Source organism: Carcharodon carcharias, chromosome 2 (genome assembly GCF_017639515.1).
Source record: "Carcharodon carcharias isolate sCarCar2 chromosome 2, sCarCar2.pri, whole genome shotgun sequence".
NCBI lineage: Eukaryota > Metazoa > Chordata > Chondrichthyes > Lamniformes > Lamnidae > Carcharodon > Carcharodon carcharias.
Genome location: NC_054468.1, coordinates 159,919,974 through 160,208,331, shown reverse-complemented (window position 1 = coordinate 160,208,331; position 288,358 = coordinate 159,919,974). Strand labels below are relative to the sequence as shown.

The following is a 288,358-nucleotide window of genomic DNA, read 5'->3' as shown; positions in this document are numbered from 1 at the left end:
CCACGTGGGGTAAGTCGGAGACGGAGACAGTCACTGAGAAAGGAGATATGGCTGTGAAAGCGGGTTTTAGTAAACACCTTGTCAAACACTAGGAGGGAAATGGAAAGCAAGGAAGGTGAGCAAGACAACAGAGAGATACGGAAATCTTGTCGCAGAGAGGAACAGAACTTCTTCAAGGAGGTAGGCATTTCTTGAAGAGCAGTGGCAGTCAATTAAACACAGAGATAAAAACAAAAAAACTGCGGATGCTGGAAATCCAAAACAAAAACAGAATTACCTGGAAAAACTCAGCAGGTCTGGCAGCATCGGCGGAGAAGAAAAGAGTTGACGTTTCGAGTCCTCATGACCCTTCGACATGCTTGAACCAAGGCTGTAATGAGGTCAGGAGCTGAATGATCCTGGCAGAACTCAAACTGGGCATCAGTGAGCAGGTTATTGCTAAGCAAGTGCCACTTGATAGCACTGTTGATGACCCCTTCCATCACTATACTGATGATCGAGAGTAGACTGATGGGGCGGCAATTGACCAGGTTGGATTTGTCCTGCTTTTTGTGTACCAAACATGCCTGGGCAATTTTCCACATTGCCGGGTAGATGCCAGTGTTGTAGCTGTACTGTAACAGCTTGGCTAGGGACGTAGCAAATTCTGGAGCACAAGCCTTCAGTACTATTGCCAGAATATTGTTAGGGCTCTTAGACTGGCATCTTGATGCTGGGGACCTCCGGAGGAGGCCAAGATGGGTCATCCATTTGGCACTTCTGGCTGAAAATTGCTGCAAATGCTGCAGCCTTATCTTTTGCACTGATATGCTGGGCTCCATGATCATTGAGGATGGGGAAATTTGTGGGCCTCCTCCTCCATTGAGTTTTTTAATTGTCCACCACAATCCACGACTAGACATGGTAGGACTGCAGATCTTAGATCTGACCCGTTGTTGTGGGAATGCTTAGCTCTGTCTGTCGCATGCTACTTATGCTGCTTGGCATGCAAGTAGTCCTGAGTTGTAGCTTCACCAGGTTAACAATTTATTTTTAGATTTGCCTGGTGCTGCTCCTGACATGCTCTCCTGCACTCTTCATTGAACCAGGGTTGATTCCCTGGCTTGATGGTAACTGTAGAGTGGTGGATAGGCTAGGCGATGAGGTTACAAATTATGGTTGTGTACAATTCTGCTGCTGCTGATGGCCCACAGTGCCTCATGGATGCCCAATCTTGAGTTGCTAGATCTAATCGAAGTGTATCCCATTTAGCACGATGGTAGTGCTACACAACACAATAGAAGGTATTCTCAAGATGGGACTTTGTCTCCACAATCACTGTGCGGTGGTCACTCTTACCAATACTGTCATGGACAGATGCATCTGTGGCAGGCAGTTCGGGTGAGGATGAGGTCAAATATATTTTTCCCTCTTATTGGTCCCCTCACCACCTGCCATAGACCCAGCCTAGCAGCTATGCTTGGCCAGCTTGGTCTGTAGTTGTGCTATCAAGCCACTCTTGGTGATGGATGTTGAAGTCCCCCACCCAAAGTACATCATGCACTCTTGCAACTCTCAGTGCTTCCTCCAAATGGTGTTCAACATGGAGGAGTACTGATTCATCAGCTGGGGGAGAGGGGACACAGTACATTGCAATCTGCAGGAGGTTTCCTTGCCCACGTTTGACCTGATGCCATGAGACTTCATGGGGTCCGGAGTCGATGTTGTGGACGCCCAGGGCAACTCCCTACCAACTGTATACCACTGTGCCACCACCTCTGCTGGGTCTGCCCTGCAGGCAGGACAGTACATACCCAGGGTTGGTGACGGTGGTGTCTGGGACATTATCTGTAAGGTATGATTCCATGAATATGACCATGTCAGTCCGTTGCTTGACTAGTCCATGGAACAGCTTTCCTGATTTTGGCACAAGCTCCCAAATGTTACTAAAGAGGATTTTGCAGGGTCAGCAAGACTGAGTTTGTCAATGCCGTTTCCAATGCCTCAGTCAATGCTGAGTGGTCCGTCTGATTTGATTCCGATGGGACCATGACTGAGGCGGGTGCAGGTGGAGAAGGGGACTGTGAGTGGAGGGTAGGGTTCAGAGGGAGGAGTCTGTGGAATCGATTGATGAATCCTGGGGGGTGCAAAATGAGGGAATTGGTTGTAGGATGGAACTATGACTGTTAAAGGGGGTCATGGTACTCGGTAGGGTGAGAGGATGAGGGTCCAACGATGACGGGTGAAGGAGGGGTTAGGGTTGTTGGAGGAGACACAAAATAAAACTCGGATCTTTGGGGTGGGAATGACGAGGGTGGGCGTTACCATGGTGACTGGGGTGGGATCTTCAGGGAGGGAGAGGTTATGGACATTGACTGTGATGGGCCAAGGTGGGGGGTTCAAGGGTGACAGTGGGGAGGTTGACTGTGATACTGGGGAGGTCAATTGTGATGCGGCAGAGGGTGTGGGTGGCAGGGGGATGGTAAGAGGTATCTGAATGAGATGCAGACCATGGTTACACCAGACCTACCCAGTGCCTCGAAGTCCAGACATTGAATGCTGGATGAGAGTTGGGTGATCAGGTGGGCCGAGCTGCAAGTCAGCTCAACTGGACAACCGAAGGGGAACCCCAGCATATAGTTCTGACTATACAAAGATGTTTGGATCGAATAAGGTGTGAAGGGCAAAGGACTAGCATGCATGGGAGGCTTCTCGCACATGGTTTGCAAGGACCCTGGCAAAGATCGAAGCCTCCCTGCGCTTGTATGATTCCGGGGACATAGACCCAGGCAGCCTTGTACCTTTGAATATAGGGGGAGCGCACAGGCTTTAAAACTAACAGATTCAATAAAAGCACATCAGACCTCCTTAAAATGCAAGTGTACATGTATTAACAACTATGCATTAAATGATAGTGCACCCATGCTACCATTGTAAAATCAGAACATGTTCATTTTTGTTTCCTGCCACTCTGTCTAGGTGCTTCCGCGACATCCGCAGCAGAGTGGAAGCAGCCTGCTGACCAATATGCCCTGTTGTCTTTGATGAATTTTATCCTCTGGATCCTCAAGGCCCTGAGGACCTTGTTTTACTTTGGGTCTCCTGCTCTGGGGCAGGTGCACCCTTTGCGGTCCCACAGACAAAGGGGGATTCAGAATAGCCAGACACCCTAGCGAGTCCTAAGTGGAGGTCCCGGGGTGTCGGCCTGACATCCTCCTTCCTTTGGGTGTCTGAGGGCACCTGCCTGACTCCTCGAGGGAAAGGGGCACCTGGAGGGAGGTTGAGGTGCCCTATCCCCCTCTTTTGTAGCCACTGCTTGCCCATGGTGACAGCAATGGAGTGCGGGTCTGCATGCATTTCCAGCAGAAACCGAGCGTTCTAGTGGACCAGGTTCTCTGTGGTGTCCACCACCCTTCCCATGGAGACCTCAATGCGCGTACATGTGGGTACCACTTCATCAGTCAGCAGGCGGACAGACTCCTCCGCCTCACATGCCACTCTGTTTGAGGCCTCTGACACCTCTGCCTGATGTTCCCCTGTCTCTCGCTGCATCTGCTTCCTGAGGCTCGTCATCTGACTCAGACCTAGCAGAAGCCTCTTCCCCAGCAGTCCTCCGAGTGCCGGTGACCTTGGCTGTCCCTGCCTCCTCCTGCTGCGGACACGTGTCCGTGTGGTAGCCACCAGAATGTGAAACCCTGTCTGAACTAGTTCTAGTACCCACTGAGGTGTGTGCCTCTGGGCTAGTGAAGGGTGCAGGTGACTGCTGTGACCACGCAACAGATGCAATACCTTCATGACAGTCATCACCCTGGCTCCTCTGTGGGCTGGAGCTGGAGCTAGACTGGGGATGGGGTCTTGCCTAACCCTCTTCTGTTGACATCTGTAATGGAAAGAGGAGAAAATGAGTGACTGCATGGGCTGCCTCCAACATTGTACCAAACATAACCCTTGGTTTCCATGTGAAGACATTAAGCATGGTTTCTCAATGTGGATATCGACCTGGCCTTCACCACGTTCACAGTCTCGATCCTCCTTTGCCAGTTCGGAAGCCCACTCTTCGAATGGTGTGAGGGTTTGGAGATTGGGCATGCTCTCTCCTCTTAACTTTCCTGCGCAAGGAGAGAAGATGCTTTGAGAGCACTTGGGTTGCAGGTGGCATTCACATGGTGCCAAACTTCACCACCAACAACTGCCTGGCAACTGTGTGCCATGTGAAAGATACACTGCCGCTAATCCACAAGGGTTCTTCAACAGCACCCTCCAGAGCAGCAAGCTCCTGAAGTAAGAGGGATAATGCCAACAGAATCATGGCATCAGCAGTGAATGCTGTTGCCCTCTACTCCAACATCCCCACCCTATGATTTCAATTCTGGGTGTGACACGGTCAGAGATTTACAGTCGCCTCTCTACCTGAAGACTACATGGACTGCAGTGGGGTGATGAGGCATCACCGCAGTACACTGAGACTTGCTTCTATGCATGGGTAGCACAGATGGTGGCCTTGCAACTGAAGCCTATGTCAGTTCCCATTCAGTAAGGTGAATATGTGAAGTAGAGCGTTCACTTACTCTGGTGATGCAGATGAGGCCATTCATCCTTTTCCTGCACTGCAGGGCAGTACCCCTGTGAGTGGAATTGGCATTCACCACCCTGGCGACTCCCTCCCAAGCAGGGTTTGTGAGATGGGTGGGCCACCTCCTCCCATCCCTCAGGCAAAGAACATCCCTCCTGTCCTCCACTGCATTCAGCAGTACTTCCAACGATGCATCGCTGAATCTGGGGGCCTGTGCTCTTTGGCTTCTGCATGCCATGTCCCAGTCCATTGTAAAGAGAGAGATAAAAGTAGCTATCCCGGTACCTTTTAAATATGGTGCCCAGATATGACAGCAGGACGTGCGCCCCACTGCAAGAAATGTAGAGGAAACCGCGGCTGTATAATTAATGAGCCCTGCATCGCATGATTTGGTGCAATTTGCCACTGGGCTCGCAGCAGAAAACGCTCTCACTTCCCGCCCTCGCCATGGAACTTAGACCCGGAGTAGATGATTCCACCCTTTATTTTATTTAATCTCCACCTGGCTTCTGAGCTCTGCACAGGGTATATATTTGGTGAGTTGGCATGAGTTGGCATGGGGTATAAAGGGCAATGGGAGTAAGTCATGGGGGGGGGCCAAAAATCCAGAATTCAGTGTCAAAACTCTCAATCCTATTAAGAATCGTGTATATTCACCTCTCATTCTTCTAAACTCCAGAGAGTATAGGCCCAATTTACTCAGCTTGTCATTATGGACCGACCCTCTCATCCCAGGAACCAATCTAGTAAACCTTTGCTGTACTGCTCCAAGGCAAATATATCCTTCCTTAAATAAGGAGCTCAAAACTGCACACTGTATTCCAGGTGTGGGCTTAGCAAAGTCCTGTACAATTGTAGCAAGACTTCCTTATTCTTGTACTCCAATCTCCTTGCAATAAAGGTCAACATGCCATTTATCTTCCTGAACGCTTGTTGTATCTGCATGCTAACTTTTTGACACAAATACAAAATTAAATGTTGTGGAGGCTGGAAATTTGAAATAAAAACAGGAAATGCTGGAAATACTCAGCATGTCTGTCAGCATCTGTGGAGAGAGAAGCAGAGTTAACATTTTGGGTTGTGACTTTTCATCAGAACTGATGTTTCATCAGAACAGCTCTGATGAAAGGTCATTACCTGAAATGTTAACCTTGTTTCTCTCCCCACAGATACTGCGTATTTCCAGCATTTTCTGCTTTTATTTATTGCTAACATTTTGTGTTCCTTGTACGAGTACACCCAAGGTTCTGTACATCCATATTTAAAGATTTCAAAACTTTTTTAAAAATTCTGTTTATCTATTCTTACTAACAAAATGAATAATCTCGACAATATACTCCATCTGCCACTTTGTTGCACACTCACTTAAACTGTCTAGATAATTTTGCAGCCTCTTTGTGTCCTCCTCACAGCTTGCATTCCCAACTAACTTTGTATTGTTTGAAAACTTGTATGCATTACTCTCAGTCTCTTTGCCTAAGGCATTAATTATAGATTGTATAAAGCTGAGGCCCTAGCACAGATCCCATTTTTTACAGCCTGCTAACTTGAAAATGCCCCAGTTATCCTTATTTTTTGTTTCCTATCTGTTAGGCAATCCTCCATCCCTGCTAATATACTACCTCCTCTCCCAACTCCATGAGCCCTTGTCCTATGAATTATTTTGTGTGGCACCTTACCAAATGCCTTTTGGAAACCCAAGTGTACTACATCTACTGGCTCCCCTTTATCCACCCTACTAGTTGCATGCACAAACTTTTGAAGAAATTTGCCAAACACGATTTCTCTTTCATAAAACCATATTGACTTTCTCTGATCAGACTATGCCCTGAATTTTTCAGATGGTGAGGTCTCGCTTCCCATCATCCAAAGAGTGCCTGCAGCCATTTCACACACACAAATGAGCGTGAAGTGGTTGCAGGCAGAACTTCTGTCCCTCACTCAGGAGGAAGTGACAAGAGCTGCAGTGGACTGGTGAGGAAATGCAGGAGGGAACCTGAAACCAAGTCCAGCACCAGAAGCCCAGATAGGTTGAAAGGGTCCCAAGGTGGAGAGGGTAAGGAAGGCCTGGAGCAGGGTACGAAGGGTGCAATCGAGGTCAGGGGCGAGAGGCTATGGGAGGGAGGGAGGTCCAAAGGCCATCTGAAATTGGGGGGGAGCACAACTTCAGAAGGAAGATTCTGATGGAGGCAACACCCACATTTCACGTCCAGGATCTAACTTTTTGGGCTTCCCCCACGCAACTTCAATCTTCCTGCCTGCCTAAAAATTGAGGCTGTGAGGGAAAGGGCCCTTAATAGACATAGGCCATCATAAAATCATTGTGTGGTCTGGGCAGGCGGCAACCCAGAGGGAATTCCATCCATTCAATTTCACGCTTCCCACCCGACCCTCCCCTCCACTGCCTAAAAACCCACCGGTGGTTGCCGGGGGTAGCAGTATGGGCATGTAAAATTCTAGCCTATGATTTTCAAAGTGTATTGTTTAGACTATCTTAATAATAGATTCCAGCATTTTCCCAAAAACTGGTGTTAGGCTATCTGGCGTGGTGTTCCCTGTTTTCTCTCTCACTCTTTTCTTGAAAAGCAGTATTATGTTTGCTAACTTCCAATCTGCTGGGGCCATTCAGGAATCTAGGAGAGCAATTGTCCCAGGTTTGCACTATAAATGCAATAGTAGGTGGGAGAAATGAAGTTTTACCCGCCAGCCACAAAAGCGGCTCCTCACACCATATTGTCTGAATCCCGCCACATTAATTATCCATTCCCAGGGAACATGCCATTTCCATGGCGGGCGGGCTCTCATTCTCCTGCAACTCCATCACCTTGCCGCTTCCTCATGCTAGGTGCCATATTTAAACTGCAATCACATGCACACATCTCAGTGCTTTCAGCCCAGGACTGTTGCATGGAAGACATGGCCCCGAAAGGCAAGAAGACTGCAGCCCCCAAGTTTAATGACATGTCCCTCGAGCACTTTTTGGATGCCATGGAGGCCTGCCATGATATCCTCTAGCTCCACTCTGGCTGCAGCATGGGCAGCATCACCAATCTGGTTTGGGAGGCGGTGGCAGCATCAACTCCCTGCAAAGGAGGACAGCCACCAGTGCCAAAAAAGGGTGAATGATCTCATCTGTTCTGCCAAGGTAAGTCACTCTTCTCATCACTCTCAACTCATATGCTCACAAACCCATCACAAGTCCACAGGGCCCTCAAACTGCCGGTGCAAGGGACTTCACCATTCACTCTTACGTACATAGCTTCATTGTCCTCATTCCCTTCCATGGGACCACTCACCGCCTACACATGCCAGGCATACTTATCATCTAGCCTGGCAGGCATCCTGCTTACACTGTCTCCATCTCTGCTCAGAACAAGCTGTCACACACCAAGAGGGACATGTCACAGACTGGTGGAAGAATGCCTGAAATCAAGGTCCTCACGGACTTTGAAAACAGAGCCATCTAGCTGGCCGGCGAGGATCTGAACCATTCCTGTGTTGATGGTGAGGTCAGTGGTGCTCTACCAAGTGCGGATCCAACAGTGCAACATCCATCAGACAACCATGCTGGGAGTAATGTGCGGTCTTTCATAAGCCACTGCCATGCACTAATTATCTCTCCCTGCTTTCGCAGGTACATCTGGGAAACAGCCAACAGAGACCACAACCCAGAGCTTCCAATCAAGCCCCAAAGCACAGTCATTGAAGTCCTGTCACAGCGCTCACTCACAGTCTCCAATGGTGCAGAGACACACACCTCGGTGGGACCTAGCTTCAGAGTAGCCTCAGGATCACAATCTGGTGAGCACATCGCAATGTCTGATCCACAGCAGGGACTTCCTGGACTGCTGGGGGCCAGATATTTGCTGAGCCCGAGTCAGATGACAAGCCTCTGGACTTGGTCATACCTGAATTGCTGGGCTGCAAAGGCAAGCTTGGGAACACCAGGAAGGGATGTCCGCTGCACTCCTCCGATTGCAAGGCACGATGGAGGAATCCGACCACATTCAGGCTGAGATGATAGTACCAGCATGCCAACGCACCGAGGTCAACACTGATAGGATGGCGGCCACCATGGAGACCTTGGTCCAGGACATTGCTCCTGCACTGTTGTATGGGCTGAACCCCATCGCCAACACCATAGTTGGCCTCCAAAAGTGTATACACAAGAGGGTGCGGAGCAGCTTGATCTCACTCCAGCTTCCCCTTCTCCTCAAGGAGTCAGCCAGGGATCATTGGGCACCCATAAGTAGGAGGATCAGCCCAGGACTATCCACCCAAGTAACTCTGGGAGTGTCCAGCTCATCCAAATCACCTCCTCCTGTAACCTCAGCAGTTCCAGCTCCATAGGCCAAGGAGGGCTCCACTGCCACACATCAGGACCCCAAAAGCAGGCCGGAGCCCTCCAGGTCTCAGCCCTCCAGAGAACGCCTGCCAAGGTCATCATAGACAGGACATAGCAGTCAGCTGGCTGCCTGCACCTCGGCTGTGGATGTCCAGGGAGCACCAAGACGTGGTGGCAAGGTTAAGAAAGTTAAGTAGATGCAGTTGCACAGCTTGGGCACGGGTGTTAATCAGTTGTACACATTACTAATGCCTGCACCTTGATGGTGCTTGTCATTGCTGCCAGAGTCTCATGGGCAGGCGTCACAGAGTTCCGTCATTCTCTCTGAGCGCTCTCAGCACATTTAAGGTGGGGCTGGCCCCTATCTCTTCAGCATCTGTGACCAGTAACGCTGTGCTCCTGAAGGCTGACCAAGGATCAGGTGCTTTTAAAAGTTTCATGGCTGCATCTTCATGATATAACCCTGGCCATAGAGCGTAAGCTGGCTGCCCTCAGCCAGACTTGAGTCAGACATTCACAGAGGCTATGTGAAGACCTATGCAGTGTCCTCACTGCATGTCGTCATCATCCTCCTGGAATCGAGTATTATTAGGGCCTCCACTGCGTCTCCATGACAGGAGCCTTATCACAGAGGGCACATGCAGTGCCATAAGCCAGACCAGAGTCAAACATTTGTAGATGCAATGTGAGGATCTATGGTGTCTCCTCACTGCATGTTGTCATCATCCTCCACAAATCTAACAGCTATGAGGGCCTCCTGAGTGCGCCTGCCTCATCTGGCCAGTGCGAGAGCCTCATCCCCGTCATCATCATCCTCGAGGATCTCCTCGCCCTCATCACATTGACATTCTCCTCATCAGAGGAGACCTTCAGCTCCTCCTCTGCCAGCAACACTCCCTGTTGCAGAGCCAGGTTGTAAAGGGTATGGTAGGCAACAATGATGCGTGACACCCTCTGTGGTCTGTATTGCAGGGCTCCACCAGACCGTTCCAGGCACCAGGACCTCATTTTCTGCATCCCAATGGTCTGCTCCACCAAATTGTGAGTTGCAGCATGAGCCTCATGATACCGTCGCTGTGCTGCAGTCTGAGGCCGCCGCATGGGTGTCATCAGCCACGGCCTCTGCAGGTAGCCCTTGTCCCCAAGGAGCCATCCTGCAGTCTCTGTGGACCCTGGAAGACGTCAAGGATCTGTGACTAACTGAGAATGTAGGAGTCATGGACACTCCCTGGAAACCGTGCACACACCTGCAGGATGTGTTTGTGGTGGTTGCACACCAGTTGCACATACAGTGAATGGAATACTTTGCAGTTGACATAGTTGATCACATGTTGCGACAGAGATCTGAACTCCACGTGAGTGCAGATGATGGCACCCTGAACCCTGTGGAAAACCCGAGATCAGGGCAAATCTAATTGGTCTTGCATCCTGGCTCTCCTGGTCCCGGGTGAAATGCACAAAGTTGTGTGCCCTCGAGAAGATGGCATCTGTGACCTCATGGATGTATTTGTGGGTGATATCCCACAGAGGTCCCCTGTGGAGCCCTGAAAGGAGCCACTAGAATAGCAATTAAGCACTCCAGTCACTTTCATGGCCATGGGTATCCATGGTTCCAAATCCTGCAGTAGCTGGCAGATGTGACCGACCAGTTCCCTAGGCATGCGCAGGTTCTGGCGACATTGGTTCTCGGTCAACTAGCACCGTGTATAGACCCTGAGTCTAGCAAGGCGCTGACCAGCGACAGCTCGCTGTGGCTCTTCAGTGATGTGCATAGGAGCCCCAGCTGTCCCTTCTTCTTGAGGGTGCTGCTCCTGCCTCTGTCCAGCAAAGCACCTCCATCACTTTCTTCTCCCTCGTCTCCACTACCTGTAAGCCATGAGGCATATAGCTAGCTCACCAGGATCCATGATCCTGATGTACTCCTCCTGAAGATGAAAGGGAGAGATGCGTGGATTAGCTTGAGTGTTCTAAGAACCTCCCTTGGTTAAGTCTGAAGGCCCCTTTACACATCCTAGAGACTGCTGACCACCACTTGCATGGCCAGAGTTTAGTGCACTGCATGGCTGCCCAAAACCCCACCCTCCACCACCTCACTCCACCTCACCAATTGGCAGCAGCTTCGCCTATTGGACTGCATGCTATGCTCTCAGTTCAGACACAGGTACTCTCCTAACCCAAGCTGCATGGCTGCCCTGTTAGTTTGAACCATGGGGGGAGACTGGTCCAAACTGGGATGATGATATTGCAAGGGGCTGTAAGCATCTCCACCAGTGACTGCTCCATGGCCAGCTTTAGCAAGGAGATTGTAAAATGTGCCCAGTTGTCCAACTGCTCTGCAGTCCACTAAAATACTCATTAGTTTGCAGTCTGTGACCAAGGGTGAAAAGCTCTGGAACACTTGGTGCCATTTCATGCCTTGGAATTGCTTGAGTGAGTAGATAAGCTAGCAGCCTGACTCCACACATGTCAATGTGGCTGCATCTGAACTGTCTCAGCTGGAGAGGAATGATCACTTTATACAAGGTTTCCCTAATGTGTGGCTGCTTCCCTCCTCCCCACCCCTCACACACTTGTGCACTACCTTCAACTGCTGAGCAGCTCTTGCCCCCCTCCCCACCAACACACTTCATCCACTGGGAAGCCCTTGGCACCTGCCCCCAAGTTGCCTCAACTGCAGGGTAGCCCTTGCCCACCCTCCAAGTCACAAAAACATTTTTAAAACTCATCTACCAGACTCCCTTTGCCAATTTGTTTTGTCCAATATGTCAGAAGATTAAAGTCTTCCATAACTATTACATTGCCTTTGTTACAAGTTCTAATTATTTTTTGCTTAATGCTCTGTCAAATGGTGCAACATCTTTTAGGGGCCCTATAAACTACTCCCATCATTATTTTCTGACCTTTGTTATTCTTAATTTCCACCCTCCTGATTCTCCTTCCTGATCTTCTGAGCCAAGATCCTTTCTCACGTCCTGTTTTTATGACTTTCTTTACTATCAGGGCTACTTCTCCTCCTTTTCCATTCTGTCTATCTTTTCAAAATGTTGTATAACCATGGGTTGGATTTTATGCTGCTTAGAGGTGGACAAGCATCTGACTGAGAAGTGCATGGATCGCCGACTCCCAACTCAGCCTTGGAAAGACATTGGACAATGCGTGTAGTGGCCAATTAACGGCTGCCCAGAGAGAAGCTGATCAACAACGTGCAGGTGGGATGTCCAGGAACAGAGGGAGTGGTCCATGAACTAGAAGGAGGTCACAGCCACCCATTTAAATGCACCCCTGGCACAGGACTGAGGAAACTGCACCAGAAAGCATTGTGTGGAAGCTGAATTCGTTTCTGAGAAAGCATTTAAATTTCAGTGAATTATTGAAGGAGGTAAGAAGTTGGTTTTAAATGTGAATTACTGTTCTGCTTGCTTTTATGCACTCAAGACCTTTGCCAGTAAAGAAATAACATTTGGTTGCAGCAAACCCATTCCCTGATGACTAGTAGTTTAGGAAAATATTCAAAATCAGCTCTTTATCTCTCTTTGTCTCTCTACAGATGTCTGTGAGAATGCAGCCAGGGGCTGGGGAGGGGGCCAGATCAAGGACAGCCCCAAGATTTGACAATGATTCCCTGTGAGCCCTCCACCAGTCTGTAAGTGGTAGGCAGGAAGTCCTCATGCCCGCTGACAGGAAAAGGTGACCTCCCAGCCAGACAAAAGCAGCCTGGGCACAAGTCACAGTGGATGTCAGCAGGCATGGGGTCATCCAACAAACTTGGTTGCAATGCTGAGAAAGGCTAAATGACCTCCTGAGATCTGCAAGTGATACCATTCTGGAGATGGACATAAATGGAAAGGTATGATGTGGGTCAATGCCTTGTGTGTTGCCCAGGTTTGTAAGGTGGCATGATGCAGACATGTCACTCTGCATGGCAACGGTAGGTTATGGAGGGGGTGGGTGAACTGCAACACCTGTTAGTTGACAAAGAGAATTGAGAAATGTTGACCACTGACAAAGTACATATTGGCCATACATTTGGAGGCATGACCTTAGCACAACATCATCATTGCAATTTCCCTCTATATTTGCAAGAAAAGAGGGCACACAATGCCTGAGAAAGGAATAGCACTGGAGGTCTTGACGTCCATAGAGGAGGAAATCTTGAAATTGGCTGCCAATGATTGGAGTCGAGCCACTGATCAAGGTGGGATTGGAGAAAGGCCCCAGGATGGGGACATTCCAAGGGTGCATATCTATACTTCCTGCAAATGGTGCCAAAGTGGCTGGGGAGGAGAGGCTGTTGAAAACTGGGGAAGCTGCCAGGATGCAGCATTGATGATTTATGACTTTGGAGACTTGCAGAATTCAGAGAGGAAGGTGTGTTTCTATGTTAATGGGTCTAAGGTTCATACACGGGTTACAATCTCCCAATAGTTGCAGTGTTTGCAATGAGGAATCATGTCTCTGCAAACTCAACTCAAAGGATGAAGCTGCCCCTGACTCTCTTTTGTTTCCCCACAGGTGCAACATCGGCAGCCACAGGCAAAATTGCCGTGGGGGGTGACTTTAACCTTTGAGGAGGTAGAGGGAGCCTCAGAGTGTGCAGCATTGCATCCTTGCTCCACACCTAGCACCAGTGCAGATATACATACCTCAGTGGATATGAGCCATTCGGCTGTAAGAGATACACACATTGATGAGAGCACAACACATTTACAAGAACAGCTGTCAGACACTGAGATGGAGCAGGCCTCTGGTAGTCAGAGGAGTGCTGGAGGTGACTGTGGATGCTGAGCCCCAGGCTGATGATGAATCTCTCGAGTCGTCCATCAGGCCGCAGATGCTGGACAGCCAGCGTGAGATGCATTGAGATGTGGCAGAGATACCAGAGGGTATGCACACACTGGTACGGACATTGGAGGAGTCCATTCAGGCCATGCATGCTGCAATGACCCCCCTCTACAGAATGTGTGGCTTCCTCCATTGAGAGCCTTGCCACATCCTGGAGAGCCAAACCCAGAAGATCACTGATTTAATAGTACGTATGCGTTCTGACATGCACTCCATCACCTTGACTCTGAGCTCCAGGACCCAGAGCCAGGCTAAGATGGGGAACAAGGCTCCTGGAGTCACATCCAGATCCTGGTCCCTCTCAGGAAAGTGGGGAGGGCCAAAAAATCTCATGGCAGTAGATGAGCAGTTGCTGAGGCCATCGGGGGGCACCTCTCAGAGCACATCTGATAGGGACATTCCATCCATCTGCCATTGGCACAGATGCTTCCGAGTGCTGTGGTGACAAATGAGCCTCCTACACTGTGCAGGAGACTCCTACCATGCTGGAGCCCTCACAACTGCAGCTGACCAGGAAGACAGCTGCTTAAATCATCCCAGGCAAGGGTCAGCAGACTGTCTCCAGCACAGCTGGCAGTGAGGGGAAAGCACCACACCATAGCACCCAGGAAAGAATCAAGAAAACCTCCACGTTAGTCATACATGGGCGCTTTACTTATCAGTGACATTTGAACATGTCTTGTGAACATAAATGAATTTTCTTTTCACATGATGCTCCGGCTGCATTCATGAATTATCTCTGTATGATGTGATGGTTTTGGGTTGGATGTATTAGCTGTTGCTATGGGAGTTTGTGTTCATGTAAATGCCTCTGTTTGACATTATTTCATGACACACATTGCTCTTATGCGGCCCTGGTGTACATGACAGGGAGATAACATGAGAAGATGCCAAGGGTCAAGAAGGTTTATTGAGCTGGAGACACTTTGCGATTGGAATCTTCTAAGTATAAGAGAACCTCGTGTCTGCGGGCCACGCAGACCCTCCCCGTGGACTGGGTTACACAGTTACCTGGCTTGGCCTTCTTCATAGGACTCATCATCAAAGACTATCTCCATCAATCCTTCTCTGCCAGGTCCGGATTGTGCAATGCACAGCCAACAATGACCATAAGTGACAGTCTCGTAGGTGTATATTGCAGAGCACTACCTGACCTGTTCAAACATCTGAAATACATTTTGAGCAGCCCAATAGTCTGCTCAATGATGGTCCTGTTTGATGCCTGGCTATCATTATACCTCCTCTCAGGTTCCATTCGTGGATTCCTTACTGATGTAATCAGCCGTCTCTTTAGAGAGTATCCTTTGTCGCTGGGTCACCAGCTATCCAAAGGTTCCAGGCCTGTGAACATCCTTGGCACCTGGCTGTGTCTAAGGACATATGTATTGTGGCTACGACTCAGGTAACGTGCACTATTCTTTGATTATAATCACATTCTGGGCATTGATGAAGTGACATCTTTTCCTGTTTATAAATACCCCGACTGCCCAGATGGAGCTTTTATTGCAAGACGGGTGTAATCAATTACGCTTTGAACCCTTAGAAATCCAATCTTGGCTGCAAAGCCATTGGCTTTTTCCACTTGACATGTTGTCACATGTAAAGCATGGATGGGCATGCCTAAATATGGCATCAGTGAATACTTTAATGCATTGTTGGGCTGCAGGCTGGTAATCCCACTAAGGTCTCCATATGCTACCTGGAATGAGCCGGAGGTGAAGAAGTTCACTGTCACGGTGACTTTTAAGGCCACAGGCAGCAAGTGACCATCCACACAGTTGGAGGCTATCTTAGCCAAAAGCATGTCATAAAGTCTTCGGAGGCACTGTCATTCCGACAGCTACAGATAAGATATCCTGACCCTGTAGACTCAGTTGGCGGGGTTGTCCCTTTGTCTACCTCTGCCTGCCTGATGTTGTCTCACCTCACAGCCCCTCGCTCCACAGCTGGTCTGCTGGCTTCCTCCTCCTTCTCCACCTCCTCCCCTCCTCACTGCAGGAGAAGCCTCTAACAGAATGTACAATTCTCGTAGGAGAAACTAATGTACCACACAAATGCTACAGTGCTCAATGTTGACTGGGGCACCTGCTTTTTGCCCCCCTCCCTGAGGAAATGCCCTAATGGAGGTTGAAATGTTATGAAACACAAAATGAACAACACTAGCTAAGTCTCCCAGTTTCAGCAGCAGACTCTTCTGCTAAAGTTAGCCACAGTCCCAATTGCAGCCTTTATAACTGCCTTTGCACCAGTTCATGAAAAAATGTAACTCCCACTGACCGTGTTTCCCATGCAACCAACACATTATGGCGTGGGCAACATTTTAATATAGTCAGTTGGCTTGTAAACAAGTTTAAATGCTTGTTAGTTAGGTATTTAAAAGTGACTGGCAGGCTGCTACATTTGGTGTCCGCCTTACTACCATATTATGGCGCATCAGCAGGCTGATGTTAGGTGCGCAACCCAACATCAAGAGGCTGGGTTTTATGCTTGTATGAGACTGCAGCAACCCTAATTTGCAAATGTAAGATCCAGCCTCATGGACCTGTAATGGTGATCATTTATCTCTATTGTGCTGCTTGTTCACCTGCCTTGTTACAAATGCTTCATGCAATCAAGTAAAAAATCTTTAATTGCATTTTTATAACTATTCTTTGTGTGCTTTATTACTGATGCATTATTAACATTAACCTCTCTGCTCCTCCCTGTCCCACTCTGCTTGCCTCTCCCAAAATTGCTGCACTAGCTGCTCTTTTACCTCGTTTTTTCTCTTTAGATTCCTAAACCTCCCTTCACCTGACCCCTCAGCTCCTTTCTAGTTTAAAGCCCTATCCACCATCCTACTTATACAATGTTTCCAGGGCAATGATTCCAGCTCAATCAAAGTGGAGCCCAGCCCACTGGAACAGCTGTTTTCTCAATACTGGTACCAATGTCCCAAGAATCAAAACCCATTCTTCCCAAACCATTATTTGAGCCACATGTTTTTATCTCTAATGTGCTTACCTCTATGCAAACTGCCGCATGACTCAGATAACAATTCCAAGATTATTACCTTTGAGGTTTTGCATTTTAATTTGGACCCTAATCCTTGAAAACTCTTTCAGCAGTGCATGATCCCTAGCTCTACCAAGGTCATTGGATCTTACATGAACCACCACAACTGGATCCTCCTGCTCCCACCCAATTTCGTCTCCAGCCGTGAGGAGATGTCTTTAACACTAACTTTGGAACTCTATGTCACAGCTGCAGAGAACAATGTTTATCCCCTGACTATACTGTCCCCTATCAGTAGCATATTCCTCTTCAATCCCCCTTTCACTTCACTTAAGAGAAGATTTGATAGCGATGTTTGAAATCCTGAGCGTTTTTGATAGCACAAATAAAGATAACTTGTTTTCCAATGACAACAAGGTTGGTGAACAGTGAACACAGACTTCAGATGATTGGCAGAAGTGACAGGAGGGCTTTTTTTTGGAAACAGTGAGTGAATGAAATGCCTGAAAGTGTGGTGTGTACAGATTCAATAGTAACATTCAAAAGAGAATTTTATAAATACCCAATGGAGGAAAAAATATAACGGGGTCTGGAGAAAGATGAGGGAAGTGGGATTAATTGGATAGCTCTACCAAGGAACCAGCACAGATGGGCTGAATAGCCTCCTTCTGTGCTCTGTCTCCTTGGATTCTATGATTTGATAGGATAGTGGAGAGAAGCTATTTCCTGTGGTAGGAGGGCCCAGAACAAAGAGGCATAACCTTGAAGTTAGAGCTGGGCAATTTAGGAGCATTGTCAGGAAACACTGCTTCACACAAAAGCAAGTGGAAGCATGGATCCCACTCACCCAAAAACTGTTAAGCTTAGGTCAATTAAAAGTTTCAAAACTGAGATGGATAGGTTTTTGTTAGGCAAGGACATAAAGAGTTATGGAACCAGGGTGAGTAGTTGGGGTTAGATACAGACCATGATCTAACTTAATGGTGAAACATGCTTGAGCTTTTTACTTCCTTCCTTCTTTCCTTCACACCGAAAATACGTTAAAACTTTTTGGTCCCAGGAAGTATTATGGAATGTCAGAAAATGTGCTAATATACCCAAAACCTGTACATTGGCATACATTTAACTCTAGCACAAGAAATAATTTCATCCTTTGGATGAGTGTTCTCAGTGTTAATACCTTTCACCTTGGTGAACACCAAAGAAATTACTAAAATGACTAAATTGTTGCCTGATAAGGTGAATCAACAATGACAAGAGGATGTGTCAAAATATCTCAGGAGAGGTTGATGTAACATTATGCAAGATTTCCAAGATTAACCAGATTTAAGTTGACTGCAAGAGGGTTGACTCTTAACAGCCTCAATTCAGTGATTAGACTAAAAATGATCCATAATAATACTTTGTGAAACATAGAGAAAGATGGAACCGTACCATAAAATAAATGCTTTCAGCAGGAGAGTGAACAGCTGCCAAAATAGGAGTGCAAGATTTTTGGCTTCTGCCTTATTATTATTTAATAGCTTAAAGATTTGTTCCAACTACGATGTCAGTTGGAGACTTGAATGAGGTTATGTGACAGTTTCCTCATTAGGCCAAACCTGCCTGGAGCTGGAATGAGTGCCAGAACATTTTGAGTTCTCCTCGTGGGCCCATCTCCAAAATTTACCTGACTGCTGGGACAATACCTGCGGGTTCCCGGCAGCGGTCTCCAGCTGCCCAAACTCCCACTCCAAACAACCAACCATCCTAGTGGATCTGGCTGATGTAACAAAATTGTGGAAATGATCTTCCAGTTGCAGAAGGAGATTCATTTGGTTGCTTATAACAATGCTAATGTATTAATAATGATCTTTCTCTTAATGAACACGTCTTTATGTGAACTCTTCATTCTCATGCCTTCTACTTTGTTGCATTCCCCATTCATCCTGGACATTAGCTTCTGTTAAATGCTATGATCAGCCTTGATGAGGAAAAATGGTGTGAATTTGATGGTTGGTTGTCTGATGGAATGAAGTGCATTGAGGGAGTTTGAGGGGCGGCGCGCGGTGCAACAGGATTTCTGATGGAAATCTCAGATGGTTGTATGCACAACTTTTAAGTAAAGCATTCCTGGATAGGTCTGTTGCAGATTTCTCTGGCAGCCAGGTGTGCAGCGACAGGCATCATGGGCATATCAGGCTCTGCCTTTTGCCCTCAGAGGAGGATACTGGGCACGCTACACCTTCCTCTATTTACAGCTTCACTCGTCTCTGCACCATCATGAAGGGCACAGTTGACCATAACAGTCCAGGAGACCCTTTCTGAGACAGAGGTATTGCTGAAAAAAAAGACTTTTTTGTTGAAGCTTTTCATCTTGTACTCATCAGGACAATTTGCATGAATACCAAATTTAATGGGAACAACAATTTATACTGTATGAGAAGAGAGTGTTGATTGGTGGCAAATGGACTCTGATTGGTAGAGGCACTACCATGGAGAATGCACCAGTTGATGGTGACTGACAATTAACTGTCAAGCATTGTTTGAAATTTAAACAAGACAACTGGATTCTGATTGGTCAAGGCTTGGCCTGAGGAATGAACCAGCAAATTGCTGTCACTTATTTTGTTTTCCTGAAACAGGCACAATGGGCAGAATTTTACGCCTCGTGGGCGGATGCGCGCCCGACCCGATTGAGCATAAATTCACACGAGAAGACGTCAGGCGAGCATCCTGATGTCATCTCGCATGTGTGCAATCTTCAGGTCAGCGGGCATGTACGAGTGTCAGAGCCGTGCCCACCATCAATTAAAAGGCCATTTAAGGCTATTAAAAACCCAACTGACCCAGATTTTATGTTTTCAGTGCGATTTCATGCTCATCACACGAGCAAATTGGGCTGGCAGGCGCCCGACACTTTGGAAGACCTCATCCAAGTGTGGGATAAAAAGGGTCAGCAGTATTGTCATTGTGAGTAGTAAGCAGTTTAGGAGATACCTTGCTACTGGTTGCTTATTTGAACTTGACAACTTCATCTCAGGTCTGAGCTTAATTCATAGCATTTCCAGGCTTCATTTCAGGACTCATTCTTATCTCCAAGGGCCCCAAAAGGTTTTGACCATGTGGACCCTTCCAAGTATCAGATAGCTTTCCATTACCCTGGTAATGGCGATTGTGGTCTCCACTGGAGGCACCTCCTCTCAGGAGGAAGTGGGGGGGGTGCAGAAGGGAAAGGAGGCCAGGTGTTCCAATGCAACTTCCAGGAGAGTGACCTCTGGGAGGAGAGGTGCAGGCACAAGAGGCACAGGACCAACAGGTATTCCAAGGTGAAGGGACCGCAGAAGATGCCACTATCCTTCTGCGAGGGTTTACAGGCAGTGATGCAGCTACGTCAATGTGTCTGAGGTGCAATGCCAAAGGAGGCTCCATCTCTCCAGGGAAACCGTGACCTCCATTTGTCATATGATTGGCCCTGAAATCAGCTCCGACTGTGTGGGTGGACACCCCATGCCAGTGGCTCTGAAGGTCACAGTGGCCCTAAACTTCTGTGCCTCCGGCTCTTTCCAGGGGTCAGTGGGGGATCTTCGTGGAGTTTCCCAATCAGCTGAGCACAGTTGCGACAAGCTGGTGACTGATGCTTTGTTCAGGTGGGTAATGATATTTATACATTTCCGTATGGAAATCCCATTTACCAGCACTTGGCCCATAGCCTTGAATGTTATGTGAGAAAGAAAATATTACAGGATAGGAAATAGAGAGGTAAGAGGAAGTAGGCTAAGAAAATAGCCAGTTGTCCCGTAGCCTACCAAAACTCACCATGGACAAGAAGGTGGAAGACATGAAATGTTAACAATCTTGACTATGTTTAACTTGTACCTTATGTGCTTGCAGATAAATGTTAAAATGAAATTGTAAATTTTGTGTGAAAACCAGGAAAGTATTTTTGGAGCATAGCCAGAATAAAATGAACTTTGTGCATGATTAATTACATAAGTATGGTGGCCAGTTGTTTTTTTAACTTCCCTGTTCTTTGTATTCTATGTCTCATAGGCTGTTGATTGTTTTCTAATTTGATGCAACATGTCTTTTAGCCTGCGGTCTGTCTGCAAGAATGACCCAAACCTCCCTGTCGCTTGCCATTTTAACACTCCACCCTGCTCTCTTGCCCACATGTCTGTCCTTGGCTTGCTGCATTGTTCCAGTGAAGCCCAACTCAAACTGGAGGAACAGCACCTCATCTTCCGACTAGGCACTTTACAGCCTTCCAGATTGAATATTGAATTCAACAACTTTAGATCTTGAACTTCCTCCTCCATCCCCACCCCCTTTCTGTTTCTTCCCCCTTACTTTTGTTTTTTTCCAATAACTTATATTGATTTTTCTTTTCCCACCTGTTTCCATTATTTTTAAATCCTTTATGCCCTGCTAGCCTTTCCACCCCACCCCCACTAGAGCTGTACCTTGAGTGCCCTACCATCCATTCTTAATTAGCACATTCGTTTAGATAATATCACCACCTTCAACGCCTCTGTGTTCTTTTGTTCTTTTGTCTGTGACATCTTTTGATTATCTGTTCCTATCACTGCATGCTTGTCCCTACAACCACACCATCCCAACCCCCACTTCTCTCCCCCCACCCAATCACACCCCACCCCCGCACCCCCCGCCAACCCCCTACCTTAAACCAGCTTATATTTCACCCCTCTCTTTAGTTTCACCCAGGTCTGTTGAAGGGTCATGAGGACTCGAAACGTCAACTCTTTTCTTCTCCGCCGATGCTGCCAGACCTGCTGAGTTTTTCCAGGTAATTCTGTTTCTGTTTTGGATTTCCAGCATCCGCAGTTTTTTGTTTTTATGTCTTTTAACTGTCTGTCTTTGTAAAACTGTCTGTCTTGCATCTGATGTAATTATCTAGTTAAGTTACTGATTACCTGACCTATTGTGAGATATAACTGCATGCACTGATAGCGTTTGATGCATAACTACCTGATTGTTACAACATTATAACTAGAATAAAAAGGATCAGATGTTATCTCATGGAAAGAATAGTACATTGTTGGAAGAGATAAGTGACGATCAAGAAAACTGTATGGGTAAACAAAATCAATTAGCTAACCTATTTATAAGAGAATAAAGAAGGGCAAGTTAATAAGATCACTGTGTGAATATGTGGGAGTCACGTAATTGTATTGTATAAACATTACTTGTTGAACGCTGTATCGTTGAGCAGATTTCATTGTGATCTGCTCCCAATAGCCATTGTACTGTTCAGCGCGAAATAAATTGTACTTTTTCCTGAAGTAACTTGCAGTTGCTGATTTATTCTTTGACATATGACTTGCCAAGTGCTCATCCAGGTACTTTTAAAGGATGTGAGGCAACCCGCCTCCACCACCCTTCCAGGCAGCGCATTCTGGACCGTCACCATTCTCTGGGTAAAAATGTTTTTCCTCACATCCCCCCAAACCTCCGGCCCCTCAACTTCAACTTATGTCCCCTCGTGACTGACCCTTCAACAACTGTTCCCTTTCTACCCTGTCCATGCTCCTCATAATCTTGTACACCACAATCAGGTCGCCCCTCAGTCTTCTCTGCTCCAATGAAAACAATCCAAGTCTATCCAACCTCTCTTCATAACTTAAATGTTTCATCCCAGGCAACATCCTGGTAAATCTCCTCTGCACCCCCTCCAGTGCAATCACATCCTTCCTATAATGTGGCGACCAGGACTGCTCACAGTACTCCAGCTGTGGCCTCACCAAGGTTCTATACAACTCCAACATGACCTCCCTGCTTTTGTAATCTATGCCTTGATTGAAAAAAACAAGTGTCCCATATGCCTTTTTCACCACCCCACTAACATGCCCCTCCGCCTTCAGAGATCTATGGATACACACGCCAAGGTCCCTTTGTTCCTCAGAATTTCCTAGTGTCATGTCGTTCATTGAATACTTCCTTGTCAAATTACTCATTCCAAAGTATATCACCTCACACTTGCCCATTTGACCATTCCGTCTATATCTTCCTGTAGCCCAAGACACTCAACCTCACTGTTAACCACCCGACCAATCTTTGTGTCATCCGCAAACTTACTAATCCTACCCCCCACATAGTCATCTATGTCGTTTATATAAATGACGAATAAAAGGTATGCCACTGGACACTGGCTTCCAGTCACTAAAGCATACTTCTGTCATCACCCTCTGTTTCCTACAACTAAGCCAATTTTGAATCCACCTTATCAAATTACCCTGTATCCCATGTACATTCGCCTTCTTTATAAGTCTCCCATGTGGGACCTTGTCAAAGGCTTTGCTGAAATCCATATAAACTACATCAACTGCACTACCCTCATCTACACACCTGTCACCTCCTCAAAAGATTCAATCAAATTTGTTAGGCATGACCTCCCTCTGACAAAGCCATGCTGACTATCCCTGATCAAACGTTGCCTCTCCAAGTGAGATAGATTCTCGATGAACGTGCAGATAGTGAGTGATCACAGGATGCAGACTCTGCAAGTCTGTGCAAGGTACCCTGGCAGGTCCCATGACGCTTATATCCTGAGACACTCCCAGGTGCTGAGGCTCTTCAGTGCTGCAGCCTGGCTGGATGGATTGCTGCTGAGTGACAAGGGCTACCCATTGAAAAGTGGCTTATAATGCCTCCCCGCCACCCAAGAACAGAGGCAGAGCAATGTTAAAATACTAGTCATGCCTCCCCAATGGCGGTTTATAGAGAGGCCCATAAGTCTTTTGAAGGTGTGTTTCTGATGCCTGGACCACTCATGGGGAGCACTACAATACCCACCAGAGCAGGTGTCACTGATAGTGGTTGCATGCTGCGCTCTCCGCAATCTGGTACTGGCAAGGGGGTACCCACTAGAGGAAGAGGATCTTGAGGCAGCTCCACAGGCCAAAGAGAATGAATCCAATGGTGAGTCAGAAGACAAGTACGGTGAGGAGAATGCTGACGGTGTGGATGCAGACCTCTATAGCCTTGATCCAAAGCTCCTTCGGCTAGGTTGCCAAACATCTGCCTCCACCTCATGCCAGGGCTGCTGTCTCCATCCCGGATGTCTGCAAGGACCCTTACATTTGAACTCAAAGTCCACTCAGCGCCTGTGCAATGAAGTTTAGAGCCACTCACGTCCAGCATTACATACTGGCGTACCCTGCACCAAAAAAAAAAGTGAAGCATACTCAGGCCATTACAATAAAGGCAAAATTTATGTAATTTTCACACTCAGAATAAATTAATATTACCATCTCTGGTGTTGACTTCCACACCAGTAAATATGTAAACAAAACATTACAGAACAGAAGATCACCCATGACCAGTTTGAGCTGTGCTCATGGTGTCTTAAACTTACAGTTACGAGTGCTGTGTTTTGGTGCCTCCCACCCGCCCCTCACTGGCTCAGCATTGGAGACAGCCTGCTGACTCTGCTGTCTTGTTGGCCTTGATGACCTTGGCGGTCGTTCTCTGGCCAGTGGAGCTTGTGCTGGTCCCACCTGGGAGGGAGCGGCCAGTGCCACAGCTGGCACCTCCCCAGTCATTGCAGCCTGTTCAGATGTCACAATCACTGGCTGAGGGTCTATGGAGCTGCTGCCGTCATCCAGAGTGCCCTGAGAGGAGCTTGCAGCGATGACAAGCAATCCTTCTCCATGAGGTCACTCTGGACCTCCCTGCTCCCTGCCATTGATGGTTGGGCACCTAGCTGGGATACAGGGTGCCTCATCCATCTCCCACACTGGCACTGACCACCTAAGGTCATTGCCTGTGTGAGGGCTTGCAGGTCCGAGTGCAACCCCAGGAACCTCTGATTCTGTCCCTGGAGCTGCCTCTCCATGAGAGTCGCCACTCTCCTGACATTTCCAGGGTAATAGAAGGCTGTCTGATATCAGGAAGGGGGGCAGTGTGCTTGGCCATGAGCGTCACCGTGGTGCTTATGCTCTGCAAGGACTCCTCCGTAACAGAGACCATGGCATGCATACCTTCCTCATGGATCTGCATCAGGTTCTCCCACACATCCCATTGGAAATCCAACATCTGCCACCAAATGGACAACTCCAGAGGCTCATCATCTCCTTTGGTTCAGCATCATCCTGGTCTCCAGCAGTCCTCCAACTGCCAGCGCCCTGGGCACTCTCTGCCTCCACCTGCATCTCAAGCAAGTGTGAAATGCCCTCACCGCTGTGCACCGACATTCTAACCGAAGATCTACCTGGCAGAGACACACATGATCATCATGTGCCCTCCCCCACGCAAGCACAGGCTTCAGCGCTCGGGCTCCTCCACCCGCCCCCCCCCCCCCCCCCCCCCACCCCCCACCCGCCTCCCCCCCCGGCCCCAGTAGCTCTGAGGCTCTCAGCATGGGTTTCACACTGGCTGGCTGCTAATTGGCCAGCCAGTATGAAATTGTGGTCGGAGCCTGATCACGGGTGGCGGTCCGTCTCGCGGACGTTCCTGGGCCAGCACAACGCACCCGCTTAAAGAGGGGAAAATCCTAATCAAAGAATTGGACAAAACTGGTTTGCACAATTTTTCAGACAAAGATAATAGCACTTGGTGATATGGCTGTGTAGAATTTACAGCGCAGAAATAGGCCATTCAGCCCAACTGGCACTTATGCCCCACATGAGCTTCCTCCCATCTCACTTCATTGAACTCCACCATCTACTCATCCAACTTCCCCTTAAATGCACCTTTGCCATTTGTTTCAACTGCTATGGTAGCAAGAACCACATTTTTACGACTCTCTGAATAAAGAAGTTTCTCCTGAATTCCAAATGGGATTTATTTGTGATCATTACATAACATCATTACTGTCATGAAGAGGTATTAATGTCTATAATGTTATTGGAAATTATTTTTAAATTGAAATTGTAGTAGGGTCTGTGTCTATATGTGTGTCTGTGTTTGTCTTAATTAGATTAAAGCCAGCTAGTCTGGATGCTTTGATGTATAATAGTTTGAGATGTTAATTGGGTAAACAGTAAGGATAGAAGGTAAATAATATATTTGAACTTGTTGAATAAACCATTCAAAAGAATGGGTAAAATCTTGCACCTAGCTGACAGACACCAAGCAATGTGTTATTATTACTAATAAAATTGGTGGAATGAAAGGATTATTGTTAGGAGAGGTAAAATTTAAAAACTTATTAATACAATGGAAAATTTACATTCAAAGGGAAGCTAGGTATAAACGGAAAGGAGTTTGTGTGTGTGAGTCAGAGGCATTTAAGATTTAACCAGCCTGTAAGCCTACAATTATGTCTGAAAAGGAACCAAATTGAAAGGAACCTCGTTTTGAATTTGTACGGTCAAATGTGCTTTGCCTGGTGTCTGTTTAAAGTCTATGGGTTATTGCTGCCATGGTGAACATTTACCTGGGAGTAATTAATTTGGGGATTTGTTTAAAAGTTATTATAGTAGTAATTTGTAGACACATGTATATGTTTAATTAGTTGTTAAATTAATAAATGTATAATTTAGTTTTATGTAAAAACCTCTTGAGGCTCAGTGGTTTTATTCCTGAATTCAGAGCTGCATCTCAAGCATACCAATTGAAAATATAGGTTATGACAGTTGTTCAAGTTTCCCTCTGGGATTTAAACAATTCAGCCTTTATCAACTGCTATGTTATAACAGTTACATCATACCCTGTGACAAAAGTAGGCCTGTTCTGAAAGAGATTTGAAAGTTGGTATCTTCTCAAGGTCTTGGGGCAGCTGGAACTGAAGACATTGGAGTTCAACTTTGGGGCATCTAAGTTTCTGTCAACAAGCTATCTACATAAAACTACCATCAACACATTCAAGGATTAAGCTGGTAACTTGCCTGCCCTGAAGGACTCAGCTACTTATTCTGTAAACTAACTGAACCGTTGAGTGAATGCTCTTTGCTTTTTAATTGTTTACTTGTTAATTTGAAAAATGTTTTTCATCAATTCTGCATCCAGATTGTTTTCTCATTGCCACAAAACTGGTTATCACTTTTCCAATAAAATGAAATTAAACTGCTATGTGAGGTGAACTGCAAACATACAATGAGCTTATCATCTTCATCCTCAGTTCCTTAGTATGTACAGTAAATCATCACTTGAAGTTGTGACTGAATTCCTGAAATTTGCAACTTTAAGTGAAAAAGCTTTAAATGAATCATGTTCCATAGGAGTCAATGTTAAAGCTGGAGTTAAATTCCTTCAGGCATATCTCACCCAGAAAAAACAATGTACAAGTAGTGCAATGTACACGTGCAGTGCCGTGCATTCCTAGCTGAAATAACTTGTGAAACAAAAAAAAACACTAAATATAAAAGAAATGTATAACTGTATAAATTCAAGTTAGACAACACTTATCAGTCTCTCTTTCTTATTGGGCAGTCCCTTGGGTTCAGGGATGACTTGCTTCCTCCTGTTTGCTGCGTTCTGAGATGGCTAGTAAGCCCAATTCACAATCTTCAGACTCTGCTACATGTGGGGCAGTGGTTGCTTGGAGGGCCAGTGAGATGAGTTGTTTTGAGGTTTTTGCATTTTTCATTGCCTTGACTTCACCTCTGCATGCTGCTGATGAAATCTGTTTGTGTTTGGTACCTTCCGAGTGAACCTTCTCCCATTTTGGCCAGTCACAGTAAGGCATTGGAGATGTTTGACCTCTTCAGAGATGATTTGAACACATCCCTAAAGCATTTCAGTGGAGGTGGCTTTGAGTGATTAACACCTTAATGCTGAGCTCTTTCACTAGGTTTAAAATGGCCTCTCTGCCTCACCTGCTGCAGAATTGAACAAGGGCCAGACTTGGGGGCTCCAAAACTAATCAGAAACTTGCAGAGTCAGATTCTTGAAGGGTAAGGACTGCAGCCTGTATTTTTCACCCAAACGAGCCTTGAGCCTGTGTACAGCAGCAAATGCCTCTCTCTCACAGACCTTAAAATAGCCTCCCTGCCTCACCCAATGTAAAGCTCCACAGCAGCCACACCTGGGGCTCCAAAATTAAAATCAGCTTACAGTCAGAAATGGGCCATTTCTTCACAGAAATGAGTAGGCCAGGCTTCAACAAATTCCTTGCAAAAAGAAACCAGTTGATTTGGATATTCTTTCTTGAGAACTTGAGTTTCTTTTAAAATCACAGTTCCCTCAATGCATACAAACACCTCTGATCACAGTTGCTTCATGGGACCCAACATCGCACCACCACAAATCGACATGAAACAACACAAAGACAACATGCAACGATGCAAAATGACGTTACATCAAAGATGACAATACAAATCGGGAATACCGACTCTAAAGACTGCGTGACTTTAAAGCTAAACAAAGCATGGCAACTTAGCACGAGGACTTAATGTACATTTGAAACAAAGTCTGCCCTGTGCCAGGCAATTAATCGAAAGGACTAGACAGAGTACAATTTCTATCCCTATTAAATTTGTCATTCTCCCTTTAATGTAAAGATATATACAGTATATAAGGAAGTTTGGAAAAGGCCCACTAACGGGGACGAACAGGGGACAGGCAACTAACCCATCCCCAGGAACCAGGACACACATTTAAATATTTTAATGAGGCCATGTGTCTTAGTTTTTATCCCTGGCCAACCTTGGAGAAAAGTAGTACACACTGTGGATTCAAATATCCACAGATTATGGGGAAAATCAGGCTTTCACAACTACTGCACCCAGTCAGAAAACCATACTGTCAAGACAGGGGCCTCTGAGCGGAATTTTAGCACACAATAAAGGTTGGCATCAGGTCTGAAGTTAAAATTTCAAAAACCTGAAACCGAACCCCATTACACCTCCAACCTGCCCACATCCAGGTTTAATTTAGGCTGGACCAGGGGCAGGCAACCAACCTGAGTGTTCAGGAATTTGATTCCCCGGGATCAGAACCCCCAGGATCAGGCAGCCCCCAGGTTAAGGATCAGGGCTGCCCATCAGATTGGGGATCAGACTGGCCATGGGATTGTATCCCATTGCCAGGTTTGGTATCAGTACCCCTCCCAGAATTGGACATCCCCCTCCCCACCAGATGGTGGATTGGACCTGCCTGCTCCAATGTCCTGCTCCAAAGTCCTTCCTGTCCAACTAGAAGCCAGGCCTGTCAATCAGGCTGATTTCTGATCGGGGAACTTGTCAAGTAAAAAGAACATGTGCTGTGGAGTAAAAATGCCAGAAAATGCAGGGAAACCTGAAATTCCATGTTTCCTACTAAAAATTCCATCCCCACCCACTCCACCTGTGCAATACACCCCATTAATATTCAGGTCTCTGCAATTCTTACATTTTTTCTTTCCAACTTGCTCTTTCTGGAGCTATTGATTCCTGAGATGGTATAGTAGCCCATCAGCACCCCATTCAACAAATGCAAGCTTCAGCCTCACAATTGAGCCAGTCCTCACGCACTTGCACTTTCCAATAAAGGTCACAGAATTATGATTTTCCCTTCCATGGGAACACTGAGAGCAATTGTTGGGCCTGCACTGCTGCCTCAGCAGATATCATTACTGTCTGGATATTGAATGTGTAACCTTCGTGGTCTATTCACCTCATTTGTCATGACTCCAATGGGGGAACCGTGAACCAAAATAACCAAATTTACCAAATGACCCCCAAAGAAGAAATTCCCAAAATGAATTCATTTTTTGCAAATTCTACTTCAACACCAATCAGAATAAAAGTAAATTAAACATGAATTAACAAGTGAACTATAAATAAAAAGATCAATTTCACTTTAGTTGATATAACAAAGATATGGTTTACACAACCATAAACATTCGCATCACTGCCCACATAACTGTGGCGTTATGTAGCTACAAAGTTCCATAAGATGCTGTTCTTTATGTCACGACACACTGGAGATAGTGCGCTGTAACATCAAGCCCCATTGTTCCCTGAGCCACGACAAATGAGCAAAGTTTAACCAAACCACCAGATTGGCCCAATTCTACCTAACTGTTTAATTTAGATTAACACCTGGTTTGTAAATTTAATAAGTAAGTAACTGTTTATTGAACAAATTGTCTTTAACTAGTGGTAAAAGAAAGAAATATGAACTGCTAACTTCTAACACTATAACTTAAACGCTACCCCTTCTTAAATCCCTACACAAACACACACACACATACACACACACACACATAAGACACACAAAACATGGGGGAGAATCTTCGGCTCGAAGAGTGGGGGCGGGGCCTGCTCACCAAGGCATGCATCTCGACGTTACCAGGCGTCATTTAGATTTTCAGTTAGGCAGGCATGCAGCTGAGTCGGCTGTACGCCCGCCAAACTATCAAAGGCCTATTAAGGCTATTTAACTAACAATTAAGATAATTAACAGAGTTGCCCATCCAACCTTAAGGCTGGCAGGCAGGTGAAGAGCCCAGGTGGCATGAGGTTTCATAGATTATTTTAAATTTTCTCAAAAATTTTTATTGAAATGAATGCACATTTCTCAGCTCATGTGACAGTTTCACATGAGGGGACATGTCATAGAAATTTTTTCAACACTTTATTGAACTGTTAAAACTTAAAACTAATCTCCCTGAGGCAGCTCTGTGCCTCAGGGAAATTTCTGTGTGAAAGAGCGCACTCCCGACGAAGAGATCGCCCGCCCACCGCCCGCATAAGGGGGCACTCAACGCTTCCGGGTGTGCGCCACGCTGGGCCGGCCTTAATTGGCCCACTCAAGTAAAATGGCAGCACGGACCCGATCGGGGCACCAATTGGGTCCACACCTGCCCACGCCTGCCACCACACAACTCCCCCAACGGGTGGAAAATTCTACCCATGATTTTAAGGGTGGGATAAAATAGATCAATAGCACCAATCCGGAGAACAGGATTTGATCGATTGATTTTGATTGATGTCTTCCAGGTTCCTTTCAGTCCTTGTTGGTGACACGAGGTGGTCTCCCAGCATTTTCAGTATTTAGTTCACTGGTTGAGCACTTGCCTTTGATTGTCTCTAGCAGTGATTTTCCCCTTTGCCTCTTGACAGCGGTTTTCAGAGAGAGAGCAGGTTATAGAGATATGAGGCGAAAAAGCCAGGTAGCTATTATTGTAGGATTACTGGAATCTTACACACACAGGAGAGAGAGGTTTTAGGTCTTTTTCCTTTCAGGCTAGGAGCTATTCAGCTGCACTGCCCTCACACAAAAACCTGGTCACCTGGTCAGGAGCCAATTAAAACATTGTTGCCAGGCAGCTCCCTTTGTCCAGGATTCCTTTTTGGCACCATCCTGTCTTTCATGGCACACTCTGTTGCAGGGCTGCAACATTGTATACATCTCTCATCCTGTTCCAATGGACATGTCTTTCAAACTGCAACCATTGTAATGTTAATCCACAGTCCAACAGAAAATAAAAATATATTTTCTTTATAACAGTCCAACAGAAATAAAAAGGTATGTTCCTAACATTTATTATACAGGGTAGGTCATGGGTCATATCCAGTAATAGCTTTAACCTTTGTGTTTCATGGGTATGATTGTCATCAGCAAGGCATGCTTCTTAGGTCATGACAACCCTGATGGTGTACCATTCTAGTGTTTCTTTTCAACTAATAATACTCCAGATTCATGGTTTTGTCACTTCTGGGAAAACACTCAGCTCTTCATCACATCTAAGCCAATCACGCAGCTTTTCAGGTTTTAGGCCTTTTTTAGCCATATCGCACAATACCTCCAGAGCTCCTGTCTTGTTTTCTACCAAACTGAAAAACTGACCTCTTCCTGAGAATGGTTTGCTTCTTCCCCTCACAATTCTCTGTGTTCCTCTATCTGTCTCTGCTTTCTCTTTGTGTCTGCATCTGTGCAGTGATAGTTTTCACTGTCCAGCTCCTCTGTTTGTAGCTCTCCTTTGTGTCTGCAGCTCTCCTTTTTGTCTACCAGCTACACATCTTCTGGTTTTATCTTCCTTCCTCTTGGTACTGCTTCCAGGTCAAGAGTCACCAGGTCACATGAACCAGTATTTCTTATTATCCAAGAAAAACACAATTGAACCCTTTACAATTGATGCAAACTCTTAAAGGTTGTTTTCAAACATTCTTCAAAATAATTACAGATTCCACAGACATTTTAAAGAAATTACAAATCTTCCTTCCTGTACTGTTTCTGAATCAAAGATTACCTTTGACACATTACCATATTCAGTTTTACACTGGGAGAGATATATGCTTTTGTTTTTTTTAAATAAAGAAACTTAAACCGTTTACCACGTTGATATCCAGAGTAAGCATTTATGCTTGTAGGCAAAAAAATTAAAAGACCACAACACACAAAGAGTTCAGTGTCATAGTTCCCAACTGAAGAACACCCAGCATGACTGGAGCAGCTCCAACAATTTGCCCACACATATGACTCACTCAGAGCCCTGTTTATAGTTCTAGCTTGCAATGTATTACACTGGTGGTCTATTTATATTATCTATACTGCACCTTTGGACTAATGTGCCACCGTTTAAATTTGGAACTCTGCTCCTAACAGTGTAGCAAGGTTCTATATTCATTCACCCAAGTCCAAACAAGACCACCACCCAACAATGCTTAGCCTTATGTTAGCTGCACTGCATCTGCAAGTATTCTCGATTCTGGTTTATATCCTGATTTGCGCTTATGCCATGGAAATTTTGTAAATCGCATCCTACCATGTAAGTTAGATTTATATATAAAATCCTAAAATTAGCCTGGCTGATTAAATAAAGTCAGTGTTATGAAGGATATGGCTGCTTCTGGTGCTCTTTTGGCAAGTTTACAAAACTAGCAATAGGAACCAGTAGAGTTTACCTATTTCAAATGTTACTGTTATGCAGGTTAAGAGCCCAGAAAGATTTTAATAGTGTCTGCCTGAAGAAAACCATGTGGATGAGCAATTAAAATAATCCAGCATACTTAACCACCCTAAAGCTGCTGAGAACTGCCAAGAATTGCTGACAGCCATTTCCAATCTTAATCCATCCAAAATCAGCGAGGTCCTTTTTGACACAAGCACATCAGGTCTGGGAAACATAATTGGGATCACTGCAATTTTAACAGTACAGTCAGAGGAAGAGTTTACAGTATCTTTCCTACCAGTCGAAACAGCAGGAAGAAGTTTGAGGGCACGGAATGGCTTAATTTTTTTTTACTTCCCTTGTGGGATGAAGAGGAGCAGGAGTAGCTTTAAATGAAACTTTGGAGTTAAAATAGACCAGAGCTAATTTCTGGAGCAGTGGGTGAATTCCCAGTTTACATCCACCAGACCCAAACTCACTTAGAATTAAAACAGGGCCTCTTGGATAGTATTAAGCAATAACATGAGGGTATTAATCACATGATTTACCCACTAGACTAGGACTAAGCCTCAACACTGAGTGCTTGTCAGTTGCCATTTGCTGAATTTGTTTTGTAACTCCAATTACAGTAATTCATTTCTTTCGGTGGAAGTGCAAATTCACTGACAATGCACACCCTGCTGCTTTTAAACTGGTCCCAGAATCACAGGGCAACATTCATTACTGAAGAAATGGTTGGAATATTCCATGACATAACACAATCCAGAGCATAAGAACTTTGAGAGATGCTGCTGTGCCACTATTCTTTGTGAATGATAGCTCTGTGTACCAATGACGGGGACGGAAAAGGCTGAGACTCAAGGAATGGAACTATATGGGCGATCAATGAGAGTGGCTATGATGGAATAAAAGCAAAATACTGCAGATGCTGGAAATCTGAAACAAAAACAGAAAATGCTGGAAAAATTCAGCAGGTCTAACAGCACCTGCGGAGAAAAAAAGTGTGAACATTTTGAGTCCATATGACTCTTCTTCAGAGCTCTCAAGAACAGTCATACAGACTTGAAACATTAACTCTTGTATTTTTTCTCCACAGATGCTGTTAGACATGCTGAGTTTTTTCCAGCATTTTCTCTTTTTGTTGGTTATGATGGAACCTGTAGTGTTGGTGTGGCTTATGGAGCAATTGTGCAGAGTGAAATATTATCCCAAGCATCTCTTTGTTAATAGTTATTCTTGCCACTGACTAGAAGTGACTCTTGAGTATTGCTCAACATTCAGTAGTTAATAAAACTCAACTTGAAACTTCTTTATTTCGTGAAAGCACAAAAGGAGGGAAATACCTATCAAAGTGTTCTTTAACATCAAATATCAATTTTGCACAGTAACCAAAATATGATTGACTCAACACAAAGAACTATATTCATCCTGCTTTCTATTGACTTTTCCAGGACATTACTCAATCCTCACTATATTTACATTCTTTTGTAGCAGCAATGGATTAGCTAGCCTATATTTGATCTCTAACACCTTAAGTATTAGAAACATTGTACATTGGCTTGGTTCCATGCTACCACCAGTTTCACCTTAAATACTTGCAAACAAGAAAGGATAGAGGAAAACTAAGTGCTGAACAACATCAGCCAAAATGAGTCTTTGACTTTTTTTCCACGGAGGATAATTGAAACTTCCAACAGCGAGCTTCCACATTGTTTAAGGAGTAAATATTGATGTGGTAATCAATCAGAGACAATAATCTGAGACAAAATGCATGGCACTTGGAAGAATATTGGTTAATAAATGACAGCCAGCATGGATTTGTTAAAGGCAAATCTTGCTTGAAAAACTTGACTGAGTTCTTTGATGTCATAACAGGGAGGGTTGATGAGGGTGTTTGATGTTTTATATCTGGACGTTCAAAAGGCGATTGATAAAGTAGCACACAATTAAACACTAAGGTAAAAGCAAAAAAACAAAAAACCGAGGATGCTGGAAATCCAGAACAAAAACAAAAATACCTGGAAAAACTCAGTAGGTCTGACAGCATCTGCGGAGAGGAATACAGTTAACGTTTCGAGTCCGTATGACTCTTCTGTTGAAGCTCATGGGTTTAAAGGGGCAGTGGCAGCATGCATCCAAAATTGCCTAAAGGACAGAAAAGAGAGTTAATATAATTTTTCAGACTGGATGGAAGAATACAACGGTGTCCCACAGTGGTCACTCTTAGGGCCACTACTCTTTTTGATATTTATTAATAGCATTAATCTGGGTATACAGAGTATAGTTTCAAAGTCATCAGAGAACTCAAAACAACAACTTGCATTTAATAAGCTTAGTCAAAGAAGTCGGCTTCAAGGAGTGTCCTGACAGGGGAAAGGGAGGTAGAGGGGCAGAGAGGTTTAGGGAATGAATTCTGGAGCTCAGGGCCTTGGCAACTGAAGGTACAGCCACCAATGGTGGAAAAATGGAAGTTGGGGAAGCTGTAAGAGGCCAGAATTGCAGGAGCGCAGCTATCTCAGAGGGTTGTAGGGCTGAAGAATATTACAAAGAGACAGAGGGGGCAAGGCAATGAAGGGATTTGAAAAAAGGATGAGAATGTTAAAATCAAGAAAATGGTTAATTGGAATAATTGTAATGATTAATTGTAATTGTAGTTTAACTGTAATGTAATTGTAAGTTAATTATAGGATAGTGCGCACAGGAGTGATGGTTGCTCAGGACTTGATGTGAGTTGGGGTACAGGCAGCAGGGCTTTGGATGAATTCAAGTTTATGGATGGTAGAACATGGGAGGCCAGCCAAATTATCATTGGGATAGTCAAGTCTAGAGTTAACAAGGACTTGGATGAGGGGTTCAGCAGCAGATAAGCTGAGGCAAAGGCACAGCCAAAAGACATAAAGAGAAGAAAGACTTGCAGTTATATAAATTCTTTCATTATCTCAGAATGTTCCAAGATGCTTTACAGCCAATGAAGTGCTGTTTGAAATGTAGTCAGTGTTGTAATGAGGGAAATGGGCGGTGCAGTGGAGGTAGAAATAGGCAATCTAAGTGCTCGTACAAATATGTGACTGGAAGCTCATCTTGGAGCCAAATATTGCCAAGGTTGTGGACAGTCAGGTTTAGCCTCAAACGTTTGCTAGGAAGAGGGATGGAATCGGTGGCTAGAGAATGGAGTTTATGACAGGGAACAAAGACAAAGGTTTCGGTCTTCCCAATATTTATTTGGATAAAATTTCTGCCCGAAATGCAAATTAGAAGGGGCCAAGAATAGATCCTTGGGTGATATCAGAAGTAATGATGCAGTTGTCCATTGCAGGTAATTCTCTGCCTATAACTGTATAGATAAGAGTGGAACCAGATGGACTGAATGGAAAGGCATTGGAGGAAGATAATCTTGTCTGCTTTGTCCAAGGCTGCATTCAGGTTGACAGTGGTGTCTTCTGTGGCCAGAGGAGGGGATACTTTATCTTTGTCACAGTCACAAAGGATGTCATACTGTGGCACAGCGGAAACCTGATCACAGGGATTCAAACATGGGGCAGGATTTTCCTCCCACTGGGGGCAAAGTTGAAGTGTGGGCGCGCATAGGCGTGCCTCCGATCGGCGCCATTGATTGGGGGGTGGCGCCATTTTACGTGGGCGGGCCAATTAAGGCCTGCCTAGCGTGATGTCTGCACGGAAGCGTGATACGCTCCCTGTGTGGCCAGGAGGGAGTCCTTAAACCTGAGAGTGCACTCTTTTGCGCATGCACACGAAAGAGCACCCTTATCTCCCTGAGGCTAAGTGCTGCCTCAGGGAGATCTGCCCTACTGTCAAAAGTATTAAAAATAGAAAAAAAAAATTCCCTGACATGTCCCCTCATGTGACACTGTCACATGAGTTGGGATATGTCCATAACTTTTTAAAAAACTTTAATTAAACTTTTTAAAACCTACATGAAACCTCATCCCGCTCATGGATGAGGTTTCATGCTTTATCTAATTCCTGCCAGGGCTCCTGGCCTGCCTGCCAACTTTAAGGTTAGACGGGCAGGTCCATTAATTAGTTGAATGACTCTGTCAATGGCCTCAATTGGCCATTGACATGTCGGTGGGCACACAGCTGATTTTGCTGCACCCCTGGCTCCCTGAAAATTTAAATGGAGCGCGGTGACGTAAAGAGTTCAGCCCGACATCATCACCCGTCATTTTACGCGTTGGCGAGAGGGCCCCGCCCCCAGGTCGCCAATGGGAAAATCCTGCCCATGGTGTTCCAGAATTCGGGAGGCAGCAGTCCGGTCAGATACTTTGGATAGGAAAATGAAGGTAAAGAAATTCAGAAACTTGATTGAAACATAGAAGATCCTGAGGGGTCTTGACAGGGTGGACGTGGAAACGATGTTTCTTCTTGTGGAAGAATCTAGAACTGTTTAAAAATGAGGGGTTGTCCATTTAAAACAGAGATGAAGTGCAATTTTTTCACTCAGTGGGTCATAAGTTTTGGAAATCTCTTCCTGATGGAAGCAGAGTCTTTGAATAGTTTTAAGGCAGAGGTGGATGGATTCTTGGTAAGCAAGGGGGCGATAGGTTATCGACGGTAGGTGGGTTGCAGATTTCAGGTTACTATCAGATCAGCCATGATTTTATTACATGACGGAGCAGGCTCGAGGAGCTGAATGGCCTACTCCTGTTCCTTGTTCGTATGTTTGTAAACGCTGAGGAGGACATAGACAGACTCACAGCAGATGAAATTTAATGCAGGGAGCATGAATTCATTTATTTTAGTAGGAAGATGAAGAGGGATAATATAAATTAAATGGTACAACTTTAATAGAGGTTCAAGAACAGAGAGACCTGGGGTGTAAGTATTGAAATCTTAGAAAGTGACAGGACAAGTTGAGTAAGCTGTTGAAATTGTATACAGGATCCTTGGCTTTATGGGCAGAATTCTCCCATTGACATGCAGGAGCGGGGCTCTCACGCCCGCATGTAAAATGAATCACAGTGATTTCACTGCATGCCATCGCGATGTTTTGTTGGCAGGCAAGCGATGATATATGCTGCATGCCCACCATTAATTAACCGGCCACTTAAGGCCCTTGAGGCACCAATCTACAGCAATTTTTCGGCGCCCGTGCGATCTTTGGGTCGGTGCATGGGCGCAACGGGCTGGTGGGTAGGACACATTTGTATAAACCGCATCCACGGGCGGGATAAGACGGCTCAGTGGGATCGCGAGTGTGCTCTGTCAAATATTGATTTTTCAAAGTTACTGATACTTGCCTGCGTGAATTGCAATACTTCAAAATGCATACCAGCTGCTTGGTCTGGACTCACAACCTTCAGATCAGCACTCTGAATTGAGCAATTTTTTTGGGCCTGTAGGTTTCAAGAAGCCTTCCTTTAAACTGGGAATGGAAGCTGAACTCTCCACTGGAAGCACCTCCTCTGAGGAGGAAGGGAGAGCTAGAAAGGGGGAGAAGGCCAGGAGTGCACATTCAGCCTCCAGGGAAACCACGTTTGGGAGGACAGGCACAGGCACAAGAGGTGCAGGGCCAAGAGGTAGTCCAAGGCGGAAGGGGCCGCAGAAGACACCACTATCCTGCTGCCAGGGTTTACAGGTGGTGAAGCAGCTCCTCAATATGTCTGAGGTGCAGTGCCAAAGGACGCTCCATCTCTGAAGGGAAACAGTCAACTATATCTGTCAGATGATTGGGCCTGAGATCTCTGCTAACTGTATGGATGGATACCCCATGCCAGGGGCTCTAAAGGTCATAGCTGCCCTCAACTTCTATGCCTCTGGCTCCTTCCAGGGGTAGGTGGGTGGTCTTTGTGGTGTCTCTCAATCAGCTTTGCACTCTTGTGTCAAGCAGGTTACAGACGCTCTGTTCAGGTGTGCATTGACCTTCATCCACTTCCGCTGGGACCAGGCAAGTCAGACACAGTGAGCCGGAGGCTTCACGGCAATTGCTGGCTTCGCCCATGTCCAGGGTGCTATAGACTGTACACATGTGGCCATCAAGGCACCAGCAAGTGAGCCCGGTGCCTTCGTCAACAGGAAGGGCTTCCACTCCATGAACGTGCAGATAGTGTGTGATTGCAGGATGCAGATTTTACAAGTCTGTGCAAGGTACCCAGGCAGCTCCCATGACGCCTACATCCTCAGACACTCCCAGATGCCGGGGCTCTCCAGTGCTCTAGCCCAGCTGGATGGATGGCTGCTGGGAGACAAGGGCTATCCCCTCAGAAGGTGGCTCATGACGCCTCTCCACCATCCAAGAACAGAAGCCAAGCAGCGGTACAATAAGATTCACACCTCCACAAGGGCTGTGGTGGAGAGAGACATTGGTCTTCTAAAGATGCGCTTCCAATGCCTGGACCGCTCAGATACTCCCCAGTGATCCCTAGATCATGTGTCACTGATAGTGGTTGCATGCTGCGCTCTCCACAATCTTGCGCTGGAAAGGGGGAATTCAGTGGACGATGAAGATGTAGACTCAGTGGCTGCAGCTGCACACGATGAGTCCAGCAGTGAGTCCGAGAATAAGCGCGCACAGGGAAATGCTGAGGGGGTAGACGCTGACCCGGGCGTACTCCAGGGAGGCAGGGACATGTAGGAGGCTTTAATCCAATGAACCTTCAGCTAGCACACCACATAAGAACCTCCAGGACAAGCCTGGTCTGTAGGCTCCATACCTGATACCTAAGTGCAAAATCTACCTGGATAGGAACATTAACTAAGGGCCTTGTTAATAAAGCTGAATGTCCCACAAAACACTCATAACATTATTGGAAACCATCCACCTGCAAAAGAAAAGAGGTACCCTCAGACATGGTGACATGTTTGAATTTAATATTACAACCAAAGGAACTTAATGAAACAAAATGACAAAGGTGTTAAAAATCACACCAACTCATAAAGACCTCATCTCAGGCCAACACAAATGCACCGTGGTGTGCCTGAGGTGCTTTATGTTTACATTTTCAGATGCTACATCTTGCTGTTGCCCCATCGCTTGGAGTGGCATCTGAGACAGCGTGCTCACTCTGCTGCCCTGTTGGCCTCGATGACCTTGGCAGTCGTCCTCTGGCCCATCAAGCCTGTGCTGGCCCCGCCTGGGAGGGAACTACCAGTTCTACAGCTGGCATCTCCCCAGTCATCGCAGCCTCACTGGATGCAATGGTCACTGGCAGAGCGGCAGAGGAGTTGCCACACTCATCCAGAGCACCCTGAGAGGACGATAGGCACCTGCTGCACCGACGTGAGGTCGCTTCAGACCTCCCTGTTCGCCATGGATGGATGAGCACCGAGCTGGGAAACTTGGTGCCCAGACCATCTCCCACACCGGCAATGTCCAGCTGAGGTCAATGCCTAAAGGGTCTTCTGGAGGAGCCTCTCCATGAGAGTTGCCACTCTGTCCATGGAGGACGCATGGCGATTGACCATGTGGCTCATTGCTTTGGCGATCATCCGCGTAGACCCCTCCACCACAGATATCAAGCCAAGCATAGCCTCATGTATCTTCCCCAGATGCTCCCGCACACCCGGTCCTGCACCTGCTGCGTTGTGGACGATTCCAGGGGCACATCATCAGGTACCGACTGAGCATGTGCCTGGTCCCCTGCAGTCCTCCAACAGCTGAAGCCATGGGCACTCTCTGTCTCTGCCAGCTCCTCCAGTGACTGTGAAGTGCCCTCACCGCTGTGCCCCTGGACACTAGCCTATGTTCTAATTCCCACTGAGGTGCTAGTATCTGCGCTGGCGGGGATGGTGTGATGCTGGTGAGACTTTAGGGCCCTCACGTGTGACAGGGGACCTCTGCTGCTCCTCCTCCTGGCCCTGGTCCTCTGATGCTGAAAGGAAGAATGAGGACATTGGATCAGTTAACATGGAGACAATGTCAATCTGTATCCCTGTCCCCCGGATCATTATGTTCTCATCCTTCCATAAGCAATGGTCAAGCCATGTTACAAATTTCAATCACTGAACATTCAGCACTGCCATGGCTGCTGTGAGAACAATGGTGACCTCACTGCTGGGCATACATACCTGGCTGTGGCACCCCAGCCTCACCGCCTCTCCAAATCTGGGTCCTCCTGCTCAAAGAGGCTGAGAATTGCCAATTGTGCTGGGCTGCCACCAGTCCTCTCCTGCTCAGCTGCATTATGAGCATTCGTCTCCAGAAAAGGAGAGAAGAGCATTGATTAGTGCTACTTATACCTGGATTCTCTTTGTGCATGGCCCACCCCAACCAGAGTGGGACATTGCAGGGTTCCAGTGCCTCCTCACCCCACTGCTGCTGAACACGCATACAAAGATGCTCGGTCTGCCCGCTCCAATGCCGTCCCCCTCCCCCCCATCACACCCCCCACCCCCCCACCCCCTTGGCCAAAGGCTGCCTACATCACATCAGGCAACACACGGTCTAACCTTCCATAGCAAGGAGGCGCAAGCACCTGGAGCGCAGAGGGCAGCAGATCGATCTGTGCCACGCCACCTTGAAACTCCCCTCCCAGCATGTCATCACCCTGACTTTGACATGTCCTGGAGTTCCAGCACTGCGCCTAGGTGCAGCTCCTCCAGATTACCCCCAAAACTTTAATATGGGTCTCAGTGTACCACATGCTGTGGGCACAGAACTCATCTCTTCACCACCCTCTCAGTGACCTCTGCATGGGCAACATCTGCTGGCCCACCCAGCCAAGGACAAATGCTATCAATGATTCAATGCAGTCACTACACTCAGACTTGGTGGGGGGGTCCAGGGGGAAAGCCTACCTTCTGGGTTAAATGCCCAATGCCAGCATGGTACTCACCCTCCCTGAGGGCAACAGGTCGTTGAAGCGCTTGTGACACTGGACTCAGGTGCGCTGCACCACTTTGCAGGAGCTCACCACCTCCACCAGCTCCTTCCAGGCATGTTTGGTCATGTGTTGGGGCCTCCTCCTCTCGTCCTGGGGTAAGAGGACCTCCCGCTGTGCTGCGATGTCCTCGCAGAAGGCAGCAAGGCAATCATCGGAGAAACGAGGGCCATAGTGTCCCCCTGCCCTACCCTCCTGCTTGGCCTGCTCACCAGCAGCGCTCTGGGAAGCCCTTCATTGGCCATGATTCACAGCCTTTGAAAGGCTGCAGCAGCTTTTTTAAACAGGCTGCTGGGTCGCCATTCAGGCTGGATGGGACTTAATTGGCCTGCCCTTGTAAAATAGTGGTGCAGACCCGATCGCAGGCGGCCATCAGCTCCACGCTCATCCGCACCTGTTCCTGATCCGCCCGCCCAACAGGCAGAAAATTCTGCCTGTAAGTATGAGCATTGAATACAAAACTCAAGGAGGTTATACTTGGCCTTCATAAATCTAGGTTGGGCCCCAGCTGAAGTTTGTGGCAATTTAGGAAGGGTTTTAAGGCCTTGGAGACGGTGCAGAAGTGATTTTCATTTGATGGATAAACTAGAGAAGTTGGGAGTGTTCTACTTGGAGCAGAGAAGATGAAGGGGAGATTTGATCAAGATATCGTTGTTCACTGATGATTCCACAATGATCAGTTCTTCAGAATTCCTCATGCCATGAAACAGTCCATGTCCATATGTAGCAAGATCCAAGCTTGGGCTGATAAGTGGCAAGTAACATTCATACCACACAAATACCAGGCAATGACCATCTCCAGCAACAGGTAACCTAACCACCTCCCTTGACTTTTAATGGTATCACCATTGCTGAATTCCACACCATTAACATTCTGGGGGTCACCATTAATCAGAAGCTTAACTGGACAAGCCAGATAAAAACCGTGACTACAAGAACAAGTCAGAGGTTAGGAATCCTGTAGTGCATGACTTACCTTCTGACTCCCAAAGCCCTTCCACCATCTACAAGGCACAACTCAGGAATATGATAGAATACCCTTCACTTGCCTGGTATGCAACTTCGACACGCTCAAGAAACTCAACATTATCCAGTACAAAGCAGCCCGCTTTATTGACACTCATCCACCACCTTAAACATTCACTGTCTTCATCATCGGTGCACAGTGGCAACAGTGTGTACCATCTACAAGATGCAATGCGGCAACTCACCAAGGCTTCTTCAACAGGACCTCCCAAACCTATGACTTCTACTATCTAGAACAGGCTTGTCCAATCTTTTCACATGGGGGCCCACATTTCAAACTTTACTTCACTCAAGGGCCGATGAGCGTATTTCAGAAAGATAAAGATCAGCACAACGTTACACATGAATTTCAAAGAAAAAACAGAGGTATGTAAAGAAGCAACTTTTTCAAAATTCATTTACAGGGTGTGGGCGTCACTGGCTAGGCCGGCATTTATTGCCCATCCCTAATTTCCCTTATTCAGAGGGTATTTAAGAGTCAGCCACATTGCTGCGGGTCTGGAGTCAAATATAGGCCAGACCAGGTAAGGACAGCAGATTTCCTTCCCTAAAGAACAATAGTGAATTAGGTGGGTTTTAACAACAATTGACACGGTCATCATTAGACTTTTAATTCCAGAGTGTTATTGAATTCAAATTCCACCATCGGATGTGGCTGAGCAAAATAAAAAGAAAACAAGCAGTAATAAATAAAGATGCGTGTTAGAGTGCAATAGGATGAGAGTGTGTGTGTCCGCTCACTCCCAGTCTCAGGATGCACACTTATTCACCCTCACCCACTGTAAGAGTGGATGCGAGTGCGTGATTGTGTGGGTCAGGGTGAGTGAGAATCCTGATACTGGGAGTGACCCAAACTAATGGCTCTGCCTCCACATACACTCCCCCTGCACATGCTCTCTCTCTCTCCCCCTCTCTCATCCCCTCACATTTTCCCCACCCCATACTCTTTTCCCCCTTGTCACCCCAACACCTCTCCCCCACCACACTCTCTCGCCCACACAGTCTCTCCCTCCTCTCTCCACCCAACACTCTCTCCCCCATCCCTCCTCCCTCCACACCCTCTCTCCCCCCTTCTCTGCCCTCCCGCTCTCTCCCCCATCACACTCTCTTTCCGCCCCACACTCTTTCCCTTCCCCACACTCTCGCCCTCCCCAACACTCTGAACTTCCCCTCGACACACTCATATCCCCCAAACTCACACCCTCTCCCTCCCCGTCACACTCTCTCCCTGCACTCTCTTTCATAGCCCCCACGTTCTCTCAATCCCCTCACACTCTCACTCCCCAAATACTCTCCCCCCCACACTCTTTCTCCCTGCCTCACACTGTCTCTCCCCCCTCACCCTGTCTCCTCCCCATACTGTCTCCCACCTCATACTGTCTCTCCGCTCCCCAAAACACACTCTCTTTCTCAGACAGTCTTCAGTCACACACCTACTCAGACTCCAGTGTGCCTCACTCCTGCTGCCTAGTGCTGCACTCCAGCCCACCTGGAGCGTAGCACGATTGGTTCCTCCATGCATTGGCTGAGCCTATCAGCAACAAATGCATGGAGAAAGCAGCTTGTCATTGGATGAGCAGGCTAGCAGCATTTTTCAAAATTCTGTCCTGGTTGTCTTTGATGGTTGAGTCCAACGATGTAGCGGGTCACACCAAAATGCCTCATGGGCTACATCCAGCCCATGGGCCTGAGGTTAGACAAGCCTGATCTAGAAAGACAAGGGCAGCAGGAGCATGGATAAACATCAGGTGCACGTTCCCCGCCAAGTCACAAACCATCCGAGTGTGTCGGGGAGGGAGATAGTGTGAGGTTGGGGGATGTGTGAATGTGGAGGGGAAGTTCAGAGTGTCGGGAAGGGGGAGAGTGTGGGAGAGGGAAACCTGGAACCAAACAGCCATTCCTTCATCATCACTGGGTCAAAATCCTGGAACTCCTTCTATAATAGCACTGTGGGTGTACCTACACCACATTAACTCCAGCAGATCAAGGTGACTCAGAACCAGCTTCTCAAGGGCAATTAGGGAAGCATGATAAATACTGGCTTTGTCAGTGACACTCACATCCAGTGATTTTGTTTTTTTAAGAAAACAGCGTCCAAAATCACGAAGGGTTTTGATAGAATAAATAGAGACAAACTGTTTACCGTGACAGATGGTTCAGTAGCGAGAGGTAGCAGATTTAAGGTAATTGGCAAAAGAGATAGAAGTGACATGAAGAAAAATATATTTACACAGCAAGTTGTTATAATCTGGAATGAACTGCCTGAACATGTGGTGGAAGCAAATTCAATAGTATCTTTGAAAACATAATTTTATCGGAATTTGTATCAGAAAAATTTAGATAGTTATGGGGAAAGAATGGCAGAGTGGAACTAATTGTATAGCTTCTTCAAAAATCCAGCAAAGGCCCAGTGGACTGAATGGCCTCCTTCTGTATCATTCCATAATTTCATGACTGGGATCAAAAAGAAACCAGGTATAATCCCAAATATGTGTTAAGTTGTCTGATCTTAACCAAGACATCATTAAAAGATGCTACAATTAGCCTGAGCATTCCCAGTCTAGAGATAGAAAAAAAATGGAATATTCCAATTCCTGACTGCATCCAGTCACCCTTTCTGCAGCTGTATGTGAATATTAGACAGGAACATATTCAAGCTCAGTTGTGATGTCCTATGCAATCACACTCTATCTAGGCTTCCATATTAAGAATGGACAAGTGGATAGAGTACCAGAGTCCAAGCTGTTGAAAGAAAGAAGAAAGAACATGTAATGAAATAGTGACTTTCATATCAGAATATCCGAAAGTTCTTCATAAACTATACCCCACCAGGGCTCGTCCATCATAGGGGAGGTATTAAGTGGAGGAAATTGATGCAGAAAAATTATGACCAGGATGAAGGAGTAGAATCGCCTGTGAGGATTACCCTCGTGAAATTCACCACTTCTTACTGAATGACAGGTAAACACAGTTGCAAGAGTTTCTTATTGCACTAGACCATGTTAGGCCAACTTGAGTTGTCATTTTGCAAAGACAAAAATGAACAGGGAACAGGATAGGTGCAAAGCAGGGAAGTTATCATAGCTTCAGTTCTTGCACCTTGAGATTGCTCACTTTTTCTGGCATGAATATCTTGCAAGCAATGGGGAGAGAAACTTGAGACAAAATCTAGGCCTGTGGCTGTCTGCTTCTATGATGGCAACACTGGATGTGATGGCACTGGCAGGATGGTGCCAGCTGCTAGAAATGCAGCCAGACACACCTCATTTGCAGTGAAGCAAAGCATGCTTGCCAATTCAAAAGTATGTTTTGTTTGTCACAGTTACATACTACCAGAAGTGGTGCCCACATTGCTAATTTCTTAACAGCAAATTATAGCAATTTATAAAAACAAGTCACTTTTGTCCAGAATGACCCTGATGGAGCAGCAAGGTGCCACTCTGATATTTCTTGCCCTCTGTGGGTCAGACACCGAGGAAGTGACTCAAAGGATGTGGGTATCCAACCACTAAATGTTAATAAAGGGGTAAATTCCAGGAGCAATAGAGAGATAAAAATCTAGGCTCACCAAACTTCAAGCAGCACAGTGGATACCAGGAATTTTGAGAATCTGATTTTTTTTTGAAAATGAAAACTTGATTTAAATCTGAATTACTGAAGTCACTCAGATGGAATTCTTACTTCAAAGCAGCCTTGTTGCAACTTTGCCTTTATCCCCAAGAGCCCATGAAGGAAATTCGGGCATGTGTTCCATTGATTTTTCAACCAGGATGATTGGTTGAATCACAGCAAACATGAATTTGCAATATTTGCTCTACCAGATGTGTGAAGCAGAAAATTATTCTTTGATGTCTGGATTATGTTTAGAAATTTCAATCAATCCCATTCAAAAACACATCTCTCTTTTCTGAAACAGAAGGATGGTAGCCTTGAAGAGACTCCTATAATACTCCACACAGGGGCGGATTTACAATGAAACACACTGTGCCATGGCATGAGGTCCCCAAATGACAGGGGGGCCCCAAAATGATGAGTAGGTGGCGGGGTGTCAATATTCTGCACAGACTTCAAGCCTTCCTGTATGATGATGAAAAATGTCAGGATTTTCCCAATATTGACATAATAACAATTTTTGCATCACAAACGTTGGCTATAACCCGCAGAGTTCATTACCGCTGCCTTTCCCTGTGGCTCTGGTGGTCCCAGCCCAGTGTTGTGTGTATTTGCCATCAATGGTTCACTTTGCAGAGGCTCAGGAGCTGATAACCCCAAAGCAATTTGCAGTCAATGTAGGTGGTGGCAGTGGCTGCAGGCCTCGGAGTAACAGCAGGGCTGCGGCTGGCAGTGCTCGTGGTCAGATATCTCTCTTGGACACCTACCAACAAGGCCATCCCAACCCCAAACTGGTCAAAGTGGCCAAAGTCTCCAAACCCTTCATTTATCCCATCAAATCATGCAAAGGAATACCTTGACCAAGGTGGAAGTTGATGAATTGAGAATGAAGAAGGGCCCGCTGAAGGACAGGTACTCAAATACTTTATTCTATTCTCTTAAACAAATAGAAGTTCTTTATTTTCAATCCTCTGCTTTGAAATTTTCTGTTAAGAATCGTATTTTGAAATTTCAAGTGATTGCCTTGCCAAGTTTGGCCTCATATTTATTTTTACAAGGCATGGTTGTCTGCTTTCAACAAACGTTACATAATTTTCCTTTCTACTGATAACGACACGTTTCAACACCAACACAAACAGAGCAGGTCACAGCTTTGGCAGTGTTTTGTTAAATGATAATGCTGTTGTTAGATATTTCAGAAAGATTTGTTCATCTGCTAGCATATTGGTTACAACATGTTTAAACACACGTCGGGGAAACATTTGAACACAAATGTCAGTTTTAATGAAAATAATTTGGAAGGCTTTTGATTTGGAACAAAAGTCTTATTTTTGTTTTAGAACTTGACTAAAAATGATTCCTTTGCGCAGTGTTTCATCATTTGATCACCTCAGCGATTCATGCTGCTCTTGTTCCAAGATACTTTGTGCGAGGTTTCACTGAAGGTGCCTGCTAATATGGCCTACTTACCATCACTATTGTGATGAATAATATCTTTCACCCCACTCCACTCAATGCCCCACACTAAATAGACCAAGGTCAAAGAGGCTTTTGAATGAAGGGAGAGTGGTAGTAACTTTGTGAAAGGAGCATGGTAATAGTGACTGAAAAAAAGAAAGACTTGCACCGATATTGTACTTTTCTCAACCAGTGGACATCCCAAAGCACTTTACAGCCAATGAAGTACTTTATGACGCGAAGAGCCTGCAGCAATATATCAAAGCAAAAAAGAAAAGACACACACAGTATCAATTTAGTTAATCAATGCATTATAGGCTGCCAAATAGTTTGCCTACATGGTATCCAGTATGACTGCTGACTGTTTTGTTCCAGCATCCAAGCTTAAATGTACTGTGGTTCAAAATCTATTTTAATTGCTAAAACGCAACTTATAGCCCCCTGACTGAAACTAAATAGAAGTTACAGTTTTCAGATTATCTTTGGTATAACAGTTTCTAAAATGTTTAACAAGTTAAAGGCATATTACCTAATTTTTTTTAGGAATTATAATCATCAATATTAAAAACCTGTTTCTGCTTTTTTGTAAAAATGCTGATTTGGTTTGATGTTTTGGCGCTGTTTCCTAGAAGAGCAGGGGAATTTTCCCTGCTGTCCTGCTATCCATCAACCAGCATCACAAAAGTGGGTTATCTGGTACAAGTCACACGTTGTTTGTGGGGGCTTCCTGTGTGCAACAGTGACTGCAGCTCAATAGTACTTTATTGGCTGTATTGTCACTGTTCACGACCACCAGATGTCTCAAAGCGTTATTACATGTCAGTCTTTCTTTTAAAAACTCCAGTGTAAAGATGCAGAGAGACATTGAAGAGAATCACAGATTAAATTAACCTGGAGGCCACTAGTCAGGGATCTACATGATCAGGCCCCTCCTGTCCACACTGCCTAATGTACTTTGAGAATTCTATTGCCTCCTTCATATATTGATGCATTTTAAAGGGCAATAAATAAGTTGTGAGAGGATCTAGGGTATAAATTAACTGTTTTGTAAGATTGAGCTGAATCACAATCTTTAATCTCTACCCTGAATGTTGAAATTGGCAGCAAGTTGAACAACATGAAATGAACTGAAGAGTCAATACCGAAATGAAACACACAGTGCAGGATCAGCAATATCAGAAGGGTCATCACCTTTGTTTCTCTCTCCTCAGAAGTTGCTTCATCTCCTGAGTATTTGCAGCATTTATGTTGATACTTGAGACTTTTAACCAGGACAGATCCATTCTCAATCTGCAGAAATTAGTCCCTTCCAATTAACCTATTTTACTGCTTGAGATTGTACCCTGTCCATTCCACAGCCAGTCAAACATACGAGAATATGAAATAGGAACAGAAGTTGGCCATTCGGCCCCTCCAGCCTGCTCTGCCTTTCAATAAGATCATGGCTGATCTGTTTGTGTTTCCAATTCCACATTCCCACCTGCCCCTGATAATCTTTGATTCCCTTGCCTACCTCTGCCTTAAAAATATTCAATGACGCCCACCTCCACCACCCTTAAAAGCAGAAAGTTTTAAAGTCGCACAGCCCTCTGAGAGAAAAAGTTTCTCCTCATCTCTGTCCTAAAAAGGCAACGCCTAATTTTAAAATAGTGCCCCCTAGTTCTGGACTCATCCACCAGAGGAAACATGCTTTCCACATCCATCTGGACAATATTGTTGAGAATATTATATACTTCAGTCAAGTCACCCCTCACTTTTCCAAACTCCAGTGGAAACAAGTCCAGTCTGTCCAACCTTTGCTCACAAGACAACCCGCTCATTCCAGGTATCAATCTAGTAAACCTCCTCTGAACTGCCTCAAATGCATTTACATCCTTCCTTAAATAAGGAGGCCAAAACTGCACACAATATTTGAGTTGTGGTCTCAATGCCCTATATAACTGAAGCACAACATCTTTACTTTTATGTTCAATTCCCCTCGTAATAAAGGATAGCATTATCCTTTAGCCTTTCATCATTAGCCTTTTTAATTACATGTTGTACTGCATACTTGTGGCTCATACACTAGAACATCTAGATCAATCTGCACCTCAGAATTCTGCAGTCGTTCTCCATTGAAGTAATACTCTTTTTTTTTATTCTTCCTGCCAGTGAATAACTTCACATTTTCATACATTATACCCCATCTGCCAGATTTTTGCCCACTCACTCAACCTATCTATAGCCATCTGCAACCTCCTTATGCCCTCTTCACAACATACTTTCCTACCTATCTTTGTCTCATCGAAAAATTTATCTATCATGCCTTCACTCCCCTCATCATTGATATAAATTGTAAAAAGTTGAGGCCCCAGCGCAGACCCTTGTGTGACTCCACACGTCACATCCTACCAATTAGACAAGGACCCATTTATGCATACTCCCTGTTTTCTGCCAGCCAATCTTCTATCCATCACTCTGAGGTCATTAATTAATCCTATTACAATACACAATACCAAGTCTTATATAACCTGCTCTCTGGTTGGTTCCAGAACGTGCTGCTCTAAGAAACTATTTCAAAAGCATTCTATGAACTCCTCATCCATGCTATTACTGCCAGTTTGGTTTTTCCAGTTTATATGTAGATTAAAATCACACATGACTATTGCTGTCCCTTTATCACAAGCATCCAATATTTCTTCTTGTATACTTTGTCCTCCATTGTGGTTACTTTTAGGGGGCTAGTGACTTCTTTACCCCACAATTTCCTCATCTCCACCCAAACCGATTCTACATGCTGATCTCCTGAACCAAGGTCATCTCTTTCTATTGCACCAATGCCATCCTTGATCAATGGTGCTAGCCCTCCGCCTTTACCTAGCTTCCTATTCCTCTTCAATATCATATGCCTTTCAATATTCAGGACCCTATCCTTGTTATCCTGCAGGCACATCTCCACAATGGCTTTCAGATCATACTTATTTACTTCAATGTACCCTATCAATTCTTTTAACTGCTACGTGCATTCAGATACAGAGCCTTTATTTTTGTCTTTTAGTTATCTTTGCAACATCTAGTCTTGACTATTTGTGTAGTTTTAGCTTTTATCTCTCTGTCCCTTCCTGCTATTCTATGATCCTCATTTCCTATATTACAATTATGGTTTCCTGCTTTGAATCTATATTTTCTTGGAAACCTTATCCATGTGTGGGATGAGGTTTCCAACATCAAATAAAAATAAACTAAAATTTTGAAAATTTCATTTATAACATGAAGGGACATGTTTTATAACATTTTTAAAATTTTTTCCAATTTTTAAAACTGTCCATCTCCCTGAGGCAGCTCTGTGCCTCAGGGAGACTCTCAGGCACACACTCGCGTGCATGCGTGAAGTTTGCACTAGCCCTCCTTCCCCGCCCGCACAGGCAGCACTGAGTGATACCGCTCGCTTTTCACACTGGGCAGACCTTAATTGATCCACCAGTGTGAAATCGCGGTCCAGCCCCGATCGCGGGCGGCAGTCAGCTTCCCGACCACCCCTGCCGAGCCCACCCAACAAGGGCAAAATTCTGCCCCTAGGCTCTTGCTCTTTGCTGCAGAGAACAGTGTCAATCCCCCTCACTATACTGTCTCCTACTACCACCACAATCCTGTTTGCTCCCGTCCGCTTGAACAGCTTCCTGTACCACAGTGCCATGGCCTGCAGACCCCACTTTTGTCCACACAGGTTGTAAGCACCTCAAGTCTGTTTGACAATTGCAAAGTCTGAGGCTCCTCCATTACTGCCTGTTCACTCCCATAACCTGCTTCACTCATAGCCACATCTGTCCCTCACTGCTGACCAAAACAGACAACCCTATTCTAAGAGGTGTGACCATCTTCTGGAACAAAGTATCCAGATGTTTCTCACTCTTCCTTATGCTGTGCAGTATCTGCAGTTCAGCTTCCAGATCAGTAATCTTGATCTGGAATTCTTCTACTTGCTCACACTTTCTGCAGACATGTTTGGCATGGATCACCTAGTCGTCCAAAAGCACACACGTTCCACAGCTGCAACATAACACATGTCCTGCCATTGTTACTTATGTTATTTAGTTAACTTAATTTAGTTATTCATCTAATTAACTGAGAATAATTCCTATGTATGTCACACCTCCTTCCCCTGCACCAAATTCCCATTAGAACCTAATTCGCTACTCAATCAGTCTCTGTCTCATTCCAGCATAGTCGCCTGTCCTTTTACTGACCATGCAGCTTCAAAAGACTGTCTATTATAGACCCTCTGATGAGTCACCACTGAGTTTAGCTTCCTGCTACAGTAATTAACACCACTTGAACCAACTGCTTTCAGGTGATTGACAGATAACTGCTACTCCAGGCAGTTCTCTGTTTAACCAGCTTACCTAGCTTGCTTGAAGGTCAGTACTATGTCAGATCTTGATTCTTAATCTATAGTTAAAACCTGAAAAGGGCTAAGCAGAACTTAACACATGAACCTAATTTGCTGCTCACTCAGTCTCTGTCTCACTCCAGCATAGTTGCCTGTCTCCTCACATGCCCCTCACTGACTCTTTTTCACAACACAGGCTGCTGAAGAGATGTTCTTCGAGTTTTGGCTTGAACTCACAAACTCAGCCTTGCACATGGTGCAATTCTGCCATAAACCTACCACATGCTAACCAATTGCACCACAAGAGCAAAGCAACACTTATTTGCATATATGTTTTATATATGTTTTAAGTTGTATCACCTAGTTAGAGGCACTACATTTTATCAATTAAGTGGCAATAACTGAGGTTATATGATAGTGTGCAGAAGTAGTTACGTGACTGTGAAAAAGCCGGTGAAATAACCAATGGCCCGTAGTTTTGGGTTGTGTCCACAAGGGGTGGGGGGTGATGGGGGCCTGGGTGGATGGGGCCCCAAAAATGAAGTTGAGCACTGGGCCCCACAAACTGTAAATCTGCCACTGACTCCACAGATAAGAAATGTTAAGATATGAGGAACCTGAGGCTAAAACTAAGGGGCAGCAAGGAGATCCAAAGAAACTTGGGGTCCAGATACATAGATCATTAAAATGTCTTGATCTGCACTGAAAACAATCAAAACGTTTCATGAAATGCTGGCCTTTGCATCAAATGAGTAGAAGCCATGATTAAACTATAAAAAGTCCTGGTTAGACCCTTCCTGGAACACTGTGAGCAGTTCTGAGTGCCACAACTTAGGAAGGATATATTGGCCTTGGATGGAGTACAGTAAAGATTTACTAGAATGATACCAGGACCCCAAGGGTTAAGAGAGATTTAAAAAAACTGATGTTGTATTCCCTGGAATTTAGAAGCTTAAAGGCTATTTGATCAAAGTTTTCAAGGTATTGAGGGGGACAGCTTGGCAAAAACCATTCCTGTTGGTTGGAGAGTCTAGGACTAGGGTGTATCGTCAAAAGGATAGATCCAGGCATTCCAGTAGTGAAATATGGAAACATTTTTTCATGCAAAGGATGATAGAAATTTGGAACTCTCATTTACAAATGGCAATAGATGCTAGATCAATTGTTAATTTTAAAACTGAGATTGATAGGTTTTTGAGTATTGCTGAAAAAAGAGATATGTTGAAGCTTTTCGTTTTGCACTCATCAGGACACTCCGTAAGAGTACCGATATAAGGGATAAACAAGAACTTATACTGCATGTGAAGAAAGTGCTGATTGCTTGGCAAGTGGTGCTTAGATCTCCGTGGCAACAAGCAGTCAACTACATCAACCGTAAGGTCTTCCACTCGCTGAATGTTCGGCTAGTGTGCAACGACCACAAATACAACCTACAGACCTAGGCACAATTCCCAGGGAGCGTCCATGACTCCTGCATTCTCAGTAGGTCTCAGATCCCTGATGTCTTCCAGAGTCCACAGAGGCTGCAGGGATGGCTCCTCGGGGACAAGGGCTACCTACAGAGGATGTGGCTGATGATGTCCATGTGGCAGCCTCAGACTGCAGCAGAGAGAAGATATAACAAGGCTCATGCTGCAACTCACACTTTTGTGGAGCAAACCATTGGGACGTTGAAAATGAGATTCTGGTGCCTGGACCGGTCTATTCGAGCTCTGCAATACAGTCCACAGAGAGTGTCAGGCATCATCATCACCTGCTGCACCCTTTACAACCTGGCGCTGCAACAGGGAAGGAGCTGCGTGAGGAGGAGATGGAGGAGCTCCATGTCTCCTCCAATGAGGAGACGTCAATAGGGATAAGGGCAATGAGGTCCTCAAAGGCGAGGATGATGGCAATGAAGCCAATGCATTGTCCAGACAAGGCAGGTGCGCTCAGGAGGCCCTTGTAGCTGCTAGATTCATGGTGGATGATGACAACATGCAGTGAGGAGACGCCATAGATCCTCACATTGCATCTGTGAATGTTTGACTCCTTTCTGGCTGATAGCAGCACCCATACCCTCTGTGATAAAGCTCCTGTCATGGAGGCACAACGGATGCCCATAGTCCCTACATTCCAGGAAGATGATGATGACATGCAGTGGGGACAGTTCATGGATCTCCACATAGCTTATGTGAATATCTGACTCCTGTCTGGACCCTGGCTGACTCCTTGTGGAAAAGGGAAGCTGGAATGAGATCGAGCTGTCCTGCTTCCCTCTCGTGTTGATACTGTTGGGGGCCAACTATGGCGTCTGTAGTGGAGTTCAACCTGAGCAGCAATGCAGGACCGATATCCTGGACCAAGGTCTCCATGGCAGTCGCCATCCTACGAGTGTTGACCTCGATGCATTGCCATGCCAGTGTTTATTATCACTTCAGAATGAAGGCGGACAGATTCCTCCATCATGTCTTGCAATCTGAGGAGTGCAGCGGACATCCCTTCCCAATGTTCCCAAACTTGCCTTTGCTGCTCCAGCAACTGAGGTATGACCGAGTCCAGAGGTTCCTCATCTGACTCGGACTCAGCAAATTTCTGGCCTCCAGCAGTCCTCTGAGTGCCAGAAACCTGGGAAGTCCCTGCCGCCATCTGCTGTGGATCAGACAATGCAATGTGCCTAATAGATTGTGACCGAGGCTACTCTAGAGCTAGGTTCCACTGACTCTATGTGTCTGCACTGGTGGAGGGTGTGGGTGAGCGTTGTGACAGGTCTTCATTGAGGGTGTCATCAGAAACTTCTTCCGAAGTATCTTCGGAGCTTGAGTCAAGCACTCGGGTCATGGACCTCCTTGGCTGTTTCCCAGATGTGCCTGAAAAAGCAAGAACAGAAAATTAATGCACGGCAGGGGACTGCAGAACAGGGGAACTCACTCACAGCATGGTTGTCTGATGGATGTTACACTGCTGGATCCTCACTTTGTTGAGCACAATCAACCTCACCATCAGAACAGGAATAGTCCGGATCATCAACGGCCAGCTAGATGACTCTATTTTCAAAGTCTGTGAGGACTTTGATTTCAGGCATTCCTCCAACAGTCTGCGACCTCTCCCTTTTACTGTGTGCCAGCTTGTCCTGCTTAAATACAGATAGAGCGAGTGTAAGCAGGCCAGATGATAAGGATGCTTGGCATGTGTGGGTGGTAAGTGATGAAGGGATGAATACACGGTCTGCAGAGCACACAAAGGTGTGTGTGAGACAATGAATGGTGATGTCCCTTGAACTGGCAGTGAGTGAGATTTCTGTGAATGTGTGATGGGTTGTGAATATGTGAATTGAGAGTGATGAAAAGAGTGACTTACGCTGGCGGAATGGAAGAGATCATTCATCCTCTTTCGGCACTGGGTGGCTGTCCTCTTTTGGAATGTGTTGGCGCTGACCACCGCTGCCACCACCTCCAATGCTGGATTGGTGACCTTGCTTGGTGTTCTTCGCCCAGTGGTCTTTGCCCAGAGCTGAGGTAGAGGGCTTCATGGAGGGCCTCCACTGCATCCAGTAGGCGCTTGAGGGAGGTGTCACTAAATTTGGGGGCAGCATGTTTCCTCCCTTTGGCAGCCATGAGTTTCCAGCAGCTTCCGATGCCTTAGAGAGAGAGCTAGCTCTGTGCAGGGGCTCCTTTTAAATATGGCGCCTGGATTACTGAAGAACTGAGGTGATGGCAGGGTGGGCGAATCAGAGGCCATCCCACCAGCAACGTGGTGTGTTTCCTGGGAATGTATTGTTAATGAGGGAAGGCACGCTGGGAATGGGATGATACTGCTCAAAAACCCGCTATTGCAACCAGCAGGAAGTTGTGATGAAAGGATGGCCTGAAACCATCAGGCAAATCCCTGTTGCTGCAAGACAGCATTGGGCATACAGAGCTGAAATGATTGCCTAAGATAGCACCTTGCAGAAATGAACTAAGGTCATTATCGCTAAAGAGATGAGAAAAGAAATGCTGAAGCACAACCATCCAAACAATCAAGCTAAGTCTAAGGAAGTCAAGAGAAGTGCTCTTCTGGTCAAATATGAGTAATAAGATTAAAGACCACATCAGGTGAAGAAATGATGGCCCATAACTTCTGAGCTCCCCAGAGTGGATTTGGAGGGCACCCCCTCTCAAAACTTCAAAGGTCAGGGTTGGCACCGCAATTGCCCAGAAATGCAAGCTTCCTCTGGGCAATTGCCCTGCTCTGGGAATCATCCAAAAATGCAAATTAAATCGGAAACTTCGGATGGTCCTGGCTGTGTTACACAAATAGTTATTTAGAAAAAGTTAGAAAAATTAAAACCACTTCTAACTTCTAGGTAACTATAGTAAAAACGCAGACCAGCCCAGGCCATGGAACTCCCACACCACCGGCCCCCAGGGGACTCCCTCCCCCATATGCCTGATTCCCCAGGGGTCTGCTCTGATCCCCCGAATACCCACTCCCGCATGGCATGCCACACACCCTGGCTCCCCATGGGATTTCCCCTGACCCAACCCAGCTCAACCCCTCCCACCCCATGCTGACCCGATCCCCCGCCAAACCAACCTGAGCCCCTCCCTGCAGTACCGACCTTCCCACAGGCCTGATCATCTCCCTACCCGACTCAACTCGACCACTCCCCCTGCTTTCCTGAACCCCCTCCATCCATTCCGAACAGACACCCACCTCCTCACATTCCCTCGCCTGCAGGCCCTACCTCCCTCCCAACCCGACCGGACCTCCCACCTGACCTCTGACAGGCTCCACTGAGGTCCAACCCCAAGCCAGCCCCCCCAGAATCGATGTCCAACCCCCACCCCTCCTCACACCCTGATGTCTGACCCCCCCCCCCCCTCAAAACCTCCCCAATGTCTGATCCAATTCCCACGCCCCTGATGTCCAACAGCCCCAACCCCCAATGTCTGACTACCCCTACCCCCAATTTGTCCAGCCATGCCCCCACGCAGCGTATCCCGATCTCTGACCTGCCCATCCCCCCTGATGTTGGACCCCCTCCCGTCCCCTCCGATATCAGCACCCCCACACCCCTCATCTCCCCAATGTCTGACCCCGACCATCACCCTGATGTCCAACACTCCATCCCACACCAATGTCCAACTCTCCTCCCGCCCCCACTGTCCAACCACCCCCACCCCCTGCTGATGACTGATGCTGATTGTGTAAGTAATCGGGCACAGTGTGGCAATCCGATGCTGACTGTCACTCCGAGGAAGTTATGGCCCGATATTTGACAGATGGTATAGAGCAATAAAACTTGAGCAAAGTTTTGAAAACCTTAGCTAAGGGTTGTTGATGGAAGAATTTAAAAACAGTATCCCTTTAAGAGTAAAGACCCACCTAGAAGACCATAAATTTTCTAAACTAAGAGAAGCTGTATTTATGACTAATGGTTACGAACTGTCCCACAAACACATAGCTAGCGGCAAACTTTTGTTTGCAAACCCACATGAACCCATGTGGTTTATGAATGCTCTTTAACAAAAACAATTTGTATTCCTGACCTGGTCTGGCCTACATGTGACTCCAATGTGGTTGATTCTTAAATGCCCTCTGGAATGGCCTGGCAAACCATTCAGTTGTACCAAACTGCCACAAATTCAAAAAGGAATGACACCAGACAGACCACATGGCATTGACCTGGGCACAGGAAGTGGCAATGGCACACCCAGCCATGTCAACCCTGCAAAATCCTCCTTACTAACATTTGGGGCTTGCGCCAAAATTGGAAGAGCTGTCCCACAGACTAGTCAAGAAACAATCTACATAGTCATACTCACTGAATCATAACTTACAATGTCCCAGACACCATCATCACCATCCTGATAGACACAGCTAAGCAATCCTACAGTCAACAGGTCAGATCAAAATGCCGACCTGCCACATCCAGCCATGTATGGTGGTGGACAACTAAGCAGCTCACTGGCGGAGGCGGCTCCACAAATTTCCCCATCCTCAATGATGGGGAAGCCAAGCACATCAATGCAAAAGACAAGGTTGAAGCATTTGCAACAATCTTCAGCCAGAAGTGCAGAGTGGATGATCCATTTTGGCCTCTTCCTGAGGTCCACAGCATCACAGATGCCAGTCTTCAGTCAATTCCGTTCATTCCACATGATATCAAGGAATGGCTGAAAGCATTGGATACTGCAAAGGTCCTGGCAACATCCCAGCAATAGCACTGAAGACTTACATTCCAGAACTTGTCATGCCCTGAGCCAAAATGTTCCACTACAGGCACAACGCTGGCATCTAACCAACATAGTGGAATATTGTCCAGGTATATGCTGCCCAGAAAAACCAGGACAAATCCAACCCGGCCAATTACAGCCCTATCAATCTACCCTTAATCATCAGCAAAGTGATGGCAGGTGCCATCAATAGTGCTATCAAGCAACACTTACACATTAATAATCTGCTCACTGACACTCAGTTTGGGCTCCGTCAGTGCCACTAAGCTCCTGAACTCATTACAGCCTTGGTTCAAACATGGACTAAAGAGCTGAACTCAAGAGGTGAAATAAAAGTGACTGCCCTTGGCATCAAAGCACCATTTGACCAAGTGTGGCATCAAGAAGCTCTAGCAAAACTGAGGTCCATGGGAATCGGGGGAGAAATCTCCACTGGTTTTTGTCATACCTAGAACAAAGGAAGATGGCTGTGGCTGTTGGAAGTCAATCATCTCAGTCCCAGGACATCGCTGTAGGAGTTCCTCAGGGAAGTGTCCTAAGTCTAACCATCTTCAGCTTCTTCATCAATGGCCTTCCTTCCATCATAACATCAAAAGTGGGGATGTTTGCTGATAATTACACAATGTTCAGCACCATTTGCAACTCCTCAGATTCTGAAGCAGTCTGTATTCATGTGCAGCAATATCTGGACAACATTCAAGCTTGCGCTGTTAAGTGGCAAGTAACATTCGCACCAATGTCAGGCAATGACAATCTCTAACAAGAGAGAATCCAACCATTTCCCCTTGCCATCCAATGGCATTACCATTGCTGAATCTCCCATTAGCTATATCCAGGGGACGAACATTGACCAGAAACTGAACTGAACCATCCAAATAAATACTGTGGCCACAAGAACAAGTCAGCGGTTGGGATTCTGTGGTGAGTAACTCACCTCCTGACTCCCCAAAACCTGTCCACCATCTGCAAAGCACAAGTCAGGAGTGTAATGGAATACTGTCCACATGCCTGGATGAGTGCAGCACCCAAAACACTCAAGAAGCTTGATCCCATTCAAGACAAAACAACCTGCTTAATTCACACCCCATTCATAACCTTAAATATTCATTCTCTCCACCATCGACACACAGTAGCAGCAGTGTGTACTGTTTACAAGATGCACTGCAGGAACTCACGAGGGCTCCTTTGACACCACCTTCCAAGTCCACAAACTCTACCACCTAGAAGGACAAGAGCAACAAATGCATGGGAATACCCCCACCTGTAAGTTTCCCTCCAAGCCACATACTATACTCACTTGGAACTATATTCTTCATTGTAGCCTGGTCAAAATCCTAGATCTCCCCTCCTAACAGCACTGTGGGTGTATCTTAACCGGATGGACTGCGGCGATTGAAGAAGGTGGCTCACCATCACCTTCTCAAGGGCGATTAGGGATTGGTAACAAATGCTGGCCTGGACAACGATGCCCACATCCCATGAAATAATTTAAAAAACATAGAGATTGGAGAGATAAGATAGGTGATAATAAATAGGATACCAGTTACAAGGACATTGGCAGAAATAAAAAGACTGATGTTTCTCAGAGTGATAAAAAAGACAAGTGTGGGAGTTAAGTAAAATTCAAGGGGACTAACGCATTACTTTTGCCTGAAAAAACAGGGAATGTAAAAGCAGATTGCTGGAAATTAAAAGCTAAACTGGTAGGGTCTATGCAAGTCTCTGGCGTTTCTCCAGGGCATGCTGCACCATTGAGTGAAGATTCTGAGAACTGATACAATCTAATGTATATACAGTGGGTGTAAATTGGAACAAAAAAATTACGGGAGATTTATATTTGAGGGTGAAGTAACTCCAATTTTGTCTGATAAAGGGGTCAAAGAGATCATTATTCTTAGAGATACAGAGTCAGTTCAATCCCTGACATTAGCAATAGATGTAAATTTCTCTCCAGAAAGTTTGCGAAATAAAAATGTATTGATAAAGAGCATTGATGGAACTTGCTTACCTCTTCCATTGTGTAGAGTTAATCAAAACCCTGCTTTCATAAGTGGTTCTGTTATGGTGTGTGTGATGTCTAAATTGCTTATTAATGATTTGACCTTATCTTGGGAAATGATCTAGCTGGAAGCCCTGTGCTGCCTCCAGACATTTCCACAAAATCTGTTGAAGTTTTTAAATACTGCAATTTATCAGCAAGATCGATGGACTTAGAAAACATATGCCTGTCTCTGAATCTGTTGTAAATAACAATGGTTTAACTCAAGGGGTGTCCAAAGAGTCAAAGACTCAGACTTCTGAGATTAAAAAGACATTGAAAGCTCAGACTGACAACAAAGAATTAAAGACAGCTGGAAACAAATTGGAGCTTTCTGAATTAAACTTGCCTGCAAGTCCTAACTACAGGTGTCAAAGCAAAATGCAGCAGCAGTATTTCAGACCAAGGCGAAAAAGGAGAGAGACAGTGCTTTAAAACAAAATGATTTGGCTGTAACTATGGAATTAGAAGGATGATTTTGAATTTTAGAATGTAATTTAAAACTTCAAAATGATGAAGCTGTTGCATTTATGAGAGAGGAGTTGAACAAAGTTCATGCTGATTGGAGAAAACGATTTAAAAGAAATTGTGAATTGGTGAAAAAAAAACGATCAGGGTTTTCTGACTGATTATCAACGTGACTTCAACGCAATTCTTACAACAGTGAGGGAGAACGGTAATCTTGCATTTAAACAGGAGAATGACAATTCAGCTATTTCACTGGCTGAGATTTCTCTTCTTTGACCTGGGCAATAAAAACCCTACAGTCAGGAAAGAGAACAGAACCATGGGCCAGGATCTTACAGCCCCACGGCGTGTCTACCACTGGCGGATGTGGTGAGCCATTTAAATTTCCATTCAGTTTGGTGGGACAGTAATATCCTGTCAGGCGGGAGGAGCCATAAAACCCTGGCCCTGGAATCAAAGTCTGAACAAAGTGTTCACAGGCTGTGTTTCAAAGTCAGCACACTGTCGACAATGTAGTATCTGATTTTAAAGAAGAACAAAAGAGCATTCCGAAGCTACTTGAGAAGAGGAATTGTGACAGGACATTTCATCTCAAATTACAGTTTATACCTAACTGAATTCAAAAATCACAGAGATTTTCAGCAAGTGTGTTTCCTGACAATGTTATCCAGACTGAATCAATTGTGCCAAATTTTAACCAAGGACATAGAGACACTATGAAAAGAACGTGAAATGAGAAAGGAGATTTACTGCAATGCATGACAGAAAGTGAGGCTACCAGTAGCAGAATTCGTCATTCAGAAGAGACCTGGAGCTCTAAAAAATCTACTTAATTTGAACTTGGACTCCAAACTGTTACAGGCATTTGTTTCATACAGGAGTTGAGAAAAGTGATTGGGGAGAAGAATTTAAAATAATTCATGAATTAGCAAAAAGAGAGTATCAGGATTTTTTAACTAATGTGACTTTAATCGGATTCTTAAAGCAGTGAAGAAGAACCGTAATGCGGCATTTATGCAGGAGAATGACAGTTCAGCTGTTTTGATGGTTGAGACTTTTTTGACCTTGACAATGCGATGCTTCCATGACAGACTGTTTAATGGTGAAATGTGACAACAAGGGAAGAGATTGATAAATATACTGTGTGTAGTAAAGTTGTTGTTAAAATGTGCAGGATGTTATAACTTGTTATATTTTGCATAAAGTTTTTTTGAAAACTCACTACTCCGGTGATATCATCTTTTGGGGGAGATGTTACAAATGCAAGGTTTTATAAGATTGCTATGCTTTGGGGCTGTGTCTTAAACTTAGCATAAAATGGAGGAATGAAGGGGATTGTGTGACCTGTTCTGAATTCTGCTGACAAGAAGCCTGGGTAGCTTAGTTGTTAAAGATTACAAGGGGGCCCAGGTTTTGCTGGGAAGAAGGTACAGGATGCTCACACCTGTAAACAATGACCAAAATGGCTATCCAGACAGTAGATGGATTGTTAGGGCTAAATTTTCACATCAAGTCAGATACACAGAGTTGGGAAATTTCCTGACTCCACAAATTCAACTCAGGAGAAGCTTCCCTGAACTTCAAAGGGGCTGCTGGGTACCAAAGCAAGCTGTTTCAAAGGACTGCCTTGGTGCTCTGGGACTTCATTCCAGTTGTAATAAAAAATCAAAAAAAGTGTCTAGCCCTCATCCATCACACCCCTCATGCTCATACATAGCCCATCATACATTGTCAACCTATGCACTTCTACCAGCTCCATATGGCTCCTCGTACTCTCCATGCCACCTCATGGCCCTCTACCCATCCCCATGGCCCCTTACAACCTCTATGTCAACCTTAGTGACAACTCATGCCAACCCATGGCCTAACCACTTATTTCCATATCCCTTTATAGCCCCTATGTCAACATAATACCAACTCATGCCAGTCCATGCCCCACACCCACCAACATTTGCCCTTACATCCTCCATGCCAACTCACTCAGTATCCGCCATGGGCAGACTCCAGGAGCCATGTAGAGTTGGAATAAAGTAATGTTCTAAGTATCTATTACAGACTTCGCTATATTTAAAGAAACACTGTCATTGATGAAAGCCCATTCAATAGATGAGAATCCCTTCAAGTACTAAGTCCTTTATAAAAGCAAACATTTTCTTCAAGGACTTAATTCCTGATAAAAACATATATTCCTTTAAGCACTGAATCCCTGAGAAAAACCAACATTTGCATTCATAGCCCCACATCAAAGACTGCTCATCTCTTTTTGACTATGTGGAGCTGTCAATCAAATTGCAAATTTACAGTCCCTTAACTGTATAATAATAGGTTGTGAAAGCAGTCAAGCAGCACTAATCCTATAATGATAGTGTTCAGGCTTATGTCAACAAACATCGGTTAAAATTGCACACACTGATTTTATTTCAACTGATTCACAGCAGGCTTTTTTCCCCAAAAGTTAAAGAGCAGGGGATTTTAATGACTTGACAGCTTGACAGTTCCACAGAGCGTATCCATCTTTTATGTATATTAATGTCTACTGTTAATAATCCTAAAGGCGGACCTAACCTCTCCAAAAGTGTACCCGAACCTCTCCAAAAGGCTACCTGAGCTCTTCAAAAGGTTACCTGACCTCTCCAAGATGGCACCTGACCTCTTCAAAAGGATACCTGACATGTCCAAAGAACTCCAATAGGTTTAGAACTTTTCCTTAAATTAGCAAAGTCCACAAGTCATTTTTCAGAACCCTGGTGACATTAACTGCTTCTGAGTCAAGGCACGTGCCCTGTTAACTGTGCTTCTGCCTCTCTGAATTGCAGGTGTGTGAAATAAATCCTGCCCCTTCCCCTCTGTCATACCACACCCCCCACCCCTGATGAAAATGTTGGGTGCCAGTTTCGGGGGTGGAACTTCCAGAATCATGGCTCTCGTGCCATTTTGTCTAAGTTGCAGACCCTTCTCCCTTGGTGAAAATCGGGCCTTAGTCTCCAAGTCCCAGAGAGATGTTATTATTGTCAGCTTTTGTAAACGGTTATACTATAATCTGTCTACTTAATTCCAAAATAGGATGGAGTCGGGGAGTTGTAGAGGATAGCTAATTAGCATATCTACCTGGATGCAAGGCCCATATGATTCACATTGCCTTGGAGATGGGCTTTGAAAGGGCAAGAGCCCTCAGGAAGACAATGTAGGATTGGGTTACAGTTTTCATAAAAATATCACTGAACCTCAGAGACAGGGTCAGTTTGCAAGTATCTGCAAGAGACAACGAGCAGAATGATAAATGAAGCAAGTTTCTATTGCTCACATGCAAAATGTGGATGGGAGCTTGTGCTCGGATTAAAGAGACCAAGGTTGTAAGGGTTTAAACAAAGCTGGAAGATTCGTCTAGCTTTGGCTAAAGGGAGGGATCTTCAGGGTGATTCTCCAGTGTGAGTCATTTGCTTTGGACCTAAGAAAGATAGATCAGAATATTTTCTAAAAGGCAAGATGATAAGAACTGTGGATGATTTTTCTTTCTTTATTCTAGCAAGGGATGTGGCATCCATCACTGGTATGGCCAGCATAAGGATAGCAGATTTCCATTCATAAAGGACATCAGTGAACCAGATGGGTTTTTACAACAATCAATAACAGTTTTCATGGTTATTATTACTGAATCTACCTGAGACACCCAGGCAACGAACACCAAAATCCATTGCTGGAAATCCAAAACAAAGTTTTATCTCCGTGTTTAACTGACTGCCACTGCTCTTCAAGAAATGCCTACCTCCTTGAAGAAGTTCTGTTCTTCTCTGCGACAAGATTTCCGTACCTCTCTTTTGCCTTGCTCACCTTCATTGCTTTCCATTTCCCTCCTGCAAGTTCTGTCAAAGGGTCATGAGGACTCGAAACGTCAACTCTTTTCTTCTCCGCCGATGCTGCCAGACCTGCTGAGTTTTTCCAGGTAATTCTGTTTTTGACCAAAATCCATTGCCCAATGTAATAGTGAAACACAAAATTTTGCACTGAGTTGAGTATTTCCAAAAGGCAAATAATTGATTAATCAACTAAAGTGAGATTTAATGGATTAAATCCCCTGCTAGCAAACTAGCTGGCATGGAAATTATACCATACTAATTTGACTGTTCCATTCTTATTTACAGATAAATATTTGATATTGGGCAGAATTTTCTGTGCCCACTTGCACTGGGTGTATTTGGCAGCATGAGCGGACAATATGGCCAGGAAGCCAAAAATCAAAATCATGAAGCCAGTTTGCGATCATCTGCTCTGTCCGTCAATGGCGGGCCGTGTTTCCCGTTGTTGGATGCTGGGAACCTCATTGTAATGCATCTGCACGTCATTATAAGGCCAGCCCACTGGAATCACTCCCCCACACTGGATCATCCAAGCACGTCAGCATGATTGCACACCGATGTGTTTCACAACAGCATAGATAAGGTGTCCTCTTGGCAGTCTGCACTTCGAGGGGAACTCGGAGGTGAGTGCAGAGTAATGTTGCACAGCGCTCATGAGGGTCGCCTGTTGGACTTCAAGGTTGAGGTACTGCACATTCAGACAAGAGCACAGGCAAGTCACTTTTTCCCGTGTGGCTGACGGTGCAGTGCCGGGGCAAGGACTGCCCTGTGGTTGAGGTGATTTGCGGGGGGCGGGGGGAGCAATGGCTGCACTGCTGTTGAAGAGACTTGGGGGGTGGACAAGGGCTACACTGTGGCTGATGTGTGTGCATAAGCACGTGCGGGTAGGTGGGGGGGAGGGAAGCGGCCACTCATTAAGGAAACATGGAACAATTTATGCTTGTTATGGACAAAGAAATAGACAAGTTTCAAAAAAATGTTTTGGATTGGGGAGAGTGGATTTTAGTAAAAATAAGGCAGGATCTGGCCATGGTAGACTGGGAACAGCTACTTGTGGGGACATCTGCAGAGGAGCGGGGGGGGTGTTCAAAAAAGAAATGGGGAGGGTACAGGCTCAACATGTTTCCTCTAGGGTGATAGGAAGGAGTAACAAGCCCAGAGAACCATGGATGACCAGAGATATTCAGGTTACAATGAGAAAGAAGAGAGAGGCTTTTAGCAGGTACAAGGGGAGCAAATCAGCAGAGGCATTAGTGGAGTACAGAAAGTGCAGGGTGGAGCTTAAGAAAGCAATGAGGAGAGAAAAGAGGGGAAAAGAGAAAGCTCTGGCTGGTAAAAGTAGGGAAAATCCCAAGATATTCTAGAAGTATATCAATGGGAAGAGAATAACCAGGGAAATATTAGGGCCCATTAGGGACCAAGGGGGCAATCTATGGGTGGAGTCAGAGGACATCGCTAGAGTGTTGAGTTAATACTTCACATCCGTCTTCACCCAAGAGAATAAGGATGAAGCTATCAAACTGAGAGGTTCTTGAGCAAATTGATATAAAGAGTAACAAGGTATTGGAGGTGTTGGCAGGCTTAAAAGTGGACAAATCTCCAGGTCCAGATGATTAGTGTCCCAGACTGCTGAGGGAGGCAAGGGAGGAGATCGCAGGGGCTCTGACTCAAATTTTTAATTCCTCTCTGGCCACAGGGGAGGTGCCAGAGGACTAGAGAACAACTAATGTAGATACAATAATTTAAGAAGGGTTGTAGAAAAAAGCTAGGGAACTACAGGTCAGTGAGTCTCACGTCAGTGATAGGGAAACTATTGGAGAAATTTCTGAAGGAGAGAATCTATCTCCACTTGGAGAGGCAAGGTTTGATCAGGGATAGTCAGCATGGCTTTGTCAGAGGGAAGTCATGCCTAACAAATTTGATTGAATCTTTTGAGGAGGTGACCAGGTGTGTAGATGAGGGTAGTGCAGTTGATGTAGTTTATATGGATTTCAGCAAAGTCTTTGACAAGGTCCCACATGGGAGACTTATAAAAAAGGCAAATGCACATGGGATACAGGGTAATTTGATAAGGTGGATTCAAAATTGGCTTATTTGTAGGAGACAGAGGGTGATGACAGAAGGATATGACTAGAAGCCAGTGACCAGTGGCATACCACAGCAATCTGTGCTGGGTCCCCTATTATTCGTCACTTATATAAATGACATAGATGATTATGTGGGGGGTAGGATTAGTAAGTTTGCGAATGACAGAAAGATTGGCCAGGTGGTTAACAGTGAAGTTGAGTGTCTTGGACTACAGGAAGATATAGATGGGATGGTCAAATGGGCAGATAAGTGGCAGGTGGAATTTAACCCTGAAAAGTGTGAGGTGATACACTTTGGAAGGAATAATTTGACCAGGAAGTATTCAATGAACGGCATGACACTAGGAAGTTCTGAGGAACAAAGGGACCTTGGCGTGTGTGTCCATAGATCTCTGAAGGCGGAGGTGCATGTTAGTGGGGTGGTGAAAAAGGCATATGGGGCACTTGCCTTTATCAATCGAGGCATAGATTACAAAAGTAGGGAAATCATGTTGGAATTGTATAGAACATTGGTGAGGCCACAGCTGGAGTACTGTGTGAAGTTCTGGTCACCACATTATAGGAAGGATGTGATTGTACTGGAGGGGGTGCAGAAGAGATTCACCAGGATGTTGCCTGGGATGAAACATTTAAGTTATGAAGAGAGGTTGGATAGATTTGGGTTGTTTTCGTTGGAGCAGAGAAGACTGAGGGGGCGACCTGATCGAGGTATACAAAATTATGAGTGGCATGGACAAGGTGGATAGAGAGCAGCTGTTCCCCTTAGCTGAAGGGTCAGTCACGAGGGGACATAAGTTCAAGGTGAGGGGCAGGAGGTTTAGGGGGGATGTGAGGAAAAACTTTTTACCCAGAGGGTGGTGACAGTCTGGAATGCGCTGCCTGGGAGGGTGGTGGAGTTGGATTGCCTCACATCCTTTATAAAGTACCTGGATGAGCACTTGGCACATCATAACATTCAAGGCTATGGGCCAAGTGCTAATAAATGGAATTAGGTAGGTAGGTCAGGTGTTTCTCACGTGTCGGTGCAGACCTGATGGACCGAAGGGCCTCTTCTGCACGGTGTGATTCTGTGATTCTATGAAACCTTGTATAAAGTGACCATTCCACCTTAGCTGAGACAGTTGAGAAGCAGCCACGTTGACATGCTTGGATTCGGGCCTCTAGCTTATCTGCCAACTCAAGCAATGCAGAGGCATGACATTGCCACCAAGTGCTCCAGAACTTTTCACCTCTCAGACACAGACTGCAAACTAATGAGCAATTTAGCAGACTGCAGAACAGTTTGATGACTGGGTACATTGTACAATCTCCTTGCGAAAGCTGGCCATGTAACAGTCACTGGCGGAGGTGCTCAAAACTCTTGCAATGTCATTATTCAGGTTTAACCAGTCTCCCCCATGATTCAAGCTAACAGTGCAGCCATGCAGTGTGGGTTAGAAGAATGCCTGCGTCTGAGCTGAGAGGACAGCATGCAGCCAGTGACGCTGCCACCAATTCAGGTGGAGTGGGACTGTGGTGTGTGGGATCTCGGGCAGCCTTACAATGCACTAATCTTTGGGCAGCCTTACAATGCACTAATCTTTGGCCATCCAAGTGGTGGCCAGCACTATCCAGGGTGCATTAAGAGACCTTCAGACTTAACCAAGAGAGGTTCTTAGAACACCCATGCTAATCCACGCATCGCTCTCTTTCATCCTGCAGGAGGAGTACATCAGGTGCATGGAGCCTGGTGACCTACAGAGAGCAGAGGCGTAGGAGAAGAGAGTACCAGAGGCTCCTGGCTGGGCAGAGGGAGAAAAAGCACCCTCATGAAGAAGGGGAGGGTAGGGCTCCCGACATGCTGCTGAAGAGTCATCACTGTTTGGTGCCTCACTAGACCCAGGGTCTATAGTTTCCGCCTTTCATTCCTGAACTTGACCAAAAACCAGTGTCACCAAAGACTGCACATGTCCAGGAAACTAATCAGTCACATCTGCCAGCTGCTGCAGGATTTGGCACCATGGGGACATGGAGGGCATCCACTGCCCGTGGCCGTGAAAGTCACCACGACGCTCAATTTTTATACCAGTGGCTCCTTTCAGGGCTCCACAGGGGACCTCTGTGGGATATCACAAGCCTCCACCCACAAATACATCCACGAGTTCATGGACAGCATCTTCACGAAGGCACACAACTTTCTGCATTTCACCTGGGACCAGGAAAACCAGGATGTAAGAGCGCTGGGATTTTCCCAGATCTCAGGATGCAGGGTGCCATCAACTGTACTCATGTGTCACTCAGATCTCCGTCGCAACAAGTGGTCAACTGTGACGACTGCAAGGGTTTCCATTTGCTAAATGTGCAGCTGGTGTGCAACCACCACAAAAGGCATCCTGCAGATCTGCGCACATTTCCCAGGGAGTGTCCATGACCCCTACATTCTCAGTTAGTCACAGATCCTTGACATCTTCCAAGGTCTGCAGAGGCTGCAGGAATGGCTCCTTGGGGACAAGAGCTACCTGCAGAGGGTGTGGCTGATGACATCCGTGCCGCGGCCTCAGACTGCAGCAGAGTAAAGGGATAACGAGGCTCATGCTGCAACTCGCAACTTGGTGGAGCAGACCTTGTAATGCTGAAAATGAGGCTCCAGTGCCAAGACTGGTCTGGTGGAACCCTGCAATATAGTCCACAGAGAGTGTCATTCATCGCTGTCACCTGCTGTGCCCTTTACAACCTGGCGCTGCAACAGTGAGAGGAGCTGGCTGGGGAGGAGATGGAGGAGCTGAACGTCTCCTCTAATGAGGAAGACATTGATGGGGATGAAGGTGAGGAGGTCCTTGAAGGTGAGGATGACGGCGATGAGGCCACTGCACTGCCCAAAAGAGGCAAGTACACTCGGGAGGCCTTCATAGCTGCTAGATTTGTGGAGGATGATGACAACATGCAGTAAGGAGACAGCATAGATCCTCGCATTGTATCTGTGAATGTTTGACTCTAGTATGGCTTATGGTAGTGCAAATATCCCCTTTGTCAAGACTCCTGTCATGGAGATGCAATGGAGGCTATAACAGTTCCAAGAGGATGATGACGACATACAGTGAGGACACTTCATAGATCTTCACATAGCCTTTGTGAATGTCTGATTCCTTTTTGGCTGAGGGCAGCTCGCTTGCACTCTGTGATCAAGGTCATATCTTGGAGTCGCAGCCATGAACCTTTAAATGCACTTGATCATTTGTCTGCCTTCAGCACCTGACTCCTTCAGGAGCACAGTGTCACTGGTCACAGATGCTGAAGAGATGGGGGCCAGCCCCACCTCAAAGGTGCTGAGTGCGCTCAGAGAGAATGACAGAACTCTGTGGTGCCTGCCCAAGACATTCTGGCAGCAATGACAAGCACCATAAAGGTGCAGGTATCAGTAACATATCCAGCTTTGGTCTGAAGGCTGCACAAAGCACAGGGAAGAGGCCCTGGACTGAGACACTTGCCTTTATTTTGTGCAAGAACCAAGGTTTCACATTTCAGTGACACAAACACTGCTAAATCAGAACAAGGAGCCATAAGCAGGGAGGAATTCTTGGGAGTTTATTTACAACAGTGAACATTATGTACAAGTGATTAACGCCCATGCCCAGGTTGTGAAACTACATCTTCTTAACCTTCCTAACCCTGCTTCTACGTCTTGGTGCTCCTGGTCATCCACAGCAGAGGTGCAGGCAGACTGCTGACTGCGCCGCCCTGTCTGTGATGACCTTGGCAGTCGTCCTCTGGAGTGGTGAGACTTGGAGGGCCCTGATCTGCTTTCAGGGACCTTCTGTGTGGCAGTGGCACTCTCCTTGGCCTTTGGAGCTGGAGTTGCTGGGGTCACAGGAAGAGGAAATTCGGATGGAATAGACAATCCAGGAATCACCTGGGTGGATGGTCCCGAGGTGTGTGCCTGCTGGTCCTCTTCCTTATGGGTGCCCGAGGCCCCCTGGCAGACTTCTTGAGAAGGGGTAGCTGGAGTGATCTCGAGCTGCCCCATATCCCCTCCCGTGTACACACTGTTGGAGGCCAACTATGGCTTTGGTGATGGAGTTCAGACCAACCAACAGTGCAGGAGCGACACCCTGGGTGAAGGTCCCCATGGTGGCCACCATCCTTCTAGTGTTGACCTCAGTGCATTGGCATGCCAGTGTTATCACCTCATCCTGAAGGCAGACAGACTCCGCCATCGTGCCATGCAATCTGAGGAGTGCAGTGGACATTCCTTCCTGATTTTCTTGAGCTTGCCTTTGCAGCTCCAGCAACTGAGACATGACTGAGTCCAGAAGCTCGTCATCTGACTCGGTAGCAGCACAACTGACTGAGAGAGCCAAGACCTAAAGGACATCGCTGCTAGACTGGGTCTGCGGCAGGTAGTGAGGGAACCAACAAGAGGGAAAAGCATACTTGACCTCATCCTCACCAATCTGCCTGCCACAGATGCGGCTGTCCATGACAGTATTAGTAGAAGTGACCACCGCACAGTCCTTGTGGAGACAAAGACCCACCTTCACGTTGAGGATACCCTCCGTCGTATTGTGTGGCATTACCACTGTGCTAAATGAGATAGATTTCAAACAGATCTCGCAACTTAAGACTGGGCATCCATGAGGCACTGTGGGCCATCAGCAGCAGCAGAATTGTACTTGAGCACATTCTGTAACCCATGGCCAGGCATATCCCCACTCTACCATTATCATCAACCCTGGTTCAATGAAGTGTGCAGAAGGGCATGTCAGGAGCAGCACCAGGCATACCTAAAAATGAGGTGTCAACCTAGTGAAGCTACAACACAGGACTACTTGCATGCCAAACAGCATAAGCAGTAAGTGATAGACAGAGCGATGCCACAACCAACAAATCAAATCTAAGCTCTGCAGTCCTGCCACATCCAGTTGTGAATAGTGGTGGACAGTTAAACAACTCACTGAAGGAGAAGGGTCCACAAATATCCCAACCTCAATGAAGGGGGAGCCCAGCACTTAGTGCAAAAGATAAGGCTGAAGCATTTGCTACAATCCTCAGCCAGAAGTGCCATGTGGATGATCCATCTCATGTTCCTCTGGAGGTCCCCAGTGTCACAGATGCCAGTCTTCAGCCAATTTGATTCACTCCACGTGATATCAAGAAACAGCTGAAGGCACTGGATAGTGCAAAAGCTATGGGCCCTGACAATATTCCGGCAATAGTACTGAAGACTGCTCCAGAACTTGCTGCGCCCCTAGCCAAACTGTTCCACTACAGCTACATCTACCCGGCTACGTGGAAAATTACCCGAGTATGTCCTGTACGCAACAAGCAGGGCAAATCCAACCCGACCAGTTATCGCCCCATCAGTCTACTTTCCATCATCAGTAAAGTAATGGAAGGGGTCATCAACAAGGTCATCAAGCAGCACTTGCTTAGCAATAACGTGCTCACTGAAGCCCAGTTTGGATTCCGCCAGGGCCACTCAGCTCCTGACCTCAATGCAGCCTTGGTTCAAACATGAACAAAAGAGCTGAACTCCAGAGGTGAGGTGAGAGTGACTGCCCTTGACATCAAGACACATTTGGCCAAGTATTGCATCAAGGAGCCCTAGCAAAACTGGAGTCAATGGGAATCAGGGGGAAAATTCTCCACTGGTTGGAGCCATACCTAGCACAAAGGAAGATGGTTGTGACTGTTAGAGATCAGTATTCTCAGCTCCAGGACATCACTGCAGGAGCGCCTCAGGGTAGTGTCCTTGGCCGAGCCATCATCAGCTGCTTCACTGATGACCTTCCTTCTATCATAAGGTCAGAAGTGGGGATGTTTGCTGATGATTGCGCAATGTTGACACCATTCACGATTCTTCAGATACTGAAGCAGTCCATATCCAAATGCAGCAGGACCTGGACAGTACTGAGCTGACAAGTGGCAAATAACATTCGTGTCACATAAGTGCCAAGCAATGACTATCTCCAACAAGAGAGAATCTAACAATCACCCCTTGACATTCAATGGCCTTACCATCAATGAATCCCCCTCTATCAACATCCTGGGGGTTAACATTGACCAGAAACTGAACTGGACTAGCCATATAAATACTGTGACTATAAGAGCAGGTCAGAGGACAGGAATCCTGCAACAAGTAACTCATCTCCTGACTTCCCAAAGCCTGTCCACCATCTACAAGGCACAAGTCAGGAGTGTGATGGAATATTCCCCACTTGCCTGGATGAATGCAGTTCCCACAACACTCAAGAAGCTTGACAACGTCCAGGACAAAGCAGCCCGCTTGATTGACACCACATCCACAAACATTCACTCCCTCCACCACTAACTCACAGCAGCTGCAGTGAGTACCATATACAAGGTGCACTGCAGGAATTCACCCTGGCTCCTTTGACAGCACCTTCCAAGCACACGACTGCTACCATCTAGAAGGACATGGGTAACACATAGTTGGGAACACCACCACCTGGAAGTTCCCCTCCAAGTCACTCACCATCCTGACTTGGAAATATATTGCCATTCCTTCACTGTCACTGGGTCAAAATCCTGGCGCTCCCTTCCTAATAGCACTGTGGGTATACCTACGCCACATGGACTACAGCAGTTCAAGAAGGCAGCTCAACACCACTTTCTCAAGGGCAACTAGGAATGGGCAATAAATGCTGGCCCAGCCAGAGGAGCCCACATCCCATGAATGAATAAAAAAAAAACTAGACAGATTTCTTGCGTCCAGCAGTCCTCCATGTGCCAGGGAGCTGGGACGTCCTTGCCACCGCTGCTGTGGCTCAGACAGTGCGATGTGCTCACCAGATTGTGACCCTGAGGCTGCGCTAAAGCTAGGTCCCACCAAGGTGTGTGTCTCTGCGCTGGTCCTCAATGAAGGTGCCTTTAGATTCCTCTTCAGAGATTTCTTTAGGGATTGCTTGGAGGCCCTGGGTTGTGGAGTCTCTTGGCTGTTTCCCAGATATACCTGCAAAAGCAAGGGGAGATAATTAGTGCATGGCAGGGGACTTGGAGTGACTTGGAAGGGAACTTCCAGGTGGTGGTGTTTCCATCTATGTGTTACCCATGTCCTTCTAGATGATAGCAGTCGTGTGCCTGGAAGGTGCTGTCTAAGGAGCCTTGGTGAATTCCTGCAGTTCACCTTGTAGATGGTACACACTGCAGCTTCTGTGAGTTGGTGGTGGAGGGAGTGAATGTTTGTGGATGTGGTGCCAATCAAGCGGGCTGCTTTCTCCTGGACGTTGTCAAGCTTCTTGAATGTTGTGGGAGCTGCATTCATCCAGGGCAGGAAACATCACTCACAGCATGGTTGTCTGATGGATGTTGCATTGTGGGATCCCCACTTTGTAGAGCACCACCGACCACACTGTCAGCACAGGAATGGACCAGACCTCACCAGCCAGCTGGATGGCTCTGTTTTCAAAGTCTCTGAGGACTTGACTTCAGACATTCCTCCACCAGTCTGCGACCTCTCCCTCTTGTGTGCCAGCTTGTCCTGCAAGAATAGAGATGGAGACAGTGTAAGCGGGACCCCTGCAGGCTAGATGATAAGTATGCCTGGCAAGTGTAGGTCCCATGGATGGGATGAGGACAATGAAGGTATATATGAGTGAATGGTGATGTCCCTTGAATTGGCAGTGAGTGAGATCTGTTTCAATGTGTGATGGACTTTTGAGTGTGTGAGTTCAGAGTGATGAGAAAAGCGACGTACCCTGGTGGAACAGAGATCATTCATCCTGTTTTGGCACTGAATGGCTGTCCTCTTTTGTAAGATGTTAGCGCGTCCATCGCCTCCCATGCTGGATTGGTGATGTTGCTTTCCCTCCTGCAGCCAGAGCAAGGGCAGAGGACATTACAGCTGGCCTCCACTGTGTCCAAAGGGACGCGTCATTAAACTGGGGTGGGGAGCTGCAGTCTCCTTGCCTTTCAGGGCCATGTCTTCTTTGCAGCAGTTCTTATCTGGAAGCACTGAGAGGTGTTTGTGCGGCTGTACTTTAAATATGTGCCCAGCGTGATGAAGTGGCAAGCTGATGGCATGGCGGGTGAATGAAAGCCTGCCTGCCATTGAAACGGCATGTTTCCCGGCAATGCATTATTCATGAGGTGGGATTGGGACGACACAGCGTGAAAAGCCACCATTGCGGCTGGCGCATAAAATGTCCTTTTTCCCGCCCGCTTCCACACTTAGTGCCAATCTGGGATGATTCCACCCACTGTTTCTATAAACAAGCAAACATTGTATCACACTTAGCCTATTAGCCTATGAATAAGCAGGTTGGTGGATTAGTGTATCAATTGCCAGGATATAGAGTGCACATTTAACCATGAAATACTGCGAGTTTTTGTGTCCAAAGATTCACTTAGTCATTTCAACAATCAACAGAACAGTTTTGCTGTTTTTGTTTCTTTTCTATTTAATTTGTTTTTAATTTACCATTTTTCTTCCCTCTTTTCCAGAAAGCAGTAACAGATGCTGAGGCATAAGAAAAAAAAGATATAATTGCATGCAACCGCAGAAGGTGCAACACCAGCCCTTTTACTTCCTCCCTCCTCACCGTCCAAGGGCCCAAACACTCCTTTCAAGTGAAGCAGCATTTCACTTGCACTTCCCTCAATTTAGTCCACTGCATTCGCTACTCCCAATGCGGTCTCCTCTACATTGGAGAGACCAAATGAAGACTGGGTGACCACTTTACGGAACACCTTTGGTCTGTCCGCAAGCATGACCCAGACCTCCCTGTCGCTGGCCATTTCAACACACCACACTGCTTTCATGCCCATATGTCCGTCCTTAGCCTGCTGCAATGTTCCAGTGAAGCTCAAAGCAAACTGGAGGAACAGCACCTCATCTTCCGACTAGGCACTTTGCAACCTTCCGGACTGAATACTGAGTTCAACAACTTTAGATCATGAACTCTCTCCTCCATCCCCACCCCTTTTCCGATCCCCCTTTTATCCAATAATTTATATAGATTTTTCTTTTCCCACCTATTTCCATTATTTTTAAATGTATTCTATCCATTGTTTTATCTCTACCTTTTAACCTATTTTGATCCCTTCCCCCCACCCCACCCCCACTTGGGCTATCTGTACCTTGCTCGTCCTGCTTTCTACCCTTAATGTCACCATTAGCACATTTCTTAGCTAATATCACCACCGTCAACACCTCTTTGTCCTTTTATCTGTGGCATTTTTTGGCAATCTCCACCTATCACTGACCCTCTATCCAGCTCTACCTGTCCCACCCCACCTTAAACCAGCTTATATTTCACCTCTTTTTCTATTTTTCCTTAGTTCTGATGAAGAGTCATTCGGACTTGAAACGTTAACTGTGTTCCTCTCCACAGATGCTGTCAGACCTGCTGAGTTTTTCCAGGTATTTTTGTTTTTGTAAAGAAATAATTGTATTGATATAGCACCTTTCACGACTCCAGGATGTCCCAAGGTATCTTACACCCAATGAAGTGCTTTTGAATTGCAGTCACTGATGCTAAGTAGGAATTGCAGCAGCTAATTTGCACGTAGCAAGTTCCACACACAACAATGTGATGATGACCTGATAATCTGCTTTTTAGTGATGCCAGTTGAGGGATAAACGTTGGCCAGGATATCAGAATGAATTCCCTTGTTCATCTTTGAATAGTGCCACCAGATTTTTGTGCCCACCTGAGAAAACGGACTGGGCCTTTGTTTAATGTGTCATCCAAAAGATGGCACCATGGAGCTCAGCACTCCATCAATACTGCAATACAATGTTAACCTGAAGTTTTTGGCTCAATTTTCTGGAGTGAAACTTAAACCCACAGCCTTCTGACTCTGATGCAAGAGTGCTACTAACCGAACAATAGCTGGCACATAACTTATTGATATACAGTAATAAAAACAGAAAATGTTGGAAAAACTCAGCAGGTCTGGCAACATCTGTGAAGAGAGAAACAGGGTTAATGTTTTGACTCTACTATAACTCCTCATCAGAACTCAATGTACAAAACTGTCTCTGATACCTCACTCTAGTTCCTATTCTTCATTTTTCACCCTATAACTGAGTGTCAGCAGGCTAATTGATCATAGCATAAGAAGAACCCAAGCTCAGACCCGCTCTCCAAGATACATTTTGGTTCCAACACCAGAAGAACTTACTGTTCTTCTTCAAACCATGATATGGGGGTCTAAATATTAATTCCCCATAAGTGGGGGGAGAGGAACAGGTGAGTTAAATGGTAAAATATGCAAAGAATGACCCTAACCCTCTGCAAACACACACATTGGCTTTTTAACTGTGATGGATATGGTGGCGTCTGTGTATCCTGCTTTGAGGAGCAAGACAGTCATTAATATTTATGTGTGAATTATGGCTCCATTAGCTGCACGCTTGCCCCTGAGTCACAGGGTTGGATTTTTGCGGAGACCGATCAACTCTGAAGACCTTTAAAAATTGTGAGTGGGACCCGAATGCAGGAGTCCAGCCTCCATTTCTGCCAGATCCCATTTTTGTTAACAGGAGGAAGTGGGAGGGGCATGAATGACACAGGTGGGAAACACAAACTCAGCAGGGTTATTTGAAATTAGCACTGGGTTAAAACATACCCCATTTTTACTGTTCCAGTGACCTTAACCTGATATGCGGGAGTCACAAATTAATGGAGTAGACATAAATGTTCTTGAATGGCAGATAAGGTCTGTTTAAGTGTCATGATCTGAGGTTCTAAAATTACCATCCCTTTAAACATGAAAAGAACAAGCTAAAGCTCTCAATGAGAGTTAAAAAACATCACCCTTTGCTGGACTTCTTTGATTAACAGGCCAACTGGTGTAGAAATGTTGTGAAACCAGTTTGCGATCGCCCACTCAGCCGATTGATGACAGTTCACATTTCCCGTTATCGGACGTGAAAGGAGGGGTGTTGCATCTCCTGCCCTTGCACTGAAAGGTAACGTGGGGAAGGGAGAGAGTATAAGGAGTGACTGAGGAGTGGACCAGGGTGTCACAGAAGCAATGGTCCCTTTGGAATATTGAATGCTTGTTGGTGGCATCATGCTGAAGCTGATGGAAATGAAGAGGATGATCCATTGATCCATTGAATACAGAGGTTGGTGGGGTGAAAAGTAAGGATGAGGGGAACCCCATCATGGTTCTGGGTTGCAACACTGTTGAGGAATGAGGTCATGTTTCCCAACAACAGGAAAAAATAACCCGCACCCACACAGAAGGTGTATTCGGACACGGAGCAAAATGTAACAGCAGAAGCACCAGCATGTTGACATGTGTGGAATTTTAGGGGCCCTGTTGCAGTGGGGGTGGGGCTGGAAAATGTGGCAAGCTGTTCAAAACTTCATTGACTTTGCCCGGGCTGGAAGGTGCCACCGGCAGGAGGGGCCATAAAATTCTGCTCGTGGGTAAAGTGCAGGAAGCATTTTAATGGCCCAATGCGGCCACTCTCACTGTCTTGTCAAAAGTAATCCATTCACATCACTTCTCACATCAAGACAAGATAAAGACACGAAGAGAAAGCAGACAGGGACAGAAAGAGGCACAAAGAGAATTCTTGTGAGGAGAAGAAGCAAATCACTCTCAGGAAGAGGTCTGTTTTTCTGTTTGGCAGAAAAGGAGACAGGAGCTCTTGGAAGTACTGTGCAAGTTAGCTAAAAAGTTCTTAAGCCTTGAAAGCTGTTGAATATCTCAGAGATGCTAAGGACCTGGGTGCTTTTCTAGAAATGGCCAAACTATTAACCAGGGAATTATTGGATTGTTACTTGAAAAGAAATTCTGGAAAGGTATACCTTCAAGCCTGTCATAATCAAAGGAAGAGAAGGTTCATAGAAGTGTGTCTTACTGATAATAATCGTATCCTTGAAACTCAAAAGTGAACGCTGTAGCCGAATAGGACACCTGACCTACCCTGCATGCATTAAAAACAGCATCTTGTAGAACTGTGTAGCCACATTGTGCCACATTTGTGTGGGATGTGATGTGAATGTTTGTGGTTGGTTTTCAAATGACAATCCAATAATACCCTGGTTAATGATGCGTACATCCTGAGACATTCCCAGGTGCCAAGGCTCTTCAGTTCTCTAGCGCAACTGGATGGATGACTGCTGGGTGACAAGGGCTATCTGTTGAAAAGCTGACTTATGCCACCTGTCCGTCACCCAAGAACAGAGACAGACAGCAGTATAACAGGAGCCATGGCTCCACAAGGGTGGTGATAGAGAGAAGCATAGGTCTTCTTAAGATTCTTTTCCAATGCCTGGACCAATCAGGGGGAGCACTACAATACTGCCACTGATCGTGGTCGCATGCTGCACTCTCCACAGTCTGGCACTGGCAAGGGGGGACCCACTGGAGGAAGAGGATCTTGACGTAGCTCCACAGGCCACAGATGATGAATCCAGTAGTGGGTCTGAAGAGGATCATGGTGAGGAGAACGCTGAGGACATGGAGGCAGACCTCAGTAACCTCCAGGGAGGCAGAGACACCAGGGAAGCCTTGATCCAACGCTCCTTCAGATAGGCTATCAAATAAGCACTACCACTTCATGCCAGGACTGCTGCTTCCATGCCAGATGTCTGAAATGACCCTTTTCTTTGACCCTAAAGTCCACTCAGTGCCCATGCAATAACATTTGGAGCCACCCATGTCCCGCATTACATTCTGACATACCCTGCACTACATTAAATAAAAAAAAGATGAAGCATACTCAGGCTATTACGACAAATGAAAATATATCTCATTTTGACAGTCCAAACAAGTTAACAGAAAAGGTCTTCAACCCCAGACCAGTACACATAAATAAAACATTGCACAACAGAAGACCCGTGACTAGTCCCACTTTTGCTCATGGTGCCTTAAACTTATGTTTGTGAGCATCACGTCTTGGTGCTCCCCACCTGCTGGCACTGGCATTGGAGACAGCCTGCTGACTCTGCTGTCCTTTTGGCCTTGATGGCCTTGGCAGTCATCCTCTGGCCAGTGGAGCCTGTGCTGGCCCTGCCTGGCAGGTGCATCTGGAGCCTAGCGGTCCTCTGGGGTCAGGGGTGGCTCTTCAGGGTCTTGCAATTGGGTGCGTGGTGGCAAACCTAAGGGAGAACAATGACATGTCATTACTTTAAGTCATCACACTGTCACTGTACATGCCAGGCACCCTGGTGAGACCATGGAGATCTGCATCATGATGCCATCATCTTTCAATGATCCACAGGGATTCCAGTTTTGAGGCTCCCATTAGTGATGAGGCTACACAAGAGTGTTTGCACCATCCAAAACTCTCACCTCTGTGCACTGCAGTCTTACCTTCGTCTGACACCCCAGCCTTTCCACAGCCAGTTGACCGAGGTGCATGCCAACTCTCCAGCTCCAAGACATCCTGCTCATACCTCATGAACATTCGGAAGTTTTGGGGGCTTCCGCCGGTCTGCGATCTTTCAATGTTGTTATGGGCCGTCTTCTCCTGAAAGGGTAGAGGAGCATTGATTAGTCCATTCTCTGCAGCGCCATTGCAGCCTGGCCAACCCCACCTGAGGAGCATCTTACAGGACACATCTGAGTCGTGGCCCTCGAACCACAAGGCACTCAGTCATAGCAGCCAGGGCTCACTTCCTTGGCCAGCTCTGGTGTCATTGACAGTTGACATGCAGACTGGAACATCCCTAAGCTCCACGGGGAGGTGGGGGGGAGGGAAGGCCAGAGCTTAACACTTCAACACATTGTTCCATGCCAACATGGTATTCACCCTTCCTGAGCACAGCAGGTCATTAAACCTCTTGTGGCACTGGACCAAGGTGCACTGCACACCTCGTGGCTGCTGACCAGCGCTGCCACCTCTTCCCAAACTCTTTTTGTAAAGTCCGGTGGCCTCCTCCTTCCATCCCTGGGGACAAGGGTGTACCTCTTGACAGCCATCTCCTCCAGGAGGACCGCGAGGTACTCATCAGAAAACCAGGGAGATGAGTGCCCACCCAACCTGCCCTCCTGCCTGGCGTCTGCAGCCACACTTGAAGCCTCAATCTCCTGTTGACAACACCAAAGATGTCTTCGTCACCGGCAGGGGCTTACTGTGCTGTTTTTAAACTGGCCGCCGTAGGCCAACAGGCCCCACCCTTGCCCGCCACTTCCCGACCATTGGGGAGCCACCGTTCACACTGGGCGGGCCTTAATTGGCCCACCAGCGTGAAATCGCTGCTGGGCACCGATCGCGGGCAGCGGCACCTTTCTCGATTGCTCCCGGGCCCACCAATTGTGCCCACCCACCAAACTCAAAATTCTGTCCTGGGTCACCACTTTCAGAACACCACCATTCAAGTCCGTAAGCATGACCCTGAGCTTCCTGTTGCTTATCATTTTAATTCTCCACCTTGCTCCCAGTCTGAACTTTCTGTCCATGGCCTGCCACTGTGTTCCAATCAAGCTCAACGCAAGCTCGAGGAACAGTAGCTCACCTTTCGTCTCAGCAGTCTCATGCCTTCTGCACTCAACATTGAGTTCAACAACTTTAGATCATTATCTCTGTCTTCACCTTGTCCTATGTTTTATTTTGTCTTTTTTTTTTTGCTGGCTTGTTTCTTTCTTTATCCCTTCATGTTGTGTTCAGATGGCTGCGATATAACCATTCACACCTCAATGGACACAACCTTTGTTTCTTTGCTATATTCATTACCAGTCCACTGGCTTTTGCACCATGAAATATTTTGCCCTTTAATCTCTCCTGTTCTCCACGCCATAACAGACCTTCCCTTTTGTCCTTTCTGCCCCTCCCCACTTCCGCTGGCTTAAAAATTATTACATTTCTTTTTTCAGTTCTCATCGACTTGAAATGTTAACTCTGTTCCTCTCCACAGATGCTACCAAAGCATTGTTTGTTTTTATTTCAGATTTCCAGAATCCCGAGTATTTTGTTTTTGCCCTCAGTTCTTAATTGAAACATCCTTCAGAGTTTGATGTAGTTCTCGCCATCCCTTAAATAAGTTTTGCATTTAACTTGTAACTTGTAGTCACAGTGTTAGTCAGTAATAAATAAGCTGTGTGCCAGTGGAAGTTACTTAATTAAGTGGCTAGTTAGAACTGGTAATTACTGTCAGCAGGGCCTGACTTAGGTCTTTGGAATTTTTGCTAGTGTGAATACAGGAGACTACAAGAGACAGCGAGACCTGAGGTCTAGAGGCATTAATTAAAATTAACAGTTTAAACAAGATACTAGCTAGATCCTAAAAGAGGGAATAGAGATTTTTTTTAGATCATGGATACGAACTTACGAACAAGGAGCAGGAGTAGGCCATTCAGCCCCTTGAGCCTGCTTCACCATTTAATAAGATCATGGCTGATCTGATAGTAACCTGAAATCTGCATCCCACCTACCACCAATAACCTATCATCCCCTTGCTTTCCAAGAATCCATCCACCTCTGCCATAAAAATATTCAAACATTCTGCTTCCACTGCCTTTTCAGGAAGAGAATTCCAAAGACTTACAACCTTCTGAGAGAAAAAAACTTTGCCTCATCTCCATTTTAAATGGGTGACTCCTTATTTTTAAACTGTGACCCCTAGTTCTAGATTCTCCCATGAGAGGAAACATCGTCTCCATATCCACCCTGTCAAGTCCCTCAGGAACTTAATTGTTTCAATCAAGTTGCCTCTTATTCTTCTAAATTCCAGCAGATATAAGCCTAGCCTGCCCAACCTTTCCTCATAAGACAACTCACCCACCCCAGCTATTAGTCTGGTAAACCTTCTCTGAAGTGCAGCTGAGACCTCTTGCTTGCAATTCCTGCACCATCTGGGGACTTCAGGACACCATGTGTATTGGAGGAACTACATGTATAGGAAACAGTGAGAGTGGTTAAATGGACCAAGTGTCTGTGAGAGAACCATTGGGTAAGAGTGATCATTATATCATAAGGATAGCAATTCTGCTTTTGCTTTACTTGTGTTGGCATCACAGACTAATATCCATATTCTGTCAACATGTATATAGATAGTGCTAGCTACAACAGCAAGGAACAATCTAAAGTACAACTTCTAAATTGGATGAGGGCTTAACTTAATGGGATGAGAGAGGATCTAGACAGGGTAAAATGGAACCAAAGTTTGACAGGAAACACTCTTAACAAGACAACTGGTGATTATGTGGGATGAGATGTTTCAGGTACAGGCTAAGTAGATTCAAACAAAGACGAAAGGCAGGGGAACCAACATGAGGATGAGGGAGGTAGTGAATATGATGAAACAAAAATAGAAAGTGTACGATGCATGTCAGTTGAATTCTTCAAGCAAGAACCAGACCAAATACAATAAGTTGAGAAGCAAAGCGAAGAGGCAAATTATGCTGACAAAGAAAAAATATGGCAGTTAACTTAAAAGATAACCCAAAAATCTTCCAACAACATGTAAATAGCAAGCAACTAGTAAGAGATGGAGCGGCGACATAGCAGGTGATATATACTTCGAGGCTTAGGATAGGGCAAAAATAGTTAATGAGTACTTTGTATTGGTGTTTAGTAAGAAAGAGGATGATGACATAATATCAGTAGAAGCAATGACACTAGGGCAAATGGATGGGGTGAAAATTCATGGGCAGGATGTACTGGAAAGGCTGGTTATGCTTAGAGTGTATAAGCCTCCTGGTCCGGATGGCCTGAATCTCAGGTTGCTAAGGGAACTGCAGTTGAGATAGTGGAAGAGTTTACCCTTCTTCTAATCTTACCTAGAAATAGGGGAGGTGCCAGAGGACTGGAAAAATGTGATAACCTTATTCAAGAAAGGGTCTAAGGACAGTCATAGCAAATACAGGCTGGTTAATTTAACATCAGATTTTAGAAACAATAACCAGGGGAAAAGTTAGCTGGCACCTGGAGGTGTTTGAGTTAAGGAAAGCCAGCATAGATTTGTAAAAGGCAGATTGTGTTTGACTAACCTAATTGAATTTTTTGATCAAGTAACAGAGAAGGTTGAGCAGGGAAATTCAGTGGATGTTGTCTATATGGATTTTAAGAAAATGTTTGACAAAATACCACGTAAAAGTCTGGCCAACAAAATCAAGGCTCATTGAATAAGAGAGTCAATGTCAACTTGGATAAAAACTGGCTGAAGGACAAAAAACAGTGAGTCATGGTATGTGGTTGTTTTTCAGACTGGAATTAGGTAGACAGCAGTGTTCCCCAAGGGTCAGTGATTTTATCAAACTGTAGCAAACAGTGAGCATGATACCAATCGATTGCAACAGGATATAGACCAGCAGAATGGGCAGGCAAGTGTCAGATAAAATTAAATACAGAGAAGTATGAAGTGATTCATTTTGCAAAGGGATAGGGAGAGGTAATATATACTTAGTGCCACAGTTCTAAAGATTGTGCAGGGACAGAGAGATCTAAGGTTCATCTGGATAGATCTTTAAGTTAGCAGAATATATTAAGCATACAGGATTTGGGGCTTCATAAATGTAGGTATTGAGAACAAAAGCAGGGAAGTTATGCTGAACCATTTAAAGCTCTGGTTAGGGCACAACTAGTGTGTTGTGTCCAGTTCTGGTGACTTAAGTTTAGGAAGAATGTGAAGGTCCTTGAAATAGTGCTAAGGAGACTTACCAGAAAGGTTCCAAGGATGAGGGAACTTAGCTACAAGTTTAGGTTGGAGATGCTGCAGTTGTTCTCTTTGGAACAAAAGAGATCGAAGGGATAGAGGTTTATAAGATTATGATAGATTTAGATAAGGTAGACAAAGAAAAGCAGTTCCTGTTAAACTGATGATCCAAGGGCTTGAGGACTCAGATTTAAAGTTTTAGGCAAGAGATAGTAGGGAATATGAGGAAGAACTTTGCTGCCTATGAGCGTGGTGGAAGCAGAGACGATCAATGATTTCAAGAGGAAATTGGATAGGCATTTGAGGGAAATAAACTTGCAGGGCTATGGGGATAGAACAGGGAAATGGGTCTAATTGAATTGATCTACAGAGAGGTGGCAAGGACTCGATGGGCTGAATGATCTCTTTCTGTGTTGTAATGACACTATGATCCCAAGACTTGACTCTGATCCTGAGCAAAGAGCCTAATAAAAGGTGAATGGGGTACTGGGTTTTATCGCAAGATGTATGGAACTTAAAAGTTGATGTGTAATGGTGAATCCTTATAAAATCTTAGTACGACCAAAGTTGGAGTACTGTGTGCAGCTTTGGCACCAAAATGTAGGAAAGATATTGATGCAATAGAGGTGGCACTGTACAGATTTTTAGGTTGTTCCCTGCCATAAGGAGATACAAATATGAAGAATATTTTTCATTAGGGCTGAGGCGATTTGGGATTACTTAATAGAGGTGTGTAAAATTATGAAGGGATTGGGAAGCGTAAATAGAAATAATTAGCTGACTTTGGTGGAAGCGTAAAATGGGAGGTAGCAAATTAGCTGCGTATTACACCTCCAACTCTATTTTTCTTTCCAATGAATTCAAGGAGCAGGGGAAATATTTTTACACAGTGAATGTGAGGCTCTGTATTACACTGTATGTTATTTAAAAATAGGCGAGATAGGTGGCTGAGGGGAAAAAAAATGAAGGGATATGGGAACAGAGTGGACTCAAGGGATGTGGTCCTGCAGCTCACATGGACGGTAAACACAAACACCAACTTAGTTGAGCTGAACAGCTTGTTTCCATGTTGTAATTCTTGTTTAATTCTCAGCTGACATCAGCACTTATGAAAGTTCCAGTATGATTACGACAAGGCGATCATAGAATTACATAGAATTTACAACACATAAGCAGGCAATTTGGCCCAACTGTTCTGGGCCTGTCCCACCCGGCTATATTTAACCCAATCAGAATATTGTTCTTTCTTTACCCTTTTGTACTTATTTAGCTTCCCCTTAGGTGCATCTATGCTATTTGTCTCGACTACTTCTTGTAACAGTAAGTTCACATTCTAATCACCCTCTGCATAAACAAGCTTGTCCTGAATTCCTTAGTCGATTTATTAGTTGTCATCTTATATTTATGGCCCTATTTTTGGACTTTCTCAAAAGTAAAAACATTTTCTCTATGTCTATCTGAATTTTTTCTGGAGAATGGTTAGATTTTGGAGCTCACTAACACATGGGTAGTTGAGATAAATAACATTTATGCCTTTAAAGAGGTTGGATAAGTACGTGAAAGTGAAAGCAATATAAGGAAATGCAGATGGGATGAAGTAGGGTGGGAGGGGGCTCATGTGGGGCATAAACACCTCTTGCACTAGACAGGGCAAGTGTCTTTCTGAATTCTAAATTCAATGTAATTCTATGAAGTCAAATCTTAAATCTCAGAGACTCACAAGGTTCAGTACAATTCATATTATGTTATTCACCAAAATATTTGGCATCCAGTAGATTTTTATTTATTGTTGATTCACAGAATCAAAGAATAGTTATTGCAATTTAGAAAATATCACTGGATTTTCCAATTCGTTTTGTTCAGTTTTACTATTTGTTGTGGCCTTCTATCTGGTTTGCAGATTATAAATCTATATGTGGCATCAGCTGTTAAGAAACTTGTATTCCAGACCCACCCTTGGAGTCATTGAAATTTGACAAAAAAAAATGAAAGCCTTAATTCTGGAGGCAAATAAGTGTGTGATATCATTATGCTTAAATGTAACATAAAACTGTTATCACATCCATTGTTTTAAAATAGTAACTGGCATCATTGTCCCTTGGTGATATCTGCACTTTGTAGATTTGTTTTAAACATTCAGAGTTCATGATGCGGTGAATGCATGTGAGTATGCTTTTAAAATAAATAACAGTACTTTTATACCAGCCACCCTGTAAATAAAGTTCTTAAATTAGTTGTTTGAGAAAAATTCACATTGCTCATTGTTTCAAAACTTCAGTGTCTTTTTCATTGCCATACTGACCATTTGTATTGACATGATGCCTTGAACATAATAAACATCTCAAATCACTGCACAGACATGAAACAAGATACCAAGCAGTGATCGGAAATGGCAAACAGAGGTGACCAATGACATGACCAAAGAACTTTTTGAAGGATGAATGAGAGTTTGCAAGAAGGAAAGGCTTAGGGTGAGTCTTAAGGAATGTGCTGCTTAAGACGGGTGAAAGTCCAAAGAAATTTGGGATACATGTATATAGACCATTAAAATTTAATTGACTGTGCAAGTGGGCCAAATGGCTTCCTTTTGGATTCTAATCATTTTCTGATTCTACATGTGCAATGCCTAAGAGGACTCATAGGATAGCAATTAAGGAGGAATCCTGGTTAAATTTTTTCCCCTTCCTAGCTCAGCTGAAAAGTGCTAAATCTGCACAAATCAGGAATTAAGCTTTGAATATCTGCAGCTGATTTTTATGGTGGGAGTCACAGGAAGAGATGTTAAACACTGCTGAGATCATTGGAACATTGATGTCGCAATAGCAGTTGTCACTGCAGGCAGAAGTTTGTTTTCTCCCTCAGCTCCAAACTGGAGCTAAAATCTATGGCAAGGAATTGTTTCTGCTTGCATCAATCAATGTACGGTAGCATGCAATGTCACCCTGAGCATCCTCCATGTTTCCCCTTAATATCTTGAAAACTTCTATCAAATCATCCTTTAACTTTCCAAATTCCAAGAGTACAATCCGAGTTTTGTGATCTCAAAAATCATTCTGATAAGTCAACAATGCATTTGCTCCAAGGTCAATATATTCTTTATAAGTGTGGTTCTTACAAATGCTCACAGTTCTCCAGATGTGGCCCAACCAGATCTTTGTGTCACTGTAGCTTAACATTGACCTTTTCATACTTTAGGCATCTGGATATAAAGGCCATCATTCCATTAGTTTATTTTATTCTATTCTTTTCAGATCCAAAGCAGATGATCACACATTTTCATATATTGAAATCCACTTGCCACAGTTTTGCCCATTTGTTTAACCTATCAATATCTCTTTATAGTTTTACACTTTCATCTACACCCCTTACAATGTCAGCCATCTTTGTATCATCTGCAAATTTGGATATGTGGCTTTCTATCCTATCTGTTAAGGCATTGATAAATGACAATGTTGAGACCACATAGACCCTTGTGTGACACCACGAGTCACGTTCTGCCAATTAGAGTAACTGCCCATTATTCCTACTATCTCCTGTCACTTAGCCAATTAGCCAGGTCAAATATTGATAAATAACTGACTTGATAACCTCTTTTAATGGTATTGGTTGTGGGATAAATATTTACAATGATACTTTCCTTGCTCTTCTCTAAATAATGTCATGGGATCTTTTACATCCATCTGAGAGGGAAAACAAGCACCCTAATTTAATATTTCATCAGCACCTCCAGTATAGCGAGCCTTCACTACTGCACTAGTTTCAGACTGGATTATGCACTCAAATCTCTGGAACGAGGCTTGAAATCACAATCACCTGACTGAAAGGTGTGGGTGTTACTGCTGAACCAAGGCTCATTGAAGTCCCCTCCTTTTCTCACCTTTGAAAGGATTTTCTCCCTACCCCTTCCCCAGTCATCTTTGCCTGAGAGGTGGGATGATTTTCTGGCTGCCAGTAATGTTGGTTATATAATGGGAATGTAAGGGTGAACAGCTTTACTTACCTCCAGTTGGCAGAGTACACACAAGTCTGGAAATGCAATCTTCACTATAGAGGACACAAGTAACACCCCAGAAGCAGCTATAAATCAAGAAATTGAAGGGAGAGAGGAACTCAAGAAAATTAAAATCACCAGAGAAGTGGTACTGAGTAAACTGTTGGAGCTGTGGGCTGACAAGTGCTGAAGTCCTGATGGATTTCATCCTACAGTCTTAAAAGAAGCAGCTAGTGAGATAGTTGATGTATTGGTTTTAATTTTCTGAAACCCCCTAGATTCAGGGAAGGTCGCATTAGATTGGAAGAGAGCAAATGTAACTCCATTACTCAAAAAGGGAGGGGGACAGAAAGCAAGAAACTACAGGCCTGTTAGCTCAACATCTATCATCCCATCCATCTCTTTATTCAAATTATTTATATAAATTGTAAACAGTTTAGGTCCCAGCGCTGATCCCTGTGGCACATCAGTCATTACATCTTGCCAATCTGAAAAAGACCCATTTATCCCTACTCTCTGCTTCCTGTTAGCCAGCCTATCCATGCCAATATGTTACTGCCTATACCATAAGCTTTGAAAATGTTAGAAGCTGTTATTAAAGAAGCCAAAGCAGGACACTTGGATAAGTTCAAGGTAATCAGGCAGAGTCAACATGGTTTTGTGAAAATGAAATAATGTTTAAACAACTTATTGGAGTTCATTGAGGAGGTAACATGTGCTGTGGATAAAGGAGAACTGGTGGATTCTGTACTTAGATTTCCAGAAGGCATTTGATAAAGTGCCACATCAAAAAAAACATATTGCGGAAAATCAAAGCTCATGGTATAGGCAATAACATGTTGGCATGGATAAGGGATTGGCTGGCTAACAGGAAGCAGAGAGTAGGCATAAATGGGTCTTTTTCAGGTTGGCAAGATGTAATGAGTGGTGTGCCACAGGTATCAGTGCTGGGACCTCAACAGTTTACAATTTATATAAATGATTTGAATGAAGACATGGATTTGGATGGTTGCCAAATTTGCTGATGACACAAAGATAGGTTGGAAAATAAGTTGTGAAGAGGGCATAAAGAGGCTACAAAAAAAAATAGGTTAAGTGAGTGGGCAAAGATCTGGCAAATGGAATAAAATGTAGGAAAATGTGAAATTGTCCATTTTGGCAGGAAGAATAAAAAAGAAGTATATTATCTAAATGGTGAAAGATTGCAGAGCTCTGAAATGCAGAGGGATCTGGATGCCTAACTATTTGAATTGCAAAACACTAGTATGCAGGTACATCAAGTAATTAGGAAAGCTAATAGAATTTTATCATTTATTCCAAGGGGAATTGAATACAAAAGTAGGGAGGTTATGCTTCAGCAAGACCACATCTGAAGTACTGTGTACAGTATTGGTCACCATATTTAAGGAAGGATGTAAGTGCATTGAAAGCAGTTCAGAGAAGGTTTACCAGGCTAAAACCTGGATTGGAGGGTTACTTTTTTGAGGAATGTTTGGACAGGCTAGACTTGTATCCACTGGAGTTTAGAAGAGTAAGAGGTGAATTGATTGAAACATATAAGAACCTGAGGTTTCTTGACAGGTTGGATGTGGAGAGGATGTTTCTTCTTGAGGGAGAATCTAGAATTAGGTGTCACTGTTTAAAAATAAGGGGTCGCACATTCAAAGTGGAGATGAGGCAAAATTTTTTCTTTCAGGGGTTCATGAGTCTTTGGAACTCTCTTCCTGAAAAGGTGGTGGAAGCAGATCTGGCGGGATGCAGATTTGAGGTTACTATCAGATCAGCCAGGATCTTATTAAATGGCACAGCAGGCTGGACAGGCCGAATGATCTACTCCTGTGCCTTGCTCTTATGTTCTTAAATTCCCATGGCCCTCTGGCAAAAGTGCAGTGGGTCAGTCATTATGTCTGAGTGTCTAAATGGCCTCCTCCTATTCCTAGGTTTGTAAAACCCTGCTGAAACAAATTCACTGCTGTGTTGGCCTACATTAACAGTAATTACATTTCAAAAATATTTCATTGTTTAGGAAGCTCTTTGGAATGTCCTAAAAATATAAAGAAGGACTGGTAGATTAATTTCCAGATTGAAGCATTTTATTTATTGATGTATGGGCTCAAAAAGCTGAGGCTCGACGCTTCAGAAAAGCGTACACTGAGTCATGATTTCATTGAGGTTTTGTTTATAAGATGATTAAACAAATAGATTGTGGCAATGCAGACAAGTATGTTCCAACTAAATAGGTTAGAGAGAACCAGGAGACACAATTCAATTTATGTAATCCAGAACTAGTTTTGACTTTAGGAGATGGTGCTTTTCCCAGAGAATATTTGGGACCTGTGCATCAGGCTGTCAACTGGGGTGATGATCCCTGATTTACTGAATTCCTTCAAATACAATCTGAAATTCTTCCTCACTGAATGGGTTATCACCCCAAACAACATGTAGATGCATTAGTCATGGTTAGAGTGAACTCCTCATTTACTTTTGATCATTAAGAGAGTCAAAGAGGAAAAAAAAGAAAAACACTGCGGATGCTGGGAATCCAAAACAAAAACAATACCCGGAAAAACTCAGCAGGTCCGGCAGCATCTGTGGAGAGGAACACAGTTAACGTTTCGAGTCCGAGGACTCTTCAAGGGTTTTTTTTTTCTTTTGTTTTTCTTTGCCTTTCCCAGGAGATGGTTTTGGGATGGAGTTGAAAGGATCAACCAGTCTTTACCTGTCTATCAATGTTCCTATGTCAGGAGTAGCATATATATAAATTATTTCTTTACATACCATCAAAGAATTATTTTAAGCTTTTGGTTTGAACCATACAGAATCCACTATCAACCATCTGTTGCTGTTTTCTGTTTTGCTTTGAGATAGCGTTGAAGCGAGGACCACTATACAGTGTATAACTTGTTGAGCTAGACGTGTTAAGAATGATTTATCATTGTTTTTGGATGACTTAAAAGGTCTCGCGGGGTGTCATAGTGAAGTTCTGTCTCTGTGCTGTGAATAATATATTTGCTCATTATGGACACAGGAAGCTTTCCAGTACAGATTACAGGCGCTCCAGTACCCTTTAAGTATGAATAATACTTAGCGCGTGGAGCACGGCTCTACCTTTAAATCCAAACTTTTTGGAAAGTAGGAATACCCAGGCTCTTTATATTTTTTCACGTATAATTATCGAAGGGGGAAGAGCGCAATGGAAACTTGTTTTCACCTTGGGCGCGTTTTTTAAGTCGGCAAAGCCAAATAATCATCACAATAATAAGCAAAGCACGCTGGGTGGAGCGGTCCCTTCCCTTTAAGGAGTTTCGACGGAAGTGGTGGCGAATGCAACCTGATACCCTGGTGAAATGCAGAGGTCCTGGAGGAGGAGGCTGAGTGTGCAGGGACACAGAGGAGGTGGAAAGCGGCTTGGAGCCCAGCGTAGCGCAAAGCACCATGTGAGCTGGAGAACACCGCAATATTGGCAAGAGGACAGGGGCCGAGTTCACATCGACACACGGATACATCTAGATACGCACAGATACTTTCTGTAATCCCCCTTCCCCAACCTTTCAAACCAATGGAACCTATCACAAAGTGGTCGCCGAAACAAGTGGTGGAGTGGATTAAAGGTAAAAACTTTCAGCTGCTGGTAGCGGTGCTTCTTGACAACTACTTTAGTCTGGTTCTCCAGTGGGAAGTAACATCGCTTTTATCCTTTAGAAGAACAATGTTCTTACATTTTCAACAGCTGACTTGATTATTTGGCGCTGTGTTTAAACTTGGCTGGATTAAACCAAAACTAGTTTCTTGGCTTCGTTTAGATTTGATTTCGTTTCTTTTTAATTTTTGGTTCCCTGTTCTTAGTTTCCTATTCGAGTGTTATATGATTTTGTTTATTTTTTGTCACAAACCTCAACATATTCTTAATGCTTTCTCCACAATCCTCCCTCCCACAAACTTAAATGTGCCCGCGTTACTCCTGTTACAGGGGAAAATGTCTTAATGGGCGAGTAAACCTGCTCTCTGTGTATTTTTGTTTATTTTTCTTCCAATCTGACTTGTGTTTTGACCGATGACTCAATTGGGATTCCCGTTTACTGCCTCCGTGGTTACTTCGCTGCTAGTTATATTTCCAGGAGAATGTTGCCGGACTCTTTCAGCAGGCGGTCGCTGCGGCGACGAATGTTTTGTTTTAAAGCTGAAACCGCTGTCTATTTGCTTAAACATTATGGTGTAACTGCTCAAACTTCTGTGGGTGGACAAACTAACTTTCAAAATGCAGTGCAACGAATGTCACAGTAACTGTTCAGCATCGTCCAATTAACCTTGAAATAAAAAATGTGAACTTTAAACAGTGGGCCACTTTTTTTGTTTTGAACCATACAAACAGGGAAGGACCTAGTTTAATCCCTATGCTGAGTCAGCTAATCTCGGGGTGGAGAGGAGGGGACCTCCGTTACAAGGGGTTGGTGGCATCTACTGTTTACAGTAATCTAGTGACTCCTGGCGGAAAATGCAAATATCTGGACGCCCTTGGAGGATGGGATCAAACTTGTTAAAATGGTCTGACTGCTGAGTAGTTCATTGACATTTGGGGCTTGCACGTGATCAATAGCTATTTGGGTGAGATGAAGATTCCGTGGGAATAATTCTAGTTTTGGGTGACGGAAGAAACCTTTCTTCCAATATGCTGGCTAACAACTGGAGTACAGGGTGACAGTAGAAAAAGTGGAGCCATCCAAGATGTCTTTTTGCGTGTTCTCACCTCTTGCACCGTGACATTTGAAAGCATATGATTTGCGTTTAGATAGCTGCTGATCATAAAAACATGTTAATAGTTCTTTTATTAATTAAATAATATGTCTACTGTCCTATCCCCACTTGCTTTGATGTCCAGTTGTGAAAATGTACTACTAAGCACTAACCTTAGACTGTTCATACTGAAAATATAAGCTTATGCGTCACTTGGCATTTGGAACTTTGGTCTCTTTGGGTCAGCTCATTGTGTTAATTTTTTTTCCTATTAATTCTCTTCTTCATCGGCTGTGTAGTTTAAAAATGGATCAATATTGAGGACTGCGACAAATTATAGAATTGGCAAATGAAATTCAATACAGTTAAATGAAAGCAAAATACTGCAGATGCTGGAAATCTGAAATAAAAACAAAAATAATAGTTCTGAAGAAGAGTCTCAGGGACTCGAAACGTTAACTGTCTTCCTCTCCTCAGACGCTGTCAGACCTGCTGAGTTTTTCCAGCTGTTTTTGTTTCAATACAGTTAAATGTGAGCATGAATTTTGGTAGGAAGAATAGGGAGGTCACATTACTTGACAAGTGCAAGTCTGAGTGAGGTAGAGTAACAAAGGGATCTCGGAGTACAACTACACCAATCACTAAAAGTCATGCCACGAATTAGCAAGGCATAAAGCAAACCAAACCCTTGGCTTTTATTTCTAGAGGGATCGAATTGAAAAGTAGGGAAGTTGTTCTAAACTCACATTGAACCTTTGAGTATTGCATGCAGTCCTGGTCACCATGTTATAAAAGGCATATAGAGGCACTGAGAAGGTGCAGAGAATTTACAAGGATGATATCAGAAATGCATGGATATACACATCAGCAAAGGATTGACAGAGTGGGTCACCTTTCTCTTCTGGGGGAGGGGGGGGCAGAGTTGAGGGATGACCTAATCAAGGTTTTTAAAATGATGTAAGGTTTTGATAAGGTGGCTACAGAGAGAATGTTTCCCCTTGTGAGGAAAAGCATAACCTAACTACAGACCATCAATATAAGATAGTCACCAAGAAATCCAATAAGGGATTCCGAAGAAACCTCTTTACCCAAAGGGTGATAAGAATGTGGAACTTGCTCCCACAGGTAATGGTTGAAGCGCATGGTAAAGATGCATTTAAGGGGAAGCTACACAAGCATACAAAGAAATAAAAACAAAATGCTGGAAATACTCAGCAAAGCAGGCAGCATATGTGGAGAGAAACAGATAACAATTCAGGTCGATCACTCTTCATTTCATATTCTTATCAATAGTCATCAGCCTGAAACATTAACTCTGTTTCTCTCCACAAATGCTGCCTGACCTGAATATTTCCAACATTTTCTGATTTCAGATTTTCAGCACATGCAGTATTTTGTTTTTGCAAGCATTTGAGAGAGAAAGGAATAGGAGGTGACAATAGTAAATTTAAATGAGGAGAAGTGGGAGTAGTGGGCATGAATGGAGCATTAAAGTCAGTATGAAAAGCTTGGATATACAGTACAGAAACAGGCTGTATGTCATTTGTAATCTTGTTTATTTTGCTTTACAGTCAAGTCCTCCTATGTAAATAATATAAACAGCTTGGATTTTAGCAAGGGGTACTTCAATTTTTCTAGCAGTCAAAATGTAGACGTTTGTCTAAGCCTTAAGGAGTCTGCAGTCTACCACTGATGATTATGCACTATTGAAAGATAATGAAGACTACATGGAAACCACTTGTACAAATCCCGACTGAATCTGATGGGTTTCCTTTTTTTTAAAGAAATCTGTAGGGATGAATTCTTCATTGCATACATTGTAATTCACCCCTATTACTGGATTAGCTCAACTTGCTGAGAAGAGGGCCCAGAGAAAATAGAGGCCAGTTAATCATGCACCTTCTCAGCCCACTGTCTTCCTCTGCAGCAAATGTGGTGAAAACTGCCATGCTAGATTGCGGTGCCTGAGCTACAACCAGGTGATGCTGAATACAGAGTTGACCTTCACACTGTTAACCCTCATATCACGAGATGGAAGGCTGCCAAGACCCCCATTTTTGGCCCCATTTCATATAGGTACTTGCTTATTGGCAGTTCCCCTATAACTATATTGCTAGAGTGCAGTAGTATTCTGCTTAAAAAGCTCTCTTAATTCCAGAATTAACCTGTGGAAATGTTAAAAAAAAGAATGTCTGTCATATCCATATACAGGTCAAGCTGACAATTTCATTATCCACTGTTGATCTAATTATCCAAGAAAAGATGATGTCCACTCATTCCCTTGTGGTGGTGAGATCCATAATATTACATGAAACTGGATTCGGAACAGAATTCAGGGACTTGTAATGCAAAAAGATCCAGTTGCTGACATTAATTAGGAATTGCCAAAGTTTGTCATAGATGTGGACCTATTTACACCTTTTTTTAATTTTAGGATGAATTCTCACTCATGGTGCAAGTTCTGAGTCCTGGGCATTGAGGTACCTCTAATGGTTTAATCACCCTGTCTCAGTATCCATATGCAATGTCAAGAACAGAATTACCTGGAAAAACTCAGCAGGTCCAGCAGCATCGGCGGAGATGAACAAAGTTGACGTTTCGAGTCCCCAAGACCCTTCAACAGAACTGAGTAAAATTAGGAGCGGGGTGAAATATAAGCTGGTTTAAGGTGGGAGGGGTGGGGGGAGAGAAGTGGGGGTTGGGGTGGTTGTAGGGACAAGCAAGCAGTGATAGGAGCAGATAATCAAAAGGTGTCACAGACTAAAGAACAAAGAGGTGTTGAAAATGGTGATATTATCTAAGAGAATGTGCTAATTAAGAATGGATGGCAGGACACACAAGGTACAGCTCTAGTGGGGGTGGGGTGAAATAAGACTAACAGGGCATAAAAGGTATAGATTTAAAAATAATGGAAGTAGGTGGGAAAAGAAAAATCTATATAAATTATTGGAAAAACAAAAGGGAGGGGGAAGAAACGGAAAGGGGGTGGGGATGGAGGAGGGAGTTCAAGATCTAAAGTTGTTGAATTCAATATTCAGTCCCGAAGGCTGTAAAGTGCCTAGTCGGAAGATGAGGTGCTGTTCCTCCAGTTTGTGTTGAGCTTCACTGGAACAATGCAGCAAGCCAAGGACAGATATGTGGGCAAGAGAGCAGGGTGGAGTGTTAAAATGGCAAGCGACAGGGAGGTTTGGGTCATTCTTGCGGACAGACTGCAGGTGTTCTGCAAAGCGGTCGCCCAGTTTGCGTTTGGATTCTCCAATGTAGAGGAGACCGCATTGGGAGCAACGAATACAATAGACTAAGTTGGAGGAAATGTAAGTGAAATGCTGCTTCAGTTGAAAGGAATGTTTGGGCCCTTGGACGGTGAGGAAAGAGGAAGCGAAGGGGCAGGTGTTGCATCTTTTGCGTATGCATAGGGAGGTGCTGTAGGTGGGGGTTGAGGAGTAGGGGGTGATGGAGGAGTGGTCCAGGGTGTCCCGGAGGGAATGACCCCTATGGAATGCCGCCGGTGGGGGTGGGGTGGGGGGGGTGGTGGTGAAGGGAAGATGTGTTTGGTGGTGGCATCATGCTGGAGTTGGCGGAAATGGCGGAGGATGATCCTTTGAATGCGGAGGCTGGTGGGGTGATAAGTGAGGACAAGGGGGACCCTATCATGTTTCTGGGAGGGAGGAGAAGGCATGAGGTCGGATGCGCGGGAGATGGGCTGGACACCGTTGAGGGCCCTGTCAATGGCCGTGGGTGGAAAATCTTGGTTAAGGAAGAAGGAAGACATGTCAGAGAAACTGTTTTTGAAGGTAGCATCATCAGAACAGATGCGACGGAGGCGAAGGAACTGAGAGAATGGGATGGAGTCCTTACAGGAAGCGGGGTGTGAGGAGCTGTAGTCAAGGTAGCTATGAGAGTCCATCTGCAATGTGATTGTTTGCCATTGGAGCTTTCTCAGACCAAAACCCCAGGATGTGCCATTAGTGATCAGACCAATGTGAAATTTTCTACTTGCCACATTTGCCATTTTTATGCCTTCTGAGTCTCTCCAAAGTAACATTATCAACATGGTGCCAAATTAGGACTATTTATTGCGCTGGAATTATGCCCAAATAGCAAGCGCACACACACTTATGCCTGGATTTGAATTAAAAATCCAGTGTTGAAAAAGTCAGTGTCCATCCCAGTCCAATTTCCACTTTGTTGTTTTTCGAAGTCTTTGCCAATTAACTGTGTTGCATCCGTAGACAAAGTCCCAAAATTTGAAATTGAACTTCAGGTGCTTAGACTCTTGAGAAATTGGATCAAAAACCTAAAATAATACTGAACATCATCTGACAAGACACAGCAGTGCTTACTCCCATTTTTTTTTGTTTCTGACTGTGGGCAGCCTTGTCTGTGCAAACTGGCAATGACTCCCTGCATATATTCTTGAAGCAGTTTGTGATATTAATGTAATTATACTACTTTGGCTACTACTTGCTTGTTCCAAATATTAACTTTTGTAGTTGGTGAATAAAACACAGAAGTATCTTGACCATCAATGAGGCTCTCCTTTATAAAAGTAAACCAGCTTTGATTCATATGCACCATAACACTTTAGTGTTACTCCAACATTTTTAATTTTTAGCTTATGTTTGAAGTTGGTTTGAGGGGGAAAGAATAAAAAAGACATGAGTTGAAGACAACTGTCTGTTGAACTTCAATGAACTAGGGTAATGTCTGGTGGACACTGCTCTCCTCCCTCTGGCTGAACTTGTTCTCTCACTGAGCAATTTCTCCTTAAACTCATCTCACTTCCTCCAAATAAAAGGTGTGGCTATGGGTAACAGCATGGACCCCAATTATACTTGTCTCTTTATGGGGTATGTGGAACATTCCTTGTTCCAGTCCTACTCAGGCACCCTCCCACAACTCTTTCTCTGGTACATTGATGACTGCTTCAGTGCCACTTCATGCTCTCGTCTGGACCTGGAAAAATGTATTAATTTTGCTTCCAATTTCCACCCCTCCATCATTTTCACATGGTCCATCACTGACATTTCCCTTCCCTTCCTTGACCTCTCTGTCTCAATTTCTGGTGATAGATTGTCCACTAATATCCATTTCAAGCCTACCAACTCCCACAGCTACCTCGACTACAGCTCCTCACACCCTGCTTCCTGTAAGGACTCCAGCCCATTCTCTCAGTTCCTTTGCCTCTGTCGCATCTTTTCTGATGATGCCACTTTCCAAAACAGTTCTTCTGACATGTCTTCCTTAACTGAGGTTTTCCACCCACTGTGGTTGACAGGGCCCTCAACCATGTCCGGCCCAATTCCCATGCATCCACCCTCACACCTTCCTCTCCCTTCCACTTATCACCCCACCAGCCTCCGCATTCAAAGGATCATCTTCCGCCAACTCCACCATGAAGCCACCACCAAACACATCTTCCCTCCACCTCCCTGTCAGCATTCTGTAGGGATTGTTCCCTCCAGGTCACCGTGGTCCATCGCCCTCTACATTTCAACCCCCTCCCACGACACCTTCCCATGCCACCGCAGAAGGTGCAACACCAGCCCCTTTACTCCCCCCCGCTCCACCCCCTCCTCACCATTCAAGGGCCCAAACACTCCTTTCAACTGAAGCAGCATTACACTTGCACTTCCCTCAATTTAGTCTTCTGCATTCGCTGCTCCCAATGCAGTCTCCTCTACATTGGAGAGACCAAACCCAGACTGGGTGACCGCTTTGCAGAACACCTTCGGTCTGTCCGCAAGTATGACCCAGACCTCCCTGTCGCTTGCGATTTCAACTTCCCATCCTGCTCTCATGCCCATATGTCCATCCTTGGCCTGCTGCAATGTTCCAGTGAAGCTCAACACAAACTGGAGGAACAGCACCTCATCTTCCGACGAGGCACTTTACAGCCTTCCGGACTGAATATTGAGTTCAACAACTTTAAAACATGAACTCTCTCCTCCATCCCACCCTTTTTCCGATTCCCCTTTTTTCTAATAATTTATATATTTTTAAGATATTTTTCTTTACCCACCTATTTCTATTATTATTTTTAAATGTATTTCCATCCATTGTTTTATCTCTACCTTATAACCTTTTTCGATCCCTTCCCCCCACCCCACCCCCACTAGGGCCATCTGCCACTTGCTCGTCCTGCTTTCCACCCTTAATGTCATCATTAGCACATCCTTTAGCTAATATCACCACTGTCAACACCCCTTTGTCCTTTTGTCTATGACATCTTTTGCAATCTCTTCCTTGCCTCCACCTAGCACTGGCCCTATATCCAGCTCCACCTGTCCCACTCCCGTCAGCCAGCTTATATTTCACCTCATTTCTATTTTTCTTTAGTCCTGATGAAGAATACGGACTCGAAATGTAAACTCCGTCTTCCTCTCCACAGATGCTGTCAGACCTGCTGAATTTTTCCAGCTATTTTTGTTTTTGATTTCCAGCATCTGCAGTATTTTTCTTCTATCTTAACGTCTGGCGGAGATCAGCACCTCCAGATGAGGCTGGTGGCTTACAGTCAGTGCAAGAATGAATGTGTCTTGGTCACTATAACTGCAAAATGTATGTGATTTGACTTATTAATAAACTCTGCTTTTAATTTCTAATTTTTCCATTTTCAATGCTCAGTGTGCCTTATGACCGCTAATTACCAGGGCAGCTATATTTTGTTTTAAAATCAAATTTTTGATAAGTGATCTCTTGCTGAAAATAACCATGCTTAGAATTGCTTGAAATTCCAACTGTGCATCCATCAGTAATAAATTGTCACCATTAATGCTTATTTCCTGAGCCACATAATTGATATTCTATGACATTTCACTTCTCAAAAAGGAACAGAATAAACAGTCCAGGAACTTCTTACAGGGAAAAAGCAAAAATCTTTTATAATTTTGAAATCTCAAGTTAATACATAATGCCTAATTTTGTGTTTGAATTTTTAACTGCCTCATTTCAAACCTGCTACATAAGCATGATTTTATCTAAATGCGCAACACTGTTTATAAACGATCTTCAGTATCCTGCCTGGAATTTTCTACGCCAAAAGGCTGCATGTAGTTGCTGCATCAATTGAAAATTTCAAATCTGATATGGACAGCTTTTTATAAAGTAAAAGTAGCAAGGGATATGCAATTGTGGTACAGATTGGTCATGATCTGGTTGGCTGAACAGGCTCTAGGGGTAGAATGGCCTTCTCTTTCTATGCCTGAATCTTACCAGAGAGTTTGTCCAATCTCAAACTTAGTAAAGCACAGACAGTTTAAGTTTATGCATGTGCTAAGCAGGTATTTTACGACATGTTGGTTCTTCGACCAACTCTTAGATCAGGGTTAAGTATAAATATTGAACGATGGTGTTCATGTTCTGTTGGAATGGCACAAATTGGGAAACACATTATGTTGTCCTTGCTCCCCCTCTTTGAAAGTGTCATTTCTTTGATGTAGAAATAACTGCTTGAAATTGGCAAGTAGAAGAAAGAGTTCCTTTGGCGGGGGGAATTTAAGATTTATTTTGGCAGGGCACTGAATCAAACCCTTAATTTAATACGCACGCCTCTCCCAGGTTTTGCAATGGGAAAAGAAATCCCGTTCTTGTCTGTCCTAGAACTTTGGGAAAGTACAGCTCCATTAAGTTTTTTGTTTCAAGACTTTGATCTTCAGTTCAGTGTTACAGACTATAAATACGGAGATCAGATTTGACTGCATGGAAACTGTATGAAGTTAGGTTACAAGGGAGGATTGAACATTGGGCTCCTTGTTCTTTGGAGAACAGGAGACTTTGAGCTGACTCAACTGAAGTTTAAAGTTGTTTTCATGTTGGTCTCAGAGGAATGTTTGAGCAGATGGCTCTCAACGCATGGAGCTGTCATCATGCAGCTGACAGCAACCCTAGTAAATTTGCCAGATTTGCCAAGACTGGCTGTTGTGAAGGCCAAAACATGGGGAGTAAGTCTCATGTCATCTTTAAATTAATTCTGGAGATGTGGATGCCACTGGCAAGGCCAGCATTCATTACCCATCTCCACCGGTCTTTGAGAAGGTCTTCAGGAACTGCTACAGTCCATAGTGTGTTTATTTCTCTTTCTTTTGTAGCAGCTTGATATAATAGATTGACTTTCTGGTGTGGAACTAATTAAGTGCCACCAGTTTTTTTATCCCTCAAAGGGTTGATTGAACCACTTTAGTTTTCATGATCGTTCAATTGCTTCATTGCCAATTTTACTGATACCAGCTTTTTATTTCAGGTTTATCTAGTGTATTTTTTTAAAAACTAAATTTAAATTCACAAATTGTTGTGGTGGAATTTAAGCTTGTTCCCCTGGAATACTGGCCCAGTAAAATAAACACTCTGCTCCTGTAACATTGTTAAAGGAGCTGATGATTCTGTAGAGAGTTCACTAAGTCAGTACAGGGCAATAATTCCAACATCTGGGTGCAAATTTTCCGAATTAGGATGTTGGTTTGAAGGGAAGGGATGCAATTTATACATCCAAAGGATGGTGACCTCTGGAATATGATTTTGGAAAGGCTAATGCAGCAAATCATATAATTCGATGCAGGAGGCAAGTGAGTGTATTTCTAGAGACTGGGATTGTTTGACCTAATTATTTGTTGAGGGAAGCTGTTGTGTATCTGAAAAAAAAAGCAATCTCCACCTTATCCAATGCTTGTATCTGTGTTTGTGGCATGGAAACTAGAAGTGAATGCAACACTCCAAATGTGGTCTGGCCAGTACATTGTTAAGCCTTGTATAAAGCACGAGGACTGTCCCATAGCCATTTTTAACATTTGTTTAGGTAATTTGCTACTGCTGCCAGCTTCTGATGTGTGACTCTTGTATAGGCAGTGACATTCTCATAGCAAACTTGCTAGGGCCAGTTGGTGGCAACATTCATTAAAGGGTCTTCCTGGTTGCTGGCCTTTGTGATTGTGGCAAATTTACTTTTGATTTGCTGCTGACCACAAAATCATGTGTTGGGAAGTGGCAGCTTAAAATGGCTCTTGTCTAGAAATTGTCAAACTGAATCCATTCCTCTTTTTGAGTTCCTCTGTGATACAGTTCGCATTGGTATATACCAATGCTTTTTTTTGTCCAGTGTGCAGTACTCTGCATGTTGCATTACCAATCCAAAGTCAAATTGAAAACTGTCAACCCATCTCTCAAACCGTTTTTCCAAAATAATTGAGCTGCCTTTAAAGCACATTTATACTGTTGAGCTCAATAATCACATCCTAGTAAATAGAAACCTAGTCAGAGTACAAGCCACTGTCTACACTTTAGACCACCAATATGTACATCACAGCATACCATTAAAGCATTTTGCATTCTTATTGGCTCATTTTCAGAATGCAGTGGACAGCAGTCTGTATTGAATGAGTATTATTTCTGTCTAATCACTGAACGAATTATGTTTTTTTTTTAAAACAAACTTATATTCATGTATTGCTTTTCGTGACCACCAACATCTCAAAGCACTTTACAGTTGGAGTACGACTGAAGTGTAATTGCAGTTGTAATGTAGGAAAAATGCAGCCAATTTGTACACAGCAACTCCCAGAGACAACAATGTGATAATGATCAGATAATCTGTTTTTGTGATGTTGGAGGGATAAATATTGGTCAGGACACTGAAGATAACTCCTTTGCCCTCCTTCAAGATATTGCCATGGAATCTTTTACACCCACCTGAGCAGGCAGATGGGACCTTGGTTTAATATCTCATCAGAAAGACAGCACACTCAACAGTGCAGCACTCCCTCAGTACTGCACTCGAGTTGATGTGGAATTTTGTGCTCGAGTCTGGAGTGGGATCTGAATGCGAAACCTTATGACTCGTGTGAGTGCTACCAACTGAACTGCAACTGTAACTTGCATTGGAATTTAATCTGTCAGCTGTTAACAGTTGAATGGTGCAAACCTGTATTAAACACTTATTACTTGAAACCACTGAATTTGTTTTCTAATTGGATATTAAGATGTTTTTAGGGTCATTTGACAAAAGCAGTTTGTAACAGCCGCACACCATAAAATGCCAGAATCAATCAGTCTCTCCTGAGCTAATGGAGTTTAGTTGAGCTTAATTGATGTGTTATAATTGACTTGCAGAATGAAGGAGGAAAGGAAATCTGCCAATTTCTGTTCCTGATGGTGAGCCACTAACTAGTGTTAAAAGTATATGCCTTGAATGAAGGTAGAATTGAAATTGTTTTACATGCTCCACAGTCAAATAGCCTGGTACTGTTAACAGTCCAGGCTTGCATATTAACAGTGTCCCGTGGGGTAAAGCACAGGGTTGTGTTTTGTGATAAGATTCTACAGGCACCAATGTGAGTCAGGAAGGTAAATGAGGAGGGAATAAAAATTACACACAGTGGACCTTGAGTGATCCACTATAATGGAGGGAGCCCCATGGGTACTACATAATGCCAGACAGACCACCTGGCATTGAACCAAGCTACGCAAGTGTTAATGGCAAATCCTTCCAACTGAACCTTGCAAAATCCTCCTTAACAACATTTGGGGACTTGTGCCAAAGTTGGGCAACAGCCTGACTTTGTCTGTAAAGTAGGATTTGGTGAGTGTGACTCTATTCCAGACTCATCCATCACCATTCCTGGCTATGACCTTAACCACCAGCTGGAAAGATCCACAAGAGGGGAGTAACAAAGTGGCATACATTTGGGAGGGAATTGCCCTGAATATTGATTCCAGAACCCATGCTGATTACCATCTCCTGCCCTCCCTCAGCTGATGAATCAATCCTCCTTCATATTGAACACCATTTGGAAGAAGCACTAACTAAGGATAGCAAGGGCAGAGGATGTACTTGAGGTGGGGCTTCAACGTCCATCACTAAGAGTGACTTGGTAGCACCACTACTGACTGAACTGGCTGAGTCCTCCAGAAAATATATGCCAGTTTGCCTGCGATGGGTGGTGAGGGAAACAACAAGGAAAAACCAACGCAACCTCACTCGCCAATCTACCGGCCATGGATGCATCTATCCAAGGCAGTATTGGTAGGAGTGAGCATCTCACAGCCCTTTTGAAGACAACATCCTGTCTTCATATTGAGGATACCCTCGTGTGTGTTGCATGGCACAACCACTATGCTAGATGGGATAGATTTGGAACAGATCTAGCAGCTCAAAACAACTGGGCATCCATGAAGCGGTGTGGACCACTAGCAGCAGCAAAATTGTATAGAACCACAATCTGTAACCTTCTGTAACCTCATGGCCTGGTACAACTCCCACTCTAGCATCAAGCAGGGGATTGACACTAGGTTCAGTGAATAGTGCAGGAGAGCATGCCAGGATCAGCACCAGGCACACCTAAAAATGAGGTGTCAACCTGTTAAACCTGCAACGCAGGATTACAGGCGTGCTAAATAGCAGAAGCAGCATTCGATAGACAGAGCTAAGTGATCCCACAACCACAAATCAGACCTAAGCTCTGCAGTCCTGCCACATCCAGTTGTGAACCATTAAACAACTAACCAGAGGAGGAGGCTCCACAAATATTCCCACCCTCAATGATTCGGGGAGCCCAATACACCAGTGCATAAGATAAGGCTGAAGCATTTGCATCCGTCCTCAGTCAGAACTGCTGAGTGGATGATCCATCTCGGGCTCCTCTGGAGGTCCCCAGCATCACAGATGGCAGTCTTCAGCCAGTTTGATTCACTTCCCATGATATCAAGAAATGCTGAAGGTGCTTGATGCAACAAAGCTCATAAGCCCTGACAGCATCCTAGCAGTATCACTGAAGACTTGTGCTCCAGAACTAGCTGCACCCCTAACGAAGCTGATCCAGTACAGCTACATATTCTAACCGAAAATGTGGAAAATTGTCCACGCATGTCCTTTGCACGAAAACCAAGACAAATCCAATCTGATCAGTTACTGCACCAACAGTCTTCTTGCAATCATCAGCAAAGTGATTGAAGGTGTCGTTGACGGTGCTATCAAGAGACACTTAATACAGCAGTAACCTGCTCACTGTTGCTCAGTTTGGCTTCCACCAAGGCCACTCTGCTCCTGGCCAACACTAATAAGAGCTGAATTCCAGAAGTAGGGTGAGAGTAACTGCCTTTGACATCAAGGCAGCATTTGACTGAGTGTGCTAGGAGCCCTGGAAAATCTGGAGTGAATGGGAGTCAATGGGCAAACTCTTTGCTGGTTGGAGTAGTACCTAGCACAAAGGAAGATGGTTGTGTTTGTGGGAGGTCAATCATCTCAGCTCCAGGGCATCATTCCAGGTGTTCTTCAGGGTAGTGTCTGAGTTTCAACCATCTTCAGCTGCTTCATCAATGTCTTCCCTCCATCATAGGGTCAGAACGGGGGATGTTTGTTGATGATTACACAATATTCAGCACCATTCATGACTCCTCGCAAACTGAAGCAGTCCTTGTCCACATGCAGCAAGACCTGGACATCATTCAATTTTGGGCTGATGTGTTGTGCAAATATTGCTTGCCCCTTGAGTGACAGGCAATGACTACCTCCAACAAGAGACAATTTAATCATCTTTTGACATTCAACAGCATTAACATTGCTGAATCCCCCACCATTAACATCCTAGCTATTACCATTGACCAAAACTGGACCAGCCATATAAGTACTGTTGCTATATGTATAGCTCGGAAGTTCAGAACTCTGAGACATGTAATTCTCTCCTCCTGACTCCTCCAAAGCCTGTTCACCATCTACAAGGCACAAGTTGGAAGTGTGATAGAATACTCTCCACTTGCCTGGATGAATGCAGCTCCAACAGCATTCAAGAAGCTCAGCACCATCCAAGACAAAGCAGCCCACTTGATCACCCCATCCATCTCCTTTATACATTGACACCCACCACCACAAATGCACAGTAACAGCAGTGTGTACCATTTACATGATGCACTGAAGCAAATTATGTAGCCTCCTTCAACAGCAACTTCCAAACTCATGACCTCCACCATCTAGGAGGACAAGGGTAGCAGACACATGGGAACAGCACCTGCAAGTTCCCCTCCACGCCATGTCCCTTCCTGACTTAGAACTATATTGCCATTCCTTCACAATTATTGGGTCAAAAACCTGGATCTCCCTTCCTCATAGCACTCTAGGTTACCCATACCAGACAGACTGCAGCAGTTCAAGACGCCAGCTGACTACCAACTTCTCCAGGGCAGTTGGATGGATGGATGGAGGAGATGGATAGTAAATGTTGGGCTTGCCAGCAATGTTTATGTCCCATGAAAGAATGAGAAAAAAACTAAACTCCCTTTACCTGCAGGTTTTGTAGCTTCTTTCTGCTTTTTAAATGATTTTGAAAAAAAAAAATCCAGCTTGTTGTTTTCCTGTCTTATTTTTTCCCCACTGAATTAGACCTTAACTCCCAAAAAATATTAAAACTATTTTACACCCCCACCCATACCACCTCTTCTGCCCCAGCTGTTGGCGAACAATGTTGTCTGTGGAAAGTCGCTGTGATTGAGATATGAAATTAAATTTACAAAATCTTTCAATTTTTAAATTTCTGTTCTTTTCTGAGCTAAGCTATACATCCCTGCTGATCATGGACAGGTGATTCCTCCAAATCCACACTTTCTGGAACAGTTTGTAACTTGTTTTCTCTCAGACTCTGGTGAGAGTATTTATGTTCTGTTGGGTAATGTGAACTTTCTTTTCTAATTGGCTTTAATAAACGGTTTCCACAGCATGAGCCTTTGTGACTCACCCCATTTTAAAATGGGAAAACTACATTTGAGTACAAGTGTTAGTGAACCAGTAATGATCTCTGAGTAAGGAGGACGGTGTGTTGTGAAATCGAAGTTGCTCAAAACCTATTTCAGATTGTGATGAGGATCCAGTATGCATTTACAGGCATCAGGGAGTTTTTTGTAGAGTCAGAACCACATACCCATTTCTTTTCCTCACACTTTGTCAGGATCCAATCTTGGGGCAGTTTATGTTCAGCAGTAACCAGTTTTGGTAGTTTACTCAGCCTTTTCTCTCTGACACTGCCTGCTCCCCCCTCACTTAATTTTAGCATTAAATTAGAAATCAAAATACAATGCATACTAATTGTGTACTGATGGTGCCCTCTCACGTTACTTATTCCAACAGACATGTTTAACTGTTTTAAGAACAAATCTCATCAGCTGACAAAGAAATCCAGGTCATCTGTTCTTAATCCCCTGCAAAGTTATGCACCTTAATGCTAGGAGGTGAAGACCTGGTTGACTCCTTTCCAGTAAAACACATTTTGGACTGATCAGCTTAAAGCCATGTTCAGTCGTTGCTCTATACTAGCACTTTAACCTTCTGTTGAATGTTCATCCACAGTTCCATTGTGATTCATTTTCTACACCATTTGAATATAGTGTTAAATTTATTTTGGAAAGTAAGAGCTGGCAAATGAGTAAAACCACTGGAGGTGGGGTGGGAGCAGAAAGAGTGGCGAGGCTTCAATTCGGTTTGTTTAATGACTTATTTATAAATAATTCTTTGGCAATAAGGCAGTCTTTAAAGCTATTGATGAGGTCAATTAGGAGTTAGATTAGGAACCTGTCTTGTGCGTATACATTCATTCATTTGCAGCAACAGGAATCAAAATGCATCTCTCTTTTGGCATACATATAGATTGCACCTCCTTCTTGAATCTTTTCCTCAGGGTGCTTCCTCACTTAAGATTTGCTTTCAAAACAGAGAAAAACAATACTGTTTGTAGGCTACAGTCAATGGCATAATCCTTTGCCTGTATGTGATGCTGTAACACCTGTGAGACTGCAAGAGGGTTATCATAATAAATGTGGTTCTCTGACAAGTGGCACAATTCACAACTATCGATGACCTGATCTCTCCAATGGCATCTTCTGTGGGTTTCTGTGATATATTAAATTGGGGCACTGAAAATTTACTTGACTTGGACATCCAGACCTGTACAACAAGCTCCATCAATTTTCAGGCTTGCTTGTGTTCATAAAAGTTAAAGAAAACTTCATCCATTAAAGTTATCCGATTTTTGCGCGACTATAATAGAAACCGTTCACTGTACTGTTTATACAGTCTAATTTATATATTTTTCTCCTGCAACATTTTGATGGATTGTATTCATTGGGATACAAAAAGTCAGCATCCTCACTGCATGGTACCTAAAGAGGATAGGATCATGAAGCCTGTTACAATCCCCAGGTACAGTCTGCTACTCTTACTTTGCAGCTTAGAATATCTAGTCCCACCATGTGTACAACCACTGACAATACACCAGATTTCACTAGGAGATGGGAACATGGGAACTCCTGGCATTGAGAATTTCTACCTCTGGGCCTGCATTAATGGCCTTTTTTAGAGCAAAAGAATGTTGCACCTCTAATAAGCCAACGGAGAAGCTTCTTCGTTAGGAGAAATCTCTCACTATCAGCTGATTTAAGACACCTTAATTCGCCTTGTGGATTTTAGATATCCTTGAGTCACTGGAGCTGATTGTAATGAAAAAGTTATAGATATAGTCACTGTTCTGAGTGACTGTAGCCAAAAGTCCAAAGCATAAAATTGAACATCAAGAGATGAGTTTTGCTCCCATAATGCTTTATGCTTATCTGAACATCAGGAGTGCTGATGGAGGCAGTCCTTGTGCAGACAAGTCTGAGGTGCTTCAAACCATCGTTTTCATGAGGTGTTGCTCAATGGCTGTCGACCTGGGACTTATAAACTTTCATTTTGCCTTGTCTAGAGGAAATTGGACCAATGTACCTCGGGCAAGTTAAATCAGTGCAGATCAAAATCCTGGTATATATTAACTCTACTATTCACTGCTGGCGCCAGCTGAGTATTGAGGTGGAGTTTGACTTCAATTTTAATGTTTTTAAGATATATATTCTTCTTCCGCACACAAAAGCATGTATTCAATTGAGAAGTTCATATAGAGATGGTGACGGTGTACATACATTAAAACCTACCTTCCTGCTTTCTAAATTTTGCTTCGCTCTCTGTCACCATACTTTGGCTGAGAGACCAGCAAAGCAGCTGGTTCCCGGGTCCCGGCAAGGTATTCAAGGTCTGTCGTGTACAGATGCCACTCCCTCCGTGAAGCTAACTGACTTGGAGATTTCCTACTGGTGGCTTGGCTGTGATCAAAACTTTGCTTGTGGAGAATGCAAATTTGTACTACTATTCTACTACACTGCATGTTGGAACACCAATATTGGGACTTATACAAATAAATTAAGATTAAGTAAGAACTGTAATTTTCATTTGTGTGAGTAGATTACACAAGGCAAGCATGTAAAGACATGATTTTATTTTAAAAAAACTGTTTGTGCACTAAACTTCTTATTAACCTATGTTCTAGTAGAAAATGAATCTTGGCCACCCTATTTTTTTTAAACTAAATGTGAGAACAAACCCTTTGCAACTGATTACTTATGACCATTGGAGCCCTTTGCTATATTCCATATTTTCATGTTAGTGGAGAATGTCTGCCTGAGGAATTGGAAATGGTTTTACAAAATAAAAATAGTGTGGATGGGAATCAAAAAATGCTGTAAATACTCATCAGGCAGCATCTGTGGCAAGAGAAGCAGAGTTAATGTTTCAGGTCTGTGACCATTTATCACAACTGGGAGCAGTTAGAAATGTAAAAGGTTTTGAGCTAGTGAGAAGGTTGAGGTGGGTTGTGGGGAAGGTGGAGCAAAGAACAAAAGGGAAGGTCCTTGAAAGGGTGGAGGCCAGGAGAGATTAACTGACAAAAGTTTTCATGGTGTAAAGCCAAAGGGAGTGGTAATTGTACAAGTGAAGAAACAAAAACTGTGTCCAGAGGTGGTGTGAATGGCAGGATAGCTGCCTTCCAAACGCAAAGTAAAGGGAGGGAAAATAGAGAAAAACGTGAGATAAAACCAAACCAGCAAAGAAATACAAAACTAAATGGGGGCAGTGGATGTGATCTAAAATTTTTGAACTCAGTGTTAGGTCTGTAAGGCTATACGGTGTCCAGTTTGAGCTTTCCTTGAGTTTCGTTAGAACATTGTAGGCATGCCAAGGGTAGGAAGGCTAGAGTTGGAGGAAGGTGGAGAATTGAAATGATAAGCAACTGGAAGTTCCAAGGCATGTTTGTGGACTAAATGGAGGTGCTTCACAAGGTGGTTACCCAGTTTGTGTCTTGCCTCCCCAAGGCAGAGGAGACCACATTGTGAATGGTAAATACATTATGCTAAATCGAAGATGTACAAGTAACTTGCTGTTTCACTTGAATAAGTGTGTTCAGGGCCTTGGACATTGAGAAGAGAGGAGATAAAAGGGCAGGTGTTGCTTTTCTATTGCGTGGACGATGGGTGTGACTGAGGAGCAAATCAGGGTGTTGTGAAAGGAATGGTCCTTTCAGACTGCTGTAAGGAGAGGGCAAAATATTTGGTGGCATCACGCTGTAGGCAGTAAAAAATGGAGGAGGATGATCTATTGAATCTGGGGGTGGGTGGAAGGTGAGGACAAGGGAACACCATTGTGGTTTTGGGAGGAAGGGGAAGGAGTGAGAGCAAAAGTGTGTGAAATAGAACAGAAATACTTCCAAACTTTCCATAGCGTTGGTAGCTCAAGGAGGATTTACCCAAGAGGTTAGTTCCATTTTAAACTTAACAGTTGTAGACTGATTTTAAATTCTAGTTTTAAGAATTGTTCTTGGCCTGCTTTTGTGAAATTAATTTAACTTTGTGTTAGCTCTGAATTCCACACATGGCTGCAATAAAAATTGCACATTATCTACATGGACTTTGGGCACCAGTCTGTGGTTGCTGTGTCTGTTTTATGTGTAGGGGAAGAGGATGATGCTGACCTGAAGATGGGCTCTTCGGAGAGCGGAAGAGGGAGGAGTTGTCCTCATTCAGCTATATTATGCTTTTCCTAGTAGTAAATATTGGTAGTGGACCTGGACACTTTCTTTGCTTAGCCTTGCCTTCATTGTTATTTAGGTATTTGAGGTACTATTTGGCCATAGTTACTTATATAGCCTTGGGTTTATTTTTGTGAAGTTGTCAAGATATTTAAGAAATATGGTGAATTCTAAAGAATCTGACTCTTTAAAATATTATACCCAATGGGACAAAATTTACCTCTTTTGTTGACTATAAAAGATTATGTGAAGGTAGGAAAGAAAAATCAGGCATTCTCCAATACAGGCATGGAAACCTCTCTGTGTGTCTAGCTGATCATTCTCATGAAGTGCAAGAAGAGAATAGTCTGACCCAGCAGGTCTCATATTGGAATTTGGTATGGCAGAGAAATAGGCAGGTGCAACTATTTAGTAGCTCCATTTCAGTGGATTTATGCATATTGTTATAGTTTAATTCTGTCCATTTAGGATAGTGATAACGGATGTCTAGCTATTGTCAGCTGATCAGTTCCACTGGGTTGAGCACCAAAAGTATTCTTATTCTCCTGCATCGTCAAGATTTTAACGACCTTAATCTAAACTCTGTGCTTTGCTAAGTGTTTTTTGCGCAGGTGAAAGAGGTATAGTCTGGAGACCATAATGGACAAATAAACTCGCTGCAGTTTTTTTTTGCATTGTTCAGATTGGAAGTTTGTTTTTATCCAAGTTGGGGATTCAGCTGACCAAATTAAAAAGGTAAATCTTTATACTCAGATTGTGTGTTTAATAAAGTGATTGCTCTTGTGTATTTGGAGGCTATTTGTTGTAATGTTTGGGAACTTCGTATGTGGTGCTTTTAATGTATTTACCCTTTGTGATGCAGTCATAGGATATTGCCTTAGTCGTTGTGGTTTTCTTCACTCCACTGTAACATGCTTTATACATGATTTTGCAGGCATTTGTGCCAGTACCTCATGCCACTGCTCGAATATCACGTCAGTCTAGGAGATAAGTGTCAGCAAGTTATTGGACTAAAGTGCCCATCACACTTGATGCCCATTCTGACCACACACCTACATTTTTCATCATGAATGACTGGGTAGTGATCAGAAATGATATCCCTAATTTTCTCCTCCATTCAGTGTTGCTGAGACTGATTGTGAGGCCCAAGTTCTGTCTGAGCAGAGATTAACCACAGCAAGAACTAAATCTGGGCACCATTTGAAGTTATGCCATTAATTGGTGACCTAACCACTGACCCTCCATGGGAGTTAGTGTCATTTGTTTGAAGAATTTTGGCTTTTTTGTTAATGAACTCCTGAGTTTAGCTAGGGTAGGATAATTTAAATTTTGAACAGTAGTTCAAACTGTTTGAAGACTTGATCTATCTGCCATGAGCTTCTGGATGTATAGTAAACTAATTTTTCATCTTCACCTGAATTCTTCCTGATACCCATTTAAAACACGTTAAATGGCTGTTGCATTTTCCAGTGCTAAAGTACTGTCTTGGGAACTTTGAAGTGAATGGTTTAGTGATCATGTGAGGATTAATAAGAGCCACAAGCGGATAACAATTGCAACAGATGTTTTTAAATTTAATAGTTGTAGATAAGGGGAAGGGAGGGGACTTTTACAAATGTATATCATTAATAAGAGAATTCAGCTGTTATTGGCTTTGACTTCAAGTATATATTTCAAATTCTGTTGACCCAGCAATTATAAATCCATACATACGATCAGCCACTTGGCATAAATATTATTACTTAGGTTGGATTCGTATGCAGTAAATAAAAGGGGCAAACCTTGGTGATTCAACATTAAAGTTAGTTGTTGTGGTTCCACAGTATTACTGAATATCTGAACAGTGAACATCATTGTTGGAACTGTACAGATGTTAACTGAAATTGTTAACCTCATACACCTTGCTCAGTAATGCTTGGAAAGGGAGCAGGCAAGAGAAGAGTGTTCGGCATTCTAATGGTAATATAAGGATGCACTGCATGTCACCATGGTAGGTGTCTGGTCACCTTCCAGTAACCCTTGCTGGAATACATGTTCAAGTGTCTGGCAAAGACTTGAGTTCAGCTTTCGTTTCCTTCTGCTCCATTTGTCATTCTTGAATAGTAGGTGATCTGCCCTTGGTTGCAAAAGATAACTGTATTTTTATTCCTTGGTTTCTGAAATTGAAAGGGATTCATTTTTTTGATAGATCTTCAGTTCTGTAATTTTTCCTTTGCACTGTTGAAAAGGACACATTCGGCAATGTGCTACTTGCCACAAGTTTTGGGATGCAGCACTATTAATTTTGGCCATGTTACTATTCAACTGGAGCTCAACTGCATGAAGATTTTGTCAATGAGGGACAGTAAAAATGTCATCTTGCTTTTCACACAATCTTCAAAGCAATGTTTCTTCATTTAGTGATGGGAATGTAAATATTAAGATACTTAATCCAAATAGACAGTAAGGTGTTTGACTCAAGTATAAAAACAAAAAACTATGGATGCTGGAAATCCAAAACAAAAACAGAATTACCTGGAAAAACTCAGCAGGTCTGGCAGCATCGGCGGAGAAGAAAAGAGTTGACGTTTTGAGTCCTCATGACCCTTCAACAGAACTGAGTGAATATAAGGAGAGGGGTGAAATATAAGCTGGTTTAAGGTTGGGGAAGGGGGTAGTGGTGGTGGGGGGAGAGAAGTGGCAAGGGAGTGGTGTGGTTGTAGGGACAAGCAAGCAGTGATAGGAGCAGATAATCAGAAGATGTCTTAGACAAAGGAACAAAAGAACACAGAGGTGTTGAAGGTGGTGATATCTAAATGAATGTGCTAATTAAGAATGGATGGTAGGGCACTCAAGGTACAGCTCTAGTGAGGGTGGGGTGGAAAGACTAGCAGGGCATAAAAGATTTAAAAATAATGGAAACAGGTGGGAAAAGAAAAATCCATATAAATTATTGGAAAAAACAAAAGGAAGGGGGAAGAAACAGAAAGGGGGTGGGGAAGGAGGAGGAAGTTCAAGATCTAAAGTTGTTGAATTCAATATTCAGTCCAGAAGGCTGTAAAGTGCCTAGTCGGAAGATGAGGTGCTGTTCCTCCAGTTTGCATTGGTTGTTGTAACTTGTGTCTTTACCTGGCCTGCTCCTGTTTGTATTTGTTTTTGTAGCATGCTTAGTTATTGCAATAGTTTTAATCAATAAAACTTTCATTTATATTTCAGGGGGAAAAAAAGTGTTGTTAGAAAGTTAGGGAAGTCTGGTTTCATTGTGCAACTTGAATTTAGGACTCCTGTTTGACATAGCTAGCCTTTAATTTTAGAAAATTTGCATAGATTTGTTTCTGTGCAAGCAAAGTCTCATGTGTTTTGTTACTTGAGCCAAGCAAAATGGTAGCAGGACTCAGATTCTTATTTGAAGAGATAGGAAGTTAACGTTCATAATTAGGAAAAGAGGCAGAAAACAACACCTAAAGTTGTGGGTTCAGGAATCACTCCATGACTTGAGCACAAAAAAACAGGAGTGACCCTCCAGTGGCACTGGTGGAGCACTGCACTGTTGAAGGCGCTATCTTTCGGATAGACATTAAAATCATGTCCCACCTGCCCTCTCAGGTGAACAGAAAAGATTCCATGGCACAATTTTTGGAAAAGAGAAGAGAACCTCCTGAGTCCTGGCCTTTAATTATCCTTCAGTCAACACCACAGAAACAGATTATCTGGTCACTATAACATTACCATTTGTAAGAACTTGCTGTGCACAAATTGGCTGCTGTCTTTCCTACATGATGACAATGACTACAAAAGAACTTCATTGACTGTGACAGTAAAGTGCTCTGGGACATTGTGGTCATAAAAGATGCTAAATAAATGCAGTTCCCTATTTTTGGTCATCTGTCTACTACTGAAAGTAGCTAATATGCTTAATGACTAAGATCAAAGGAAATTAGCTTGTAGGTTGTACAGGACTTTAGATTAATAAAAGCTACTGAGCAAACTATAGATATATTTCTGTTGACATTATAAATCACCAGAACAAAGGATGTCTGAAACATTAAATTGTGTTACATGCTTTGATAACAGAAGCGAGGGAGGGAGATGACTGAAGTGATTGAGAAAGGCAAATTGAAAAGGGTGAGCTGTTTTGATGTGTAGATCCTCTTTAAAATGATCAGTACTGTGTTTATTTGAAGACAAAACTTACAGGTGACCAAATTTGAAAGAATGATGTTTAAATTTAGCTGACAGGATTGCCTTAACCAACAAATTACACTGAAACATATTCTGTCTCTTCACCGCTACTACTTTAGACACTCGATATGGTTAAGAATCGATCCATGGTTATTCTGGAACGTTCTTTTAATTCATCCATTAATTAAATTGAGCTAGTAATTTTTTTTCTCAGAAATGGGACCAACCCTGGATTTCTGCAGAATTGTCTAAAAATAAGTTCCTATCCTATTTCTTAAATTCTGTAAGCTACTTGAAATCTAAATTACAAAATCTGTCTGGGGGATGGCAAGGACTTTATGTTAATAAATGTCTGGTTATTGTATGGGTTTCCTAGACAGCTTTTATAGATATTAGACTACTTATTCACAGGTGGTTGAGGCTTGTAAAACATGTAAGCAGATAGTATCAAAAACACACCATTGAAAGAAAGCATCTATCACAATATTTTCATAGCTTTTTAAGTTTTTTTTTGTAGTTTCTTGTACAAGTGCATTCTCAAACTATTTGTTTCAGTACGATGTAATGGTATACTTCACGTTTTGACACTTGCATGTGTGCATTTAAAGCAACAGCTGTTTATTGTTTGAGAAAAAGCAATGTACGAAGATGTAAATTAAACTAGTGGTTGAATTAAGCAAAAGTTGAATAATGATGGTGTAAATCAAATTGAGTGTTTGCCTGCAATAGGAGCGTCATTTTACACATTATATTCAATATGCTGCAAAAACAAAGACAATACTTTTTGGAATACAAAACGGTGAGAGCCTGTTGGGGAAGTCATTGTAGAACTTAAAACCTTCAGGCATATTATTCATATGCACTGGCTGAAACTGACAACTGAATAAAAGACTTCTGACATCCTCCTCTTACTTTCCTTAGCTCTCCTTCAGGTGGAATTTCGATACTTGTGTAATTTTACACGTGGTGCCATTTTTCACATATGATTTCCTTCAGTTTACACTTTTCCTTTTTGGGAATAAATTTAAGTAGTTTTGGAAGCAATCTGGCATTTTAGCAGTCTCTATTTTGCTGCTGTATTTCAGTTTTTACCATGTCTGCTAACTCGATTGTGGAGACTTTGAAGTATTGGTATTTTCCAGCCTGGAATTGTGATGAAATTTGTCTTGGCAATGATATCTAAGATACATTACTTGTATATTTTCCACTGGAGGGCGGTTATGGAAGCTGGCCTCTACATGAGTTGCCACTGCTTGGGTGAGATAATTAGTGGACCTCAAACTTGAATCTTTAGAATGACCATCTTAAGTAGATGAGGGTTCTGACGTACTCCCACAGACTTCCTGTTTCATTGTTCTTTGACCAGATTATACCCTATTTATTAGACCCTATAGATTAGACCCTATTTTTACCATATGTATTCTACTCGCTTTAATGACTTGCTTGAGAAATGTACTGAGGTAGCAGACGCTAAGTGCTTACACAGTTAGAATATCTACTTGACTGACTGCCAATTCTGGTTCTTGTCGTCTGCAGTATGTATTTGGCTCACGAGGGAAATTAGTCCATCAGCAGACATGGAATCTCGCACTCTACATACAATAAGCAGAAATCCAAGATGGATGAGAATTTGTGATAAAGATTGGAGTACAATTTTAAAATAATCATCACGATGGACTATTTTTTAATTGGAAGTCAGATTTTGTAAAAGTAGAAATTCACATTTGCAATTTTAATTGAGTTGAGGAGCAGACTGTAATGTTCTTTCATGGCAGTAACATATTAGCTGTCTCTGAAGAAGAGGGAATTACATTCATGGCAGCAAGGTATAATTAACCATTTTTGAATTAAGGCTGCATTAGGAAATTGAGAATTTAGAAAGACTAAGCAGTTTGGAATTTTGGGTGCCTGATTCCTCATGGTACAGTACTAGAGTATATTGCAGACTTTTTTTTTCTTTCAAACTTTGCCCTAGTACATTGGTGAATTTCACTTAGCAAGCCCACTGACAGATGCTTTCAAGATATTTAGTTTTTACTGTACCTTTTGAACAAAAACCTCGAGTTTTTTTTCCCCTTTACCTTGCTTATTGGATGCCAGTCTCACTGGTCGCAATGCAAAAATCTCAGTTATTGTCCTGTGCAACAGTCAATTGTTTATCCAGTGTTTTTGTAGAGTTATTTTTCCAAGGACTAGAATGCTTAGTTCCCTAAGCATTGGAGGCATTTTATGCAATTGATGGTATCCGATTAAGGAAGATTACTATGCCTCCAGTCGGTTGCATCTGCGTAGAATAAAAGTGCTTTAGAGTGAGTGATGTAAGAGTAATGAAATACTGAAATAAAAACAGAAAATGCTGGAAATACTCAGACTGGCAACTTCGGTGGAGAGAGAAACAGAGTGAATGTTTCATGTTGATCTGTTGCCATCATTAACTATGTTTCTCTCTATAAATGCAACTTCTTTTTTATTCTTTCACGGAACGTGGGTGTCGCTGGCTAGGCCGACATTTTTATTGCCCATTCTTATTTGCCCTTGAGAAGGTGATGAGCTGCTGCCTTGAACCGCTGCAGTCCATATGGTGTGAGTACATCCACAAAACAGTGCTGTTGGGGAAGGAGTTCCAGGATTTTGACCCAGTGACAGTGAAAGAATGGCGATTATAATTCCAAGTCAGGATGGTGTGTGGCTTGGTGGGGAACTTGCAGGTAGTGGTGTTCCCATGGATCTGCTGCCCTTGTCCTTCTAGGTGGTAAAAGTCATGGGTTTAGAAGGTGCTGTTGAAGGAGCCTTGGTGAAATGTGCAGTGCATCTTGTAGGTGGCATGCACTGCTGCCACTGTGCATCGTTGTGGAGGGAGAGGTCATTGAAGATGATGGATGGTGTCGAGCTTTGTGAGTCTTGGAGCTGCACTCATCCAGATAAGTGGAGTATTCCATCACACTCCTGACTGCCTTGTAAATGGTGGACAGGCTTTAGGGAGTCAGGAGGTGAGTTACCCTGCACAGAATTCCCAGCCTCTGACCTGCCCTTATAGCCACAGTATTTATATAGCTGGCCCAGTTCAGTTTCTGGGCTATGGTGGCCCCCAGATTGTTGACCATAGAGGAATCAGTGATGGCGATGCGATTGAACATCAAGGGGTGATGGTTGGACCCTCTCTTGTTGGAAATGGTCATTACTTGACACGTGTGTGGCTTGAATGTTACTTGCCACTTATCAACCCAAGCCTAATGGTTGTCCAGGTTTTGCTGCATATGGGCACGGATTGTTTCAGTATTTGAGCTGTCTCAGATGGTGGTGAACTTCTGACCTTTATGATAGCGGGAAGATCATTGATGAAGCAGCTGAAGGCGGTTGGGCCAAGGACACTACCCTGAGGAACTGCTGCAGTGATGTCCTGGGACTGAACTGATTGACCTCCAACAACCACAACCATCTTGCTTTGTGCTAGATATGACTCTAACCAGCGGAGCGTTTTCCCCTGATTCCCATTGACTCCAGCTTTGCTAAGGCTCTTTGTTGCTATACTCGCTCAAATGCTGCCTCAATACCAAGGGCAGTCACTCTCTCCTTGACTTCGAGTATTTCCAGCAATTTGTTTTTATTTCAGGTTTCCCATATCAGCAATATTTTGTTTTTGTAGAAGTAGTGTGCAGATTTTTTGTTGGGCTGCTTTGTCTTCTATAATCTTGTGATTTTCTTTTATTTCTGCACTTTCTGTAGATAAACATTTTATTTTTAAATGATGCCTTTTGCAACCTCAGCACATAACTGGTAATAAAGCAGTGTTATGTGGTTTTTGAAGGGTCATTGTTGTAATATAGAAAACATGCTAACTAGCTTGCACACAGCAAGATCCCACCAACAGCATTGTAATAAAATGATTTCCTAGCCACTGACTACAATTCATTCCCAGAACAGTTTGATCCTGAGCTGTGCATCCGACTCTATGTGATCACCTTCACTGTGATCGCATCCATCTATCTCCATAACATCACCTACCACTTCCTCTGCTTCAGCAAATCCTTATACATGCCTTTGTTACCTTAGGCTTAACTATTCCAATGGTCTCTTGGCCAGCATTTCACCTTGCAACCTCCATAAACTCAAACTGATCCAAGACTATGCTTCTTGCATTCTAACACACAGCAAGTCTCATTCATGCTTCACTCGTGCTTGCTGATCTATGTTGGCCCTTGGTTAGGTAGCACCTCGATTTTAAAAACTCTCATCCTTGGTTTTCAGATCCCTCCATGGCCTTTCCCCTCTCTGAGGTGTCAACAGCCCTCTGTGATCTCTGCAAACCTCAAATTCTAGCTTCATGCGAATCCTTGATTTTTTTTTTCTGAGTTCCATCAGTAGCAGTGATGCCTTTCGCTACCTGTGTCCCAAGCTCTGGGATTCACTCCATAAACTTTTCTGGCTCTGTTTCTTTTAAGATGCTTGTTAAAACCCACTTCTTTGGTCAAGCTTTTGGTCTCCTATCTGAATAACTAATGTGGCATGGTGTCAAGTTTTGATTGGTTGTGGCTCCTATGAAGCACCTTAGGACATTAAATGCAAATTATTGTTGCTGATGACCAAACAATCTGATGTTTGAGGAATAAGTACTAGCCAGGAATGCTCTCCTCCTCTTTGAAATAGTGCTGTATTCACTTGAGAGGGAAGATTGGCATTTTTATATTTGTTCATGGGATGTCGGCATCACCAGCATGACCAGAATTTATTGCCCACCCCCAATTGCCCTTGCAAGTGGTGGTGATCAAAAACTTTCTTGAACCACTAGCCTGTGAAGGTATTCCTATATTGCTGTTTAGGGAGGGAGTTCCAGGATTTTGATCCAGCAACGACAAAGGAATGGAAATATATTTCTAAGTCAGGATGTTGATTGACTTGGAGGCGAACTTCCAGGTGATGGTGATTCCATATGCTGTCATCCTAGCTGTTTTTGAGAGGCCGGTTGTGGATTTGGAAGATGGTGTTGAAGCCTTTGCGAATGCTGCAGTGCATCTTGTAGATGGTGAATAATGCTGTCTGTGTGTGCTGCTGATGGAGGGAGTGAATGTTTAAGGTGGCGGATTGGGTACAAATGAAGTGGGCTGTTTTGTTGTTCAATTGTTGGAGCTACAGGCAAAGGAAAAGGGCAATTCAGATGCTCAAGCCTCTTCACAAATCAATGGATTATGACTGCTCTGTGACCTAATTCTTATGTTCAAACCTTTTCCACATGTTTCTTTAATACCTGTGGAAAACACAAGTATGTTAATCTTGGATTTTAAAATTGATCTGGCATCAGCTGCTGTTTGCAAAAGAGTTCCAACTTTTTCCATTGTATGTAGAAATGTTTCCTAATTTCTCTCATGAAAGGTCTGGCTGTAATTTTTCTTCTATGCCCCTAGCCCTAGACTCCACAACCAGTGGAAATACTTCCTTTTTTCCACCCTATCTGTTTTCCCCTTGAAAACTTGACCAAACCACCCCTTAACCTCCTAAATTCCAGAGAATACAGTCCTAGCTTGTGTAATCTTTCCTCATAATTAATACTTGGACTTGGAGTTAAATTTGGAAAAACTGCTATGCACTTCCTCTATCTCCCATAAGGTGTGGTTGAACCAGGGCTCAGCCAGGCAAATGGTTTCTGACATTCTCCTAACTTATGCTGTGTAGATGGTGAAAAGGTTTAGTGGAGTCAGGAAGTGAGCACTCGCTGCAGAATACCACTCTTCTGAACTGCTCTTTTGTGGAATCTTAACACCTTTAAATTTTCATTAGTAATCAGGATCATTTCTGGGTCCAACCCCAATGGTTTCTGAGGCCTGCCCATCTGCACGATCTTGAGGGGACAATTAAGAGTCCATCGCTGGGAGCCCTGTCCAATTAAAGACAGCAGGTGAAGTGCCAGTGGGGACACCCAAGTGTCCAGCAGCCCCATAGGGAGAGGTGGGCATTGCCAACGTAGGTGTAGGACCGTAATGGTGCCTTTAGATGGAGTTGCCCTCTGAAGATTTCACAGCTGCCAGGCCGTCATTGTGGAGGGGGTTCCCCTCTGGATAGTCTGTGACAGCAGCTGTGGCAGTCTGGCCTTGCAGCTGGGAAGGGGATGTGGGGACTTCAAGGAGGCCCCCTGCCAAGAGGCTACCTCCAGTCACTTGCTGGGCTTCAACCTCAGTGGGGGACTGTAAGCTGCTAAGATCCTGGTCAAAAATAAAAATACCTGGAAAAACTCAGCAGGTCTGGCAGCATCTGTGGAGAGGAACACAGTTAACGCTTTGAGTCCGTCTGACTCTTCAATAGAACTAAGTAAAAATAGAAAAGAGGTGAAATATAAGCTGGTTTAAGGGGAGGGGTGGAGATGGGACAGAGGAAGCTGGATAAAGGGCCAGTGATAGGTGGAGATAACCAAAAGATGTCACAGACAAATGGACAAAGAGGTGTTGAAGGTGGTGATATTATCTAAGGAATGTGCTAATTAAGGGTAGAAAGCAGGACAAGCAAGGTACAGATAGCCCTTGTGGGGGTGGGGTGAAGGGAATGGATCAAAATAGGCTAAAAGGTAGAGATAAAACAATGGATGGAAATACATTCAAAAATAATGGAAATAGGTGGGAAAAGAAAAATCAATATAAATTATTGGGGAAAAGAGGGGGGAATCGGAAAGGGGGTGGGGATGGCGGAGAGAGTTCATGATCTAAAATTGTTGAACTCAATATTCAGTCTGGAAGGCTGTAAAATGCCTAGTCGGAAGATGAGGAGCTGTTCCTCCAGTTTGCGTTGAGCTTCACTGGAACAATGCAGCAGGCCAAGGACGGACATGTGGGCATGAGAGCAGGGTGGAGTGTTGAAATGGCAAGCGACAGGGAGGTCTGGGTCATGCTTGCGGACAGACCGAAGGTGTTCTGCAAAACGGTCACCCAGTCTGCGTTTAGTCTCTGCAATGTAGAGAAAACCGCATTGGGAGTAGCGAATGCAGTAGACTAAATTGAGGGAAGTGCAAGTGAAATGCTGCTTCACTTGAAAAGAGTGTTTGGGCCCTTGGACGGTGAGGAGAGGGGAAGTAAAGGGGCAGGTGTTGCACCTTCTGCGGTTGCATGGAAAGGTGCTGTGGGAGGTGGTTGAGGTGTAGGGGGTGAGGGAGGAGTGGACCAGGCTGTCCCGGAGGGAACGATCCCTGCGGAATGCCACCGGGGGTTTGGGGGGGTGGGGGGGGGGGAGAGTGGGGGGGGGTGAAGGGAAGATTTGTTTGGTGGTGGCATCATGCTGGAGTTGGCGGAAATGGCAGAGGATGATCCTTTGAATGCGGCCGCTGGTGGGGTGATAAGTGAGGACAAGGGGGACCCTATCATGGTTCTGGGAGGGAGAGGAAGGTGTGAGGGCGGATGTGCGGGAGATGGGCCGGACATGGTTGAGGGCCCTGTCAACCAGAGTGGGTGGAAAACCTCGGTCAAAGAAGAAGGAAGACATGTCCGAGGAACTATTTTTGAAAGTGGCATCATCAGAACAGATGTGACAGAGGCATAGGAACAGAGAATGGGATGGAGTCCTTACAGGAAGCGGGGTGTGAGGTAGCTGTGGGAGTCGGTAGGCTTGTAATGGATATTGGTGGACAGTCTATCACCAGAAATTGAGACAGAGAGGTCAAGGAAGGGAAGGGAAGTGTCAGAGATGGACCATGTGAAAATGATGGAGGGGTGGAAATTGGAAGCAAAATTAATACATTATTCCAGGTCCAGACGAGAGCATGAAGCAGCACCGAAGCAATCACCGATGTACCGGAGAAAGAGTTATGGGAGGGGGCCAGAGTAAGACTGGAACAAGGAATGTTCCACATATCCCATGAAGAGACAGGCATAACTGGGGCCCATGCGGGTACCCATAGCCACACCTTTTATTTGGAGGAAGTGAGAGGAGTTAAAGGAGAAATTGTTCAGTGTGAGAACAAGTTCAGCCAGAGGGAGGAGAGTAGTGGTGAATGGAGATTGTTTGGGCCTCTGTTTGAGGAAAACGTGGAGAGCCATCAGACCATCCCAATGGGGATGGAGGTGTAGAGGGATTGGACGTCCATGGTGAAGAGGAGGCAGTTGGGGCCAGGGAACTGGAAATTGTTGATATGATTTAGGGTGTCAGAGGAATCACGGATGTAGGTGGGAAGGGACTGGACAAGGGGAGAGAGGAGGGAGTCAAGATAGCGAGAAATGAGTTCCTTGGGACAGAAACGGGCTGACCCGATCAGTCTGCCAGGACAGTCCTGTTTGTGGATTTTGGGTAGGAGGTAGAAGCGGGCTGCCTGAGGTTGGGAGACTATCAGGTTGGAAGCTGTGGAAGGAAGATCTCCAGAGGAGATGAGGTTAGTGACAGTCCTGGAAACAATGGCTTGATGTTCAGTGGTGGGGTCATGGTCCAGGGGGAGGTAGGAGGAAGTGTCTGCGAGTTGATGCTCAGCCTCTGCAAGGTAGAGGTCAGTGCGCCAGACAACAACAGATCCTGGTCATGTCGCCAATTTGACCTAATTGAGCACTCAATTGCTTCAAATTAGCTAAGGTGCTGGTCTTGTCCCACCTTGGATAAAATTACTCAAAGGCAACAGTGTCGGGGAGATTTTTCTTTCAATGCCCCCTGCCCACCCAAAAGGCCTTTGAATAATTGATTCCTTCTACCTGTAGTCTCAGTATTTATGTGGCTGGTCCAGTTAGGTTGCAGAACAGGGAGGTATGAGTTTGATGCCTGATTTGTGCTGAGTCATCTAGTGTCAGGCAGGGTAACAGTCTCTCATTTCCATACTGGTCTTGGCTTTGTTTATGGGTAAGGTTGGAAGCAGGGAAATCAAGGAATCAAGAGTTTTACTGTTGGCTCTAGCCGAATGACAATCAGTTGGAGTTTTGCTGTAGCTCTTTTGGGTTGCCACTGTCTATTGTTCAGGTTCTCTGAAATAATATTGTTGAGGGCTTCAAAGGCTGCTGCTGCTGCTCATGAAGTCCTTTTTAGAACCATCTCTTTGCTATGTTATTGAAAAGAAACAGTGAAATTTTTGCAGGTGATACTTATGCCATTAAATACAGAACCAAGTATCATTGTTTTTTTTTCAAAAGTTGATCCCCTGAACTTTCAGAAAGAACTTTGGTTGTCAGAGTAGGAAATGGAAGAACTTGCACGTTGGTTTCAACTGACATTACACCCAAAGTAGAAAGAATTGCATTTCCCAGCACTGCCGTATGCCCCAGACCCACCACCCCCAATTCTTTGAGCACAAAGATCTAGCCCCAAAAAAGTCCTGATGACTGACTGGCTGATTTAAGATAAGTCTTCCATGTTTATCTCCAAGCCCAAGGATCATTTAGAGCCCACTGAAGTTTGTCTTGTAACATTAAACCTGTCTACAGGATAGCAGAGTGAGACCATTTTGTCACTGTTTTCTGAAAGCAGCTATAGTTTGCAAAAATTTATCAACCCAGTTCAAACACAAAAACAAGGAGCAGGAGTAGGCCATTTGGCCCCTCAAGTCTGCCCCGTCATTTAATAAGATCATGGCTAATCTGATAGTAACCTCCAAATCTGCATCCCGTCTACCCCCCGATTAACCTATCACCCCCTAGCATACCAAGAGTCTATCGACCTATGCCTTAAAAATATTCAAAGACTCTCTTCCTGAAAAGGTGGTGGAAGCAGAGTTCCAAAGACTCTCAATTCTCAGAGGAAAAAAATTTGCCTCATCTCTTTTAAACAGGAGACCCCTTTAAAGAGTGATCCCTAGTTCTATATTCTCACAAGAGGAAACATCCTCTCCACATCCATCCTGTCAAGACCTTTCAGGGTTTGTATGTTTCAATCAAGTTGCCTCTTACTCTTCTAAATTCCAGTGGATACAAGCTTAACCTGTCCAACCTTTCCTTAAATGACAACCTGCCCATTCCAGGTATTAGTCTAGTAAACCTTCTCTGAACTGTTTCCAATACATTTACACCCTTCCTTCCTTAAATATGGTGAGCAATACTCTACACTCCAGATGTGGTCTCACTGAAGCATAACCTCCCTACTTTTGTATTCAATTCCCTTTGCAATAAATTATAACATTCTATTAGCTTTCCTAATCACTTGCTGTACATGCATATGAGCCTTTTGTGATTCATGCACTAAGACATTCAGATCCCTCTGCATCTCAGAGCTTTGCAATCTTACCATTTCGATAATATGCCTCTTCTATTCTTCCTGCCAAAATAGACAATTTCACATTTTCCCGCATCATACTCCATTTGCCAGATCTATGCCCATTTACTTAACCTATCTATGTCTTTTTGTCCTTATGTTCTATTCAGAACTTGCTTTCCTACCTATCTTTGTGTCATCAGCAAATTTATCGACCATACCATCGGTCCTTTCATTCAAATCATTTAAATAAATTGTAAAGAGTTGAGGTGCCAGCACTGATCCTTATGGCACACCACTTGTTATATCTTGCCAATCTGAAAAAGGCCCATTTCTGCCTACTCTCTGCTACTGCTTCCTGTCTTTGCTAAAAATTGTTCATCTTGAGACAATTATTGCTTTAAGTGGTTTTGTTTAAGTTAAGCTAAAGAATGAGGTGGTGTACCTACTTGAAAAGCTGTATTATTTCCCAACATTCCATGTTTTCTTTCCAGTAACACTGTGCGGTGAAATGTAGAATAAGTTTGATTAGGTGTGTAACTTCAACTGTGTGGAATCTTGGTATGATTGATTAAAGATCCAATAGTTCTCGGTGTGTTTGTGTACTGAGCCCTCAAATTTAGATGGAAGCTTTTTAATGGCTTGTATAGTAACTAACAATGAAGGATTTCCCTATATTGCTGCATTTCGTGCCATGTCCCACGCTCCGTGTGAAGAGTTTTATCAGTTATTTTGTACCAGTTTCCTGCATTGATCTTGTTTTAATAATCACATGACCCTAAAATATACAAAGTAAATCTTAATTTTATTTTAATCCCAAGGGCCAATTTCCCCTCTAGTGTTTTTTAAAGATATCTACCTGGTGGTATGCATTATTCTTTCTCATAACAGAATATTTCTAAATGTCAGGGGGTTGTGAAAAGAGGTGATACTTGTTTTGTGAAATGTCAGCACCTAGAAATGGTTGGAAAAAGTTTTTTGAAAATAGTGTATCTCAGTTATTTTTTTTCCCCTCAAGATGAAATCCCCTGGTGTCTATACTTAGTTTGGATCTTGTCATGGAACTTCTTCAGCAAATAATGGCTGTTTCCCATTCATGGCATTCACTAATTATGGATAAAAGTAAAAAGCTAATGTCACCATTAGCATATATCTTAGCTAACGTCATCACCGTCAACACCTCTTTGTCCTTTTGTCTATGACATCTTTTGGCAATCTCCACCTATCACTGGCCCTATATCCAGCTCTACCTGTTACCCGCCCCCCTCCCCCCCCCAACCAGCTTATATTTCACCTCTTTTCTATCTTTCCTTAGTTCTGATGAAGAGTCATTTGGATTTGAAACGTTAACTGTATTCCTCTCCGCAGATGCTGTCAGACCTGCTGAGTTTTTCCAGGTATTTTTGTTTTTGCACTAATTATGGAGTTCCATTTATTGAAGCCCTTGGGTACTGTCCTAAGAGGGAATTTTCATGTAAAGAGGACTCTGCCTTGTGACACATTACGAAAAGAGCTTTGCATTCATTAGGTGTTGACATTGGCTCAATGGTAACATACTCACCCCTGTGCTAGGAGGCTATTTTGCACTCCAGCAACTTGAGCGCACAATCTAGGATGGGGCTTCGATGCGGTATTATAAGAGTGCTGCATTGTCTGATATACTATCTTTTGGATGAGACATTAAAACGAGGCCCTAACCAGCTCATTCAGCAGCTGTAAAATATTTACCTCTGAGACATCAGTAAAACGGATTATTTGGTCACCTATCTCATTCTGGTTTGAGGGACATTACCATGTGCACATTGCTTTGTTTCTCTATGTTACAACAGTAACCACACTTCAAAAGTACTTCACTGCCTGCAAAGTGCTTTGGGGTGTTCTGAGGTTATGAAAAGCACCACAGGAGGAGTGTCTCAAAAATCCAGCTATCTAAAAACTGGGCAATTTTTTTAAGCTGCCACACATGAATTCTGATTCTTATTAGATGAGTAAAATAACTTAACAGCTTGTTTGGCTGGGTGCTGCATCGGCATGGTGGCATGCTATTTATTGGCTTTGCGTGCCTACCTTTTCCAGCACTCAGTGGTCTGAGCGACCCTTGACCCCATCTGGCTCAGCTTGGCTCAGGGTAGTCTGCTTGACCCGACCTAGTCATAGAAATAAAGTTCCAATTTTTTTTTTATTTCTCCCTCCGAAAACCTGCGAGAGCCAAAATCTGGCACGGACTTGATCCAACGGTTGCCAGTTTTGCAACACTGTGCCTGTATATGTAAATGCTTTTCAAAAAAAAATCTTTTTTCTTTGTTCTCTTTCTCCTTTTATAACACTGTCCTTCATAACATTTTGAAATGTAGTCACTGTTGTATTGGTGAGCATGGCATCAATTCTGCAGCAAGATTGACCAAACCACACTGAGATGCAATCAGTCTGAGGGAGGAATATTGATCAGCACCCTCATGAGAACTCCCTGCCCTGCTTCACAGTGCCATTGGATTATTTTCTGTAAAAAGAAGCCACTTTTCATGCGACACAATGTGTCAGGTATTTGCGTATTCCTGGCTCATCTGTGTCTCCCCACATCATTAGGGGAATTCACCTTTTCCTATGCTCTTGGGTAAAAGCAGGTTACAGTTGGTTTATGCTGGACGTGCAAGGATGTGGCATAGCATGACTGCTGCAGTATTCCAATTTTTGGGGAGAGATTATTCATAAATTATCATTCTCAATCAAAAACTAACACCCAGGACTACTGCTGCACATGACTAAGGGTCATTATAATAGATAAAAGTCACCTAGACATTTACGCATCTGTCAACTTGTCAATTGTGCTTACACATAAGCACATTCCTGAAATGTAACAAGTATGCATGACTATTAGTTACTGTTGCTTTTAGAAATGAATCATTTAATACTTGGAGCACCTAAGATCCAGTTCACTTTCTCCCAGAAGGCTAAACTGTTATATTGCATAAAAACAAAAAACTGCTGATGCTGGAAATCCAAAACAAAAACAGAATTACCTGAAAAAACTCAGCAGGTCTGGCAGCGGGTCATGAGGACTCGAAACGTCAACTCTTTTCTTCTCCGCCGATGCTGCCAGACCTGCTGAGTTTTTCCAGGTAATTCTGTTTTTGTTATATTGCATAGTTTGAAATAAGCAACATGGGAAACATGATACCGTCTGCCTATCTATTTTACATGAATTTCACAAACCTCAGCAAAATATTTTGATAGCTATTTGAACCTACAGTGATTTGCATGGTTTATTTTTATAGACACTGTATATACAACAAGTTTAACGAAGTGGGCATTGACAGAACACGTCCTTTTAATTATTCTAGTGATTAAATTTACCTTTCTAATATTTTTCTTCACAAAATTGATCAATAACAAAGTTCTTAATTTTGGGTGTCTCCAACAAACAAACATACAAATTGATCACTTGACGAGACTCTAGTAAAGCCTGTTCAATATTTCTCAGCTGGCACCTGCAATTTGCTAGCACAGAGAAACATGGGCAAGAATGCTCCTTGCAGATCTCCTCCTCCCCCCCGCCCCCCCCAGCTCCATTGGCTTTAAGTGATGCACTTGTTCTTTTATTCTTCACTTGGTGTTGTTAGCAAAGCCAGCAATTATTGACCATCCCTGATTGTCCTTAAGAAGGCATTGGTGAGCCTTGAACCACTGCAGTAATGTGACGCAGATACTGTTAAGTGGTGAGTTCCTGGATTTTGCTCCAGTGATGAGAAAGGAACAGTGATGTATGCCCATGTTGAGATGGTTTGTGACTTGAAGGCAACTTAAATGCATGGCAATGCCATCAACTCTTGGTGCCCCTGTCCTTTTAGGTAGTGGAATGTGTGGGTTTGGGAGGTCCTTCAAGGGTTGTTGAATAGTACAGGTTGTAACCAAGGTCATCGAAACAGATGTTTTAAGTGATGGGTGGGTTGCTAATCATGGTGTTAAGCTGCTTGGGTGTTACAGTTGTGCTTGTCCAGGTAAGTGGAAGCATTCCATAACACTCCTGACTTTTGCCTTGTGAATGATGGGAGTCTAAGAGGTAAGCCATTTATCACTGAATACTCAGGCTCTGACATACTCGAGGGTCACAAAATTCAGGGTATATGTCCTACTTGCAGTTCGATTGATAGCTGCCCCCAGGATGTTAATGATGACAGTGATGCCAATGTCAATGTCAACAGGAGGTGATTAGATTCATTGGCTATTATGCTTGCTGAAGATGTTTATTCCCCGCCATTTGTGTGGCAAGTAAATTATTTGACAGATACCAGCTAATCTTGGTGCTTACAGGCTATACTGCTTCATTTAGTTGCAAATGAAGCTGAATGCTGCACTCGTAAGTGAATAGGTTACTTTTAGGATCATAAATCTGAAAAGGGAAACTATGAAGGTATGAAGGACAAGTTGGCTGTGGTGGATTGGGCAAATAAACTATAAGATTTGATGGTAGACAGGCAGTGGCTAGTATTTAATGAAGTACAAATGGTCTACAACAGATATTAATTCCTGTAAGGCACAAACGCCCAATGGGAAAGGTGAATCCACTATGGCTAACAAAAGAAGTTAATGATTGCGTTAGATCAAAGGAAGTGCATATAAGGATGCCAGAAAAAGTGCTAAGCCTGAGGATTGGGAGAAATTTAGAACCCAGCAAAGGCTGACCAACAAACTGATCAAGGGAAAGGCAGCGAGAAACATAAAGGTGGACTGTAAAAGCTTCTTTAGGTATGTGAAAAGGAAGAGATTATCTCGAACAAATGTGGGCTGTTACAGGTGGAGGCAGGGGAATTTATAGTAGAGAATAGGGAAATAGCAGAGGAACTGAGCAATTACTTTTGTGTCTGTCTTCATGGAAGGAGATTGAGAATTGTTTAACAGACAGAAAGCGAAGAGTAGGAATAAACGGATCGTTCTCTAGATGGCAGGCTGTTACTAGTGGGGTACCGCAAGGATTTGTGCTAGGCCCACAGCTGTTCACAATCTATTTAAATTATTTGGATGTGGGAACCAATGTAATATTTCCAAATTTGCTGATGACACAAAACTAGGTGGGAATGCAACTTGAGAAGGATGCAAGGAGGCTTCGAGCAGACTTGGACAGGTTAAGTGAATGGGCAAGAACATGGCAGATGGAATATAATGTAGATAAGTGTGAAGTTATCCACTTTGATAGAGAAAAAAAGACACAAATGGTGAGAGGTTGGGGAGTGTTGGTGCCCAAAGCGACCTGGGTATCCTTGTTCATGAGCCACTAAAAGCTAGCATGCAGGTGCAACAATAAATAAGGAAGGCAAAAGGTATGTTGCAAGGGGATTTGAGTACAGAAATAAAGATGTCTGGCAATTGTACAGTGCCTGAGTGAGACCACACCTGAAGTATTGTGGACAGTTTTGGTCTCCTTTTCTTAGGAAGCTTATACTTACCATTGAGGAAATGCAGCAGAGGGTTACCAGACTAATCCCTTGGGTCTTGAGGAGAGATTGAGGACACTGGACCTGTGTCAAAACTAGAGTTTTTAAGAATGGGAGGCGATCTCATTTGAGGCTTGCAAAATTCTTTACAGGGCTTGACAGGGGTGTAAATAGCATGTTCCCCCGGCTGGTGAGTCTAGAATCAGGGGGCATAATCTCAGGATAAGGGGTAGGCCCTTTAAAACTGAGATCAGGTGGAATTTCTTCACTTGAGAGGGTGGCAAAGCTTTGGAATTCTTTACCTCAGAGGGCTGTGGAAGCTCAATCATTGAGCATGTTCAAGATATTAATTGATAGATTTATAGAGACTAATGACATCAAGGGGTATGGAGAGAGCGCAGGAAAATGGCATTGAGGTAGATGATCAGCCATGATCTAATTGAATGGTGGAGCAGGCTCAATGGGCTGAATGGCCTACTTCCATTCCTATGCACCTATTTATGATATAGGGAAATTGTGGATTAAGTAGCTGAGGTTGGTTGGGCCTTGGACGCTATCCTGAACTATGCCTGCTGTGATGTTCTGAGGCAAAGATGGTTCCCCCTCAACAACCACAACCATCTTCCTTTATGTTAAGTATGACTCCAACCATGAAAGGTTTTCTTTTCCCAGTTGACCTAGTTTCATGAGCCTTTTGGTGCCAAACCTCTGAATGCTGTTTTATATTAAGGAGAGTCGCTCTCCCTTAACATCTGAAATTCACATTTTGTCCATGTTTCCACCAAGATTATAATGAGGTCTAGTGCCTAGTGGTCCCAGCAAAATGCTATCTGACCATTGGTGTGCAGGTTACTGATGAGTAGTTCCTGCTAGATTATCGATGACATTTTCCATCACCACCGATGGGCCAGTAATTTGCCAACTGTGTCTTTTTTTTTGATGGATAGGCCGTACCTTGATAAGGTTCCACGTTATCAACTAGATGCCAATATTGTGGCTTTAACTGGGACAGCTTGGCTCGTGTTGCAGCTGGTTCTAGAATACCGGGCTTCAATGCTGCGACCGCAGAATGTTGTTGGACTCCAAAGCATTTTCTATGTCCATTGCACTCTGCCATTTCTTGATGATATAATGTGGGATGAATTGAATTAACTGAAGACAGATTGTGTTTTTCTCCTAACCAGATGGGAGTTAAGGGTTTGGTAATTGTAGGTGCATGTATTGCCACCCACCATGCAATCCCATTACAAAAAACTCCTGATTAGATTCTGCCACCTTCAATCTCTCCACCATACCAAAGATTGAAGAAAAATGGGTGAAACATCTTGGCCATCAACAACCTCGAGATGCAGTTGAACTGGTAAATAAAACTAATTATTTTGCAATTTTCTTAGTCATAGTGAATATATTCAGATATATAGGAAACTAGGTGGTGTGCCAATGACTACTGGTTACAACTTTGTCAAAATATGCAGGTGCCTTTGACCCAGGGAATGCTGGGTGTCATGACCACTTTAATCACAGAAAATGGTTCAGCTTCGAGGACTAAGGACATTCTGGAAGAATTTATTTTAAAAGACACTGTCCGTTAAAGGGTTAATGCAAGACTCTGCTATTCCTGGAAAAAAAACATCCTTTTGCAAGAAAGGGTAATTAAGCAGTTGGGGGAAAAAAAAGGCAGGAAACCTCTTGACCCTAGTGGATGGTGGACTAAGGGGGTAACATGGTTTTTATGGCTCTGAAAACAAACCATGCCTGGAAGACTGTTTTAAAAGGGGGTTTTGGTTTTGCTTTTGAGAAAAGAAGGACCAACTGCTTGAGAAGGAAGACAGCAGCCTTTTTGCAGTCCACAGCTGGAAGTGAATGCAAGCTGCTTCTAAGTTGCTATGTGCTTGCATAGAATACCTCTGAGTGTTCCTCAAGCCCACCTGCAAAGTAGTGCCAGAGTAATGAATGATTTTGCAGATCAGTGCTAAGACACCAACTGTATAACCCAGAAGCCATTTCAAGGCCTCCACCATCCATCCTTTGACTTTGAACCATCTCAAAAGAGTAATTTGTACAATTTTCATATTCCATTCTGTATGTTGATAAGCTTTGCCTTTATTTGACAACACTGGTTTTACAATCAAATAAGTTTGCTGTTTATTAGAAGAAGCCTGGTTAAAGTCTCTTTATTCTGAGTACCAGTAGTGAAGATAGACAATCGACCATTTTGGTGAGTGAATTAAAAATTTAAACTAATGATACAATCTGTAAAGTAGTGGGGCTAGATCGACTGCACGCTCCTCCCATCCCGGTCGTAACATGGGGCTATGTATGATGGGATTAAAAAGGCAACTGTTCAATCAGCAAACAAAACAGCTCCATTGAAAACAAAGGCAGGGGAGGTCATCACTAACTGCAATCAACGTATGGAGAGATGGTGGAACACTACCTTGTGTTGTACTTCCAGGTGAACATGGTCACTGAGGTCACACTAGGCACCATAGAGAACTTGTCTGTTGTGGAAGAGCTGGATATCAAACCCACAGTGGAGGGGCTTAGCAAAGCTATTTACTCACTTGCCCTGGGCAAAGCTCCAGCTGATGCTATACCACCTGAACTAATCAAGCTTGGAAACTAGCACTCCTGCATCTGCATGGACTACTACTCCCTTTGCCCTTGTCAGACTGCAGATCATAGCTTAATATCTCTATCCCGGATCCCAGTGTGGTTTGAGAACGGAAAGATTGACAACTGACATGATCCTCTCAGTCCAGGGACTGCAAGAGAAATGCTGTCAACAAAGGAGACCACTATATATTGCCTTCATCGATCTTCACGAAGCATTCAAACATATGAACTAGGAGCAGGAGTAGGCCACTTGCCTCCTCGAGCCTGCTTCACCATTCAATATGATCATGGCTGATCTGAATGTAACCTCAACTCCACATTCCTGCCTACCTCCAATAACATTTCACCCTTTTGTTAATCAAGAATCTGTCCAGCTCTGCCTTAAAAATATTCAAAGACTCTGCTTCCACCGCCTTTTTTAGGAAGAGTATTTCAAAGACACACTACCCTCAGGAGAAATTCCTCCTCTTGAATGAGCACCCCTTGTTTTTAAACAGTGACCCCTAGTTCTAGATTTGCCCACAAGAGGAAACATCCTCTCCACATCCACCCTGTCAAGGTTTCAATCAAGTCACCCCTTTTAAATTCTAGTGGACACAAGCCTAACCTGTCCAGCCTTTCCCCATAAACAACCCACCCATTCCTGGTATTAGCCTAGTAAAGCTTCTCTGAACTGCTAACTCATTTACGTCTCTTATTTATGTAAGAAGACCAGTTATGTACACGCTATTCCAGATGTGGTCTCACCAGTGCCCTGTATAACTGAAGCATAATCTCTCTACTTTTGTATTCAATTCACTTCACAATAAATTATAATGTTCTATTTAGCTTTCCTAATTACTTGCTGCACCTGCATACTAATCTTTTGAAATTCATGCAATAGGAAATCTCTCACCATTTAGATAATGTATTTTTTTATTCATCCTGCCAAAATGGATGACCTCACTCTTCCACATTATGCTTCGTTTGCCAGAGCTTTGGCCAGTTACCTATCCCATCTATATTCTTTTGTAGCCTCATCATGTCCTCTTCACATCTTAGTTTCTTACCCATCTGTGTCATCAGCAAATTTAGCAACCATACCATTGGTCCCTTCATCCAAATCATTTATATAAATTGTAAAGAGTTGAGGCCCCAGCACTGATCTCTGTGGTACACATCTCGTTACATCCTGCCAACCAGAAAAAGACCTATTTATGCCAACTCTGTTTCCTGTTAGCCAGCCAATCTTCCGTCCATGCCAATGTGCTACCCCCTACACCATGAGCTTTTATTTTCTGCAATAACCTTTGATATGGCACTTTATCAGATGTCTTCTGGAAATCTAAGTGCAGTGCATCCACTGGCTCCCCTTTATAAACAGCACATGTTACTTCCTCAAATAGCTCCAATAAATTGGCTAAACATGATTTCCCTCTCTCAAAACCATGTTAACTCTGCCTGATTACCTTGGAATTTGAGTGCCCTGCTATAACATCTTTAATAATAGCTTCTAACATTTTCCCTATGACAGATGTTAAGCTGACCTATAGTTTCCTGCTTTTTGTCTCCCTTTTTGAATAATGGGGTTACATTTACTATTTTCTAATCTGATGCAACGTTACCGAATCTAGGGAATTTTGGAAAATGAAAACCGACGCATCAATTATCTCGAATATAATACTAATATAAAAGCAAAATACTGCAGATGCTGGAAATCGGAAATAAAAACAAAAAATGCTGGGAAAACTCAGCAGGTCTGGCAGCATCTGAAGCTCTGAAGAAGAGTCATGCAGACTTGAAACTTCAACTCTGTTTCTCTCTCCACAGGTGCTGCCAGACCTGCTGAGTTTTTCCAGCATTTTATGTTTCTATTTTACATCAACTATTCACCAGCCACTTCTTCCAAGACACTCGGGTGAAATCTATCAGGACCCAGGGACTTGTCAACCTGCAGTTCCAACAACTTGCTAATTACTACTTCCCTGGTGATTGTAATTTCCCTCCTTCCCTCCCTCATTGCCCTTATTTCGACCCACTCTTCTCTTCCCCCAAACTGAATGTCAAATTCAATCATATTATGATTGCTGCTACCCAGGGGCGCCTTCACTATGTGGTCATTAATTAACCCTATCCTGTTGCACAATGCCAGAATGAGCTGTTTTGAGAAATTATCCTGAAAATATTTTGAATTCCTCATCTGGGCCACATTTGCTCACCTGATTTCCACCACACCCGCCCCCCCCTCAACCAACAGTCTGTGTAGCTTAAAATCCCCCATGATAATTGTACCTTTCTGACAAGCTCCCACTATTTCGTCTTTGATGCTGCATCCTACCATGTGGTTACTATTAGGAGGCCTGTAAACCACTCCATAAGTGACTTCTTGCCTTTATCATTCTCATCTCTACCCAAACTGCCTCTATATCCTGGTTCCCTGAACTTGGTCATCCCTCTCTATTGTGCAAATGTTGGCTTTAATTAACAGAGTCACCCCTCCAGCCTTTTACTAACTTCCTAACCCCCGTAATTGTCACAGCCATCAAATTTCAGGTCCCAATTCATGTAATCTGGCAGTCATGTCTCTGTAATGGCTATTAGACCCTAATTTTTTTAAAATTCATTTGTGGGGTGTGGGTATTGCTGGCTAGGTCAGCACTTATTGCTTATTCCTAATTGCCCTTCAAAAGATGGTGGTGAGCTGCCTCCTTGAACCGCTGCAGTCCATATGGTGTAGGTGCACCCACAGTGCTGTTAGGAAGGGAATTCTAGAGTTTTGGCCCAATGACAGTAAAGGAACAGTTGTATATTTCCAAGTCAAGATGGTGAGTGGCTCGGAGGGGAATTTCTAGGTGGTGGTGTTCCCATGTTTCTACTGTCCTTGTCCTTTTAGATGGTAGTGGTTGTGGGTTTGGAAAGTCCTGTCTGAGGAGGCTTGGTGAGTTCTTGCAGTGGATCTTGTAGATGGTACATGCTGCTGCTCCTGTGTCAGTAATGGAGGGAGTGAATGTTTGTTGATGGAGTGCCAATCAAGTGGGCTGCTTTGTCCTGGTCGGTGTCAAGCTTCTTGAGTGTTGTTGAAGCTGCATTCATCCAGGCAAATGGAGAGTATTCCACCAGACAGAAACCTTTGTATCCTCACTGGCTGCGGGTGAGGTCCCAGAGGACTGGAGAATGGCCAATGCTGTTCCATTGTTTAAGAAGTGTAGCAGGGATAATCCAGGAAATTACAGACTGGTGAGCCTTACGTCAGTGGTAGGGAAATTATTGGAGAAGATTCTTTGTGACAGGATTTACTATCATTTGGAAGCAAATGGGCGTATTAGTGAGAGGCAGCATGGTTTTGTGAAGGGGAGGTCGTGTCTCACTAACTTGATCGAGATTTTCGAGGAAGTGACAAAGATGATTGTCAGTGGATGTTATCTACATGGATTTCAGTAAAGTCTTTGACAAGGTCCCTCATGGCAGACTGGTACAGAAGGTAAAGTCGCACGGGATCCGAGGTGAGCTGGCAAGATGGATACAGAATTGGCTTGGTCATAGAAGACAGAGGGTAGCATTGGAAGTGTTCTTTTCTGAATAGAGAGCTGTGACTAGTGGAGTTCCGCAGGGATCAGTGCTGGGACCTTTGCTGTTTGTAGTATATGTAAATGATTTGGAGCAAAATGTAACTGGGCTAATTAGTAAGTTTGCAGACGACACTAAAGTTGGAGGAGTTGCAGGTAGCGAAGAGGATTGTCAAAGGATACAACGGAATATAGGTCGGTTGGAGACTTGGGTGGAGAAATGGCAGATGGAGTTTAATCCGGACAAATGCAAGGTAATGCATTTTGGAAGGTATTATACAGTAAATGGCAGAACCTTTAAGTGCATCGACGAGCAAAGGGATCTGGGTGTACAGGTCCACAGATCACTGAAAGTGGCAACGCAGGTGGATAGGGTAGTCAGGAAGGCATATGGCATGCTTGCCTTCATTGGCAGGGGTATTCAGTATAAAAGCTGGGAAGTCATGCTGCAGCTGTATAGAACCTTGGTTAAGCCACACTTGGAATATTGTGTGCAATTCTGGTCGCCACATTACCAGAAGGATATGGAGGCATTGGAGAGGGTGCAGAGGAGGTTTACCAGGATGCTGCCTGGTCTGGAGGTTATTAGCTATGAGGAGAGGTTGGAGAAACTCTGATTGTTCTCACTAGAGTGACAGAGATTGAGGGGCGACTTGATAGAAGTTTACAAAATTATGAGTGGCATGAACAGAGTAGATAGAAGCTTTTTCCCAGGGTGGAAGAGTCAATTACTAGGGGACATAGATTTAAGGTGAGAGGAGAAAACTTTAGAGGAGGTGTGCTGGGCAAGTTTTTTACGCAGAGGGTAGTGAGTGTCTGGAATTCGCTGCCAGTGGAAGTGGTGGAAGCAGGGATGATCGTGGTGTTTAAAAGGCAGCTTGACAAATACATGAATAGGATGGGAATAGAGGGATACAGACCCCGGAAATGCAAAATGTTTTATTTTGACAGGCAATATGATCAATGCAGGCTTGGAGGGCCAAAGGGCCTGTTCCTGAGCTGTACTTTTCTTTGTTCTTTATCAAGCTCTTGACTTGTGCCTTATAGATGGTGGATAAGTTTTGGGGAGTCAGGAGGTGAGTTACTTGCCACAGGATTCCTAGCCTTTGACCTGCTCTTGTAGCCACAGTATTTATATGGCTAGTCCAGTTCAGTTTTTGGTCAATGGTAACCCCCAGGATGTTGAAAGTGGGGGATTCAGTGATGGTAATAGGATATGTGTAAGCAAGAATAAAACAATGGCAGATGTTGGCACTGACAAAGATGGTTGTCGAAAGCGGTGACCTCTGGAAGTAACTTTGGAAGGGCATTAGAAGAGGCAAGCAGAAATGCAAAGATCAGCTGGCTGAGAAGAGGCCTCTCAGCCTGCTGTCTTCCTCTGCAGCAAATGTGGCAGAGTGGGGCTCCTGAGGCACACCACGTAATGTTTAACAGCAAGTCAACCACCACAGTGCACACCAACATCTCATGAGATGGAAGGCTGTCAAGGTAGGAAATGTTAAGAACTGTGAAGTCATTAATTACACTTTGTCCTGTGTGTGTGTGTTAAAATATTCTGCTTCCACCTTGACAGTTGAAAAATTGTATCTTTTGTAGCATTTTGATCACTCAAGAGAATGGTTACAACTATTCGCAGTTGTGCTGCTTTATTTCTGGTTAAAGGCAAATATGGAAGCACATACATTTTTTCTGTGTGTTGTGGTGTCGTGAAGGTAAAAAGACATAGGTATGTTTGCTTAATTTTTTGAGCTTTGTTTTGGCCTAATGTTGCATCGGGACATCAGTGAGCACTTACTTATTGGCAGGAGTCTGAATGGCGCAGGCTTGACTTTAATAGTTCCTAACAATGGCTACTACATGATTAGGTTAAAGTTGGTACCACCTGAAAATAATTGCAGGCTACACCTTTTTTATTTTTTGCACTTTTCCAAACTCATTTAATTTCTCTTCACCTAACTTTGCTTCAACGTATGGGATAACTTTCTCGGATTAAACTGGAACAGTAAACTTAATATGCTTGGGTTATGAGATTGAACCTGTTTTTAGTTGTCTTGATCTGGAAAGTGATGGGAGGTTTACAGCTATAATTTGGAGTAAATCGTACTATTGTGGTAATGTATATTTTTAGGTGATTTTTTTTTAAGCAGATTCAATTGTCAGCAGCTGTAGTAGAAATGCCACACTAAAGCAACAGGTTGGGCCAGTTTTGCACTTTAATGGCATGTGTAGTGTTCAATTGCATCGGCACAATATGTAACCCATGTTGTATTTATCTGTGGGGCCACCTTTCAGATATGAAGTTAGTTTCAACTTGAAAATGGCAAAATGTGTCTGCTATTATTCCTCTGAACGAAAAGCCTAAAACTCTGTCTGCCCCACACCCAAATGTGCAAGGAGCAAGACTTCTTGATCACACAATGTTTGAAAATTTTCTTGTAGCCAAGGGAACTGCTAAACTCTGCTGTAAATGGTCTAACTGGAGAACCTTTCTTTGAAATAGGTTGGAACCATTACTGTAAATGGTACTATGCGATGTTTGGAACAACCTGGAATTTATATACCTTTCACTACCTCAGAATATTTCCAAAGCCCTTTACAACCAATGTTGTATTGTCAGGAATGCTGCAGCCAGTTTGTGCAAAGCAAGGTGCCGCAACCAAAGGAAATCTGCTTTTGATTTGGCTGAGGGATAAATATTGATTGAAACCTGCTGTTCCTTAAGGTGCTACAGGATCTCTTGCACCTACCTGAAAGTGCAAACAGGGCATCAGTTTAATGTCTTATCTGAAAAAGGGTAAGCCGTTCAGTGATGCCCTGGAGTATTTGCCCACATTTGGTGCTCACGTCTCTGGGGTGGGACCAAGTCAGAAAATTGAGAATTTAAGTGCCATCACTGAGCACCCTAATGACAAACACTTGTTGGGTGTAGGTTTCTTGTTTACTGCATTTGAAACTCAAAACATAAATTGTTATTGCATAGAACATTAGCTTTGTACACCACTGAACTTTATCTACAATTTTTGAGTGCATTTGGCACAGATTCTTCAGTCTAAATTAGCACTTGTAGCCTGTTAACTGAATATGCTTCGTTAAAGTTTCTCCATTTTAGATGAAAATGCATGCATTTTTAAACTATCCAAACTTTAGTCATAAGACCACATTTCTAACGGAGAACAGTCTCTAAATCTTGCACTTGACAATCAGTTGTTCCTCATTCATAAACTTCCATTGTGTATGATATGCACAGCTGAAAAAGAATGCATATATCATTTTTTTTCAATAATGTAGCATATTTGCTACAATGAGGTATCACTTTTATATATAGCAGAAGCATTGAGTCTATTTGAAAGTAGTTCATCTTTACATTTACCAACCAGAACTGTATAACCTGAAGAGGTCCTTGATCAGAGTTCAAATAGTTTGTTTGTACAAGCTGTCCTAGCTTTGATCAGGTCAGTCAACAGTGACTTGGATAGGGAGAGATGAATTATCCAGGCTTCCTGTTTCTAACTACAGTCCCATGACCTTGACATCGACTATATGTAAATATTGGGATAGGATCAGATCTGACAAAGATGCAATAGCTCTTTATTACACCACTGTGGTAATTTGTCACATGAAGACTAAGCCGTAAGTGAACCAAAGTACTATAGACCCTGGGAATCGGAGTCATCAACAGTGATATCAAACAGCAAAAATACTACGGATCTGAAATAGAAACAAAGTGCTGGAAAAACTCAACCATCTGGCAGCATCTGTGGAGAGAGAAGCATCTAATGTTTAGAGTTTTTTAAAAAGATGCTGCTTGTCAGCATACTGAAGAAGGCAATGTTGAACCCCCTTACCTTCCTGTCGGTCTCTATCCTGGGTGCCAGTTGTGGCTCAGTTGGTAGCACACTTGCCTCTAAGTCAAAAAGTTGTGGGTTGATGCCCTACTTCAAGACTTGAGTAAAAAATTCAAGACACTCACACTCGTGCAGGACCAAGAGATCCAGGGCAAATTTCAGAGATCAGGGGAGTTTTCCCTGGTGTCCTGGCCAATACTTACCCCTCAATCAGCATCACAAAAAACAGGTTAGCTGGTCATTATCACATTCTAGTTTGTGTGAGCTTGGTGTGCACAAATTGGCTGCTGAATTTCTGTCATCACAACAGTGACTATGCTTAAAAAGTACTTTATTGGCTATAAAGTGCTCTGAGACATCCGGTGGTTGTGAAAGCCACTATATAAATGCCAGTCTCTTCTACACTGTTGCTCACCAGTTATGGTGCAGTGATCCTGCTTTGCTTACATCTTTTCTAGTCCCATAATATTTCTTTATTACATTTAGCTCTGTGGATTTTATCATTACATTCCTAGTATTTGTACATGCAGTAAAATTCCTTCAGGATAATGTTGACTGTTCTGCAGCAAGTGAGGCAGACTATGAATGGCAGCTTGCAGTTTATTATTTCAAGATAGGAAGCTAAAATATTAACCATGCAAATCTCTCTTCCCTGATTGGAATTTGACATTAGTATTTACATGCACTTACTGTAGCAAATTGACTCATACCAATACAAAAACATAGTTGACCCCATATCTAATTATATGCTTCATTGGCATATGTTTTGTGGTTTAAGTGCTGACAACCTATTAATCCAATGAAAAGACTCAGCATACTTTAATAAAGTGTTTCTAATTTCTGAACAAGGTACATGAATTTCAGCATATTTGGATTTCCTAAGGAATTAAAACTGCCCATATGGCGGTGGGCTTTCAACTACTTAATGCCCGCTTTTTGATCAAGAAATGGTTTTTCAGTTGGACTTTGATAAACTATTCACTCCACTGCTTTCCAATTTCTCATGTTGACAAGCCATCACAGCTATTTCTTCGATTTTTCATTTAGAAAATTTAAGCTAATAGTCTGCAAATCAGTGTATTTTTACATTTGACATTTAATTAAGGATGTTACCATGAAGGGTACATTGTGCAATCCCTGCAATGTGTTTATTCAGTCATTTCTTGGACACATAGTTCTTTTTAATTTAATACAGTTCTTAAGATTTCTTTTCTTCAATCCCATGTGTTGCCTAAAAGTTGTGCTATTAATCCCTTATTGATCCGACAAACTGGTTCTTGATTATCACGGCAATGAGCAGAGACAGGCTTCCACTGTTGCATCTGAACCAAAAGCATCTCCCACCTGAAGGCCTGTTATTGAAAGAGGACGAGGATGTGTCTCTCTTATGCTAAATGCCCAGATTTGATTGTTGCAAGATTTGTGGCGCAATGAGGAAAAGCTTTCTTGTCACCCACATCCACTACCATTTGTTTGACATTGGTTTTATAAACCAAAGTGTGTAGCCATTTCAGTCTTTCATGGCCTAGTTGTAATGTTGATGGTTAGGGGATCATCTATTTTTATTTTGTTTTACACATACTATTTGGAAATTATTCTGTGTTAGGTTCTTGCTAGTTCCTGGTTAGGATCTGAAATTATTTCTTCAGAAGGTTAACAAATGCAGGGTTGCACTTTATTGGTGCTAATTGCATCCTCCTGAAATGGTTATTGTGGGTGGTTTTATTTGTAAAACAAGTTGTCCCAATTTTATTCACTGCCACAGGCAGTGAATGTGACTCCGCCTATTCAAAAAAGAAGAAAGACAGGGAAAGCAGGAAACTACAGACCAGTTAGCTTTAGCATCTGTCATAGAGAAAATGCTGGAATCTATTGTTAAGGAGGTTGTAGCAGGGCACTTGGAAATCCTCAATGCAATCAGGCATGGTCAACATGATTTTGTGAAAGGGAAATCATGTTTGACTATTTTATTGGAGTTCTTTGAGGAAGTAACAAGCAAGGTGGATGAACATGGATGTGTACTTAGATTTCCAGAAGGTATTTGACAAAGTATCACATCAAAGGTTACTATTACAAAAAAAGAGCTCACAGTGAAGGGAGTAACATATTAGCATGGATAGAGGATTGGTTAGCTAACAGGAAATAGTATAAACATAAATGGGTCATTTTCGGGTTGGCAAGATGTAATGAGTGGAGTGCCACAAGGATCAGTGCTGGGACCTCAGCTATTTTCAATTTATGTCAGTGTCTTGGATGAAGGGACCAAATGTATGGTAGCTAAATTTGCTGATGTCACAAAGATAGATAGGAGAGTAAGTTTTCAAGAGGACATAAGGAGCCTGAAAAGGGATATCAATAGATTAAGTGAGTGGGCAAAAATTTGGCAGATGTAGTAGAATGTGGGGAAATATGAACTTGTCCACTTTGGCAGGAAGAATAAAGAAGCATATTACTTAAATGGGGAGAGATTGCAGAACTCTTGAGACACAAAGGCATCTGGGTGTCCTGCTACATAAAACAGGAAAAGGTTAGTATGCAGGTACAGCAAGTGATTTGGAAGGCAAATTGTCATGGAAATATAATTTTCATAATATTGTGATTTATTGTAAAGGTAGGTTAATAGTGGGGTTTGGGTTAAGTTATGTGTGTGTGTGGTGGATTTAATTGAATTGCAGACAGCTAGTCTGGAGTTTGAGTGATTGAAATGGGTTTGAATGCTATATACGTAAATATGGCTAAAGTTTTAGAATGTGAGGTGCAAGGAACATTTGCATTTTTAGATAAACCAGAGTTGTTTGAATTTCAAAGAGATGGTACAATGTTATACTTAGCCATAAGAAGTTAAGTCAAACTGCGTGTTTATTTTTCCCAAAGGTTACTGATAATATAAACCTTCCATGGTACTCATATTGTGAAAAAAGTAAAATTGCGAAGACATATTGGAACAATGGAATTTACATTAAAAATGGAGCAACATGTAAAAAGGAGATGAGGTTACAGTCTAAGACCTAACAAATGTGAAAAACCTCCCGCTTCTGTGCATCAAGTTGCTGTCTACAGGAACTGAAGCTTAAGGAAACTCACTTTTTCAATATCACTGTCCAACTTTGCCTATTAAATTACCTATTGAAATTTATTTGTTTTTATTGTTCCCTTAATGGAGGTGTAACTGGGAGCTAGATTAATTAGGAGTTTTAGGAGGAGTTATAATAGTAATTTGTAGATCTATGTATGTGTTTAAAATATTTTTTCTTAATAAATGTTTAATTTAGTTTTTTAAAAAAACCAATAAGCCTTGATGGACTTAATACTACTGAATTCAAGGCACGCATCTCGAAATAAAATATAAATTGCTAAAACAGCTGTGGCAGCTACTTCTAGTTGCCCTCTGGGATTTGAGCAGCTCAGCATTTACTGTCCACTGTGCCATAACAAAATGGAATATTGTTATTTATTGCAAGGGGAATGGAATGTAAAAGTAGGGATGTTTTGCCACAGTTGTATAGGGGTATTGGTGAGATCACATTTAGAGTACTGTGTACAGTTTTGATCTACTTTTTCAAAAAAAGGACATAATTGCATTAGAAGCAGTTCAGAGAAGGTTCTCTGGACCAATTGCTGGGATGAGAGGATTATCTTATGAGGGAAGGTTGGGCAGGTGAGTTCTGTTTCCATTGGAGTTTAGAAGAATGAGGGGTGATTTTATTGAAACATAAGATCCCGAGGGGACTTGACAGAGTGGATACTGAAGGGGTGTTTTTCCACTTGTGGGGGAGACTAGAACTAGGGGTAACAGTTTTAAAAATAAGGGGTCTCCCATTTAGAATGGAGATTAGGAGAATTTTTTTTGGAGGGTCGTGAGTCTGGGAATCTCTCTATCCCATGGATCGGTGGAGACAGATCGTTGAATGCTTTTAAAGCTGAGTTAGATTCTTGTTTGACAAGGAAGTCAAAAGAGTATGGGGGGTAGGAAGGAAAATGGAATGGAGGGCATAGTCGGATCAGCCATGGTCTTATTGAATGGCATAGCAGGCTCGAAGGACCAACTGGTCTACTCCTAATTCATATGTTCATCTAAGTTAGAATTAGAATGTGGTTTCTACAATATAAGCATGCTTTCAGCTTATCAGAATCACATTGGTTACAGCACAGGAAGCCATTCAGGCCATCATATCTGTGCTGGCTCTCCAAAAGAGCAATCTACGTAATGCCATTCCCCAGCCTTCTCTACATAGCCCTGTATGTACTTCATTTTCAAATAATAATCTAATTCTCTCTTTTAATGCTTCAATTGACCCTGTCTCCATCACACACTCAGGCAGTGCATTCCAGATCCTCTTCTCCATTTGCTTTGTTTGCCAATTACCTTAAATTTGTGCTGCCTTGTTCTCGATCCTTCCAATACGAACAATTTTTCCCCATCTACTCTGTCTAGACACCTCTCTGATTTTGTATACCTCCTATCAAATCTCGTCTCAACCTTCTCTTCTCCATATCAAGCAGTCCCAACCTCTCCGATCTATCTATGTAACTGAAGTTCTTCATCCCTGGAACATTTTTTGTGAATCCTTTCTGTATTCTCCCTAATACCTTTACATCTTTTCTGAAATGTGGCGCCCAAAACTTAACAACATTCTCCAGTTGAGGCCGAACCAGCATTCTGTGCAAATTTAACATAATATTGCTTTTGTGCTCTCTGTCCCTGTTAAAGGAAACAGCATCGTAGGCTTTATTATTAGCTGCTCTCTCAACCTGTCCTGCCATCTTCAGCGGTTTATAGCAATATGCACCCATGTCCCTCGGCTCCTGCCCCAACTTTAGAATTTTACTCTTTTATTTTATATTGTCTTGTGTTCTTCCTGCCAAAATGAATCACATGACACTTCTCTGCATTAAATTTCAGCTACTACTTGTCTGCCCAGTTCACCAATTTGTCAATGTCCTTTTTGAAGTTCTGCACTAACCTCCTCAGTTATGCTTCCAAGTTTCGTATCACCCTCAGATTTTGAAATTGTGCCCTGTACAGCAAGTTTCATGTCACTAATATATGTCAGGAAGAGCAAGGATCCTAAAACCAGCCCCTGGGGAACTCCATTACAAACCTCCCTCCATTTTGCAAAACATCCATTAACCACTCCTCTGTTTCCTATCACTCAGCCAATTTTGTATCCATGTTACCACTGTCTCTTTTATTCCATGAGCTGTAACTTTACTCACAAGTCTTTTTTTAGCAGCACTTCATCAAATGTGTTTTGGAAGTCCATGTGCACAACATCAACAGCATTACCCACACTGTTACCTCAACAAAAAACTCCATGTTAGTTAAACACGATTTCCCGAAACAAATCTGTGCTGTTTTTTCTTTAACCTGCATTTGCCCAAGTGACTATTAATTTTATTCAGAATTATCATGTTATATCATTATTCATGTTATGTTTCTTGAACAAGACTATTTAGAAAATTCAACAGTTTTCCCTTGGATGCTAAAATCTAAAGCAAAAGCAACTACTTGCATTTGTAAACATATAAAACCATCTAAATGACAAAGCAGTGAATGGAGGGTTGGGTACATCCTACTTTGAATGTTCTTGCTTCCTGGGGATCACTTCCTTTTAAATTGGATGCTGATTGGGCAGATGAGAGTACTGTAACTAAGGCTGTAGCAAGGAGCAATGCTCATTTATTAAACAATTTTTATATCTAACTGTAATATACAAGTGTCTGTGGCACATTGTGCAGAAGTTAACAACAGTTTTCAGAACCAGAGTATTTTCATTCTTTACATGACATCCACATACTGCCTCCATAGCTACATCCTGTCCTTTTATATTATGGAAGCAGTGAACCCAGTCCATTGATGCTGACCTCATTGCATTCTACTACAAGGTAAAGTGGATTCAGAATCAACTGTACATTCACAGTTACTCTTCTCATCAATCTCATCTCTCTAATCCAAGAACAGAGGTCAGTTGCATCACTTCTACCACAGTTACAGTGAGGCCAGTTAACTCTGCCTAAACTGGCAGTTGAATCCAGGATAACATTGATTATTAGGACCTTTTTTATATATTGGTTCATGGGATGTAGGATTTGCTTGCTAGGCCAGCATTTATTGCCCATCCCTAATCACCCTTGAGAAAGGTGTTGGTGAGCATTAGTATTGATATGTGGTGATTAGTATTGTTCAGTACTTCTTGGAGAAAGTCACTGACCAAATAATTTAGAAGTTCCATATATAAAATAATTGGATAGATAGAGTTCTGCAAATTATTCACCATAATAACCTATTCAGATTGCAATGTTGATATTGCAAACAGTGGCCACCTTTAATGACCCATTTTAATCTACAATTACTATATGAGCAATAATTTCCAAGCAAGTTTGAGTGTCCAAACAGTCGGTTGTCGTCATGGTGCCAGGATGAGGGACAGCTTGAAACTGTTTGAAAAGATGTTGGGGGGGGGGATCCAGTTGTTAGAACCAATGACATGAGGAAGGGTTAGGCAAGTGCTCTCTTGGAAAAGGCAAGAGCTAAATTGAAGAACAGGACCACGGAGTTGTAATCTCTGGATTATTACCTGAGCCAAGTGCAAATTGGTTTAGGGATCAGCGAATTAGGGAGTTGTGTAGGAAAAGGGAGTTCCCTTTAATGGGACACTGGCACCAGTACAGTGACAGGAGGTCCACCAGCACGCTAACAGAAAGGATAACTGCAGTGGTGTGGTGGGGGGGAAGAAGAATTAAGTGGGGTACTCAGGTGGAAAAGGTAGTACAGATGACAGTTCAAAAACAAACAAAAGGGAAGAGAGCGGAGTAATTGTCAGAAATTGTGCTTTAGGTAGAACTGGTGAAGAGCATACTAACAGGTGTAAATTAACTAAATCAGCATGTGTGAATAAGACATTAGGCAAGTGGCCCAAAAAAACCCACCTTTTATAGCAATGCACTGATATCAGGAACAAATTGAATGAATTACAAGTGCAAATTCAACTTGGAGGGTATGACATGGTAACCATTACTGAGCCATGACTGCAAATGGTCAGAACGAGGAACTAAATATACCAGGTTTTAAGGTCTACAGAAAAGATGGGGAAAATGGTAGAAGAGGAGGAGCAGCCTTAATGATTAAACATGAAATCATTTCACTGAAAAGAGAGGATATAATGAAGGGTGAGCAGGCAGTGGAAACTTTAAGCACAATTCAGTAGAAAAAGATTGAAGACTGCAGTTTGAAGTTGTGTATGGCCCGGCATGCAACAAAGGCAGTGTGGTTTATGTGGGGGATTTTAAACTTTCACATGGAATGGGATAGGCAACCTAGCACATGTCAGAAAGGTGGTGAATTTCTGTGTGTCTGAGAGTGCTTTCTGCAACAATGTATCCTGGAAGCAACAAGGGAGCATGCCATATTAGAAATTAGTAATGTGTAATGAGCCAGATTTAGTTAATATCCTAACAATATGCGAACATTTAATCTGATAGCCATCATATGATTAAGTTTAATGTAGTGTTTGAAAGGCAGAAACACGAAACAGCTACCAAGATTCTTGATTTAGATAAGGTTGTCTTTGATGGGATGAAGCAGATACTGCCCACAGTAAACTGGGCAAATTAGTTAAGGGGTAAATGACAGAAGATCAGTGGGAGGTGTTCAGAAGAAAACTTAATGTGATACATAACCAGTTTATCCCATAAGGGGAAGGAGCCACTTGCTAAAAAGAAAGCTCTGGACAACTAAGAGACCAAACTTAAAATGTTCAAAAATGCAACAAGCAAGTAGCACAGGTCATGTGGAATGGGAATGGTATAAAGAATAGCAAGTGGTGATAAAATAGATAAATAAGAGCTACAAAGAGACTTGTAAGGAATATCAGGATAAACACAAAAGCTTTACAATTAGAGAAGGAAGAAGGAGCTGGCCAGAAGCAATGTTGCTCCTTAAAAACTGGTACTGGCGATATTATCAATCAAGATAAGGAAATGGTAGACATAATGAATAATTACTTTGTGCCTCTATTTACAATAGAGGAAGAGGTTAGCATGCCAGACATCCCAAGGAAGCTGCTGTTGTATCAGTGTCAGGGAATTTTCCCAAATAAATATTGGCAAAGTAACAGTAATGAAGAGAATAATGGTAGTCTAAAACAAATGATCCTCAGGGCCAGGTTGCTTCCATCTCAATTTTTAAAAAAGTACATGAGAATATTGCAGATTCCTGAACTATAAGCTTTCAAAGTTCAACCAATTCAGGAGTCATTCCTTTAGATTAGAAAATTGTGTATGTCGCTTGTTATTTAATGGTGATAAGAAAACTAGGGAATTTTAGGAATTTTAGACCAGTTAGCCTAAGATCATTGCCAGCAAGTTACTAAAGTCTTTAGTTAGGATAGAGTGACTGAAAACTTTGAAATTTTTCAGTTCCTCTGGGAGAAGCAACATGGATTTGTAAAAGATTGGTTACGCCTGACGAACCCAACTGCATTTTTTTTGAATAGGTGACTAAATTAGTGGACAGAGGAATGTTTATGGATGCTATTTAAATTGGCTTCCAGAAGGCATTTGATAAAGTTCTTCATAAGAGACAATTAACTAAAGTTGAAGGTCATGAAATTGAAGGCAAATCATTGGCCTGGTTAGGAAATTGGCTTAGTACCAGAAGATGGGGAGTAGGGATAATATGTAGATACATTCATTGGCAGGATATGACTAGCAGTGCCCTGCAAGGATCTGTGTTGGATCCTCAACTATTCACTATTTATTCATGGTAGAAAGCTACATATCCAAATTTGCTGATGACTGAAAGATTGGTGGCATTGTAATAGATGAACTGTAGCAAATGGATTTCAGTATAGTCAAATGTAAGGTCATCCACTTTGAGCCTAAAAAGGATAGAACACAGTATTTTCTAAATGGTGAAAAGCCAGAAACAGTGGAGAGATCCAAAGACACTGGGAGATCCATGTTCATAGATCATTAAGGTATCATGAACAGGTCCAAAAACTAAACAAAAAGCAAATGGAATGCTGACCTTTATGTCTAGAGGACTAGAATACAAGGGATAAAAGTCATGCTTCAGCTATACAAAGCCCTGGTTAGACCACAGTACCCCACAGTACTGGAGTACTGTGAGCAGTTCTGAGCATCACACCTTAGGAAGAATGTATTGACCCTGGGAGTGCAGTATGAATTTACCACAATGGTACCTGGACTCCGCAGTTAAATTAAGATGACAAAATTGGGCCGCACTTGCTGGAATTTAGAAGGTTAAAGTGTGAATTGACCCAAGCTTTCAAAATATTAAAGGGAATAGAAAGAATAAATTGGGAGAAACTGTTTCTGTTGGTTAAGGAGTTGAAGACTACAGGGCATTGTCCAAGAATTAGAGCCAGATGTTGAAGGAATGAAATTAGGAAACACTTATGTGCACATACTCAGGATGGTTGAAGTTTGGAACACTCTTCCACAAACAGTAATTAATGTTAGTTCAACCAATTTTAAATTTGAGGTTGATAGATTTTTGTCAATTAAAGATATTGACAGATATGGGGAAAAGGTATATTATGGGGTTAGGTCACAGCTCAAGGGAATAAATGGCCCACTTCTTCTGGTCTTGTGTTTCTATCTACTGAGCCCCAATTATAAATATGCATTATGGTACTCAAGTTTAAAATGTAGTCTGAGAGGGAATGTTGCAGGGGCCTGTGCGTCTGAACCATGATCATTTATATTTCTCAGTCAAGATCTTTAAAGTTATTTGAAGGTAATTGGAATTTTTAAAGGCCATGCCATGCAGCAACTAAACCATACATTTTTCTTTTTCTATTAATTTTCTCCCTTTTTAGGTGCCAAATATTACTGTGTGTGTTCAGCAGGTGTGTTTCCCAGGTGGTCATTCAATTTGACATGTGAACTTTAGGTACTGAATAATGGTGTCTGATTTGTGGAGGACAGCACCCTCACCTGATCCTGAGTGTCCACAAGCACACTTTGCAACAATCTGTTGGCCTGTGAAGGAAATTGGAAATGTTGCTTTTCTTTCCTGTCCTCTGGCCTTTTCCAGTTCAAAGGTCTATTCTACCCTGCTTTTCAGTTTCAAATAAACCTTCCTTGCTAGTCAACTTTGCTCTTGCTGATTTCCAGTGGCCTTTCCAAGAGAGAACTGAATTTTTCTCACCTTTGTTGGCAACACTTCCTTATCCCTTCAAACCATTTTATTGCCCTGTTGTATCCCATTGAGTGGCTGAGTTGAAAAGAATCAAGTTTAGGCTTGATCAGTGGGTATTCGAAGAACTCAGCCCAGTCGACAAGTGGTAACTGGTTGGCATGCATACAAAATGCTGGTTACATCTACCATTGTGTCTCTGCCTCACGACTGAAACAGCCTGTATCAAAGTCACAAACAGTGACCCATGTGACTACGTTGGTGGTAAACTGCTCCCCCCCCTCATTCTCCTCAACCTGTATACAGCTTCCTGCACCATTATCTGTGACATTCCACATGGAATTGTCCTTTTTGTCCCATCCTATTCCTTGTCTACATGTTCCCTCCAGGGGCATCATTCAAAGACACATCAGGGTCAACATGCACGCTTGTTTTACCTCAGCACCACATCTTTTGAACCCTTGACTGTCTACCTGACTTATCACACTGTTAGTACAAAAACCGCAAACTTCCATCAAATAAGTACAAGTTATTAAGAAGACTGAAACCATTGGCTTGAACTTTCGCACGTACAGAGGCTCTCCATTGTAGAAAAAATGGTGCCAGAGGCCTGGTTGTAGCAGTCCCACCCCTGAACCCAGCCCCCACCATTTTTGCAGGGAGAGGGGTGTGGTGAGGAAAAGGGGCAGGTTGCACTTTACATGTCCGTGGTTCACAGAAACAGCTGCTGTACATGTTCAAGTGCAGCTCCCTTCAGTCAGATCCAATTTTGACTAATGGGCTGCCCAAAATGTGCCTTGTGCACTTCAGACCTATCAGGAGAAAGTCGAAAGTTAGTGGAGTTTTTTTGGAGAGGCAAGCTGCCTTTTTGGTATGCAGTGAGTAACTCACCTGACTCCCCAAAGCCTGTCCACCATCCATAAGGCACAAGTCAGGAGTGTGATGAGAATACTCTCCCCTTGCCTGGATGAGTGCAACAACACTTGAGCTTGACACCAATCGAGACAAAGCAGCCCATTGATTGGCACCCCATCCATAAACATTCACTCCCTCCACTATTGACGAACAGTGACAGCAGTGTGTACCATCTACAAGGTGCACTGTAGAAATTCACCAAGCTTTCTTAGACAGCACTTTCCAAACCCACAACCCCTACCATCTAGAAGGACAAGGGCAGCAGACACATGGGAACACCAGCATCTGGAAGTTCCCCTCTAAGCCACCCACGACACTGCCTTGGAACTGTAAGTGCAGAGGAGGTTTACAAGAATGGTTCCAGGGATGAGAAACTTCAGTTACAAAGATAGATTGGAGAGGTTGGGACTGTTTTCCTTGGAGAGAAAGCGGCTAAGGAGATTTGAGATAAATTTTCAAAATCATGAGGAGGCTGGACAGAGTAAAGAGGGAGAAGCTGTTCCCACTCGTTAAAGGATCATGAACGAGAGGGCACAGATTTGCAAAAGAAGCAAATGTGACGTGAGAAAAAACCTTTTCCCTTCAATGTGTGTTCGGGTCTGGAATGCACTGCCTGGAAGTTTGGTGAAGGCAGGTTCAATCGAGGCATTCAAGAGGGCATAAGATGATTATTTGATTAGAAATAATGTGCAAGGGTACAGGGAAAAGGCAGAGCAATGGCACTAGGTCATAATGCTAATTTGGAGAGTTGGTGCAGACATGATGAGCCAAATGGCCACCTTCTGAGCTGTTAAAATTCCATGATGCCACCATTCCTTCACTATCACAGGGTTAAAATCCTGGAATCTCCCTAACAGCACTGTGGGTGTACCTGCACCACATGGACTGCAGCGGTTTAAGAAGGCAGCTCACCACCACCTTCTCGGACAATTGGGGATGGGCAATAAGTGCTGCCTTAGCCAGTGACATCCATATCCCATGAATGAATAGCAAAAGTAGACATCTATGTGCATAAAAAGTGGGTAAACTCAGTGGAATATCAAGCTCATTGGAGCTGTGAAAGGCATTTTAATCTCCTAGCCTTTTAAACCTGCAGACTGCTTTTAATTTTAAAAAATTCTGTGCTTGTTATTTCACGCTCGGTTGACATCAGCCTCAGGGTTATCATTATGGGATTTGTGCTGCATGACTAATTTAATAATTTATCCTTATCACACTAGGGGAGGCTGTCTGTTCACACTTTGATAGCTCCAAGTGCTTATGAACCCTTTGAAGGGCTGTGAATACAAATGCTTGTTATTCTATGGGACTAGGTAGTTGAAAGAATTTAAATGTAGTGAATGGATTCTTATCAATGACAAGTTTTTTTTTTTAAATGGTGAATTCATCAATAGACACTTATGACCCATGCTGAAAAAAAAGTAAAGTTCTGAGGTATGCCCATGACAGATAAGGAGTGAGTTGGCATGGAGGGTGGAAGGGCAAAGGCTGAGTGGGTTGGCATAGGTTGACATGAGTTGGCACTAAGTTGGCGTAGGGGCTATGGGGCATTTGCAGAGGGGAATAGGCTGGCAAGTGTGTGTCAGGTGAGGGTGTATGTTGGGTAAGGGCTGTTTTTGTGGGGTTTCTTTTGCAGCTGGGACCAAGTGCCACATCACTGAGGTGGGCCTTTTCACACAGCCCGCTTCCACACCTGACTGCTCCTGAGCGATGGGCCCAACTCCCCCAACACCCCGCACCTGCACAACCACCCCCCCCCCCCCATCCCCATCCCCAAACCCTGAAATGAAAATCAGAACTTCCAGGGTAGTTTTTTGGGAGTCAGGTTCACAGAGCTAGGAATTCTCCTGACTCCTCTGTGTTTCCAACCCGAGAGCGACAATTCAGGCTATTGCCTTTATCCTTTCGCTCTGTTCCCTAGCTACCGACTCTATCCATCTCTCTGGCACCTGAACCAGAACAATCGCAACCTTGGTGTTGTATTTGACACCAAGTTGAATTTCTGATCATACCTGCTCCATGACTAATGATTGCCTACCTCTACCTCTGAATTACCTGCCTCTTCCCTGCCTCAGCTTACTTGCTGCTGATGCTCTCATCCTTGCCTTTGTCTCTTGGCTCAACTATTCCGGTGCTCCCCTGGCAGGCCGCCTGTCTTCCATCCGACGTAAACTTGAATTCACCCAAAACAATGCTGTCTATATTTAACTTGCTCCAAGTCCTGTCTGCGCATCACCCCTGTTGACATTGATATACATTGGCTCCCAGCCTGGCAATGTCTCAGTTTTAAAACCTTGTCCTGGTTCTTAATTTCATCCATGCCCTTGTCCCTTCCTGTGCCTGTAATTTACCTGGGCTCTACCAGCCTTTGGAACCTCTGTGCTCCTTCAATTCTAGCTTAGTGTGCATCCCCCCAGCTGCTCTGCTATTGCTGGCTGTTCCTTCAGCTGTCTAGGCTCTAAGCTCTGGAATTTTTTCCCTAAAGCTCCATCTTTCTACTTCTCTCATCCTTTAACACCACTTCTTAAAACCTACCTCTTTGCCTACACTTTCGGTCCGCTGCCTTAATATTTTTCTATATGGCAGTGTCAAATGTTGTTTGATGCTCCTGTGAAACATCTTTGGGTGTTTCACTATGTTAAAGTTGCTATATACATGTAAATTGTTGTTGCTTTATGCCTAGAAAATGCTTGTTGAAGCCCTTGTCCTTTTAATTACTTTTTGGAAACTAAAGCGTTTACCTTTGAGCATACATTGACTTATGCTGAATAGGTGATACAGTGATCAGTTTCCAATTCCAATAAATGAATCTTTAAATATTTAATATTTGTCTTTCTTGTGTAGGGCTGGATGATTACTTGCAGTGCTATGCTCACAACTTTGAGCGAGAGAAGATAAATGGTGAGCAGCTTCTACAGATTACTCATCAGGATCTTGAAGAATTAGGAGTAATTCGTATTGGTCACCAAGAGCTAATCCTAGAGGCTGTAGATCTGCTTTGTGCTCTGGTAAGTTTTTTAAACAATTAAGAAAAGAGTTCAAGGAACTAAATGGCTATGTTGTATGCTCCAATTTGCCCAAAAAATGAATAAAGTCCAAAACTCCAAAAGAATTAGTGGCCTAATTAAGGTTCTTTGAATAGACTTGTGATTTTTATGGAAAGAAGATGGAAGATTGTTAAAATTCACACAAGGGGAAACTTGTCACTCAAGTCAAACATTGCACAGTTATATTTTCATTCTTTAAAAAATTGTTTTTAGTAGATCTGAAGTGAAAATACTGAAGTCTTGTTCAATAAACATTTGCACATTCATCCATTTGCCTGTGCAAACATAAAATTAATAGATTTCTCATTTTAAATTCCCAAGCTGGTGGACAGTGATCTGAAAGAGTTATCTTCCAATATCATTTTGAAATGTTTACTATCCACTCCTATTCCTAAGCCTACTTTGTTTGGACTCTCCATGCTGGAAGGAGAAGATATTTATTTTGAATCTTGAGTGTTACCGCTGTAACTCCACTCTGCCATCATTCCTCCTCCTCCTTTGTTTGCCAGTTCCTAAAGAAAGACTAGAAATAAAATGTGAAAGTCTCGAGGAGAAATACTTACTTTGTAAATCAAACTGTAGCTAATTAATTTAGTTACTTGAATAGCCATGTCTTTTTAATGTGTTACCAGTTTTTCTGTGTATCTGATTAAAAATCTGAGCTGAAAGATTTCCATGTTGTTAGATTTTTTTCTACTTGTGGAGATCCATGTCTGATGATCTGACTGGGAAAGCTTGGCTGGAATAACTTCTCCAGAGGCAATGGAACTGCTCTGTACCAACTATCCAAAAGTACTGAACAAACTTAGCAGCTTTCTTTAGATAAGGAAGGACTGTTGAGAAACCTGATTTTGGTCTTTAAAATTGCGGAAGGGGTTTGGAGAGTGTTAAAAATAGAGAAGGTGTTTCCACTTCCAAGGGTCTAAAAACTAGGGCCATGACTGTAAAATATTCATTAACAAATTTAATAAGGAATTTGAGAGAGTGGTGAGAATATGGAATTTGCTACCACAAAGAGTAATTGAGGTGATAGCATTCATGCATCTAGCTGTAAACTAGATAATCTCCCATTACTTTTTTCCTCATGGACTTGTGTTAAGGTGAGATAAGTTAAGTGGGAGTAAGGTTGTGTGGAGCATAAAGACTAACATTGCCGTTGAATGACCAAGTTCTGTACTGTAAAATTCTATGCTTATGAACTTACTGTGACACACCCAAGCCAGGACGTGAGCACTTGAAAGTAATTCACATTTCATTGTATTGACACTAGCATTTGTGATAGACTTTGGGGGACAGGAAGAGTTAGGGAAAAAATGCTCTGCTTAGAGGCAGCCTGGCAGAGAGGGACTAGTGGTAATGTAAGCCAGCTATCTCTGGTAAGAAACTATTCTGTAACCTTTAGATTTTTCTGGTGAATGGGAAAGTCCTTCAGAAAGTGGAGTTTTCAATTGTCTGGAGAATTATTTATTCATATTTATCTGAAATTCTTTACTTCACTTCACCACTTGACAAACAGATTTAAGTTTCTACCTTGCAAACAATGGGCCCTTGCCCTATTCCTCTCGGACAGAATCATGTACACTGCCTCCTGCCCCAATGACTGAGTCTGCCACTACAGGTGTAGCTGGGTCCATCTTTGACAGGTCCTCATGCAACCTGAAACCCAGAGGACATCCACCATGGGCATCTCATTTCAGAGCAGGGGAACGAGCAGCCTGTCTCTCATGTTGGTGAAGCCATAATAGTTGCCCCACCTAGAATTAATAGATGAAGAGGAAGCTGCCTTAGTTGCACAGAAGGATTTATTTGGGTGTTTATTGCCGTGTTACTGTTTCACTAATGCCCTTTATTTGAATGAAAGAATGAGTTCATGTGAACTGTGTGTTGTCATTGCCTCTTTGTTAGGTCCCCCATTCACCCTGTTTAGTTTCTTTCTGGTCAATAGAATGATCAGCTTTGACAAAGGGATGTACCTAATCGGTGCTTGGGTGATTGTGGGAAGGTGGTTTATTTGGGGGTGGTGTTGCACAGGAACCTTGGTAGAGAGCTCACGTTACTGCAAGCACACTTCAAGTTAAGTGTGGCTGGATGAGCCTGTCATGGGCTTCCCTAGCAGCCAGATCTGCGACTGCAGGATCCACGGCACATCAGGCTCCTCCTCCTGAGTGGAGGACACCTGACGCTGTCCACCTCCCTTTTGTATCCAGTCCTCTCTGCATCTGCATCGCCATGTTGTGATGGGCACTGGAGACCCTGGGGTATTTTGAAGAGCATGTCCAGATCTGGCATGACAGTTGAACTTCACCTTGAGCAAGCCAATGGCTTGTTCTCTAGTTTGCGTTGTGGTGACACTGCTCCATTGTAACTCTCCTGTGCTTCTGTTGTAGGGTTCTTCACTGGGGTCAGCAGCCAGGTCCTTTCTGGCTACCTTTTGTCTCCTAGGAGCCAACCAGTCAGAATATTTGGTGGAGAGTACACCTTCGGAGACTGCTGAAGCACACAATGCTCACAGTACAGTGCAAACCCATGTATGATGTTCTTGTAGTGGTCACAGACCAGCTGCACATTAAGAGAGTGGAAGCCATTTCAATTAATAAAGACACATGGCTGATCAGTTAGTGTCTAGATTGATTGCACTCATGTGGCAATCACCCCCTGGGTTTGCAGAAATCCTGCAAGTGAAGCAGAGATACCAGCACTCTGAGTGTGACTGGCTTCATCCAAATATAGCTGGAGGCCTTGGCAAACAGGGAATTGGTGACCTGGTGATGCAGTTATGGGATGTTGCACTTGTGGGCTACAGATTGTAAAATCCTGCAGATGTCACCAGTAGATCCCTAGACAGAGCTGGGTACAAGAAAACATTGAGGGCTACAGACAACTTGACAGCTGCAGGAAATGTGTGATCACCTGTTCCTCGTGGGATAAGTCTGGGGCAAAAGATTAATGTGACACCTGCCTTGAGAACCTGAGATTTCTGACGCACTGTTGTTTGGAGAGGTCAAGGAAGCTAAACCATTGGCCTTTAGACCCTTTTTTGGGGGTATTGTCACCTTCAAGTTACAGCTCTCTGTCCATCCCTTCTGTTTAGTGCAGCCGCATGTGGCTATTTCAAAGGCCAGTGCTGCTGGAGTTGCTGCCCCTGTGCTGGGCTGGAGCAGACTGCACCTCCCCTTTTTAGAGGCTCAACCAACTGTGGAATAAGTGGCTCATGTATTGAAGGGAAGTCTTGCAGGCAAGAAGTTGAAATTGAGCTCTGTAGACTCCAAGGCACTTGATAGTTACAGACTAAGCTGCTGTTCCCAAAGAAATCGATGTATTAAGGCTGAAGGAATGACTCCAGTTGGCTTCAGCCTTTCACTGTGGCTATCTACAAGCTTGCTATCAGGTAAGTTTCCAACAAACAATGACTTCCCAGTATGCACTTGCCTCCTTCAAACTGACAAGATGTAAAAGTAACATGGAACCTGGGCACTGGCTGGGAATGTTGTGTTAAATAAGCCCTTTACTTTTTTTTAATTGCCTTAATTGGTTTCCCACCAGATCCAAGCGGGTTTCCTGCTGGTCTCCGGATCTATCCTGGCATTACTTTCATGGAATTTAACTCCTTGTGTGCATGTGTCTGGAAGGTGGGGGGATTGTACAATTCAAACTTTTTTCTTACCCTGTTCTGCACCCTCTCCCACACTTTTCAGTTGCATTTAAAGCTATAGGAGGTCATTCAGTCTATTATGTATGTGACAGCTCATTGCTAAAGTTGTCCACAGTATTCCCACTACTTTTTGTGCTCCCCTTAAACTTGCATCTTATTCTGTTTATCCAGTTTCTCCCTTTAAAAGATGCAGTAGTTTCTGCCCCAACAATTCTGTGTGGTACAGTATCTTGTGCTACAGCTATTGTGTGTTGTAAAAGCAGTTCTCCTAACAAGATCTCTACTTGTAATGAAAAATTTAAATTGTCAAACCAGTCAACACTGAATCCCCAATTAAAGGGAATAGTCCTTCTTTATGCACACATTCACAACATTTAGGACACTTCTTTTTCCAAATAAAACCTCTTGACCCACCACCTAGCTGTAATGGAAATACTCTTCATATCTTGATCCTTTGCTCCAACTCTAGTTACCCCTGCTTGGCGCCATCCTTGTGAATCTGCTTTTTTTTTTAAGCTTTCAAGTTCTTTCGATATTGGAGTGCACGGAATTGCTTACCATACGGTAACTATTGCTTAACCAATACTTTGTACAAATTTATCATTACCGCTTTTTAATTTTGTACCTCTTGTCTCTACTTATCTATTCAGTGATGCAACCCTTCCTACTTTGTAGGAATATATTTATTTTGTATAGTACCCATCTCTCATTAAAAATATCTAACTTGTCATTTATTTCATACCCAACCATTTTCCTTTTGTAAAAATGAACTGTAATGGTATTGTGTGTGCTTTAATTTAACAAAACACTCCTCTAAACTAGTTATTTTGGTTATTGACTGTTCTCGTTAATTATAGTTCTGAGTTCCAGTGGTTAAATTAGTAACTTTGGAGGATTGTAAGTAGCTGTCCCCTCTGCATGAGTATGTGCAGACATAATATTTGAGAGATTCATATGACTGACTGTGTACTGGATGTATTCAACCTTTCAAAATAACCAGGAGTTGACTAAAAGCTTGAAACTGCAACTAACTTAGTTCAAGAACTCGCAATTGTACAGTTTAGCCATTGTGCCTGAGCCCTTCTGTTCAGACATTTTTTTATATTTGGCAAGTATTTCCTGAATTTCCTATGACTTTTTTGCCTTACTGGGGGTGGACTGCATTGTCAGAGCTGCCATCTTTTGAATGAGACATTAAACCAAGGTGCCAAGCGCCTGATCAGTTTTAACTACACATTGCATGATCCAACAGCAGCAGCAACTTGTATCTTTAAAGCATTTTTAACATAAAACTTCCCAAGGCGCTTCACAGAAGCGTTATAAAGCAAAATTTGATATCCAACCACACAAGGAGATATTAGGGTGGATGACTAACAGTTTGGTCAAGTATGTAGGTTTTCAGGAGTGTTTTAAAAGTGGAAAGTGAGGTAGAGGTTTAAAATAGGAATTCCAGACCTTAGGGCCTTAGCAGCAGAAATGAATAGTGGAGTAATTTAAAATTGGGGATGTTCGAGAGACCAGGATGAGAGACACTCAGGTATCTGAGGGTTTTGGGGCTGGAGGAGATTACCAAGATAGGGAGGGGTGAGGCCATTGAAGGATTTGAAAACGAGAATTTTAAAATCTTTGAAGAACCTGGAGTTCTCCTGTTGGCATAGCCAACATTTATCCCTCAAATGATACATTCAAAACAGATTACTCGGTCATTTATCTGTTTTGTGAGTGCAAATCAGCTGAAAGTTAAGGAATTAGCTTTGAAGAGTTTGGGGATATCATGAGGACTTTGAAAGACAAGATATGAATCCTTAAAGAAAACCTGAATTTTAAGAATTGTCTTAAAATCCAAACCCCCATGATGCACTGATGCTCTTCAAAGAACTTTTTTGCCTCATTTATTAGGACTGTGTGGCAAGATAACATGTGTTATGCATATTGCTGCCTCCAAAAACAATGCCCAAGTTTCCTGCAACTCCTTTTTATTTTGAACCTCTTCAATTGTGTTTCCACCCCTGCTGCAGCACTGAAACACCTTTTCAAAGTCATATGATAGCCCGTGACTGAATCCATGACTGTGAACATGATGCACCATCACTGCTGATTATTCTCAGTCAGGCTGAAGCCTTTTTAAATGATTGACCATATGATCTTTCACCATGTCTCCTCCATTCTTCATGGTTGAACTGGCCTCTCCTGTGTCCATTCTGTTATGACCCCCGTAGAAATCGATAACTTTTTAAAAAGAAATTTGAACTCCCAGTTAATAGCTGAATTGATGACATAACACAATTTCACATTTTAAGACATTTACTGTAACAAACAGACTAAATGCACTTATGACTAAAAACTATTCTTCAGGCAACTTATACTTTAAACTGCAGAAAAGAACTTTTAACAAAACCAAAAATGGACACCAACAGGTATACACCTTTACACTGTCCTTTATGTAGACATTTAATTCTCCCAGAATCAATCCACCATGGTTCTTAGCTCCTGAGGGTTTACTTCCAATGTTTTCCTTTCCCAGCCTGGAAACTTGTAATTCCAGAGCTCCTTTCATGATGCCAGTTTACCTGGAGACTTCTCCCCCTGACTAAAGCTAAGCAAATCTTCCACCTCATTTTGACTTGCCACAAATTTGGTTTTTCCAATCCAAGCATGAGTTACCACCTCCATTTCTGTGTGGTGAACCAGAGCGTCTTGCTGTCTATAGTTGGCCTCCCTCTCTCCCTCCAGGATCCTGGCAGATAAACTGTCAGAGTTTTCAGGGATATCTTAGAAACCTTTCTCCTCTCAAAACCCATTTCCATGGCAACATGAATACATAGGCCTTGTATATAGATTGAAGTGCTGATTAGCTATCCTTGCAAGCTCAACTCTCATTTTGGAATCAAATGAATAGTTTGAAGCACAACATTTATAACCTGACATTCTGAACACTTTTCTGGGACTTCGGAGACTTGCAACCTATCCACTGTTAGCACACAGGCTGCTGCCATTGTCTCCAAGAGTAAATACCTTCACTTGCTTCACCATAAAATAATCTGGGGCCTCTTTTAATCTCTTCACTGCAAGTCTATGTGGTTTAATTGTTAAGCAGACTTCAGAACAGGTCACAAGCCCCCTTCATTTTACCTTCAATTAAAGACAGTCCCAAAACATAAAATTATAAGCTTTATAAGATTGTTAACATTTCTTACCTCTCCAGTCAGATACCATCTCCTTTAATGGCTTTTCTTCCCATTTATTCCAGAGACCCCAGCAACTTACCCTCTAATTCACATCTTCAGATTGTCCTATAACATCACTATATGAAAACACATCACGTTCTGCATGTGTACTGACAACTCCCAGCTCTACCTTGCCACCTCCTCTCTTGCCCCCTTTACCTCTGATTTGTCATGCCACTTGGTAGGCATCCAATGGTGGATGAGCAGAAATTTCTTCCAATAAACTGTTGCGCCAGATTTTGCTTTAAGAATAACAGTGACACTAACAGCATCATGGAGTAAATTGGACAGCAGCTTGCAGCCCCTGCAGATGTGTATTTAAACATGGAATACCAGAAGCTGCTATCGGAGACAGGCTTGCCTCCACAGGCTGTGCTGATAGACTCGGTGATGAAACCAAAGTTAATGGCATTAAATCCACCAGAAAATTTAAGACTGTTGCATTCAGGATTCAGTAAATTTTTAATGATGTGATAGTTCTCTGTCTTTGAACATTTAATTTTACAAATGTGGATCTCATTCCTTGAGAATTTCATTAGTGCTGGAGATTTTTTTTAAAACTACTTTTCTGCATATCTTCTATCTTTCTCTTGATCGCTTCTTTATTTTCCAATCTTTATTGTGAACTTGCCCACTTTTTGACCAGAAGAATAGTAAAACAACATATTATTTAAATGGAGAGAGGTTGCAGAACTATGAGATAGACGGATCTGGGTGTCCTGGTACGTGAATCACACAAGTTAGTATGCAGGTGCAGCAAGTGATTAGGAAGGCAAATAGAATGTTGTTGTTCACTGCAAGGGGAATGGAATATAAAAGTAGGGATGTTTTGTACAGGGTGTTGGTGAGACTGCACCTGGAGCACCGTGTAAAGTTTTGGCCTCCTTACTAAAGAAGGAATAAATTTGTTAGAAGTGGTTCAGAGAAGGTTTACTCTACTTGCTACCTGGGATGGGGCTTGTTTATTTTGGGGAAAGATTGGACAAGCTGGGACTATATCCATTGGAGTTTAAAAGATTGACAGTGATCTCATTGAAACATATAAAATCCTGAGGGGACTTGATAGGGTAGATTCTGAAAAAATGCCTTCCCTTTTGGGAAGGGGCTAGAACTAGGGGACACTGTTTAAAAATAAGGGGTTTCCCATTTAAGACGGAGATGGAGAATTTATTTTCCCTGTGGGTCATGAGTCTTTGGAACTCTGTTCCCCGAACAGCAATGGAGACAGGTTTATTGAATATTTTTAAGGCAGAGTTAGATGGATCCTTGACTAACAAAGGACTTGAAGGTTACCGGGATTGGTGGGAATATAAAATTGAGGCCATAATCAGATCAGCCATGATCTTATTGAATGGTGGAGCAGGTTCAAGGGGCCTAATGGCCATCTTCTGCTCTTAATTCATAGATTCATATGTATGTTCATATGATTCTGTACATGATTTTATACTACTTCGTTTAGTGTGCCTGTCTCTAGGAATTCCTCAGTCCAATTGGTTGGAGAGCCTTTGTATTTTTTGCCTTGTTCAGATGCCCAGATCCCTTAAAGAGGATGCAATGCTGAAAATAATCTCTAAGAAGCACTGTTGCCACTAAAATGCTCACCAAATGTTTGTAGGCAGCCACCAGACTTTGGTTCCTTTGGTGCTGACTGCAAAACCTGGCCACTTGTCTTTGGTCCTTGCTGCACACACCATTCTCCAACTACCAACCCCATCTCCCTTTCTAGCCATTGTCTCAGGTAAAACCAGACTGTTTTACAACTTCAAAATCCTGTTTAAACCAAAGCTCAGCTGTTGACTCCATATCCTTTGTCACCAAGATCGCTTACTTTCTCCTCAATATTGCCCATTCCTGCCCCTGCCTTAGCTCAATGGCTGCTGAAATTTTCATCTATGCATTTGTTATCAGCAGACTTGGATTATCTCAATAATTCCATAAATTTTAGAAACTCTTCCACCCTTTATAAATCGTAACAATGTTGGTCATATCCTCTCCTGTCCCATTCATACATCACCTTTGTACTTGCTGACCTAACACGGCTAATAGTCTCGCAAGGGCTTATATTTAAAATTCTTACCCTTATCTTTAAATCTCTCCATGTCCTTGCTGTAACCCGACCTGTTGTAACTCTCCCAGATCTTGATGCTCCTCTAATTCTGGTCTCTTGCAAATCCCCAATTTTCAGCTGTCCACATTCTCTATATTTTTGAATTTCCCCCTAAATCTCTGGCTCACTTGTGTGCCCACTCATGCTTTGTGCCTCCCTTTAAAACACCATTGAGAATCTATCTTTGATCAAACTTTTGATCACACATCCCAATATTCCTTAGGTGGGTTCTGTCAAATACTTGTTTGATAATGACCTTGTGAAGCATTACAAATACAAGTAGTTGTATGGAAATGTTTAAGTTGCTGCTGTTATTTTGTACTGTTGGATTTAATTGGCTTGTTAACACTCTCATGCATGGAATAGGATAGCTATCCAATATCTGTACCCACAGAATTGTATTTTTTTAAAATCACAGCCACATCAGACTCCCAATTTTTCTGTTTATTGTTTCTATTGAAAACTACTCCAATGAAAAACAAAGTCTGAAAATTTCCATGGAAATGCCTCCTAGCACAGCATAGCTTCATTGGACATTGTGAACATAGGACAGAACCTTTTGCCATCATCATTGTTTTGGTTTTAAAATCTGGTAGCTTGGTGACCTAAAATAAAAGCCAGATACTGAGGATGCTGGAAATCTGAAATAAAAGCAGAAAATGCTGGAAATACTTAGCAGGCCTGCATGTGCATGGAAAAATAACCATAACTCTTCAAGTTATGCAGCAACATTTGTCTAGTGAATTGCTGAACCACTGAGGCTATGAAGATTCCATTTTGGATCCTCAGTTTGTGCTAGGTTAACAGATATCTCAAGTAAATCAGAAGTTGTGGCAAGACAGGTCCCTCCAAAAAACCCTGGACAAGAATAGATCAGTTAGCTCAAAACGCCTTTTATAAAATCATAGCATAAGGTGAGGCAAAAAAAATTCCATGCGCTAATTTAGGGGAAAGTGCTGGGTATGCCCTCAAAATCAAGTAACAACTTCACCATGCGCAGGAAGCGCATTTGTACCTCTTCTCCCCCCCACTTTCTCTAGGAAAAATAATTCCACATGCTGACAACCCTCAGAAAAAAATTCTCCTCATCTCACTCTTAAACTTAAACGGCATCCCATAGTCCTAGTCTCACCCACAATTGGAAACGTCTTCCTGGTATCTACCCTCAGGATCTTATGTTTCAAGAAGATCACCTCTCGCTCTACTAAACTCCAATGGGTATTACAAGGTAATAGTCAAAGAAAAGCATGGAGTTCTCCCTGATGTCCTAATCAACATATATTCCTCAACCAATGCCACTAAAACAGATTACCTGGTTATTTATCTTGTTGTTGTTGCTGTTTCTGGAACCTTGCTGTGCACACATTGGCTGCCACTTTTTCCAAAAAATGAGTGGCTATACTTAAATTCTGTATTAGGTCTGACATTCTTTGCAATGTCCTGAGACTGAGAAGAATTATATAAATGCAAGGTTTTTTTTTCCTTTTACAGATATTAGAGGATCTGAAGAGCAGGAGTGCCTAAAGCTGTCAGCCTAAATTAAGTGCTCCAGTCCACAGTAGTATTTAAAGTTGAGCCTTCTGACTTGGAGAAAAATGTAGTCAAGTTGGTAAAGCTGTATAAAGTGCCACTTAACCCCCATTTTCTGCTTTATACAAAAAAGAGCTGGACCTGAAACTATACTAGATAGTTTCAATATTTTTCAACAAAGCAATGAGAGTTAGCAGGAGTAGCCTGCTGGAAATTTCCACTTGGTCATTTTTGAACCACGTGGAGATCTGTTACTTGCATCTGCTTTCAGAGGGAAAGTCAACAAGTGGTTCTATAGGTCTGTCTTCAGTTTGAAAAACTCTAAAGACAATATTGAATACTGATGTCAGACTGTCGTATGAAATAGGTCTCCCTTAGTCTGGAAAAATGGATTTGAGGTTAGTCTTTTAATAACTTCAGTGCCTACATATAGTTTCTCTTGTAGCTCTGTGGTTTTCTCCCACATATTTCCTTTAATGGCTGTGGTAACTACTGTCAGCTGGGTTGATTGTGTACTTTTTTTTATTGTAGCAGGAGAGGAAATCAGAATGGCACTTATTATTTAATTAATGGGAAGCCACAGTTGCATTTGAAAATTGTCTGTTGCTTTTTAATTTGATGCTTGTTCAAAATTCAATTCACAATTGAAGTTCAATCGTGTGTATAATGAATTGATTCATTAACTTGGAAATTGGATTGGCCTTGGCTGGCTTAGCATATTCTACAAACAAGTGGGAAGTTTGCAAATATATAAGCTCCAATGTGTACTGTGACTTAGTGGTTTTGGAATGTGTTTTCCATTTCAACCAGTTAAAGAAGGTGCAAATTCAAAGTTGCTTACTTCAAATAATTGGATCATTTTAAATTTTATGACACAAAATGCCTTTGAGTTATCAGAAGTAAACTGCTAACACATTGGCAACCTAGACCATCTTTTTGGTAAGCCTCTGAAATTGTTTCATGTAATATATCTATGTAATATATAATATCTTGGGGAGACAATGTCTTGGTGATAATGTCACTGGACTAGTAATCCCAGCTAATGCTCTGGGGAACATGGGTTCAAATCCCACTATGGCAATTAGTGGAATTTGAATTTAATTAATAAATCTGTAAGTAAAAGTTTGTCTTAGTTAACAGTGACCGTGAAGCCATCGTCAATTGTCGTTAAAACCCTGGTTCACTGATGTTCTTTAGGGAAGGAAATCTGCCACCCTTACCTGGTCTGGCCTACATGTGACTCCAGACCCACAGCAATGTGATTGGCTCTTCACTGTCCTCTGAAATGGCCCTAACAAGCCATTCAGTTGAAGGGCAATTCAAGATGGGCAACAAATATTGGCTTTGCTAGCAATGCCCACATCCCATGAACGAATAAATTTTAAAAATTAATGTCTAAATTATCCATGAGCCTCTAATGCATTAATGTTCAAATAGTTCTAAGAATATGGGATAATTATTGGCAGGACTTTGCAGAATTTTATGATTTCAAGAGTCTATAATGATATAATATCAGTGGTCCTTTGTCACCGCCTTTTGTGGATGTCAAAAAAATCTCAGGGCAGTGTTTTGAAGACGAGCAGGGGAGTTATCCTTGGTATCCTGGCTAGTATTAATCCCTCCAATCAATGTTCCAAAAACAGATATCTGATCATTATCACGTTGCTGTTTGTGGGAGTTTGCTTATTGGCTGGTGCCTCACCACACTTTAAAAAGTATTTCATTGTCTGTAAAACACTTTGAGACATCCAGTGGTCATAAGCATGATTTAAATGCTAGTCTTTTCTTTTACCAACCATTGGATCAGCTTCAAATCTTTTCAGATGCTTGATTTCATTAGACTACATTTTAATTCATCAACTGGGAAAATTGAGATAAAATTGAGATTGTATTATATGGTCCGTTTGAAGAATTTCTGTGAAATCGCTTCTGGTTGAAGCTTAGACATAAGTATTGGACTTGCTTATCCTTTTGTTCACATATAAATTCTTTGCAATATTGCTAATAATTACATTAATTTGTCCCCCTGAAGGGAGGGTCTGTCCTTTATCAGCAGAAGGTGCAGATAAATATTTAATCCGTTTAAAAATAACAGTGGGTAAACTGAAATAAGAACAAAAAAATGATGGAGAAACTCAGCATGTTGGGGCAGCATCTGTGGAGAGAACCCGAGTTTGAGTTAACTGATAAAGGGCCATTGACCCAAAACATTAACTCTGGTTCTCTCCACAGATGCTGCCTGACTGCTGAGTTTTCCCAGCATTTTTCCTTTCTTCAGATTTCCATCATCTGCAGTATTTTGCTTTTGTATTAGTGGGTAAACTGAACCTGCCTGTATATTGTTTGGGTTTGGCTTTTTTATGCCAACCACATCCAGAAAATATTCATGTGCATTTATCTTCTATGTTCTGATGATATGGAATTCACTTTCAAATATATGAAAAGTAAAATTACCATCAGAGGCCTCAGCTGCATTGTAGAACTCCTCCAGTGGTGCTACAAGTTACTTGAGAATGAGTGACATGCAGTTGCTTCCCCCCCAAACAAAATAAAAGGAACATGGAGGCACCTTAGTCATGTATAATCTGCAAGCTAGGAATTGAAATGAGCTGATTTCCTGCCACACTGTGCACACCAGTGTATAAAGGAAAGAAATTCTTACATTATAACAACACCCACACTTCAGAAGTATGTCACTGTTTGCAAAGTGCTTTAGGTGTCTTGAAGTTGTGAAAGACACCTTATCAAGTTGTTACTTTTTAAGCCTAAACAGTAGTGTAGTGCCAAATTTTGAAGTGCAGGAGGTCTGAGAATGTGTTGGCCGTATCATTTCTAAATCTACTATTACATTGTCTTCCTGTGTATTAATCATTTGAGTCCCCAAACCTCAGTAAAACATTGCTTTTTAGTGAAAAATATTACTGTAGGTAGGCATTTTATTTCGAACCAAATAGTATTTTGAGTCATTAGTCTTTAGCATAACTAGGATTTCATTATACAACAGTGTAATTATTTAACGCAAGCCTATTAAAAACATGAATTACAGAAAAATTTACTTACTTCTGACCAGGGGATGGTTTATCGAGGGGCCCCTGCTTTTCTTGAATTGTATTGATAACCTAAACCTGGGTGTACGGGGCACAATTTAAAAAATTGAAGATGATGCAAGACTTGTAAGTATCGTGAACTGTGAGGAAGATGGTGATAGGCCTCAAGAAGATATAGATCAGTTGGTGGAATTGTCAGACATGTGATAGATGCAATTTAATATAGAGAAGAGTAAAGTGATACATTTTGGTCAGAAGAACAAGGAGGGGTGACATAAAATAAAGGGTATAATTCTAAAGCAAATGCAGGAGCAGAGGGACCTGGGTGTATATGTGCATAAATCATTGAAGGTGGCAGGGTAAGTTAAGAAAGCAGTTAATAAATTATACTGAATGCTGGGTCTTATAAATAGGAGCACATGCTACAAAAGCAAGTTAGTTATGAACCTTCTTAAAACACTGGTTCAGCCACTGCGGGAAGGTTGTGGAGATTTTAGAAAGGGTGCAGAAAAGGTTAATGAGAGTGGTTCCAAGGATGAGAGCCTTTAGTTATGTAATGTGTAATGAGGCAGGTTTAATAAATGGTCTCAGAGTAAAAGATCCCCTAGGAAATAGTGACCATAACTCGGTAGAATTTAGCATTCAGCTTGAGAGTGAGAAACTTGAGCCGGAAACAACTGTGCTAAACTTAAATAAGGGTAATTACAAAGGAATGAGGGGAGAGTTGGCTGGAGTGGGCTGAGAAAGAAGTTTAGCAGAAAAGATGGCTGTTGAGCAATGGCAGAAAAAAGGCCATGACTCACAACAAAGATATATCCCAGTGAGAAGAAGAATTCTAGGAAGGGGATAAACAACCATGGTTAACCAAGGAAGTTAAGGATAGTATCAAATTGAAAGGAAAAATATATAATGTGGCAAAGATTAGTGGTAAGCCACAGAGGCTTGGGAAAGTTTTTAAAACCACAACAAAAGATGATCAAAAAAGATAGAGGGAGAAAATAAACTTTGAGGGTCAGCTAGCAAGTAATATAAAAACAGACAGTAAGAGCTTCTTTAAATATATCAAAAGGAAGAGAGAGGCCAAAGTGAACATAGGCTCCTTAAAGAATGAGGCTGGGGAAATAATGGGGAACCAGGAAATGGCAGAGAGTTGAATAAATACTTCATGTTAGAGGCACTAATAGTACTCCAAAAATACTAAATAATCAAGGGGCCAAATTTGGTGGGGGGGGAGGGAGAGATAACTACAATAACTATCACTAGAGAAAAAGTATTAGGGAAGCTGATGGGGCTAAAGGCTGATAAGTCCCCTGGACTTGATGGGTTCCACCCTAGGATATCAATGGAAATAGCTGCAGAGATTGTGGATGCACTGGTAGTCATCTTCCAAGAATCTGTAGATTCTGGAAAAGTCCCAGAGGCTTGGAAAATTGCCAATGTCGCCCCCTTATTCAAAAAGGGAGGGAGACAAAAAAACAGGTAACTATGGGCCAATTAGCTTAATTAGCATAATATCTGTCATTGGGGAAAATGTTGGAGTCTATTATAAAGAATGTAATAACAGAGCATTTAGAAATGCGTAATACAATGGAGCAGAGTCAGCATGGCTTCATGAAGGGGAAATCATCCGTGACAAATTTTTTTAGAATTCTTTGAGGAGGTAACAAACAGGATAGATAAATGGGGAACCAGTAGATGTAATATATTTGGATTTCCAAAAGGTGTGCGATAAGGTACCACACATAAGACTACTTAAGATATGAGCCCATGGTGTTGGCAGTAGTATATTAGCCTGGTTAGAGGATTGGCTAACTGATAGAAGGCAGAGAGTTGCGATAAGAGGGGCATTTTCAGGATGGCAACCTGCAACTAGTGGAGTGACACAGGGATCAGCGCTGGGCCACAATTCATTACAATATATATTAATGACTTGGACGAGGGAAGTGAATGTACTATCGCCAAGTTTGCAGATGACTCAAAAATAGGTGGGAAGGCAAGTGGTGAAGATGACACAGTCTACAGAGGGACATAGGTTACTTGATTGGACAAAAATTTGGCAGATGGAATATAATGTAGGAAAATGTGAGGTTATGCACTTTGGCAGGAAGAATAGAGGAGCTGAATGTTATTTAAATGGAGAAAGACTGCAGAAAGTTGCAGCATAGAGGGATTTGGGGTTCCTTGTGCATGAATCACAAAAAGCTAGCACACTGGTTCAGCAGGCAATATGGAAGACTAATGGAATGTTGGCCTTTATTTCAAAGTCCTTATTAAAAATAGGGAAGTCTTGCTAAAGCTATACAAGACCACAGCTGGAATACTGTGAACAGTTTGGTCCCCTTATCTAAGGAAAGATATACAGGCATTGGAGGCAGTCCAGAAAAGGTTCACAAGGTTAGTCCTGGGTTTGGAGGGATTTTCTTATGGGGAAAGGTTGAGTAGGTTGTGCCTGTGCTCATTGGTGACCTTATTAAAAGATAAAAGATTCTTAGGGGGCTTGACTGGGTAGATGCTGAGGGGTTTTTCCCCCTTGTGGGAGAGTCTAGGACCAGAGGGCATAATCTCAGAGTAATGGGTTGCCCATTTAAGATAGAAATGAGGAGGAATTTCTTCTGAGCGTAGGGGGCTGTCGAGGCTGGGTTGTTAAGTATATCCATGGCTGAGATAGACAGATTTTTAATCAGTAAGGGAATCAAAGGTTATGGGGAAAAGTCAGGAATGGAGTTGAGGATTATCAAATCAGCCATGATCTCATTGAATGGCGGAGCAGACTCGATGGGCAGAATGGCCTACTTCTGCTCCTACATCTTATGGATAGATTGGCAAAGCTGGAGCTGTTCTCCTTGGAGAAGAGAAGGTTGAGAGGAGATTCATTAGACGTGTTCAAAATCATGAGGGGTCTAGATAGCATAAATGGGGAGAAGTTGTTCCCATTGGCAGGAAGTAGAGAATCCTGAGGCAATTGACAAAAAAAAGCCAGAGGCAACATGAAGGAAAACTTACTTCCTTGCAACAAGTGGTTTGGATCTGGAATTCACTGCCAGAGTGTGTGGTGAAGACAGATTTAATTGCGGGTTTCAGAAGGGAACTGGATAATTATCTGAAGAGAAGATTTGACAGGGCTACTGGGAAAAGGTGGAGGAATGGGGCTAGCTGAGTTGCTGTTGCAGAGGACTGACACAGAGACAATGTGCTGAATGGCTTCCTGTGCTGTAAACCATTCTATGATTCTAGTATAGGTATATTCAAGGAACTTGATAAACACACGAGAGCGAATAAAGCTGACGATTACCCTGATAATGTTCAGGCTGCACAGCTGAGATGCCAGCTGCTGCAGGCCGCCCCCCAGCTCCCAGTGATTGAGCAGCAGCCAGTACAGCCCAGGGACCAGGCTATCCCCCCAGACCCGCTCCTCTAGCTCTGGACCCTACAGCACCAGCTCTGACCCTGCTCGGGCAGAGCTAGCCAGACCTCTGGTCTCATTGCCCCAGCCGCTGCTACCATCACAACTGGATATGGAGCAGAGTAGATGGCCAATCAGCAAGAGAGCTTGTGATCCAGTGGAGCTCAGGGGGTGCCAGAACAGCACTCCGGTGCGCTCAAGCAGCACTACATGCCTGATTTAGAGGTGCCCTCTGCCACCAGGTTCTACATTTTAACTTTTCAGCACAGTACATGTACATACCCCATGATCAGAGGAAACTCTTTACTGCCCATTAGAAATTGTAAATGTTCCTTTTTTTCCCTCCCCAATCATTTGGGAGGAATTCAAAGAGGAAATGTACTCCCTAAAGCATCTCTTAGCAATTATAGGTATGCTTTCTGGCCAAGATCATCGGCTGCTAGCTGGAGGAGGAATACTGCTAAGAATATGATGTTGTACTGTAAAAAGCAGCATTGGGAACTGATGATTTGAAGCAATTTGATGTTAATGCAGGATGCATGGAAGTTAGTCTATTATCTAGAAATTGTTCAGGCTGCAGTTTAATATAGCTAAAAGGTAGAATTTTCATGCCCCTCAAACATTATCATAAGTCTGGTCACTGCTTATCAAAGGCAGATTGTAGGCCATAAATTAAAAGATGTTCAATTAGGCAAGGTTTTATTCACAAAGCATGAATATCAATGTAGCTGAATCAACGTAATTTCTCACAAATTATAATATAAATTATGTTAGTCCAAATCAGTTTGAGCTAATGTGCTGGTTCAAAATTTCGGGGAGGGAGAAAAGGAAGGAAAGCAAACATTACTCTTCAATTGTACTAAACAGTTGGTACAATGGTGGTGTTGATATGGAAAGCACTAGTGTATTTGAAAGGATTGAATCCCAAGATCATCTTTAAGCAGGTCAATAATAAAAGGACAGTAAAAGAAAGAGTAGGGCCAATTAGGGACAAAAAAGGGGACTTGCATGTGGAGGCTGGAGAAATAGTGGAAGTATTGAACGAGTATTTTGCACATGTCTTTACAAAGGAAAAACTTGCTACCCAGGGTGAGAGGGGAGGTAATTGGTGCACTAGAAGAACTTAGTGGTGAGGAAGAAGTTGTTGGAAAGGCTAACTTTACTTAAAATAGATAAGGCATCAGGATCGGATGAGATGCATCCAAGGGTATTGACGGAAGTGAGTGGAAATTGCAGAGGCACTAGTGATAATCCGCTAGTCTTCCTTAGACACGGGAGGTGCCAGAGGACTGGAGAACTGCGAATGTTACACGTTTGTTCAAAAAGGGTGCAAGGATAAAGCTGGCAACGACAGGCCAGTCAGTTTAACTTCAGTGGTAGGGAAACTTCTGGAAACTGTAGTGTGGGATAAAATCAATAATCACTTAGACAAGTGCAGCATAATTAAGGAAAGCCAGCATGGATTTATCAAGGGAGAATCGTGTTTAACTAACTTGCTGGAGAAGTTTGAGGAGGTAACAGAGAAGGTTGATAAAGAAAACGCTATTGATGTGGTGTATATGGATTCTCAAAGGACATTTGATACAGTTCCACACAACAGACTTGAGCAAAATTCTAAGTCATGGAATAAAAGGCAAAGTAGGCACTTGGATAAGAAATTGGCTGAGTGACAGAAAACAATAGTGATAAATGGTGCTTTTTCAGATTAGGGAAAGGTTTGTAGTGGAGCTCCTCAGGGGTCAGTGTTGGGACCTTTGCTCTTCCTGATACATACTAATGACCTAGACTGTGGTGTGCAGGGCATGATTTCAAAAGTTGCAGATGATACGAAGATTGGAAATGTCAACTGTGATCAGGATAGTCTTGAACTTCAGAAAGACATAGACATGTTGATGGATTAGGCAGATATGTGGCAGATGAAGTTCAATGCAGAGAAGTGTGAGGTGATTTGTTTTGCCAGGAAATATATGGTGAGACAATATAAAATAAAGGGAGAGCCTCTAAAGGAGGTGCAGGAACAGAGGAGACTCAGTGTATATATACATAGGTCATTGAAGATGGCAGGGCATGTTGAGAGAGCAGTTAATAAAGCATATAGTACCTTGGGCTTTATTAATTGGGGCATTGAGTATAAGAGTAGGGAGATCATGTTGAACTTGGATAAGACACTAGTTAGGCCTCATAGATATAAAAGCAAAGAACTGCGGATGCTGGAAATCTAAAACAAAAACACAAACAGAAATAAATGGAAAAACTCAGCAGGTCTAGCAGTATCGTTGGAGAGTCCTCATGACACTTCAGCAGAACTAAGTAAAAATAAGAAAGGAGTGAAATATAAGCTGGTTTAAGGGGGTGGGGAGGGTGGTTGTTGGGACAAGAAGCCAGTAATAGGTGGAGATAACCAAAAGATGTCACAGACAAAAGAACAAAGAGGTGTTGAAGGGGGTGATATTATCTAAAGGAATTAGCTAATTAAAGGTAGAAAGCAGGACAAACAAGGTACAGATAGACCCAGTGGGGATGGGGTGGGGTGAAGGAATACCAAAAAGGCTAAAAGGTAGAGATAAACAATGGGTGGAAATACATTTAAAAATAATGGAATTAGGTGGGAAAAGAAAAATCTATATAAATTATTGGAAAAAACAAAAAGGAGGGGGAAGAAACGGAAGGGGGGTGGGGATGGAGGAGGGAGTTCATGACCTAAAATTATTGAACTCAATATTCAGTCCGGAAGGCTGTAAAGTGCCTAGTCGGAAGATGAGATGCTGTTCTTCCAGTTTGCATGAGCTTCGCTGGAACAATGCAGCAAGCCAAGGACATACAGTGGGCATGAGAGCAGGGTGGAGTGTTGAAATGGCAAGCAACAGGGAGGTCTGGGTAATGCTTGCGGACAGACCAAAGGTGTTCCTCAAAGCGGTCACCCAGTCGGCGTTTGGTCTCCACAATGTAGAGGAAACCGCATTGGGAGCAACGAATGCAGTAGAATAAGTTGAGAAGTGCAAGTGAAATACTGCTTCACTTGAAAGGAATGTTTGGGCCCTTGGACGGTGAGGAGAGAGGAAGTGAAGGGGCAGGTGTTGCATCTTCTGCGGTTGCATGGGAAGGTGCCGTGGGAGGTGGTTAAGGTGTAGGGGGTGATGGAGGAGTGGACCAGGGTGTCACGGAGGGAACGATCCCTACGGAATGCCGCTAGGAGGGGTGAAGGGAAGATGTGTTTGGTGGTGGCATCATGCTGGAGTTGGCGGAAATGGCGGAGGATGATCCTTTTGAATGCGGAGGCTGGTGGAGTGATAAGTGAGGACAGGGGGGACCCTATCATGTTTTTGGGAGGGAGGAGAAGGCGTGAGGGCGGATGCGCGGGAGATGGACCAGACACGGTTGAGGGCCATGTCAACCACCATGGGTGGAAAACCTCGGTTAAGGAAGAAGGAAGACATGTCAGAGGAACTGTTTTTGAAAGTGGCATCATCAGAACAGATGCGATGGAGGCAAAGGAACTGAGAGAATGGGATGGAGTCCTTACAGGAAGCGGGGTGTGAGGAGCTGTAGTCGAGGTACCTGTGGGAGTCGGTAGGCTTGTAATGAATTTTGGTGGACAGTCTATCACCAGAAATTGAGACAGAGAGGTCAAGGAAGAGAAGGGAAGTGTCAGAGGTGGACCATGTGAAAATGATGAAAGGGTGGAAATGGGAAACAAAATTAATAAATTTTTCCAGTTCCCAACGAGAGCATGCACTAGTTAGGCCTCATCTGGAGCACGGCATCCAGTTCTGGGCACCATACTTGAGGAATGATGTGAAGGCATTGGAGAGAGTATGGAGGAGATTCACAAGAATGATTCCCAGGATGAAGAACTGTAGCTATGATAGATTGGAGGGGTTGGGACTGTTTTCCTTGGGGAAAAGGAGGCTGAGAGGAGACTTGATAGATGTATTCAAGTTCCTGAGGGGTAGAGACAGGGTAAATAGTGAGCAACTGTTCCCACTGAAGAGAACATCAAGAACTAGAAGGCACAGATTCAAAATAATTGGCAAAAGGAGTAAATGTGATGTGAGGAAAATTTATTTCACCTGGAGGGTGGTTGGTGCCTGGAACAAACTTCCTGAAAGGTTGGTGGAGGCAGGTTCGATTGAGGCATCCAAAATGGAATTGGATTGCTACCTGAAAAGAGAGAATGTGCGAGGTTATGGGGATAAGGCAGGGGAGTGGGACTTGGTAGAATGCTCTTTCTGAGAGCCAGTGCAGACTCATTGGGTTGAATGGCCTCGTTCTCCATTGTAAAGATACTGTGATTAGAGCAAGGTGTGGTTAGAACATTCATTGCACTGAAAGGGTAACTTCAAGGATAGCTAATAAGAGTGACAGGTTTATGACCATACTTGTGCAGTAGCGGGAAATAATTGTGTATCCAATTGTAGTGATGTAGAGTTTGATTCTGGCACTCGAGAAGTTTTAAATTAATGTTTTTTTTTCAAAACAGTAGTAACGATTTATTTCAAGTTGTTTAATTATTAAACAGTTCCAATTTTAGTTGTTTAAGTGTTAAACCATTATGACTTAAATTTAAAAAAAAACATGAATGGTAATAGTGATTGAAAGAACATGATGGGGAAATAGAGATGGTTATGATCCCCTTGGGGGAACAGCATATCAAAATAACAAAATTTACTAAATGACCCTCAAATGAAGAAATTACCAACAAGATTTCACTTTTTGTAACTTTAGCAGAACCAACATAAATTTAAGAATTAACAGGCAAATGATACTTTAAATAAAAAGGTAAATTTTGCTTTAAATAGTCAATACAACATAAATGCATCTTACACAACCACAAGTACCCACATCACTCACTGCAGATGTGGCACCATGTGCAATTCCACAGTTTTCTAATTTGGCACCTGGTACAAAGGATCTCTCACTTACCCACTCCATTGATTCAGCCCTCAGGCTGTGTTCACGAGCAGCCATATTCCATTTGACATCCATCGAGACAGTCCTCATCCAAACAGCACATGCCTGCAGAACCTCCTGAACTTGGTTCATGATTTTGATGGCAAAGATTCCCTAGAGACCCCTTTACCTGATTTCTTTAAACCTCATTAAACAGTCTATTTGGCTTTGGCTAAACTGAAGCATAGGTGTAGAATTGTCCAATTCACAATCTCTGCTCTAAACCGGTCTTCAGCTTTCTGTCCTTTTTAACTGTATTACACAGAGTTCTTCATAAATATGCCTTCTCTGTTCTCCCCTCTGCTGCAAGATTTTTTTTTAACAACAGTTTCTTTATCTGTCTGCTTCCAGGTCAAGGCTAGCCAGGCCATATGAACCAGTATTTCTTAAGTAGGAAAATTATAATTGATCCCTTTACAATTGATGCAAACTCTTAAAAGTCCTTAACATACTTTAAAAACAATTACAGATTCCACAGACATTTTAAAGAAATTACAAATTTTCTTTTACTGCTCTGAGTCAAAAATCATCAGAAGTTTTTTTAGGCCTGAAACCATGATCTGATCTTTACAAAAGCCCCTTTTTAGGGGGTGAGAACCAAGGTAAATGCTGTTTGCCCACTGATAACTCTCACAAGTAGCTGTTCATATCTGAACATAGATCATCAGTTCTGGCAGGCTGTTATATTGCTGGGCATCAGACTGAAGCCATATGCTGTTTTCGTTGGTGACCTTAATCCAGGCATTTTTAAGTAATGTATATTGCCTTGATTAAGAGTGGGAATTCTGACTTCCTTCTGTTCCCTCACTATCGTAGCACCCCAGCTAGAATTAGCTGTAGAAATGTTACTGTCATTTTGTGATCTGGATTGCTTCATGCTATTGTTGGTGGCCTTTACTTATTAGGCTATGGCGAGACACTTCCTATATTAACAAAAGGTAATTTGAGTGACGGTTCATTTTAAGAACAGCACAGACTCTTAGTGATCCAAATTTAATTTTTGTGTTGAAATTGCATGCCCTATTGTGCATTGAATTACTGACTGGGGGTGGTGTTTTGATTTTTCTGTACCAATAAGTGATGTTTTTCAAATGTTTAATTTTAAATTATTTAAAAATTCTAAAATATAGTAATATTTAATATTCCAGTAAACATTTTTGACCCAATTCAACATTAACTTTATCCGAACAGAAACTGCATAAACAGCATTTTTCTGGACGTATTAATTTTAATATTCGTTTGGGCATCTTTCAGTGACTAGATGGTGGAATGGATTTTGTAGAATATCTTAAATTTTGTATTTCAGCGCAGCCAAAGTAAAAGAAATATGTAAAATGGGTACCTAGGAATAAATTTGGAAGACATTTTTCCAACGTCCTCAAGACTTAATTAGACGATATTCTTGTGAATCGCTCTATCAGTATGTTCTGTGGGTTTGGTTTTCATAGACTATTGAAATTTTGTAAGATTACTGCCATTGTAGTTCATGTGGGTCAAAGTTTAATCCATAAGGAGCAGAGCTTTGCATTTAACTGTGTCACTGACTATAAAATGAATGTATGTTGTGGGAAAATGTGTCAGTGTCTATATAACTGATGTTATGGCTCAAAGGTGCCTGCTGTTTGGAATGGATTGCTCTGGCTGGAATGATTTGGTAATCTTTTCCTGCTGGTGAGCTGCAGTTTGGGTCATAAATCCAAGGCAATTTTTTTTTTTATGCACATATGGCTTTGAGCTAAAACAAAAACAGTAATTCTAAAAATAGCCCCTGGATCAGTCACTATAAAAAGCAAGCTGTCTATTGAATCCTGGTATTCTCATTACAGTATCTGGCAAGCAGATCCACCTTTTTCTCCTTCCTTTTCCCCGTCTTCTTCTTCTCCTCCACCCCCAAAAATGCGATGGGCATGCTTGAGTTTTATTTTTAAAAATGAATACTGTATAAACTGTCAAGAATTTCTAAGAGGGACTAAAGTTTAGTGTTCTTTCCAACCATTTCCTCAGCCAAAGCTTATTGGCAAAAATGTGTTTGTGAAAACTATCAGTAGATATTGGTTCAGTATTTTTTAATTCATTCATGGGATTTGGCCAACCCTAATTGCTCTTGAGAAGGGGGTGATGGAATGCCTTCCTGGACCACTGTAGTCCTTGTGTTATAAGAACTATTATGCCCAATAAAAGCATGTCTTATTCATAGCCTTAAATATGGCTCAGTAAAGAAGTTTCTGGAAGTGTCTTTTATTTAAAATGGGCACTTTGAATAGTTAAGATGGCTGCCAAGGTTCAGATGACTTGTGCAGCTTCAACACAGACTATCTGAAGCTTCCAGAGAGTTCTGAATTGCATTCCCCCTGGGCAGGGGGCCACCTCCAGGAATGGACATATCAAGACACATATCAAGACACATACTATCTGTGGAATTTGCCCTTGCTATTGGGATTTACCTATGTGTCTCTGTCTCCATGTCTCTGAGTTGAAACTCTAACAATGAGAGCTGGGCAGAAATCAATCCATCCTGAGTAAGTATGAAGAACTCATCTATTATCTTCATTGTATAACAACAGCTTTTGGCTAAGGCATTCCGTGTGGACAATACTCATATAGGTCGTGACCAAAACCAGATGGAAATAACAAGTTTTTAACTGAAGACCCAGAAAGATCTGGGCTGTCCACAGAAAATACCAAAAGGGACAGCAGCAAAAAGCCGTGTCATTTTTGCCTTTAGAACCTGGAGGTTGAACATCTTAAAAGAGCCTACCAACTTGACTCCAAAACTCCAAGTCCATCAGTAAAGAAATTTGAAGCACTGATATACAAGCCACAGGTGCGCAGCTTCCTGACCTGCTGAACATTTATGTCTTTGAGGGAATCCTGCAACAATTTGGATATTTGGATTCAGCTGTTTAAACCCATCTGAACTACAATTCAAGAGTGGAAAAAGTCTCCTTTTTTTTTATTGAGCCCACGGTGACTGTCCTTGTTCCAGGAACCCAACATGTGAACTATGAACTATTCAGTTGGTTTACTACTTGCAAAAGTATGCTATTCTCTTTTAACTGTACTTTCCTTGTGTGTGTGTGGAAGTGATTGACGTAGTGTTTAGACTTTTGGGTTGAATGTGTGAATAAATAACGTTCTTTATTTAAACCTATGAAAGCTTGCTGCTGTCATTTCTAAATTGGCCATACTCTCTGGGGGCTAAGTACCACACACATCTTCCTCTCCAAAACCACACCGATTACAGACAGTAAGAGAAGGAAATTGAAGAGAAGGGCATCTTCACCCCTGTTTGTAACAATACACAGTGCTATTTGAGAGGAAATTTTGTGATTTTGATCCAGTAACAGTGAAGGAGTGGCAATGTATTTCTAAGTCAGGATGGTGTGTGACTCGGAGGGGAATTTGTCGGTGGTGGTGTTCCCATGTGCCTTGTTCTTCTGTGGTAAAGACGGCAAGTTTGGAAGGTGCTATCCAAAGAGCCTTGGTGAGTTGCCTCAAACGCTTCTTGTGAATGGTATGCCCTGCTGCCACTGTGGACTGGTGGTGGAGGGGGTGAATGTTTAAAGTCATGGATGTGGTGCCTATCAAGCAGGCTGTTTTGCCTTGGATGGTGCCAAGCTTCTTGTATGCTGTTGAAGCTGCACCCACCCAGGCATATGGTGAATATTTCGTCACAGTCCTGATTTGTGTCTTGCAGATAATGGAAAGGCTTTGGTGAGTTGGAAGGTGAGTTAATCTCCACAGAATCTCTAGTCTTTGCCCTGGTCTTGTAGCCACAGTATTTATGTTCTAAAGATCAAGATGTAGAAGCAGTTTGGAAGGAGATAAGAAATGGTAAAGGTCGGAAGTAATTGTGGGAGTAGTTTATAGGCCCCCTAAAAGTAACCACACTGTAGGACGGAGTATACAGGAAGAAATAATGGGGGCTTGTGAGAAAGGTACGGCAATAATCATGGGTGATTTTAATTATATATAAATTGGGTGATTAAAATTGGCAAAGGTAGCCTGGAAGATAAGTTCATAGTGTTTTCAGGACAATTACTTCCTTAATGGACTTAGCATTTTCCCCATGAGATGTTAGGTTAACTAGCCTATGGTTTTCTGCTTTGTTTCCCCTCTTTCTTGAATAGAGGTGTTATATTTTGTGACTTTTTCAGTCTGCTGGAACCTTTCCAAAATCCAAGGAATTTTGGTAGATAAGAGCCAATGCATCTGCTATGTCTGCAGCCATTTCTTTTAAGGCCCTAGGATGCAGGCCATCAGGTCATGGGACATGTCAGCCGTTAGTTCTAATAGCTTCCCAGTGCTTTTCCCTAGTGTTTATTTTAAGTTTCTCCCTCCCTTTCTTATTTTTAAGTATTCTTGGGATATCCTTGGAATGTGTGTCCTGTAATATGTGCGAAGTCATGGATGCTACCAGTGTCCTAGATGACCACATGTGCAGAAAGTGCTGCAGCTGCAGAAACTTGAGCCCCAGGTTTGAGCTTGAGCTGCGGCTGGAGTCACTGTGATGCATCTGTGAGGCTGAGAGCTACGTGGGTAGCATGTTCAGAAGGGTGGCCACACTGCAGTTTAAGGGCCTGGAAACAGAGGGAATGGGTGACCACCAGACAGTCCAAGAGAAGTAGGCAGGTACTGAGGGAGTCACCTGGGGGCCCGCTCACAAATTGGTTTTCTGTTTTGGAAGCTGGTGAGGACACTAGTTCTTCAGAGGAGTGCAGTCCGAGCCAGGTTTGTGGCACCATGAGTGGCTCAACAGTACAGGAGGGGAGGAAGAAGAAAGGATGGGCTATAGTGATATAGCCAGATGTTTCTGTTACTGTATATGTGACTCTAAGATGGTATGTTGCATCCCTGGTGCCAGGGTCAAGGATGTCACAGAGTGGCTGCAAGATATTCTTGTGGGGGAGGGTGATCAACCAGAGGTCGGGGTCCACATTGGTACCAATGACTTAGGTAGGAAGAGGGATGTGGTTCTGTAATCAGAATTTAGGAAGCTAGGTAGAAAATTAGCAAGCAGGACCTCAAATATGGTGATCTCCGGATTACCCCCAGTGCCACGTGCCAGTGAGTACAGAAATAGGAGGATAAGGCATATGAATGTGTGGCTGAAAAGATGGTGCAGGAGGGAGGGCATAGATTCCTGGGACACTGGGGCTGGCTCTGGGGGAGATGGCACCTGTACAAGCCGGACAAATTGCACCTGATCAGAGCTGGATCTGAGTTCCTTAAGGGGCATTTTGCTAGTACTATTTGGAGGGCTTTAAACTAACTCAGCAGGGGTGTGGGCACCAAGAGAAAATATTAGAGAGGAATACCAGGGTGCACAAAATACTGGGAGGGACAGATATCACTAGTATAGAGAATAGTAAGCTAATAGGTAAAGTCGGGGTAAGGGAGAAAGTAACAAAATCTAAATCAGGATTATGTGTATAAATCATGTATGTGAATGCACAGAGTATATTAAATTAGTTTGGGGCGTTACAGGCGCAGATTGCCATGTGGAAATATGACGATGTGGCGATAACAGAGACCTGGCTCAAGGAAGGGCAGAACTGGGTGTTAAATATTCCCAGCTACAAGGCGTTCCGAAAAAATAGGAAGGGAAGGAAAGGAGGAGGGATGGTGGCATTAGTTAAGGAGAGCATTGCAGTGCTGGAGAAAGAGGGTGTCCCAGAGGGTTCAAGGACAGAATCAATTTAGCTAGAGCAAAAGAACAAAAAGGGTGCAACTACATTGCTTGGTGTAGTCTATGGACCACCAAATAGTGAGAAGGATGTAGAAGAACAAATCTGCAGAGAAATTACAGAGATGCAAGCATTATAGAGTAGTTATAATGGTGACTTTAATTACTTGCAAGTGGACTGGGACAGTGGCAGTGTCAAGAGCTGAGGGACAAAAATTCCTAGATTGTGTTCAGGAAAATTTTCTGTAGCAGTATGTGTCCAATCCAACAAGAAAAGATGCACTGTTGGACCTGGTTCTTGGAAATGAAGCGAGCCAAGTAGATCAAGTGTCAGTGGGGCAATGTTTAGGAGACAGTGATCATTGTATTGTTTTAGGATGATGATAGAAAAGGACAATAGGCCATCCAGAATAAGAATAATTAACTGGATGAGAGCCAACTTTGGGCAAGAACAGAGCTGAACCAGATAGAATATAACGAAAGATTGGTGGGAAAACAGTATCTGAACAATGGGCTACTTTCAAAATAGAATTTGTTTGGACACAGTCAAGGTAAATTCCATCAAAAGGGAAAGGTAAGGCAAACAAATCAGAGCCCCCTGGATGAAGAAGGAAAAAATGTGTGCTTATGACAGGTGTCAGGTAGAAAATATAATTGAGAACCAAGAGGAATACAGAGGGTTCAGAGGGGAGGTCAAAAAGCAAATATAAGAAGCGAAGACAGATTATGAGAAAAGACTGGCAGCCAACATAGTGTGGAATCCCAAAGTCTTCTATCGGCATATAAATAGTAAAAAGGTGATAAAAGGAGTAGCAGGGCCAATGGGGATCTAAAATTTACACATGGATGAAGGGGCCATGGCTGAGGTATTAAATGAATACTTTGCACCTGTCTTTACCAAGGAGGTAGATGTTTCCCAAGCCATGATGACAGATGAGGAAACCGTCACTAGAAGGGCTCAAAACTGATGAGAGGGTGTTGAATAGACTGTCGGTACATAAAATTGACAAGGCACTGGGGCTGGACGAGATGCATCCAAGGATATTGAAGGAAGTGAGAGTAGAAATTGCAGGGGCACTGGCCATAATCTTTCAATTTTTCCTAGACTCAGGTGGTGCCAGAGGGCAGGAGAATTGCAAACGTTACGCCTCTGTTCAAAGAAGGTTGTAAGGATAAGCCCAGCAATTACAGACCAATCAGTTTAACTTCAGTAGTGGGCAAGATTCTAAAAACAATTATTCAGGCTAGAATTAGTAATCACATGGGAAGATATGGGTTGATAAGGAAGAGAAAAGAAAGGGGAAATTGTGTTTAACATCTTGCTGGAGTTTTTTGATGAGCTAATAGAAAAGGTTGATGAGCGTTATGCTGTTGGGCTTTATTAATAGGGACATAGAGTACAAGAGCAGGGAGGTTGTGCTGAATTTATATAAGACACTCGTTAGACCTCAGCTGGAGTATTGTGCACAGTTTCTGGGGCCACATTTATAGGAAGGACGTGAACACGTTGGAGAGAGTGCAGAAGAGGTTTACAAGAATGGTTCTAGACATGAGAAATTTCAATTGTGAAGATAGATTGGAGAGGTTGGGACTGTTCTCCTTGGAGAGAAGCCAGCTGAGGAAATTTGATAGAGGTGTTCAAAATCATGAGAGGGCTGGACAGAGTAGATAGGTAGAAGCTGTTCCTGTTCATAAAAGGATCAAAAATGTGAGGGCACAGATTTAAAGTAACGTACAAAAGAAGCAAATGTGACATGAGAAAAAAACTTTCACAACGAGTGGTTAGGGCATGGAATGCACTGCCTGAAATTGTGGTGAAGACGGGTTCAATCGAGGCATTCAAGGGGGCATTAGATGATTATTTGAATTAAAGCAATGTGCAGGGGTACAAGGAAAAGGCAAGGCAATGGCTTATTTGGAGAGCTGGCGTAGACATGATGGGGCCAAATGGCCTCCTTCTGAGCCATTAAAATTCTACGGTTCTGTGATTTTTTTTCTCATGTCTTCTGCAGTGAAGACACGCTAAATACTCGTTCAATGCTTCCACCAATTCCTTGTTTCCCATGATTTAAATCCTCAGTCTCTCCCTCTTAAGGGTGGAACACTCACTTCAGTTACTCTTTTCCATTTTAAATACTTGATTAAAATGATCTTTGCATTTTGTTCTTCTAAAGGTCAGTTGATCAGTGTTGTAATATATGGAAACCCAACGCCTAATTTGTGCACAGCAAGATTCCACAAACAATGAGATAAATACAAGCATTCCCCATTTAAAGCCTGTTCTATAAGCATATTTTTAGCGCTGTCTGTAAATTAGGGACATTCCCTGAATAACACTGCTGTCGTTTTCATTTTAACATGGTTTCCAAACATGCTCAGTCTTGGTTGAAAACAAACTGCTGCTCTGCTCATAACCTCCCCCGATTCTCCTACTTGCCGCCTCCCCTGCTCGCTGATTCCTCCCGCTCTCCATCTTGCACCCTCTCCTGAGCCCTTGATCCCAGCAAGGTTGCGGGAAAGGGAGCAGGAGGCTGTTGGAGAAATGGGAGGGTCAGGTAGGGAGGCGATGAGTACTAGTACTGTACTACAGTTAGTACTCGAAGATAGTAAAGAGTTTTTTTGGGCCAGTTAGGCTCAAGGCAAACAGTAGGTTTCTAATGTAAAAATTACTGGTATGGAATCGTTGCCCATCCTTATATGCGTTTTTGTGGGAAAGTGATTTTCAAGTGCAACTTTGGAATGTTTCCCTTTAGTTCTGATGAAGAATCGTACGGACTCAAAACGTTAACTCTGTCTTCCTCTCCACAGATGCTGTCAGACCTGCTGAGTTTTTCCAACAATTTTTGTTTTTGTTTCAGCTTTTGAATTAAGTGCCTACCTGGGAGTTTGGTGAGTGAGGGAGTTTAAAGTGTTAATTTTTTTCTTGTAAAATCTAGCTTAGTTTGGAATTAGCAGTAACTGGAAAGTACTGTGTAACTAGATTTGTTCTTTCTTCCAGCCTTAGGCAGGGTAAAAACACTCCGCTGAGAGAGCTGAGTAGTTAATTAGCTAACTAGTTGAATCTGGTTTCTCCAACTTTAGTCCAGTTCACTATAAATTCAGGTGAGGCAAATGAGTGCAGCTTGGAACTGAGTGCATACCTGGAGTTTGGTGAGTGGGAGAGGAGGTGTTCCTTTCATTTTGCTTTTTCTACCTTTTTCACCCTATAGGATTTGGTTCTCACTGTAGTACAGGGAAAGGAACTAGCTATTTGGTGAGTATCTGGTAACTGGGTAAGGTTTGTTCTAGTCCTAACATTTACCAGTGGTTCCTATAATATTTTAAAGTCAACAAAATATATAAAGAAGAAAATAAGTAGGTGAATAATAAAATTACTTAATTAATTAAAACACATTAAAGGTGGCAGGATAGGTGATGTGTCACAGTTGCAGCATGTAAGAGCTCCTGGATGGCGGTGTGATTCAGGGCAAACACGCCTGTGGCTTGGGGAGCTTCGGCTCAGAGCCATTGAGCTGGAGGCTGAGTTGCCGACACTGTGACACATCAGAGAGCAGCAAATTTACCTGGATGCTTTGTACCAGGAGGCAGTCACACCACTTAAGATGGGGTCTTCTGATTTGGTCAGTGGTCAGGGACAGGAGAGTGTAACTGTGAGTGAGGCAGGTAAGGGGACCCAGAAGGCAGAACTAGAAAAATCAAATTGACAGTAGTAGTCTGGATGAGGAGTTCATAGAATGCTTTTGAGATTGTTTCTTAGAGCAGCATGTTTTGCAACAACCAGAGAGCAGGTTATATTAGTTTTGATATTGTGTAATGTGGCAGGATTAATTAATGACCTCTGAGTAAAGGCACCCCTAGATAACAGTGACCACAATATGATTGAATTTTACATCCAATTTGAAAGAGGGAAGAGTGGGTCTAAGACTAGTATTTTAAACATACATAAGGGCAACCATGTTGGCATGAAAGCTGAGCTAGTTGAAGTGAACTGAGATACTAGACTAGGGGATAGATCAACAGAGAAGCAGTGGCAGACAAGTAAGGGGATATTTCAAAAGATTCAGAATAAGTATATTCCTACTATAAAGAAAAATTCTAAGGGGAGGACCCAACATCCGTGACTAACTAAAGAAGTTAGGGAAAGCATCAAAATTTAAGAAAATACAAACGGCAGGTTAGATGATTGGTCAGAATAAAATAATGGCAGAGAAGGAATAAAGCTTAATCAAGAGTAAGAGAGGAAGCTAGCTAGAAATGTAAAAACTTTCTATAGGTATTTAAAAAGGAAAAAGAGTAAAGTGAGTGTTGGTCCTCTGGAGAGTGACAATGGGAAGTTTATAGATAATAAGGACATGGCAGATGATGTGAACAAATATTTTGCTTCTGTGCTCACTATAGAGGATACAAAAACATTCCAGTAGTAGCTGCAAATCAGGTGGTGGAAGGGAGAGAGGAACTTGGTGAAATTACAATCACTGGGGAAGTGGTACTGAGCAAACTGATGGAGCGGGGGGCTGACAAGTGTCAGGGTCCTGATGGACTTCATCCTAGGGTCGTAAAAGAGGTGGCTAATGAGGTAGTAGGTTGGTAACTTTCCAAAATTCTCTAGATTCTGAGAAGGTTCCATCAGAAACTAGAAAGTAGCAAATATAACCCCTCTGTTCAAGAAGGGAGGGAGGCAGAAAACGAGAAACTATTGGCCAGTTAACTTGATGTCTGTTGTGCGGAAGGTATTAGAATCAATCATTAAGGAGGTTATAACTGGGCACTTAGAGAAACTCAAGGTGATCAGGAAGAGTCAGCATGATTTTGTGAAAGGGAAATCATGCATCACCAATTTATTGAAGTTCTTTGAAGGAGTAACATGCCTTCTGGATAAAGGGGAGCCTGTAGATGTGCTGTACTTAGATTTCCAAGAGGCGTTTGATAAGGTGCCACATCAAAGGTTATTGCTGAAAATAAAAGCTCTTGGTGTAATGGGTAACAAATTGGCATGAATACAAGATTGGCTGACTGGTTTAAAAATAAGAGTATGCATAAATCTATCTTTTTCTGATTGGCAGGATGTGATGTGTGGAGTCCAGCAGGGGTCTGTGCTGGGATCTCAACATTTTACAATTTAATCAATGACTTAGATGAGGGAAGTGTAGGCATGATAGTTAAATTTGCAGATGACACAAAGATAGCAGGAAAGTATGTTGTGATGAGGACATAGAAGGTTGCAGACGGATATAGATAGGTTGAGCGAGTGAGCAAAAATCTGGCAAATGGAGTTTAATGTGGGAAAATGTGAAGTAATTCACTTTGGCAGGAAGAATGAAAAAGTAGAGTATTATTTAAATTGAGTTTGGCTGCAGAATTCTGAGGTACAGAGGTGTTCTTGTGCATGAGTCACAAAAGTTAGTATGCAGGTACAGCAAGTATTTAAGAAGGCCAACGAAATGCTATCCTTTATTATGAGAGGACTTGAACATAAAAGTAAGAATGTTATGCTTCTGTTATACAGGGCATTGAGACCCCATCTTGAATACTGTGTGCAGTTTTGGTCTCCTTATTTAAGGAAGGAGATAAATAATTTGGTGGCAGTTCAGAGGAGGTTTACTAGGTTGATACTTGAAATGAGCGGGTTGTCTTATGAGGAAAGGTTAGACAGAATGGGCTTGTTTTCACTCGAGTTCAGAAGAGTGATGGGGTGACTTGATTGAAGTATATAAGATCCTGAACAGTATTCACAAAGTGGTGGTGAAGAGGATGTTTCCTCCTGTGGGTGAGCCCAGGACTAGGGGGCACTGTTTTAAAATTAGTGATCACCCTTTTAGGACAGAGATGAGGGGGAGTTTTTTTCTCTGAGGGTTGTGCAACTTTGGAATTCTGCCTCAGAAGGCAGTGGAGGCAGGGTCATTGTATATTTTTAAGGCGGAGGTAGATAGATTCATGTTAGGCAAGGGTTTATCAAAGGTTATTGGCGGTAGGTGGGAAAGTGGAATTTGATAAACAGATCAGTTGTGATCTTAATGAATAGCGGACCAGGCTTGAGGGGCTGAATGTCCTACTTCTGCCTCTATTTTGTATGTTCAAGTGCAGGAGCCTTGGCCTTTGCAATTGTTCAATAGGTTTGAGAGTCTTTTAGCTTGTTTGGATGAGAGTGGTGGATGCAGGGCGGATGAACAAACTGGCTACGGCACTGTAGCCCAAGAAGCCATTCAAGTAGGGAGAACGAAAAGGAATGTAGTGGTGGTAGGGGACATTGTGGTGAGGGGTTGACACAGTTCTGTGCAACAAAGAGTGCGAGTCCAGACTGCTGGTTGCCTGCCCATTGCCATGGTTCAGAGCACCAGCCCAGGGTTCGAAAGGAGCTTGTAATGGGAGGGGGAGGACCCAATTGTCATGGTCTATGTAAGTACCAATGATATAGGTGGAGCTAGGAAAGAGGTTCTGCATAGAGAGAACGAGGAGCTAGGCACTAAATTAGAAAGCAGAGCCTCAAAGGTAATATCTCTGGATTATTACCTAAGCCTTGTGCAAATTGGCATAGGGTGCATAAAATTAAAGAGATGAACACGTGATTCAAAGACTGGTGTGGGAGAAGTAGGTTCTGGTTCATGGGGCACTGAAACAAGTACTGGGGAAAGTGGGGCTGTGCTGCAGGAACAATCTAACCCTGAAATATATTAGGACCAGTGTTCTAGTGAGCCACATAAATAGGGAAGTAGAGATGGTTTAAAACTAAATACTGAGAGCAAGGGATCAAATTTGGGAAGATGCGGTAAATCAGAGTAAAGACAAGACAGAAAGGTATTAATGTGGAAAATGATAAACAGACTGGCAGGAAGGGACAAAGTATAGGGAGTACAAAATCTAAGAGTAAATCAACAGATAACGTTAAAAGGTTACAAATAATAATAGGACAAATCTGAATGCACATAGCCTTCGAAACAAAACAGATGAACTGAGTGCGCAAATAGAAATGACCTGATGACCATTACAGAGACAAGGCTGCAGGATGCCATAGATTGGGATCTGAATATTGAAGGGTGTACGTGACATTTAGGAAGAATAGGAAGCTAGGAAGAGGTGGATGAGTTGCTCTGTTAATGATGGTATTAGCTCATTAGGGAGGGATGACCTAAGTTCAGGAAACCAAGATGTAGATCTGGTTTGGGTAGCGACGAGAAATGAAAAATCGTAAAATGATTGAATTTGGCTTTCAGTTTGAGGAAGAGAAGAGTGGGTCCAAGACTAGTAATTTAAACTTATTAAGGGCAATTATAAGGGCACGAAAGGACAGCTAACTAAAGTAAACTGGCAAATTAGGTTAATAGAGATACAGCAGCAGACATATAGAGAGATATTTCAGAATACACAGAATAGATACGTTCCAACGAGAAAGAAAAATTCCAAGGGGAGAGCCCACCAATTGTGGTTTACTTAAAAAAAGACAGCATCAAACTTAAAAGAAAAGGCATATCATTGTGCAAAGATGGGTGGCAGGTCAGAAGATTGGACAGAATATAAAAACCAGCAAAGAACGACCAAAAGATTCATAAGGAAGAAAATATTAGAGTACGAGAGAAAGCGCGCTAGAAATAAAAAGACGGATAGTAAGAGTTTCTATAGATATTTAAAAAAGAAAAGTTGACAAAGTGAGCACTGATCCTATAGAAAGTGAACCTGGGGAATTAATAATACAAAATAAGGAGATGGCAGATGAGTTGAGCAGGTATTTTGCATCAGCCTTCACTATAGGCGATACAGCTATTTCTGGGAAGTTACTTGTAAATTAAGAAATGGAAGGGAGGGACGAACCTGGTTTAGTGGATGGGGGGGTTGGAATTATAATTATCGGGGAAGTAGTGCTGAGAAAATTGCTGGAGTTGTGGGCTGACAAGTTCCCGGGTCCTGATGGATTTCATCCTAGGGACTTTTTATTTTTAAAAAATGACTGATGATATAGTTGATGCATTGGTTTTAATTTTCTAAAGTTCCCTACATTTGGGAAGGTTCCATTAGATTGGAAAATAGCAAATGTAACTCCTTTATTCAAAGGAGGGAGACAGAAAGCTGGAAGTTATAGGCCAGTTAGCTATCTTTCATAGAGAAAATGTTAGTTATTATTGAAGATGTTATAGCAGGGCACTTGGAAAAATTCCAACATAATCAGGTAGAGTCAACATGGTTTTGAGAGAAGAAAATCATGTTGAACCAATATATTGGAGTTTTTTTTGAAGAAGTAACAGTGCTGTCAATAAAGGGGAATCGGTGGATATACTGTACTTAGATTTCCAGAAAGCATTTGATGAGGTGCCACATCAAATGTTATTGAGGAAAATAAAAGCTCATGGTATAGGGGGGGTGACATATTGGCATGGGTAGAGATTGGCTAGCTAACAGGAAATAGAGGATGGGCATAAAGGGGTCTTTTTCTGGTTAGCAAAGTGTATGACTAGTGTGCCACAGTGAGTAGTGCTGGGGCCTCAGCTTATTACAATTTATAAACATGGCTTGAATGGAGGGACCAAAGTTATGGTTGCTAAATTTGCTGAGACACAAATATAGGTAGGATAATAACATTTGAAGAGGACACAAGGAGGCTACAAAGGGAAATAGATAGTGAGTGGGTAAAGACCTTGCAAATGGAGTATAATGTGGGAAAGTGGGAAATTGTCCATTTTGGCAGGAAAAATACAAAAGGAGCATACTTTCTACATAGAGATTGTAGAGCTCTAAAACGCAGAGGGATCTGGGTGTCCTTGTGCATGAATCGCAAAAGGCTAGTATGCAGGTACAGCAAGTAATTAGGAAAGCTAATAGAGTATTATAATTTATTGTGAGGGGAATTGAATACATAAGTAGAGAGGTTATACTTCTGTTGTACAGGGCAACAGTAAGACCACTTTTCGGGTACTGTGTACAGTATTGGTCTCCTTACTTAAGGAAGGATGTAAATGAATTGGAAGCATTTCGGAGAAGGTTCACTAAACTGATTCCTGGTTTAGACGGGTTGTCTTATGAGGAAAGGTTGGACAAGCTAGACTTGTATCCGCTTGAGTTTAGAAGAGTAAGAGGTGACTTAATTGAAACATATAACATCCTAAGGGGCCTTGACAGGGTGGATGTGGAGAGGATGTTTCCTCTTGTGGAAAAAATTTGTACTAGGGGCCAGTGTTTAAAAATAAGGTGTCATCCACTTAAGACAGGGATGAGGAGAAATTTTTTGAGATTTGAGTCTTTGGAACTCTCCCTCAAAAGGCTGTGGAAGCCAAGTCTTTGAATATTTTTTAAGCAGAGGTAGATAGATCCTTGATAAACAAGTGGGTGAAAATTTATCGGGGAAAGACAGGAATGTGGAGTTGAGGTTACAATTCGATCAGCCATGATCTCATTGAATGGCGGAGCAGGCTTCAAGGGCCGAGTGGCCTACTCCTCCTAATTCTTATGTTCGTATGCTTAGCAGACCGTTTTTTTAGGAGTAATAAATGAGGGATTGCTGTAACCAGGGTAATCTGTTTCAATGGCATTGTTTAATGAATAAAATGTCGACCAGGGCACCTGTGCAAACTCCCCTGCTCCTTCTAATAGTTCCATAGATTTTTTTATTTTCATCCAAGTGGGTGGACTGCCTATGTTTAAGGTATCAAAAGGTGGCACATTCGACAAGGCAGCATTTCCTCAGTACTGCACTGAAGTGTCACCCAACAATATGTGTGTGGTCTCTGGAATGTGGTTTGAACTAACTCCTTTTGATTTGGTCAAAAACTTCCCACTAAGCCAAGATTACTGCCAGTCAAGATGTGCAAAGTACCTGTACCTAATTGGTATAAGTTCCTTTGCATTAATACCTGGTTATATATTTAGTATTCTATTTCAGTACTCCACCACCTTTTGAATGGACATGAGAGATGAACTCTACACCCTTATTTATAGAAACGCATGGCTGACCAGGAATTCAATATTTAATCTGTTGACCTTGAAGAATTTGCACTTCGTTCCTTTATTTTTCTGAGTACTGATGCAAATCTAAGATAAATTACTGTTCAACTGTTAACTTCATTAATGTTGAGATAATGTTTGCTACCTCAAGACTTGAACCTGCAATCACGAAGGATTTGTGTTCTGACATGCTAGAATTGCATGCAAGTTTTCCAGCCTGTAGAAATTGGCCCATTTTCATCTGTCATTACCTTTTTAGGCATGTTTTAATATATATCTTAATTGGCAACTTTGGTGGGAATTGCTTAAAATTCTAATCAATCACTAATCTGCCAAAAAAACTTGTACAAAAGCCTGGGGTTAATATCTTGTTTTTTTTTAATAGAAAACTCTGAAGAAATGCTTACACACTAATTCACTGCCATCCATGTGTTTTTAAACTAAGTTGTAGTATCTACCAACCCTGTCCTGCAATAACAATTGCATATGATGCACATACCCCTGTGGTGTACAGTAGCGTCTCACTGTATGTATGTTCTGGCGAATGCTCATAGTGCATGATAGCAAGGTTCTAACTGTATCCTTAAAGCAAATGTTCCCACCTTTGTCAGTTTAGGGTCAATATGCAGAATCTTGTTTCGTTTACCACGTGTTATTTTGCAGGTAACATTATTCCAGTGTGAAAATTGCAGTGTTGCTTCTAAAACCAATTGCCAGTGAGCATAAAGTTCACTTTACTGTGCTCAAAATGTGCAACTTCTTACACAGTTGATACAAATCTGCAGTGAGGAAAAGTACTAAGTTGTGTTACCGTTTTGATATTTGAATCATAAATATATTTTGGAGCCTTAAATTTTCTGCAAGTACAGCAAATTTCCAATATAAAAACTTTATGGCCAATTTTGAAGAGCTGTCACTGTTGCCATGTAGGAAATGCAGAAACCAATTTTAATTTACATTTTTCTGGCTGCATTTTTGAATTTTTTCTTAAATTGTCAACAGATTCACCAGCCTGAGGCCTCAAAATTCATATTAGTAATTTGATGATTTGACTTTGCCTAGAGAGATATGCTGAATTTTTCAATAATTTTGCCTGGGTTTCTGCTGTTGTCTTCACTCGAATCCCAGCTATTAAACAAACTTATCCTTATGGGTAGGAGAGAAAGGGTTGTAGCTGACCCTTCTTCTTAACTAGTACTTTTTAGAAAGTTACTGAATGCACTTTATGCACTTTATTTAAACTCAAATTCTCTTAAGAAATCACCAGCCTCCTGTTTCATCATGGGCTGGAGCTATGCTTTTATTGTTGCGGTGGCCATTCTGCTTTCGCACAATTCACTCAGTTTTTCTCTCTCGGGAACTAACTTGGGTTGATTTTTCAATCCAATTCTGCATTAAATTAGTTTCCAATGTTAGTTTGCAAAGTTTCCATTAGTTTCCAAAGAGTCATGCGGACTCGAAACGTTAACTGTGCTCCTCTCCACAGCTACTGCCAGACCTGCTGAGTTTTTCCAGGTATTTTTGTTTTTGTTTTCGATTTCCAGCATCTGCAGTTTTTTGCTTTTATTCCAATGTTTACTTGTGCTTTGCTCACAGGCAAACCCCGCTGCTACCATGTTATGCTTTCCGGTTTCCATAAGTTAGAAATAATCACACTTTTTATACTCAAAATGCTAAAGCTTCATCAAGTGTTTTTCTCGTTGCATGTGGCTAATAGATTGTTGATCAGCATATGACTCCAGTGCAGCTGTGACATTTGGTATCCCAGGGTATATATTCACATATTCACGTGGCAATTAGTGCCTAGCTGCTTACAAATGATAACAATATAACACTGCGCTTTCTCTATTCACCATTTACTCTCCAAAATATGTGAATGTACAGTTGAGGAATCTGGAGTTTAGTGCCAGGAAATTCCACATCTACTATCTGTTACAACAATAGATGGAGCTCGCTCTGCATGCAGCAATTGATTAATTTGCGGGCTTTAAACTGTAGCATGTTGCATTCTGGAGTACCTTCTGCAGATTGAAAGTTACTGGCATATTTGGTTCTTGCTGCAAACTGGTTATTTGAGTGTTATGTGTATTTCGCATTGCACTAAAATCTGAATTCCAGTTACAGTATGAATACCTTTGTGTTCTTTGTATGAAGTGAGTTCACCTCCAGGTATATTGCAAGCTGAGACCAGTTTGAATTAATACCATTTAAGCATGGTTCGGTAGGTGTGCATGTGAGAGTTATTTGTCATCTCTATCTCGGTCCTCTAGTTCATTGCCCTGTTTAGACTAACAATGAAAGACGAGCATTTATGTAGCACTTTTCATGACTTCAGTACATCCTGAAGCACTCTAGAGCCAATGAAATACATTTGGTCTATGCTCACAGTTATAATGTCGAAAATACAGCAACTGATTTATGCACAGCATAGTTCTACAACCAATAATGTGACAATGACCAGATGATTAGTTTTTATTAATATTTGAGGAATAAGTATTAAGCAGTAATTTCAAAATAATGCTATGGGATATTTTATGTCCAACTGAAAAGTTAGACTGGCCCTTGTTTTATTCTTTCACAGGATATGGGCATTACTGGCTGGGCAAGCATTTATTGCCCATCGCTAATTACCCTTGAGAAGGTGGTGGTGAGCTGCCTTCTTGAACTGCTGCATCCATGTGGTATAGGTATAGTTTCTGCAGTGCATCGTGCAGATGGTAGCCACAGTATTTATGTAGCTGGTCCAGTTCATTTTCTGGTCAATGGTAACCCTCCAAGACGTTGATAGTGGGGGATTCAGCAAGGTAATGCCATTGAATGTCAAGGGGCGATGGTTGGATCCTCTCTTGTTGGAGATGATCATTGCCTGGCACTTCATGGCGCAAACATTACCTGCCACATATCAGCCCAAGCCTGAATGTTGTCCAGCATGTAAGGAGTTGTGAATAGTGCTGAACATTCTGCAATCATCAGTGAACATGATGGAGGGTAGGTCATTGATGGAGCAGCTGAAGATGGTTGGGTCTAGGACACTACCCTGAGGAACTACTGCAGATATTTAATAGGACTGAGATGATTGACCTGCAACAACCACAACCATCTTCCTTTCTGCTAGATATGACTCCAACCAGTAGAAAGTTTTCCCCTTATTCCCATTTACTTCAGTTTTGCTCGTGCTCCTTGATGCCACACTTGGTCAAATGCTGCCTTGGCGTCAAGGGCAGTCACTCTTGCCTCACCTCTGGTGTTCAGCTCCTCTGTCCAAGTTCAGCTCAAGGCTGTAATGAGGCCAGGAGCTGAGTGGCCCTGGCGGAATCCAATGTCAGTGAGCAGATTATTGCTGAGTAAGTGCCACTTGATAGCACTGTTGGCAATGTCTTCCATCACTTTACTGAAGATCAACAGTAGACTGATGGGGCAGTAATTGGCCCTGTTGGATTTATCGTTTTTGTAGCCAGTACATACCTGGGCAATTTTCCACATTGCCGGGTAAATGCCAGTGTCATAACTGTACTGGAACAGTTTGCCTAGTGGCACAGTAGCTCCGGAGCACAAGTCTTCAGTTACAATTGCTAGAACGTTGTCAGGGCCCATGGCCTTTGCAGTATCCAGTGCCTTCAGCCAATTCTTTATCACCTGAAGTGGATCGAATTGGCTGAAGACTGGCGTCTGTAATGTTGGGGATCTCGGGAGGATGCAGAGATGGATCATCCACTTGGCACTTCTGGCTGAAACTGGTTGCAAATGCAAATTGATATTTGTGGAGACTGCTCCTCCAATTTAGTTGTTCAGTTGTCCACCATCATTCACGACTGGATGTGGCAGGACTGCAGAACTTAGATCTGATCTGTTGGTTGTGGAATCGCTTAGCTCTGCCTATCCTATGCTGTTTACGCTGTTTAGCGTGCATCTAATCTTATATCACCAGATTGACACTTCCATAGGTAGCCTGGTGTTGCTCCTGGCATGCCCCCCCTGCACTTTTCATTGAGCCATTTCTGATATCTTCACAACTTGGGTGTCTTAGCCTTTTATCTCTGCTCCATCTGGGGTGCCATTGTTATAAGTTTTAAAAAGAGGGTGTTTGTTATTTTAGACTGATCCAATTTAGCTGTGCACTACCCAATACTGGAACCCATATTGCTATTTTAGACTGTTTGAATTCGACATAGATATAATCATCAGGCAAAGACTCAGACACCACATCAGTAAACAGTATTAAAGTTTATTGATTATAAATAAGTTTTAGAAACTTATCATCTAAATAACAGAAACAGAATTTGGTAAAGTATACCTTTCAATGAAACCCCACCAACTCCACGCTTTCAAATGGGTGATCAATCCAAGAGAAGTGGACAACAATTTGAACTCCTCATGCTGACAGAGAAACAATTATTGTCTCCGAGAAGCACTACACCTTCCTGGGATTTCTACTGGCAGGGAACCCGTCCCAGTACTAACTGCTCATCTGCCCTGAAGCTTATTGGTAATGACCTGCGTGATGATTGGATACTCAATTATCCCTGAAGGTCTAAACCAGTTCTTCCACACTTGATGTACACACATGATTCCCACAACCCTTTTTTATTTACTCAAACGATATAAGCCCACCTTAGTCAAGTTGTTGGAAATGGCTAATTGGTCAATAATGTGATGAGCGTTCACTTCATTGATTGTAGCCAGTTTGCAAATTGTCTCAAATTTAGGACAATGCCTTCCGTTAAGCTATGTCTTTTATCTTGATGTCTTTACATGAGTCCCCTTCATTCTCCTCCTGAGATCCCCAACATCACAGATGCCAGTCTTCAGCCAATTCGATCCACTCCAGGTGATATCAAGAATTGGCTGAAGGCACTGGATACTGCAAAGTCCAGGGGCCTTGACAACATTCCAGCAATTGTAATTGAAGGCTTGTGCTCCAGAACTACCGTGCCCCAACAATCAAGGACAGTCTGGAAGGGAAGGAGCCCAAGGCTTGCGCCATTTCTTTCCCAGCTGTTAGAGCACTTTAATTTTCTCATAAGAGAAGCTAATGGAGAAATACAGAAATAATATAAAGCAACTTCTAATTAACTAATTATTATTTACTTATCCTTCAATTACCCAAATAATTGAAGTACTTCCTTCGAATTAAATCATCTGTTGCTTGTCAGTGGCTGCTTCGTAATACCATTTTGGGTTAGTTTTTTGTAAAAGGTTAACATCAAAATGGCTTATCTCTGTGTTAATACAAAATGGAATCTTGACCTTGTTAGCTTATTACAATGAATATAGCATGAAATTAACCTGAAAATGGTTGTTACAATAAAATCTGGCACCCAGACTTTTGCATCACCTCAATGTCTTTTTACCATGATCTTCTGACCAGCCTTGAGCTCTTCAAGTATCATTCCTGGTATATCATGACTCATCTTCACTTTGTTTTCCTTTTCTCTATTTGGCAATTTGCTATTGATGTCAGGTTTAAGCAAACTAAACCTTGTCTGAGAAGCTTGTTTAAACACTAATTCATAAGTGAGCAACCTGTTGCGGGCTGTGGGGTTATTCTGTAAGAGAATAGAACATTGTCTAGCCTGTGTAGAAGAGAAATATGGAAATTATTGGCTAGCTTGTCACTGAGCAAATACTTCTGCAAAAACCTCTTCACAATCAATATGCTTCTTTCTGCAGCACCATTCAATTCTGGGTGATATGGTGGTATTAGAGTATGTTTGACCCCATTCTTACTCAAATATTTCAAACTCTTCTGGCGTAAGCTGTGGACCATTATCTGATGGCAACACACCTGGTAACCCTTAAATTGCAAACCAACTTCTCAAAACCTCAATAGTTTTGGCATTTGTGATAATGGGCATAGACTCAACATTTATCCACTTGCAATAGCTGTTGACCAAAACAAGGTACTGTTTCCCATCCATGTCAAAGAAATTGCATGTACTTGTTCCCACGGTTTTCTACTATTTAATTATAGAATGAAAGAAATCTTGGTTCGATCATTTCTCATTTTAAGACAGACTTCAAACTTTTCACCTTTTAATTGCCACTGAGCTTCCTAGTCTATCCAGCTCTTTACTGCTTCCAACTGTGTGTAAGGTACTGGCCTACCCTTTTTAAATACAGAGATAAAAACAAAAAAACTGCGGATGCTGGAAATCCAAAACAAAAACAGAATTACCTGGAAAAACTCAGCAGGTCTGGCAGCATCGGCGGAGAAGAAAAGAGTTGACGTTTCGAGTCCTCATGACCCTTCGACAGAACTTGAGTTCGAGTCCAGGAAAGAGCTGAAATATAAGCTGGTTTAAGGTGTGTGTGTGGGGGGCGGAGAGATAGAGAGACAGAGAGGTGGAGGGGGTTGGTGTGGTTGTAGCGACAAACAAGCAGTGATAGAAGCAGATCATCAAAAGATGTCAACAACAATAGTACAATAGAACACATAGGTGTTAAAGTTAAAGTTGGTGATATTATCTAAACGAATGTGCTAATTAAGAATGGATGGTAGGGCACTCAAGGTATAGCTCTAGTGGGTTTTTTTTTATATAATGGAAATAGGTGGGAAAAGGAAAATCTTTATAATTTATTGGGAAAAAAAAAAAGAAGGGGGAAACAGAAAGGGGGTGGAGATGGGGGAGGGGACTCACGACCTAAAGTTGTTGAATTCAATATTCAGTCCGGAAGGCTGTAAAGTCCCTAGTCGGAAGATGAGGTGTTGTTCCTCCAGTTTGCGTTGGGCTTCACTGGAACAATGCAGCAAGCCAAGGACAGACATGTGGGCAAGAGAGCAGGGTGGAGTGTTAAAATGGCAAGCGACAGGGAGGTTTGGGTCATTCTTGCGGACAGACCGCAGGTGTTCTGCAAAGCGGTCGCCCAGTTTACGTTTGGTCTCTCCAATGTAGAGGAGACCACATTGGGAGCAACGAATGCAGTAGACTAAGTTGGGGGAAATGCAAGTGAAATGCTGCTTCACTTGAAAGGAGTGTTTGGGTCCTTGGACGGTGAGGAGAGAGGAAGTGAAGGGGCAGGTGTTGCATCTTTTGCGTGGGCAAGGGGTTGTGCCATAGGAGGGGGTTGAGGAGTAGGGGGTGATGGAGGAGTGGACCAGGGTGTCCCGGAGGGAGCGATCCCTACGGAATGCCGATAAGGGGGGTGAAGGGAAGATGTGTTTGGTGGTGGCATCATGCTGGAGTTGGCGGAAATGGCGGAGGATGATCCTTTGAATGCGGAGGCTGGTGGGGTGATAAGTGAGGACAAGGGGGACCCTATCATGTTTCTGGGAGGGAGGAGAAGGAGTGAGGGCGGATGCGCGGGAGATGGGCCGGACACGGTTGAGGGCCCTGTCAACGACCGTGGGTGGAAAACCTCGGTTAAGGAAGAAGGAGGACATGTCAGAGGAACTGTTTTTGAATGTAGCATCATCGGAACAGATGCGACGGAGGCGAAGGAACTGAGAGAATGGGATGGAGTCCTTACAGGAAGTGGGGTGTGAGGAGCTGTAGTCGAGATAGCTGTGGGTGTCGGTGGGTTTGTAATGGATATTGGTGGACAGTCTATCACCAGAGATTGAGACAGAGAGGTCAAGGAAGGGAAGGGAAGTGTCAGAGATGGACCACGTGAAAATGATGGAGGGGTGGAGATTGGAAGCAAAATTAATAAATTTTTCCAAGTCCTGACGAGAGCATGAAGCAGCACCGAAATAATCATCGATGTACCGGAGAAAGAGTTGTGGAAGGGGGCCGGAGTAGGACTGCAACAAGGAATGTTCCACATACCCCATAAAGAGACAGGCATAGCTGGGGCCCATGCGGGTACCCATAGCCACACCTTTTATTTGGAGGAAGTGAGAGGAGTTGAAGGAGAAATTGTTCAGCGTGAGAACAAGTTCAGCCAGACGGAGGAGAGTAGTGGTGGATGGGGATTGTTCGGGCCTCTGTTCGAGGAAGAAGCTAAGGGCCCTCAGACCATCCTGGTGGGGGATGGAGGTGTAGAGGGATTGGACGTCCATGGTGAAGAGGAAGCGGTAGGGGCCAGGGAACTGGAAATTGTTGATGTGACGTAAGGTGTCAGAGGAATCACGGATGTAGGTGGGAAGGGACTGGACAAGGGGAGAGAGAAGGGAGTCAAGATAACGAGAAATGAGTTCTGTGGGGCAGGAGCAAGCTGAGACGATCGGTCTACCGGGGCAGTTCTGTTTGTGGATTTTGGGTAGGAGATAGAAGCGGGCCGTCCGAGGTTGGGCAACTATCAGGTTGGAAGCTGTGGGAGGGAGATCCCCAGAGGAGATGAGGTCAGTGACAGTCCTGGAAACAATGGCTTGATGTTCAGTGGTGGGGTCATGGTCCAGGGAGAGGTAGGAGGAAGTGTCTGCGAGTTGACGCTCAGCCTCCGCGTGGTAGAGGTCAGTGCGCCAGACAACAACAGCACCACCCTTGTCAACGGGTTTGATGACAATGTCAGGGTTGGACCTGAGAGAATGGAGTGCAGTAAGTTCAGAGAGAGACAGGTTAGAATGGGTGAGAGGAGCAGAGAAATTGAGACGACTAATGTCGCGCCGACAGTTCTCAATGAAAAGATCGAGAGAAGGTAAGAATCCAGAGGGAGGGGTCCAGGTGGAGGGAGAATATTGAAGATGGGTAAAAGGATCCGTTGAACTTGGAGAGGACTCCTGCCCAAAGAAGTGAGCCCGGAGACGAAGACGGCGGAAGAAGAGTTCAGTATCATGCCGAGCCCGAAATTCATTGAGGTGAGGGCGTAAGGGTATGAAACTAAGTCCTTTGCTGAGCACTGAACGTTCAGCATCGGAGAGGGGAAGGTCAGGGGGTATAGTGAATACACGGCTGGGGTTGGGATTGGAAGATGGGGTGGGGACGGAGGGACGGGCAGGGGTGGAGGGTCCTAGATGGGTGTTGGTGTCGATGAGTTGTTGGAGCTTGCGTTCCTTAGCACTTGAAAGAAAGAGAAAAAGTTTCTTGTTGAGGCGTCGGATGAGCCGAAGGATAAAATGAAACTGGGGGCACGCGCAGCTTTGAAAAAGGGTACGGCGGTGCTGCTGGAGGGAGAGGTCGAGTGTGTTCATATGGCGGCGCATGGCACTGAGTGGATTTCAGAATGTGACGGGAACAGCAGTCCGAGAAACGTTTTATGTCCCGGAGATACCTGTAATCCTGGGTGGGTTCGAAACATGAGGGGTGGAATTTCAGTTGAAATCCATGTGGGGTAAGTCGGAGACGGAGACAGTCACTGAGAAAGGAGATATGGCTGTGAAAGCGGGTTTTAGTAAACACCTTGTCAAACACTAGGAGAGAAATGGAAAGCAATGAAGGTGAACAAGGCAACAGAGAAATCCGGAAATCTTGTCGCAGACAGGAACAGAACTTCTTCAAGGAGGTAGGCATTTCTTGAAGAGCAGTGGCAGTCAATTAAACACAGAGATAAAAACAAAAAAACTGCGGATGCTGGAAATCCAAAACAAAAACAGAATTACCTGGAAAAACTCAGCAGGTCTGGCAGCATCGGCGGAGAAGAAAAGAGTTGACGTTTCGAGTCCTCATGACCCTTCGACAGAACTTGAGTTCGAGTCCAGGAAAGAGCTGAAATATAAGCTGGTTTAAGGTGTGTGTGTGGGGGGCGGAGAGATAGAGAGACAGAGAGGTGGAGGGGGTTGGTGTGGTTGTAGCGACAAACAAGCAGTGATAGAAGCAGATCATCAAAAGATGTCAACAACAATAGTACAATAGAACACATAGGTGTTAAAGTTAAAGTTGGTGATATTATCTAAACGAATGTGCTAATTAAGAATGGATGGTAGGGCACTCAAGGTATAGCTCTAGTGGGTTTTTTTTTTTACTGCATTCGTTGCTCCCAATGTGGTCTCCTCTACATTGGAGAGACCAAACGTAAACTGGGCGACCGCTTTGCAGAACACCTGCGGTCTGTCCGCAAGAATGACCCAAACCTCCCTGTCGCTTGCCATTTTAACACTCCACCCTGCTCTCTTGCCCACATGTCTGTCCTTGGCTTGCTGCATTGTTCCAGTGAAGCCCAACGCAAACTGGAGGAACAACACCTCATCTTCCGACTAGGGACTTTACAGCCTTCCGGACTGAATATTGAATTCAACAACTTTAGGTCGTGAGTCCCCTCCCCCATCTCCACCCCCTTTCTGTTTCCCCCTTCTTTTTTTTTTCCCAATAAATTATAAAGATTTTCCTTTTCCCACCTATTTCCATTATATAAAAAAAAACCCACTAGAGCTATACCTTGAGTGCCCTACCATCCATTCTTAATTAGCACATTCGTTTAGATAATATCACCAACTTTAACTTTAACACCTATGTGTTCTATTGTACTATTGTTGTTGACATCTTTTGATGATCTGCTTCTATCACTGCTTGTTTGTCGCTACAACCACACCAACCCCCTCCACCTCTCTGTCTCTCTATCTCTCCGCCCCCCACACACACACCTTAAACCAGCTTATATTTCAGCTCTTTCCTGGACTCGAACTCAAGTTCTGTCGAAGGGTCATGAGGACTCGAAACGTCAACTCTTTTCTTCTCCGCCGATGCTGCCAGACCTGCTGAGTTTTTCCAGGTAATTCTGTTTTTGTTTTACCCTTTTTAAATGTTGCTTGTGCATTGTCCTTTATCTTGACCTCAGCCATGAGATGCCTAATTTTATCATTTGATCCTCCTTGCTGAAAGACTACTTTGTGATCTCTTACCATTTCCTCAATGACTGATGTACACTTACTGATCCCTAATGTAAATAATTCTGCCCGGTTTAACCGTATCATCTTAAGTCAACTATTCAGTTTCACACCAGTTTTGCTTAAGGGAATGTGCCTTAAAGACTACTTGTACCCTCCTTCCTGGAAAGCGACACCGTTGCAGCTGTATCAATGATGATACTAAGTTTGGAATATCTGACTTTCATTTCTACTGTAGGTGCTGGAATTATATCTTCAGCCTAATACTTTAATCTTCCATGTCCTGTTTTTCTTGCTCTGAAGTGCAACTTTTGACCATCTTGCTCGATAACATCAACATTTGTTTCCATATCAATCATATGCACATTCATGACTACCAGACTCCTGAACGAGCTGTCGATCTGACATGACCTGCACCTACTGCGTGGCTGCAACCTGGAGCTTTACCACAAACTGGAGCATTACTGTTTCCTCTACTCCTGCATGCTGTCTGGGTATGATCAACTTTCCTACAGGCATAGCAATTTGACGCACAGCAGGGCCATTTAACATCTGAATATCTGACTGAGACAGTGAACTTGGCTGAAGTGGTCTGAATCTCATGAAAACCGGTGGATTTCCCCTGCCAGCTGAAGAAAAGAACTCCCTTGCAATCTGCGACTGTCTCTTTCTGCTATTTCCATGGCTGTGACCTCATTGCAGGCCTCCTAATTGCCTTTGTTCAAAAGCTTAGCCTGTATTTTATCATTCTTTAGACCTCCTGCGAGTCTCTAATGTTGATTTTTAAGTTCGCGCCATACCCACAGTGATGAGTTTTTTCAATTCAAGAATGTAACCTGCAACAGTCTCCCTTAGCAACTGAGTGCTTTGCCAGAACAAACAAATTAGGAGTAGGAGTATGGCAGTTGGCCCCTGAAGCCTACTCCACCATGTGATAAGATCATAGCTGATTTTTCTTTCTTAGTTGTGCCATAAGAGTGCAGAATCTCTTTTAATATCACATCAGTCCATAGTACTGGAGCCTCGTGGACAACATTGGTTCCAAACCACCGCAAAAGCGCTTGGCCCCATCATGGTGAGGAAAGCATTCACTTGATCAATTTATCCTCGCCTTATTTTATTTGCTTTCAGCCAAATATGTAACGTCTGTTTGTAATTGCACCAGTCCTCTTTGAAAAGGTTGAAACCCCCTATCGTCTCCAAATTTGTCTTCAGTATCAGTTTTTTCAATTACGTACAGTGCTGAGTCACTGTGTACCTGAACACAATGTGCACACACAGCAATGTTTCAAATTGCTTAAATTTCCTCAAAATCAACTTTAGGAGTTCTAAAAATGTGGCAATGTTCTTCAGTCCTTAATTTCTCAAATGAAATATAAAAGAAAGTTCCACCCTATCCTCTTCATCTTTCATTTGTGTACTGCAATGAGTAAGACTAACACATTCATCAGTTGCAGGCAAGCATCATTGAGCAACTTTATTTACACTTCCCCAAAAGAGTAGTAGGGAGGTGGGGGGGGTGTACAATGGATCAGTGTTCATGTCATGCCCTATGTCATGATCCTATCAGCAAACTGAATTTCAAGAGAAAATTAAAGGACACTGAAAGAACCCCCTTGTGGAATCTCAACCACCCCCAGAACTGTCAGTATCAACATTGAGTAGCCCTCTGGCTTTTTGGTAATAGGGCATGCTGTCTGAATCTACAACTTCATGTTGAGGGACTATTAGCTGCCAAGTGAAGCCTCATTGGATGTCTTGCCACCCAACACTTCATCGACATCATTTGCCTACAAGAGATCCTTATTGGAACAGAAGAAGCTGGTCGCCATTGCATGAAAGGCTTTGACCTACTGTGCTACTCCCTTCACGCTAACTATGGCCGTGCCACCTTTTTCAGATCCAACATTGTAGCTGCCCTGTCGTTAACCAAATTCCATGACATAATTTCTGTAGTCGCTTCCATATTGCAAATGTGTACAAGCCTCCAAGTGGTAGCTGGGAATCGCAATTCATGCAATCACTGCCTCACCCAGCTAGCTACATGGGAGACTTCAAAAGCCACCACACTGACTGGGGTTACTCCGTACCAGACAGTGATGGTAAACAGCTCCTAGAGTGCACCTCCAGAAATGACCACGTCCTGATAAATGATCCCAAGCAACAAGGAACATTCTATCCAACCAGATGGGGTCAGAAATAGTCACCTGACTTGTGTTGGCATAATTCCTTTGTTCACCCCTAACCAGCACAGTGCCAAGTTCTGGATGATTTCCCACATAGTCAACACAGGCCATCGCTCATTTACATTGTGCTGTTCACGACTGGAAAGCAAAGACCAAAGAAGATGCAACAGAACTTCCATAAAGGAGATTGTATTTTGGCCAATGAGATCTTGGACTGCAGCATTGTAACTATACCTAATTATAACTTACCTGTGGAAGAATCATTTAAGCACTTTTGTGATGCCATTCACAAAGCTGCTTGTACAGCTATCCCTCATGGCCATTAACCCATCGACATCCCATGCCTTAATGCAGAGCACTCCTAAGGAATATGAATCATCTGGTGACCCTATATAACATACCACCTCATCGAATCTCTTAGTGCTGCACGTTGTGGCAGATGGGAGGAAACTACAGCAGGGCTCAATTTTACTTACACCAGTCGGAAATACTGGAGCCTGACCCGCCACTTTGGAGCAGTCCAAAATTCAACCAACAGCCACTCAGAACCAAGTTGCCAGTCACCTGCTCCATGTAGCGAGGACACTTGGAAAAGAAAATGTATCATCTATAATAAACTTAAAAAAAACCAGCAACATGTGGAACACAGGAGTCCTTATCTCTTCAAGATCACAGAACTGGGGAAAGCATTAAGGGGCTTGAAATGTGGCTAAGTGGTGGGATAGGGCAACATTGCACCACAATCCCTGAAGCAACTTGACCCCCATGCTAGTGCCCGGCTGACTCAGTTCTATACAATAATCATCAGCTCAAACTCTCTCCCAAAGGTGTGGCGTTTGGCAAAAATCATTGCCATTCCAAAACCTGGGAGAAAATCTCATTGGCGGCAAGTATCGACCAATTTTCGCTATTTCCGGTGTGCTTTAAGATCTTTGAGCATCTTATCTTAGAACACACATCTCCAAAAGTAGAGACCATCCTTAATGTCAACCAAGCTGGTTTCTGCAAGAGATGCAGCACATATGATCAAGTATTGACATTCGCCACCTACATCAAAAATGGCTTCCAGAAGAACCTGAAGATGGGTCCCGTGCTACTTGAGCCTCACTGCTGCCTATGATTCAGTGCGGTACACTGGACTTCTACTAAAGCTGTCCAAAGTGCTTCCAGCCCGGGTTGTGACAGTTGTTTAAATGCTCTTTCACAAAAAGTCATTGTTTAAGTCCATCTTGGGCAAGGGAGAAGTGCATGTGGCAGACAGGCCAACGGGCTACTGCAGTGCTCAGTGTTGGCTTCAGTCCTGTCCAACGTATATACAAATAACCTGCTAACACACATGTCCCACAAGTTCATCTATGTTGATGACATTTGTTGTGCCACCCACTCTCCGTCCTTATAAGGTTACATTACAAAGTTGACAGACTACAGCAGCACATGGTGTCTCACAATGAATCCATTTAAAACCACATGCAGTGTATTCCATAATTTTTAAAAATGCTACAGATGCTGGAAATCTGAAATAAAAACAAAATCCTGGAAAATCTCAGCAGGTCTGGCAGCATCTGTGGAGAGAGAAACAGAGTCCAAGATGATGACTTCCGGTAGATTCCACCTTCACAATGCCAGTGGCAAAAAATAATTGCATATCTACATGGATGAGCAGAGATAAGACCATGACCCCAACCTAATTTACTTGGGAGTCACTCTAGATAGGACTCTGTCCTTCTGGGAACACCTGGAAGAAAACAGCAGCAAAGGTCAAAACCAGAAACAGCCAACTAACCAAACTTGCTGAATCTACTTGGGGCCCTGCTGCCACAACACTCCAGAACCCTGGTACTGGTCCTATTATACTCAGAGTAGTATGCACTTGTCTGACAAAGGTCATCACGCACGCCTTGTTGACATTCAATTGAATGACTTGTTCGACCCACTGTTCGCCTTCCATCTCAGCAAGACAAAGGGATCGACCTTCCTGAACAAGATCTACCAGCTGACATCATTCGGATCAGGGAATGGGAAATATGGGAAGTCACTAACATGTTCCTTGTGACAAACCCTATCTGTCGAATGGCAGGTTTTGAACTGCCGTGGTGAGAGTGGTCCTTGCCAAAGGGATTCAGGACAGGCCAGGGTCCCTGTCCAGCCAACCTCCACCACTGGGGCCTCAGTACAAACCCTTTATGCACTTATGGAAAGACAGATAATGCTTCACATTACCAAGGAGTGCCCCCTCTACAGACTAAGTGGTGGACTAATCACCTTAAACTCAGCGAATGAGGTGGCTATCACTTGGCTTCACCGATTTGCATTCACTAAAAGAGGACAGCAGAGAGGGCTCTACACTACAGTTATCACTGAGACATAGCTAAAGTAATATAAAGGGACCAGTAGTGTTTTTCTTTTTGTAATTGCTTTCAGATAACTGGCTAATTGCTGGTTATGTAAATTACGCTTTCATTTTTTTCAGGAATCTGACATCAAGGCAAGTTAAATTTGGAAGAAGCCTGACTCAAGGTTATTATTGCAAAGTTAAACTGTACATGTGCTGCATTTATGTGCATATGCATGCTTTTGTATTTCTTCCTTCCTGTGGGAAGGCATCTGATCTCCACTTGATACTTTTCCAACATAAATTTGCCGATCTCGGTTGCATTAATCAAGAGAGTACCTGGGCCATGCAGGTACAGAAGGTATTTGGTTGGTGCCTGGCGATCTTTGCTAGGAAGCAGTGAAATACCTTCACTACTTAACCTCATCACACCCTTGGTGAAGGAAACACTGGCCCAGGGTTTCTGCTCCTTATTACAGTTCAGTAACACTTGCTGATCACGCATATTTGTAGATGTTACATGAGGATGAAAATCTAGCTCCGTGCTTGTCCAGTTCAGTAGCTAGCTGGTACTACCTTTCAAGGGTTATAAGAAATAGAATAGACTTGGGAAAGATGGTGAAGAGAAGAAAATAGTAGAGGGGAGGAAATTGAATTTCCTCCAGGGCTCACAATGGCAATCCTGACCTCCAAAGAGGCACATGTGGGGTCGTGATCCAAGGCCTTCCTGACCTGTGAAAAGGCCACACCGAAATAGCATCTGGAAAGTGCTGCAAGCTTGAAATTAGTGCAAAAATTTCCAAGTAAACTTTGTCAGTCCTGCCTCCATCACCAAATGAAATCTAGCCCACCATCTTAGAATAAGGTGTCTGCCAATTAGGATTGAGATGAGAAATTACTTCACTCAAAAGGGGTTGAGAATTGTGAAATTCTCTGCCCCAGAGAGCGGTGGATGCTCAATCATTTGACTATATTCAAGAAAGAGGTCAATAAATTTTTGATTTCTTAAGATATTTAGAGATATGAAGATACTGTGGAAGGTGAGGTTGAGAGAAGATCAGCCGTGGCCTTGTTGAATGACAGAGCAAGCTTCAAAGGCCTACTCAACCCTACTTCTTATGTTATGTCCTCTTCATTGTTTGCTATATTTGAGTTTCATGCCCTCAAACTTTAATAGGATTAAATTTGCTAACAAATGGTATTTAATATCTTTTGAAAGCCCATTTGCACAACACCAACTGCACAACCTTCATCAGCCCCCACCATTACTTCATTAAAGAACTTGATCAAGTTAATCGAACACAATTTTTTTTCAACAAATCTACGTTAACTTTCTTTTATTAACTGGTGCTTTTCCTAATGCCAATTAATTTATCAAATTATTGTGTCTAAACAGTTCACCACCATTGATGTTGTACTATCGCTGCCAAGATTATCTTCCTCCCTTTTTAAACAGGCAGTGCAGCATTTATAATCCTCCAGTCCTCCTGTACTACTCTCACGTGCCAAGAAAATTGGAAGATTGTTCATGGTCACTCTTTTAATTTAAATTCTGATGATTTGCTTTTAATTGCAGAATTATGGAGTGGAAACAGAAAGTATGAAGAAGTTGGCCCTGAAGTTACGAGCTGCCACCAATAGCCTCCAGAATTTTATCAGCATTAGAAGAAAAAGCACTGCTTACGATGGCGCTACTTCTCGCAAGCCTCCCAATGATTTCCTTACCTCAGTTGTGGACCTCATTGCAGCTGCAAAAGCCTTGTTGGCATGGTTGGACAGGTAAACAATCAACCTAAAGTAATCGCACTTTTTTTTATTGTGCTAAGTCAGTAATGTTTCTATTTATTTTAATAGCTGTACCTGTGACGTGCATTTTTATTGCACAGAAAATTGTGGCAAGTAAAATTATCCAGCCAGTTCCCCAAAGGATGAGCTCTGGGGAGTGGGGGGCAGCAATAGTGAAATGAGCTTCTGATTCGGAAAGATCAATATTGCAGTTATTAAAAGGCAGTGGTACATGAGCATACAAATTATTGTTGGTGCCAAATATTCATCACTGTTCCTTCCAATTGTATGAGTTGTTGTATTGGGTAAATTCCTCTTGTGTGCAGTTACTATGAACCTCAGATGTACATATAATTCATTGCTTTGGTCAAAAGAGTCAACCTGTGTTCTGCACCAGTGTTTCAAATTTTATTTGTATTAGCAGATTTTCTAGGCGCTGCAAGTGGTCCAAGGCGATCGGCCATGTGTTCTGTATATGTTGCCCTTTGGTAATCAAAGCGTCTGACAAGTTCTCTCTGTTGCATGATTGGTCAGGTGGTTGTGGGCTGGGAAAGAGGAGGTGTGGATATTGTGGACACTGTTGGCGCTCCACAGTATGGCATGTTAGGAGTATTCTTCAGATGTAGGAAGGGATTCGTGTTCTGGGCATAGCTTACAACAATTTCAAATCTTTATTATTCGCCCTACTAACTCTTTAACCCCACATTATACTGCTCAGCAACTTTGTTGCCCACTCACTTAACCTGCCTATATCTCTCTGCAGCCTCTTTGCTTCCTCCTCATATGCATTCCCACCTAGTTTTCTATTGTCAGCAAACTTAGTTGAAAGGACAGAGTAATAATATCTCCATTATTAATATAGATTGTAAACAGCTGAGGGTCCAGCACTGATTCTTGCGGCACTCCACTGGTCACAGCCTGCCAACTTGAAAATGTCCCATTTATCCTTACTCTCTGCTTCCTGTCCATTAACCAATCCTCTATCCATGCTAATGTATTATCTCAACTCCATGAGCCCTTATCTTGTGTGTTACCTTTATGTGGCACGTTATCAAATGCCTTTTGGAAATCCAAGAGGGTTCCGTTTTATCTACTCAGTTACATTAAGATGTCCCACATATGTTTGCCTCAGTAAGTAGAAACTGTTAGAAAGGAGGAAGCATGAGGATTTGAGGAAAAGGAACAATTTTACTGAAGGAACAGTTTTAGATTAACATGCTGAGGAAATTGCAGTTCAAGTACAAGAATCAAATTTAATTTCTGTGCCTTTGTACTTTTAATTGAAAATCGGAGCTAAAAATACAGAACAATACAAGGTGATTTTCTTTATTGATAAAGCTTTAGATTGGAATCATTGTGTGACCTGATTTTCCCCTCAATTGCTTATGAACTGCCGGTTGCTCACTTTTTATTTAACTGTATATCTGTTTGATTAACTAAAGCAAATACACTACATGCTTCCATTACTGACATCCATTACAAGTATTGAGCTCTTCTAGGTGGAATATAACATAGCTGGATGTAGGTTTCTTCCCTGATTGCTCATCTGTCTCAGAAGAGCATCGACTACATCATTGTGTCCTTAGCAGTTGTTATATCAACTGGACTACAGTTTAGTGTTATTGACCTGTGACAGCCAAAAACTTGTCTGAGACTACCTAGTCAAGGTTAATGAATCCTGTCCCAGAAATGGAAAACAACTTGCTGAGCCACCCTGTTCTGAGTCATATACATTTGAGTCATGAAATAACATTTACTTAGGTGAACGATTCCCCTAGTAATATTTTTGAACATGGCCTGTAAGTTTAAAGTGCTACTACTTAGAAACTCGCTGTATGTAACTTATTGAACACGTGGACTCATTTATGAAACATGTTAAATGATGGTAAAAGCAAAATTCTGCGGATGCTAGAAATCTGCAGTAAAAACAGAAAATGCTGGAAAAACTCAGATCTGACAGCATCTGTGGAGAGAGAGAAACAGAGTTAACATTTCGAGTCTGTATGACGCTGAAAAAGAGCCATAGGAGCTTGAAACATTGGGCAAAATTTTGCCCTTGGTGGGTGTGCGGGCCCCACTGGCTCTGTGGCGGGCGGACAGCCGACCCCTGCTGGTGAAACGGGGCCCGCTGCCATTTTAACCGGGTGGGCCAATTAAGGCCCACCCAGCGGCCTTCCCAACAGGAAGGTGCAGGGGGGCGGGAATCCCAGCTGTCAAAGTGCGCAGTGTGCTCTTTTGCACATGCACGCGAAAGAGCACACTGCTCCCTGAGACTAAGTGGTGTCTCAGGGACATTAGTGACAGGTTAAAAAACTCTAAACATAGAAAAATAAAAATATTATTAACATGTCCCCCTCATGTGACAATGTCACGCAAGATGGGACATGTTAATAAAAATGACATAAACTTTATTACACTTTTTAAAAACGGACATGAAACCTCATCCCGCCAGTGGATGAGGTTTCATGTATTATCAGAAGCCCGCTGGGGCTCCTGGCCTGCCCACCAGCCTTAAGGTTGGACAGGCAGGTCTTTAATTATCTTAATTAGCCTGTCAATGGCCTTAATTGGCCATCGACAGGTCGGTGGGTGGATAGCTGATTTCACTCTCTGCCCGCCTCCCTAAAAATTCAAAGGGACCGGGATGACGTCGGGGAAAATTTTGGCCATTAACTCTGTTTCTCTCTCCACAGATTCTGTCAGACCTGCTGAGTTTTTCCAGCATTTTCTGTTTTCATTATGTTAAATGATGGTATGTGTATACTCCACAGGATTCTTTCATTTGGACCAAATAATTAGCATTGCCCATCATAATTTTTGTTTGAGTTAATATATTTGGTGAAGATATTTTAGAAGCTTGTTCTGATCTATTTTGGTGCTTGCACAACTATGCTTGTGCGTGCAAGTTTGCACTCCAAGTTGCATGTTCAAACCTGTATATATGTGCTATCATAAAACATTTATTTTATTACAGATCACCATTTACAGGGATCAGTGATTACTCAGTGGTGAAAAACAAGATTATACAGCTATGCTTGAATTTGACAACAACTGTTCAACAGGTCTGTGTAATAATGCTTTAATGGCCTTTGATCTTACTTCTCCTGGAAGCCTGTCATATTGCGGGTGGGCATTGGGAGAAAGGGGAAATAAAATATATTTCTATTATTCACTGTTTGTAGATTGCGTATCAGTCCTGACATGTCATTGGATGAATGTGATTTTAGTGTACATCATAGTTGAATAACTTATATTGTAGTATCTTTATATCGCCTTGTACCTGTTATGCCCAATGTTGATGAATGGGAATGTTGGTGATTTTTTTCTTCAAAGCAACTTTTTAACAACATTACAAGACCAAATTCTGATTGTTTAGCATAATTAAAAAGTTCTTTACATAGCTGAAAACCAAATGAACTTCGTTTCCTTACCTGAATCGTTCCCATAGCCTTCCAAGGATTTGTCGTCTTTTTTGGATCAGTGAACAAATCTTTTCCTCATAAGATAAAGCTTTATAACACCAAATTCAAATATCATTTAGCTATTCTTGCATGTCAGCACAGTTATAATTTGTAAAAGTTTCTGAAGCATTTAGGAGCATGGGGACCAATGCAGCCCGGTAAATCATGACCTTACTCTTGAGTTTGAGATCCTGATCCTGAAATACTCTTCCTCAGTCAGCCAAAGACTGACCTTGCACATTGAAAGCGATGATGAATTTCATCATCTGTGTCTGCCTTCAACAAGAGGAGGCTCCCAAAATGGTCCACGTTTTCCAGGGTGTCTCCAATGATTTTTATCGATACAGGATAGGAGTGTGCTGTGGAAGCTGGTTGGAAGAGGACCTTAGTTTTCTGGGTGTTTGGTGAAAGGCCTATTTTCTCATACCCTTTGGAGATGGAGTCAACAATGACCTTGAGCTCAGTTTCTGAGTGAGTGCACAGAAGTGTCATCTGCACACTAAAGCTCAGTGACTGTGGTTGGGGTGATTTTGGTTTGAGATTGAAGGCAACATTTCTCATCTGTTCTGTAGATTATCTCCACGCCTATGGAGATGACGTGCACTATGACAAGAAGGAAAAAAGAAAAGAGGGTTTATGCAATAACAGAATCTTTTTTGGCCCTGTCTTAGGGTCTATGGTGAGTTCTATTGGTGAGGATGATGGCTTGCATGTCACCTTCGAGTAGACAGACAATGGTGACAAATCTCTGAGAATAGGCAAATTTGAGGAGGCTACTCCTCAAAACTTCACAGTTGACTTTGAGTCTGAGGCTTTTGAGAAGTCAATAAAGGTCATGTATAAGGATAATGCTGTTGATATGGTGTACATGGACCTCCAAAAAGCATTCGATGAAATGCTGCACAACAGATATGAGCAAAGTTATAGCTAATGGAATAAAAGCGACAGTAGCAACATGGATATGAAATTGGCTGAGTGAAAGGAAACAGGAGTGGTTGTTGGATGTTTTTTGGCCTAGAGGAAGGTTTGTTGTGGAGTTCCCCAGGGCTTGGCGTCAAGTGCCCATGTGATCTCATTCTTATGCCTCTTGGGATAAGCAAAGGATGATTTCATGGTACCTCACTGTAGGTATAATGTGTTTGATAAAACTGTAAATAAAGATGCATTTTGTGGAATTAGGAGCAAATCAATCACAAGTCCCATGCATACATGTCTATACTCCATGCATGCAATGTCCTAATTTATCTTTTTTTTTACAAATGTAGAGAATTTTCCCCTCAAAAGATGAGATGGATTGGAATTCCAGTAATGCTTTATTATGCATGTCATGACTAAAGAACTTACGGAGCATTCACCTTGCAGCAGCAGCTCCACTAATATCTGGAATATGAAGGATGTCCCTTTGTCACTGTCATAAGAGTTATTTAAGGCACCCATTGAATCTATGCCAGCTCTCCATAGAGAAATCCAGCCAGTCCCAATGGCCCACTTGATCCCTGTAATTCTGCAAGTTGATTTCTGTTAGCTGGCCCTCAATTTCATTGATTATTTCCATTTCCAACACCTGCTTAGGCACCAAGTTCTGGATCAGTAACACTTGCTGTGTTAAAAAAAATTCTTGCTCTTATTCCCCTGATTCTCTTCCTCAGGGCCATAAAGTTGTGTCCCCTAGTCCTTGTACCATCAGCTAATGAGAGCAGTTTTTTCTTGTCAGTCTTATCCAAACCTGTCATAATCTTGTACACCTCAATCAAATCTCCCCTCAATCATCTTTGCTCCGGGGAAAACAACCCCAGCTTTTCCAACCTAACTTTTTAGCTCGAATCCCTCATCCCTGGAACAATTTCTGGTAAATCTCCTCTGCAATCCCTTAAGCACCATTGCATCCTTCCTAAACTATGGTGACCAGAACTGGACTCATACTCTTGTACCCTAACCAAAGCTTTATAAAGGCTGAGCATTATTTCCCTGATTTTGCACTCTGTCCCTGTGTCCTGCCACCTTCGAAGATCTGTGTACATGAACCCCAGGTTGCTCTGTCCTTGCACAGTCTTTAGAACTGTGCCATAAGTCTATATTGCCTCTCCTTATCCCTTCTGCCAAAATGATTCGCCACAGACTTCTGTGTAGTAAATTCCCTCAGCCATTTTTCACACCGTTCTACTGGCCTGCTAGGCCCTGCTGCAGATGAGTTGGATCACTGTCACTGTTTGCCTCTCCTCCAAGTTTGTTATCATTGACAAATTTTGAAATTTACTCTGCATTCCAAGATCCAAGACATTTGTATATAGCAAAAAGACCCTCGGGGAATACTACTATCATCCTCCAATCTGAAAAATAACCATTTACCACAACTTCTGTTTTCTGTCCTTAATCCAAACTTTTTTTGAACCAATTGACACTGACCCACCTATTCCACGAACCTCAATTTTGTCAACCACCCTTCTTTGTGGTACCTAGTCAAACACTTAAGATTCATAGAGATGACATCCACTGTGTTTCCTTCATCAACTTTCTCTGTTCATCAAAAAATTAAATTAGATTGGTCAAGCATAATCTGCCTTTTACAAATCTGTACAGGCTCTCCCTAATTAACTCAAACCTCTCCAAGTGCCAGCTGATTTTTTCCCCCTGATAATTGTTTCTAAAATCTTACCCATTACTGATGTTAAACCAATTGGCCTGTACTTGCCAGGTTAAGGGTCTCAGTAATATATTGTGAAATTCTGTCAAACTTAATCCTCTCTCCCTCCTCCTGTCCCATCATGTATATTAAGACGGATGCAGAGGAGTTATTTAAAAATCCCAGAGGGAAACTTTAAACAACTGTCATAACCTGTAATTTTAAGTGCTATGTTTGCAATGCGACTCTAAATTCAGGAATCAGACCAGCTGTTCTCGAGGCTTTACATTAAACTAAATGAAACATTTTATTAATTACACAGGTTAAAATATATGTACACATGACTACAACTTTTAACAAATTCCCAAACTAATCTCCATTAAGGCAACATCAACCCATAGACTTAACCAAACACCAGCATTTTCACCGTACGAATTCAAAATGAGGTTCTTTCCACTTTGGTTCCTGTGGAGACAGTTGGAGGCTTACAGCTGCCTTTTGATCTTAGATTGCCTCTGCTCTGCACACCCAAAAACTGCTAAAGTTGTACCTAGCACCACTGATACAGTGAGAATTTGCATTCAATCACCAGCCTCTTTGAACTCCACCTTTTTTAACAATGAAACCTCTTTGATAGGACCAATTTTATTAGTAATATAAACACATTGTTTGGTAGCTGCTAGATAGGTGTCAGCTTTCACCCCAATTCTTGAATGCTCTATTCAAAAAAATGCAGATGCATGCTATTTCTCTTACATATCAAAACTAATGCACATCAAAGCACCCAGACTAGCTGGCTTTTATCCAATTAAGACACACCCACAGACTAAACCTCCTAAAAGAAAAATATTTTCCAAAATATATGCATTAATAGCTGCATGATAATATTATTAACAAAAATGAAAAACTAAAACACTATTGAATAATTTTTCATTTAAGTATAAGAACAATATATCTTTAAAATTGAGAAATTTGGTACAATTTTCAAATGACCTGAAAATTGCACAGGACCCTTTTTGGATACTCGGGGGAGCCCTTTGGTTCAAGTGGATCCCTAGTAGGATCCATGCCATCCCTTAGTACCAACTTACTATTTATATGCCAGAAGATTTTTGGGTTCCCTTTTATGTTGACTGCATTTCTATTCTCATAGTCTCTCTTTGCCAGTCTAATTTTCCTCTTCACCTCCCCTCTCATCCTATTGAATTTGACTTGGTTTTCCCTTGAAGAATTTGCCTGTTATGCATCATTCATCCTCTCTTTTTGTTTCACCATAATCTCTCTCTCCCTTGTCATCCAAGGAGCCTGCTTTTGATTCCCCTACCTCCCACTCTTGTTGTAATGTACCTATTCTGTATCTGAAGCATCTCTTCCTTAAAGATCACCTTTTGTTCTATTAGATTTTCCTGTCAGTCTGTGGTTTCACTTTTACCTTGGCTAGCTCCCTTCTTGTTGCATTGAAATTAGCCACTTTCCAATTTAGACATTCTACTTGAAATTGTTCCTTGCTGTTCTGCATTTCTAGCCTAAGGTCTTCCTCAGACACTTGGTCAATTCATTTTCCAGCACCAAATCCAGCAATGCCTCCTTTGTAGTTGGGCTGAGAACATACTGATCAAGGAAATTCTCCTGAAAATAGTTCAGAAATTTCTCCCCTTCCTTTCCCTTTACTCTCGTATTATCTCAATTGATAGTTGGACAATTGAAATCACCCAAGATCATCATGCTGTTGTTCTTGCGCACTTCTGTGATTTCCCTGCAGATTTGCTCCTCTCTCTTTCTCATTTAGAGGCTTATAGAGTGCCCCAAGAAGCATGATCATATCCATTTTTGCTTCTCAGCTCTAATCAAATGGATTCTGTCCTTGCCCCCTCAAGGACACCCCTTGTTTCCAACATTACATTCCCTTCCCTAATCACCTGCCACCCACCACCTTTTTCCCTTCCCAATTTTTATCTTTGTATATTACCATTTTGAGCCACTTTTTTCAGTTATTCCCACACAGCTATTTGTGCTTGCAGTTCACCAACCTAGTTTATCATACTTTGTGCTTACTTGCATGCTTTGTAATCCTAGTGTTGCGTTGCTTGTTGTGCTTGCCCCACTTCTATCTAGTATTGCCCAGCACTGTCATTTTATGCACATTATTCCTCTTTTTTGCTTCTATATGCTGGTGCCCATTTCTGTGCCAATTTAGTTTAAACCCTCCCCAGCCACACTAGTGCACCTCCCTGTGGGAACATTGGTCCCAGTCCTGTTGAGGTGCCTCCTCCCTGACTAGATGCCTCCTGCCCCAGAACAGGTTCCAGTGCACCAAGAACCTGAAGTCCTCATTCCTGCACCATGCTTCAGGTCATGTACTGATCCTCCCTATCGTTTTCCTCTTGTTGCATTGTTGAGTAGGGAGATGGATTCAGTTTTTGAACTGGGAGTGGAGAGGCAGTGGTGTGGTGGACAGCACCAAAATAAGACAAATAGTAAGATAGCAACCATCATTATTATTACAGTGCCAAAATAAAACAAAACAGCATAATAACTTTCACCACTATATGTCAGAAGAAGCTGAGTCAGGATTCGGGGCCTGGTGGTGGCGGGGAAGCGAAGAGTGGGGATGGCCGAACAGAAAAGCGAAGGGCAGGAGTGTGTCTTCGGGAGCTGGAGAGGCTGCTCCAAAATGCACCGATTGGGTCACGCGCATTCCGTAGGTGCAAATGTTGCTGAAAGAAAAGGTAACCATATGCCCCAATGCTAAATTCCTTTACTGGTCCTCTATCCGCAACGCTAAAGCGAAACAATGCTGAATGAAGCAACTTTAAACCGAGGCTTGCTTGTATCAAATCACCCTGACTATTCAGCTGCAGGTGAGAAGCTCTGACTTTTATACCAATGTGGAGCTCACAAGTTTTAGGCGTGCAGAGGCTGCATCCTCACACAACCTTCCAATTGCATTATGTCCTCGATCCAACTGGAATTCCTGTTGAAGCTGCGAGGAGGGAAAAAGTGCTTCATGGGACCTCCGAGCCGGTTCCAGGATGGAGTCTTCTCGTCACAGCTGCCATTATGGTTTCATATGTTGCGACCCCCAAATTTCTTCATGCAACTCCAGTGGGCATCACAACCCATGGTTTGGGAAGCCCCGCCTTGTGCATTTGAAATGGATATCCTTAAGTCAAGAACATTATCGTTGATAGGACAAAGATGAGATGGTTATAGGAATAGATGTAACATTGATCTCATAAAGGCTGAACTGCAAGTAACTTGTAATTTCAGAGTGTCATGAAGTGAATTTTTGGCCTTTTCATGATATTACCATGGTCTGCCAAAAGCTATAGCATCAAAAAGAAGTATCTCAACAAGGGAATTCACTGTGATGAGACTTTTCTAAACTTTGTCTTCGAAGGAATGACACCTAACCTCTTACCCCTCTCATATTTCCGCTATGTGGAAGATATGTTTCCTATGTTTAAATCTTCAGCTGCATGTCTTAATGGGCACAATCCTGCACTCAAATTCACCTATGAAATGGAGCAGTCAAATAAACTCCCCTCCCTTGACCTTCCAGTTGAGAAATCTGCCAGGGGATTCTGTACCACAAGCCTACTACTACCTGTTGAGTTATATCCCGGTCTGTGAACAAGAACTGAATAGAAAGAAAACAGATCTGGGAAAAAGACATTTTTTTTTTTCCCTTCCAGGAATACACACAGGGGATTAAAAAGCCAACTGCAACCCTAGTTCTGTGTGCTCGTCTGGTGTTCTGTTTTTGTGTGCGCGCGCTGTGAGGGTCATGGCTGAAGAAGACACAGATAGTCAAATGATACCAAACAACTCCTTTCAGCTAGCCTGCAGAACCAAGGATTTCCAAACCAACTGCTCAACTGCCAAAGTTAGTGCTACCAGAATCACTCCAACTTAATGGCCACAATGTTTCGCCATCTACTCCTCATGGACCAGCCAAAAGACTGATTCGTATATCATTTTAACTTTTATTTTTTGACTCAATTTTTCATTTCAAATCTGTGTATGTGTGTAGCATTTTTATTATTTTTCCTCGCATTTACTAACTCAAACTCACTCTTTCTTTGACCCAAGACAGCCTGGTTAAATTGGCTCCTTCTAAAACATAAATAGATTTGGACTGGGAAAAAGTATCCGTGACGGAAGGGATCCTTTTTAAATTAACTTAGTTGTGACCAACCGAGGGGGTTGAATAAAGAAAGGAAGCCAGTTCATCCGGGAGCATAACGATTTGAGGTATCTTGTCTGGGATCATAACAAATTTGGGGAACCTCACCCGGGACCAGTCGTAACAAATTGAGGGCTCGGTGCTGGAATTGTTCCCACAGACGAAACAAACTAATTAGAGTGGGGAAAGTAAATTTTTCCTTTGAAATCAATTTTTAAAACTGCAATAAGGCTTTCTTGAATCTACTGTTAAAGTATCTGTACTGTTAAAGAATCAATAAAGTCTAGTATGAATCACAAAAGGCTAATATGCAATACAGCAAGTCATTAGGAAAGCTAATAGAATGTTATTTATTGTGAGGGGAATTGAATACAAAAATAGGAGGTTATGCTTCAGTTGTACAGTGCACTAGTGAGACCATATTTGGAGGACTGTGTACAGTATTGGTCACCTTATTTAAGGAAGGGTGTAAATGCATTGGAAGCATTTCAGAGAAGGTTTACCAGACTAATGCCTAGAATGGGAATGGAATGAGGCAAGGTTGGACAGGCTAGGCTTGTATCTGTTGGAGTTTAGAAGAGTAAGAGGCTACTTGATTGAAACATTAGATCCTGAGGGGTCTTGACAGGGTGAACGTAGAGAAGGTGTTCTTCTTGTGGGAGAGTCTAGGACTAGGGGTCACTGTTTAAAAGTAAAGGGTCGCTGTTTAAAATAGAGATGAGGTGCAATTTTTTCACTCGGAGGTTCTTGAGTCTTTGGAACTCTCTTCCGAAAAGGCGGTGGAAGCAGAGTCTTTGAATATTTTTATGGCAGAGGCGGTTAGATTTTTTGTAAGCAAGGGGGTGATAGGTTATTGGAGATAGGTGGATGCAGATTTTGGGATACTATCAGATCATCCATGATCTTATTAAATAGTGGAGTAGGCTCAAGGGGCAAAATGGCCTACTCCTCCTTGTTTATATGTTCATCAGTGTAAAAATGTCCATAATTGATGCCAGTAATTTTCTAGGAGAATTAGGGGAAGTTACTTTTGAGGATATAAAAGTTCTGTCCATCAAACAGTTGAAAATGGCCTAACCAGACACTGAGGATTAGAATTTCACCCAAAAGCTAGAAAACCTGAAATTTTAAAAGGGGTGGACAACAGTCTACAGGTGGAAATTGAGGACGGTGAAACAGACTAGCAGTAGAGAGATTAAACTTGGAGCTGCGGAAATTAGAATTTCAGTAAAGGGAATGGAGGAAAGAAAGAATTTAAGGGCAGAGAGAGAGAGAAAGGGATTTTAAACTATAACAGCTCGAGCTGAGGGGCAGGAATCCTACTGTGTCCCTTGAAGGCACCACTAGCTGAGACTTGAGGGCTGAGGCAACCCATTTTACTCATTTATCCCCCAGGTTTGATAAAGCAGAGGTGGAAGCCTTCTTTATCTCTTTCCAGCAGTTAACACAGCAGTTAAAGTTGCCTGTCCAACATTGGTCCTGACTACTGCAAAGTAAACTTTCAGAGAAAGCTCACCAGGTTTACTCCCTCTTGCCTGACAATGAGGCTGCAAAAAGGGCTATTTTCAGTGTGTACCAGTTAGTGCCGGAAGCGTACCATCAGAAATTCCGTACCCTCAGGAAACGGCCTGACCAAACATACCTGGAATTTGAAAGGCTTAAGCAACTTGCTTTTGACCAGTGGGTGTAGACACTTAAAACAGAAGTCACGTATGAAAACCTCTGTGAAATAATTCTCCTTGAGTTTAAAAACTCCATACCCTCCCCAATAAGAACACACCTACAGGAACAGAGGGTAACAGGGCCAGGCAGGCAGCCACATTGGCTGATGAGTATGAGCTGATTCTCAAACCCTTCTTCTAGAAGGGACCCTCCCCTAGTCAGCCCCAACCAATTGGAAAGGATAGAGGTGGAGAGAGTGATAGGAAACTGAGCACCCATGGGAGAGAGGGAAATGCTGGGGGTCCTCCTCAGGACAGGACAGGAAACGGTGGTGCTGAGATGAAAAGCGATGCCAAGAAGCCTATGTGTTTTAACTGCTGAAAGGTAAAGCACCTCCAGGCCAATTGCTGGAAGTTACAGGAAAAAGCAATGGGATTTATCAGGGCACCTACCTGTGCAGAGAACGGGAGTCAGTCAGAGAGCAGAGCAGACTGGGTTATGGCTCTGACCGCAGATGTGAATCCCTGTAGAGTCACTCCTGAGAGTGCAGATGAGGTTAAACAAATCCCCAAGAGTTATAAGGATTTTATATCCGCAGGAAGGGTGGCCACAGTGAGGCGAGTAAGCCTATAATAATACTGAGGGACACAGACCAGCCAAACTCTGCCATTGAGAAAAGGCATGACCAGAGTGTGCAGCGAGTGCCAAGCTGTTGGTAAAGGGAATTCAAGGAGGGTACATGCCCATCCTCTTACACCGGGTGCAACTGGAGTGCGGTCTTCTGTTAGGACCAGTGAAAACCCCAAACTGCAATAAGACATGCTGGCTTTTGTGGAACCATTCAGCAAGGTGTGATTGGACTGTGTGGAGCTCCTGCCCAAAACAAAAGGGGGCCACCAGTATATCCTTACTATCATGGATGTGGCTACCTGTTTCCCTGAGGCTGTTCCCCTGAGAACCATATCTGTCAAAACAGTGGTAAGGGAGTTGACCCAATTCTTTACCAGATATGGCCTGCCCACCGAGATCCAGTCAGATCAGGGCTCAGAATTCATGCCCAAAATATTCCAGGAAGGCATTGGTAACTTGGGCGTGACCTCATTGAAGCCTTTAATGTATCGCCTGCAGTCGCAGGGGGCGCTAGAATGGCACCACCAGACCCTGAAAACAATGATCAGGGCATACTGCCACGAGTAACCCCATGACTGGAATAAAGGACTAGGTTTTCTTTTGTTCACCACCAGGGACTCGCCCAACGATTCCTCACATTTAGTAACTAATAAACTCACTCTTTCTTTTACTGAAGACAGCCTGGTTAAATTAGCTCCTTTTAAATCATAAATACATTTGGACTGGGAAAAGGTATCCATGAGGGAAGGGATCCTTTTTAAATTAACCTTGTTGCAACCAGCCGAGGGGTTTGAACAAAGAAAGGGAGCCAGTTCATCCCCCCCCCCCCCCCCATCCGGGAGCATAACAATTTGGAGTACCTCGTCTGAAATCATCATAACTTAGTGGAACCTCATCCGAAGACCAGTCGTACCATTGAAGAGGTGGGGAAGAGTAAAGAGTTGACCTGCTGAGAATTCTTTCCTTAGCCACTATCTATAGTACTGCTGCCATTAATTGTATTGATTATATCTTTGGAGATTAATCGCACAAATTTTTTTTTATTAGAACTCCTTCAATGAAGTAAGAAGTTTCTAACTTGTAGCATTCCTATTTAAAACACGTGCTTAGTAGATGTTAAGTGAGCATTAAAAGCCTCCACTAAACTACGAATCCATGTTATTTCCAGCAATCGATGGTTATTGACCAGAACCAGTGCTTAAACAGAAGTAACTGGTTTGTACAAGTCTGAAGTCACAGAGCTGGTATATTTTGATATTCTTTAAGAAGACCTTACACAGGTCATGCATCGTGACCCTGGATGTGGTTCCTTGGGCATGAAGTGTCCTGCCAGTCACCTGGAATATTTATGCGCATGGTTTTTTTATATATAAATTTAGTTGTGCTGTATGTCTTCACTACTCCTTTTTCTTTCATCATTGTTCTGCACCCGCCTCAAAATAGCACATATTAGCAACAATATTATCAGCTGTCTAACACCATAATCTACCCACTTTTTTAGTCATGGGAATAACATTTATTTAGTAAAAAGATACAAACTGTCTATCGACTTCTTATTTTGTTTTTAATTTTCTAATCAAACAATTTCAGAACTAAATATTAGTGATTACATTCTCCCTCTTGTAATCAACACAAGGATCTCACATTAGGATTGAATACTGTAGAAATAGATTTCCAAGTTGCACATCTTAGTCAGTGAAGGGCTGATGTAGAAATCAGTACAATTCTACTGTCATGGTGACAGGTGAAATTTGTTATTCAATCATATCTGATGAGAAAGATGGGTTTGAAACTGTAGGATAAAGAAAAAAAAGTTACAATATTCAAAGCATTATTTACACAGGAGGATTCATCATAGCATTAGAAAATACAGTGCTAACTCATAACCCACTACATTGTATAATCAATATAACAAAGAACTGACACATGAAGAAAGCTGGTGTATTTTGAGAACAAAAAATATTCTTCACAAATTTTTAACCTGTTCTATTTGCTTTGTACGAAGAGTTGAAGCCACTCATAGCATTTTGGAAAGACGAAATGCTGGCTTTGTTTAGTTTAGGTCTGGTCCACTGTCCATTAATGGAAGCATAAAGGCTGAACACACAAAATGAGTGATGCCAGCCACAATTGACATGACGTTTTAAGCACCTGTTGCATAGTAATCTCCATTAATCAGGATTTGGCTTTTGAACGAAGAGGCTCTTTGCTGTGTACCTGGAGTAATCCTGGTATGAAACATAAAATCCTGATCTCTATTGCTTATAGATGAGGTCCATGCAGCTTCCAATAATTTGAATAAGGCTTTAGCTAGTGGAAGAGAAGGGTGCAAAACTTCCAAAGGGGAGAAATTTCATTGTTCCCTCCCTCCCTACAACTGCCCTGTTTCCCCTTCAACTGCCTGCAGAAAATTATTTACCATTTCTGTGTTCTCCCTCAATTTTGAGCAGTGGTAATAATTTGTCTCTTAAATGTTGGACTTATTAACTTCAATGCAATCTGCACATTTTTTACTGTCACCATACATCCACTGTGTTGAAGTTGACTCTTCATGTTAAATAAGTGGTTGGAGAAAAAGGGAACAGAGCTAAAACATGCTGGGATACTGTTGGTGACCAGGATAAATATCAAAACAGACTGACTTGACAAAATGCCCTGTTATAATGCAGTCCTGTCACTTGCATATATATCTATATATTCAAAGAAATCCAAATCTCTCTGCTCTTTTATTCATGACATAATTCTGCTGAATTTTTCCATTGTTTCACTTTTGTCATAAATATTGTAAATTAATTGGTGTGAAGTAGGCACTGTAGTCATTTTCAGGTGCCATGTTTTATGTTGGCAATCATGGCTGCCCAACTTTCACAAACCTTGACAACATCTTGATGGTGGTCTCAAATCTTGTAACCCTTCTATTTCTCAAGCTATCAGTATATTTCCTCCTTTGTCTCCCTCTTGCTCTGCTACCCTCAGTTTTACCAGTTAGGACCAGATGTTTTAATTTCTCTCTGCTCATTACATGCCCAAAGAGTTGTTCTCATCCCTTGGTAATCATCTGCAGAGGTTGAGTGCCTGCTTTCCTCAATATTTCCTCATTAGTTGTGTGTTGTCCAATTAATCCTCATCATGTGCTTCAGAAACTAATCTTTTATCTTCCATTGTCTTGCTTATATTCCAACTTTCGCATCCACATGGTGATGTTGACCAGAGGTAACGTTTTAGTAATCTCATTCTGCTTTCCATAGACATGTTCTTATTTCTAAAGAAGTCTGACATTTTTGCGAAGGTTTGCTTTGCAAGTGTTGTGCTTCCTGATGTCCTTGATTACTATTCACATGTGATGTCATTAGGCTACCTAATTCTGCTTGTTTTATTTCTTTTGACTCCACTGTTATTTTGCATCTAGGTGTAATCTTTTTCTTTATTACTGTGCTTCTTGTTCTGCATGTTAATGACAATCCATATCTGTTACCGTGACTAAGAGTCTATGTAGATTTTCCTCTGTATGTGCCATAATTACTGTGTCATCTGCATATCTCACATTCAGAATATTCTGTCCATCTACTGAAATGTCTGGTAATTCTGCTAGATAGCTTAACCTCATTGTAAAGATAGAAAAAATCTCAGGACAGAACACAAACTTCTCTCACACCTTTTCTTATAGCTACCATTCAATGTATTAATTGTCTGTCAATTCTGACTGCTGTTGCTTGGTCCTAGTATAAGTTCTGAAGCAGCCTTAATTTGGACATAGAAGGGAAAGATTTCTGCATTTCAAGCATCTGTTTATGCTTCAATCTGGGAAATGTATTGGTGTAATCTATAAAGCATACCCTTAATCTAAAAAGATGTATACCTTATAAAAAATGGATGACAGAAATCTTAGAAATGATGGTGGAATGAAAGCAATAAAAGAATAAAGATATCAGAAAATATAATATTGGCAAACTGATATGAAAGCAATGTGACGTAGAGAAAGAGAAATAGAAAAAAAAATGAGCAATGAAGAAATTGGAACTGCTGGAGGAAAAAGCTGTTCACATGATGTATAATGAGGTGAAAGAGGTTACCAGCTCAAAGCTACTGTAGTGGAAGCAACTGCATTAAAGCAAAAATTAGTACAGTAATACTAGAGAAAAATGGCATCCTAGGCAGATGGGCAGGATACAGAGAAGAACTACACTGACAAAGGAGGTGGAGGGGGGGTGGCGGGGGAGAGAAACAACCATTCCAAAAGCAACAGAAGGACCACCAACCATGAAAACAGAAGTAATACAAGCTATTGAGAAAATAAAGCGTAAAGCTATGGGACCAAAGTGTATGACCCTGGTTTAATTCCAGACGATCTTTGTAAGTCTATGTTTATAGAACTACATAAAGGACCAGGTGCAACAAAATGTGAAATTCGTGAAAGGATAAGCCTCATGTGTCGCTTAAATCAAAAACATTCTGAGAATCATCATGAGAATACAAAGCAGAATTGGATTGGAGATATCAGAAGAACATAAAGTTAAAATAAAATGCTGCAGATGCTGGAATTCTGGAATAAAAACCAAGTGCTGGAAATATTCCAGGTCTGGCAGCATCAATGGAGAGACTTCTTCAGAACTGAAGGAAGATAAAAGTGTGATGGGTCATACGCTGTCGAACAGGAGGAGGGTGAGGAAGACTGAAAGGGAATGTGTGGGTTGGGGTAGAGGGTGGGAGAGAATAAATGACAAAAGATATCAGAAGAACAATATGGGTTTATTGAAGGAAAAGGAACATGAAATGCAACATTTGTGTTAAGAACCATAATGAGAAAGCAATTGCAGTCCAAAAATATGTGTACCTATGTTTTATAGATTACAACAAAGCACTTTAGTAGTCCTATTAAGACATGCTCAATAGATTAACCTTGATTAAATTGGTCATTGTTACATTTCCAGTTTCCAACTTACTGTTGATCTGACTTTTTGTAATTCATAATTTTCTCACTGATTTTGTATTGCATTGATTTTTACTAACAGGACTCCACTGTGTTTGAAATGGAAGATGGTGTCATTAATGTTGTAAGTGCTCCGTTTGTTTTCATATTGCTGATAATATTGTAGATGTTGATCCATTGAAACCCATTAATCCTCAATGTAACCCAACCCTGCATGTTGGAACAATGGAGAGGGAAGGTGAAGCAATTGTATGTCAACATGAGCTCTGATTATTGGTAAGGCAAGTCTGCATGCTAACCTCCAATTATCTCCATCATTTTCTCCTCTCTTGCCCTTCCATAACTTGAAACTAACCTTGCCTAATATAAAAAGATGTAAATTACCAGTTTATAGTTTAAAATTTACAACAGAAATTTGTGTGACATTTTCCTGAATTTTAAAGATATATGGGCAGGATCTTCAACTTTGAGGAGGGCATTGCAGTTAAGTGGCATTTGTCCACATGCATAAATTGTCCACATGCTAAAATTCTTAGTAAGGTAACTCAAGTTTATTTTTCCTCATCTCTATCCCAGATTCGTTGAGGTCCATTACACCCCAACACCACCCCAGATGAAATGAATTAATACCACATAGACTGGAGAGTCAATCTTGTGACTTTACTAATTTAGTGCAGCAGTTCACTGAAAAGCCCATTTATCCACAGTGCCAATGGACAGAACCTTTGCAAATGGTAACTGAACTAGAACGAAGCCCTTCTTGATTTTGAGTTGATGCTTACTTAATCCTAAAACTGAATCCCTGGCTCTGAGGGCTTTAAGGACATGTTAAATATGTTCTGATGTAGTTTTTAACTTGTCAACTTCACATTCCCAAAAGTCCCATGAATTAGCATTTCAAAATACCAGTGGATTTATTTTGCATCAATTAAAGATCTAGCCAGCCAATGAAATTAGGTAATGAGAGGTTATCTCGAGCTGTTCCTTGAATAATGGGCATTATGTAATATTCTTTTATAATTGAAATGAAAAGGGGCCTGCTTCTGGTAATAAATTGAATACACATATAAATTTATAGTTAAGTAATTATTTTTTCAAATCTGTGACATTGTGCAATCTTTGAGCACTTTTCACAGAAAAGTACTTTTTTAAAATGTAAAGTTGTTTTAGATGTTAAATCTGCACTTTTCCCCCAAATCAAATTTGTCTGCTTGCTGCTTTTCTTACTAATATTCTTACTTACATTTAAAGCTGAGTTAAAACTTTAGCAGTTTAGAGATCTTCCTTTGTAACGTAAGGCCTAGAGAATGGTAACTTGTTAATACTGTACTGCATCTAGTATTGGCTGCAGTGACCCAGATAATTCTGCCAACTTCACAAATTGCAGCAGTTGAGATTTGAGTTGACTTGTTTAATCTTGCATGTTATGTTCATTTGACTTTTTTTTTTAAGTAATTTTTTATCTATTGGAGAACTGCAAATAAGTAGAAATTCATAAAAGATAATGCATGTGTTTAGATTTTGGTTAAATTTGAGTGCAATATGATGTGTGAAGATATTTTAAAAATCTATCATGATCCAGAAGTGTCCTTGGAGGGTTTTTCAGTAAAAATATTTAACTGATGTCTGTTCTTGGTGTGCTCACTCTATGCCTTATCGTCCAATTTGTGTATTTTTTTCCAGTGTAAAGTTCTTAATGGTATCTGTGATCAGACGATTAGATCGGCATCTGATCCTTTGCTAAGCCAGAGTGCTTGTCTAGAGGAGGTTCAGTTAATAAACATCAAACCAAGTGAAGGACTGGTAAGATATTTTAAATTTTTTATATATAATTTTTTGTCTGTCATGCATGTCATGACTATGACTTTTTCCCCTTTTTAATTGGTTGTTTCTATTTCTTTAGCAATTTACCTTTCGTGTTACATTATATCTTTCTCGATCATAATCCACCAAATATCTATTCCGTTGCATTAGAGAAAAAGTTACCCTATTAGCTGTTATCATCCTCTTACCTGATCTTGTGGTAACAGCAATGCGTTTGATAATGTTGCTTTTAAATGTTGTGTCTTTAAGTGTGGAGAGAATTCCTGAAAAATTATCTGCAGTTCTAATTGTATCATGCTAGTAGAGTTGCCTGAACTTGCTCAAGCTTCTAACTCTGTCTTTTTAAGGAGACCATGCCCCATTCCACATACACCTCTTTCCATGCTTCATTTGTGTGTTTCATTTAAAAATTACCCACACTGTCCACTCCCCATTACCCCTACACACTACAGAACTGCAGTGCAACATCTACCTTTGCAAAGCCTCAGCAGTGGCCCCCACTCAGACTCCCCCCTCCTGCATCCTGGCTCCACCAAATAGACTGTCCAACAAACCTGCTCTGTTTATCAGCAGTACTTGGGGAGAACTGTTATTGTTAAGTAAAAAAGATAACATTTAAAGTGGTTTCAGAATTTATCATTTGTGACTGGGTGAACATGAAAAGTTATTGGTGGAAGAATTTCTTGAAGCTACTTCCATTTTGTTTGCAAATTTAAGGGAAGGGCCAGGCATACTGTAGGAAAATATATAACGTATATAGAATACTTGGGAGAATACATGTAGAATAGTTGGGAGGAAAAAGTTGGCTTGGGACCTATAATTTCCAAAGCTATCCACCAGTGGAGTTTTCCTTGTGTTTTTTCTAGGAATATTGTAATCTGATTAATAAAAATTGATTGCTATGATTAGTCAACAGCTCTGTTATTGTATCATGCAACTGCCAGGATAGTAGAAGTTGAACTAGATGAACCTTATGGATTGCTAAATAAAAGTCTCTTATTGTAAAATAAGTAATTTCTTTGCAACATTTGCACATTGAGTTGAAAATCCTGATTTGCAGAATCGTCAGAAGTTTGATTTTAATCAGATGTTTTTTTTTTATTCATGGGATGTGGGTGTCGCTGACTAGGCCAGCATCTATTGCCCATCCCTAATTGCCCTTGAGGAGGTAGTGGTGAGCTGCCTTCTTGAACCGCTACAGTCCCTGTGGTGTAGGTATACCCAGCATGAAAGAAGTTAACAGCTGTACTTACAGTCAACATATACTCAATGTGGGAGTATTTGGGAAAGATCCAAATCATATCTATCTGGGGTTACAGCATCATAGACTGAAAGAATTTCAGGAATCTTGTACAGTATTGTTTCCATTATTTTTGATGGGAATTGGATTAGTGACTTGCTCGGAAGGAATTTTAGGAACATGACCACAATTTTTATTGTAAGAGTGCTCATTAAAGTGAGCTGAGCCTGGAAAGTTGGGGGAAATTTCTTGTATTTTGGACAAAGTCAGCAGTTTAAATTGACAAACTTAATTAAATGTGCAGCTTCACCACACAAGAATTGTTAGCTTTATATGGAATTTGAAGATTGAACTGACAGCACGACTGAATAGAAGTGGCATTAAGCAAGAAACATAGCAAAAATAAATCTAGTACCCCCTGTTAGAAACTGAAAGTAAAAGAGGGAGCGAGTATTTCACTGGATGGGGTTCTTCAATGTTTATCAACAAGAGTGGGTCACTAGTACCACCACTGACCTCGCTGGCCAAGTCCTGAAAGACACTGCTGCCAAACTGGACTGGCACCAAGTGGTGATAGAATCAGTATGAGGCACTAACTTAATTGACTTCAGCCTCACCAATCTATTTGTCGCAGATGCATTTATCCATGATAACATTTGTAGAAATGACCACTACATAGTCTCGTGGAGACCAAACTCTGTCCTCATCCTCCTCATCCTCATCCTCATCCTCATCATTTGCTGCTCAATTGGGGTAGGTTGAAATGGCAGTCCATGACACTGATCTGATCCACACGCTAGCCATCTAGTCAACTGACCTAACTGCTCCTTCCCCCGCCCCCCCAGGCGACGCACTTCATTGGTTTGACAATATTGCCATAATAAGTGGGATGGATTAAGATTAGAGTTGGTGGCTATCTTTAAGTCACTATGGGCCTTCATACTGCAGCACTGCATATCATCACAATGTGTAACCTCAAGCCTGCCATATTCTTCATTACAATCAACTTGGTTCAATGAAGTGTGTGGGACAGCATGCCAGGAGCATCACCAGATGTATCTAAAAATGAGTCACCTGAGGTACCCGCCATACTTAACAAATACCAAAGTTTTCAGCCAATTCAATTTGCTGCACATGACATCAAGTAACTGCTGAGTGCCTGGACTCAAAAACCTATGGACCATGATAATACCCCAGTTGTCGTTCTGGAGGTCTGTGTTCCAGAACTAGCCGCGCCCCTAGCTAAACTGTTTCAATACAAATGCAACTCTGAGATTTACCCAGAAATATGCAAAATTGAGCAGGTATGTTCTGTTCACAGTTGTCAGCAGTGTTATCAAAGGAAGGTAAGTGCAGATTTTGGAGATCATAATAAATTACCTTCGGCTGCTCAATCTCTGACCTCCCTTTAGGTCAGAGGTGGGGCTGTTTGCTGATGATCGCAGTGGTTAGCTCCATTCGCAATTGTGCAGATATTTAAGCAACCTGTGCTTGAATGCTCAAAGTCCTGGCAACATCTGAGGATGGGCTGATAAATGGAAAGTAACATTCAGGTCACACAACATTTGTATCTAGTCTATGATCTCCAATGAGAGAAATCGTAATCATCTCCCATTAATATTTAATAACATTGTTAGTGGGAGATTGAGCAATGTCCTGGAAATGATAATCAAGTTCCTCTCTAGGTCTCACACCATTGTGATTGGCTATATATCACTGATCCTTCATTGTTGCTGGGTCAAAAACATGGAACTCCCTACCCTCAACTGCAATGTGGGAACATCTTCACATGAACTGCAGACTGATACAAATATCTAAAAAGAGATTGCTCATTTAAAGATCTCATCTATAAAGAAAATTTCTTCAGGAGTTCACTTTATCTAAAACAGGTGTGTTAAATTTAACAAGATAACGCACCTTTAAATCAAAGCAAAATACTGGGTGGGTAAAAATCTGAAATAAAAACAGAAAATGCTGGAAATACTCAACAGGTCTGGCAGTATCTATGGAGAGAGAAACAGTTCTTTGACCTGAAGTAGTGGTTTACTGTACTTTCAATTTAGTATACTGTATTCATTGTTAACAATGTGGTCGTCTCTACAGTGGAGGGACCAAAGGCTGATTGTTTTGTAGAACACCTCTATCCAGTCTGCAAGCATGATCCTGAGCTACCAGTTACCTGTCATTTTAATTCTCCACTTTGCTCCCACTCTGATCTTTCAATCCTTGGCCTGCTGCAATGTTCCATTGAAACTCAAAACAAGCTTGAGTAACAGTACCTCATCTTCAGTCTCAATGGCTTACAGCCTTCCAGGCTCAACATTGAGCTCAATGCTTTTAGATCATTACCTCTGCCCCCATTTTGATTGGTGTTTTTCTTGTTGGTTCGTTTTTTTTTCTGTCTCTTTGTTCATGCATTAAAGGTCTTCGGACAGCTGCTATCCCGCCAGTCACACCTGTTGTGGTCCTTGGCCAGACCCCAGGTTGTGGGAAGATCTGGTTAGGGACCAATAATGTTTTGGTTAAAGTATACAAAGTTTGAGATTCAAAACTAAGTGAAGAAATCCACAAGATTCCACGGATTTGGAACAAACAAAGATAAACTTTACAATAAAAGTTCAGAGGGTTAAAACACTTAACAATATCTATCTTATACTCTGTGGTTGAACACACTACACTACAGAATAAATGCCAAATGTGACCAAAACAGATTCCGTGGATTTCTCAACAACCCACCCAGACATTAGTCACACTGAGGCAACCAATCTCACTGAAATTTCATGTCTCTCATTTGTAGCATAGCAAGAAGTGCCAAGTTGAACATTAAGTTTAAACTCTGGTGTATATTTTGAAAATGTTATTCTGTAGATCAATTTTGGGCTGAAAAAAGTTCATATCCACTACTGGGGGTTAACAGGCTTGATGTTAGTTCACCAATAGATGTTCTTCGCCCCAAGTGTAAATAGAAAAACTCTGTTGCAGAACAGAAGGCTGATATGCTTGGCCTGGATTTCTGGCTCTCAACTTTATAAATTAGTGAAAGAATTCTGGGGGACATTGATCTATTGCACTGCAACCATAGACATTGAGTGCCATAACCTGAAATAAAGTAGATTAATATTTAATCCCTAGGCACGCATGTTTATTATGAAGAACCTGTCTGGACTTGCCAATTATAACAAGGAAAGAATTCATGGAAATTATGTTTTTCTTGTATTTGAAGAGCAGCTTTTAAATGTTCACTTAGAATTTTCTTGGAACTCTGCTCTTAAATTCCCAGTTGTCTAGCCTTTGGCCTTCCGTACATCATATTTCTGCAGCTACCGACTCATCAGCCGCATTCTCGTTTCTTTTGCTGTCTCTCTCTGCCACTCTCTCTCTCTCTGCTGCACACACTTTCTTTTTCCCCCTCTCTCTTTTTACCTCTCCCAACTCCCCCAAATTCATATCCATGTTGCCTGGAACTCCATGCTGGAATCCTTCCAATCAGGTCATGCCCCTGCCACAGTACCAAAAGCTCTCTTATCAGAGTCACAAATAACTGCTGTTATCAAATTCACACAACTTCCTATGTAATTGAAACAAAGAATAAACTATCCCTTCTGTTCTTCCTCAACATGTCTGCAGCCTTTCTCACAATGGATCACATCATCCTCCTCTAACGACTCTGCACCATTGCCCACCTGACTGAGACTGCACTCCCTTGGTTCCATTCTTATTTATATAATTGTAGTCAGAGAATCACCATCAATAGCTTCCCTTTCAATTCGCAGATGGTTGCCTCTAGTGTCCTTCAAGGATCTGTCCCTGGACACCTTCCTATTTCTCATCTACATGATGCCCACCAGCGACATCATCCGAAAACATACAATGTTTCCATGTATGCTGACGACCCCAGTTCTAACTCATACCATTAGCTCACTTGATCCTTCAACTGCTGCTAAGTTATCAGACTGCTTATCCTACACCCAGTACTGGTTGAGCATAAATTTCCTCCAGTTAAATATTGGAAATGCTGAAAATCTTGACTTAGGTCTCTGCTACAAACCTTGTTCTCTAGCTACCATCCCTTGCCCTGGTAACTGTCTGACACTGAACCAGACTCTTCATAACCTTGGTGTCTTATTTGACTCCAAGATGAACTTTCAATCATATATCTGCACTGTTACTAAGGCCATCTATTTCCACTTCCGTAATGTCACCTGATTCAGCTCATCTGCTACTGAAACGCTCGTCAATGGCAATGTTAACTCCAGACTTAACTATTCCAACACACACCCTGGTTAGCGCCTAACTTTTTACCTTCTATATACGTGAGGCCATCTAAAACAATGCTGCCCTTGTCCTAACTCGCAACCGATGCAGTTCATTCATCATGCCTGTGCTCGCTGATCTTCAGTGCCTCCTGGTTGAATAATGCCTGCATTTGAAGTTCACATCTTTGTTTTCAAATCCCTTTACAGCCTGGCCCGTCTCTATCTCATTCTGGCACTGAGATATCTGTGCTCCTCTAATTTCAGCCTCTTGAACATCCCCAATTTTAATCACCCCACCCTTGATAACTCTACCTTCAGCTGTCTAGGCCCTAACCCCTAGAAATGCCTCCCTAAACCTCTCCATGCCTCTGCCTCACTTTCCTCCTTCTAACCTTCTAAGGCCTTGCTTAAAACCTACCTCTTTGACCAAGCTTTTGGACATCTGCTGTAATATCTCCTTATTTGGCTCCTTGTCCTATTATATTTTATAATGCCTTTGTGAAGCACCTTGGGTTGCTTTAATATGTTAAAAAATGCCATATAAAATGTCGCAAGCAAGGGCTCAGTGGTGAATATTGAATACCAAGTGCCATGGAACCTAATATAACATTTTTTAATAAATTGCAAGTTCAATACAATATATCCTTGCTAGGCCTGGGGCTGTATAGCTGTCATAAATTTCAAAATAAATCCTTTAAATGGTGATTAGAACACTGGCATGGAGTGGAGGACAGATTGGGAAAGATTCAATAAGAATACGTAAAAAGAGTGTGGGTGAATCAAAGTGGCAACAGGACTGAAACAAACTGAATGAAGGCACTAGTATCATATCACTGGGGCCTGAGGAATAAAAGCTTGTTCACCTGTGTTAGCTAAGTGTCAATTATGTATTCATGCTTGAATGTTTTATGATATATTTAAGGAGCTATGAAACTTCAAAATTATTACATAAAAAGCCAGGGCAAAAAATGAACCAGTAAATAGATGTAAAACGTTAGATGTACTGAACTGAAATATAGAAGAAATGAATGGAAACCAAATTAAATCCATTTGATCATAATTTAGTATTGAGGGAAAATCATCATCAAAAATGAATAAATAGCTGTTGTAGAATAATTAAATGCAGAGAAGATGACAGCAACTCTGCAGAATTTAGGCATTTGTGGATACCGCCTGTTCCAGATGATGACGCCCGTGGGAAATGTCTGTCTTGAATCACTTCGAGTTAAGTTATTGAGCTGAAGTGTGAAATAGTGATATTCTGACACAGAAGGAAGTGTAAAAAAAATAGCTTAATAGTTTGTTCCAACCACATTACATAGAAAGATGCAGGTACAGAACCAACAGTGAGTGCTTGACAGGGAGGGAGGAACTACAGAAACTGGCCTTATCTAATAAGTATGATGTACATGCAATGTGTTAACTTGGGCTTGAAAGAAAGAGAGGGTGATCTAAATAAAATGCTAAATGATTAGAGGATTGATACAGTAGAAAGGGAGAAACTATTTAATCTGGCGGGGGAAATCCAGAACGTTTGGGGAGTGGGTTGTGCATTCTCTTAAAATTAGGCCATTGAGGGCGAAATCAGGAAACAACTCCCTTTCTATCCCTTTGCTGATAACATTCTCACCTTGGAGCCAGGTGCAGAGTTTAAAACCCACTCCAGACTGAGTGTTGGAAACCAAAGCCCTGGCTCTGAATTCTGCACTGACGTTCAGTGGGATAGGTGTGGCTATTGGATGATGGTGTCATGAATGAGTCTGGGAATCCATAGAGCCCTCCTGCTGTAAGGGATTAACTATCCCATAAAGATGGTAACAGCGATGGAAGAAGCATTCAGGCTTTTAATCAGCCTGCCAATCTTTCCCCAACTTCACAATCTCCTCCAAAGGGGAATGGTGTCAAACTAAGCAAAATTAATGTTTTAGTCTAATACTTAGTTATGCTAGCAGCTCATAAATCATTTTCTGGTCTGCTTGTTCCACTTGTAGCAGCAAAATTTTTTTTTGCTGGTGTCATCACCAATAGGACACTCAGAAACCAGCGCCTTCACAATAGCAGAAGTGAGGTTTATCTTTGGCTGCCAAATTAGTATAAAATAATTAAATACAGTAATTAATTGGAAGACAATCTATGAACTTTAAATTTAGCTTTTTTTTTAAGCATCAGAACTTATGGAATGAATTTTTGCTATACCCAGTTCCAATCCATTATATTTCAGAGTGTAATTTTCTATTATACAGTGATATTGTTCTTGGATAAAAACAGGAACTGCTGGAAAAACTCAGCAGGCAGAATTTTATGCCAGCGGGATTTTACGGTCCCGCCGAAGCCAATGGACTTTTGAATGGCTTGCTGCATTTTACAGCCCTGCCCCAGCCACTATGGGCTGTAAAATTCAGCCCAGCAGATCTGGCACCATCTGTGGAGAGAGAAATAAAAATTAACGTTTCGAGTAGAAATATGTTGGGTTTTGTGCTGTTGAAAGTGGGGGTGGGGGTTGGAACGAAAGGGAAGGCCTGGGATAGATTGGAGGGTAGGAGAGATTAAATAACAAATATATCATGGAGCAAAAGGAGTGGTAATGGTTGTAGTAAAGAAACAAAGCATTGATCCAGAGAAAGTGTTCATGGCAGAATAATGGACAGCTCTGTCTGAAGCTGTGTGTTGTGAATCTTTGGAATTCTCCGCCCCAGTGGGCTGTGGAAGCTCAGTCATTGAGATCTCTAAATATCAATGGCCTAAATGGATATGGGGATAGTGTGGGGGAAAAGGCATTGAAGTGGATGATCAGCCACGATGATTTTGAATTATGGAGCAGGCTCGATGGGCTGAATGACCTACTCCTGCCCCTATGTTCCTATGAAAGCAATAACATGAAAACAAGCTACAGACTGTCACTTGACAAAAAAATAAAACAAATCACAATGGAGGATAGAGTTCATAACCTGAAGTTGTTGAACTCAATGTTGAGTCCAGAAGGCTGTAACTCGCCTAATCAGAAGATAAGCTGCTGGTCCTTAAACTTATGTTCTGTTTCACTGGAACATTGCAGCAGGCCGAGACTGAAATATGAGCATGAGAGAAAGTGGTAAATTAAAGTGGCAAGTAACCGTAAGGTCCGAGTCATGCTCTTGGATCCCCTGCCTAAAATGGTCATCTCATGAGTAATATGTACAGAGTAGATGGCAGGATCTGATTTTTGTTTGAGCTGAGATCCTGCCTTGAAAGAAGTGTCAGTGAAGTCACTGGTGTATTTGGGTGTGAGATATGCTTACCAAGTCTAATTGTACCATAATTTCATTAGGCCAGGAGGCAAGAGGTGGGCATAAAGCAAACTTATTCAGATTTAAAAAAAAATGTCAGTTCAAAGACTCAACTAACCACCACCCACCAAAAGCAGCCCCTTGCATGTGGTCTTGCACTTTAAGGAGCTGATATTGATCCCAGCTAATTTTGTTCTATTACTGGCAGGTAAAGGTGCTCCAAAGCTGATGATCAGATTTTCTTACCCACATTCAAGTTTATTAAAAGATATCGCTGGCCAGGCCTGCATTTGTTGCCCATACCTAATTGCCCTTGAGAAGGTGGTGGTGAGCTACTATCTTGAACCACTGCAGTCCATGTAGTGTAGGTACACCCATGGTACTCTTAGGAAGGGAGTTCCAGGATTTTGACCCAGCTACAGTGAAGGTACAGCGATATAGTTCCATGTCAGGTTGGTGTGTAGCTTTGAAGGGAACTTGATTGTGTTCCCATGTGCCTGCTACCCTTGTCCTTCTAGGTGGTAGAGGTCATGGGTTTGGAAGGTGCTGTAGAAGCAGCTTGGTGAGTAGTTCTGCAGGGCATCTTGTATATAGTACACACTGCTACCCCTATGTATTGATGGTGGGGGGGAATGAATGTTTAGCTGCCAATTAAGTGAGCTGCTTTGTCCTGGATGGTGTAGAGATTCTTACGTTGTTGAAGCAGCACTCATCTAGGCAAGTGGAGAGTATTCCATCACACACCTGACTTGTGCCTTGTAGATGGTGGACAGGCTTTGAGGAGTCAGGAGCTGAGTTACCTCCTGCAGAATTTCCAGCCTCTGAGCTACACTTAGCCACAGTATTTATATGGCTGGTCCAGTTAAGTTTCTGGTGAATGGTAACCCCTCAGGATGATAATAGTGGGGGATTCAGTGATGGTAATATCAAGTAGAAATGGTTAGATTCTCTCTTGATGGAGATGGTCATCGCCTGGCACTTGTGTGGTGCTAATGTTACTTGTCACTTATCAGCCCAAGCTGTTGTCCAGGTCTTGCTGCATATGGACAAGAACTGCTTCAGCATTTGAGATGTCGTGAATGATACTAAACACTGCAATCATCAACAAACATCCCAACTTCTGGCTTTATGATGGAGGTAATGTCAATGATGAAGCAGCCGGAGATGGCTGGGCCTAGGGCACTGTCTCGAGGAGCTACTGCAGTGATGTCCCGGGAATGAGATGAATGGCCTCCAACAACTGCAACCATCTTCCTTTCTGCTAGGCATGACTCCAACCAATGGAGAGTTTCCCCTTGATTCCCATGGACTTCAATTTTGTCAGGAATTGATTTCTCTCCTGACCTCAGGAATTCAGCTCTTCTGTCCAGATTTGGACCAAGACTATAACAAGTTCAAGAGCTGAGTGGCTTAGGTGGGACTGAAACTGAGTATTAGTGAATGGTTATCTTTCCGCACTTTCCCTAGGTATTATTGGGAGCTTGGTTTGTGGAGAAGTGCAAGGATGAATTTTTGTACCATTATGTTTGTTGCATAACTGGGCTATATCAATGCAACTTATTGTTGATGGCTTTATCATTAGGTCATAGTTCTTGGTGAGAGTAGTTACACTGCTACAGTTCCAGGTTTGTAACATTTTGAGTAGCATATCTAAGTGTATCAAAATGTACAACTGTTTTTTTTATTCATTCATGGGATGTGGGCTTCATTAGCCAGCATTTATTACCCATCCCTAGTTGCCCTTGAGAAGGTGGTGGTGAGCTGCCTTCTTGAACCGCTGCAATCCATGTGGTATAGGTACACCCACAGTGCTGTTAGAAAGGCTTTGATCCAGCAACAGTGAAGAAACAGCGATATATTTCTAAGTCAGGATTGTGAGTGACATGGAGGGGAACTTCCAGGTGGTGGTGTTCCCATCTATCTGCTGCTCTTGTTCTTCTAGATGGTAGTGGTTGTGGGTTTGGAAGGTGTTGTCGAAGAAGCCTTGGTGAATTCCTGCAGTGCATCTTGTAGATGGTACACCGTGCTGCTACTGTGTGTTGGTGGTGGAGGGAGTGAATGTTTGTGAATGTGGCGCCAATAAAGCGGGCTGTTTTGTCCTGGACAGTGACAAGCTTCTTGAGTGTTGGGGGAGCTGCACTCGTCCAAGCAAATGGGGAGTATTCCATCACACCCCTGACTTGTGCCATGTAGATGGTGGACAGGCTTTGGGGAGCAGGGAAGTGAGTTACTCGTCGCACAATTCTTAGCCTCTGACCTGCTCTTGTAGCCAGAGTATTTATATGGTTAGTCCAGTTCAGTTTCTGGTCAATGGTAACCCCGAGGATGTTGATAGTGGGGGATTCAGTGATGGTAATGCCATTGAATGTCAAGGGGCGATGGTTGGATTCTCTCTTGTTGGAGATGGCCATTGCCTAACACTTGTGTGGCGTGAATGTTCCTTGCCACTTGGCAGCCTGAGCCTGGATATTGTCTAGGTTTTGCTGCATTTGGACATGGACTGCTTCGGTATCTGAGGAGTCGTAAAATGTGCTGAACATTGTGTAATCATCAGCGACCATCCCCATTTCTGACCTTATGATGGAAGGAAGGTCATTGATGTCCACCTTAATGTTCATTTTGCTGCAGATAAACATTGACTCACTTAAAGTTAATGTAAGTAGAATTAACTTGTTTATTGTGGTCCATCTATTATTAGCAGTTATGTTTCCACCCTTCTCCAGTGGGTAGAGGCACCCCTATTTTATATTTGGAACTTAATGCCTCAGAATGTAACCTGGCGCACACAATATTAAATTCTGAATGTGGAAACAATATTTCAGAACTACATTAGTGAGTAAACTAAATGGGGTAATTGTACTCGAATGGCATTGCTGTTTTTTTTCATATAATCTTTCCTAATAGATCAAAGTTTTTTTTTTTCTAGGGCATGTATATTAAATCAACCTATGATGGATTACATGTTGTAACTGGTACAACAGAAAATGTGAGTAAGAAACTTACTTATAATTCCAGCTTCAAATGGTGTAAATCTGTGATTCTTGGTTTTCAACCAGGAACCTGAATGCATTAATGTGCCTTGTGATGAGGCATTTAAGCCATTGTAATGGTTAAACTGTATCTGGGGTAAAATTGAGAGCTCTACTATATCCTTTTAACTTTGCATGCATAAATAAAAATTCAGCTTGCATATTTCATAAAGTCAGTGTTTTCAGGGCAATACTATTTTATAACACATGTTTGTAAATTTGTTGTAATTAGCTTACTGAATATTTCTATTTGCACAAAATTCTACAAATTAACTTGAAGTAGAAAAGTTTGAAGCAATGTTGTGCCATCTTTGTCTTAAACCTAAAACATTACCTTATAACACAAGTGAAATAAAAATTATTTATGCAAGCAATAACAATAGCTTGCATTACAGACAACTTTCAAAATAGAAAAATATCCCAAGGTCCTTAAAAAGTGTAACAAAAATTGAGCACCGAGCCAAAGAATGGGAGGGGTTAGGAATGACATCCAAAACCTTGACCAGAGGCTGGTTGAAGGTGGGTCTTAAAGGAGAAGGGCGGGTGCAGGGAATTGGAGGTAAATCAGATGTTGAAAACAGGAAAAGGATAGGTATGGGGCAAAGGAAAGACGTGCACAAGAAACTGGTCAGAGTTTGGGGGGATGGGGTTTATAGGGGAGGCGGTGGGGCAGTGGTATTGTCACTGGACTAGCAATCTCAAGACCCAGGATAATGCTCTGGGGACCTGGGTTCAAATCCCACCATAGTGAAATTTGAATTCAATTTTAAAAACATTGAAATAAAACCATTGTCGATTAATATAAAAACCCATCTGGTTCACTGATGTCCTTTAGGAGAGGAAATCTGCCCTCTTTACCTGGTCTGGCCTGGATGTGACTCCAGACCCACAGCAATGTGGTTGACTCTTAAATGCCTTCTGAAATGGCCTCTCGCAAGCCACTCAGTTCTCAAGGGCAATTAGGGATGGGTAATAAATGCTGGCCTAGCCAGCGATGCCCCCATCCTACGAATGATTTTTTTTAGAAAGAGACCATTGAGATTGGAATCAGAAAGATTATGGATGTATTTAAACATCAAGGTGCCCAAACAGCTTATTTGAGTGCCATACATTTTCCATGTTTCTATATATGATATAACTTCACCCTTAATTAAAGATTCTAAAATTTTCCTGCTAGAGATGTTAAGCTAATTGGCCTTTAATTACTCAAATTAATGCTTTCTCCCTTTTTTGAAAATGTGTACTACATTGACCACTCTAATCCTCTTCTGTACATCCACACTCAGTACAGCCCTGATACATCTCAGTTGGGTAGTAGAGAACATTGAAATAACTTTGTAAATGTAAGAATGTGCACCACATATCCATGAAGATAAATTGTTGTGTATTGAGCTGAGATCTGAACCTATAACTGTGCTGTATGGTTAGCTAGTTCATAGGAAAAACTCAGCAGGTCTGGCAGCATCGGCGGAGAAGAAAAGAGTTGACGTTTCGAGTCCTCATGACCCTTCGACAGAACTAGGTGAATCCCAGGAAGGGGTGAAATATAAGCTGGTTTAATGTGGGGGTGGGGGGTGGGGTGGGGGGGGTGGGTTGGGTGGGGGTTGGGGGGTGGGGGGAGAGAAGTGGAGGGGTACCGCCGTACCCTTTATCAAAGCTGCACGTGCCCCCAGTTTCATTTTATTCTTCGTCTCATCCGACGCCTCAACAAGAAACTTTTTCTCTTTCTCTCAAGTGCTAAGGAACGCAAGCTCCAACAACTCATCGACACCAACACCCATCTAGGACCCCCCACCCCTGCCTGTCCCTCCGTCCCCACCCCATCTTCCAATCCCAGCCGCAGCCGTGTATTCACTATACCCCCTGACTTTCCCCTCTCTGATGCTGAACGTTCAGTGCTCAGCAAAGGACTTGGTTTCATACCCCTACGCCCTCACCTTAATGAATTTCGGGCTCGGCACGATGCTGAACTCTTCTTCCGCCGTCTTCGTCTCCGGGCCCTCACTTCATTGGGCAGGAGTCCTCTCCCCGTTCAACGGATCCTTTCACGCACCTCCAGTATTCTCCCTCCACCTGGATCCCTCCCTCTGGATTCTTACCTTCTCTTGATCTTTTCATTGAGAACTGTCGGCGCGACATTAGTCGTCTCAATTTCTCTGCTGCTCTCACCCATTCTAATCTCCCTCTCGCTGAACTTACTGCACTCCATTCTCTCAGGTCCAACCCTGACATCGTCATCAAACCCGCTGACAAGGGTGGTGCTGTTGTTGTCTGGCGCACTGACCTCTACCTCGCGGAGGCTGAGCGTCAACTCGCAGACACTTCCTTCTACCTCTCCCTGGACCATGACCCCACCACTGAACATCAAGCCATTGTTTCCAGGACTGTCACTGACCTCATCTCCTCTGGGGATCTTCCTCCCACAGCTTCCAACCTGATAGTCACCCAACCTCGGATGGCCCACTTCTACCTCCTACCCAAAATCCACAAACAGAACTGTCCCGGTAGACCGATCATGTCAGCTTGCTCCTGCCCCACAGAACTCATTTCTCGTTATCTTGACTCCCTTCTCTCTCCCCTTGTCCAGTCCCTTCCAACCTACATCCGTGATTCCTCTGACACCTTACGTCACATCAACAATTTCCAGTTCCCTGGCCCCAACCGCTTCCTCTTCACCATGGACGTCCAATCCCTCTACACCTCCATCCCCCACCAGGATGGTCTGAGGGCCCTTAGCTTCTTCCTCGAACAGAGGCCCGAACAATCCCCATCCACCACTACTCTCCTCCGTCTGGCTGAACTTGTTCTCACACTGAACAATTTCTCCTTCAACCCCTCTCACTTTCTCCAAATAAAAGGTGTGGCTATGGGTACCCACATGGGCCCCAGCTATGCCTGTCTCTTTATGGGGTATGTGGAACATTCCTTGTTCCAGTCCTACTCCGGCCCCCTTCCACAACTCTTTCTCCGGTACATCGATGATTACTTCGGTGCTGCTTCGTGCTCTCGTCGGGACTTGGAAAAATTTATTAATTTTGCTTCCAATCTCCACCCCTCCATCATTTTCACGTGGTCCATCTCTGACACTTCCCTTCCCTTCCTTGACCTCTCTGTCTCAATCTCTGGTGATAGACTGTCCACCAATATCCATTACAAGCCTACCGACTCCCACAGCTACCTTGACTACAGCTCCTCACACCCCGCTTCCTGTAAGGACTCCATCCCATTCTCTCAGTTCCTTCGCCTCCGTCGCATCTGTTCCGATGATGCTACCTTCACAAACAGTTCCTCTGACATGTCCTCCTTCTTCCTTAACCGAGGTTTTCCACCCACGGTTGTTGACAGGGCCCTCAACCGTGTCTGGCCCATCTCCCGCGCATCCGCCCTCACGCCTTCTCCTCCCTCCCAGAAACATGATAGGGTCCCCCTTGTCCTCACTTATCACCCCACCAGCCTCCGCATTCAAAGGATCATCCTCCGCCATTTCCGCCAACTCCAGCATGATGCCACTACCAAACACATCTTCCCTTCACCCCCCACTGTCGGCTTTCCATAGGGATTGTTCCCTCCGGGGACACCCTGGTCCACTCCTCCATCACCCCCTACTCCCCAACCCCCACCTATGGCACCACCCCATGCCCACGCAAAAGATGCAACACCTGCTCCTTCACTTCCTCTCTCCTCACCGTCCGAGGGCCCAAACACTCCTTTCAAGCGAAGCAACATTTCACTTTCATTTCCCCCAACTTAGTCTACTGCATTCGTTGCTCCCAGTGCGGTCTCCTCTACTTTGGAGAGACCAAATGTAAACTGGGCAACCACTTTGCAGAACACCTGCGGTCTGTCCGCGAGAATGACCCAAACCTCCCTGTCGCTTGCCATTTCAACACTCCACCCTGCTCGCTTGCCCACATGTCTGTCCTTGGCTTGCTGCATTGTTCCAGTGAAGCCTAACGCAAACTGGAGGAACAACACCTCATCTTCCGACTAGGCACTTTACAGCCTTCCGAACTGAATATTGAATTCAACAACTTTAGGTCTTGACCTCCCTCCTCCATCCTCACCCCCTTTCTGTTTCTTCCCCCTTCCTTTTGTTTTTTTCCAATAAATTATATAGATTTTTCTTTTTCCCACCTATTTCCATTATTTTAAAATATTTTTAAATCTTTTATGCTCCCCCCACCCCCACTAGAGCTGTACCTTGAGCGCCCTACCATCCATTCTTAATTAGCACATTTGTTTAGATAATATCACCAACTTCGACACCTATGTGTTCTTTTGTTCTGTTGTCTGTGACATCTTTTGATGATCTGCTTCTATCACTGCCTTTGCCTACAACCACACCACCCCCCTCCACTTCTCTCCCCCCACCGCCACCAAGGCCCCCCCCCCCCCCCCTCCCCAACCCCCACCCCCCACCCCCACCTTAAACCAGCTTATATTTCACTCCTTCCTGGGATTCACCTAGTTCTGTCGAAGGGTCATGAGGACTCGAAACTTCAACTCTTTTCTTCTCCACCGATGCTGCCAGACCTGCTGAGTTTTTCCAGGTAATTCTGTTTTTATTTTGGATTTCCAGCATCTGCAGTTTTTTTGTTTTTAGCTAGTTCATAGGCTGCTTGTTGCTTGCCAGTTGCTGCAGCAGTGATGGACATATATTCATTGTATTTATGTGGTGCCTTTTAATAAGCGGCAGCATTTTCCGGTCAGCGGGCAGGGCCCACTCACCGAGGTGTAAAATGACGCGGGGTGACATCAGGCGTGTATCCCAACATCACCCCGCATCATTTAGATTTTCAGTTTGGCCTATTATGGCCATTAAAAAACTAATTAATGAACGTAATGGGCCTGCCCGTCCAACCTTAAGGTTGGCGAGGAGGCCAGGCGGCCTTCAGATAATGCATGAAACCTCATCCACGGGCAGGATGAGGTTTCATGTAAGATTTAAAATTTCACAAATTTTTAAATAAAAGTAATGGACATGTCCCATCGCATGTGACAGTTTCACATGAGGGGTCATGCCCTTAAATTTTTTTTCCCATCTTTAAGTTTTTAAAAGTAACACTGATCTCCCTGAGGCAGCACTGTGCGTGAAAGAGTGCACTCCCGGCTGAGGGAATCCCCCCCCCCCACAAAGGAAGCGCACACTTCTGAGTGGACGTCACTCTGGACGGGCCTTAATTGGCCCGCTCACGTAAAATGAGGGCACCGATTGGGAATCCACCCGCTCCCGCACAACCCCCCAATGGGGGTAAATGCTGTCCATGGTGCTTTGCAGGAACATTATAAAACAACATATGATGCTGAGCACCACAGAGGTATTAGGGCAGATGACCTAAAGCTTGGTCACAAAGTGAGGTTTTAAGGAACATCTTAAAGGGGAAAAGGGAAGTCGAGAGATTGGGGTATAAGGAGGGAATTCCAGAGCTTAGGACCTTGGCAGCTGAAGGCATGACCACCAATGGTGGAGTAATTAAATTGAGGGATGCTCAAAAGTTCAGAATTAGAGGAGCACAGAAATCTAAGAGGGTTATGGGGCTCGAGGAGAATACAGAGTTGAGGCGGCAAGAGGCCATGGAGGGATTTGTAAAAGATGAGAATTTTTAAAAAGGGATATTGCTTAACCAGGAGCCAATATAGGTCAGCAAGCACAGAGGGGATTGGTGACCAAGACATTGGGCCAGAGAATTTTGAATTCGCTCAAGTTTGCAGAGGATAGAATGCAGAAGTTGGCCAGGAGTGTGTTGGAGGAGTCAAGATTAGAAGTAACTGAGGCAGGAGTGGAGCCGGGCAATATCATGGAGGTGACATTGTGTGTTTGTAGTGATGATGCATCGAAAGTTGAAAGGTTATTTCCAGGCCAACTGTGACAGCAAGGCTGCAAAGAGTCTGGTTCAGCTTCAGACAGGATATGATTGCACTAGAGAAATTGCAGAGGAGATTTACCAGGATGTTGCCTGGGCTGGAGAGTTTTCGTTATGAGGAGAATTTAGATAGACTGGAGTTATTTTCCCTGGAGCAGAGGAGATTGAGGGGGGACTTGATTAAGGTGTATAAAATTATGAGGGGCATAGAGAGCGTAGAAACGAAATAAATTTTCCCTTTGGTGAAGGGATCAATAACCAAGGGGCATAGATTTATGGTAAGGGGCAGGAGGTTTAGAGAGGATGTGAGGAAGAATTTTTTCACCCAGAGGGTGGTGGGAATCTGGAACTCACTGCCTGAAAGGGTGGTAGAGGCAGATATCCTCATAACATTTAAGAAGTATTTGGAAGTGCAATTGCTTTGCCATGGCATACAAGACTATGGGCCTAGTGCTGGAAAATGGGTTTAGAATAGTTAGGCACTTGTTTGACCAGCGCAGACTCAATGGGCCGAAGGGCCTTTTTCTGTCCGGTAGACCTCTATGACCATGACTCTATGGAAAGGCTAGGGACTGAAGTTTATAGTGGTGTTTTGAAAATGGCATCATTGGTCTTTCTGATATTTAATTGTATGAAATTTCTGCTCATGCAGCACTGGATGCCTGACCAGTAGACTTGATGTATAGTTGACAGAGTTGAGAGCTGGTGGTGGAGAGCTGGGCGTCATCAGTGTATGTGTAGAAACTGGTGCTGTGCTTTCAGATGTCAAAAGGTAGTATGCAGATAAGAAATAAGAGAGGGCCAAGGATAAATCCCTGGAGGACACCAGAAGTAAAAGTGTGGAAGTGGGAAGAGAAGTCGTAATAGGTAATCATAGCCATGATTTAGATAAACGATAAAGGAACCAGGTGCAGCCCCACTTATTGAATCACAGTGGAAAGTTGTTGGAGGAGGATAGTGTGGTCAATCATGTCAAAGCTGTAGATAGATCGAGAAGGGACAAGGAGGAGTACGGAAGTGACCTTTGTCACATTCACGGGATGTAATTTCTGACTTTGAGACTCATTTTAGTACTCTGGCAGGGACAGAAACCTGATTGGAGAGGCTTGGAGTTCCTTGAAAGGCATACATTTGGGTGGCAATAATGAGTTCTTGGACTTTGGAGAGATTGAAGATGGGGCAGTCGTTTGTAAGGACAGCGGGACCTAGAGTTGTGTTTTTTTGAGGAGAAGGGTGGTGCTGGCAGATTTGAAGAAGGGGATACTGCCTGCAGAGAATCGATAATATAGGTTAACTTGGGAGCCACAAAGGGAACTTGGGTAGTTAATTAAGTGGAAATGGGATCGAGGGAGCAGGTGGTGGGCCTTGTGGGCAAGGTGAGCTTGGACAGGACATGAGGAGAGATAGGAAAGAAACTCAAAGATGCAAGTTCAAGCCTCGGGTAGGGGGAGTTTTGGAGAGAGTTTGGCCTAGTGGGCTAGGCAAAGGGAGGTAAATGGCAGAAGCATCTGCTGGGATGATCTCGATTTAATGACAAAAATTCCATGAGCACCTTGCCCTTGGAGGTGAGGGTGGAGGAGTTGGGGAGTGGAGTTTCAGAAGATAGTTTGCAGTACAGAAAAGAAACAGGATTATCTTTGAATTCCAACATGATATGAGAATACTGAACAGTTTTGACAGATAGTAGAACCTCATGGAGTTTCATGTGGTCCAGCCAGATCTTGCAATGAGTTGCATCTGTCATATCTGTTCATCCAGATTGGTTACCCTGTCCTTAACTACTGACCCCAGCAATTTCCTGACAACAGATTCTAGGTCTATACTTTCCTCTCCTTTCTCAAATAGGTGGAATTTCTCAATCTAAAGGAACAATTCCTTGTGGATAGTTGTTGTGAGGATATCTTCAATGTTCTCACCTACTTCTAAAACCTGCAATGTAAACCATCTGGTCTTGGTGGTTTGTCACTCCTTCATGCCATTAATTTTCAATTACTGTTATCTATCTTACTTTAATTTTGTTGAGTCCCCGTCCTTGATTCAATAATGGCATACCTGACATCGCAAGGAAACTGAATTGTAAATACTGATGCAAAGTTATTCAGTGTGTCCACCATTTCCTTGTTATCTTTGACAACAACGCTGGTATCAGTTTTCAAAGGGGTCCACATTGCTTTTGACAACCACCTATGTAATTATGAAAGATTTTGGTATCCCTTACAAATTTCTTTTCGTATTCCCTTTAGTAGCTCTTACTGTCTGATTTGTCACCATTTACTGTTCATTGTTTCTCTCCTACTTGTCAGGATCTGTGCTTCATTTGCAATTTTGTATGTTTCTTTTAGTTTCATTTTGTCTCTTACCTCTTCAGTTGTCCAAGGCTGTCTGTCTTGACAAGAACACTCTTAATCCCAGGGTCATGGTTTCGAGCTCCACATTGGATGATATTTTTCTTCATTTCTCTGAGAGAGATTACTGGGGAAAAATATCTTTCCGTCACTCCGAGGCACCTTGTATTCACTAATATTTGAAAAACCTTATTGCTTTACTTAATAATTTACAACCCTTTCCCTAAATAAAACTCTCCATCATAAATAAAGCTCCAACGTAAGGCTCATTATATTTGTAAAGGAGACAGTTATAAGACACCAATTTGCAAAAATGCATAGTCCAGCAACAAAAAGCAGACTTGCACTTAAAAGCATCTCTCAATTTAAAAAGCCACACATGCTCACACTGACATTGTATCTGCATATGCGGGAAGTCCTCCCCTAGTATTGCAGCACAAAGAAATACAGACTTTGATTTAAGTTAGCAGAGAAGAGCAGTTTTCGTTCACACAAATTAATGTGAAAATGTCTTTCTCTTTTGGGTGCCGAATACCAGCACCAATTGTTCAGAGTTAGTTATTCTAATTAGTCTAATAATGTTTCTCTGCCTGATCGATGTGAAAATAGATTTCTTTAAGGCAGAAGTAAGGTGGGTCCCCTGGCTGAAACCTCTGCTGAATTCTTTTTAGTGCTGGTTAAGCTTATTCCTACAGATGGAGGAGCTTTTATAAACATACAAACGTGTTGCAGTGATACTTATGTCTTTGTCTGTTGTCTCTAGGATTTGCATCTTTTGTGCACGTGATGCCTACCCAGATGTTCTTGCTGAACCAGAAATGTTTTTCTGCTCTTGCCTGCAGAATCTGAAACCATGTGCAGGTTTTGTTGTAATTGATCCCTTTGTTGGTTCCTGGCCAGGAAGAAGACTGTAACCCAGTAACATTGATGCAAAAACTAGCTTCTTTAAAAACTCACATTGCAGCAGTGACTGCAATCTGTTGAAAACAATACCCTTTTTGGGCTGAATGTTAATCAACTGATTTAATACGTTTGGCAATCAGCAGGTTTTCTAATTACATAGATATACAACACTTATCCTACTTTTTCAATTTATTTCAACAAAGCCTTTATTAATAAAAGTATTAATTTTCAGCATTTGGTAATGTCTTGTGTTGTTTGAACTTTTAGAATTTCTGGCTGAAAGGGAAAGGATTTGAGCATGTCTTTTTGGTTTACAAAATAGAGAAAAGTTTAAGTACCCACATAAAATTAATTTTTGGGGTATTCCCCTTTTTCTTTCTGACCAACAAAGATAATATCCAGAAGTGCAGTTCCAATATAACTCACATGGCAGCCATGAGCATAAACCCTATCTTTCAGCGTCCCAAACCCCCACCCCAACACACACCCAATCCTTCATAGTACTGGGCACTTAATCCAATTGCAGCACCCTTACTATCACCCAGCTGAGATCACTTAAACAGCACAGGCTGGAGATTGAACCAGGAGCTTTGTCGACATACTTCGGATCCACTCCTCGCCGTACATGTGGCTGCTAGGTCTTCGTGTAACCCGCCTTTGTTTTTTTTTTCCTTTTTTTCCATGCAGATGGTTCAGGCTTTTTGTCAAGTGAGTTGGGGGAAGGAGCGTGGGTGGGTCCTGATACCAGGCCTCATTTGCACAGTTCTAAACTTATCACAAAAAATAGTAACACTTGGTAGTACTGAAATGCAGCTATAAATTAGTCTGTCAGCTCTTGCTTATTCATTGCAATTGAACAGTTTTTAAGCAAACAGCTGACTTTGATATCAAAATATCAATGAAGCTATCTGGGGAATTCAAGCTTATTCAATATCTTTGAATTTTCTCATTTTATCTAAATCTGAACAGCAAATGTTCAGTTCTGAAATTGAAGATTTGTAAAGGCTACCTGGTTACACAACTCCAGAATAACATGACTTAAACTTTTCTCTCCAACTTGAAAGTTTGAAACTTTTCTCTGGTATCAGTGAGCCTAAAATGTCTGCTAGGTAACTAGTGGCTTGACAGAAATTGGTGTTAATAGGATGAAGTCTGAATTGCTGTCATCTGGTTAGCATCCATTTGTCTTCAAACCTAATAATTGTGAAGAACTGAACTGCAAATCAGTCAAGTTAAACATGGAAAGGGAACTTGAGAATTCTAACATGTCAACAGTGCTTGTAATTTTTTGTGGCTGCACCAAGGTGTCAGTCGCTTATGGGTGTTTGCTTTTAATCTTTCCCTTCTCTGTTTTGCAGTCACCTGCTGATCGATCTCACAAAATTCATGCCGGTGATGAGGTTATTCAGGTGAATCAGCAGACTGTGGTAAGTACTTATTAAATAAATGAAACTTTTATTTAGATCCGTTGAAACTGACAAAAGTTGAATGGCTCTACATTTAAGCTTACTTTTGCACCTGCAGTTTATCATTTGATCTGAAGGATGCTGTGGTGTCTGAATAATTCATTGTTCTAATGTTTTCAGTGTCAGTTTTTTACTATCTGGATAGCATTAGAGTGCAATAAATAAGGCCCAAAACACCGGGCTCCTTTTGATTTCAGAAAGGGTTGTGTAAAATTCCACTGTCAGCATAATTTTTTGTATAATGGGTGACCTCTTGAGTAACCTATTCGTATGCCCTTAGCCATCCCACAGGTTTGTTTCTGTTATACAGGTGTATGGAATAAATGATTGGCTTTAAGCGGAATGTATTGTGTAGGGAGGCAAATTAAATATTGATAGAGGCCAGGCTACTGATGACCTGCCTATCCTCTTAACTGGTGCAGTAGGACAACATTAGGTTGCTCAATGTTTTGTTTAACCTCAGTCATCTAGGAAGTTGCCCCGTTGAACTTCAGGCAGCCTGAACATGCCACGTTTTTCATTACAAGCACAGACTTGGATTCTGCTACTTTAGCCATATATTGGCAACCTTAAACATCTGCTTAACAGACATCTTACAAAAAAGAGCAAGTGCTTCTGTCAATATGGTGGGGAAATACAGTGCCTAATGTAAAGGACCATATTGACCTGGATGATCCAAGGTTGAATTCCTGCGCTGAACTGAAATAACTGACCTTAGGACAGCAATTCAGCTGCTACAGCTGGCCGCTGCCTTTGTGGAGGGAAAGGGGTGGGGGTGAGGGAAGAGCTGAGAGAAAGTTGAGAGCTTTGACTTTCCCTTCTGATTTGCTTTTCAATGATCTCTCTCGTTTTGTTTAAGGCTATTGATCTGTAAGAAATTTATGCAGAGTGGGTGCCAAGTGCCCTCAGCAGCATTAGCCTCTGTTGCCATAAGGTGCTTACTCATGAAGCAAAGAAATGGGAAACGAGCACCTGGAACTCATGCACACAATTCAATTTAACTCTAATACTCAGCTGAGCTTTAGAATGTTTGCTTGGCTGTACTTCTACTCCACTGCAGAAATTTGTATTTTCCCTTGGACTTATGCTGTTCCTGTTGAGATACAAGCTCTCCAAATGGCTTGTGCAGTATAATAAACGTTTGGCTTGGGAGCAGTTATTATGAATATGGTAAAAGCAAAATACTGCGGATGCTGGAAATCTGAAATAAAAACAGAAAATGCTGGAAAAACAGTGACTCTGACAGCATCTGTAGAGAGAGAAACAGAGTTAATGTTTCAATTCTGTATGACTCTGTTTCTCTCTCCACAGATGCCATCAGACCTGCTGAGTTTTTCAGCATTTTTGTCTTTATTGTGAATATGATGTTGTGACATGAACTTGTCGGCTGCAAAATTTGCCTCCACTATGCCTGCTTTTTCAACGCTCAGTACTATTTTGCCTGCTGTGCGTACGGGCACGTATTTCTGATGTTAGCCTCACCGGATGCCATTTTGGCGAGGGCATTGGCACATGCAGAGAGCACCCACTGGAAGTATGCAGAACAGGCAGATTGTGACTTCAATCTGCACTGCTACTTTTTAGAGCTGAATGCTTCAACTAATATCCTCTCTTCACCTAGCACAGCTGAATGTGCATTTCTGCAGCAGGAAGGACCCTCTCCCACCCGAAACAGTGCTACACAAGGGATCAACTAGCCCTTGATTGATTTTTATTGGCTGTTTGGTTTTCATAATTGTTTCAAGTTGCTAAATTCTATAAGGTGCTGTGTGGCACGTGCTGAAGGATTTTATCCTGACTGCAAGGATTCTGCATACCCACTTGCTCCCAGACATGGGTGCAGTGATATGAAGCCCCTTGGACCACGGCATGTTAGAGAATGCAGAGGCAAAAGAGCAGGTCAAGGTGCTGGAAGTTCATAGATGAAGAGCTCATGGATGGGAAGAAAGGCTCTTGGTGGAAATCCATATTGGCCCAGTGTTCAGGGAGGAATTTTCTACTTGCACCTTAGTGACGAAAGTGAGGCAAGAGTAACTGCCCTTGACATCAAGGCAGCATTTGACTAAGTGTGACATGCAGGAGCCCTAACAAAACTTGAAGTTAATGGGAATCAAGAGAATCCACTGGTTGGAGTCATACCTAGCAAAAGGAAGATTGTTATAACTGTTGTAGTTGTTGAAGGCCAACCACCTCAGTCTCAGGAGATTGCCGCAGGCATTCCTCAGGGTAGTGCCCTCGGCCTAATAATTTCAGCTGACGCTTCAGTGGTCTTCCTTCCATCTTAAAATCAGAAGTGGAGATTGTTTACTGATGATTGCACAGTGCCCTGTACCATTTGATATTCCTCATATACTAAAGCAGTCAGTGTCCATACCCAGGAAGACCTGGACAACATTCAGACTTGAGATGATGAGTGACAAGTAACATTTTGTGCCCCACAAGTGCTAGGCAATGACCATCTTCAACAAGAGAAAACGCAATCATCACCCCTTGACATTCAATGGCATTACCATCACTGATTCCCCCACTATCAACATCCTGGGGGGCTTACCATTGACCAGAAACGGAACTGGACCAGTCATATAAATACTGTGGCTACAAGAGCAGGTCAGAGGCTGGAAATTCTGCATGAGGTAACTTGCCTCCTAATTTCGTAAAGCCTGTCCACCATCTACAAGGCACTGTCAGGAGTGCAATGGAATACCCTCCAGTTGACACCATGAGTGCAGCTCCAACAACATTCAAGAAGCTTGACAGCATCCAGGACAAAGCAGCCTCCTTGACCCATCCATCCACCCCTTAAACATTCACACAGTTCAGCAGTTAATCACAGTGGTAGCAACATGCACTATATACAAGATGAACTGCAGAACCTTCCAAACCCATGACTGCTATCACCTGGAAGGACAAGGGCAGCATGAGAACAGCATCACCTACAAGTTCCCATCCAGTCTCACACCATCCTGACTGTCACTGGGTCAAGATCCTGGAAATCCCTCCCTAATAGCATTATGGGTGTATTTGTGCCAGATGAACTGCAGCAGTTAAAGATGGCAGCTCACCACCCCCACCTTAAGGGCAATTTGGAATGGGCAACATATGCTGGCCTAGCCAGTGACTCTCCCATCTCATGAAAAAGAAGTGCGTCAGATGTTTCTGCTTCATGAAGGACATCCTTACTGCTGCCTGTTACAGCCAGAATAGAAAGCTCAGAGCAGGGCAAGGATGGCATTGCCAGTGACCAAAGGTGACTTGCATGTGTTTGCCTTTTTCCAGGCTGGAGCTGGCAATTATTTCTAACATTTCCTAGTTTGCTGTCCACCATTGCGTATAGGAGGTTACTGAGTCCTTATTCCAAGAGAACTGATTGTTTTATTTGCTATCTTGCCAAAGAGAGGTATGCAGAGTGAGCATGTACCTTCTTGAGGTTTGCAGGGTTCCCTATAGTGGTGAATGCCCTTGACTGCATACACATCACTTTGCTGGTGCTACATGTCAACTCTTGATGTACTGAAATCAAAAGGGATTCCATTCCTTCAACGCCCAGCTGGTATGTGACCATACTCGGTCTTTAATCACCCTTGTGCATTCTCTTTGAGCTTGGCTTCTGTGTCTTTTTGCCTGTCCTAGTGCTCTGACAGAGTGCTATACAAGTACCTGTTTCATGGCTGGCAGATGGCTGCTGACTTTCAGCAGAGGATGAGGCCTGGCAGCTCTGACCCTAGAAGGCCTGGCTTCAGGCTGTACCATCTACATATGGGCAGCAGCAGTGTTGAAGCACAGACTGCAGAGCTGCTTCGAAATCATACAAGCCCCTTTGAACACTGGTATTTGTAGCCTTGATGGTAACAGTCTGAGCTGAGCTTGTGTGGCAACAACCTAACCTTGCATGACTTTGTCATATGAAATAATACAAGAAATGTATTGAAAGAGTAAATATGGCTAATAAATTTCTAATAATTTCACACAGCACTCTTGAAAAACTATCAGCCATCCAGTTTTTGATAGAGTAACATATTTCATGTTTTTGTATAGAATATGGTTAAATGTTTAGGGTTTCATATGGAAAATTGACATCTATTGAATCAATGTAAAGCAACTCAAAAATTGTTTAGTAAGCTAGATCTTGTTCTACAATGTGTTGAAAGGTTGGATGGCAGTTGAAAAATCTTGTTGCAAAACTTCGTGAAGACCCTGCAGGCGTGGTGCTTTTATTGAAAAAACGGCCAGCAAACACATGCAATTTTACTCCTGCTCCTCTGAAGAACATGCGCTGGAAACCGCCAGCTGTGCAGGTAATGAAAGCACGACTTAAGAGTTTACAGATCCATTCTCAATGGTGGTTTTTACAAGTGCCAAAGCTTGAGCTTAATATTGTGCTATCTCACAAGATGAGCTAAGTGCTGCTCTAGTCTTATATTGTATTGCCGTTTGTGGGACACTGCTGTGCACAATTAGCTGCTGCATTTCCTATATTACAACAGTGATTGTACTTCAAATGTAGTTCATTGGCTGTGGAGTGCTTCAGGACATCATAACGTAATGAAAAACACTATAGAAATTCAAGTTTGTTCTTCTGTTTGAGCTCAAGGGTTTATTTTTAATGAAGAAAGATGCTACATCAATGTGAAACTATAAAAAGAAAAAAAATCAAGTAGCATTTTTATAACATCTTTCAGGGAAATGCAGTTTTTTACTCCAAGGGTGCAGTATAGGAAACATTTTATGGTTAAAATTAATTGAATTTCAAATTATAATCAACAACAACTTTTAGAATTCTTGCATTGTTCTGAAGAAAAAGCAAATGTTTAAAGCTGCCCCACAGATGTGGAGGAAGTTGTGAAATATTTCCTGTCCTTGGCTGACATCCAATCAGGAACTGATGTGGAACAAGCTCCATGATGTTGACCTCCTTGTATCTCGTTTTCTCCTCCTTGCCGCACATAAAACGAGTCTTGCCTTTAAGTAGCTTTTCACCACTTTGTTTTCTCTCCAGACTAGCCCTTCACAAACAGTAACTCCATCAACAGCCAGCACAATGGAGATGTCGCAAAAGAAGGAAAAACCTGCGATTAAGGATTTGTACATCCCACCACCACCAGCTGTTCCATATACTCCACGGTATGAAAAACCCATGAAATCTCTGAACAAAAGGCTGCTTGTATCATTAAAGCTGACACACAAAACTGTAATGGATCCACACACAATAAATATTTCGCATTTGAAGCTGAGCATTAGTGGTGAATTTGAAAAAGCCATGAGAAAATATGCATGAGTACAAACTACAATGTTGCTACATTCAAATGCTGCCAGTTAACCATTTGCTTTATCATCATGGTTAAAAAATGCTACTGACTCAATCATAGAGAGAAAACCTGATCTGGATTTGAGCTTGATCCTTCCCATTCACTGTAGCCTGTAAATAAGAATGGAAAGTTTTTGGACAGAATTTATCCTGTAACCCTGGCCTGATAATGCAGTAATGTATGCCATGACTTGGAAAGACATCCCTCACTCTTGTACAAAAGATATGCTAGATAATTTTAAAATGGCAATTTGAAGCAACGTGTAATTCTTGTGGCATTAGTTTTGGTTTTCCTCTCCTCTCCTTCTCTGTTGCTTCTGTCTCTTTCAGTGAGTAAATGTCACACTTAATATGACATTCAATTCACGTGCATACTGCATTGATAGAACTCTAAGTCACTGATTAATTTTTAACTCCAGTTCCCCTGACATCTCCAAAACATGATCTGGGTTTCTTCAGGATTAGCTTTGTAACGATGTAGTTATATTACAATGCATGCTGCACCAAACAGTCTGCTTATTTTTTTAAACCTATAAATTATAACCTGGGAATAGCTTTGTTCATGTTTTTAAAAATTTCCTTGTGACACTTTTAAACTTCATTCTTTGGGACTCCAACTGCAGAAAACCAGGTTTACATTCTGATCTGCATTTTGGACATGTTAATGGAGTTTGACTATTACTGGAGATATGCCTTGAGCTGTTGGTTATGCTTTAAACTAGCAGGGGGAGAAGTACCAGAATGAAACATTGGAGAGGCAAAGCCAGCTGCAAGGTGGACTGGGTGAGGCAAATAGCACCAGAGTAAAGAATAGTTGAGGAATGGGGGTGGGGGATCAGATGGGTAGGGGAGGTATATGAGATGGGTTTAAGATGGATTTGGTGTTCATTTGCAGCATTGCACGAAGCATGAAAATAAAGTTGGTGAGCTGCAGGCACAAGTCGCAACATGAGACCATGACATAATACTCATGACGGAGATCTGGCTCAAGGGGAGATTTTGGAACTTAATATTCCGAGCCACAAGGTATTCATGAAAGCTAGCCAAGGGAAAAAGGAGGGGAAGTCTTATTGTGGTGGGGGGTGGTGTTGGCAGTATTGATCAGAAAACAATACAGCACTGGAGAGTAATGGTGTAGTTGAAGGACCAAAGACAGCCTATTTAGTTCGACTTGAGAGAGGAGCTTTTATGCGACTGGGTGTATATTATAGTCCAACATGCTATAGTGGGAAGAAGATAGAGGATGAAATTTATGGAAAAATTACAAAAATAATGGATTCCAATTATCGTAATGTAGACTAGGATAGTATAGTTTAAAGTGCAAAATATGCACAAAAGAACTTTCTTTTTCAGTATGTTCCCAGCCCAATGTGGATGGAGTCTGTGCTGGATCCAGCCCTGGGGATGAATTGGAGCATGCTTCATAGGGGGAGCATTTAATGATCATAATGTTAGGTTTAGAATCGTTATGGAAAGAGACAAGAAAGAATCAAACATAAAAATACTTACCTGGAGGAGGGCTAATTTCAGAGAGTTGATAAGAGATCTGGCTGAGATGGATTGCACAAAAAAGAGAAGTGAGGTAAACCCAGCAATTACAGGCCAGTCAACCTAATGGCAGTGGTGGAGAAATATTTGTAGACAATAATTCCAAACAACATTATTTAGCACTTGAAAAAGTATGGGCTAATAAATGAAAGTCCACACAAATTTGTTATCGACTAAATTGTGTTGGACTAAATTGATCAAGTTCTTTGAAGTAATGGAGCTGTTGAGGGTTGATATTGGGCTTTCAAAATGCACTTGCCAAAGTCCTGCAAAATAGACTTATTAGCAAAATTAAAGCCCATGAGTGAAGGGACAGTGGCTATGGATATAGTCATAGCTAAGGGACAGCAAGCAAAGAGAAGTGTTGAATGGTTGTTCTTCAAACTAGAAGGAAGTATACAATAATGTTCCTGGGGTTCAATATTGGGACCACTCTTCTTTCCAATGCATACAAATGACCAGGACATATAGGGTTTAGTTGTAAAGTTTGCAGATTACGACATTTGGTTTTTGTCAACAATGAGGGAAATATTAACAGACTCGGGGCATAAAGTGGTGAAATGATCAGACACATGAAGATTAAATTTAATGTTTAAAAAAAAAATTGTGAAGTAATGGATCTTGGCCAAAATAATGAGAATAGGTGATCTAAATTAAATGGTACAATTTGAAAGCGGATTTAGGAACAGCGAGACCTGTAGATGTACACAAATCTTTGAAGTTGGTTGGACAAGTTGAGAGAATTTTTTTTTTAAAGTGCATTGGATCCTTGGCTTTGTTAATAGAGAAATAGAGTTATAAAGCAAGGAAGTTATGCAGGACCTTTACCAAACATTGATTAGGCCTCAGCTGGAGTACTGTGGTCAGTTTTGACCATTATATTTCAGGAAGCATATAAAGGCTTGGGGAGGGTGCAGAGGAAATTTACTAAGACGCTACTAGGGATGAGACTTCAGTTATGTGGAGAGGCTGGAGAAGCTGTGGATGTCCTCATTAAGAGGTTAAGAAGAGGTGGTGTAAATTGTGAATTGCTTAGAGTAAATGAGAGAAATTGCTTCAATGGCAGATGTATTAGTAATCAGAGGGCACTGATTTTAAGGGGATTGGCAAAAGAACTAGCAGCAACATGGGGAGCTTTTTTAATGCAGCAAGATGTTGTGATTCGGAATGCACTGAGGGTGGTGGAAGCAGATTCAAAAGGAACAAGAATTTTATAAATACTTGACGGGTGAAGGTTTGCATGGCTTATAGGGAATGATCAGGGAAATCAAAGAACTGGCAGAATCATGATGTCTTGCTTTTCTGCTGTATCATGCTTTGATTCTATGGCCCCTGCTTGCAACATTATCTTGAGAATTGTTGGGAAGTGGCAAATGCTTGTGATCATGTTTCAAGATGGTGTGTGAGCCATGCTACACAAACAAGAAAAGTCATAAATTTGGTTTTTTTTGGCCCATGCTGTCTTCACCTTCTGACAATGAATTGCGTTGTCAGTCAGAAGTATGAACAAAAAATTGACAAAAGGTTAATGTTTTCTCTCCCTCCTTTTGCTGGGGTTGTGGAGTGAGGACAAGATGAACACAGTTATCAAACCCTATTCCATTGTTTAAAACCTTGCCGTGCTCATGCAAAAACTACTTGGGGGTTTGGGGATTTGCCATGGCTATTGAACGATCAGCTATATTTGCTGCATTTATGTGGGGTGGGTGGAAGGGGAAAAGAAGTTGTTATATGTGCAATCCTCTTTATATCTGCCAGTCAAAGAGCACGTGTTAAATTTTGGGGGACAAATTTTTATCCTCAAGATCTTCTCAAGAAGACCCCCAGAGAATTACTAATCTGGTGTGAATTTGAAATTCACAACATTTCTGATTCTGATAGGTGAATTATCTGTCTGAAACAATTTACCTTTAGGCAGTTCTAGTGTAAGCATGCCAGAGTCATTCGTGTCTCCAGCAGAGAATACAGTCTGTCAATTCCCTCCATAGGCAAGTTTCTACGGGAGAGATATATTAAGTTGCATATCTTGTAATGAAGCCTCAGGCCAGCAAGCAAATTGATACACTGTGCATTTACCTGTGTGGACCTCCTGTTATCTGATTCCGCAAGATGAGATTTCTCTCTGGTTTTGTGGATGCAGATTTGTTTTCTGAAGGTGTAAACCAAGAATGAGACAGATTCCAGGTCAGTAGGTTAGAACAAAAAATAAAATTGTGATCTTTCGGCATCTGTGCAATTATAAGCCAAGTAGAGTTGTCCTTTTTGATGGGAACATCAAGTGTACTACTGTAGTTATATTATCAACAAAAGCTGTAACAACTGCGACAGTGAAATTATACATCTTCCTGTATAGTAATTTTTCTCCATTAACTAACTCCAAGATCATCTTTCCTTTCACATGGTAATAACTATTCTCATGAAATAATGTTTAACAAATCTGTTCTAACCAGTGCAGAATGAGAAGTTTAAAAATCTCAGCATTTTGAATTGTAATTGGCACCCATGTTCTGTAATTTTCAATGCTTTTAATTTTGATTAGAGAACACCTTTCATCGGCAAAATGTGACCCAACTGCACAGGTTTATAAAGCATGTCAAAATTGTTGCATGGCAGGTAGCCTTTCATTTTAATTGTATGAATTTAATGTGGCATGTTGATTTATCCTGCCACCCCAACCCAGAGCATGATAAGCAATTAAACTTGATCTGTTTCGAAATTGCCAGTGTATCTGTCACTATACAGATACTTATGGCTTCTGAGTACAGGGATTTTCCCACTACTTTAGTTTCAACGGTTTTCAAATTTTGCTGTGGAAAGAACTTCCTGCAGCTATTGATAGGGCAGGGGGAAGCCCCAGACTAACTTCTGAAAAATGGCAGGAAAACCCTATTGTTGTGGTAAAGATTTTTTAAAATTAATATAAAGGAAAATTTGTGCAATTATTTTTAAAATAATACAAGATTACAATGTTTTTGGAAAAGTGCTTGTGACACACACTATACTAGCCCTCACCAGACAGATGTTTGGTGATCTTGTACTGTTTGTAAACCTCTGTCTTGATTATTTAAGTGTTAGCCTGGTTGTATTCATTGAGCTCAAGTCTGAAGGTTGTGGGTTCAAACTCAAATGGTTGCCCACGCCCTAGTAATTACAAAACGTGATTTCTTGTGTGTAAAGCACTTGTGATTTCTGGGGTATACAATCGGGTACAATTAGAAATGCAAGTTATTCCTTTTCACTTGATTTTATTGCTCAGTGTAACTCATGGTATTTCAATAATTGAACTAATCGTACCTTTTTTTATTTGTTTATGGACCATGGATCCAAAAGGATTACCAATAAGTTCATGCTTTCTTCTAATATTCAGGAATGACCAAGGTGACCTTGATTATGAGGAGGTCAGCAAGCACGGACCAGTCAGGCCTGTACCAAAGGGTTCGGAGTCACCCAATTCTTTCCTTGATCAAGAATACCAGAGACGACGGTTTACCATTGCAGAATATGATCAGTTGCCCCCATACGCATTTGAAGTGCCTAAACCCACCAGAATGCGGGACAAGACACAATTATATGGTTTGTTCTCTGTTGTGCTTTCTGAAATTTAATTTTTGATCTCTTCTCCTCCACAACACCTCCCCCCCGCCCCCTTGACTTTGATTTTCCAAATTTGGTTTTCCAAATTCCAATATGTTGGAAGTAGATATTCCTGACTCATTGAACAGTCTTTCCTTGTATTCGGCAGTGTTAGTAAAGGTTGAGGTCTGCACAGACAGTCTCCAGCAGAACCCTCAATACAGGGTTCCAGTAATATCTTAAATCCAAAGTAACAAACCCTAAAGACTGGTTTCCTTTGAGGATGTGACAAAGAAACCTGATGGAGGTATGACAGTGGGTGTAATGCACTTGAATTTCCTTAAGGGCCATGATGCTGTTCCTCTAGAAAGACTGATCTGGAAAATAAGGTATTGGTGGAAATATCTTTTTTAATGGATATGTAATAGTTTAACTGATAGAATCCAGAAGGTGGTGGCACAGGGATTGTCATTAGACTGGAAGAATGTTACCCATGGGGTCTTACAGAAGTTTCTTTTGGGGCTTCTTTTGTTTAATATTTTTACAAATGAACATGAGCTAGGAGTCTCAAGCAGAGTGACTAAATTTGCATGATACAAAGCGAATGAAGATGGAAGACACCAACGTGAACAGAACAGGAAAATTTCAATGTATTTGAGAATTGGACAGATGGCAGATGAAATTCCATGTATAGAAATACAAAGTGTGTCACGTGTAGGGAAAAAAATCCAGGAAGAGACTTAATTCATTGGAAAGAAAATAATGTGCATACAAAAATGAGATCTGTGTGGTCCTAACTCTCTCAGAAGACCTGCTTGAGGATTCTCTCACTGCGTCCTATTCTCATTATTGCAATACAAAAAGAATATAGCAGATATTGAAAGGATGCAGAAGATAACAACCAGAATGATTGAGGGATTGGATTATGAGGAGCAATTATGTAAATTTGGAGTGTGAAATCTACTGGACCTTGTTCTTACCAATCTACCTGTCACAGATGCATCTGCCCATGACAGTACAGGTAGGAGTGACCACCTCACAGTCCTTGTGAAGATGAAGTTTCATCTTTACACTGAGCATATACCCTCCATCGTGTTGTGTGGCACTACCACCGTGCTAAATGGGATACATTCAGAAAGACCTAGCAGCTCAAAACTGAGCACCTGTGAGGCATTGGGGACCAGCAGCAGCAAAACTGTATTCGACCACAATCTGTAAGCTCATGACTCAGCATATCCTTCACTTCTACCATGACCATCAAGCCAAGGGATCAATCCTGGTTCAATGAAGAATGTGGAAGGTATACCAAGAAGAGCACCAGGCATACCTTAAAATGAGAGGTCAACCTGTGAAGTTACAACACAGAACTACTTGCATTCCAAACAGCAGAAGCAGCATGGGATTGGCAGAACTAAGCGATCCCTCAATAAAAGATCAAATCAAAGTTCTGCAGTCCTGCCATGTCCAGTCTTGAGTGGTGGTGGACAATTAAACAACTAACTGCAGGAGGAGGAGGCTCCAACCCCATCCTCAATAATGGGGGAGCTCAGCACATTGATGCAAAAGACAAGGCTAAAGCATTTGCAATCAAGCCAGAAGCGCTGAGCAGATGATTTATCTCAGCCTCCTCCTGAGGTCTTCGGCCAAATTGATTCGCTCCAGGTGATATCAAGAAAAGGCTGAAGGCAATGAATACTGACCACATTCCATATTGAAGATTCATGCTCCAGAATTAGCCACATCCATAATGAAATGACTTGCACCTGATTCTATATTTGTATGAAACAACAAGGAAAAAAAACCCCAGTGGTGGGAGAACTTTGAGAATCATGGGTCCAAAGATACCAGTTCCTCCCAAGAACTCTACATTTAACATACGCAAGATCTCAACTTTGGCAGCCAAGCAGTTTTAATTCAATCAATTTAATAGATCTAGAATAAAAAGCTAGTTTCACTCATGGTGCTCATCAAACTACTGGATTATCATTTAAAAACCTATCTGGTTTGCTAATGTCATTTAGGGAAGGAAATCTGCCATTGTTACCTAGGGGTTATATATGATGCCAGACCCACAGTAATATGTTTGACTCTGAAAAGGCCCAACAAGCCACTCGGTCATATTCAAGAAAGTGGCTCTCCTCCACTTTCCAAGGGGCATTTAGGAATGGGCAATAAATGCTGGCTTTGCCAGCGACATCCACATCCCAGGAATTAAATTCCCTCCAAGGGCAATATATCCTTCCTAAGGTGTCCAGAGCTGCCCACAATTCTCCAGGTGTGGTCTAACCAGGACCTTGTAAAGCTAAAGCATAATGTCTACCCATTTTCTGTATCTGTGGGTGACATTTTAATGACCTATGTACCCAGGTCCAGACTCCCAAGTCTCTCTTAATCCTCATTGTTTGTAGCCTTTCTTCATTTAAGATTTATCCTGTTCTCTCCTTTTTGGGTCCAAAGTACATAACCACCTCATATTTGCTGACATTGGACAAGACTGTGGCAATGAATTTTATTCATTTAATCTATGAAAATCACTTTGTAATTTCATGCTTTAATTTCTAGTTCTGTTTTAGATTGATAGATTGCTATGATTAGTGTGCAATTCCATTATCATTGTATCATGCAACAACCAAGATGGTAGAAGGCAACCTTGAAAGTTTGGCTTTTTCTCCTCTAGTAATTCCTACATTATTATTACGGGCATCTAAACCTTGATAAATTAGGTGTGATTACTGTGTGGTATTTGGGGTGTTATTTGGTCAGTATTTGGAGGAGTGGCAGTCAACTGTTCAAAGATTCAATCATTAATAAATTACATACTAAGCTATGATCACCTAGGTTAGGAAAGCAGGCAATGCAAAAGCAAAATGCCACAGATGTGGGAAATCTAAAAGAAGAACAGAAAATGGTGGAAATATTCAGCTGATCAGGATCTGTGGAAACAGAAATAAGTTAACCTTTTGGGTTGATGACCTTTTTCATCAGAATTTTTGGCAGAATAATTAACCAGGCGCTTATTTCACATTTATCAAAAATCTTCAGTTGGCTGCCATGTGATTTTGTGTATAACAAATAATGCATTATTGATTCAGTTTCTAGTGGGTGCAACACGAAAAAAAATTTCATCCAATCAATTAGAGTGGCTAATATGGCAGAGTTTTTTTCAAATTTGGAACACTTGGAATTTATAGTTTCAGCTTAAACTTGATAAGCCATGGAACAGGATTCTCTGATTTATTGGTTTCCATTAATGATATGACTCTGACAATATCACAAGGTTGGCATATGCCAATCAAATAATCTTACACCCATGAAAGTAAAAACATTTTGGAGAGAAGATCATTTTTCTAAAAAATGCATATTGTTCCACCTTTTTTATCTTAGGAGGTGAACATTATTACAGTTGTGTACCAGCCTTGCAACATGTTGCTGCACAAACTTATTCTGTGTCTGCAATAAAAGTTCATAAAATGCTAACCCAAGAGATTATGTTTTGGCTGTCAAGCATGGCTCAGTTGATAGTGCCCACACCTCTGGGTCAGACATTTGTGGGTTCAAGTCTCACTCGAGAACTTGACCACCAAATCTAGGCTGACAAAATGCTACACTTTTGGTGGTGTCATGTTTAAACAAGAGTTAAGCCAAGGCCATTCTTCCCTATCAGGTAGATTTAAAAGATCCCATGGGCCTATTGAAGAGCAGCAAGTTATCTTTGTTGTCCTGGCAAATATTTCTTCCCCTATCAGCATCACAAAAATAACATTATCTGTTCATAATCATGGTGCTGCTGTGGGAGCTTGCTGTGTGTAAATCGACTCCCAGTGACTACACTTCAAAAGTATTTACCTAGCTGTAAAGCACTTTGGGACACCCTCAAGATCAAGAAAGCGCTATATAAATACAAGTCTTTCTTTGTAAGATATGAAATTGAGGATCCGTCTGTCGTCCTCCAGTGGATTTAAATTATCCATGGAACCATTTTGAAGAAGAGCAGCAGAGTTTTCCCAATGTCCTAGTCAACATTTATCCCTCAACCTCGCCGAGCATCACTAAAATAGATTATCTTTGGCATTGTCTCATTAATATTTCTAGGACCTTGCTGTGCCAAATGGTGGCTGCTGCATTATAGCCCTGACTGCACCCCAAACATATTTCATTAGCTATAAAGCAGCTTAGAACAGCCTGGGTTGTGAAAGGTGCTGTATCAATTTAAGACTTTCTTTAGTAATTGACATTTTCTAAGCTTGGAACCTAACAACATTTTGGCTACATCAGCAACTGAGCACTTGCCAAAATAGAATGTAGAAACCATAATAAACCAGTATACCATGTTGCAGAGTCAGTTACAAGGTTGCAATGAAATCTGAAGATTTGTATTAAACTGCTTGAATTTTGGTCTTGCACTTGGGTTACCTTATCTGAAGTATGCTTCCAAAACCAAAATGCAAGGCAGCTTTTTTGTTACTCCTTGCATTATTTCATGTAGTTTTATTGCAGATTTTTTTTTAAAAAGTCTAAAATTTAGTACTTGAATTTTTGAAACTGTACTTCAAACCCTCATCTTAGAATTTGTGAGAATGTTTGACTTTTTCAGGAAGCAGTATGCTCAGAAATTTGACATGTTAACGTTATTAATAGGAAGACCACGACCTCTGTCAATGCCAGTGAGTGGAAACTGGATGGGTGCAATTGAAGCTTGCTCAAGGCCCAGAGTGGAAGGAAGGAAAGGTTTGTCAAAAACTACTTCTTAAATATCGTAAACAAATTAAGAATTCAGATATCCAAATGATATCCTTTTTGCTCACCATAGGGGCAAACTGCCAACTATGTAGAGTGATTTGATGAATGTTTGCTGCTCAGTATTCATTTTTGTGTGATAATAGGCCTAGGGGGGTATGTATATTTCCTGCATCCCTCGTCTCAGCAACTTGATCAATATTAGGAAGGTATCGTGCAGTCAGTGGTGAAGGAATGTTCAGTACATTTGCTCTTGCCCAGAGAATATGAGCTTTTGAACTGGAAATTCCTGTCAGCCAACCATCCAGAAAGTCTCTACAGGCAATCTGGGACCAGTGAGAACAGGGCGAGTAACTGTGCATCTCCTTAACCAATCAGATTGAAGAGCAGTGCAGATTCAGAACCAGGAAACTTCAGCAAAATACTGTGGATGCTAAAAATCTGAACCAAAAATAGAAAATTCTGGGAATACTCAGCATGTCATAGAACTGAAATGTTAATTCTGTTTCTCTCCCCACAGTTGGTTCCTGACCTGTTGAGTAGCTTAAGTTTGAATTTTGAATTCAATGTCAAGCAGAGAAAGCAAAATAGGGAGGGGAGGGAAAGAAAGATTAGACTAAGAGAGAGAAAAGATTAAAAAAAAACTTAAGTTTAAAAAAAATATAGTCTCCAGCAAAATTGAAATCTAAAGAAATAAAATTCCATACCTGTAAAACTTAGTTTTCAGTGCAAGAGAGAAAGGGAAAGCCCTAATTCTTTCTGGAAAATTTAATTCATACATAATCAGGCAAGTATTGTAACTTCATAGATTAAAACAAAAAAACTGCGGATGCTGGAAATCCAAAGCAAAAAATAAAAAATACCTGGAAAAACTCAGCAGGTCTGGCAGCATCGACGGAGAAGAGCACAGTTGACGTTTCGAGTCCTCATGACCCTTCAACAGAACTAAGTAAAAATAGGAGAGGGGTGAAATATAAACTGGTTTAAAGGGGGGGGGAGAGAGAGAGGGGGGGGGGGGTGGTGATTGTTGGGACAAGCAAGCAGTAATAGAAGGAAATAACCAAAAGATGTCACAGACTAAAGAACAAAGAGGTGTTGAAGGTGGTGATATTATCTAAAAGAATGTGCTAATTAAGAATGGATAGCAGGACAAGCAAGGTAGCTCTAGTGGGGGGTGGGGTGAAATACGACTAAAAGGGCATAAAAGGTATAGATAAATGATCGGTGGAATACATTATAAATAATGGAAATAGGTGGGAAATGAGAAATCTATATAAATTATTGGAAAAAAAGAGGAGGGGGAAGAAATGGAAAGGGGTGGGGATGGAGGAGGGAGTTTAAGATCTAAAATTGTAACTTCATGCTATTCCACATATTTCAATGGTGAATCTCATGGCACCTGGGACAGCAACTCCCTGGTTTCCACTTTTAACTGTGCATATGCTGTCCAATTTCCACGGAAATAAGCGTGAATGCTATTGCCCTGGCCATTAATTCCATGGCGAATTCCAGCCCTATGTAAAGGAGTATTTTGTGAAGTTTCCTTGTTTTTCAACTGAAAATTTGTCCAGTCAGCCTTGGGGAAACAGAGTAACAAGGGGCTTTCTGTAAACATCTCGTAGTTCCCCAATTACATTTGATGTGTATCCTACGCCCATAAAGTCAATCCTTAGCCAGAATCTTATGGAGGCGGTGGGGATCTCGGCTGCTGGCTAGAGAGCTGGCAAGAGCCATGCATCACCTCTTTCTGGGAATGGCCCACCCATTGATGTGTTACTCAGGCAGGGCTTTTCCCTGGGATCAAGGACCCCAGGGCTGAAGTCCTGCCTGCCAAGAGCTGCTGGCCAGTCAGAGGCCAACAGCTCTGTTGAATGGCAGTGTAACTGGGGAGGTGATGGCTGCTGCCCCTATGACACGCACCTGAGGCCTAGAATCATTACTGGATCCCAGGCCGCAGGTGAATGATGGTGTGGTGACGGGAGTGTTCGGCAACAAGGGCAGGGGTGTGGCTCACAGTGAGCGCGCCTCCCCCTTCCTGATGCCAGGTCCCTCAATCAGGCACTGAGTGCCTTTGAACAAGGGGCCCCCCTCACCCCCTGTCCTCAAGAGCCTGCAAGCAACCTGACACAGGTTTACTTGTGCTCTCACCTGTTGCTGGGTTAATACAAGCAGCAGCAGGATGAGGCTCTTAACTGGACACTAATTGGCCACTTAAGGGCCTCAGTTGGTGGCAGAGCCAGAAGGGTTTCCACCCAGCATTCCCTATTTGATTAAATGCCCCTCCCCACCACCAAACCCACCACAAGCAGCAGATTCCAGCCCTTGACTTCCTTTCTTTTCCGCTTGCTGTTGTCCTTCCCCACTCGAGCATCAGTGGGTTTATAGCTTGTCTTGACTAAGTAGTTCAGAGAAAATCTGTCTCTGCTTCTACAATTTCCGTTTTCAGGAAATGTGACTGGATTTTGATCGCTGCCACCACTAAACTGACATACGTAAAGTCAGGGACTCTGGGCTTGGGTTGCAGCATGTACAAGGAACCTTCCAATCTACCCAACTGTTGATTTTAAAAGCATGCAACATAAACTGTTAAAGGAATACAAATGAACTGAAGGAACATGTATGAATCTAAGACTTTTGTATTGTGAACTTGTTTATTCTACAAGTTTCCTTAACTTGTGTTCTAAAAGAGGAAAAACAATCTCTTTCAGGGGAGGACTACCTCTATAGATACTTCAGCAATGACAGAATACCACCAATCAGTGAAGATTGTGTTGCAACACACATTTCTAGACCAGCAGCTGGTCGACACTCTGGAAGAGCTGTGACTGGGAGATATTCTGTCAGCCCTGAACTACGCAGCAGTATGACAATCCCAACTCAACAAGACGGACCCAAAAAAAGTTCAAATTCATCAGGAAAAAACTCATTGGAACATTCATCACCGGTCAGTTGGATTACAAGATTTAAGCTATTAACTCACTGAATTTTATATTTTTTACCAGTCATTTCATACTTGTGTCCAAGATCAGTATACTAAGCTACACGTGTTATCATCTTGCGATGTGACAACTGAAAAAAATACAGGTGGAGTTACTTTGTGTTTTTACATTGATTTATAAGTTGACCTATGTCCCAAGAGATTCCTATTAATGTGCCTTATGCTGTGACTAAAATGGTTACAAATGCAATCTAGTTTTGTCCATTTGATTTGACTTTATAATCACTGAATAAATGTGCAGTGAAGTTGTGCAAACACTTGGCTCAGGATCTTCAGAAAAACATAGATTTTAAGTTACTCAGAGTATAGAGTATATGCACTAAGCAATATAAAAGGATTTTGTGTCAACCTTCTAAATTAGCTTCAGACTAAGGTTCTTAATAGGTGCACATTCATTCTTAAATACCGAAAGAATTCAAGACTAACTTACGTTGTGCATATCATTAAAGATACTGAAAACAGGGCAACAGTGTACATTGTGTTGCAAATGCAATTCTTTTGATACGTGGAAATGTATATAGAAAGTTTTGATGTAATACTTGACTCACAAAGAAACCCCTTTACTCCGAGTACCTCATTGTGATTGACAAAGCAGGCTTGTTGCAATCGAGATGAAGTGTTAATGGTCTCATCAATGCACCTATTATTTGGAATCTGTAGAATCCTTCACCGTGTCTGATCCTAGATCTAAATTATTGCTGCATAGTTGCAAAACTTAGCCAGATCTTTAATGGAATACATTTTGGAAGTGCAGAGAAACTCTTCAGGGCTGAATCAACTCGTATCAACCATCAAGGCTGGATTGGGTTTTAAGATCCCTACATTTGTAGTGTTTCTTCATTTTACAAGTAATCATTGACATGTGTGTTATCTCTTGAGAGAGAAGTCATAGAAACTTAAAGCACAGAAGGAGGCCTGTTCAGCCTATTGAGTCCATGCCAGCTGATATGTGACCATCCAGCCTATTCCCGTTTTCCAGCTCTTGATCCATTGCATTGTAGGTTACACTTCAAGTGCATATCCAATTATTTTTTTAAATGTTTAGAAGGTTTCTGTCTCTTACCACCCTTTCAGACAGTGAATTCCAGACCTCCTCCAACCTCTGAGTAGAAAATTCCCCCTTGAATCCCTTAAAAGTACCTACCTCTTAATGCTAAATCTATGTCTGCAAACATCTTAATCATAGCTCCCTACATTCAAGCCCAAATCATTGATGTATACCACTTAAAGCAATTAGCCTAGTACTGAACCCTGCATGACCCCACTGGAAGCAGCCTTTGACAGTAATGTTCATCCTATCACCATGCAATTTCTGAGTTCCATTACTTTTTAATTCCAATGTTTCCTCCTTGATTGCTTCATTCATAATCTGAGGATATTTCTAATTAGAGTTGCAGTTGGGTATTGCTTGCCCTTGGATTTCTCCTTTGTGATATATTTGGCATAGTTTCTGAAGATAGTGTGAATTAATATAATTTTTATTTTGAAATGCAGTCATTTACAACTGGGATTCATGGTTATTTCCACTTTTTATGTTTATCTCTATTCTGCATATTTGGGCCATTATTGAGCTATTTCACCTGTAGCTGGCTTTTCGAGTCCAAGGCAGTCATAGTGTCTTTGATGGATTTATAGAAGACTGATGCTTCTGGGTGTATGAATCAAAGGCATTGAAGTTATTTGATGGACAATTTGTTTTTGTTTTCTTTAGCCGAAGGTACCTGAAGAACTGTGATCAAGGAAATTCGCTATTCAAATTTCAGTTCCTCAGATGATCATTGATTATCCTGAGTTGTGATCTATGTCTGCTCATTCCCTGCTCTTAAAAGACCACAATCAAAATGTTGCTCTGGAAGAGTATGATGCACTGCATGATATAGCTGACTAAGGCATATTTTTCTTATTTTTAAAAAAGTCTCTAGTTCCTTTCTATTAATGTGCAGCTACTTCAGTAGTGAAGTAATTGAACTGTACAAATGTGTAGAGAACTTTTATAAAACAAAATTATCACAACCAAAGTTTAGGGATGCTCACTAAATATGTGGAACACTTGACTCATTAAGCTAATGAGTTCCTGTTCATATGGAACACCAGCTTAGCAGCTTTGACCAGGCATCTCTAGTGATGTTAATGGAAAATTATATCATGTAATGAAATTAGGCCTCTGTATAATTCTGGTCAGTAAGGATGGTGTGGGCCCCTGTAATGGTGACTATAAGGGTTGCAAATTTAAAGGATTTAGTCTGGAAGGGCGGTGAAGAAATGGAACACAAACCTGCATATGCAGTTTACTTGCCAAATAGACATTGTGCACCTGGAGTACTGGACTGTGTAGATTTACAACTATTTGGATGTTAATAGAGTATTTAATATAAATATATTAAAAAAAAGCTTTACGGTTTTGTTTTTACTTGTATTAATGTACAATATTCAAAAGGTCTACCATGGCTCTCAGAATGTAAACTATTCTGTAATACCTATATTGATAGAAACAGAGTACAATGACATCCCCACTTGCTTAAATTGGCAAAATTTGCACAAGAAAGGCATGCCAGTATTTAAACGCAGAGTTTCTAGCTGTCTATAATTTTTTTCAACCTCTCCCCAACAAATTCAGCTTCTAGATTTCTAGGGGAGGAGAAATGTTTATTGTGGCTGTTTCAGGGAACCAATGTTTATACACATTTTTGGGTTGAAAAAACTGAAATATTTACTGAGATGAAATGTAGTTCCGTGTTTAAAATTTCATTTTGAAAGATTAACACTTCAAAATGTAAATAACTGTAACATGACTGCCTTTGTTTAAAACATGGTGTTAAAACTTGCAGGATTACTGATTAAAGGTGCAGTGTTTTTCACAAACTGTGTAATTTTTCATTTATTGTATACTGTGACTGTGAAGATACTTTAACATCTAAAGAATTGGTTCTGTGCTCTAAAATCCCCAGGTTAGATTTCTGGTGCTTAATACATTTTATTTTAATGTAGATTCAGGTGTTCTACTACATGACTGAAATAAAGTACAAGCAATTATGAGCAGAGTTCCTTCAGGCAGATTGAATGGAGGTGGGGGCACAAGGAATTGCTTTCTAAATGGGCACTGTTGGTGCAAAACCGTGTCTACTAACAGCAAAACGAATGTCAACTACCTGTGATTTCGCCGTCTGTACTGCCAGTAGTTGATGTTTTCTGTTGGCATGTACTTCGAAAATTAACTAAGATTTCAGAATTGAATGGTTTGTTCTGTATGTAATACATCCAATAACTGAGATTAGGTTAAAGGGAGAAAACTGCAAATGCTGAAAAATAAAAGTACTATGTATACTCATGTAAAAGTAAAATCTTTGATAAATTTTTGGATCAATAATCATGGCTTTTACATGGGCAATGTTTTCGAGAGGATGACATGCGTGCTTGATTTGGACCCAAGCAGAATCCAAAAAAGACTGTAATGGATCACAGTAATTAAAAATGAACCATAGGAATTAATAATCACAACACGGTTTGCCATTCATAATCTGATCACTTTTAATAGTTTGAATAAATCAAACCAAAACATTTCTTTATGTTTTAAACATTTTTTACCAATATTCTTTCATTACTGTGTATACATTTACAATGAAATTGAGTCATTAACACCTCCAGGATTATACTTTGGTTCTGTAATTTTTAGACTTTGGTCCCTGAAAAAACGGTGTTGGTTTTTGTGCACAAGTTGTATGAATTTTTTATTTTCAGGCCAAAAATCGTGGGATCAACTGATGATCCATCTGTGGTATATAGTGGAACAGTTAGCCTGCATTTAAAGATAGGTTACCATTTCAGATTCAAGAGTCTCAATGAAATATTAATGTCGTTTTTTAGATGCTGATGGACCTACTGCTATGTAGTGCAGTGTTTGGTTAATAGTATGAGTTCAGGTCTTTTGCAGGAAAAATGTTGATTCAAAATCGTATGTAGAATTTAAAGGTATTTTAAAATTAATAATTAGGATGCTCAATTCCAATTAAAGTCAATAGTGTTTCTGACCTTTTAGTAGAAATTTACCTTGCTTATTCTCTAATATCCCCAACTTAGAGGTAAATTTATTCCACAGGGACTTCGGCAAAACTACAGCATTAATACCACACATCTCCAGAGGCAGTGTATTTTTGTGACGTGCTATTATAATAACATGAGCATAAGAAATAGGGGCAGGAGTTAAATGACTCAGCCCTTAGAGCCCGCTCTGCCTTTCATTGAGATCATCGCTGATCATCTACTTCAACGCTATTTTCCTGCACCATCCCAGTATCCTTTCATGTTTTAACATGTATAAATCTATCGATCCCAGTCTTGAACATGCTCAATGACTGAGCCTGAGCCTCCACAGCCCTCTGGGGCATAGAATTCCAAAGATTCACCACCCTCTGAGTGAAGAAGTTCCACCTCATCTCAGTCCTAAATGGCCTACCCCTTATTCTGACACTGTGTGCCCCGGTTCTAGATAGCACCCCCCATCCCAGCTGGGGGAAATGCCCTTCCTACATCTACCTTGTCGAGCCCTATAAGAATTTTGCGTGTTTGAATGAGATCACCTCTTATTCTTATAAACTCCGGAGAATAAATGCCCAGTCTATTTAATCTTACCTCATAGGGCAATCATTTCATCCCTGGAATTAGTTTGGTGAACCTTTGTTGCACTCCCTCTATGGCAAGTATAACTTTCCTTGAGTAAGGAGACCAAAACTGCACATGATACTCCAGGTGCAGTCTCACCAAGGCTCTATGTAATTACAGTAAGGCATCTTTACAAGAAGATTTAAGTGTAGGAATAATAAAGGCCAACAGACCATTTGCCACTTTAATTGCTTCCTGTACCTGCATGTTAGTTTTCAGTGACTCATGGGTGCCCTTGTTCAAGTCCCTTTGAAGATAAACACTTCCCAGCCCCCCTCCATTTCAGAAATACTCTATTTCTGTTTTTCCTCTCAAAGTTGATAACCTCACATTTTTCCACATTGTATTCTATCTGCCAAATTTTTGCCCACTCGCTTAGCCTCTCCAAATCCCCTTGAAGTATCTTTGCATTCTCCTCACAACTCTCTTCCACCTAGTTTTTTGGCAATATTACATTATCCAAATTATTAATGTAGATTGTGAATAGATGAGGACCAAGCACTGATCCTTGTGGTACCCCACAGCCTGCCAACCTGAAAATTACCCATTTATTAGTAGTCTGCGTTCTGTCGGTCAACCAGTTCTCAATCCATGCCAGTATATTCTCCCAAACTCCTGTGCTCTAAATTTGTTTACTAAGCTCTCTTCTTGCTCTTTGTCACGCTCCCAACATCCTGCACCCTCTATGGTTTGAAAGTTGGAGACCACCATCGTACACCTGTAATACAGAAAATGGACTTCAAAGGAAGTCTGGCAGTGGTTCATAGTTGCTAGTATCTTATTCCTGTTAAACTTCTGGCTTCTAATTTGTCTTCTGAGTTTCCAGGGGTTTATGTCCTATAGATGGTGCAGCTTGAAACATAGGAATAGTCTATCACAGAGGAGGACTGGCCTGACATTTTTTTTAGATTAAATAGGCCCATACTTTAACCATTTGGTGATTAAAAAAAGAAATACATTAACCAAGTTAAGTGTAGTTTCCTAATCTTCAGTTAGATGCAAAAAAAAACGTAATAATCCTCGATCAAGATCTTAGAGATTACTGTTCATTATGTAACTCAAAACAAGTTGCCATTTGTAGGAAGTGGATCTTGAGCCTATTGATCTGTAGCGTTGTACATTTTCTCTCCAATCCTTTAGTATTGTAACCATGTAGTCAGCTGCTGACACTTGCCTTCACTACCAAAAACAAACTCTTGTGAGGCCATCAGCCAAATCGGTACATTATTGATATTGTGAAGAATTACAAAGTTACTGCACTGATCAAGGAGGAGCTGCATTTGCCTCAAAGGTTTCTAAAACGAGGCCTTCTCACTCCATACCCAATCTTGTGCAAGATGACAAGACGATTTAGAAGCGGAATGGACTGAAAATTCATTTGGAATATGTAACAGATGTCTAGTTGAAATTAATTGGAAGCATTCACTCTTTTCACTCCTTCAGAAATTTTCTCCCCTCCAAAGGTATGGATTCTTTGGAATATGTTTCCATACTCGTACCTTTACCGTTTGGCTGTTCAAGTAAGCTTTTTCATTGAGCTGGGGGCTGTGTGTAGAAACCACACCTAAGAACATAAAAAATAAAAGCAGGAGTGGGCCATTCAGCCTCTCAAGCCTGCTCTGCCATTCAGTAAGATCACGGCTGATCTGATGTGACCTTAACTCCGCTTTCCTGTCTGCCCCCCCATTACCCTTGACTCCCTTGTCAATCAGAAATCTGGCTAACTCAGGCTTGAACTCAGATATTCACTGACTCAGCCTGCACTGCTTGCCTGGGGAGAGAATTCCAAACACTAATGACCCTCTGAGAGAACACAATCCTCCTCATCTCTGCCTTATTTTGAAACTGCCCCTAGTTCTAGATTCCCTTATGAGGGGAAACATACACTCAGCATCTTCCCTGTCAAACCCCCTTAAAATCTTATGTTTCCTTTCATTCTTAACTCCAATGAGTATAGGCCCAATCTGTTCATAAGTCAACCCCCTCATCCCAGGAATCAGCCTTGTGAACCTTCTCTGAACTGCCTCCAGTGCAGATACATCCCTCATAAATTAAGGTGACCAAAGATGCACATAGTGCTCTAGGTGTGGTTTCACCAGTACCCTGTACAGTTGTAGTAAGACTTCCCTGCTTTTATACTTCATCTCACATGTTATAAAGGCCAACATTTATGTGCCACCTTAATTGCTGTATCAGCATGTTGACTTTTTGTGATTCATATGCAAGGACATCCAGGTCCCTCTGTGCAGCAGCATTCTGCAGGCTCTTTCCATTTAAATAATACTTTTCTATTCTTCCTATACTCTATCTGCCAAATTTTTTGCTTTGTATCCTCCTCACAACTTACTTTGCTCTCTCTCTCTCTGTATTGTCAGCAAATTTGGCTACAATAAAATCACTTCCTTCATCCAAGTCATGAATAGATCTAAGTAGTTGAGGCCCCAGCACTCCACTAGTTGCAGTTTGCCAAACTGAAAATGACCCATTTATCCCAACTCTGTTCCCTGTTCTCTTAAGACCCTAGGGTGAAGGCTATCATGTCCAGGAGGCTTGTCAGCCTTTCGTCCCATTAGTTTTCCCAGTAGGTTTTCTCTAGTGATTGTTCTAAGTTCCTCCCTTCCTTTTTATCTCTAGATTCTCAACTATTCTTGGGATGTTTTTTTGTGTCTTCTGCTCTGAAGACAGATACAAAAAGCTTTTGCCATTTCCTTGTTAATTATTAATTCCCCAGTCTCACCCTTTAAAAGACCAATGCTCACTTTAGCTACTTTTCCTTTTTATATACTTGCAGAAGCTTTTACTGTTTTTATATTTCTTGCTAATTTCTCTCATACTCCAATTTCTTCCTCTTTATCTATTTTAGTCATCCTTTGGTTTCTAAAATTTTCCCAATCTTCTGGCCAACAACTAATCTTCACAGCATTGTATGCCTTTTCTTTCAATGTGATACCATCCTTTCAATTTGATACCATCCTGAACTTCCTTTGTTAACCACAGATGGTGCACCCTTCAGTCTTTTTCTCAATGGAATATATCTTTCGTTGAAAGTTATGAAATATCTACTTAAATGTTTGCCATTGCTCTTCTACATCTTCCCTTTTAACCTATTTACCTAGTCCACTTTAGCCAGCTCTGTCTTTATACCTTGTCTTAAACTTAAATAATTATGGATTATGGATCCACATTTCTCACTCTCAAATTGAATGCGAAATTCCATCATGTTACGATCTTTTGCCTAGAAGATCCCATACAATGAGCTCCTTAATTAATTCTGTCTCATTGCACATTACCAGCCCCAAAATAGCCTAACCCCTGGTAGGTTCCAGAACATATTGTTCTAAGAAACTGTCCCAAATGCATTTTATGAACTCACTCTCCAGGCTACCACTGCCAAATTGTTTTGTCCAATTGGTGTGAAAACTAAAGTTACCCACGATATTGCAGTAGCTTTCTTGCAGGCCCTGATTATTCATTGATGTATACTCTGTCCTACCATGTAACTACTGTTAGGGGCCAATAAACTACCCCAACCAGTGACTTCCCTTTTGCTATTTCTCCTTTTGACCCAAACTGATTCCACGGCTTGATCTTCTAAACCTAGATCATTTCTCACTATTGTATTGATCTCATCCTTTATTAAGAGAGTTACCCCATCTCCTTTTCCTCCTGTGCTTCTGGAATGTTGAATACCCTTGAGTATGCAGGTCTCAGCCTTGGCTACGTGGCAACCATGTCTCTGTAATGGCTATTACATCATACTCGTGCTGCTTTTTGTGCTATCAATTCATCCATCTTGTTATGAACACTGCAAGCATTCAGATAAAGAGCTTTTAAATTGTCTTTTTTCTGTTTTTGTTATTCTGACTTACTTGCTGGTGCACACTTTTATGGTTTGTATGCTCTGAGCCTTCCTGTCACACTCTGGTTATCATTACCCGTATCATTGCCCTGTGCTATTGCCTTGTCATTTCTCTGTAACTTTCCAAATTGTCCCTGATGTGAATTTCTCTCTTTCCCCCCCCCCCCCCCCCCCCCCCCCCCCCCCACCCGCCCCGCCAGCTGCACTGGCCTTCCACTGTTTATTTGAAAGCCTCCTCTGCAGTGCTATCATACAGCTTTATGATTCACACAAGCTGCAAGAATCTTGAACCCGTTGGACAATTACAGTAGCTGAGGCTCCTTCAGTGCTCCCTTCTAGATCCCCATACCTTCCTCACTCACAGTCACACCCTCCTGTCCCTAACCGCAACCAAATTTGAAGTACCTAGTCTAAGTGGTGTGATTGCCTGACCCTGATTCTGCACAAGACCACTTCCAACTGAGGTGGGCAATTTCTTCATCCCACCCTGACCCAATAATGCAACTGGAGGTTCTGCTTTGAGAAAATAATTCCTGCTGCTCTGCCCCTTCTACATTGCTCACCCAACCTTTCCAATCCAGCCCCAGGATGTGGTACTCTACAGCCAGTTAGCAGCTCCTCATTGGCTGCTGGTCCTCTCAAGGCTTCTAGTCATAAGAAATGTGTCAGGGTGCCAGTAGTAGTTAAGTGAACAATTCTTGAGGCCATTTCATTTGTCCACAAGTTTGTGGTGGAGCAGTGCCAGGACAATTTTATGTATTGAACATGTACTGAATTGTAGTTTCTATCATAAAACTTGTACTACATAAAGCCAGCTTGGTTTAAAATTGTGTTTTTTTAGTGTATTTTCTCAGCTGTTTAAACTGTGAGGGCAGGGCTCTTAAATCACAATATAAATTTGTTAGGTGAACATTTGAGACAGAATGACATTTTGATCATTCTTAAAAGTTTGGCTAAATTGTGTTTTGAACTTATTCCAATGCTGGAAATCACTGATGCCATTGAGTAATTTACTGACCAGACCAGGTCGGCATAGCAGATTCCTTCCCTGAAGGGTAGCAGTGTCTTTATGAAAGTCCAACAGCTCTCTTGGTCACGTTTTTCAGGTGCCAGCCCACATATAACAAGAACTGTTGAATTCAAGTTGAGAATTTTCCATGATAGAAGTCGAACCTTCAGTTGCTAGCCCAGCACCATAGTTACCATCACGAGCAAATACCCAGCACCCCAGCCAGATGTGGGGGTGGTCCAAGGGATCTGGTGCAAATGTGTTTTACCTAAACATAATATATTGATATGATTCGTTTCATTATTACAGTGTGTAAAGATTCTGCAGGCCTATATCTTCTTGCATTTTGCTGCACGTATGTGTTTAACTGAAGTAGAAGTGCAGATTCAAATGTGCTTGGTGTCCAGAGCATCAAGAATTCTTATCCAACTGTGGTTATCGTAATAAATCTTGCTCAAAGCAAAGCAACCTCCCCACTTCAAAATTCTTTAGCCTCTCATCTTCCCTCACCCCCTGCCTACCATAATTGAGTAGACTTATACAATCATTTAGCCTAACTAAGCAGGCCAATAAACTTCCAAGGCTGATCTGTTGAGTTAGTTTATTTCAGATGGAGAAGAGAAAAATGCTACAATGCAGCAAACCTCTTCCCCGGGTTATTGAGTGTGGCCACATTTCCAACTTCTGATTGGTGTCGAGTAACCCTTGCTGGTCACGTGTCTGTGTGAGGACTGGATCTAGTGCTGCTGTAATGACTTCTGTAGTTAAATGGAAGATCAAAGTTCTCGTGTAAATGGATGAGGGATCTGAGGTCTTTTGGTATCTATGAAATCATTCTGCCAATGCTCATAGCTTTCAGAAGATAAGGAATGTATTTTTGTAAAAGATGATAAAATTTTAAGTCTTTTACACTAGTTTTTTAACTGTGCTCCACAGCATCAGCGACACTTCAATATCTACTCCAGTGGCCATACACATTGCACACAGTGGCCACTTTACTCTTGCTGAATTTAAAAACACTTGTGGTTTATAGTGCATGAGTAGTAATAACAATAAATTATTACATTTTAAGTAATGATGGATTAGACATAAATGAATAACTAGGGTCAAAATACATGAATATACCAAATTATTTTAGAGTTTATCAAACAAATATTCATAACACACTTCTATCTATTTTAAAGCAGACTCCAGTCTGCTGGCAGAAATGGACGGTAAGCCTGATGAGCTGTAATAGATAAGCAATAATTTAAATGTAGGGTAAGTCTTTGTGGATATATTTTTTTTCTTCTGCTTTAGCTATTATCAATTTGGTTCTTAGGCAAGTTATAATGCTCATTTAGTTTCTGGTGCTTGTCTTTTAAGCTGTGCTCATCAACGTAATGCTGGGGAACAACATTTTTCCAATTGTTTTAAGGCTCCCAGTTTCAATATCAAATCCAAGTTGGCGATTGCAGATGAGCACACTGTTCTGCCACAAAGCAGTGCACCCTAACATTAATCTCAGAGCGCCCTCTGTTGTTATTTTCTAAAATCTTTCCGTTTCTCTCTCAAACCATCTTTTTTTGTGCATGGAGGTTGAAGCTGGTTATTCCTCTGCTAGTTTGCAACCCAAAAGGCTAAGAATTCATACCTGCAAGGAATTGGGTTAAGTTCTTACAGCTGGCACAATGCAGTGATTTTATTAGTTGGTACCAAATTTGAACCCAGGCCCTAGAGGTAAACGAATGGTTTTCCAACCCTTTGTACGACCCACACCCTAACTATTTTCCCCTCAAGTGCTAAATTGTAACTTTCAACCTGCTTCTCATTGTACAGCATCTGCAAAATATTCTCATTTGCAAAAACAAGTCCAGCTTTGTGAACTGAGCTGTTATTTTTAACTTGTTTACGTGACCACATCAATGGAAAAAAATGTTCTTTTCCCTAATTACTTAAGCTCTCTCCAAATGTTCACAAGTAGAATGTTGACACTTAAGACTGACCAGTGTCACCCTTTTTAATTAAGTAATTATTGTTCCTTCATTCTCTTAGATTATTGGGTTTTATGTAGCTGTAGTATATTGTCTTGGTTTTGGAATGCTTCTTAAACTGTCATGCGTTGGCTAAATTGCCCATGTTATTCCTAATTTTCCAAATGGATCTGTATTCAAAAGTCCTGAACAATTAGCTCAAAATTTTGGTTCATTTGAAATTCCTTGGCTTACACGGTAGCACTTGAACTTTTGTCCAGTTCTTTGAAAGATAATCTGCAGTGTTTAAATAGCTTGACTGCAAAATCTGTTACTCCAGTAAAGCTGTAATTTAGTATTCGGTTTTATTCTGCAACAATTCAAGCTGTGAATCTCCTCAGTACTTTATTACTATGTTTTGATTTCTGATTTTTACATGGTACCCCCCAAGTCCTCTATTGTACGAGTTGAGCTATTTAGACACATAATTAATTTTTAATGGTCCAAAGTGCAGTTTGTTAGAAATGTGCATGGCAGCAGCCTTTTAGAAGACCAATATTTTTTTTTAAAAACCACTCAGCTTCATAGATAATTGTAGAGAATTGGCACCACTTAACTTTCCATTGTTCCATAATTAAGATCCATGATGCATGGTGAGCAAAATGTTCTCTTTCCCCCACCCTTCACTGCCTCTCCACTGTAACACTTCTCCCCACCCCCTGCACTGACTCCCAGTTGTAACAATTTAAAATATAGCAAGCCAGCTTTGCCATTCATCAACTCTACTTTCCCTCCCTACCCCCTCTCCATCAATTTCCTTAGTGCCCAATAATTTATTAATCTCAGTCATAAATGTTATCAAATAAATGTTATAGCGCCTGAATGAAGAAACTTTTCCTCACTTCAGTTCTAAATGGCCAAATCCTTAGCTTGAGACTGATTCCTAGTTAAGACAAGAGTTGAGGAAGAATTGTTTCTCTGAGGGCCGTGAATCTGTGGAATTCTTTACTGTAGAGGCTGGTTCGCTAAGTATATTCAAGGCTGAGATAGACAGATTTTTAATCAGTAAGGGAATCGAGGGTTAAGAGGAAAAGGCAGGGAAATGAAATTGAGGATTATCAGATCAGCCATGATCTCACTGAACGGCAGAAGAGACTTGATGGGCTGAATGGCCTCCTTCTGCTCCTATATCTTATGGGCTTATAGACCTTATAGTGCTTCCCAAACTATTTTCCAATGTCACCACATTTCACTTCTTGAACATTAATGTGACCCCAGGGGCCAGCAAAAAACAAAAAGCAATAAAGCAGCATATTAATGTTCAGTATATAATTATTAAAGTAATTATCAACATATAACATAAATATGAAAACCTGAGTTTTGAAAGTACTTTGTAAAAAAGATTATAATTTAATATACTCATGTAGGTTTCAACCAAGCTCTCTCTTTTCCTTTGTAGCAAAAGACTGTGAAGCCCCCTCTACCCAATGCAAACATTGTAATCAGCGCCCCCCCAACACAAACACACACACACACGCACACACACACCCCACTTCCCAACCCCTTTTCTCACCCCCATCCCCCCACCAAACCCTCCACACACACACACACTGGGTCGTCTCCTCTCCACAGTCACCATTGCTGCTCAGAGGAGGGGCAGCTCATGGCCCCAAATGTGACCTTGTGACCATCGTTTGGGAACCCAGTTCGAGACTCTTCAGGCAGAGGAAACAGTGTCCCAGCATCTAACCTGCCACGCCCTCTCAGAATTTTGTTTCAATGAAGATCACCTTTCATTCTACTAAACCACAGAGACCATAGGCCCAGATTGCTCGACCTCTCATAAGACAGCCACTCATCCTGGAATCACTCAGGGAGCCTTCATTGCTGCCACTTGAGGGCAAGAATAAGCTTCCTTGGGTAGCTATATCTTCAAAAAAAAGTGCAAATTAAGCTAATTGTATTGATTTTGCTCTTGTAAAATTAAATTTCATAACATTTTGTGGGACACCATAGCTTGTAGCATTAGAACTGTATGTAGTCTGTTCCACAAATACTCTGAATATGGAAAGTTCCCACCCACTTAGAAGGTGGTTTTTTAACTCTTGTGTGCTGTTGCAAGTAGAAATGCACAATTTCATTAGGAATGCATTTTGGAGTTGCACCCATGTTATTAAAACATCACTTCACAACCACTGTCTATTTTGAAAAATGGAACCTTGTGGAGAAATAGTTATTTTAATACAGAGCTACCTTAAGTAATTAAGAAATATTAGCCACAAATCTTTATATCTGCATCTAAATCTTTATGGAGAAATGTATATTAATCTTTGAATACAGTATTTGCTATTCAGTTCACTATAGGTATGAAAGTACTTGAGTTTTATTGATAATGTGAAATTCTAATGATATTAGAATTTTCTATTGGCTAATCAGAGCTGTACTGTGAAGTGGAATGATATAAGACCGCATTTAAATATTGTGCATTCTCAGTCTCAGCTGGCCGGATGAGAGAAGTGATAAGTGAAAACGAGCCATTTCCCTTGAAAGATTCCAAAAAAATGTATTACCCTACACCAACTTAGCTATTGTTTTGGAACAATCCTGGGGGCTGGCTGCCTACTGTCTCTTCAACAGATCAAAGGTGGGAGTAATATTTTGTCAAAATCCAGCACACCCCTCATAGAACACTTCTCCCACTTTGGAATTTCCACCAAGTTTATGACAATATAAATAGGGCTTCCAATGAACTTCCACTGAAGTTATGACAGAGAGAAGCCCTGAGGAAATTTCATCCACTTTGTCCAATGTTTGTTGATTTTTCAGCAACTTTTCCTGTTTATTTAACCCTTTCTTGCTTTGTCTTGACACATTTTTTGTTTTGTGCCTCTCCACCAGAGGTCAACAAAGTATTCCAGTGCGTCAGAGATGCATGGGTAAGGTATCTCTTCAATATTGATTTGACAATTAACATTTTTAAACTAAGGTATATAGTAAGATGTAAATATTTTATTTAGGCTAACCTTATTGTAGATTCATAGAGAAGAAAACTTTTTTTTGCTGTTTTGACTGAACAAGGAGCATTACAAAGTCTTGAATACTTATAAACATGTAATATGTTGTAAAACCCTGACAAAACAGATTCACGTTTCTTTTTTAACATACAAGCTTGTATATAGCTACCGTCAGAAAGCAAACTTTAATCTGAAGCAGGAATATGCTGTGGAACACGGCTGCATTTTAAATTCAATAGCTAATTACATGCCCTTTTTTATATGCAAATGTTTTATTTTTGAGGTGAGTAATCTCTTGTTTCAAGCAAAGTATTGACCAGAAAGACCTTACCTAAAAGCTCAAATAGCTTCACTCTGTCCCATTATTTCATAGTAAAAGAAATAGATAACTGCAGCTTCATGCAGCAAATATCTACAAATATCAATTCATGAACTGAGCACACAGCCTATTCGTGTAAAATAATATATGGCCCTCCACATGTAATGAGGCAGTATTAGTTTGGGTTGATGCCTCTAACTGTGGGACTGTTATTCCACCTAAATTCAAGATTTCATTGTTACACAGTTAAGATCATCTGTCATTTTTGGGTTTATTTGCTCTCTTATTACATCCATGTTTTGCCGTTTGAAATTTCAATGCCTTGCCAGCTTTGTTATTTGATTCCAGTTTATATTGTTCCATAGCAATAATGCCCAGCTGCTGTCAGTGGATAGTGTTTTGTACCATGAAGCAGGTAAGACCGGTGACCTTTCCAAGGCCTTGCAAAGATATTTGTATCAATTGACAGTTGACAGTGATGCAGTTTGTTGTAGCTTCATTGCTTTTTTGTAAGCATTGAGAGTTCTTGAAGGTAGTTTCACCCTCCCACTGAGTTATCAAGAGTTGCTGTGAGGAAGTATGAAGAGGGACGCAGGCACTTAAGTATGATGGTGGGGGGAAAAATGTAGTTGGGGCAAGAATTGTCCTTAACCTGATTGTGGCTTGAATGCGATAACAGCAGTATATTACAATTGGCTGTCCCTAAACTCTGTATGAGGATAGGATGTGCATATTATGGGTTGCAAATTTTAGCTGTTTAATTTATATTTAGCTTATGCGTGTGAGACATTATGTTCTGTCCACCTAAATTATCCTGAGGTTACATTCTGATGTCAGAACCTTTGTAATTTTGTATTCATTTTATAAATTAGTCCATTATAGTGCTGAAGAAGGCAAATTTATAAGTTTATATATTAATTTGTTATTTTTTAAGAAGTGCTTTTCATTTGTTGTTGCAGAATTTAGGCATCCACCAGTTTTCTGATTCGATCCTTGGGTTGTACTAGCTCAGCTTGTCTCAGTTAGACTCATGGTAATAGGAGAGGAGGGGGGAAATCAGCCTACCTTTGATACTTACAGCAGGGGTCACTGAATAAGTATGTAAATGTCATAAGAAATAGGAGCAGCAGTAGGCTATATGACCCCTCAAACCTGCTCCAATATTCAATTTCACTTTCCCACTTGATCCCACCAGATTCCCATATTCTTTGATTTCTCCTGGAGTCCAGAAATATAGCTATCTCAGCTTTGAAGATACTCAATGACTAAGCATGGACAATATTCAATGATAGCCCATGGAGAGAGAGTGCCAAAACTTTGCAACCCTATGAATGAAGAAATTCCTCCTCATCTCAATCTGGTGAGAGCAAGGTTAAACATGGCTGTGCTTGGCCTTCATGCTTATGCATCCTGCCATCATCACTGTCCATGTCCACATTGAAGAATGTCACATGTCAGGTTTTACTCATGACCAGTTTCCAGTGAGCAGGGCTAGAAAGGGATTACTCACTCTTACTTACAACACTCATGTTCTTTTGGATATTAAAATTTTCACACCATAACAGCTGCTTGCATATTTAGAACATAATAAATAGGAACAGGAGTATACCATTCGGTCCTTTGAGTCTGCTCTTGCATTCAATAAGATCATGACTGATCTTGTGTTTCGATTTCCACATTCCTGTCACCCCAATAACCTTTGATTCCCTTGCCTAACAAGAATCTATCTATCTCTGCCTTAAAAATATTTAATGACCCCACCTCCACCACCTTCTGAGGAAGAGTGCTAAAGTCGCACAACCCTCAGAAAAAATTTCTCCTCATCTCTGTCCTAAAAGGGTGACCCCTAATTTTAAAACAGTGCCCCCTAGTTCTGTACACATCCACAACACGCCCACCTTGTCGAGGCCATTCAGGATCTTGTATACTTCAATCAAATCTCCCCTCACTCTTCTAAACTCCATTGGAAACGAGCCCAATGTGTCCAACCTTTCCTCATAAGGCAACCCACTCATTCCAGGTATCAAACCTCTTTTGAACTGCCTCCGATGCATTTACATCCTTCCTTGAATAAGGAAGCCAAAATTGGACACAGTATTTGAGGTGCGATCTCACCAATGCCCTGTATAACTGAAGCATAACATCCTTACTTTTATGTTCAGTCTTTCTCGTAATAAAGAATAGCATTCCATTAGCCACCTTAAGTATGTGCTGTACCTGCATACTAACTTTAATGTCAAAGGTCTCGAGGTACTTCACAAAGGCGTATTTAACTTTTTAAAGTTGAATACTTGTACACAGTATTTTATCTGTCCTACTGAGAGTGAAACCCACATCTGAGTAAGTTTTTCCAACACTGAGATAGTGAGAACGGGATAGCCACTCCAAGTAACGATTTCCCTAACACACACTGAGATAGAGAGACTAAGATGGCCATCCTCACAGTAACAGTTTCCCTAATACATGCTGAGGTAATGGGAGAGGGACTGCGATGGCCACTAATCCCTCCAGTGCGTGATTACATCACCATTAACTTACCATATGCGTAAGTTAGTGGACCTGCCAGATCCTATTCAATTTCATGGCAGCTCAGATTCAGTGAGAAAATAATTGCACTTAGTTGTAGGTATTCATCTGTTTGATTTAAATTTTTCTGTTTGACAACTTTGTGTTGAAGACAACTTTGTCCCTTCAGTCCCCTACTGTTTGCTTTAGCTGGTGTGACACCACTGCACACTGTTTCTTAGGTACCTCTATTGACGAATGCAAGTTGCCGCTCTTGAGTCCAATCAATGAATACTGCTGGCATTTCAACTCTGAGGCAATCATAGCTATATCCTGTACTTAGTGAGAATGCACACTTCCAGCTAAACTCACTGGGATTACTGCAGGTGATTGTAGCACCTCCATCACTGCTCTGGTTGAGAATTCAATGGCAGCCAAGAATAAGATTTTGCACCTTGCTGAATTAATGTGGCCTATGTTTTGCAAAGTAAGACCTGAGACAAAAAGTGATTCAAGTTCTTCATGCATAGTTCCATTAGCTTGTTTTTTTTTTAAACATAGCATCTACTAATTTGCAACCCCCTTTCTGATATTCCAGGGCAACATCATTGTTAGTTAAGCTGGTTGATACTGTAGTAAATGTACAGATGATCAACTCCTGTCCATTTTATTTTTGTTTTAGTCTGAGAAGAGGTTTTACCTCCCATATTGTTATGCTGTCTCATCGTCGGCCTGGACTGCATCTTTCTGAAGAAGAGTCAGGTTTAACTTGAAACATTAACTCAGTTTCTCTCTCCACAGATGCTGCCAGATCTGCTTTATTTCCACCATTTTGTTTTTATTGCATCTAAAGAAAAAACTATTTTGGCTGAAATTTAAGTATCCTGACGATTTAAACCATTCTGCTCTTGGTTTGACCATCAGAATTTGATTGTGTTCCAGTCACCCTTGTTCTTTTACTGTAGTTGTTTTACATGGAGTAGTAATTTGCATACGTATACCAAACTTGATTTAACCTCTTTGTATGATTTAATCACTTTTCTCTTACAGATGTTTTTTCTAACACGAGTCCAACCTGCATTGGCCCACTTTGGAATGGTAAAATGAGTTGACAAGAATTTGCCATGCCGTTTTAGTAGCACTAATTTGTATTGTATTTCCTGACCTACTTTTAGCCCTGATAGATTGAGTTCGGAAGTTTAGCCGTTAGTAATTTCCCTCTTATGAGCCCCATGGTGGAACACTCATTTGTGCATGTTGAACCAAAGTGAAAACTCAGTGTTGACATAAATTGAGTTGTTAAATTCTGCAACAAAATAAATAGCACTTAACCTGATGGTGCCACATGGATTGGTACTGAGTCATATAGATTAGGAATACTCCATTTCATTTTCCTGCTCTCTGTTGAAATAGCAGAACTCGGTTCACAATACAGTGCACTGAGGGGGCTTCTCAATTGGTCTCAAAGTCCCCAGACTAATGAAGTGATGAGTAGCTGCTTCAGATTGCTGTGCAGCAATTAATGCTAGAAAGTTTCAGCAGGTGTGAAAATTTGATGTGGGGTTAAGATGAAGCCCTTCCAATGGCTTTATATCCCATGGACACTCACAATGTCCAGGCCTTTCTGTGAGGCACGACCTCTGTATGAGGTACCTGAACATTGCTGTCACCATTCCCCACAATGAAACAGCACTTTCGGGAGAGGTGAAAATAATTTCAAGGAAAGATTGTTGAATGTTTTTATAATTCCTATTACCAAAAATCATTTGTCCTGCAATCCTTAGGCATTAAACTCATTTATCTTCCCATCACAAAAATATTTTCAGGCTAGGTGAAAATTTCATATTGTGAAAATGTTGATCAAAATGGCCACACATCTCCTCTTCCTCAAGCCCCAACCAAAAAAATTTCCCATGGCTATGTTTTGTCATTAATCAAGTCTGCAAAATCTTTCACATGCAAACACAGTGGGAGAAAACCCCAAATCTTGTTCAAATCCAACTTTTATTTTCAGTAGGTGCAAAATACTTAGAGACTGATTTTTCAGTTCTAGAAGTTGGATTTGATTTCAACTCAGATTAAGTTAGTTCCCTCCCTGCACCCGCCCCCCCTACCCCCTTCTCCCTCACCACCCCACCCCCCCCCCCCCCCCCCCCCCCCCCCCCGCCCCCCATCAACTTGGGTAATTGATATACAT

General features: G+C 42.4%; 1 protein-coding gene across 6 annotated transcripts; it reads left to right on the top strand.

The window, feature by feature from the left end:
• Window positions 1–91,307: 91,307 nt before the first annotated feature.
• On the top strand, window positions 91,308–271,706 carry cnksr3 (cnksr family member 3). 6 transcript variants are annotated; one of them, XM_041214165.1, is made up of 15 exons: window positions 91,309–91,602; window positions 95,160–95,205; window positions 150,180–150,253; window positions 154,259–154,422; window positions 208,790–208,992; window positions 211,973–212,060; window positions 226,573–226,614; window positions 228,174–228,293; window positions 240,003–240,062; window positions 250,576–250,644; window positions 254,832–254,978; window positions 255,680–255,804; window positions 260,904–261,109; window positions 265,748–265,837; window positions 268,555–271,706. In XM_041214165.1, the coding sequence occupies exons 5-15, from the start codon at window positions 208,814–208,816 to the stop codon at window positions 268,827–268,829; spliced, it is 1,401 nt and encodes a 466-aa protein (XP_041070099.1). In that variant the 5' UTR covers window positions 91,309–91,602; window positions 95,160–95,205; window positions 150,180–150,253; window positions 154,259–154,422; window positions 208,790–208,813; the 3' UTR covers window positions 268,830–271,706. The 6 variants fall into 6 exon arrangements, with proteins under 6 accessions (XP_041070091.1, XP_041070099.1, XP_041070105.1 ...); XM_041214171.1 differs by lacking the exon at window positions 150,180–150,253; XM_041214149.1 differs by lacking the exons at window positions 95,160–95,205; window positions 150,180–150,253 and having other exon boundaries at window positions 91,310–91,602; window positions 268,555–268,790; window positions 270,556–271,706.
• The last annotated feature ends 16,652 nt before the right edge of the window (window positions 271,707–288,358 follow it).

Excerpts from the sequence above, each read along its gene's own strand:
- cnksr3 (XM_041214142.1), top strand. The coding sequence starts at position 91,551 with ATGGAACCTATCACAAAGTGGTCGCCGAAACAAGTGGTGGAGTGGATT. Across the intron at positions 226,615-228,173 it reads AAGATGGTGTCATTAATGTT|TGTAAAGTTCTTAATGGTAT; the intron begins GTAAGTGCTCCG and ends ATTTTTTTCCAG. Across the intron at positions 255,805-260,903 it reads GCTGTTCCATATACTCCACG|GAATGACCAAGGTGACCTTG; the intron begins GTATGAAAAACC and ends TCTAATATTCAG.